The 288,358-nt window shown below is 33.3% G+C and overlaps 15 protein-coding genes, 5 long non-coding RNA genes and 6 pseudogenes across 31 annotated transcripts in view; 13 read left to right on the top strand and 13 right to left on the bottom strand.

Moving 5' to 3' along the window:
* The window catches only part of LOC140672735 (uncharacterized), a 1,391-nt pseudogene extending 347 nt beyond the window's left edge, over positions 1–1,044 (bottom strand).
* Positions 1–25,003, top strand: part of LOC140672728 (uncharacterized) — a 193,289-nt gene extending 168,286 nt beyond the window's left edge. Inside the window, exon 3 of the mRNA XM_072905109.1 lies at positions 24,940–25,003. The gene's annotated coding sequence lies outside the window, so the exon portion shown is untranslated. The remainder of the gene's footprint in view (positions 1–24,939) is intronic.
* LOC140672736 (uncharacterized) lies at positions 16,376–24,868 on the top strand. Its single transcript, XM_072905115.1, has 2 exons — positions 16,376–16,430; positions 23,291–24,868. Exons 1-2 carry the CDS (start codon positions 16,376–16,378, stop codon positions 24,277–24,279), a joined length of 1,044 nt encoding a protein of 347 aa, XP_072761216.1. The 3' UTR covers positions 24,280–24,868.
* A 10,558-nt stretch (positions 25,004–35,561) lies between the features above and the next one.
* Positions 35,562–40,038, bottom strand: LOC140672462 (uncharacterized; annotated as a pseudogene).
* A 2,628-nt stretch (positions 40,039–42,666) lies between these two features.
* LOC140672830 (uncharacterized) lies at positions 42,667–43,868 on the top strand. Its single transcript, XR_012047953.1, has 3 exons — positions 42,667–43,063; positions 43,249–43,488; positions 43,784–43,868. It is a non-coding gene; the product is annotated as an uncharacterized lncRNA (long non-coding RNA).
* A 10,628-nt stretch (positions 43,869–54,496) lies between these two features.
* On the top strand, positions 54,497–56,721 carry Vhaac39-1 (V-type proton ATPase subunit VhaAC39-1). The gene is made up of 6 exons (XM_072905271.1): positions 54,497–54,771; positions 55,046–55,396; positions 55,524–55,681; positions 55,758–55,934; positions 56,102–56,179; positions 56,296–56,721. Exons 1-6 carry the CDS (start codon positions 54,651–54,653, stop codon positions 56,455–56,457), a joined length of 1,047 nt encoding a protein of 348 aa, XP_072761372.1. The 5' UTR covers positions 54,497–54,650; the 3' UTR covers positions 56,458–56,721.
* Positions 56,722–57,036: 315 nt separating this feature from the next.
* Positions 57,037–63,193, bottom strand: Thg (tRNA-histidine guanylyltransferase). The gene is made up of 3 exons (XM_072905270.1): positions 62,583–63,193; positions 58,833–59,077; positions 57,037–57,896 (listed from the first exon to the last, which is right to left on the bottom strand). Exons 1-3 carry the CDS (start codon positions 62,941–62,943, stop codon positions 57,450–57,452), a joined length of 1,053 nt encoding a protein of 350 aa, XP_072761371.1. The 5' UTR covers positions 62,944–63,193; the 3' UTR covers positions 57,037–57,449.
* Positions 63,194–66,376: 3,183 nt separating this feature from the next.
* LOC140672453 (uncharacterized) lies at positions 66,377–68,004 on the top strand. 2 transcript variants are annotated; one of them, XR_012047899.1, is made up of 3 exons: positions 66,377–67,003; positions 67,119–67,391; positions 67,471–68,004. It is a non-coding gene; the product is annotated as an uncharacterized lncRNA (long non-coding RNA). The 2 variants fall into 2 exon arrangements; XR_012047898.1 differs by having other exon boundaries at positions 66,381–67,003; positions 67,119–67,385; positions 67,471–68,003.
* A 492-nt stretch (positions 68,005–68,496) lies between these two features.
* LOC140672452 (uncharacterized) lies at positions 68,497–72,252 on the bottom strand. Its single transcript, XM_072904630.1, has 4 exons — positions 69,655–72,252; positions 69,331–69,500; positions 68,953–69,237; positions 68,497–68,765 (listed from the first exon to the last, which is right to left on the bottom strand). The coding sequence occupies exons 1-3, from the start codon at positions 69,870–69,872 to the stop codon at positions 69,071–69,073; spliced, it is 555 nt and encodes a 184-aa protein (XP_072760731.1). The 5' UTR covers positions 69,873–72,252; the 3' UTR covers positions 68,497–68,765; positions 68,953–69,070.
* A 7,340-nt stretch (positions 72,253–79,592) lies between these two features.
* Positions 79,593–81,009, top strand: LOC140672540 (uncharacterized; annotated as a pseudogene).
* A 9,359-nt stretch (positions 81,010–90,368) lies between these two features.
* On the top strand, positions 90,369–91,154 carry LOC140672737 (uncharacterized). Its single transcript, XM_072905116.1, has one exon. It carries the CDS (start codon positions 90,369–90,371, stop codon positions 91,152–91,154), a length of 786 nt encoding a protein of 261 aa, XP_072761217.1.
* A 49-nt stretch (positions 91,155–91,203) lies between these two features.
* Positions 91,204–103,373, top strand: LOC140672738 (uncharacterized). The gene is made up of 5 exons (XM_072905117.1): positions 91,204–91,391; positions 102,261–102,391; positions 102,470–102,607; positions 102,688–102,912; positions 103,217–103,373. The coding sequence occupies exons 1-5, from the start codon at positions 91,204–91,206 to the stop codon at positions 103,348–103,350; spliced, it is 816 nt and encodes a 271-aa protein (XP_072761218.1). The 3' UTR covers positions 103,351–103,373.
* Positions 103,374–111,283: 7,910 nt separating this feature from the next.
* Positions 111,284–112,395, top strand: LOC140672744 (uncharacterized; annotated as a pseudogene).
* A 9,311-nt stretch (positions 112,396–121,706) lies between these two features.
* Positions 121,707–122,530, bottom strand: LOC140672613 (uncharacterized). The gene is made up of 3 exons (XR_012047926.1): positions 122,384–122,530; positions 121,881–122,021; positions 121,707–121,756 (listed from the first exon to the last, which is right to left on the bottom strand). It is a non-coding gene; the product is annotated as an uncharacterized lncRNA (long non-coding RNA).
* A 4,564-nt stretch (positions 122,531–127,094) lies between these two features.
* Positions 127,095–146,777, top strand: LOC140672611 (uncharacterized). Its single transcript, XR_012047925.1, has 4 exons — positions 127,095–127,207; positions 128,308–128,436; positions 146,003–146,157; positions 146,366–146,777. It is a non-coding gene; the product is annotated as an uncharacterized lncRNA (long non-coding RNA).
* Positions 143,096–145,881, bottom strand: LOC140672539 (uncharacterized; annotated as a pseudogene).
* A 5,912-nt stretch (positions 146,778–152,689) lies between the features above and the next one.
* LOC140672283 (cytochrome P450 4C1-like) lies at positions 152,690–180,422 on the bottom strand. Of its 11 annotated transcripts, none has more exons than XM_072904285.1 (14): positions 179,459–179,549; positions 178,972–179,054; positions 177,926–178,135; positions 174,750–174,859; positions 166,759–166,849; positions 165,958–166,143; positions 159,918–160,011; positions 159,284–159,386; positions 158,947–159,052; positions 158,262–158,368; positions 158,097–158,165; positions 153,476–153,644; positions 153,062–153,241; positions 152,727–152,994 (listed from the first exon to the last, which is right to left on the bottom strand). In XM_072904285.1, exons 3-14 carry the CDS (start codon positions 178,077–178,079, stop codon positions 152,810–152,812), a joined length of 1,554 nt encoding a protein of 517 aa, XP_072760386.1. In that variant the 5' UTR covers positions 178,080–178,135; positions 178,972–179,054; positions 179,459–179,549; the 3' UTR covers positions 152,727–152,809. The 11 variants fall into 11 exon arrangements, with proteins under 11 accessions (XP_072760394.1, XP_072760397.1, XP_072760396.1 ...); XM_072904290.1 differs by having other exon boundaries at positions 178,972–179,013; positions 179,459–179,506; XM_072904287.1 differs by lacking the exons at positions 178,972–179,054; positions 179,459–179,549 and adding an exon at positions 180,310–180,422.
* Positions 180,423–191,277: 10,855 nt separating this feature from the next.
* Positions 191,278–200,001, bottom strand: LOC140672250 (uncharacterized). The gene is made up of 4 exons (XM_072904218.1): positions 199,977–200,001; positions 192,042–192,167; positions 191,635–191,867; positions 191,278–191,553 (listed from the first exon to the last, which is right to left on the bottom strand). Exons 1-4 carry the CDS (start codon positions 199,999–200,001, stop codon positions 191,278–191,280), a joined length of 660 nt encoding a protein of 219 aa, XP_072760319.1.
* A 20,730-nt stretch (positions 200,002–220,731) lies between these two features.
* LOC140672790 (uncharacterized) lies at positions 220,732–221,322 on the top strand. Its single transcript, XM_072905206.1, has one exon. The coding sequence runs from the start codon at positions 220,732–220,734 to the stop codon at positions 221,320–221,322; it is 591 nt and encodes a 196-aa protein (XP_072761307.1).
* Positions 221,323–223,845: 2,523 nt separating this feature from the next.
* Positions 223,846–225,552, bottom strand: LOC140672745 (uncharacterized). Its single transcript, XM_072905127.1, has one exon. It carries the CDS (start codon positions 225,550–225,552, stop codon positions 223,846–223,848), a length of 1,707 nt encoding a protein of 568 aa, XP_072761228.1.
* A 61-nt stretch (positions 225,553–225,613) lies between these two features.
* On the bottom strand, positions 225,614–226,411 carry LOC140672746 (uncharacterized). Its single transcript, XM_072905129.1, has one exon. It carries the CDS (start codon positions 226,409–226,411, stop codon positions 225,614–225,616), a length of 798 nt encoding a protein of 265 aa, XP_072761230.1.
* A 42-nt stretch (positions 226,412–226,453) lies between these two features.
* On the bottom strand, positions 226,454–231,215 carry LOC140672747 (uncharacterized). Its single transcript, XM_072905130.1, has 4 exons — positions 231,112–231,215; positions 230,220–230,401; positions 227,083–227,520; positions 226,454–227,016 (listed from the first exon to the last, which is right to left on the bottom strand). The coding sequence occupies exons 1-4, from the start codon at positions 231,213–231,215 to the stop codon at positions 226,454–226,456; spliced, it is 1,287 nt and encodes a 428-aa protein (XP_072761231.1).
* Positions 231,216–253,109: 21,894 nt separating this feature from the next.
* On the top strand, positions 253,110–254,633 carry LOC140672748 (zinc finger protein 862-like; annotated as a pseudogene).
* A 12,430-nt stretch (positions 254,634–267,063) lies between these two features.
* Positions 267,064–269,534, bottom strand: LOC140672572 (uncharacterized). Its single transcript, XR_012047918.1, has 3 exons — positions 268,985–269,534; positions 268,404–268,883; positions 267,064–268,307 (listed from the first exon to the last, which is right to left on the bottom strand). It is a non-coding gene; the product is annotated as an uncharacterized lncRNA (long non-coding RNA).
* A 3,363-nt stretch (positions 269,535–272,897) lies between these two features.
* Positions 272,898–278,545, top strand: LOC140672282 (thioredoxin-2). Its single transcript, XM_072904284.1, has 4 exons — positions 272,898–273,056; positions 277,768–277,884; positions 277,961–278,074; positions 278,171–278,545. The coding sequence occupies exons 1-4, from the start codon at positions 273,018–273,020 to the stop codon at positions 278,231–278,233; spliced, it is 333 nt and encodes a 110-aa protein (XP_072760385.1). The 5' UTR covers positions 272,898–273,017; the 3' UTR covers positions 278,234–278,545.
* Rpi1 (RNA polymerase I subunit RpI1) overlaps positions 278,431–288,358 on the bottom strand; it is a 10,084-nt gene continuing 156 nt past the window's right edge. The window contains exons 1-6 of the mRNA XM_072904283.1: positions 288,301–288,358; positions 287,630–287,834; positions 280,320–284,629; positions 279,072–279,227; positions 278,685–278,988; positions 278,431–278,604 (exon numbers count right to left, since the gene is read on the bottom strand). The exon at positions 288,301–288,358 is cut by the window's right edge and continues 156 nt beyond it. Coding sequence (XP_072760384.1) covers positions 278,501–278,604; positions 278,685–278,988; positions 279,072–279,227; positions 280,320–284,629; positions 287,630–287,807 — 5,052 coding nt within the window. The 5' untranslated portion in view covers positions 287,808–287,834; positions 288,301–288,358 and the 3' untranslated portion in view covers positions 278,431–278,500. The remainder of the gene's footprint in view (positions 278,605–278,684; positions 278,989–279,071; positions 279,228–280,319; positions 284,630–287,629; positions 287,835–288,300) is intronic.

The raw sequence follows: 288,358 nt of genomic DNA on the forward strand, positions 1-288,358 counted from the left end.
TCTTGTGTTTGCTGAGTTGCATACTAACAAGTCTGGATAAATTCTTGATCCACGCGAAATGTCCGATATCTCACGCATCTTGCACGTAGAGCAAGTTGACGTGCTTGTCCCTCTTTTGCTCCATAAGACGTAACGAGATAATGTTTTCATTCTCGATGGTATACACATTGATTAAAATGTCATTATAAATTTCAATTTTTTTAATTTGATTAAGAGTGACTGGAAACTCAATATCTTGGAGATTTAGTACTGTTGTATAATGTGGGTATGACGATTGTCGATCTGTGTGTCTTTCAACTGGATACAGAGCAGCCACCACCGCCCACGCAAAACATGTATTGTCTTGAGATTGCACGTTAACCACTGCTCGTTTCATTATTATCTTTCGCGGTAATTGCACGCAACATCCGGCGCGCATAGGATTATATTTATTTATATTTACAGTCAAATTTAGTATACGCGATAATGCCCATCCGCTATTGCGTTCCTGAAATTCTTCGAGCGATGCAATGGTGGGCTCGACGACTTGCCGTTCATACCACTCGCGTAAATCAGATGTACGAAAGAGTTCGAAGTTTCTCGTATTGATTGATTTATTGGCGTGCTTATCGCCCGCCACAAACTCGCCGTTAAACACTGTATTCACTTTCACACTGTTGTGTTTTTCATAACGTCTCGCACGTGCTCGAGCACAATGTCGCTCGCGTCTTCCAAAAATTGATGAGGTTCAATATGATTATAATTTATAACCGCACCAGTCATGATACGACCTTCGAACGCTGTATCGATCTCTCGCCAAATCAATCCATTTTCTCGCGAACTGCATCCTGTACCCGCGTGTACGAAACGCCTGCGCAACACATTTTTCAATCCTTCGAGTCGCGCGATTCGAGCAATCAGTGATTTCCTCGATAATCGTGGTCGTTTAATTCGAATTTGTTCTTCCAACAACTCGATAGATTCGTTACATTGCGCCTCCCACGCAATGTACTCCTCCACTGAATTTACCCGGGTGGATTGCTCCCACACAATTTGCCCAGCCATGTTTTTCAGACCGAACAAGATGCACGACTCGAAAATAATGGAGGTACACCTCTTTGCAGCGAATTTATATCGCAATTCATAGACGTTTCTATCACGCATTTCGCGATTTGTCATCTAACAATGACGTTATGTCGAAAAAATTTTTTTTGTTGTATTTTGAAAATTAGCAGCTGCACATTGGCGCTCGAAAGTTTTGCAGTTTCAAATTACATGCAACTGCAGATTTGTCATATCTCGTTGGATTGTCACCTATGGGCCACGTCATCTCAAAGATTTGTCATATTTCGAATATTAGCAGCCGTATATCGGCGCTCGGAAGATCCGCGGCTTCAAATTACATATAGTTGTCATTTCGCGATTTGTCACGCACACTTTAAACATTTTAGTAAGATTCGTTAGCGCATGTATAATTTGTAGTTTCAAATTACATGCAGCTGCGAGTTACTTTTTGATAATTTGTCACGTACATTTAGAATATTCAGGTGTGATTTCATCAGAAAATGTTGTCGCACCTGGACGCATGGAAAATTTTAAGCGCATTCAGCTAAAATCTTTGGAGATGTAATTATTATTTAGCAGCTGTATATAGGCGCTTGGAGAAAAAAAACTTGCTGTATCAACAATCACTCTCTCCACATTACAATTTGTAGTGCTAAATTGTGAACAATAACCCCCTCCACATTGCAGTGTGTAGAGCTAAATTGTGTTTTAATACTTAAAATAATTTAGTATCGTGTCAATCGTTTGTGGTCTCCGCTAAAGGAAGCAACATGAATTATTACGTCCCGATTATGGACACTCTGCCAAAGAAAGAGTAAGTTTTATTTTTTAAATAATATTTTTATTATTTATATTAGTTTTAAATAATATTTTTAATATTTATATATATTAATATTATATTTTTAATAACATTTTTCTAAAATTTTGTAGCATTTCATCCGAGTCTCGTCGCGCGGGTCGTATCTTGGGAAGAAGGTATGCTCTAACCCCGACATCATATAAATAGTTAGAGATTGGAATAAGCGTCAGAGCTATGTCATATGTGGAATTACTTGTTGGTGATAACCGAGGCAATCAAATAGTATTGCCTATCGTTACCTGGCACTCATTAATGCAGAAACGTACCGATATTGAACGACATGTACAATCGACTGAAAGTGAGCTATTATGGATCTGCGATCTATCTATCCAAATGATTACATTAACTGATTCCAAGATTGTTAAATTAACATTGTCTAATAATTCTTTGTATATGCGCCCGCAAACATTGGTGCATTTATTCGATTTTGAAAACTGTATCGATCATATGCATTTCTGGCTGTGTCAGAATACATATATTGTTAATGAAAAGTTTAAACAATTTGTTAGCGTTTTGCAACGCAATACGCTAACGACAATATCACTAATGTTTACGATGCGGTAAAAGTGATACGTGAGAGTGACGCGTTTGACGGCAAATCACTCGTAGATTGTGAATTGTTAACATGTGCTGTAAATGATTTACTCTATGATGTTTGCAATAAATAAATTACCGTTTTTATTACTAATTTTTATTATTTCTTCCTTCGTCTATTCTTTATAAAACGTATGATGTATATAGTTGGATCTACATTCATTTTGCTAAAGATGTTGAAAATGCTGATGTAGATGAGACGTGATATTCGAGTTAGAGGGAGATGAGACGTGATACTCGAGTTAAACGGAGATGAGAGATGTGAGATTAAAATATATATATTTGGGAGGAGCGTGTGCTATAAAAGAGTTTGCAACCATCCTTGTGACAATCTTGTCACATCTGATAAAGCGAGTTTGGAAGAAAACGCAAGTTTGCGGTCATCCTTGTGACATTTTTTCTGTTATATTTGATAAAAAAAACTTTGTGCTTATGGATGACTTGATGGACATTTCATCCGATTCGTTCGAGTCGTCCGATTCTTCCGAGTCGCCTGATTCACGCTTGGTGAATATTTCATTCGATTCATCCGATTCGTTCGAGTTTGCCGAGTCGTCCGATTCGATGGACTTTTCGTCCGAGCATTCTGATTCGAATGTACAATCCTTATACGATAGTGTTCTTGGTTCCTAGTTACTTGGACGGTAATTCTAGTGATTTCAGTGATGTTGTGGAACTTATTATTCGTACGTTAGATGATGTACAAGTTCGTACATATAATAAAATGAAACGGCTGTGCATTATATCTTTTTATTATAAACCTGGGATTTTTGTTAAACATTGTGTATCGTGTTTCATGCGATTACCGGAGAGGTCACAGATTGGGAGTGATGTGGTGCGCATACATCAAAGTGAAATTTATCAGCAAATCCATGATTTATATGAATGCGGTAGATGTCAGAGACCGCTGTATCAATTAATACCGTGCAATTTTTGTCCGTTTTGTACGAAAGAAGACTAATGCATGAAAAATAAAAACTATTATTGTGTAAGTGTTGCAATAAGATGCAGTGGAGAGAACACTCCGACGCCCTCGGCGGCTCTGTGACTTCTGTGGTGCAGTTTTTGCGAAATCGTGAAACTGGTTTGCCAAAAACTCATACGAGATCGTTGAAACTGTTTTTCGAGATTCGTGATGATATAGACTTTTTATGCGATGTGGTCAATGAAAATACCGATATAGAACTTATGCAATTTGAAGATCCTGTTGTTGCGAAAATGAAGCATCTCCGAAGAGAGAAGCTGCTACAGATGAAAAGAGAAAGAAGGATAGACTTTTTAGAAGAGAGAAGAAAGCGACTTGCCTCTCACGTAATTATTACACACATGTGGTAAACAAAGAAGTTCTGCAAGATTTGTGTGTATATTTATCATTTTTATAAAATTTTAAAGATGTTAATAATGATGTTTTTTTCAGAAACCGCTGTGGTGCGCTCTTCCTCCCTCCCCTTATTTTAATTTTTTATCTTTTATATTATTTATTTTATATTGTATATTTTATATTTTTTATGCTATTCAATTAGAATTATCTGTATGAATGCCGTGTGGAGCGACAGTTCGCGCCAGCTTTTAATTTTTTTATTAGCTGTGAAGAGTAAGCATTCGTACTAACTCTTATGTCATGCTCATCCCCTACCCTATTTTTTTCACCGAGACGTTACCTAGCCTCCTGGAGGCCCGCTGGAGTTAGCATAAAATATCTGACTGTGGTGCAGTGCAGTAAGAACATTTGTGATTTGTGAAGTGAATAAAAATGTCGCAAATTGCATCATTTATGGAGGCGATATTTGAGAGGGGTACCGCCACCTACGGCTACCCGAGTGGGTTCCTTATCGCCAGTACCATCGCCGCGCACTTCAAAGAGCGAAGAATATGGCCCGCGACCTATTCCAGGCGCTACTGGAGGTCCTGTTTGGAAATGTAAGTAGTTTTTATTATTTTTATACGTTTTTTTATTTATAATATATTTATATGTTTTTTTTATAGATTTTCGAAATAGGTGCCTATCCTGTGCCTGGGTATATAAGCATCGCGCACATGGAGGAGGTGCGCTGGGTGCGGGCCTACAAATAGGAGTGCGCGGAGTGGGAGAATTTGTGGTGCGATGGCCCCCACTCCCGAGAGTTAGACGCGGAGTATCCGAAAATGTACGTCGACATTTTCTGTCTCCGCAGATTGTTCGGAGAGGAGCCCTATCGTAAGTATGCTCAAATTTTAAATATTTATTTTAAAATACTAATAAAAATGTTCATTTTCTTTTCTGTTACAGCTCCCGCTCCCGCTTTTTAGACGCGGAGTACCCAAAAATGTCGACGTACATTTTCTGTCTCTGCAGATTGTTCGGAGAGGAGCCCCTCGTATTGTAAGTATCTCTATATAATACGGTCAAATTTTAGATATTTTTTTTAAGGTACTAATAAAAATGTTCATTTTTCTGTTACAGAAGCAGTCGTTGCGCGTTCCCCCTGCCGCCCATTATTTTTAGTTTTTTAAGTTTTATATTTTTATAATTTTATATTTTATATTGTAGATTTTAGAATTTTCATATTTTATATTTTATATCTCTTTATATCTTTTTATATTTTTCAATTTTATATATATTATATTTTATATCTTTTTTATTATATTTTATATTTTTCATATTTTATATTTTATATTTTTTATATTTTATATTTTTTTATATTTTTCAATTTTATATATATTATATTTTATATCTTTTTTATTATATTTTATATATTAGATTTTAGATTTTTTATATTATATCTTTTTACTTTTTATATTTTATCTTTTAAATTTTTAAAACGCACACACACATATACACATACACATGCACACTATATGTATAAAAATACACATTTTTATGATTAAAAAATTTTGTTAATGATAAAATATGTGTATTGTGTTTTGCGCCTTCTTCGTTAATCCCATCCTTCTTCCTTCTCCACTTAGTATTAATTAGATAATATTTAATATATATATAATTAGATGTAATAATAATAATAATAATAATAATATATATAATAATATTAAAAAAAAGCTTAACATTCAAAAATTCTCTGCGTTCTCGCGTATACCTTAGCCTCTGTCTTATCGTGCTTCCGCTATCCTTTCCCCTCATCCTCATTCTTTCTCTTTCACACTATCTTTCTATTGTGCTCTCCTCCTTTTTCCCGCCACATTATACTCTCATTGTCCTACGCTAGGTACAATGCACATAGCGCGGGAGCGTCCCGTTTGACCACGTCACGATTGACCACAGCCACTTATATCGACCGATGCCTAGGGTCATCAGCAACGATTAACCAATCAGAGAGCCTCATTTTAAACTGGCCAATTGGCGACGTGGTCAATAGACTCCCACCCACATAGCGCTCTCCTTACCCTATTCTATACCGCGCGTCTCCGTCTACCGCGTTGCGAACGCTTATCGCTCCGTCTCCGTCTACCGCGTTGCGAACGCCTATCGCTCCGTCTCTCTCTACCACGTTGCGAACGCCTATCGCGCCGTCTCTCTCTATTTATCTGCCTACTCGCGGACCCATCGGTTACGCCGCGGACCTCTCCCTCCTCTCCGCTGTCCCCTCGTCCATAAACCGCGCCGCAGATCTCTCCCCCTCTCCGCGTACCCCTCGTCTACAAATCGCATCGCGGACCTGCGTGACATCCCCCGCGCCCGCACTCCCCTCGAACACTTGGGTTAGAATCCTCTTTAACACACTACTGTATTACTAATACTCTTCAAGATATTTTCAGGTTATAGAATAGAAATGAAAGTGGTTTCTAACTATGAATTTTTCTGTTATTTCACTTTTTCACTTTGTACATACACGACCACTTTCAGAGCATTTGTGGAAAATGAAAATGATCACGTGAAATTATGAATAGTGAAAAGTGAAAAAATTCACCAATTCTTACACGATATAAAAGATATAAAATAACTGCACATTTGTATCCCATAATTTAATATTTATATTTCTTACTTTTTTTACTAACACGACATGTGTTCTGACAAGAATTAAAGACCGAAAGCAGGTTAGAAGTACATGTACTGATCATAATGGCGTCGGCACATGTCAGCGCATGCGCAGAAAGGGTCACCTTAGCGCTAATGGCTCCTGCACACAGGGCGCGGTAATGTTTGCCGCGCGGCAAAATGCGACGCGGTAGCCAATTGGAGGTCTGCTTTTCCGGAAATAATGGATATATAACTTCCGCCGCGCATAAAAAGTTGAACTAGATCCAACTTTTGCCATGCGGCAAACATTGCCGCATCCTGCATGCAAAAGTCAACATAATCGAAACTTAGTAACTTCTAGTAAATTTTCTATACATACGAAAAGTTCAATCAGAGAGAGAGAAACCTTCTCTCTGGTTCAATATATTAGCAAGAAATATATATAAAATGGATGATATTGAAATTGTAGGTAAAAAAAGAATAAAATATTAATATTTTTAATTATACAATAGAATAAAATAATTAATTTTATGACTGAGATATTTTTAGGTTAGGATAGGTTAAGCTATAATATATAATTGTTATTTTTATTGTTACGTCCAGGCCCGTAGAGAGGATGGGTCAGAGGAAGGGCGTAACAAGAACTGTTCCGATGTCAAAAGTCTTATCGACGAGTGACTCGGTCGAACGAGTTGCAGGTTAGCAAACAGGTAAACGACGGGTGTCGTTATTACTCTGTTATGCGAACGCTCTCTCAGTGGTCCCTTTTTGGTAAGAGAATCGAATCTCTTTTACGCGGGACGGGACCTTGTGTGATCTTTTGCGTGGAGGGAGTGAGGGAGTTAAATAAGTTTACCGATCATTTTAATTTTTAGATTAACATTTATTCAATTAATTCTTACCATTTTACATATGATCTTATTAATATCGGCTTTAAAATTATTTGTATGAGTGTGTGTGTGTTTGTGTTTGTGGATCGCGGGTGTTACATAAGTACGGAGGTCATCAACCAGAAAAGAGGGGGAAGGAGTGCGATTCTAAAGATTTTATTCTAGTTGGTATTTGTTACAATGGTTTATAATAAGAAAAAAAAAATAATTAAGATTTACGAAAATGTAATATGTGTTACGGCGCGATTTCGCACACGGTCGTGTCGTCCGATCTATGATCTCGGTTGGCTCGCGAGAATCGACGGGTCGGCGCGATTTTAGGCATACTTAGTAAAAGAACAGGGTTGAATAAAGGAGAAAGGAGACGATGAGAGAAAAAAAAACAAAAGAGAAGGAAATTAAACTTACTACTTAGGCAGATTGGTTGCGTTTTAACTGCTGGTGTAGTTGTGGCTCCAGTTGTCTTACTCGGCGGGTGGTCTTTGTTGAGCACTGACTCTAATAGGTTTTAAGACGTAATCGGAACTCCCGCAGTGTAAAACGAATTGCTTGAGTCAGCAAACGACCGAAAAATCTATGTCGAATGAATCTGATGCTGTACTATCGACTGATTTTAATTTTTTTGGTCTTCGTAATGCGCGAGTCTTCCCTTTTTATATTAAATCTTGAGGGCGTGTTAACAATTTGGGCGGGAGTATTTTTGAGATTTTGACGTGTAAAAAGCTGTCGTTCGGTGAGATCCTTCTCCTCCTTATTTTTTATTGTTGCTGATTAGTGGGCTCTGTACGGCCTCTTAGGAAATTTGGAGATTCTTCATTTGGTTATCTCCTGGGATTATCCAGCTGTTTCTATCCATTATTTATTTAGGGGATCTCTCTATCGATCCTTTTCGGTCATTTCTTTGAACATCGATTTCAATGTTTAAAACATTTTTTCGTTCCGCGGCCCTCTTATGACTGGTCGGGAAATTATTGCTTTATCTTTATAGGAGGTAAAGACGTGGAGCCGACACTGCGTAGCGGCGTTATTTGTTTCTTTCTTAAGATTATGCAGCTGTGTTTGTCTGTTTTGTTGTTTAGGAGATTTCGTTATTGATCCCTTCCGGTATTTGTTTAGATATCGTTTTTAGTAGGTCTAAACATTATTTGATAATAACGGTTCTTTTCTATTGCCCGTTTTTTGTGACCGATCGGACGATTATTGTTCATTTCGTGGGAGGAAAAACGTGGAGCCGACAGGACGTAACATTATTATACATAGAGATTTGCGTATTATGATTTAACAATTGTTGTAGGTGAATATTTCATATTATTAAACAACGATGCTTAGTATTATTTAACTTTTATTTGCAGTGGTGTTCAGACTGTAATAGTCTTGTGCCCGTTGGAGGGCATTATTACTCTGATTTAAATGATAATATTGAAAATAATATTAATAATGATAATAAAAATGATTATTGGGAAACATTGATTGCAGCAGTATTCGAAAAAGAAATATTATGGAATTCAAGAATACCTTATAAATTTAGAGGACCTTCAGATATAAAAGCAGCATGGTCCAAAATTGATAATTGTTTGGGTAGGTATCAATATATTAATTTAATAATTAACATCATATAATACATATTGTTTAAAGTTTTCAAGTAATGTAAGTTTCTTTAATTATTTTTGATGTAGTGCTTCTTCCAGTTCTATAACATAATGCGATAGATTGAAGCCCATCTCCAGTTGCTAAATAACTAAAAATTACAAGTAACATATAGTTATTCCACAAATATTTATTTATTTATTATTATTTGTTATTTATATATAATTTGCTTATTGTTTTATGTAATTAAAAAATATTTAAATTTAAATGTGTATGTATTTAGATATACCGTAGGGTCATTGATAATCTAGCAGCAGCTGGAATAGGAACTCTCCAATTTGTTTCCATTTTTTTAATTAAAGGTTCAATTCTTGATAATATAAAATAAAACATAGTAGGTGTCATCCTCATATAATTAAAAAATGTTTCATCTTGTAATATCATTTCTTCAACAAGATTATACCAATCCCCTTGTTGTTGCTTTAATCGTAGTATAGGATGTACCCAATATCTTCTATTTTTTTCGTTTAAAATATTTTTCTTATTTCTCTTTCTTCTTATATAAAACAAAGTCAGTAGCAATATTCGACGTCTTCTATGTATAGTTTCCCAATAGTCATTCTTATTATTATTATTAATATTATTTTCAATATTATTATCATTTAAATCAGAGCAATAATGTCTTCCAATGGGCACAAGACTATTACAGTCTGTACACCACTGCAAATAAAAGTTAAATAATACTATTAAGTATCGTTGTTTAATAGTATGAAATATTCACCTACAACAATTATTAAATCATAATACGCAAATTTCTATATATAATAAAAATAACAATTATTATAGCTTAACCTATCCTAACCTAAAAATATCCCAGTTATAAAATTAATTATTTTATTCTATTGTATAATTAAAAATATTAATATTTTATTCTTTTTTTACTTATAATTTCGATATTATCCATTTTATATATATTTCTTGCTAATATATTGAACTTTTCGTATGTATTATGTATAAAGTATCAACAGAATTTAGAAGATTCACTAGAAGTTACTAGTTTCGAACGCATGCTGTGTGAACACCAGAAAAACTTGCCGCGCGGCAAACGTTGCCGCGTCCTGTGTGCAGGAGCCATAATAGTATCTCCCCGAACGCGCTCTTAGTACATAAAATTCAAGGACACTTTATATAAGCAAAATCTAGGGAGTTAGCAGTCTAGTATTATATAGAAGTCTGTGAATGTCACTCAGAAACGAGTTTCCTATAGCAGCCATATTACATATCTATCCCCTCCTTTTCTCTATCCTACCAATGTTGTACATATTTTTCGGGGTCATTTTTTAGGTCTAATATATAAGGAAGATAGCGGTCTAGTTATAGTATAGAAGTCTGTGGTTTCGATTCTACTGCCAGTAAAAGCCAGTAAAGTTATCATATTGGCCCGTATTCTGAGCTCACATTTATCGCTAAATGTGCCTTTAAATGTGCCTTAGATGACGCGCTAAATGTGGCGGTATTCTAAGCGCATTTAACAGCGCATTTAGAGGCGGACCGCCATGTTTAGCCTAAAAGCGCAACTTTATGGTGAAAATCCTATTCTGAGCAACATTTATAGCACATTTATGCCATATCGATAGATGCGCCGCTAAATGTGGTCGGAGGCACATTTTAGCAAGATAAAAACGCTCTGTGCGTAACAGTTACGGTACGATTGACAAGTTTAATTGATTTTATCAACGTTATATGATTGATTTTGTTAATAAAATGGATATATATCGAGTTTCTTACAATTAATAGAGATTTTACACAACAATAATTATGATATTTGGGCACTTTAAAAATTTTCTTTATCTTAACAGTGCATCAGTGTGTAAAGCGAAGTATATAAATTGCGAAAAGTTAATACAATAGTACTAAACTAGAAAAGTACATACAAAAGTACAAAATAAATACAAAAATATATACAAAAGTACGAAAGTACATAATCATGGATGCATTTTGGAAGATATTGATCATGCGATTGAAGTTCGGAAAATAAATGCAGTACGTGAACGTGAGTCGCGAGTTTCGAAATAGAATAGATGCTTTTGAAATTTATAATAAAAATTGTAAATTTATCTTATGGCGCGTAATTGACCGCGCGACGACCAATCACAGTGCCGCCATAAACGATCAATTCGCATGATGTATGACATGATAGTCAAAATGTACCTCTAAGCTAAAGGCGCTATAAATGTGCGGTGAGAACATGATGGATTTTAGTCGTATTACCAGAACATTTATCAGCGCCTCTAAAAGTGATCTATAAATGTGCCACTAAATGTACGCTCAGAATACGGGCCATAGTGTCTATGAGCTCCGTAAAGTTAGCCGAAACACTTTGATTTTTTTATAATTAAAATTAACTAATCGTTTGGTGGTCATTTGGTGGTGATTGGTAGTCTAATTAAAACGTTTGGTGGTTCATCGTTTTTTTTAATTAAATAATTAAAATTTCGAAGTAAAGTTAGCCGAACATTTTTATTTTTCGTCCAATCGAGTTAAGGGTCGACAGGACCGACGAAAAAATTTCAGCGTTACTGTCACCAACATTGAGAAATGAATTCTTATTCAATGTATTGGTGTGTCTGTATACGTACAAACATCATTGCATTTTAAGAGAGACGAAGACGACATTATTGTCTTTCATTGTTTCTCCTTAGCAAACGGTGCTGCCAACTCAATTTCTTATAATTAGCTGCACTTGCACTTTAGGTACAGATACAATATTCTATTCGATAATATTTTGCCTCGAAGAAGTTGTATTTATTTATAAAACTTTTTGCTACATTCCTTGTAAAGTTTATTATCCCGCTAAAGAGCCGGATTTTGCATTTTGGCTTTTAAAAAATTTATAATAATTACAATCGGTGCACCTGGTCTATATACTTCATTCACGATCAGTATACCTTATTCATGTCAATTTTATGAAATTTTATTTTAAGCTTTTTTTCCAAAAAATCGCTCTTTAGCGGGCTGCGAGAAATCCTCCTAAATAAGAATGTCATTGTTAAATATGATTCTTTTTTAATTTATAGCCGAAATATCGTCGAAAAGAATTTGTAGTTCCAAAGTCTCCGCATGAGGTCTCCACCGTGGGTCCTCTCGACCCTTAAACAAGAGCTTATTCGATGCAGAATCGTTAGATGGTCACGAATAAATTCTTTACAACGTTTGGTGGTCCATAGTTTATCCAAAAAATGAAAAAAATTATGTGCGGTAAAATGACGACGATGACTGTAAAATTAGCCGGACCAATATATTATTTATGAAGCAATTTTGTTCAAATTGATCTTACATGATAGAAAATCATTTGGTAGTGATTGGTAGTCCAATTAAAACATTTGGTGGTTCATGGTTTTTTTTAATTGCTTAATAAATAATATATTGGTCTGGCTAATTTTACAGTCATCATCGTCATTTTACCGCACATGATTTTTTTCATTTTTTGGATAAACTATGGACCACCAAACGTTGTAAAGAATTTATTTGTGACCACCTAACGATTCTGCATCAAATAAGCTCTTGTTTAATTCGATTGGACGAAAAATAAAAATATTCGGTTAACTTTACATCAAAATTTTAATTATTTAATTAAAAAAATATGAACCACCAAACGTTTTAATTAGACTACCAATCACCACCAAACGACCACCAAACGATTAGTTAATTTTAATTATAAAAAAATCAAAATGTTTCGGCTAACTTTATGGAGCTGCGTCTATGAGACAATGCTCCATCTAGTCATATAAAAGTACGTGTTCATGGTGTCGCTCGTTGCTCATTTTTGGTGTCAAAACAGATCACGTGATCAAAATTGACGAATTGGTATTTTTATTTTTGGTCACGTGATGTCTTTTGACGCTGAAAATGAGTGACAAGCGACACCATGAACACGTACCTTAAATCTATGGCTGCGTTCAGCAGAGAAAGTAAATCAGTGAGCGCTTAGTGATTCTTTATTGTGATGGATTCTTGCATTTAGATCTTTGTTGGATCTAAGTGCAGAAACCAATCACAATAAAGAATCACTAAGCGCTCACTGTACATAACATATAGGGTGCGTTCCATATGAACGCTCACGCGCTGTAAGCGCTCACGCTTATAAGCGCTATTTTCAATCGTTTCGTTTGCTGCTTAAGCGCTTAAAATTGTAAACGGAAAGTTGTTCTTTTTGGGTGCATGAGCATCATGAGCATGTCAAAATGGCGGAAAAACAGATTGTTCTTTTGTGTTCACTAATTGTAATAATGTTCGAAATATTGTTTGATGACGATGGAAATTCTTTAAAACTTAATACAGAAGTAGAAAACATTCTTTTAATTCTTAATAAGTATCGCGAGAAAACTGCAATATTACGCCTAAAGAATTACGTTGAAAAGATTTACCATCATATACCGATGTACAATTTAAATCACATTTCAGTTATTAATCATATATTAATCACATTACAATTTAAATCCATTTTTCTATTCATCATGCGATACCACGGGTGCGTTTCATATAAACGCTCACGCGCTGTAAGCGCTCACGCTTTTGCTGCTCTACCTCGATGAAATAAGCATTTGTGAGCACAAGTTATGACGTCACAGTGACGTTTATGCGTTTATAAGTGCTTATAACTCCAAATGGAACAGCGTAAGCAATGCTTATAAGCGCTTTAAGCGTGTAAGCGTCCAAAAGGAACGCACCCATAATTTCAATGTCGGTACCAGTATTTTACAAGTTTTGTTTACGTTTTATTTATAATTGACTTTTTTTAAAGAGTGGAGCATCTGAGATTATTAAACTAAATTAGAAATGGGGAAAAAATTTATCTTAAAAAATTGCAAATCTCTTTACGACACAACTACAGAGGTTAATTTCCAAGAGTAAGAAAAATATTAATAAAATATTGTAACGTATTAATGATTTATATGGTACATTTTATATTTTAAATAAATTTTATAATTTATGTTTTCTTCTGTGTAGCTTTCCATTAAAATATAATGACAAATATAATAAATTGTTGCAAGCAATACCAAAGGAGTTAATTGAGCTGCCACTACGACAATATACATATATATTTGCAGTAAGCATTTTTCCAAAGATGCATATCAACCACAAACATTAGATTGCGTAGAGATGCTTTTCCATCTTTTTTTTACAATGAGGATATAACATCTAATGAAGAAACAGAAGATATTTCTACTGAGGTTAGTATAAATTTGTAAACAAAATATATATTTAATTTTAGATAAAGGTATAATAGTAAAAGTACAAAATTTACATTAGAATTTATTATTTATTACAATATGAATGAAAGACATATTGGGTATGGATGATTTCGTAGTCTATAATAATTACTCTTGCTTAATATTACTCATCAAATTGCTAACATTTTTAGGAGAAAATGTAAAGAGAAATCCAAATCAAAGAACTGAATTAAAATTAGATATTTTCACTCTGAATTAATAGAAGAAAAAATTACAGTTTACAATTTATATTTAAAATTACAAAATTTAAAAAATAATTTATTTACACTGTATTAAATTCTTGTAAATTTATTTATTTGGAAACTAAGCTAATAATATTTTTGTGTATGTAAAAGTAGTTATGTTTTTTGCAGAAAAAGAGAAAATCTATAGATATAAGTACGCAAGTTTCGCCAAAGAGAAGAAAAATAACGGAGAAAGAAATAGAGTTAAAGAAAGAAGTACACATGTTGTAAAAACGTCTACATCGGCGAGATGAAAAAATTGCAACAATGAATAATATTATTGATGTTCTAAAAATGAATAATGTATGTGAGTTTTATCTTGAACAGATACTTCGTAATACATTTAGTGGCTTGCAATTAGAATTTATTTTAAATGAATATAATAATAACAATGTTGCTCCAACGCATAGGCGATATACAGTAGATATGAAACAATTTGCATTAACGTTATATTTTTATAGTTCAAAGGGCTAAGATTTATTACGAGAAGCATTCCATCTATCACATCCGTCTATGTTAAGAAAATGGATAGGAAATTATAATTGTGAGACAGGTTTTCTTTCGGAAGTTTTTGAATATTTAGAAACAGAAATAAAAGAAAAACAATTTTTAGAAAATGTAACTTTGATATTCGATTCAATGGCCATCCGCTCGCAAATTGTACACATGATATAAAAACTGAAAATAAAGAATATGTTGATTATGGTGGTATTATAACTACGAATTCTAAAGATCTAGCTACAGAAGTATTAGTTTTTATGATAGTGTCGTATACAAGTCGTTTTAAATGTCCAATAGCATATTTTTATATTAATAAATTAAATGCGGACCTTCAAGTACATTTAGTAAAGTATGCTATAGAAAAACTACAAAAAATAGGAATAATAGTTCGTTCAATAACATGCGATGGAGCTAGTCAAATATTCCAACGTATAAATTACTTGGATGTAACTTTTATATCGATGATGTTGATTAAAACTTCTATAAAATATTTTCTTGAAAAGGAAAGATTTACATTATCTACTAAAATTGAAAGTGATTCTAATTCTTTTTCATTTTGTTGTATATTATTATCATTCAGTGAGGGTGATTCCACAATAGCTGCTGTAAGTCGGATGTCGGAAGAGTTGACCAATCATATTCGATTATTTTTCTCTAAAGTCAACTGTGATTGGCCAACTCTTTCGACATCCGACTTACGACAGCTATTGTGAAATCATCCTGAACGTTTTGATGTCCAAAATTTTAATATAGAAGGTGTTTCGCAAGTATCACCCAAGCAATTTGCATTAATACTAGCGCGAACAGAATTAGAAACATAAGTTGTCTTAAATGTGACAACACATGAAAAACTTCATATTTATGCAATAAATATCAATAAATATAATTCATTTACTCTTTTTGTAGGTCGTGAAAAACTTTGTTATTCTTCAAATGCTGTTTTTAAAATTGTGAAAACAAAAAGCATTTAAAGTAAAATATAAAAAAATTTTAAACAAAACCTAGTGATAAGTAAAACATAATGATAGCGTAATACAAAAATTACTGCCTAAAATTAATTTTTTTATTCTTCTTTTATTGACATACATTTAAATAAAAGAAGAATAAAAAATTAATTATATTTTGTTTGTGGTTTTACTTCCTTAAGTATGTTCAAGCTTTAATTCTCACGCATTAAGAAATTTTACTTATTTATAATTTATGTGCTTAAGTCAACATTTTGTGCAATTCTTGTTTTGTAAGAATACAGATTGTTTAATTTAGTTTTATTTAATACGTATAACAAAACTTTATATTCGTTGAAACATTTTATTAATATGAATGTAAAATTTATTTATAAATTTATTGATGGGTTCAGCAAAGCAAATCTGAGACGTTGTGTTCTCTTACTCTATCTTTGTTCAATTTTAGTAAATAACAAAGACAGAATGTGTCAACAGAGCCTCCAGACGCCTCAGATTTGCTTTGTTGAACGCGCCCAACGTAAGTTCCTTACGTATGTTTAAGCTTTAGTTCTCAAGCGTTAAGAAATTTTATTTACTTATAATTTATGTGCTCAAGTCAACATTTTGTGCAATTCTTGTTTTGTAAGAATATAGATTGTTTAATTCGAGACTTTATAATATAAATTTTATTTATATAAAAATATATATATATAAAATATATAATAAAAATACAGTCGGACCTCTTATCCTATGACATTTTCGGTCCGGAATCTTCTCCTTAAACTTCTGATCCTACGACAAAAATTTGAGAGCGGGAGTATAATTCCCCTTTCGCGGACGTAGCATGAGAGGATTTTTTATCGTAGGATAAGAGATTTCGTAGCATAAGAGGGTCGTAGGATAAGAGATCCGACTGTAACAATTGAAAGCAAGAAGCTTAATTGAGCAAACATAAATGTTGTGTATAAAATTAGATTTATTGCAGGATCTTTGCTAATTTTTGCATACATTATTTATGTTTGTTCGATTAAACTGTGATCTTTTGTGTTTATATTTTAATATATAATCAGTTTAGTTCTGTTCATTATTTTTATAACAATTATTATGTGCAAAACTACAATTCTCATTGATTTTATTTTGTTATATTTTATATTTATTATGTGTATATGTTACATTTTATCTTAACATAAATAATTTAAAAAATTTAATGTAATTTTTTTATTTTTAGATTTGTTTTCCCAAATAGTATATATATCTTCAAAAGATGACTAGAAAACGACTTATAATAATGTCTTAATATCTTTATTAAAACATTCTTCCCAGACTTTGTTGTTTGAGGTTTATATTACATATTGTAAACTTCACGAAACTTTAACATAATAAATTTATATTATTAATAATAATTTATATTATATTTATAACATTAATAATTTGAAGAAAAATTTATTTTAAATTATATATGGAAACGTTATGCTTATATACAAATAAATTAAATTAATTTTAAATAATTTTTATATTAACTTTTAATTTCTTTACTAATGTTTTGAAAATATATTATTTAATTAGTAGATAATATAAGAGAGATCTAATCCAGGGATATGAGGGGGGTGAGGTAAGCGGGGGGGACGAGGCGAGGTACCTCGCCCCCCCCCGCACTGACGGGGGGGGGAGTCTCCCTCAATCGCGGGGGGAAGGGGCAAATGTCCCCCCTAGACTGAGGGGGAAGGGGGAGGTACCAAATGCCCCACCCCCCAGATTAAGGGGGGGAGGGTGGTACCAAACATCCCCTGATTGAGAGGGGGAGGGGGAGGGGGCATACATATGGTTCCGCACGTGGAGGGAGTGTCCTCTCCGACTGACTGCGGAGGTCTGACGGTGAGAGAGAGGAATGTCAACTGTTATAGATAAAATAATCACCCCACTCTGTTTATTCATAATGTATATTTGCAATAATAGACGTTCGCAAGGCGGTAGAGGGAGACGGTGCGATAGCGTTCGCAAGGCGGTAGAGGGAGACGGTGCGATAGCGTTCGCAACGTGGTAGAGGGAGACGGTGCGATAGCGTTCGCAACGTGGTAGAGGGAGACGGTGCGATAGACGTCCGCAACGTGGTAGAGGGAGACGGTGCGATAGACGTTCGCAACGCGGTAGAGGGAGACGGTGCGATAGCGTTCGCAACGCGTTAGAGGGAGACGGTGCGATAGCGTTCGCAACGCGTTAGAGGGATACGGTGCGATAGGCGTTCTATATAGCGTAGGACAAGGAGAGTATGACGTGGTGTGAGAAGGAAAGCGCTGTATGTGTATGACAAGGGAGTGCATGATGATAGGAAAAGGAGGGTATGATGGTAAGAAAAGGAGAGCATGATGGTAGGAAAAGGAGATATGAGTGCGAGAGAAAAGAATAGAGATGAAGAAGGATAGCGAGAGAAAGAATAGAGAGGAAGGAGGATAGCGGAGGCGCGATAAGACGGAGTCTAACGCGTACGCGAGAAAAAAGATAATTTTAGCATGTTAAGTTTTTTTTTATAATGTTAAATGTTATTACACCAAAGCGTGAGATAAAATTTTTGGCTAAATGATAACATAAACAGACCGTTGACGGTACGGATGTTTGCGCTAAAGAATAACGTGCCGCACAGTGGGTGGGCATTATCATGTATATTTGACTATAAATGTAAATAATAAATATAATCAGGCGTTCTATAGTACGATGTGGTGTATGTGTATGACAAGGAGAGCACGATGGTAGGAAAAGGAGATATGGGTGCGAGAGAAAAGAATAGCGTGCATGGTGAGAGAAAGAATAGAGAGGAAGGAGAGCGCGCATGGTGAGAAAAGGACAGCGCTATAGACGTAGGACAAGGAGAGTATGATGTGTAAGGAAAGGAGAGAGCATGATGGTAAGGAAAAAAGGTGACAAGTAAAAGAAATATATAAATGTATAAAAATTCCAAATTTATTTAAAATTAAAAAAATTTAATTACAGAATATAGAAAATAATACTTGAACTATAGTTTTTTAATGTAAATATGGGTTGATTGAACCTTCATGATGATGATTCGACCACCAATTGAATATTTTAAATACATTTTGTAAAGCGCAATTTCGTACATGTCTATCGCAACGCAGAGTAGCATCTAATTTATCTAAAGCAGGAACGTCGTCATAGTCGTTATCCAATGTCTCGATAATAAGACCGATTCTCGCATCGTCTTCCAGTAAATTTGCCAACCATTCTCGTTTTTCATGTCCTTTGACATACACTCGAGAAGATGTATTTTTCAACGTCACAGTCTCAGTGATTAAACGTTTAGCCATGTAGTATGGAACGTTTCCATCTTCCCATTGCAGATTATGATGTTTTCCAACCAACCATGCAACCTGAGATCTCTCAGACCTCGTGAGCAAACGAAATGGTGTAAGACTCGTAAAAATATAATGAGAGAGTACAGATCCCTTCGTCAAAATCGCAATTTCTTTCACGATAAACTTTCCTCCAACGATAAATCCTTGAAGATCCACAAACGTTGGCACAACCATAATGAAGAGATATTAGCGAGAACTACGACGACGAACGACTGACGTTAATCATCGAGTATCGCAAGTTTTTATGTTATATGATCCGGTATGTGATTCTCCAATTTCGTTTACAGAAGAATCGAACGTTGGTTGGTTGGCTGGCTGATAAGACGAGCGTTCCTGCTAGTGTTGATTCATGTAATTTTACGTACTACGTTCGTTAGAGGATTGTATTCGACAACGCGATCATGCAAAATGAGACAATAAGCGGTAGTGTTTGCCGGCACATTTTCTTTACAATCAAATTCTATTCTTACGTCTACGGTAGCATTTTTCACCGATTCGTTTTGTCGAGAACAATCGATGATTACAAACGGACCGTAAAGTAGAAACAGTGAGACGGTGAGGCTCGGTTCGAGGTACTCGTATCCGTAATAGTTTTTGCAGAAACGCGCGTACGTGTCGTATAGAATCGACCATCTGTTTTTATCGAAATCCAGATTCATATCGTCGTACGGATAACATTCCGAGTTCAGATAAAGTTTCACGTTTGTTAATTTGCAGTCGTCGAATTTACTCATATCCTCGAGCATAACATTCTTCCGACCTGTCTGCAGAGCAAAGATAACGTATCGTGGTTTCTCCAGCTGAGTCGCGGTCTTAATGGCCCACGAATGCTTGGTTGTACGCTGCAACAGCGGAAACTCGTACAGATCCCACGAGCGAAAACCCATGCTGAGGTAGCGTCCGCTTTCCAGAGCGCGCAGCATAGACAACTTCTTAATTTCACTCAACAGCACATGTGGCATTCGCCATTGTATCTTGAATATGTTGATCACAGGCTCCACCACCGAAGCTCCAACCAGACAATTGTTGTCATTGCGCGATCGTATTAAGATCAACTCGTGACGAGCGTTAATTACTATGCGTCTGTAATCCTCGCAAAATCCCAATAACATGTAGAGCGGTACGCAAAAATTAAAATGTCCATTTACAGTAGTTGGATCACTCCAGCCAGCATTTCTCATAATCACGCTTTTATCGGATGATATTGTTACATAGTTTTTGAGCATACTCGTTATTCCCACGTTTCTGTTGCGATCAATCTCCACGCCATTGAGTTCGTATCGAATCTCGTCAAACATGAATGCTACGCAATTATTTTGCAGTACCACATTAGATCCGTCAGTTGGATTTTTTATCTTCAATTCTCCCTCGATGTATAAGAAACTCTCGTACGGTAATGTATACAGATCCTGTTGTTGTATGGGTATTCTTATCTCGTCACTGTGTCCGAACGTTGTGTTGGCGAATGGGTTGTATGCGTGAGTCTCAATCTTGACGATGCGATCGTCAAAGATCGGTTCGTCCGCGATGTTGAGAATGTCAGTCATCGTTCAAATGTTTCGCACCGCGAATCCCAAAGATTGTAAAAACGCAACGTTTGATGCGTTCAATTTCTTTTTCTTAGCGCAAGATGATTGCGTATTAGCAAATCTCGATGTTGTTGTTGTTGTTGTTGTTGTCGTCACGGGCGTCGTAAAAATTGTGTTGTCTCTCACGTCTTTCGATCCGTTCAGCACGAGCATCACACGCTAATTTTGTCGCCGTCGTACATGCACTCTAATGGTGATCTCTTCTCCTCGAAAATCGAGTAATCGTCCTTCCTGATCGACAACGCGTAACGTTAAATCCGTAATGCTCCGTACGATGATCGGTAGGTAAATGATGTGCGCCGGTGTTTCCGATATCTTATATCCTGGTGGTACCCTCGGTGAAAATTCATGTATCGTATGAACGAGTTTACCGTTGTTGTACGCACCCGCGGTGACATTACATTCGACGCGGATAATGTTCACGTTGATAATGTTAATCGGCACGTCCGACTCGTACCATTTTCGCGGCTGCAGTATACGGTTCGAGAATCCTAGCAGCGATCCAATGTTGTTAGGCTTGCTAAAATTTATTCTGTAGGCGCATTTGATCTCGTTCCGCATCGTATTGTAATTAGCGCGGAGCACTATCGGCCATTCTCCAGCCTCGAAGTCATCGTCGTCAGTTTGTTTTTTATCACCATCACGAACTGCGTGTTGCGAACGTTTTCCGTATTTGTATGGCGCGAGATACAATCCGCGACCTTCCATGGCGCGATTGTGACGTAGCATCTCTTGAAACTGACGTTGCGTAGATTTTCCGTCGTTTACCATCTTCGCTACACCAGCCGCTCCACCAATCAGAGATCCGAGAGCACCCAACACTGGTAGAATCGGTAATACGCCTCCGCGTTTCGCTACCGGAAGTATTCGTTTTTTCGTAATCTTTTTCTTCGTCGACGACTTTTTCATCCCCATACCCATTTTCGTCTTTGCTTTCATGACCGTCCAAACGGCCGTGGCGGCTGCTCTTTCGCCAAAATTCGAATCTTTCGCGGTAATACGTTCCCGCGCCCTCGCAGCTAGTATACTATCCGCTACGTGTCGTTCGCCGAGGTTGTTGCTTCGCGAGTAAGCTAAATCGTGTTCGCGACACGCGACGTCCAATGGGTTGATGCCTCGATCGCCTCTAACCAATCGTTCTTGTAAACGAGTTCCCGGTCCGCAAAACTGATATCCAGGAATATGTAATTCGATAGGGAGTGCGTTTATCGCGCGATTCAACAGACCACAGCCTCTTACGGTTTTCGCTGACATTCGTAACAATCTTTTATCATCGGCGCTGGACCGTCAATGTGCGTTCGTTGCCACGGTCGATTGTAATGTTCGAAACAGCGACGATAGGTCTGAACCTCCGAATCAGCCTTTATATATTCCGGAAGTTTGTCCCACAGACGTTCCACGTAACGACCAAACTGTTTCAATAAAATAATCTTCGGTATATATTGCAACTGTTCTGAGGTAAGGTTGAGAATATCACAGTCATCCGACAGTGAAAGAAACATGTTTGACACTGAGCGGTTTCGATTTGATGCGCATCTATAAATAGGCTCTCCTCACCCTCCTCCTCCTCATAAAGTATCGTTAAGTCTGATTAGACAAGTCATGCGATTCGTGCTACAACCAACGGTAATTAAAGTAACAAATTTTGACAATAGACTAATGCCTGAAAAAGAAATACACAAACATGGAAAAATGTTACCGAATACAATACGCGGTCTCATTTGCGGCCCTTCGAATTGCGGTAAAACTAACTTGTTGATAAGCTTGATAGAAAGTCCAAACGGCATACGCTTTGAAAATTTATACATATATTCAAAATCTCTTCAACAACCAAAATATCAATATTTGGAAAATTTACTATCATCGATAGATGAAATTGGTTACTTTACGTTCTCTAATAACAGCGATGTCATTTCATCGAGAGAGGCGCTTCCGAATTCGGTTTTTATCTTCGATGACGTGGCATGCGACAAGCAAGATACGATAAGAGAGTACTTCTCAATGGGTCGACACTCAAGCGTCGATTGTTTCTATCTCTGTCAAACGTATGCCAAGATACCCAAGCATCTTATACGCGACAATGCTAATCTGTTGATTTTATTTAAACAAGACGGTACAAACTTGCGACATGTGTACAACGATCATGTAAATACTGATATGTCGTACGATGATTTTTGCGCGTTATGCCAAAAATGTTGGCAGCACAAGTATGGATTTCTAGTAATTGACAAAGACAGTTCAATGAACAATGGACGTTACAGAAGAGGTTTTAATGAATTTGCGGTACCGTAAAATGATCAGTTGCTATCGAAACATTGACAGAGCAACGTCTACATAAAAAAACATGAGTGATCGTGAAAAGATTGCGCGAAAAATTGTACAGACGAGCGAGTCAATTCGCAAAAAATATCGCGCGTTAAAAACTGGTAAAATTGAGGAAGATGTAGCGTTGGAGAAACAGTTTAAACCGATTAGCGAGCCTCTAAAACAGCTTGTTCAAAATACCATCGATGTAGAATCCGACGTATCGAAAATCGAGCCGTTCGATATACTCGAAAAAGACCATGTGGAAAAGAAAATTATTAAAGTTAAAAAACGACCAAGAATCTCATATAATAATTTGAGCTCAAAGCAAAAACGATTAAACGTCTCATTAAATGATTTGCCGATAACTTCTACACCTAATCAAAGACGAACGATACCGGACACATCTACTCAGATAGAAATTGCGCAACCGCGTCAATTATCGTACGAGCAACCACCCGTCGACGAAATTTTTGAAACCACACCCGATTCGTTGGTTACGACGGTACAACGTGAATTGCAAACGTCCGCAGGTGTAAACATATTTCGAGAGCATTTAGGTCCACTCGGACAAAAATATATATTAACTGTTATGAATCAAGATAAAGATAAAGCTATGGATTATGTGTACGGCATTAAGTTTTCTAACGATGGAATAATGCTCGGTGATAAACATTTTGACGTAGACAAAAATGATAATATAATTATCAATGAAGTAAAATATACGGGAACGCCTGGTCTCTATGAATTAATTTTCAAAAAAATCCCCGACGATGAAATATATACCGAAGATGATTTGCTTAAATATAAAAGTATATTATTAGCGACGAATGCGCATAAACGTGGGAACAAAGCACATAATCCAGTATTAGGGACTAAAGGATATAAGTATAAAAATGTAATTGCGCCGTTATTGTCTAGCAGAAAAGCTGGAAAGGGTATACTACCGCGCGCTATGACTCTAAACGACAATAAGATCGACTACGTGCATTGGAACGATCCAAACGAGTTGGTAGATCGTCTGCGATTACTGGATGCTTCGCGTCGAGCCGGTAACAATGCTCACGACAATGAAATCATGTCGATTATCGAAGAACTTCGCGAAGATGGTCTTATTATAAATTGAATGATGTATCGACAAAACTAATCAGTCGATCAGCGTCGCGTGACACTTTACGAAGCGTCGGAAAAAAATGCCTATCAACAAATTTGGCTTATTCGATTCAAGAAATGATGCAACCGGTACAAACGGCTCTTGGGATAGATTGGTAAAAAGTTATGTGCACGAAAACGCTCTGTGTCGCGTCGTTACAGACTTCGATGCGAGGTCGCGTAAGATTCGTCGTGTAGCGCAACCTGAGGCTGACACCGATGCCGTCAACAAATTGTACGTGCAGTCTTGCGTTAAAAGATTAATGAATCGACAGAAACAATCAGACGAGAAGCTTACTTCGCTTGAGAAGGACGTGCGAGCATTACAGATTGCGCTAAACAATCTTCAACGCGCGGCTAACGCTAACTCAGAGACGGCTATCAACCCGAATGAGCATCAGTGAACGGGTTAGGAGCGGCTATCGAACGGCTATCGAACAGCTACGAAGGATTATCGAACGGCTGCGAACAATTATCGAACCGCTACGAAGAATTACCGAACTGCTATCTAACTACAATGAGTGGCAGTGGTAGTGAACGACCTAGCAGCAGCAGCAGCAGCAACAACAACAACAACAACAACAACAACAACAACAACAACAGCCTCGAACGAGGCTATCAACATCTCAAACAGGGCTGTGAACGAGGCTACGAACACGTTCTTCACGGCTACACTCAAGGTTACAAACAACTCAAGAACTCCTACGATCGTTCGAAAGACGTCTGTGAACGACGCTACGAACGGGTCAAAAGCGGCTACGAACGAGTCAAAAACGACTGTGAAAAAGGCTGCGAACGGATCAAGAACGATTTTCGAATGGGTGAAGGACGGCGGTGAACAACGCAAGAACGGATTAAGAACGGATCAGAAAACGTGAAAAAATAAAAAAAAAAACATAGAAAAAACGGAACTTAAAGAACGGCTCTTAAAGGACGATAAACGAAAAATGAGTGATAAAAAAGCAAACAACAAACAACCATCGAGAAAAACTGGCAAAGCAAAGAATCAACATAGTTTGGAGAGACGGCAGTTGGTAAACGAGCTGCACGCGCCAGCGAGAAAAAATTTTCCCCGAAGACACGTCATAGTGCGGGGATACGATGATCTGTGGCAAGCCGACATCGTCGAGATGCGTCCGTATGCTCGAGTCAACAAGGGATACAATTACATACTCACTGTTATCGATGTGTTGAGCAAGTATGCGTGGGTCGTACCGCTCAAGAGTAAAGGTGGAAACGAGACGGCCGATGCGATTGCAGAGATAATTCGAGACGATGCGAGATGCCCGAAAAATTTTCAAACCGATCAAGGAAAAGAATTTTACAATGCAAATGTACAAAACCTCATGAAGAAACACGATATTAATCATTATTCGACATATTCCGTCATGAAAGCCTCGATCGTGGAACGCTTCAATCGTACTTTGAAGAATAAAATGTGGAAAATGTTTACGCTCAATGGAAACTACAAGTGGATCGACGAACTATCGAGACTCGTTGAAGAGTACAACACGCAAAAACATCGCACTATCGGTATGAGACCTGTCGATGTTACTCCAACCGTCGCGGAGAAACTTTTACATACGGTGTACAGCAACGTAAAGATTGCGGCGCCGACGAAATTTAAAATAGGCGATTCGGTGCGCGTGAGTAAATTCAAGACTTTATTCGAAAAAGGCTACACACCAAATTGGACCACCGAAGTGTTCGAAATTGTTAAGATACAGAAAACTAATCCCGTGACATATATATTAAAAGATTCGCGCGGAAATCCCGTTGCCGGTGGATTTTACGAATACGAACTGCAACGCGTTGCTAATCCCGATATATATCTTGTGGAAAAGATATTGAAGAAAAGAGGGGATGAAGTTTTTGTGAAATGGTTGGGATTCGATAGTTCACGGAATTCTTGGATACATAAAAATAATGTATTGTAAAAATATAACAAATATTATATAAAGTTTACATATATAAATATATATAATATTCAAATATATACACTTTTTTTCTTTTTTACAACGGTATTCTGTAATGCCCCCATGGTAGCGTATCGATACTTTTAGGTATTATATACCGTTTATCATCGTGTGGACTTAGAGCAATTTTTTTCTGCCGCATGGTATATACTTTATGCATTTTTGATCTTATACTCGATTGCTGTCGCGTCATTTCAATTCCTTCGTTCAAACACTGCATGTAATCGTCAAATGTTATCGTTTTCGCGACGACGCTATTCTTGACACCTTTTACCTTTTTCGTATCCTTTTTACCATCTATTTTTAGCGCATACATTTTTGCTCTAAGCCCAACAAATTCTGTCATTATCATACCGTTGTTTTCATCCTTCATCAGACCCGGTACCTTTTTATTCACGAGCGGTATACCGTACGCATTGTCTATCGCATAGTCGCTCGTGTCGAACTTGCCGATGTCGCGCTTCATATTCTCGTACACGTCTTCGCACTCAATGTGATATATGACTATCCGTGTCGGTGTACATGACTTTACATTTTTCTTTATACGTTGGAATCATGTAATCGTGATGAAATTCGTACAAACACATCTTGGATACATCAAGTATACACATACCTACATAGATTGGTTTGTAAAACTTCACCTCGAGTCTACGCAATTCCACAGCGATTAAATTTTCCGAAAAAACGCTCCTGCTATGAAAATTTGGTTTCGCGATCATTGCCTCTGCGCCGTACCTATCGTCCCATTTTGTTATAAGTTTTACATCTACGCGATTGCGCACATTTTCCATCGTTTTGCCGAAAACTGCATTATTCATTAATTTGTATAAATTCTTTTCAAAATCATTTTTCGCCATTGTTCTAAATTGTGTGTTTAATTCAATATATGTACGTAACCATGAAGATTGCGCGAATTGTAATATGCGATGAATTTTTGTAACGCGAAGACCGTGTCGCGTACATTGCTGCAGATTGCGGTAGTGTATTACGTATCGTTTCTTATCGTATAAGGTCGCGAGCAACTTGTTCTCTCTCTTGTCGGGTGGTTTGTCACGAGTCGGACAAAACGGTAAGTCAGTATGCGCGTCGTGAAGATGTTGCGGGTACTCGAGATCGACTTCGAGGATATAGCCTGTAGGCGAATCGGCCGCGATCGATGATAGATCAAAATTGCATATATTGTCGACCCATTGAAAACTAGCGTAAGGCAAAGGTTGACACATTGCCCATCCGTATAAATTATTTATATCGAAATACATTAGATACGATGACGGTTTCAATGGGTCGTATGACTGCATGTACTTGTTATTAGCATGCGCGTATCTGTTGGAACATTGACTCAAACCACCGCGTATACCTCGTTCTATAAACATTACCATATCGATGTGAGCAATTCACTTCAACTTAATATTTGTATGCTTCAACATGGCATCCCACGTGTATCCGGGCAGAGTATAATAATGCGCAGGGTCGAGCCCGTAACTCTTGATACAATTGTCACGAAAATTTTCAAAAACATCGCCTAATAACAAGACATCGATTTTTAAATATAGATCGCTATATTCGCCTAGCGTTCTAATGGAGAATCGGTTCCAAACAGTCTCGGCGTGCGCGTAATCGCTCTCGGATACTGTGTCATCGGTCAAGGAACTGTAAAATAATTCGCGCGGAGGTAAACATGTATCGTGCAATTTATCTACACAATCGATATATTCGTACGGAAAGACACCTTTTCGCGTTAACAGATCAAAGTCTTCTACCCGCAAATTTTGATATTCAGATTGTAAAATTTTTAATTTATCTTTACTGAAAAAGATGCTAATTTGTTGAGACTTGTTGTGAGAAATTTAAAAGAATCGATGAAACGTAATTTAATGTGATTTCGCGAATTGTCTTCCGTAAGTTTAACATCTTTCGTAAATGAAACGTATTTTTCTTTAGTTATCGGAAGTAGATCGATTCTTCCTTCGAACGCTGTAGCTATTTCCTCGATTATAAAATGTGAATCGTAACCGGATAAATTGTGGAAAATAATTGGAATATAAAAGGATTCCTTATAATTTAGATTGCAATTTGAATGCGCGGGACCTCTGTACCGCCCAGTGAGGTGGCAATGATCGTGTACGCGCGTATCGTCTTCCACGAATGGTTTCTCACATATGTGACATTGAGTAGCGCTGTTAAACTTTTCCAATTCTTCACGCGTCAAATTTATCATGGGAAGATTTGTAGATAAAATTGTTTTCACGCTCGTTGCTAAATTTTTTAATTCTTCAGCAAACCATGCGACGCAATTGGCTTCGCGACGAGAATGATACGCGGACAACGAATTATCGTACGAGCAATGTACATAATAAGCGATACTAAACACTTGATGATGCTGGTATACATTTTTTTCTGCTTCTTCTTCTTTGTCCGTCTTTCTCAAAACACATTCCAGGTCGGCATACACGACGAAAGGAACCTGCTCCTTCCTGTTATAGTTGTTAAAAGCGAGCCACTTATCTTTATCGCTCGGTAATCGAATAGCGCAGTCATTCATCTTCCCGCAGTCTACAGTATGTGACTGTAGTTTCTCATTCGAATAAAAATAATGTAGACATCTATAAAAAAGAAATAATAATTATATATGTATATATATTTTAACATTTATAAAAAAATAGAAATAATAATTATATATTTATTTTGAAAAAAATCAATAATATTACATATACATACCGATCGCAGATATATTTTTGTCCATTGTGTTTATTGAGTTGCGAACTCACGAGTCGCGATAAATTCTTGATCCACGCGAAATGTCCGATATCTTGCGCATCTTGAATGTATAGCAAATTGGCGTGCTTGTCCCTCTTTTGCTCCGAAATACGAATAGGAACAATATTTTCGTTTTCGATGGTGTACACATTGATTGAAATATTGTTGTTAATTTCAAACTTTTTAATTTGATTAAGAGTCACTGGAAACTCAATGTCTCGAAGATTTAGCACATCCGTGTAACGCGGGTACGATAATTCTCGTTCAACCCTTCTTTCAGCGGGATACATAGCAGCAGTCACTGCCCATGCGAAACATGCATTGTCTTTGGATCGCACGTTAACTACCGCTCGCTTCATCATTATCTTTCGCGGTAATATAATATGACATCCCGCACGCATAGGATTATATTTATTTATATTTACAATCAAATTAAGTATACGCGATAATGCCCACCCACTATCACGTTCTTGAAATTCTTCGAGAGATGCTAAAGTGGGCTCGATAACACGTTGCTCGTACTATTCGCGTAAATCAGATGTACGAAATAGTTCACAGTTTTTTGTACTTACACTTTTATCGTCGTGCTTTTCACCCGTCACAAACTTACCGTTAAACATAGTATTCACTTTCACACTGCAGTGTGTTTCGATAGCGTCTCGCACATGTTCAAGCACGATATCACTCGCGTCTTCGAGAAACTGGCGAGGTTCGATATAATTGCTATTGATTATCGCACCAGTCGATATACGGTTCTCGAACGCTGTATCAATTTCTCGCCAAAATAGTGCAGCTTGATGCGCGCTGTGTCCGGCACCCGCGTGTACGAAACGTTTGCGCAACGCATTTTTCAGTCCTTCGAGTCGCGCGATCTTTGCGATCAACAATTGTCGATATCCGATCGATATTCGCGGTCGTTTAATTCGACTCTGCTCTTCCAACAACTTGATATAATCATCGCATCTCACCTCCCATGCAAAGTACTCCTCCACCGAATTTATCAAGGTGGATTGATGCGTTAAAACCTGCTCCATTTTTTTACATATAAGGTACACTCGTGCAAGCTTCGACAATAATGGCGAGATGTGACTCTCTGTTCTGATTTATATCTAATCGTTATATTCTTTTCACGTTGCGAAAACATTATTCTTTCGTATAAACATCCGTCATTTCTATATTATCACGTCTCTTTATCTCACGCATATTTCGTGGTAATGGAATATAATATGACATCCTCTACGCATAGGATTATATTTATTATTTATAATCAAATTAAATATACATGATAATGCCCACCCACTATGCGACACGTTATTCTTTAGCGCAAACATTCGTACTGTCGGCGCGTTATTCTTTAGCGCAAACATCCGTACCGTCGACGGTCTGTTTATGTTATCATTTAGCCAAAAATTTTATCTCACGCTTTGGCGTATACATTGTAACCGAATATTTCAATCGTCGTATACATTTGATTAGATTTCAATCATACGGCGGCCACACACGGCGCTCGAGAAAGCACGTGGAGACGCGATTTTTAATAATTTCTAGCAGCCTTACATTGGCGCTTGCAAAATTACGTCACAAATACTCCCCTCCTCATGACGTTTTGCGATATTACAAATTGATCGCAGTACTTTCAATAGTTTAGTATCGCATCAGTTGTCCGTGCATAAGGTTGTGCTAAAAAAAAAATGTGCTCCACAAAAGAAACCAGCAAGATGAATTTTTACATTCCGATTGAGAACGGTGAAATTCAATCAAAGAACATGTAAGTTTCAATTATTTTCTAAATATTATTTCCTAAAAATTATTTTCTAAATATTATTTTTTAATATATTTTAATATTTTATATAGCGTTTCATCTCGTCGTGCGGTTTGCATACTTGGAAGAAGGTATATCTTAACCCCGACATCTTACAAATATTTGGAGATTGGAATAAGCGTTGGAGCTATGTCGTATGTCGAATTGATACTTGGTGACAACCGAGGTAATCGATTAGTATTGCCTATCGTACTCTGGCACTCATTGATGCAGAAACGTGCAGACATTGAACGACATGTACAATCGACTGAAAGTCAACCATTATGGATCTGTGATCTATCTATCCAAATGATCGCATTAAACGGATCGAGAATTATTAAATTAACATTATCTAATAAGTCTTTGTATATGCAACCTCAAACATTATTACATTTATTCGATTTTGAAGATTGCATCGATCATATGCATTCATGGTTGTGTCAAAATACACATTTCGTGAATGAAAAATTTAAACAATTTTGTAACGTCTTGCAACGAAACAATATTACTGATGTAAATGATGCTGTGAAAGCAATTCGCGAGAGTGACGCGTTCGATAGCGGATCACTCGTAGATTGCGAATTGTTGGCGTGTGCTATAAATGATATACTTTATGATACTTGTAACAAATAAAAAATAAAAAATTATTATTAACATTAATGTTTCTCTTCACACTATTTTATTCTACGCCTCCTCCTCCTCCTCCTCGCGCTCTCTTAGTCTCAGTCAAACAAAGACGTTTACCTCTCATAGGATCATATGCATAGTCTATTTAAAAAGAGATACTCTATTTAGAGAGAGATGAGATATGGGATCTCGTGTATATATTTGAGATAAATGCGCGTGGTGCGTGGTTAGTTTTTTCCTATACGCTCTAAGAAGAACTCTAATGCGTTGCGAACGCTATCGCACCGTCTCCCTCTACCGCGTTGCGAACGCTATCGCACCGTCTCCCTCTACCGCGTTGCGAACGTCTATCGCACCGTCTCCCTCTACCACGTTGCGGACGTCTATCGCACCGTCTCCCTCTACCACGTTGCGAACGTCTATCGCACCGTCTCCCTCTACCACGTTGCGGACGTCTATCGCACCGTCTCCCTCTACCGCGTTGCGGACGTCTATCGCACCGTCTCCCTCTACCACGTTGCGAACGCTATCGCACCGTCTCCCTCTACCGCCTTGCGAACGTCTATTATTGCAAATATACATTATGAATAAACAGAGTGGGGTGATTATTTTATCTATAACAGTTGACATTCCTCTCTCTCACCGTCAGACCTCCGCAGTCAGTCGGAGAGGACACTCCCTCCACGTGCGGAACCATATGTATGCCCCCTCCCCCTCCCCCTTTCCCTCTCAATCAGGGGATGTTTGGTACCACCCTCCCCCCCTTAATCTGGGGGGTGGGGCATTTGGTACCTCCCCCTTCCCCCTCAGTCTAGGGGGGACATTTGCCCCTTCCCCCCGCGATTGAGGGGGACTCCCCCCCGCTTACCTCACCCCCCTCATATCCCTGGATTAGATCTCTCTTATATTATCTACTTTAATTAAAAATAAAATTTAGCAAATTAAACTCCAGATTATGTTACAGATAATATCCTTCTTAAGGGTCGGCAGGGCCGACCAGAAAATTCCAGCGTCACTGTCACCAACATTGAGAAATGAATTCTTATTTAATATATTAGTGTATGTCTGTATACGTACAAACATCATTGCATTTCAAGAGAGACGAAGACGACATTATCGTCTTTCATTGTCTCTCCTTAGCAAGCGGTGCTGCCAACTCAATTTCTTACAATTAGCTGCACTTGCACTTTAGGTACAGATATAATATTCTATTCGATAATATTTTGCCTCGAAGAAGTTATATTTCTTTATAAAACTTTTTTTGCTACATTCCTTGCAAAGTTTATTACCCCGCCAAAGAGCCGAATTTTGCATTTTGGCTTTTAAAAAATTTATAATAATTACAATCGGTGCACCTGGTCTATATACTTCATTCACGATCAGTATACCTTATTCATGTCAACTTTATGAAATTTTATTTTAAGCCTTTTTTTTAAAAAATCGCTTTTTAGCGGGCTGCGAGCAATCCTCCTAAATAAGAATATCATTGTTAAATATGATTCTTTCTTAATTTATAGCCGAAATATCGTCGAAAAGAATTTGTAGTTCCCAAGTCTCCGCATGAGGTCTCCACCGTGTCGCCTGCCGACCCTTAATCTTTCTTAAGGGTCTACCGGAGCGACGAGAAAATTCCAGCGTCACTGCTACCAACATTGAAAAATGAACTCTCATTCAATGTGTTGGTGTACGTCTGTATACGTACCAACACTATTGTATTACTCGCGTGGACGCTTGTAAGATAGAAAAAGATCGCGCAATCGCGCTGTTCTTGTTCCTCTTCAAGCATATCGGATTACCGAGATACGGCCTGAAAATGCTTTCTGGTCTCTTGTGGCAGAAAGCAGTAATGTAACAAGGCTAATGGGCGCCCACTTTTTATAAAATTTATATTTACATATGTATATGTATGTATATATGTATCCAAATTGTAACTAAAATTATATACAGGGTATCCCAGACTTACCGAATCACTTGTTAATGATGGATTCCTGAGGTCATTTAGAGACGAAAATCTTAATACCAAAATGTCAAGGCTACAATAGTTTTCAAATGGTAAGAGTTTAAAGTTGTCCAATTAGCATAGACATAACTTCGCGCGCTCAGGCACGTCGCATATTAAAAGTGTCACCGCACTAAATTTAATTATCAACATTGAAATATTGATAAATTATGTATTTAATTTATTGTTAAGTTATTGTTATGTAGTAATTTTTATTGTTATTAAAATAATTTTATAAATTTACCTCCTTTATGTGCGGTTAATAAATTTTGGTATTAGAATATCTCCGCAATGACAGAAAATCCTCGTAGTTCCACGCGCAACATCGACATTGAATTTAATTGAGTGGCTACGAGAATTTTCTGTCATTGCGGAGATATTCTAATACCGAAATTTATTAACCGCACATGAAGGAGATAAATTTATAAAATTATTTTAATAACAATAAAAATTACTACATAACAATAACTTAACAATAAATTAAATACATAATTTATCAATATTTCAATGTTGATAATTAAATTTAGTGCGGTGGCACTTTTAATATGCGACGTGCCTGAGCGTGCGAAGTTTTGTCATGCTAATTGATCAACTTTAAACTCTTACCATTTGAAAACTATTGTAGCCTCGACATTTTGGTATTAGAATTTTTGTCTCTAAATGACCTCAGGAATCCACCATTAACAGGTGATTCGGTAAGTCTGGGACACCCTGTATACGGTAAAATATTGTACAATGATGAATAATAAGATAATAGCTAACAAAGTGAAGTAATATACAGTATGTAGAACACGGGCGCCTATTAGACTTGGTGATGTGTTGCTTTCTTACTATCGACACTTCGTGTATCATATCAACAGAATAGAAAAATAATATGATTGTCAATTCTTACTTGATATTGCACACTGTAGACAAATGTTCAAGTATAGATATAAAAAAAAATTTTATAATTTATTTATAATATAAAAATTACTTTTTTAGTGAATAAATTTAAGAATAACTTTAAAAACATTAAAAATATTTCTACCATTTTATTATTACACATTTATTGTACATGTATATAAATAAAACATTTATTTTATGTATGCTTTTATATGTATTTTGTAATAAATCGATAATAGCTATATGAAAAGATATATTTTCTAAGAAATATTTTTTTTTTAAATTAATAGCTTTTACAAAAAATATATATTTTAATATTTTTATGTAAAAAAATATTTTAATATTTTATATAAATATTTATTAAATGTATTATTATTAAAAATAATATATTGACTGTAAACTATAAATTATAATTAATACATTACTTCAGCATACTTTTTAAACACAATAATACTTTCTAATTACAAAAAATGACAAAAATATTTTAATTATTTTTTAATTAATTTACAAAAAATGAAATAATATTAATTAAATATATAATTAAATGCATTGTTAACACATATGTGTGACATATACATTATGATATACATTACTTGTTTTTTTTTTTTTTTTTTTTTTTTTTTTTTCCGAGGGAAGTGGAAAATGCCTACCGCATCCCCGCCGGCCGGTCCCGCAGGGTATGTGGGGCTCGCACCCACTAAAAACCATTCCTCTTTCAGGCCTAAAAGAATGAGGCTTACACTACATGTCATCCAAAGTCCATTCGTGTACCTCAGTTCCCTGTCAGCATGGACGTCTATTGTTACTTGCTGCAATATAAAATGGCACTAATTCTGTAGTATTTACCTATACGCCTCTCCATTCAATAAAAGTACAGTGTTTAAAATGATCCGCCCTTCAGACATCTGTTCCATTCTCAATCTGTAATAGGTAATTATATGCTGTGCACAGATTAATATCAAAGTAATTATAGAAATTGTGCTAAAATTATCGATTTTAAAATCTGAAAAACCATCAATTATATTTGTATTATATTAAATTATTAATTTGTTATAATAAAAACATGATCCTTTGCGCTTGTCGGAAACATAACAACAAAAGCGCTAAAAGATTTTATGTTCTTATCCCAAAAAATGCAGTGTACAAAAAATATATATAGAATATATAAATAAAAATATAAATGTAAATAAAATTTAATAATATAATAGATATATTAATATAAATAAGAATAATAATTTAAATTTAAAAATAATAAAAATAAAAATATTATTATGTACAATTTTTTCAGTGTAATTTTATTTTATGACATTTAACGGGATAAAAATATGTATACACTTAACAATGGCAAGCAATGCATATATGAAAACATGTGTGTGTGTGGTGTGCGTGTATCAAATGGTATTGTTAATTTAATAATTATTTTAAAGTTAATAACAATTCAGAGATAAGATTGCCATTGTTTCCGTGCATAATGTTATATACAGTACAAATTAATAAATTCAACTGGATCGCAATTTAAACTGAGTTAAGTGATTGCATCGCAAAGTGACTTCAACCACATAATGGGAAGTACTATAATTAATATACAGTATATTTAAAGTACTTTTAATTAATATACATGTCTCTCAACGTAGTTTCTTATATATTTATAAATATTTAATATGCTTCATTTTTATCTGCTTATTACTATATATTTTCAAAAACAATGCATTGCAAATAAAAATTATTACGTCAAACACTTTGTGACGCAATCAGTTACTTGTCAGTTTAAATTGCGATCTTGATTCTGCAATGCATTATTTTCATAATTTAAAAATTAAAAACAATAACATAAAATAAATTGCAACAATAAAATATATTTTAATTATTATAATAATATTTATATATTTTTTAAAATAATTTTTTTACATAATACAATAGTAATAAACAGAATTTTCCCACCACCTCTTCCCAAGCGACTCAGGATGTCATTGACCATTATATTCAGAAAAAATTAATCATTTTTATTATATTATATATGTATATATAAATATTTAATATAATTACATATTTTTAATAGTTCAATGACACTCTTTCTTTTTCTGAGTCGCTTTCTGTGCTTCGATGACATACTGCGGTTCCCGAATGTGTACTTTAATCCAAAGGGTGTCCACACAGCAAAAATGCAACATTTTCTTTGCGTTATGGAATTGCCCCTGTATTTGGAAATAGTACGTGTGTCTTTGATTCATACGAGTGTCATCTGTTTTATCGAAAATTCGATGAACATCTGCAATCTTATTAAGCATTGCATCGGTAGGAGACACTTGCCGCGCCGCATAAGAACATTTAATCTCAACGACAGTATCGTTTCCAATAATGCCGTCAGGCGTTGCAGCAAGATATGGAATTTCTTCATCAATAAATATTCCACAATCATTGATTTCTATTCCCAACTCTACCTGCAATTGCTGTCGTGCCACCATCTCTTTTTCTTTACCCCACTCACCAGCCGCATTCGTCAGTCGAGGAGGATAAAAGAATTGCTTTTACAAGATTTTGGCACGAAGTTGTTTCTCTTCTGCTGCAAACTTTTCCAAAGTTTGAAGCAGTGAGAAGATTATGCCGTATGTTGTGCCACTCCGGGTTTTCATGCTGACCCCGTGTAGCACATTCCAATACGATTGCATTGTTGATCTTTTAACATTTGATAATGATTAGATCTCAGCTGTTCGTACATATGACCTTCTATATCTGGTCATTCCGCATTTGGTCCGTAATCTTTATCGGCCGTAAAAGTTTTAGCAAAATATTTTGATGTACTAATAGAGAAACCTAATTCTTTTGCCGCACGCGCGCGTTGCTGATAATTTTTATTTTTTTAAATATTCCTTTTTTCTATTATTTTTGTACACGCAGGTGGTTCTTTACCTATTGCGTGACAAGTAGAACTTAATGCTTGCGCAGTATTAAATTGTACTACAGATGCTTCCACGCGGGCTTGATAAGAACCTTTTTTTGCAAAATTAATACGTTTGCCACCAATAAATTTACTAATAATTCCATTACAACTTTCCACGAAATTACTTGTAAATTGATACAGTAAACTATCAGCATTCTCTATTACACGTTTCATTGCAATTTCAATTTTTAATAATAGCCCAGCCTTTTGTAATTGGGGCACAAGATTTTCTTCACCTACTTTTTGTTCTTCGGTACAAAAATATTTAAGGGAAGAACAACCTTTATGTTCACCGAATACATGGCTGGGTTATATTTAATAAATCTTTTATTAATCCTGCGACATTTTGACCTCGAGATCCTTTGCAATTTCGACGAAACTTTACAGCTTTTACTACAGCGTTCCGAATTTTCATTACGCTGTTCGTAACGACTTTTTTTAATTTGGAGATTTTTCTACCACCATTACTACTCGCTTCGCGTATTTTATTACACATATTGCGGAGAAGATAATTCGTGCATTCAATCTTCTCCACAACAATATTCGGATATAGCGGAAAATCTCTTAATTTTTTTAATACATTGCTATCACCGTCATCAATATATTTAGCATAAATCAATCCATGCATTTCTAAACTAAATCGGAAGCCTTCGAGGATTATATCACTTTCCATACTTGTAGAGCTTTGATCATTTCTCCAATTCTTAAAACATTTATGTTTTTTCGGTTGTAAAGACAATTTTACTGCTCTTGCACAAACAACACAATATTTGTTTTTAACCCCGACAAATAAAACTTTTTGAGAATAATATCCCGTAATAATAGCTGCTCCAGACGGAGAATCATAACTACCACTGTGATAGGATCTCTTCATCCATGAGCTATCTGTTATTACGGGTATATGCGGAATTCCATCTATGACATCCCCTTTCAATTGCTAAACGTCTTTCCTCTTCGCCAGCCACGCGCATTTCTTTTTCCGCAGCGGCGGCGAAGACTTCCGACATTTCATTATGATAATTAATATACGTTTTGCTACTCATACATGGAACATCCACAGCAGCAAGAAATTCTTCAAGCTGCTTATGACCAGTCCCTGTCAATATAGTACCGCATACGGCACCTCTATTAACATCCAATATTTTATCGTCTATCGGTTCACTCCAGAAGTTATCTCTGAAGTGATACATTCGACATTCGACAAAAAATTGGGTTTTCAGACCGTGACGCGTCGTTTTAATTATTACAAGATCAGTGAAACAACATTCGCCGATCCAATGAATGGACAGTCTCTGCAATTCAGCAAAAACATGCCCGAAATCGACGATACATCGTCCATTAATCTCTACAGAATATAAACGATCTGCGTCGATCAACATACAAAGCAATATTTTCGATATCTTCAGTATCATCCATATTATTTTGCAAAGTAATATTGTCGATATCTTCGATATTATCCATATTATTTTGCAAAGCAATATTTTCGATATCTTCAGTATCATCCATATTATTTTGCAAAGTAATATTGTCGATATCTTCGATATCCATATTATTTTGCAAAGCAATATTTTCGATATCTTCGATATCATCCATATTATTGCTTTGTATTGTATTATCTAAATCTATCATCGCGCATAAATTCACAGAATTTTTAGGAAATGCATGCAATAATGACTGCGGTGTCAGCGTATCATTATCTATTGCATTTCTTTCATTTGTATATGCGTTAGCCTCATTCGACAAACTTGCAGTTTCGCAAAATTGGCGAACGTCCGACTCAGATCCAACAGAATCATCATTAAAAATGTCAATGACATTTTCTGCTTGGATTTTATGTGTCGAGTCGCATGCATCAACAGATAATTGAGAAAATGTATTTGTGAAAGATAATGATTGCGATGCCAATGTATTATTGTCTGTATTTCCTATATTATCTCGACATATATTATGAGACATACCTGGTAATTCTGATACGCATCTCGAGGTTTCTTCCACATCTGGAGAATCCTCGATATCCTTCTCTTTATGAAAAAGATTCTTATTAAATTGTCGTATGTAACGCATTTTCTTAGTGAAAGAAATGCGTTTTAACGACGTGCACATCTTCTTTTTACCCATTTTTGTGAAACTATTCACTCGCGTAAATTACTCGTGATGTACAAAACAATAACGCTATCAATAATACTTATGATCGACAATTGATAATCGCGTATGATCTATGGCTATTATGCACAGCTGTTATTGGTACAGACACCCAGTGAGAAAGGACCTATCGAGTCGACATCGAATTATCGTCGAATTGATGTAAATTGCATCGATTCGATATCAATTTGATGTCGATTTGATGGTCATTTCTCACTGGGTGGAGTACAGTGCAGACGAGACGAGATGCCACTCAACGAACACAGTAATTATACTTTTCATATATATTACATATATATACAGGGTGGACCATTTTAATCCATCCAGTCGAATATCTCGAAAACCAAGCCCGGGAGAGAAAAATGTTTCAGACAAAAGTTGTATGGTTTCGAGGGGGCCATAAGATGGTATCATTGGTTTGACTTTGAAAAGTCATTTGAAGGTCACGTGAAGGTCACTTCAAGTTTTTTAAATGGACCCTAATATTTTTACATATTCTTGTAGCTCATCTCGAGAGCTTTTCAAAACACTTATGACAAAGTATTTTTCATTAAGTATTTTTTGAGTTATAAGGCTTCAAAGTTGCAGTATTTTGACATAAAATACAAGATATCTCATAAAATATTCATTTTTTTATTATCTTACTCTAATACTTTTATGCACAGAATAACGAGACGAATCAATTGGCATAATTAAAACACATAATTATGTTAAAGTAAAAATCTGAATTTGCAACTAACAGTTACACAATTTTACTTTAACATAATTATGTGTTTTCTTTACACCAATTGATTCGTCTCATTATTCTGTGCATAAAAATATTAGAGTAAGATAATCAAAAAATGAATATTTTACGAGATATCTTGTATTTTATGTCAAAATACTGCAAAAAGTTGATACTTCAAGCTTCAAAATGTTTTTTTTTAAATTTGCGTACGATGATTTTTCACTGAGTTACAATAGTTTGAAAATAGCCTATTTTTTGACGTATGAAAAGTGTTCCCTATTTTCTTTTGAGTAGTGTACTATAATTTTAAATATACACATATATATATATATGTATATCAATTGTTTCTAAATAAAAATTAACTAAAATTAATTTTTGTTTAGCGTCTCCTGAGCGAGCGACGACGGCGTTATCGCCAACGTCGTCGGCAGCGACAGCAACAACAGCAACAGCTTCAACAATTACCACCGCTGCCGCCACTGCCACCACCACCACCACCACCACTACCATCGCCGCTGCCGCCCCAGTCGCAGCCACCACAGACGGCACCATTACCGCAAACACAAATTTTGAAGGAATGGGGTCAAGGAGGATGGGGAGGAGGTCAGGGAGGATGGGGAGGAGGTCTGGGTGCATGGGGAGGAGGTCAGGGTACATGGGGAGGAGGTCAGGATACATGGGGAGGAGGTCAGCGAGGATGGGGAAGAGATCAGGGTAGAGGACGACGCAGCCGGGGCTGGGGAGGGAAAGTCCAAATATTTTATATAAATTAAAAAAATATAAATAATGTATAATAAAACATTTTATACAATTCTAATTATAAAATAAAATATATATACATATATATACAAAATATTTTTATTATTTTTCATAATTATTTATTAATTAATAATTTAATCAATTTATTACCATATTGAGTAGAAGTAAAGAGACAATAACAATATACGATTATCGTTTTTTAGTATTATATTTACTACAATCGCGTGTATTCGATATATTGGTGGCTGTGTCTATGCTACTATATATGCGTTGTAAGAGAGACAAAGAAAGATAATAATGCTATCTTTGTCTCTCTTACAACGCATATGTAGTAGCATCCGTATAGGCACAAACACCGATATGTCGAGCACACGGACGCAATGATTGGCAGATAATGTCAGACAAGGAGCGACAATCGTGTACTATCTTTGTCTTTCTACCTTCACGCGGTACTACCAACATCGACTCGTTAGCTGTATTTTAGGTACAGATAGCCATATTCTAATTTTTCGTTTTCAGCTTCGAAAAAGTTATGTTTCTTTATGAATTTTGTTTTAAAATGTTCTTTATAAAAATTAGAAGGGTCGTAAAGAGCCGGATTTTGCAATTTGATTCTTAAAAATTTATAATAAATTTAATTCGAATTCAAGGAGCAGCTACACCTGATCCGCGATAGCTCGCGGTCAGCAGCACATTTTTGGAAATTTTATTTAGACCTTTTTTCCAAAAAATCGCTTTTTGCGATCCTGCGGACAATGTTGCTGATTAAAAATATCATAATTTTATTGCGATTTTCTCTAAATTTTAGCTGTAATACGACAAAAACAAATCCGTAGTTCGCAGCGGGCCGATAGGAGTCTCCACAGTGCCTCCGGTAGACCCTTAAAGATAAATGTTTTTAGAATGAGTAGTACATGGAGTCACGTGGTTGCTTTAGTTAGTCAGATAAAGACAACAACGTCCTAATTCAACTATCGCAGTCGCACAATCTTGGCCGCCAATCAGAAGCGCAGTGCTCATTCCAGTATGGTACAGTCGGACCTCTTATCCTACGACCCTCTTATCCTACGACAAAAAATCCTCTCATGCTACGACCGCGAAAGGGGAATTATACCCCCACTCTCAAATTTTTGTCATAAGATCAGAGGTTTAAGGGCAAGATTCCGGGCCGAAAATGTCGTAGGATAAGAGGTCCGACTGTATTTATTTCAATGCTATGATCTTACCGGTGTCAAGATAAGGGGGGACATTTTCCTCCGTCGCGCATGTGCAATGTACAATCGCGCCATTCTTTAAATTACTATGAAGCTAGCCGGAAGAAATGATTAAACTTAATTATTTTTAATTTTCTCTAGCGTATTTCGTTTGTAAATTGTTTGTGATTAATTGTGAGTCTATTTTTAACGTTTGTGACAAATTAGTTTTTTTGTAATTAACAATTTTATTTTTGTCATGATGTCAGCCGACACTTTTTGTAATAAATTTTGTAATAAATTTTGTGATAACTAACAATTGTATTTGATAGGAAATTGTTTGTGATTTACGAATATACCAATGTTACGTTTGTGAATCAGAGAATTTCTTCGTTTTTTGCAAAATAAGTTTTTTTCTATAATTTTACTGCGCATGCGCGAAATGTATTTAACGCTTCTACCCACAGAAAGCGCGTCGGCGCAGTATGCGTGACGGAAGTCGGCCCGGCGGCCATCAATTACATACCGCTTTTTTAGAACTAGCAGGATATTATTGGCCACGTGATCAATATCTATAGTATACGTGACATAAACTATAGATTTGCAATTTGTCAGTGAATATCGGAGTACAGAGTTAGGATTTAGGATTAGTAATTTTGGAGCAGATTCGAGTTTCGACCGTCGAATAATGAAGACATCGTGAGAGAATTCCTGCGTGAAAGACTGTATTTTTCGCTACTCATTATTCAACCTTCTGCCTAGAGTGCAACCGAATTAAGATCCGCACTACATCGCCTGCCTGGCTGCCGCGTTATTCTCGTCTCCTGAGTGGGCTAACAGTTATACTCCGTGAAGAACACGTGCCGGGCATTCATATGCGTGGCGTTTTCTTTTGGTCGGCCATCTTTCCTTCTCTGAAGATCCTTTACACCGCCTGAAATATTCTAATCTCCTGTAAGTTATGTCTATCTACGACCCGGGAGGAATTATATCCTCCCTCGATAACCCTTGTCCACCGGGACAAAAAAATATCGACTGCCCGAAAGGGATACCTGACGAAACTCTTTTAGATCACATTGCATCATCCATCCTTTCCCTCTCCCCTCTACCTAACGACAATGACATGAATTGTGTTATAGTTTCGTCGACGGAGCGGGATCCTCCTGCATCACTGGACGTTCCCCTAAATACGGGGGATAAAAACATAGATTTTTCTCAAGACATACTATCCGGAACTTCCGGTCGAGAATCGAACTCCTCCGAGGAATCACAAAAAAAAACGAAAAAGGGTGAGGGGCCCTGCCGGTCCCCCCCTTCCCAACCCGTAAGTGACTTCACAAAAACCCCTACTAACCACGGGCTTAACATCCTTCAGTCAGGTGAGTCACATTCACATCTCTCCTTTAGTAGTAAATACACAAATAACCTTATTTATGATCACAACTCTCAAGGTCCTTATGATATCTCAATTCAATCAACAGATTCTAAAACGATTGATCCTTTAAGTATTGGCCGCATACTCTCTCCTCTCTATAAAGATAATATTGTTGAAATTAAAAAGTCTAGTTTTACAACTATCTAAGTAAGATTCAAAAACGTTAAAACAGCGAATAGCTGTTTATTAAACCACACCCTGAAAGCGAAAAACTACAAAGTTTTTGTTCCATTCTTTAGGATTGCAAGAAGGGGCATAATCAGAGGTGTTCCCTTTGATGTGCCGGATGAAGAGCTTGTGAAGGGCATAGATTCTCCATCCCAGGTTTTGAAAGCCAAAAGACTTTACAAATGTTCAAAGCGCACAGAGTCCTCACAGTCTCTTGAAGCGGAGTTTTCTTCTTCTTCTTCTGATAGATTTCCCTCCAAAACTATATTGCTCACTTTTAAAGGACAACAGCTTCCTGAATATATACTTTTATACAAAGTAAGGTATGTGATACAACCTTTTATAAATAGAACTTCTCTTTGTTTTTCTTGTTTCCGTTATGGCCATTTAAAGGCCCATTGTAAGGGGCGCCCTCGCTGTCCCCTCTGTAGGGAAAGTGCACATAAGGACGGTTTTTCTTCTTGCCCGAAACACTCGGACCCTCCATCTTGCATCAATTGTAAAGGTTCTCATAAAGTCTCTAGCGTGGAATGCAAAATATATATTGAACAAAAAAAAGATCAGGGAAATTGCTGCTATTAACAATATCTCTCTCTTAGAAACAAAAAATATTTTTCTTAATAATATCTCCCCTCCTAGTAACTCTTTTTATAATCTCAAGGACTTTCCTTCTCTGAACCCTCTAGTTCCCCCTACCCCCTTACCCACAACATCCATTTCTCATTGCACCCCTTCCTCTCCTCCCCGTCGTTTATTCAAATCCTATTCTCAAGTTCTGTTCTCTTCTTCTTCCTCCCCTTCCTCTTCCTCTCTCCCCTCCTCTTCTGTCCCCTCTGTCGCCGTGCCCTCTGTTCCAACTCATAATAAAGTTGTTACTACAAAAGACCAGGATAATAACAATAATAATAAATTCGGCATTGACAATCAAAATATAGCCCACAAATTTGACTTTTATAATAGTATTAAAAACAAACATAAAATTAAAAACAAACACACCTTCCCCCCCCGTTCCTCTCCACAAATTTCTTCCTTTTCCCAATTTTCTCGCCCTTCCCCTTCTCTTTATGTCAACGGAAGAACTCCTAACTTTTTAGATAATCAAACCAGGTTTGTCTCTAAATCCCAGTCTGCTTCCCCCTTTTCTTCTCCGAGTTTCGCTTACCAAAATCCTACTTCTTCCTCTAATCAAATATTCGAAATTCTAGACACATTAATGAACAAATTAGCCCCTTTCTTAAAATTGTTAGGTATTTATGATGAATCGGCCCAACTGTTGAGTTCTTTTATTCAATCCCTCTCAGCTGTTGCCGCCGCCACTTCTCAGCCTCGATAAACCATGTCTGTGTCGGTCTCTGCGGTTGTGTCTGATCTGGCTCCGTCTTTGTCCTGTGATCCCCCTTCCTCACTTAAAATCATACAATGGAATTGCCGTTCATTGCTCGATAAGGTGGAGTCCCTCGGGTTGTTGGCCCGGGAATGCGACGTACTCGCCCTTTCCGAAACCTGGCTCTATTCTGACTCTCATTTGTCTCTTCCAGGCTTTAACATTTTTAGGAGGGATTCGCCCATTCGCCGTTCGGGGGGCCTTCTTCTCGCACTCCGTAATTCGCTTTCATACACCCTCTCCAATAGCAGTGTTTCCTTTGAGGACAGACTCACCAGTCTATCCGTTACTATTCGCCTTCATTCATTTGACCTTCTTATCACTTCTCTTTATCGTCACCCCTCCGGTGCTCTTTCTCTGCAGGAGTACCAAACTCTTTTCTTTCTGTTCCTCTTCTTCCTACTCTATCATTTTGGGCGATTTTAATGCACATCATGAGGACTGGGGTGGCGGTCGGACCTGCCGGGAGGTTTAAAAACTCCTTTCCTCTGCATCTGATTCCCACTTCACCTGTATCAATAATGAAGAAGCTACCTTCCTTACTCGTCCAGACCAGTCTAAATCTGTAATTGACCTTGCATTCGTCTCTCCGTCTCTTCTAACAATCTCACATTCCTCAGTTCTACCAGATACTTATCTCAGTGACCCATCCTCACCTCAATTAACTGCTTATTAAAAAAAAGAACCTTTTTTCCCATAAACTAAAACTCTCTCCTAAAATACTGAAACAATTTATCTCCAATTTAGATTCCTCTTTCATCTCTTTTAAAAAAACCATCTCAGAAATTCCTCCCTCAGACCCCATCAGAAAATACAACTTCTTTACCTCTCACCTTAAATCCTCTATTCCTTTCAAACCCCACAGAACCCTACAACCTTCTTCACTATCAACGATGACCTTGATCCTTCTCAATCTTTTTCCCCTAACCCTTTTTCCCCTCCCCCTTCTTCCTGACACCACAAGCGATCAAAAAAATCCTCCCCCTTTAACCTGGCTCCTTGGTGGAACGACACCTGTCAGGAGGCGGTTGATCTCCGCCGCAACTTTCTTGCTTCTTACAGGAAAATTCCCTCCTATACCAGCTTCCTAAATTTCAAAAAGCAGGAGGCACTAACAAAGCGTATTTTGAAGTTTGAGAAAAGAAAAAGCTGGAGAGATTTTTATCAGGGAATCTCTCCACGCACGCCTGTTTCCCGCATTTGGAAGATTATCAAACGTTTCAAAAATAGGCATTTGGGGGTGTCTTCTCTTCCCTCTCCTTCCAACTGCTCCCCATCACTTGGTGTCGTATCCGCCATCAATTCCTTATGCCCTCCCTCGGTTTACCGCAATTATTATACCTCAATATCTGATTTTTCTTCTTCATCTAGATGCAACCTCTTCTCAACACCATTCTCTCTGGACGAACTCAAAGTGGCCATTGCTTCAAGTAAACTACGTTCCTCTCCCGGACTAGATCAAATAGATTATAGAATCATAGCGTCCTTATCTGAAGAATATCTCCTTATTTTTCTTGAAATTTACAATCTTATCTTTAAATCTGGCTCCTTTCCTGATTCTTGGTCCCTTTCTCTCGTCTTCCTTATTCCTAAAGGTCCCCCCCCCCCACAGGTTCCGCCCCATTTTCCTTACTTCTTGTCTTCTCAAAATTATGGAAAAACCCATCCTCTATTGCCTGGAATGGTGGAATCCTCTAATCTTCTGCCAAACTCCCAGTTCGGTTTAGGAAGGGAAGATCCTGCCAGGACAATCTGGGGATTCTTACTACGGAGATCTACGCCGGCTTCGTTTCGGCTCAAGACACATCATGTCTTTTTCTGGATGTTCAGGGTGCATTTGACAACGTGGTCCCTGACGTCCTTGTTTCGGACTTCGTTCGCCTTGGACTTCCGCCGGAGGTCTGCTGGTTTGTTTACTGTCTGACCAGCCGCAAGACTTTGAGATTTGTGGTTGGCGGTGACATTACTCAACCTTATGTTTTGCTCAAGGGCGTTCCCCAGGGATCTATTCTCAGCCCCCTTTTATTTAATATTTATGTTTCGGAGTGCAACCGTAGTTTAACGGATCCCTGTCAAATCTTGCAATTTGCGAACGATATTGTTCTCTATGTCCGCACTTCGGGATTGCGGGGGTCCATTTGATCTCTCGAGAAATCAGCTGACGGACTCTCACATTTCCTTCTTTCAAAAGGTTTGGAGATTTCTCCCTCCAAATCGGCTTTCATGCTGTTCTCGCAGAAGAGACTGGATTTTGCCTCCCTCACCATCACTCTGCAGGGGATTACCCTTAAGCCAGTCGCCTCACATAGATATCTGGGGGTCCAACTGGACCGAAAAATGAATGGTTACGCTCATGTGGCCCTCCTGATTCGCAAATGCAATAAACTTACCAATTTGCTTAGATCCCTTAGTGGTGTTTGGTGGGGGGGCGGACCCTGAGTCTCTCCTCATGCTATATAAATCTCTTGTGCGAGGTTCCATCGAGTATGGATGCTTCTTCCTTCCATTCCACAATAAAAAGCTAATGGGGAGTCTAGAGGTGGCTCAACGCAGAGCTCTTAGATGTTGTATCGGGGTGAGATACATCGCACCACCCCCATCAACATTCTTTACGTTGAAACGGGTATTTGCCCTCTGAAACTCAGACTAACCTATCTATCCTCTAGACTTATCCTCAAGTCTCTGGCTTTTGCTTCCAGTCCATTGATCGAGAGGCTTCGGGATTTGAGAGCTGAGATTTTAGCTAATAATAATCGATTTAATCTGGATCCCCGCTCATGTTGGAATCCCGGGAAACGAGACGGTTGATCGCTTGGCCAAAAGGGCGATAGTTGAAGACCGTCTATTGGACTTTAAACCACCTCATTCTGACTTATATTTGTCTCTTCGAGAAAACCTAACAACTTCCGCAAGCAACTTTCTGATCGAGCGGTCTCGTTCCACGGGATCCGACTATTTCCGGAACTTTTCCGGAATGTGTTACATTTTTAAGTATGATACTTTGTGTAAAATTGTTTGTTACAGGAGAAAACAGCCAAATTTTAAACGAAATTATTGAAATTTGTTTTTTAATATATGAATCGCAGCAGAAAGCTCTATTTCCTGTGATGAGCATGATTGAACGCTTCTTTTTAGAAAGGTCATTGTATATTTCCCAATGATTTGTTGTTCTCCAACAATACGCTAAGTAGTGATTTGGTAAATATGCTGCAATTCCTGTCAATCTATATTCATTATCTCCTAAAATTAACGATGTAGGTATTTCAGACAGTTTACATCTTTTTGTTTTTGACAAATTATTTGAATATCTGACATCTAGCTCTATAAAAATATGATCATTTAAATTTGTTATCTCTGTTGCACATCCACCGCAAGAACATTTTTTGTTATAAATTTTAGGAACAAACTGTAATGCATGCTGCAATGATTTGAAACCATTTTTTGTTATGATTGAGTGATTCGGTGACAGAGTTGGTATATCAAATGTTGATATAGAACAATTATTACAATCTTTTTTTCGACTTGCACTAGAATAGCCTTGACATAATTCAGTCCACAAGTTCATTATATTATCAGTAGCATCTATTGTTAACAATTTCTCTCTATTCATTAACATTTTGTCAGAATACATATTATTTAAGATTACAGCACGTTCTTTTAGTGCATTTGCTAGAGATGTGTTCGTCATCAATTTTTTAATGAAATTAAAGAACTTATTATTTGCTTGTCCTATTTTGGCAAAATAATGTGGATTATCTATCACACCAGTTAATATAATTTGAGTGATTGTATCAAATCCACATGTGTTTTTGATGTATGTGGTATTACCATTAATTATAACAGGATTACATAAATTTCCATTTGGAAGGAAAACAAGTTTGATTTTTTTTAAATTTGGAAAATTATTTTGGAGGGATATTTCAGGAAATGATCTAAAAAATTTGGATTTTGTTTTAATAGAGATATTCTGTGATGAATTTTTATTATTATTGATATTAGTATTAGTCATAGCATAAGAGTGGTCTTTCGTTAATGATTTACATATATCAAATTTAACTTTTTTTTGAAGAATTAATTCATTGTGAGTGCTATTATTACATATTTCTTGAATAGTTAAATCTGTTGTATTTTTCTTGGATATAATATCTGCAGTATTTTTATCGATTATATCATGATTAATAGAATTTTCTACAGAATTTATTTTAGTACTTTCAATAATAATATCATCAAATTGTTCATTAAATTGTTCAATATTTATATCAGACTTATTGCTAGTAAAGGAAAGGTCTGCATCAACATTTGATTGAAATATAGGAATATCAGCCTTTCCACACCAATTTTCTTGACTTACTGGAGAGAATTTGTTACAAAAGTTGTTCAAAGTATAATTATTTTCGCATTTTTCTTTTGTAGATTGAAGCGGATATTTATTAATAAGATCAGACTCAGGACATCCCTTCATTTTAAAATCAAGTAATTTTGATGAAAAAATACGCGTTCCTCCAATTAAATCTAATAAATGAATTTTGACAAATTTATCGACACGTAAACAGAAAAATATGGTGTCCCTAAAGCTGTCCATAAAGAAAATTCTTTTCCTATTTGCTGAAGCTCATCTATAAAATTTGGTAAATAGAACGCGTTTAAATTAACATCAATACTTTTTGTTCCTCGTGCTTCTTCAATTATACTTTAATAAATTTTTCAATTGGAGAATTAGCATCATTTAAATCTTCATTATTAATGTCAATACTTGTATCATCTAAATCAACTTGAAAATAATTATCTATATTTATTGGTCTAACAGCTATGTAAGCTTCTAATTTTTTTCGTGCATCTTTAGCAGATATTGCACATGTGGACTGAATAGTGACTTAAAGCATTCTCATAAGATTGCAAGGCTACCACACAGGTCAATTTAAAAATTTCTAAAAAATCTTTCAAGTTTTGGCAGTCAACCATCAAAGCAACGCATATAAAAATCTTTAATAGTGGAATGGCGAAGATGTTTAAAACAATTCCATCTAGAAATTAAGTATATCAAATGAGATACATCAATTCTAATATAAGTTTGAACAATATCAATTGTCATACAGCCATTTTCCATGATACATTTGAAGCACTTATCAATATAATTTTTCAAAGATAATTCATTAAATGCTTTTGTGCAAGCTAAAAGAAGTGCCCTTGAATAATCTGATGCAACTTCTCTTGGTTTCCGTGTAACTCGTCGCAACCATTTACGGAGCCAAAAATGTATTATATCTGCATCTTGCGCTTCTGTCAACATCTAATATACAGACAAAATAGTATTATCAAAATTAATAACTATGCAATATAAAAAAATATGAGCTGATTTCAACTCTTTTGGCCGTTTTAACTTTTGCACAATGCTGCCAGTAGCATCAATACTTATTTTTGATTTTTTTCTAATACTGCAATATTGTTGAAAAATTGAAGTCTGTTCTGGTGTCCCATAAAATAAAAAAAATGGATTACATGCAACATCCTGAATAGAGCCAATAAACGGTGGCTCAAATTGCATTTTATATAAAGCTTCAATTGGATTTAATCTATCTTCTTTCTTAACAATAAATTCTTCATCTATACATTCATTCTTTGCATGTCGCAGAACATCAAGTGTTGGTATGATTGGTCCTTTAGTATCTGCTTTATTTAAGTTTTGTCTGGCTAATTTTTTTAAAACGTTAGCACAGCCTTCATTTACACACTCCTTGCCGATTTCTTTTCTTCGAGATGCTCTCAAAGGTCGTCGAATATCTTTATGTTTAACAAACGTTGTATTTCGAGTTTTTACATGAATTAAAAAATCACAGTCTCTCTTCGATTCTTTGTCAACAACACTATAAAATAAATTTTTGCATTTATCACTGCCACATTGTCCACTAATTTTTAGAAAATACTTTTTCTTTAGAGAAGTATTGACTTCAGCTCTTTTAAAAAAATAAGCACAAGGAAGCCTATGTTGTTTCCAAAAAGCTGTAGAAATTACATCTGTCCATACATATAGTTTTAATGTATGATTTGATCGTTTATCAGAATCGACGGGTTTAATTTGAGACCATTCCTCTGCCGTTAAAAACAAATCAAACCACTCTTCTCCTTCCAGTAGAGAACAATTACTTGATTCATTTTTAAAATGAGTTAATTCTCTACTAGTTGACAAAACAGAATCATTAAAACTAGATAAAGAGCATGAAGTGTTACACGTAATGTTATATGTTTGAGGTGATTCAACACTAATTTCCATTTTTTCTCGTGCTTCTGTTAAGATATTTCGTCGATTATATTTAACATTTGTGTACCAAGAACGAGCATCCCAAGCATTATTAAATTCTTTACTTAAATCCTTCCAAACTTGTGATGTAAAAAAAGGAATACTTGTTTTAAAATCGTCCATATATCTTACTACCATTGATAGCATTTTCTTTTCATATTGCACATTGACGAGGCATTATATTAATATAAATTTTTTAATGTAAACTCAATTAAAAAGAAATTTTTACGTATACCAAGCCTTAGACTAATGATATAATATTGTCACTTCTGTATTTCTTTAGTCTATTAAAATAAATGAGATGGCGTTCTTAACAATATAATGTATAGTGTTCTCGATTTAATATATCGATCCGAACATTTTAAATCGTAATTTACTATTCTCGTTTTCGAGCCAAATCAATTCAATTAAAAATATTAACAGTTTATAATAGGCAAAATTACTTTTTTAACTAATTAGAAATTATTAAACATAAACAATAATAAAATAAAGATATTGTAATTATAATCAATATTTTTAAAACATATATACTTACTTATAAATAAAATATATTAGTCTTAAATATTTTTTACCTAACCTAACCTTTTAACTGTCAACACTAAGGATAAATAAATTATTCTACTATTAATTTATAGTTTATAAAAAAATTAATTAACAATTAAATATATAAAATTAAAAAATAAAAATAGAATTTAAAAAAATTTTTTTAAAATCTTCAGAAATTTTAAAAAATTCTTTCATTAAAAAATTGATGACGAACATATCTCTAGCAAATGCATTAAAAGAATGTGCTGTAATCTTAAATAATATGTACTCTGACAAAATGTTAATGAATAGAGAGAAATTGTTAACAATAGATACTATTGATAAAATTATAAACTTGTGGACTGAATTATGTCAAGGCTATTCTAGTGCAAGTCAAACGAAGGATTTTAATAATTGTTCTATAGCAACATTTAACATACCAACTCTGTCATGGAATCACTCAATTATAACAAAAAATGGTTTCAAATCATTGCAGCATGCATTACAGTTTGTTCCTAAAATTTATAACAAAAAATGTTCTTGCGGTGGATGTGCAACAGAAATAACAAATTTAAATGATCATATTTTTATAGAGTTATATGTCAGATATTCAAATAATTTGTCAAAAACAAAAAGATGTAAACTGTCTGAAATACCTATATCGTTAATTTTAAGAGATAACGAATATAGATTGACAGGAATTGCAGCATATTTACCAAATCACTACTTAGCGTATTGATGGAGAACAACAAATCATTGGAAAATATACAATGACCTTTCTAAAAAAAAGCGTTCAATCATGCTCATCACAGGAAATAGAGCTTTCTGCTGCGATTCATATATTAAAAAACAAATTTCAATAATTTCGTTTAAAATTAGGCTGTTTTCTCCTGTAACAAACAATTTTACACAAAGTATCATACTTAAAAATGTAACACATTTTTATATCATTTTATAGATAAATACTTATCTAATATATCCTTTTGTGTTATTTCCTCATATATAGATTTTATTTGTTAAGTACTTGTTAAGAAATAAACTTGCTTATTTCATCTTTGCACTCATTTAATATTACTTCTTAATATCCAATTACAACGTAATTAAGGATGTAAGTAAATCAAGATGAAACTTGTTAATTAGATATGTCTTAATAAGACATGTTAACGAGAAAATTGAAATTCCAAATGAACTAACCACGGTCACAAACGATGGAAATACACTTACAAACAATTTACAGAATAAATATTCTTTCTCACATAACAAATCATCTAATATATTACGTTAAAAGATTGTAAACAAGCATGATTGTGTGGCAATTGCTCCAAAATTACTAATCCTAAATCCTAACTCTGTACTCCGATATTTACTGACAATATTGCAAATCTATAGTTTATGTCACGTATACTATAGATATTGATCGCGTGGCCAATAATATCCTGCTAGTTCTAAAAAAGCGGTATGTAAATGATTGGCTGCCGGGCCGACTTCCGTCACGCATACTGCGCCGACGCGCTCTCTGTGAGCAGAAGCGTTAAATACATTTCGCGCATGCGCAGTACAATTATAGAAAAAAACTTATTTTGCAAAAAACGAAGAAATTCTTTGATTCACAAACGTAACATTGGTATATTCGTAAATCACAAACAATTTCCTATCAAATACAATTATTAGTTATCACAAAATTTGTTTATTACAGAAAGTGTCGGCTGACATCATGACAAAAATAAAATTGTTAATTACAAAAAAACTAATTTATCACAAACGTTAAAAATAGACTCACAATTAATCACAAACAATTTACAAACGAAATACGCTAGAGAAAATTAAAAATAATTAAGTTTAATCATTTCTTCCGACTAGCTTCATAGTAATGTTCTTTAAATACCCGATGACCTTTGAGTATATATACTCAAAGCCGATGACAGAGGAAATAACCAATTATCTGCGTCTATCAAAAGAAATATACGAATGCGTATGCGCGACGGGGGAATAAGATTATTTATTTATCTAATTATCTTGGCACCACAGACCTAGGACAGAAGCTTAGTTTACACCGAGCACTTGATACCCGTACTAAGTATTATACTAGCCAATCATGGCTAGTCTTCTAAAGAATGGAATGGCTATGATTGGCCAGTAATATTTAGTACGCACATCAAAAGTATGTCGGTGTAAACAAAGCCAGAGATCGCACAAAGCTCTATCTATATTTAATATATCTATAGTCCTATCTGCAGGAATCAATAACATTTTATTCAAATAAATTTATTTTCCAAATTCAGGAAAAAATATATAAAATAAGTTTTAAGAAAATTGATAAAAGTTTTTACTTAATTTTATTCATGTGCAAAAGTAATTATTTTATGTGAATAATTTTATTAAATATTCTTACATGCGAAAAGAAAAAATAAATTTGTTTTTTTAGCTGAATCATATACATAAAATGACGGAATAAAATAAGTTATATATAGAAGTTGAAAAACAATAGAAAAGAAACGAAAATGCGCAAAATTGAACTAAAAACAAATCTCATATTTCAAAATTGTGCACACAGGTTTCGAGAATCGAACAAATATCGATAGCAAGTACATGTGACAGTTCACGACATATCTTCGCATGTTTGGTCATATGATTTTCATGACAAAAGGGGCGAGTCCTGTGAGATCCAGTTTCGAACTTGACATACTCGGTTTTTCTGCGCGAATATATCCAAGGAAGATTTCATTGCAGAATGAAGGGATGCATATTCAATATCGACGGCGGCTATTTAGAAGGCCTATGCCGTGGTTTCAAGTGCGGCATACTTCAACAAAGCGATTATCTGAATTTAGTTCAGTGTGAGACGCTCGAAGGTATTTATTTGATTTACTTGATCATTTCTCGATCGTTTTATTTTCCGACCCGTTTTAAATTTATATATATTTAGCAAAGAAGATTTTTTATATCTTTGTTACATATAATTTATGTAATTATATATATATATATATATATATATATAACTTTAAACTGGTCTAATATAAAACAAATATATATTGATTTGTTAAAATTTCTACTTTCGATTAATTTATCTCTTTATTTATTAATAAATCATAGACTTATTCTTTTCTTTTTGCTCAAATTATCTAGATTTGAAACTACATTTAGCTGGTACAGACTATGGAAGCTTCTTGGCAAATGAACCATCTCCACTCTCTGTTAGTGTGATTGATGACAAATTGAGAGAAAAACTGGTTGTAGAATTTCAACATATGCGGAATCATTCAGTCGAGCCCCTATCTCAATTCCTAGATTTCATCACTTACAGTTATATGATTGACAACATCATTCTGTTAATTACTGGTACTTTGCATCAAAGACCTATTTCAGAATTAATTCCAAAATGCCATCCACTTGGTAGCTTTGAGCAAATGGAGGCAATTCATGTTGCTGCAACACCTGCCGAATTGTACAATGCTGTATTGGTAGATACACCCTTAGGTAAATGAGAGTTTGATTTATATTAAATTTATTATTTATATTTATCTTTATTCTTGCACATTATTTAAAACTCATGATATATTTTCCTGAAGATAGTGCTTATGCAGTGCTAATTTTATTATTGTAGCACCTTTCTTTGTGGATTGCATATCTGAACAAGATCTGGATGAGATGAATATCGAAATAATAAGAAATACACTTTATAAAGCTTATTTAGAAGCATTTTATAAATTTTGCAAAGAACTTGGTGATACAACTGCAGACACTATGTGTGAAATACTTGCTGTAAGATACTCCTTCCTATTAAATCTTAAAGTAATAACGTTGTGTAAAGTAAATAACATTATCTTTCTATCTTTAGTTTGAAGCAGATAGAAGAGCAATCATTATAACCATTAATTCATTTGGAACTGAATTGGGTAAAGATGATCGTGCAAAATTATATCCACGCTGCGGACGTTTAAATCCAGATGGACTAGCAGCCTTGGCAAGAGCTGACGATTATGAACAAGTGAAAGCTGTAGCAGAATATTATGCTGTGAGTAAAATTTTAAATATTTTGATTAAAGGTTCTTAAATAAAAATTGTTAATTTTGATTAAAGTTTTTTAAGTGAAAATACATATAATTGTTAATTTTATAATTGTAATTGTAGCATATAATAAGCTTCTTTTAAATTAATGTTTTCTTTGTTCCATTTAAATAGGAATATAGTGCTTTATTTGAAGGCGCAGGTAATAATCCTGGTGATAAAACCTTGGAAGACAAATTTTTTGAGCATGAAGCAAGTATATTTATTACTTTATATATATAAAAATACATATATGCAAATTTATTAACGTATCTTATATTAATATTTTTTATTAACATTGACATTTATTAACTTTTTGGTATGTGCAGGTTCGTTTGAATGTCCATGCATTTCTTCAACAATTTCATTTTGGAGTGTTTTATAGCTACTTGAAATTGAAAGAACAAGAGTGTCGCAATATTGTGTGGATCGCGGAATGCGTTGCTCAGAAGCATCGCGCTAAAATAGATAATTATATTCCTATATTTTAAATCAATTGAATATATTAAATACTGCAATAATATTAATTGCATTTACTTATGTAACAATGATAAAGTAATTGATTAATTTAGCATTACTAAGACCCAGTTTTCTTTTAATAAAAATCTAATATTGCAAATAATGATAATGTTAATTATAATTATCGTCAGATGGAAAACACTTAAATTGTTTGAAAAATAATATCAAGAAACCTATTTTAAGAAAATTGAAAAAAAATATATGTATCTATCAAATATTGATACATTCGCACGTACTATATGTTAAAACAAAGTTGTTATTTAGAATTAGTCATATTTTGTTTTAGAATTTAGAATTTAAATGGTATAACAAAATTTGTATTATGTGTGCATAGTGTATATTTTATTGTAATCTTGAATATAAATTATTTCTATATATTATTTTTTAATGTAATAAAATATTCAATAGTTGTAAATATAAAGTAATAAAAATATATATACCATATTCCATATAATTATGTAATAAACAATGTAATGGATAATTTCTTTCCTCTTTATACAATTCATTTTTTTTACATTAAAACAAAAAAAAGATTGAAAAAGAAAAATTTTATTACCGATGATTTTTTACTTTTTTATTAGAACTGTTTTCTATAATTGTAGCACAAAGCTTGTTTTTTTTTTTTTTTGCATATGTTTACAAATACACATTTTTGCTGTATATATTTCACTATGTGAAGTAATTTATTATTATTTAAATTCACCTTACTTGAAATCATATATCAATGAGTTTATTTGACAACCTATCTATATATATATTTACACACCTATTTTTCAAATTGTTTTCTTACATTTCAAATTCAATTATTTTTTTTAAGAAGTTCTTTTCTTTGCTGTAACATTCTTTCATTTAATAACAGTATTCTCTTGGTAAAAAAAAACATATATATATATATATATATCTTACTATAAGATATAGATACAATTCTAATATAATTTTATTATATGAAAAAGAAAGCACAAATTTATCTTCTACAAATGCGTTCATTTTCACACTCCATCCAATCTCCATCCGTCTCTCTGTTTCTGTTGGGATCCACTTCCTCTTTCATTGAATTTACGTTAATTACTTGTGGTGAAACGTTATTTCCATGTCTTATTGTGGTGGGTGAAGGAGGTGTTGGCACAGATACGTTTTTATTGCTATTCGCTGAGTTTGGTAGTTGATAAGTTGTTAAACTCTTCAAACCAATTACTTCAGGATTCTCTTTCCAAAAACGGTCACTGATAATATCATCTACCAGAGGCACCACAGCAGGTTTTAACCTTCCTGTACGATCGGATATTAATTTTCGAATAAGCGTTGTACCTTTCCGAAACAATTGTGGTTCATTATTATAATTTATTCCAAACTCTTGGAAAAGTAACTCATTCTTATGTGATGCTAGAGTGCCTCTAAGCTTTTCTTCAGCCTGTAATATAAACATACATATATGATAAAAATGTTTTTTTTTTTTTTTAATTATACATAATGTATACATACGAGTATTATGTGTATGTATAAAATTTTATAAAATTATATGTATAAAATTATAATAAACTGTTATTCTAAAAAACATAAACATTACAATAAAATTTCACTTTTTAAATTTTATTTATTATTCTATTGTCTACATATTTGTATTACTATATTATATTTAGATTCTTTATTAAAATATATAAATACAATTTAGGATTTGTAAAATTTTATAAAGAAAAAAACTGATATTAATTTATGATCAATCAATCGTAATATTTAAACTAAAAATTTTTTAGATTTTAAATAAATATTTTTTTTTCACTTCTTTTCTTTAAAAACTTTAAAATATTATTCGCAATTAAAGTGTTAAAATATACACAAGAGAAATATTTTAATTTTTCTGCATATTTTCAAAGATCTATACATATTATCTATATATTATAACTCAGTGCTATATGTAATTATATATGAATTCTTTTGTAAATATATTCTAAATTTTGTAAATATATTTTAAAAACAAATATTTCTTTTTCTGAAAAATTTAAAATGAGTTATTCATAAGTAAGTTTGATTAAAAAAATTAATATTTCTTCTAAATTTTTAAATTTTACAATATACTTTTAAAGATTAACTCCTAACTATGATTTTAATTAAAGTTGTTTTTTTTTGTTAAGAATTTGCTATTTTTATTTTAAAACGCACATTGTCACTGTAAATTAATATGATTATCATACATAAGATATATACTTATTTGTACTTACATAATAATATAATAAATATGTAAATATATAATAAATGTAAATATATGTAGATATATAATAAATATTAATTTATATAAAATTATTTTTACATAAGATTTACATATCTTTTGTCTTTTAGAATATAATACCTGATTCGGAGTTAACTTTCCTTTCAAAACCAGATTCCAAAAACAAGTGTTGTATAAATTATTGATATGTACATCAGCCTGTCGCCAAGCCAAGTAGTCCCTTAAATTCTTATCTGTCGGATACAATACGACACGAGCGTCAAACGAAGGCGGATAATATAATTCTTTACCTCTGAAGATGCGTGGCCAATGATAAACATATGCCGAAGCAAATAATGAATTTACATTAGACAATAGTTTCGATGCTGAAACAAACATGAAAGTATCATAAAATAGTATTTCTGTAGATATATAGTCAATTCACATAATTATGAAAATTCAACTGTGCTGTTACATCTTTGAAAAAGAAATAAATTAAACTAATCAATTTCACAAATATCTCAAATTAATTTCAAATAAAATTATAGAATTAATTAGACTTATGAAAACAATAGGTAGTAATCAAATTCAATAGTACAATCAAAACATATACTGAAAATTTTATTAAAACCAAATGTTTAATTTTTTATAAGTTATTCGAATAAATTTATATAAATATTTTAATAAATTATAAAAAATTAAACTATTGACATTTGGTTTTAATAAAATTTTCAGTATATATTTTGATTGTACTATTGAATTTGGTTAGTACCTATTGTTGCATAACTCTAATTAATTTTATAATTTTATTATCTTATATATATATATATATATATATATATATATATATATAAACAAATATCTTTTAAACAATTTGAAATAACTTTAAAAAATATGTATGAAAAAAAGACAATTTTTGTAAATGTTTTTTTCACAATTAATATTAATATATATATATGTACACACGCACACACACACACACACACACACACACACATATTAATATTAGCTACAATATGCAAGAAAATATATACTTAAAATTTTATTTAAAAGATATATTAAAATATATATTAATATTTTAAAAATTCTGTGTGAAAAAAACATTTAAAAAATTGTCTTCTTTTCATAGATGTTTTTTAAAGTTATTTTAAATTGTTTTAAAGATATTTGTTTATACTCTTAAAATAAATAATTAGCTGTTCTATTCCAATATAGATGAAATATCCTATATATAAGATCTGCTAGTAAATCTCCTTTGTTCCTCATTTTTATGTAATTTCATATTATTTCTTCAACCAATATATAAAGTTAATTTTTAGCAAAAATATTAAAAAAAGATCATCAGTCCAATTTCTCCAATTTTCAATATTAAATATCTTTTTAGATAAGCCTCAAATTAATTTGTTAAAGTATCATCAGCTAACAGTAAGCATCAATTAAAAATTATATAAAAAATAAAATTTTATTTATTTGTACTTCAAAACTTTGCAAAAAACTTTTTATATTTTAAATTGCTTACATATATCTTGCTGTACATCTTAAAAAATTATTGATCTCTTCTCAATACATGTTTTTGTTAAAAAGAAATTGTAAAATATGTAAAACATAATTTGATATAAGTGACATTTATTTTAGATTTTCATCCTTTTAATTTTTTAACACAATAAAGCTATAAATCAATCATTGTAGAAAACTTAAACAAAATATCTAATTATTTTAAGTCTAAATAAAAAGAAAAAGAGAGAAAGTTTAAAAATTTACTATAATATAGAACTAATTGTAAGTGTGATTAATTATATTGATTGATCATATTGCTGTCATGTTGCTAATATAGACGATTTTTGGCGATCATTTGGTACATATACCAAGATTGCTATTGGTAGAGGCGGAATTTATTCTGGTAATATGTACCATACCAGCACACTAAGGGTGTTTTCCAGCAAGCGACACAGACGACACAGTGTCATTAGTGTGATGGAGAACATTCGTTGTGTCTCACTTAACTAATGGACACTGTGTTACACTGTGTCGTCTGTGTCTTTGCTGAAAAACGCCCTAAAACATATAGGTTCTTTTCTGTACGCGCGAATTCAAAACTATTTAAAAATAATTAAATATTTTCTTATTCTAATGTGAATAGAAGAGACATACAGAATAAACATAAGTTTTAAAGGATATTTGTCTATTTTAATAAATAAAGTATTTGACGATAATGATGATACTATCAGTAAAAATTTAAAAGCATTTCTTTTTATGTAAAGAATGCAAAGAAGAGAAAATTAATACTTCGATGAAAATAAAGGAAAAAAAGTCATAACCATCCCCGATCATATTTTGAAATTTGAGTGGATTTATACACCAAATATGATTTTCTTATTTTTAGGATAAAATTAATATGTAACTATAGCATAATTTTTACATACTTTTTATATAATAATATGTTAATTTTCCATTTTCGTCCAATATTGATTGGCCATGATTATCAGTGCATATTAAATAATACTTTTATCCATAATGTCTATAATGAAAAAATAATAAATCAAATAAAAATAAAATCTTTGTAAATTAATAAAAAAGTCTTATTTCATACACAAAACTCAATATTTTAATCAGTGCTTAACTAGATAGAAGTAATTTAACTTAACTAATAGAAGTAATAACCTAATCTATAAGTGTAGAAGTTTGTAAATTTATAAGCATCCAAAATTGATAGTTTTTTTTGTGTTTGTAGGATAACTGATTAAAATACTAAGTCTAATAAAATAAATCCAACACAATAAATATATAAAATTAATTATTTATGTATTCATATTTGGCACATATTTGCAACTTACCTAAAATTTACAAAAGGTATCCTGCGAGGGGTTGGTTACTGAGGTAATTTTTGTACATGGGCTAGGTAATTCAGCGACAATCCCAACAAAATTCTGGGTAATCCAAGGTTATTTTTGGTAAATCTAAATAATCTTTAGCGTTAAAATAATTTAAAGTAAAATTTCTTTTTAATTTGAGATACTATTAGGTAATCTTAAGTAATCCGAGGTATAATTTAAAGGTAATCTGTATCAAAGGGTAATTTTTGTACATTATAACTGTTAGTGACCAACCCCTCAGTATCCTGCTTTATTGCTATAACATATATCAACTACTTAGATACCAAAACAGTTAGCCACACTTCTACCACAAATTATCAAACATCTGAAAACATTCTGGTACAGTTAGATACTTTGGTTGCTATACCAGTCACACAAAAAATCGCCTAATAATACAATTGTTTGCAACATGATAGCAACCTCACAAATAGTTGGTTATCTGGGAATAGCTTCATAAAATAATATTAATAATAACTACAGAAGAAATATGTTGACTTAACCAATTCTGACAGAAATGAACATTATATTTAAAATTATATGTAAAATACTTAACTGATTTTATATAAAGGATTGAAGAAAAATTAAAGAAATTATAACACTCGCTCTCTCTCTCTCTTTCTCATAAATACATACACATAAGCATAGTTTACACAATGCTTTTTTTAATAGCTCTTAGCATGCTAGTTTGTTAAAAAGTAGTTTAAAATGCTAGCAGTAAACTAGCATGTTTCTTTTTCTCTCTAACCAGCATGTCCCTCAAGGTAAAATATTTCAACTTTATTAGCTGCTAGCGCACTATCATAATAGTAGCTAGTAAAAAAATATCATGTAAACTATGCTATACATAGTAAATAATAAAATATATAATGCATAATAATGCAATATAAAAAATTTAAATGCCAATGTATATAATTTTATCGAATAATAATTTATATAATTATACTCAATCATGGAAAAGAAAAAGTAATTTAATTCTTTTGGATGAGAAAACTTCACATTTTGTTGAACATATGTGTACCTCTGCGTTTATAGAGCTCCGTATCCTTTCGAAAAACGAATGAGTACTCATCACTCTGTCCGAAGGCTAATATAATTTCTTTGAAATCTTCCATAACAGTGATCGCAGCGCGATTCATTAACTCCAGAGCGGCCACATCGTTTGGCTTGACGAATTGATGTTTCTCGCAGAACCTGGAGAAATTTCTGCCGTCTATCCTAATTACGATCCAACAGTTTGATAAACACTTCTCATCCCGTTCGAATTCTTTCACGTACTCGAATTTGCTCTTTGCCATCGTTAAAGTAAAACTTAAATATCGGCGCGGAACCACTTGTTTATCCCGACTGATGAGTCTCCGAATCAAAACACTACTCTTCATTCGGGCAAACTTGGTTAGAAATATAACATTGCCGTCTAGTAGTTTAGAATTAAGAGAAATAGTTGTTTTGTAAATATATTTATCCTATTTTCTAGGTAAGCAAATGCAACAAAATTTTTTACTATTATATCTTTTTTTGCTTTAAACCTCTGTTTTCTAAATCTCTCTAGTATTTAAACATTACAATTTTCAGTTGTAATTCATTGTTTATACCAGAAAGAAACCTGAAAGCGGCTATGCCGGCCTTTAACTTGAAACATAGTTTACATGATATCAAAGAGAAGCCTTTGGGCTATCGCACACAAAATGCATAAGCTACATGTGCATAGCATAAGATCGCATGGACCAATAAGCATTGAGCATTAAGTCGCCATATTGATTTACATAATATTATTGTTATTAAATAATAAAATAAAATATATTAAATAAAATAAAATATAATAAAATAAAATCTTTTTTCTTGGTTAAAATCAGTATAGATATGACATGTCTAGTGCATTGTCGAAATTGAACTCAAATTTTGTATTTTGGCTGTTTAGAAGGTCTCATCTAGCAGTTAATATTAAATAAGTGTGCAATTATCGCTAACATTTAGCGCTATTTAATCTAAAGAAGAAAAAATATTGGTCAGTATTAGAAATCTAAATTTTATTATATATATTTTTCATATTTATAATTTTTATTTATATATAATATTTTACACATATTTATATATAAATATGTATCATTATTATGCATACAATAGATTACCCGTATTCATAGTCCGTCCTTATCTCAAGGGTGGAGGAAACCTTAATGAAGAATTCTTTGAATCTCCAAGGCTGTCTTATTTCATAAGATGAATCTCGAGTCTTCCTTCCAAAAGAAAAGAATATTTTAGGGATTTTTAGGGATTTACTAGAGACAACATTGTTTTACGCCCCTGCAACTAATTTCACATATAAACTTTCAAGTGGTCCTATATATAAAAGAAAGTTCCTGAAAATAAAAAATAGAAACATATCTAATTAAATTACAATGTAAATACATATTTAATAATAGAATATTTATAGCATTTTTGATTAAAGTTATAATAACACTTCTCTATATTATTCTTTATATCTTTATATTCACACAATAATATACTATACAATAATATACTACTTTATTCAATAATATTTCTTTATACACCACACAATATAAACGAACTTGTCACTTTCCGTATTGTGCGAATAATTTTCAGGTTAAGCTTTATATATATATATTTTTTCTTTTGCTTAAGACCGCCGCACACACTTTTACATAACGCATAATGCACATATATAAGGAAACTGATTGGTTATAAATACATGCATAAGGAATTCGATTGGTTGAATTCCTTATGCATATGCATAATGCATTATGCAAAAGTATGTGCTGCGGCCTTTATGCACAAGATTGTGCATTGTAAAGGCCGCCGCACACACTTTTACATAACGCATAATGCATATACATAAGGAATTCGATTGGTTAAATTCCTTATGCATATGTTATAGACCAATTAGTCGCCATCTTAGGTACCCGCTGCGTGCACATGGACTCTACTTTAAATTAGAGTTAGGCCCTGCGCACAATAGGAAAAATATTAAATATTAAATATTATATTATTTTAAAACGAGAAAATGAAATGGACTAACGCACAATGCATTGAGAATTAGGAATAAAGAATTAAAATAACGGAATATAAATATTAAATATTAAATTCGTACTATTATGGCGGTATATTCCAAATCTTACTAAATTCCTCAGAAATATGAAGTCTCTTTCATTAGGTTGTTTTAAATAAATAGGTGACAATCTATCAATAATAACTGAGTATGTTTCAACAATTATAGCACGAACAGTTGATTCACCCACACGATGATGTACAGTCGGACCCACAGACTTCTATATAATACTAGACTGCTAACTCCCTAGATTTTGTTTATATAAAGGGCGCATTCGGGGAGACACTATTAGCGCTAACAGCGTCGTTCTATCTTTGTTCAACTTTTAATGAGTAACAAAGATAGAACGACGCTGTTAGCGCTAATAGTGTCTCCTCGAACGCGCCCAAAGTGTCCTCGAATTTTATGTACTAAGAGCGTGTTCGGGGAGATACTATTAGCGCTAAGGTGACCCTTTCTGCGCATGCGCTGACATGTGCCGACGCCATTATGATCAGTACATGTGCTTCTAATCATAAGACTTCTATGGACAGAGCGTTAGGCCCTACTTAGGGCGAGAGGGGCTCTGATGCTGCGGGAAGAGAGCATCGGTGCCAACTCGGTTTATTTCGTTAAGACTCGATAATGTTCGGCCAATATCTAACCTAACCTAACATATATGTTGTGTTAAACATGGTGTTAAATAGTAGTGTGAAGAACATACTAACATCGAAGTTTAGAAAGAGATATAAAAATGAGTTTTTGTGTTGTGTATAAATGTAAAAATCGCAAACACAAAAATAAAAAAAATGTTGAACAAATAGAGATGGAACGTGTTCAAACATATATTTTATTTTATTTACCCTTTTATAAAAATTAAGTGCTAATATATATTAGAATAATAATATATATATATATGTATATATATATATATATATGTATATATATATGTATATATATATATATGTATATATATGTATATATATATATATATATATAGAATATTTTATAAAATATTTATTTAATAATAATATATACAATAAAAGATATAAAAATATTTAAAATGTGATTGTATCAGTGGGTTTAAATTTTTTTTGTATTACAATTTTTTTACGTTATATTTTTCTTGATTAGAAAAACTATTTGATTTTAAAAAAATTACAAAAAAGACTTTATAGTATTTATTATCATGTACAATATTTGAAATGACGCAAATAAAACATTTAATATATAGATAGATAGATAGATATTTATTCAAATGATCCCCTTAGGGTTACAATTTTTATACATCGTCTCCTTAAATTAACCTACTCCTATAACATCACCCCCGGGGGCCCCCGTGGCTATCCCCAGCCACTTTGTCTCCCGAGGTTCGCACACACACACCACAACTTCTCTACTTATTTACAATTTCCTACATACTTAATCAAACCTCCTCTCTCCTCGCTCTGTCACTCTTACACATATACAAATACATTTTCAAATCCCCCAGCGCGATTCTGGCCTTGAGTGACCTCACATTTTAAAAAACCTACTCCCTACCCCTACGCCCCTTTCTCTCCTCTCGCCCTTTCGACCCTCTAACCTCCCCTTCTCCCTTCATGTCCCACATCTAAAAGAAACACCTCTCTCTCATATCCCGTTCTTTTCCTCTCTCTCTCCCCCCCTTTCTCTCTCTCCCCCTTTCTCTCTCTCTCTCTCTTTCTCTCTCCTCTCACTCCTCTCTCTTTCTCTTTCTCCCTCTCCTTCTCTCCCATTCCTTAAAACCCCGCTCTCTGCCCCACGCCTCTTCTCTTTCTTTTTGCCCTTCAGTCCTCTAACCTCTCCCTCTCCCTTCATTTCCCACTTCCACCGCTAATACCTGTATTCATAGTCCTTCCTTGAGGAATAAGGATTCCTTATTTCTCATTCGACGTTTCATAAACCTTCCTTGACCAAACAAGGAACTTTATTAGCTCCCTTATTTCAAGGAAGGTCACGAGCTTCCTTAAGGAGGAGATTTTAACCTTTTTTAGCGGATGATGCGCAAACATAACCTTTTCAAGTTAGCTGTCACATTTCAATTATTATTTGTGATGTTACGCATTCACATTAAAAGTGCATGATGGACAACGAATTTTTTAACGATTCTGACGAAGGATTTGAAGATGAAAATGTAGAGGATCGGATTTTGTTGCGACTTGCGAAAAGATATATTTGTGATTGGGAAAATCCTGGAATTTTTCGAAGATGTTCCTTTTCGAAAAAGATATAGATTCAACAAAGGAGCCATAATCGAGATCCTATTACCTTTAGTGAATGATAAGTTAAGACGGTTCAATAATCGAGGCCTGCCGATTTCTCCGTTAATGCAGCTCTTAATAACACTGCGTTTTTATGCAACGAGTAGCTTTCAGGTTTGTAAATTTTGTTCCGACACTATGATATATATATATATATATATATATATATATATAAATTAAAATAGATAATTTATTTTTATTTTATTTATATGCTGATTTTTAATTGCAGATTGTTAATGGAGATTTACGAGGATACAGTCAAGCATCAGTATCGAGAATTGTTGCACGAGTTTCCAGAATTTTAGCGTCACACTTAAGTGTATATATTAATTTTTCCACCGAAGAAAAACGTCGAAGGAATAAAAATCAATTTTATGAAATGGCCAACTTTCCATCCATAATAGGATGTATCGATTGTACCCATATACGTATTGCGAATCCTAGAGGAAATAATGGAGAGATATTCCGAAATCGAAAAGGATGGTTTTCTTTAAATGTACAGGTTTTTTCAACGGTTTTATTTTGCTAAATAATCATGAAGTTTATATGAAGTTAATTTTTATGATATATTTGTTTTATAGGTTGTAGCTGGTCCTCAACGAGAAATTCTCGATATAGACATCCAGGTTCAACTCATGATGCTGTAATATTTGATAGAAGCGGTTTGCGCTGTCGTTTCGAGTTGGGACACCTAAACGGAATTTTACTTGGTGATAGTGGATATGCATGCCGCAGTTATCTACTGACGCCTGTTTTAAGACCTGAGACAGATGCAGAAGTTCGGTATAATACTGCACATAAACAAATACGAGTTATCGTTGAACAACTGTTTGGAGTTTGGAAACGTCGATTTCCATGTCTGCATTATGGTTTAAGAACAAAGTTGAGCACATCGGTGGCAATTATTTGTGCCACTGCAGTTTTACATAATATATCTATTCAACATAATCTGGAGGAAGTAATCGAAGAGGAGTTGTATGAGAATATACAATTTGAAGACATTATAAATCAAGAACAAAATGGAGTAGGACTTGCACACAGAAACGCTTTTATTTTAACACATTTTTCGTAAAACATAATAGCGAATTATAATTATATTTTTATATTCATTTTATATCTGCAATGAGTGATTTAACAATAATGTTGTCATCATGTAAATTTATGATTAATTTGTATAAATAAATTTAGATTTGTACATACAAGATCAAATTGTAAATAAAACAAATATATAATATATTAAGTATAAATTTTAACTTAAAGAATGTTATATTTATTTATAACAAATCTTTCTCTCTCTTTCTCTCTATAAACTATTCTTTTATATAAACCGCATTTTGGTATTCACTGACAGTACTGCAAATCTATTTAATTTGTCACATACACTTTAGATTTTCAATACTGACAATGATTATCAACAAAACACAGTCCTCAAAGTTTAAAAATATAAACAGACAATATTTCATTGTTTGTAAGAAATATATATATTTCCATTAAATTGATAACAAACATAGAATTTTATATTAATTATCAAGAATAACATTTATTTATAAGAACACTTATAGTTATTTAGTCACTTATAAAAATAATTAAATATTTTACATAATTTTGTATAAACTGAAATACATATAAACATATAGAAATATATAATAAAAAACATAACTTGTAGCATATTATTAACAAAAGTCATCTTATCATATTTATAGATATATTATTTACATGTATTACTCTTGAGCGCTTCTTCCTCCTTCAAAAGTTTTACAAGAACAATCTGCTCCTCTGTTTCAGCAATCTTTATTTTTTTACGATGAAGCTTGCACTGTTGCTCAATTGCTTCGCGTATTTTTATTAATCGTAACTCTTTTTTGTCACGGATATTCTGAAAATTGAAATTATTTTGTTATTAGTATTTCATTATCATTAATTTATTGCAATAAAGATTATTACGTACTTTTTTCTACCTTAATTTTAAAAAATGACAATAAAATCTTATTCATATTAATAATAATAATAATTATTTATATAATCTGTTAAACAATTAATATAACCTAATTCATAAAATTTACCTCTATGTTTTTAATATTTGAAGTAGCTTTTTTTCCTTTTAATGCGTTAACACTTGCAGTGACTTTTTTTTCTGATGCATTGTTTATGCTTGATGTGGTCCTTTTTTCTACTGATGTGCTATTCCTTGAAGTAGCTATTTTTTTCTTTTGGTGTGCTAAATGATGTAGATAAAATATTTTGATGGATATAATCTTCATGACAGATATCATCAATGTTCTCATTCTCTTTCTCACTTTCATTTTCGATGACTATTCTTTCAGACGCACAATCCATCTTTACATTATCTGAAAAGCAAAAAATAAAGAATAAATTATTATTACCATATATGTATAATAATAGAATAATAAAAAAATAAGAATTATATGTAGTGCTTATACATTCTTTCTCAAATACTGCTGTGCTGTCGAATGGGCAATCAATTTCGACATCTAAATTTGCATTTGTTGCATCCATGAATGCCATCACTGGATCATTCGGTTGTACTGATGCAGGACCTCCACCTGTCATAAGCCATTCGTGCCGCATTGTCGTATTTAATTTTCGTTTTCTAAAATAATTAATTAATAATATAATTAGTATTAAAATATTATATAACAAGCCAAGTATATAAAAGTATATATAGGAAGAAGAATATGTGTGCACTTAAAATAATTATATAACCTTATCATTAATAAAATTATTAGTAAAATCATTATTTTTACCTTTGTTTCATATTATCCCAGCATTTTTTCAGCTGTTTGCTAGAGCGAGGCGTACATTCTTCGCTAGCAAATTTTTTTGTGATTCTTTCCCATGCATCCACCTTATCTTTTAGATCTGAAGCACCTGTCCTTTTATTTTCGATAGCTTTTTCTTCTGAAACAAGCTGCGCCAAGAGCATTCTCTCCCGTTCCGTATAATGAACATTTTTATTATCCATTATATTTGCAATGCGATCACAACTTGCACAAAAAATAATAAATAAATATACTTTTAACTTAACTTATTTGTAACTCAATCACTTGAAAGTTTATATGTGAAATTAGTTGCAGGCGCGTAAAACAATGTTGTCTCTAGTAAATCCCTAAAAATCCCTAAAATATTCTTTCCTTTTGGAAGGAAGACTCGAGATTCATCTATGAAATAAAACAGCCTTGGAGATTCAAAGAATTCTTCATTAAAGTTTCCTCCACCCTTGAGATAAGGACGGACTATGAATACGGGTATAAGTCTCTCTCTCATATCCCGTATTCTCTCTCATATCCAAATCTTTCCTCTCTCTCCCTCTTTCTTCATTTTCTCCTGTTTCCTCATTTACACCTCATTTCCTCTGTCTTACCAGTAAAGCATAACATTTCTCCACTCTCCTCTCTCACCCTCTCTCATCCTCTCTCTCACTCTCTCTCTCTCTTTCTCTTTAACTGTTACATATATATACTAATTACAGACTATACATCCTTCTAAGCCTTCTCCCCTTCTTTGCCTCAATCTCTTCCCCCGCGACCTTGGCCACTTTGCGACCCTTACATACTGATTCCCCTTCCCTCCCTCACGACCCATCCTCTCTACCCCTTCTCCCCTCCCTCTCTTCTACTCCTCTTGTTCCCCCTTTCCTCTCCACACTCGCCTCCTCTCCATCTCTCTCTCCCTGCTCTCTTTGTCTCTCCTCTCCCTTAATCATCTCCTCTTTTCTCTTCCAGTTTCCCTCTCCTCTCTTTCCTCCAGGCTGGGCTATCCTCCTCTTCTTCTCTTGACCCTCTTCTCATCCCTTTCACATTGTCATCCCCTAATCTTCTCACTCTTCTCCTTACCAAGTTTCCTTAACCTATCTTCCTAAAACATTTCTCCACTCTCCTCTCTCATCCTTTCTCTCTCTCTTTCCCCTTTCTTCTTTCTCTCTCTCCGCACCCCACTCCACTATATGCACGATTCTGTTTTCCCATCTCTCTGATCTTTTCATCTTCACTTGGCACCTTCTTCTTCTCCTCTCTCCTTTTCCTTCTTTCCTCTTCTCTCTTCCCCTCGCCATTCCTCCGCTCTTCTATCCTCTTCTTCCTCCATCCTCCTCTTCCCTTTTCTCCTTCTCCGTGTTCCTCCTCCTTTGCCTCCCTTATCCCTGCCCATTCATTGTCCACACATAACCTCCACCTGTCATCGCTCACGCTTCTCTCCTTCACATTGCCTCCTTTGTCTCCCTCCTTTCTATTTTCCGCCTTTCTCCCCTTGCTCTCTTTCCTACTCTCCCGCTCCTCGTGGATCTCCGCCATGCTCTCCCTCATCTCTCTCACATCACTCCCTATCCCTCTCTCCTTTCACTCTTTTCTCTTTTCTTTCTCACTCCACTTCTTTTCCTCTTCCCTTTCACTATCCTTCTCCTTCTGAACCTCTCTGTTTCTTAACCTCCTGCTACCCGCTCACTCCTCTCTCTTTACACCTTTCTTCTAAACTGCTTTCGCCGCAGCACGTGTCTATCGCTTATCCTGCCTTCCTGTCTCGAATCGATCTCACCCCTCTCCTCGCCGTCCTATCGATCTCTCGATCCTCGTACTGTACGCTCCGACTCGCTCCTCCTGCCATCTACCATTGCCTCCTTGTAACTCCTCTCCGTTGTCTTGCGCCTGCTCACCGTCACCGCAAACTTGCCACGTTTCATCATCCTCTCCTTTCCCCTTCCCTCCCCTCTCCACCCTCTTCGCTCCACTTTATCACTCCTGTTCTTTTCCTCTCTTTCATTTCCGCCTCCTCCTCTTCTTCCGTTGTTGTCCAACTCCCTCCGCCTTCAGTTGTCCGCTCCTTTTCCTCCTCGTTCCACTCCACCTCTCGATCCTTCGCCTTCCAAATCTTCCACGTCATCCTTCTCCATCCTCCCGTCCTTATATCTCTCTTTCCTGCTTGACCTTCTCCTCCACTCCACTTTCTCTCACTACACTGCCCTTCTGCTTTCCCTTTTGCTCATCCTTTCCACTTTCCGTTTTCCCTGTCCTTATAAACACCTCAAAAAATACTTCGGACTCTTACTCGCCCATCCTTTCCGTCCGCCATCTTTACCCCCAACATTTAATATATTAATTATAAATATTTTGATTAATAAAGTTAGGTTAAGAATCAGTAATTATATATGGAAAGCCAAACACATCCGATCGGTTACGAAAATGGCCGACCTGGCACCGATGCTCCCTTTACCGCGATTATCAGATGCCCCTCGTAAAATGCTCTGTCTATAGAAGTCTATGCTTTTAATTTGCTTTCGGTCTCTAATTTTTGTCAGAACACATGTCGTGTTAGTAAAAAAAGTAAGAAATATAAATATTAAATTATGGGATACAAATGTGCAGTTATTTTATATCTTTTATATAAGCTTGTTTATCATACTTAGTATGTATATACATGCGTGCAATACGCGCCTTCACAGCGCATGCGCAGAAAGGGATGTCATACATACTTGTTTGTACATAAAATTAGAGCTGCCTTATACATAAGGAGTTAGCAGTCTAATTGTATACAGGGTGAGTTTTTTATCTTGAGACATTTAAATATCTGAAGAAATACGTATCGTACGAAAAAATGTTTCAGACAAAAGTTATATAGTTTCGAGGGGACCATAAGATGGTACCATTAGTTTGACCTTGAATAATCGTTTGAAGATCATATAAAGGTCGCCTTGAATTTTTTAAATGGGATACCCTATATATTTTTGTATATTCTTGTAGCTTTAAAAAAAAGTATGCAATTTGTAACATACAACTACATACTTTTTTTAAAGATAACGATGCAGTTTCCTTACACCAATTGATTTGTCTCATTATTCTATGCATAAAAGTATTAGGGTAAGATTATCGAAAAACAAATATTTTAAAAGATATTTTGTATTTTATGTCAAAATGCTGAAACTTTTAAATCTTATAACTCAAAAAGTTATTAATGAAAAAATTCTTTATCATAGTGCTTTGGAAAGCTCTCAAGGTAAACTACAAGAATATGCAAAAATATATAGGGTGTCCCATTTAAAAATTTAAGGCGACCTTTATATGACCTTCAAACGATTATTCAAGGTCAAACTAATGGTACTATCTTATGGCCCCCTCGAAACCATATAACTTTTATCTCAAATATTTTTTCGTACGATACGTATTTCTTCAGATATTTAAATGTCTCAAGATAAAAAACTCACTCTGTAGAAGTCTGTGGTCGGACCTCTTATCCTACGACCCTCTTATGATACGAAACCTCTTATCCTACGACAAAAAATCCTCTCATGCTACGACCGCGAAAGGGGAATTATATCCCCACTCTCAAATTTTTGTCATAGGATCAAAGGTTTAAGGGAAAGATTCCGGACCGAAAATGTTGTAGGATAAGAGGTCCGACTGTAATGCAATGGAAAAAATTGATTCTCCACTAGCTATAAATCTAATAATAAATAAAATAAATATATATTAGTCAAACATGATTTTATTTTTACAAAGTACATTAAGTTTACAAAAAAATAGAACATTCTCAAAAGAAAATTTCAAAATATTAATTTTAAACATCTTAAAAGTATATCTACTTTTTTGTAAATTATTATTGTAGTAATACAAAATTTAAAAAAATTAAATAAATGTACCTTAGTGTAATTATTAAACACTGTTCTGGAGTTAAAGCTTAAATTGGTTTTCTTTAGAAAGGAAGAAATTTTTTATATATTTCTAACGTCATTCCGGTATAACAGAAAAAGACATCAGCATCATTTTTAAACTCTTCCATCAAAGGGGTGAAATTATTTAGATTATCTCTTTGTAAATTATTAGGACGGACTCACCAGCGCCTATTTTTCCAAAGTTTATGTTTATTATTTTTTTCTTTTTAATAGCATAATTCTCATTAATTTAAAAACAAAACAGGGAAATAAAAATATTGCTCTGGGATTAAAGACGACTTCCTGGTTAACAATGTCTAAATCCATATTTAAATTTATAAGCTATGAATTTTTTATTTTGTTATGGTTATGTCTGCATGACACAATTTTTATATTTTATATTTTATTCTTTTTTAATTGTGCGTTACATTTAATCTCTATTCCTAATTCTTATTCTTAATATTTAATATTTAATAATTAATATTTAATATTTTTCCTATTGTGCGCAGGGCCTAAATATCAGATAAAGTACTATTTAGCAGACGAAATATAAATATGCCGCTGCAGTCACCATATTAGGTACCGAACCAATCAAAAGACGGACGTAGTTGGCGTCTTTCTATTATTTAGGACTCTATATTAGACTACGCATTAAAAATTGAGATTAAAGATTGAAGATTGAAATTTGATCAATTAAGGCTTCTGAGTAGTCACCGCGGCCATATTGAAATCGTGACGTCACAAGCGAGAAATGACACCCTGATTTATATTGCAACTGACATGTAAATAAAAACATATTTTAACAAAATAATACTACCAATCTCTTCAGCACACCTGTAAAAATATACGACTGGTAATCCTTTCTCCTGACAATTGATAAATAACTGTAAATTGAGTCCGAAATGAACCCTTGAAATGCGAAAAAACACGCGATTTGAGAACTGCCGAAAGGAGAGGAAAATGTTACTTTACACAGTTTATTCCTTACACAGCTTGGCAGCCGTACATTTTCACGAGTTTCATAAATACGTTGCACATCACACTAGTAAAAAGCAAACAATTACGACGTAGGTTGCAACATAAATTGGGTTGTTATTTCTCGCTTCTGACATATTTCCCAAAAGAAGGAAAGAGACAGAACTATATGTCGCCACCGTCGACATCGAAGTTTCGCGGCGAGTACTCAAGAGCCTTAAGACAAAACAATTTTAGTCCCTTTTGTTTTGATTAGTCAAATTCTAATCTTTAATCTTCAATCTTCAATTTTCAATGCGTAGTCTGATACGTGCTTTACGAAGTTTGTGTGCTATAAGCGGGAAGCACATACTCTTGTATAATAAAACTGATTGGTCTATAAGGACTTGCATAAGGAATTCAACCAATCGAACTCCTTATGTATGTGCGTTACGCGCTTATGCAAAAGTGTGCGCTTCCCGCTTAGCCTTTAGGCCGGGTCTACAATAGATGTAGTAAGTCTTAAGCCATAAGAAATTAACCAATTACAATTGTCTTTAGAAAAGAATAATGAATATGATTGATTCATTTCTTACGACTTAAGGCTTACTACAGCCATTGTAGATCCGGCCTTACAAATTACAATCACGTGTAAGCACCTGAATTTTGGTGGGATTTTGCAAAATACAGGTTAAATAGATAAATATAAATTAATTAATTAATGTAATTTTACATATTATTTTTTTTCACATGTTTACAATTAATTTTCCAAAAATTTCTAAATAATTTAATTTTAACCATATTCCATTTCTAAATAATTTAATTTTAACCATGTGCATAAGGAATTTAATTAGTCCATAAGTAAATGCGTAAAGAAATGGACCAATTAAATTCCTTACGTATATAGGTTATGTGTCTATGCAAGTTTGTCTGGATAGGCCCTACGAATTGCCCAATAACGAGCGTCCGTTTAAACTATGAATTTAACGGACGCTCGTTATTAGTCAATTCTTATAATTACGGCTATAATTATGGTTATGAAATGTGTGCTATATCTTTAAAGGCGGTAGCACAAACTTTTTTATAACGCAAAAAAAATTTTATTGGTCTATTTTTTATTCATGCGCTAATGGACCAATTAAATTCCTTATGCATATACGTTACGCGTTATGCACAAGTTTGTGCTATGGCCTTAAGGGCCGTCTACAATAGGTTGTAAGTCGTAGGCCGTAAGAAATTAACCAATCACAATTGACTTAGAGAAGAATATCGAATATCGTTGGTTAATTTCATACGTCTTACGAATTAAGCTGGATCTACATTGGCCATATCGTACCATCGTAAATTGTAAGTCGTAAGAAAGAACTAATGAGATTTGATCATTCTCTTTACGTTTAACTGTGATTGGTTAAATTCTTACAGTTTACGACTTACAACACTACAATACGACCAATGGAGATCTAACTTAAGGGGATCCTAAGACCGGATCTACAATAAATGTAGTAAGCCTTAAGCCGTAAAAAATTAATCAATTACAATTGACTTTGAGAGAAGAATAATGAATATGATTGGTTCATTTCTTATGACTTAAGACTTACTACTAGCTATTGTAGATTCGGCCTAAAAGGACGGTCAAATTTCGACGGGTTAGCGCCCTCATTTAAGCGGAACTAAAATTGTCGATAATACTACAATTTTCGTATTATACAGGGTGACCCATTTTAACTTAGCCACTGTAATATTTCAGTAGGAAAGCATTTTCTGAGAAAATGTTTCAAACAAAAGTTTTATGGTTTCGAGGGGGCCATAAGATGATACCATTGGTTTGACCTTGGATAGTCACTTGAAGGTCACGTGAAGGTTACCTCAATTTTTTTAAATGGCTCCTCCTATTTTTTATTACATATTTTTGTAGCTGACCTTAAAAGCTTTTCAAAACACTATAATAAAATATTTTTTCATTAAATACTTCTCGAGTTATAAAGGCTTCAAAATTGTAATATTTTGACAAAATACAAGATATCTCGTAAAATATTTATTTTTCGATTATCTTACCCTAATACTTTAATACACAGAATAATGAGACGAATTAATTGGTGTAAAGAAAACACATAATTATGTTAAAGTAAAAATGTGTAACTGCTAGTTGCAAATTCAGATTTTTTCTTAAAGATAACTATATGTTTTCATTACACCAATTGATTTGTATCATTATTCTGTGTATAAAAGTAGTAGGGTAAGATAATCGAAAAATGAACATTTTACGAGATATCTTGTATTTTATGTCAAAATACTGCAACTTTGAAGCCTTCCCAGGTAGCACACATGGTCATATTGACGTCAATTTTAGATCATATTTCGTCATATGTCTTCTAAATGACGTGTATTTAACGTCCTATTGTAGACGAAATTATGACGTTATAAAAAGAATTAGACATCTTTTTAAGACCTTATTATTTACAATTTTATATTTATTTTTTAAGTTTTTCTTAATTAAACCAGACTTTGTTCGTTCCACTTTTAAACTTTTTATTTATAATAACTACACTATAATATCGATGTGATATAATGCGATAGTTATAGCATAAGTGAAAGAGATCAATATGTAAAGATATTCAAACACAATAAATAAAACGATAAAAGTAAAAAGTACGCAATGAAAAATATATAGTTAGTAATATTCATTATTAATTACTGCGTTTGCAATTTCGTCCAAAAGTATAGAAATTTGGGAGGGTCTCGTTACACAAGCTCGATAGCGCACAACCACACATATCGGCCGATGCTTAAGGTAACCAGCACAGTTGCCCAAAGAAGGTCCTAGTTCTAACTGACCAATTTGCAACACTCGTGCGCTATGGGATCCCGTCCGGAAATTTCATATCTAACGGCATCGATAGAATCCTATATCCTATCACGCACTTATCGTAATAAAAATGATCGTGTATGATAAAGAGAACTCCATTGATGCCGTTTAGAATACATTTGAACTGAATAGCGCGAATGTGAAGCGCAGGCGCGCTTCTGGGTTTTGGATTAGACAAGACGACATGATGACACAGTTTAACCAGTTACGACAGTAGACAAAAATCAGGGTCCTGAGTTGCAGTGCGCATGCGCGAAAAATCCAACTAATAATATGGCAGCGTTGTTGGTTTATGTCAAAGTGAATGGAGAACAGGTTAGGCCAATTCATATAAAATAAAATTGGGCGAATATATTTGTGCAGTAACAAATTGTAAAAATGTTACGGGTACAAAGGGAATTAGTTTTTTTTTTATTTCCGAAAGATCCTAAAAGGTAAAATTTTTATTTTAATTTTTAATTTTAATTTATTGTTAATTTATTATTTTATTGTTATTTTATAATTTTATTATTATTTATTTTTAGTTTAAATTATTTTATTATTTTTAATTTTCATTATTTTTTTTTTTGGTTCTTTTTAGTTTTCTGCTGAATGCAAAACATCAGGATGTGAACATAATTATTTATGCCTTAACACTTCAACTATTTGTAACTTTTTTGATAACAAATTAAGAAATAAAAAAAGAATTTGGAAATTATTTATACTTTTTTATTTATGTGTATTTTGTACATACTTTTAAGAACAAAATAAATTATCTTATAATTATATATTCTTTTTTAAAATGCATATATAAATCTTATTCATTTGCGTTATCCTATACGTAAAATATATATAATTTACTTTTTAGTATGTTTTTTTTATTATCTTACTTATTATATATTTTATATATAAGAAAGTATTTATAAATAAATCTTCAAAATATTATTTTTTTAAATTTTTAGTATGTTTTAATTTTTAAATAAAAATATTTTATTTGATATTTTTAATTTCACATTTATACTTGGCGTATTTTCCAACCAAGAATATGGCGATAGGTCATGTGATTCATAAACCACAACATCAAAGGTGCCGACACTACTGTCGTAACTGGATAAACTGTGATGATGAGTTGCGTAACAGCACAGTATATGGCCCATGGCAGAAAGCGATCGTAAGCGCTTACGTCTGTCATAGTCGTGGTCGTAAAGACAGAGAAAAACGTATTGTAATACGTAAGTCGTGAAAAGCTTGTGTGGAAGCGAAAAGTGCGTCGGATGAGGTGAATAATACATATTAATTTATAAGTAAGTATTTCTCTCTTAGTAATTTATAAATAAATATACTAAAATAAAAATAACTTTATTTATATAAAAGCAAAGATTTGTCTCTTTTTTTTTTACCGAATAGCCAAAATAGTAATCTTAATTTTAGGTTAACCAATATTTTTCTCATTATTTCACAATACATTGCAATAAAAAAGATATTTTTAATACTTATTTTTTTAAATAATCTAATTTTTAATTTTTATCAAACAGAAAATTTACTTTGGAGTGATACTAAAAATAATAATGTCTGTTGTGCCTCCAGGAGGGGGGCACAGGATTTTTCGGGATCCGTTAGGGAAGGCCGGGGATACGACGGGCTGTGGCCACCTTTTGTCTTAATATTAGGTTTAATTGTTTACCTCCTCCATTTTTTTTATAATAAATAGCAGTTTAAAAGAAATCAAAAGGTTTGGTATTTTATCACTACTCCCAGCGTACGTATCTATACTCGTGTGTATTGTCGGTTAAAGGGAGAGAGCGGTATCTCTCATATTCTGTCGTACAGGTAGTCTGATACGCGTCGGCTTATCTCAGGCGCGCGTATCTCTCTCAGTCATGCGAGTATGACTTTGTTGAATCTGGTCAGTAGCTGCGCGTGGCGATTAATACTCGTTCGGTTCTAATTAACGACTGCCCGTGGCTTCATCGCGGCGGGTGCTGAGCTTCCCTCCGAACTGCATGGTTTTTCGGAGGGGGTCCCTTAGCAACATGACCAAATATGGTTATGTTGCTGAATTCGCGTTTTAGTGCAGACGAGGACGTTCAAAGTCGAATTTCCTCGCTTGTACTTTTAACGATTCAGCGACACCTTTCCGGTGCGTCTCCGAGAGCGCTTTCCGGTTTCGCGTTCGCGCTCGGTCTCGGGCGCGCGTGGCTCGCTGCGTCAGCGGCTCGCGCGATTATCGCTTCGCTCGCGATGCATTCCTGCATCTATATAATTATATGTATATATATATATATATATATTTATCAAATCTGTAGCCTTTTCTGGGGCTATAACATGTCCAACCATTTGAATTATTGCAATACTATGGCTGATTTATCTAACAAAATTAATATAGAGGACTGGAATAATAATTGTGAATTAGCATCTATTAATATTGAAGAAAAGAACGGTGATGAGCTTCTTATTGAGTTATATAGAGAACGTCCATTCTTATATGATAAAAATAATAGTAATTTTTAAGGACAGTCTAATGAAGCAAAATGCTTGGATTGAAATATCTAAAATAATGACTCAAACTAATTGTAGTAAGTAATAAATTTTATTTATATAGTAAATCATGTAATTAATAAAATAATAATGGTAATATATATAATATGGTTCTTTTAATCTAAAACTTTGTTGTTTAGATGACATGTACACTCCTTCATATTGCCAAAGAAGATGTATTACATTAAGAGATCAATACAGCAAAGCGAAACGAAAAGCTGAAATTGAATCTAAAAGTGGAAGTGTTGCTGCTAAAACTACTCGATTTCCTTTTTTTTCGCAGTTAACATTTTTAGATCCTATTATTAAGAGACAAAGGTAAAATAACTTATTGAATTTATTCTTAAAATATATCCACTGCAACACATATGTTTTATTTTCAGAAGCTACACTAATTACACAAAATTTCAATCGAATATAATTGATGATGAAGATAGTAATACGTCACAAACTGTTACAAATGAATCAAGCAATGAAGAAAATAAAAATGTAAATAAGCAGCATATTTATATAAAAAATGTTAATAAAGAAAATACTGCACCAAAGATGAAAAAACGGAAAGTTGATGAAACAAAGGAATTAGAACAGTCATTAGTCCAAATGAGTAATAGAATTTCAAGTTACATGGAAAAAAAAGTTTCAACAGCCAATAATGCTTTTATGGAGTTTCTAAAAGTACAATTTGATAGTATTCCAGAAAATGAAAAAAATATAAGAAGAAAAATGATTATGGATGTTTTGATTGCGCCACTATCAGAACAGTAATGTTCTTTTGTTAAAGAAGTTATTTTATATATTATCTTATAGTACAATATAGACATAAGTAATTGTTTTCTTTTTTCTGTGATAAGTTTGTTTTATTTCTAAAATTTAATATGGAAAAGATTTTATTTATTAAAGTATATATATGTATAGTTCTTAGTTTGTAAAAAGTCAAGAAGCATTTTCTGTTACTTTTGTTTTATTCTATAATGCGTAATTTTAATAGTTTCATAGCATAGTTTTTAATGAGATACTTTAATATAATAATTTTAATAATTTGATAAGACAAAGTTTGTGATATATATTTTTCTCATTTTATATATTGTAGTAATGTTTAATATAACAAATATTTTGTAATGCATTCATAGTTTATAAATTTATATTTTACAATTATTTCACAGAATCTATCAAAAAGATTGTAAATGCAATATTTTTTTTTCAAGAAATTGATAATTTACATGCTTTTACATTAAATATTTTTGTTTGAATAATTATTATAACATTAAAATTTATTCATATTCATACTATAATAAATATAAACACTATAAATAAAAATAATTTATACATTTTGTGTTTTCTTTTTACATTTTTATTTTAATAAAATAAAATTTACTATAAATAATTTGTTAACATTGTTATAAGTAGTGATATAATGGGGGTTCTAACCCAAGTGTTCGAGGGGGGTGCGAGGACAGGGGGGAACCGCGGGCGCGGGGGGGATGACGTCACGCAGGTCCGCGGCGCGGTTTGTAGACGAGGGGTACGCGGAGAGGGGGAGAGGTCCGCGACACAGCCGCAGGTCCGCAACGCGGTTTGTAGATGAGGTATACGCGGAGAGGGGGAGAGGTCCGCGACCATAGATATCGAAAGATAGAGATGGAGCATGAACCCAGTATTTAGGCAAGGGGGGTGAAGCCACTGAGGGAGGGGCGACGAGGTAAACTGTGAGCACTTTCTATTGGATGGAATAATGCGCGTGCCTAATGGCGTTTAATACGAAATAGAACTCCTGCCCACCGGAGGCGGAAATGCTGGCCGCGCGACAAAAGAGAACGCGGTAGTCAATTAATTTATTATAATTGATGAATTTATTGGCTATCGCGTTATTTTTTGCCGCGCGGCAAGTATTTCCGCGTCCAGTGAGCAGGAGCTCATATTCTAATATCTCTGATTGCTAGTATTACACAGCTATATATGTTTAATAAAAACAGTCATCGAATTTATTATATTTTACGTTAAAATGTCCTTAAAATCCTTTTTTTAATAATAAATAATACCATGATAAAAGGGTCACTAATAATAACAATTTGATTTCTGTAAAAAATATTAGACAAAGAGCATTAATACAACCATCAAAAGACGTTATTACAATTTGTAATAAATACGAAAGAATAATAAGACATATAATTCATGTAAGCACAAATTTATAACTAAAAAATTTTATGAAACATATATTACTAATGATGTGTTGAAATTGTATCTTAATACTAATTTATTTCATTCCTTACGAGAGCATACATTTGATCAGTCTCCTTTAGAAAATCATATTGTACATTTAATTCGGGCCATTGCTCAAAACTATATCAAAATCAGATTACATTATATAACATTAAATTCTATAAATAAATCTAAAAGCAAACGTCATTTATTTAATAAAATTGTATTGTTTAAGGTATGTAAAAAGCATAGACATATACAAATATCTATGGTAAAAAGCGTTTGATCTATACTATTTACTTTAATGAAGTTATCTGTAAGATTTATTATAAATTTAACGAGCTTTATCTAACATATATAATTATAACTATTAATATATTTTATAACTTTGCAGTATTTTTATGTTCTTAAAGGATAAGTATTATTATATTTATATCTATATCTTATGACTATGTTCCTAAAGGAGTGTATCTTATATATAACTATGTACTTTGCCAATAAGTATAAACAAGCTTGTAATAATATTTATACTATCTTTTATAATAAAGTGTATATGTATAAAGTTTCCATTAAGAATATATCGTTTGCAATTATTTGAATTTGAATAAAAGTTTGCAATAAAATTTAAAATAATTATTATTATTAGTGATTCTTTTATCATGGTATTATTTATTATTAAAAAAGGACATTTTAACGTAAAATATAATAAATTCGATGACTGTTTTTATTAAACATATATAGCTGTGTAATACTAGCAATCAGAGATATTAGAATATGAGCTCTTGTCCACTGGACGCGAAAATACTTGCCGTGCGGCAAAAAAATAACGCGATAGCCAATAAATTCATCAGTTATAATAATTATAATAGTTATAATTAATTGACTACCGCGTTCTCTTTTGTCGCGCGGTCAGCATTTCCGCGTCCGGTGGGTAGGAGTTCTATTTCGTATTAAACGTCATTACGCACGCGCATCATTCCATCCAATAGAAAGTGCTCACAATTTACCTTGTCGCCCTCCCCGAAAAAGCTTCACCCCCGCGAACTCACGCTCCATCTTTATCTTCCGATATCTATGTCCGCGACGCGGTTTGTAGACGAGGTGTACGCGGAAAGGGGGAGAGGTCCGTGACACAGCAGGTTGGCAAGGGGACAGCGGAGAGGAGAGAGAGGTCCGCGGCGTAATCGATGGGTCCGCGAGTAGGGAGATGGATAGAGAGAGACGGCGCGATAGGCGTTCGCAACGCGGTAGAAAGAGACAGCGCGATAGACGTGGTATAAGATAGGATAAGGAAGGAAAGCGCTATGTGCATTGTACATAGCGTAGGACAATGAGAGCATGATGTAGTGGGAAAAGGAGAGCATAATACGGCATGGCAGTAGGAAGATAGTGTGAGAGAGAAAGAAGGAGGATGAGGGGAAAGGATAGCGGGAGTGCGATAAGACGGAGGCTAAGGCATACGCGAGAATGTAGAGAATTTTTGTATGTTAAGCTTTTTTTTTATAATATTAAATATTATCTAATTATGTATTGTGATATATTAAATATTATCTAATTAAATCTAATATGGGAGAAGAAGGATAAAATAGATAAAGGAGGTGCAAATAAGTAATACATATGTGTTTAACATAAATATAATTTTTATTCAAAATCTGTGTATGTGTGTACATATAAAGAGTGTGTGTGTGTGTTTTTAAAAATATAAAAAGTAAAAAAATATAAAAAATCTAAAATCTAATCTATATAAAATTGAAAAATATAAAATATAAAATATAAAAAGATATAAAAAAAGATATAAAATATAAAAAGATATAAAATATAAAATATTAAATATAAAATATAAAAAAGAAAATATAAAACTTAAAAACTAAAAATATGTAGGCGCGAAGTGGAGGGGGACCTCGCGACGGCTGCGTCTGTAACAGAAAAGAAAATGAACATTTTTATTAGTATTTTTAAAAAATCTTTAAAATTTGAGCATACTTACAATACGAGGGGCTCCTCTCCGAACAATCTGCGGAGGCAGAAAATGTTCACGTACAGGTAAGGGAAGAACCCGTCTAAGAGGCGAGCACGGGGGCCATCGCCCCACAAATCCTCCATATATTCCGCATATTCCGCATATTCGCGGTGGAAGGTGCGCACGCGACGCACCTCTTTCATGTGCGCGATGTTGATATACCCCGGGATGAGGTTGTGGTAACATAGATATTCCTGTAAAAGAAAAAAAACATTTAAATATATTATAAATAAAAAAAGCATATAAAATAATAATAAAAATTACTTACATCACCAAGTGGGATGTGGTAGTACCGATATTGGTAATACTGTAAAAGATAAAAAGCATATAAATATAAATATATTACAAATAAAAAAAAAGCGTATAAAAATAATAATAAAAACTACTTACATCCTCGAACAGTACATCCAACAACGCTCGGAATAGGTCGCGGGCCAAATTCTTAACCCAGCGAAGTGCACGGCGATGACGTCGCCTGCCAACCCTTTCGGAAAGCTGAAGGCGACGGTATCCCGTCTCGAACATAGCGTCGAGAAATGACGTAATGCTCGACATTTTAAAATCTTCACAAAAGAACTTCACTTCACTGGATCACTGACAGACACCTTATGTCAGCTCCAGCGAGAGCTAGGTAACGTCTCAGTGAAAAAATGGGTAGGGGATGAGCATGACATAAGAGTTAGCAACAAATGCTTACTCTTTATAGCTGATAAAGAATTAAAAGCTGACGCGGACTGTTGCTCCACACAGCATTCATACAGATAATTATAATTAAATAGCGACACAATCAAATAAGCATTAGACATCTATTGAAACATTGATCAACATGGATCTAAACATTGATCAACATTGATCTAAACATGTTTGAACCTTATTATACATCAAATAAATATCTTAATATCATGACTTGAAATATAATACCAGATGCAGCTGCACCATGAAGTGTAACACCACACAGATGTATACATGGCTAAGAGATATAATACTTACTACAGATCGATTCGACCACTATCATACATCAAACAAACATCTATCGAACCATGTTTGAACCACTATCGTACATCAAACGAACATCTATCGAACCGCGATAAACATCTATCGAACCATGTTTGAACCACTATCGTATATCAAACAAACGTCAATCAACATCAAACGAACATCGATCAACATCAAACGAACGTTAATCAACATCAATCGAACCATGAACGACATGAATTTTGATATTTTTTCGCATTTAAAGATGTCAAATATTCCACGTCCATTGTCTGCTGAAATGCAGACTAATAGAAAAATGCATCACGTACTGTAACATAATACATGCTACAAGGAGAGGATAAAAAAGATAATAACACACATGTATTGTAACAATAGTTTATTATAAATATGGATTGATCGAACCTTTATGATGATGATTCGACCACCAATTGAATAATTTAAATACATTTTGTAGAGCACAATTTCGTACATGTCTATCGCAACGCAGAGTAGCATCTAATTTATCTAAAGCAGGAACGTCATCATAGTCGTTATCCAATGTCTCGATAATAAGATCGATTCTCTCATCGTCTTCCAGTAAATTTGCCAACCATTCTCGTTTTTCATGTCCTTTGACATACACTCGAGAAGATGCATCTTTCAACGTCACGGCGTCAGTGATTAAACGTTTGGCTCTGTAGTACGGAATGTTTCCATCTTCCCATTGCAGATTGTGATGTTTTCCAATCAACCATGCAACTTGAGATCTCTCAGATCTCGTGAGCAAACGGAATGGTGTAAGACTCGTAAAAATATAATGAGAGAGTACAGAGCCCTTTGTCAGAATCGCAATTTCTTTCACGATAAACTTTCCTCCAACGATAAATCCTTGGAGATCCACAAACGTTGGCACAACCATAATGAAATGATATTGGTGAGAACTATGACGGACAACTAATGTCGATCATCGAGTATCGCCAGTTTTATAATGTTATAATGTTATAACATTTGAGGAGATTATTCCTGAATCATGTAATTTTGCGGACAACATTTGTCAACGGGTTATATTCGACAATGCGATCGTGCAAGATGAGGTAATATGCGGTAGTATTTGCGGGTACATCTAGCTTACATTTAAATTCTATTCTTAAGTCCACGGTAGCATTTTTGACAGACTCGTTTTGTCGCGAGCAGTCAATGACTGTGAGAGGACCGCACTCTAGAAATTTTGCCATGGTAAATAATACATTATCATTATTGCATCCGTAATAAGATTTACGAAAACGGGCATACATGTCGAATAGGATAGCGTATCTCTTTTTATCAAAATCCAAATTTAAATCATCATACGGATAAAAATCAGAGTTCAGATAGAGTTTAACGTTTGTCAATTTGCAGTCGTCAAATTTGGTAATATCTTTCGACGCGACATTTTTTCTATCAGTCTGTAGTGCAAAGATTACGTATCGCGGTTTCTTCAACTGAGAGGCAGTTTTCACAGTCCACGAATGCTTAGTCGTACTGTGTAGCAAAGGAAATTTGTATAGATCCCACGAGCGGAAACTCATGTTCAAGTATCTACCGCTCTCCAACGCTCGTAGCAAGGACAGTTTACTAATTTCGTTCAATATTACGTGAGGCATACGCCATTGTATTTTGTGTAATTTAATCTCAGCTTCAGCAGTCTGAGCTCCAAATAGACAATTGTTGTCGTTGCGTGAACGTATTAAAATTAATTCATGACGAGCGTTAATCACAATGCGCTTATAATCCTCGCAAAATCCAAGCAACATGTTGAACGGCACGCAAAAACTGAAGTAACCTTCAGCACCATTATTTTCAACTATATTCCACGCAGCATTGTGCAAGATTTTACTTCTCTCGTGTGTAAGGGAAATGTAGTTTTTAATCATGCAAGTTATTCCAACGTTTCTGTTGCGATCAATTTCCACACCGTTGAGTTCATATCGAAGTTCATCAAACATGAATGCAACGCAATTATTTCCCAATATCATTAGTTCATCCTTTTTTCTTATCGTCAATTTTCCTTCGACGTAAAGGAAGCTTTCGCATGGTAACGTGTACAAATCCTGATGCTGTATAGATATCCGTATCTCATCGCTATATCCAAGTGTTGCGTATGGATTGCACGTATGAGTTTAAATCTTTACTATACGGTCGTCAAAGGTCGGTTCGCTTCCAATGTTCAAAATGTCAATCATTCTTTCAATTATTTCGTACGACAAATCCCAAAGACTTTAAAAATTCACGATTCAACACGCTGAGCTTCTTTTTAGGGTAACCAGACACCTGATTATTGTCACCAGACACCGCTCGTCTCCTCGCAAAAGTATTGTCCTTCGTAAAGATATTGTCTCTCGCGTGCTCCGTTTCATTCAACACGAGCATACTATTTTTGACGTCGTCGTATGTGCAATCGTACGGTAATTTCCTCTCCTCGAAAATCGAGCAATCGACTCTCCTGATCCACAACACGTATCGTTAAATCAGTAATGCTTCGCACGACGATCGGTATATAAATGATTTGCGCGGGCGTTTCCGATATCTTATATCCCGGTGGTACGCTCGGAGAAAATTCATGTATCGTGTGTACGCGCTTACTATTGCTATATGCACCAGTGGTCACACTGCATTCTATACGAATAATGTTTACGTTAATAATATTTATCGGCACATCTGGTTCGTACCATTTCCGCGGCTGCAATACAAATTTATTATTCGAGGAATTCACGTTCGGTATCGTATGATAAGTTTCAAAATCCGTTAAACCAAGTTCATAATCATCATCGTTCAAATCTATGGCTGGAAAGTAGATTACGGCAAGAACGCTACTCTTACCAGTCAACGTAAGTTCAGTGACATGTCGAATATTGAGTCACGACAGTAGAGTGTTAGGCTTTAAATTTAATCGTTTGAAGAAATTGTAAACACAATTGTCCGCAAATATTCTGATTATAATTTTGATAAGACGCATGATTGTATTCAATTTTTGTTACATTCTGTCCAAAATATTGCACCAATTCCTCGGGCGGTAGAAAATTTCCAAAACTGTCAAAATACACAACATTATCTCCCCTCTTTGCGTATGCTACCCAATGAGTACCAGGACCCTCAACGTCCAAATTGACAATGCAGCTCTCGTTTCGTCGTACGCCGCTTATCGGTAAATTATTGCGCATGAAAACGCCTCTAAAGAACGGTATGCGCATACGTCGTGCAAGTTGTTCCAATTGTACGTTAGTTGTTACACCCGTAGGCATTTTTAACGTTTTATTAACGTTTTTTTTTTCTTAGCAGTCGTTGAGAACCCCCGTCCACGCTTGGACGTATGGAGCGAGAAAAGTCCACGATCTTCCATAGCACGATTGTGATGTTGCATTTCTTCGAATTGGCGTTGCGCAGCCTTGCTATCGTTTACAGCCTTTGCGATTCCCGCTGCTCCACCAGCCAAAGAACCGACTACTCCCAACAATGGTAAAATCGGTAAAATACCACCACGCTTCGCTACTGGAAGTATTCGTTTTTTCAACATCTTTTTCTTTTTCGATGATTTTTTCATCTTCATTCCCATACCAAATTTCGTTTTTGCCTTCATGGCCGTCCAAATAACCGTAGCAGCCGCTCTTTCACCAAGAGTCGAATCGCTCGCGGTAATACATTCTCGCGCCTTCACAGCTAGTATACGATCCGCAACGTTCGCTGAGGTCGTTGCTTCACGAGTAAGCTATATCGTGGTCGCGACACGCAGCGTCCAATGGATTGATACCTCGATCGCCTCTAGCCAATCGTTCTTTTAAACGAGTTCCTGGTCCGCAAAACTGATATCCAGGAATATGCAATTCGATAGGAAGCGCGTTTATCGCACGATTCAATAGACTGCTACCTCTTATAATTCTCGCTGACATTCGTAGCAATCTTTAATAAATGGTGCTGGACCGTCGATATGTGTTTGCTGCCACGGTAAATTATAATGTCGCAAACATCTACGATACCGTTGTACTTCAGAATCAGCCTTTATATGTTCGGGAAGTTTGTCCCACAGTCGTTCCACGTAGCGGCTAAACTGTCTCAATAAAATAATCTTTGGTATATATTGCAACTGTTCAGAGGTAAGCTCGAGAATATGACTGTCGTCCGACAGATGAAAAAACATTTTCAATACTGAGCGGTTTCAATTCGATGCACATCTATAAATAGGTCCTCCCATGACTCATTTTCAAAATGCGGTTTGTGCGGCAAGCGACGATAATCAAAGTTATAAACTTTAATAATAGACTAACGCTTGAAAAAGAAATACGCAAGCATGGAAACATGTTACCAATTACTATACGCGGTATTATTTGCGGTCCTTCAAATTGTGGTAAGACTAATGTAATGTTGATAAGTCTAATTGAAAGTCCGTATGGTGTTCGCTTTGAAAACCTGTACGTATACTCAAAATCGCTTCAACAATCGAAATATCAATATTTGGAAAATTTATTGACACCAATAGACGAAATTGGTTATTTCACATTTTCTAATAATAGTGAAGTTGTTGCTCCAAGCGAAGCGCTTCCGAATTCCATTTTTATCTTTGATGACGTGGCGTGCGATAAACAAGATACGATAAGAGAGTACTTTGCAATGGGTCGACACTCGAGCGTCGACTGTTTCTATCTTTATCAAACGTATGCCAAGATACCCAAGCATCTTACACGCAACAATGCGAATCTGTTAATTTTATTTCAACAGAATAGTGCAAACCTGAAACATGTGTACAACGATCATGTAAATACTGACATGTCATACGACGATTTTCACGCATTATGCCAGAAATGCTGGCAGCACAAGTATGGATTCGTAGTTATTGATAAAGACAGCTCGCTGACCAATGGACGATACAGAAAAGGATTTAATGAATTTGCGATACCGTAGAGAGGTTAGTCGCTGTCGACACATCAGTCTAACAACGTCTACAAAATAACCATCATGATAAACAATAATGATGCTGATGATGAACGTGAAAAGATTGTGAGAGAGATTGCAAAAACGAGCAAATCAATTCGCAAAAAATATCACGCTTTAAAAATTGGTAAAATTGAGGAAGACGTCGCTTTAGAGAGACATTTTAAGCCAATCACTGAACCTCTAAAACAAATTGTTGAAAATACCATCGATGTAGAATCTGATGCATCGAAAGTGGAGTCGTTTGGTATACCCAGAAAAGAACAAGAGAGCATAAAGCAGAAACGATCAAACATTTCACTGACTTATGAAAAAAAATCAAATGGGGGACAAAAACGATTCATTGATAACTTCTACACCAAATCAATCAAAGCGAATGAAACAATCGGCTCCGATAAAAGCTGTACAACAACCTCAAATAATCTCGTCTCCTTCCGTTGAAGAAATTTTTGAGACCACACCCGAAGCGGTTGTGACGTCGGTTCAACGTCAGTTACAAACATCCGAGGGTCAGAATATGTTGCGAGAACATCTTGGTCCGCTCAGACAAAGATATATCGGAGCAATTTTGAGCCAAGATGTAAATAACGAGATGAATTACGTATACGGTGTTAAATTTTCCGACGAAGGAATGATGCTCGGCGATAAACATTTCGAAGTGGATAATAATGATAATATAATCATCAATGGAGTAAAATATGCGGGGACGCCGGGTTTCTACGAAATAATTTTCAAGAGAATTTCCGACGATGCTGTATATACAGAGAACGATATGCATAAATATAAAAGTATATTACTGGCGACAAACGCGCATAGACGTGATAGTAATGTGCGTAATCCAGTATTAGGTAACAAAGGATACAAATATAAATATATAATTGCTTCATTATTTCCTATCAAAAGAAAAATTGGGAAAGGTATAAATCTACCACGCACTATGACACTGAGTGAGAATAAAATTGAATACGTGCATTGGAACGATCCCAACGAATTAGTAGATCGTTTGCGGCTGCTGGAAGCTTCGCGTCGAGCAGGTAACAATGCTCACGGCAATGAAATCATGTCAATTATCGAAGAGCTTCGCGAGGCGGGTCTTATTATAAATTAAACAACATGTTGACGATACTAGTCATTCTGTCAAAACATTTCGTATTGAAATGTCAATTAATAAATTTGGAGTATCGCTCGGTACGTCGAATAATGCATACTATGAATGGAACCGATTACTAAGAACGTATGTACGAGATAACGCTCTGTGTCTGACTAGCGCCGGCTTTGACGCAAGGTTGCGCAAGATACGACGTGTAGCGCAACCGGAAGATGATAACGATGCTGTTAACAAACGGTATGTTGAAATGAGTGTTGAACTTTTGTGGAATAGACAGAAAGAAATTGAGGAAACAATTATTGCGCTCGAAACGCACGTGCAAACGCTTCAGATAATGATGCATAAAATGCAGAAAATGTTTCAGACACGTGTGCAAACTACATCCGACTCAGGAAAAGATACATAAAGAATTATACATGAACTTTTACATTATTATGAAATATGCTACGATCAAACATGCAAGAAAAGAAAAACAACTCTGAAAAGCTCGTGGAAGAATTGCACGCTCCGGCGAGAAGAAATTTTCCGCGTCATAGTACGCGGATACAATGATCTGTGGCAGGCAGACGTGGTTGAGATGCGTCCTTATGCACGAGTCAACAAAGGTTTCAATTACATACTCACTGTTATTGATGTGCTGAGCAAGTATGCGTGGGCCATACCGCTCAAAAGTAAAAGCGGAAACGAAATGTCTAAAACGATTGCGAAACTAATTCGAGATGGTGGAAGATGTCCGAAAAATTTTTAAATAAACAGAGGAGAGGAATTTTATAATGCAAATGTGCAAAAACTCATGAAGAAACATAACATTAATCATTATTCAACGTATTCCATCATGAAAGCCTCGATCGTGGAACGATTCAACCGCACTTTAAAGAACAATATGTGGAAATTGTTTACACTAAATGGTAATTACAAGTGGATTGACGCTTTATCCCAACTCGTTGCAGAATATAACGCGCGAAAACATCGCACTATCAATATGAGACTTATCGATGTCACTCTTACAATCGCTGATAGACTTTTAAATACAGTATACAACAATGTAAAAATTGCTACTCCAGCGAGATTCAAAGTGGGTGATTCGATACGTGTGAGTAAATTCAAGACTATTTTTGATAAAGGTTACACACCAAATTGGTCGGCCGAAGTGTTTAAAATTGTCAAAATACAGAATACTAATCCCGCGACATATCTACTCGAAGATTCGCACGCCAGTAGCCGGAGGATTCTACGAATACGAACTACAACGCGTTGCTAATCCCGACGTGTATCTCGTGGAAAAGGTGATACGTAAAAAAGGAGATGAAGTTTTTGTGAAATGGCTGGGACTTGATAAATCGCACAACTCTTGGATACATAAAAATAATTTATTATAAACATATAACATAATAAAAATATACATAAATTTACATGAATGAATATATATGTATATATATATACACAGCGTGGACCATTTTAATCCATCCAGTCGAATATCTCAAAAACCAAGCCCGGGAGAAAAAAATGTTTCAGACAAAAGTTGTATGGTTTCGAAGGGGCCATAAGATGGTACCATTGGTTTGACCTTGAAAAGTCATTTGAAGGTCACGTGAAGGTCACTTCAAGTTTTTAAATGGAACACCCTATATATTTTTACATATTCTTGTAGCTCGTCTCGAGAGTTTTTCAAAACACTTATGACAAAGTATTTTTCATTAAGCATTTTTTGAGTTATAAGGCTTCAAAGTTGCAGTATTTATTTTATTTAATTAATTAATTAAGAATTTATTTCCATCGATCTAACTGCACGCCTTGCGGTCTGGAAACCATCGAGAAATGCTTAACGGGAATAATATGGGAGCCGTGGAAAGAAAAAAAGAGTCAAGCATTTTTGAAAACAAACCATCATCCACTAAATCAGCTTTGAGATTACGAACAAAAAATAGAATGTAGACACCATTTATACAGATGAAAGAACGTTAACTGGTTCATTCTGATAATATAACAACCGACTTAATTATGTTAGTGTGCATGCGATATAATACACAGCGGATTAATATTATCGTGCGATTCCATCACGCGATTGCGTATTGATTTTTTGATTACACTCTTCTTGCGTTTTTTCCACGAGATGCGTTCGAGACATTCGACTTCTAACTACACATAAATTACTTGTTTCTTTTTCATTGTTGCGCTGAAGAGGATCCGAAATATGGATCGAAACTTTCGCTTTCTTGATTACAATATCCGTTAATATATTCACCAATGTATCAATATCAATATACTATTTGACATATTACCTAAATTTGTAAAGTAAAAAAACCTATATTTCCAATTAAATCTCCTCGCTCCTATTGCCTCTTATTTATCTATTTATTATTTAAAAAAAGCATTTTGAAGCTTGAAGAAGCCTCCCACTGTTACTTGATACTAGGCGCGCCGATATGTGTATGTGACTATGTGTGTGACTCTTCAAGTTGCCAATGCAGAACGTTCCTCCCACCGCTTCGTCGGCGTGCCTAGTATCAAGTAACAATGGGAGGCTTCTTTGTGCCGCGCGCTCCTGCCGGGCGCCGATTGGCTGATCTCTTATAATTAATATCTCATTAACTATTGCGAAAATTGCAAAATGGTAGATAATTTTTTACTCAGTTTAACCTACTCTACCTGCACCTAACGGGTGGTTCGCGAATTATGGGATACCCTGTATATATAATACAGGGTGTCCGGTCGCGACCGCTCCATAGTTCAAGGACAGATAGAGAAGGTGAAACCGAATAGAAAAGTCCTGTACCATTTTGCGATTTTCGTGATAATTACCGAGAAATTAATTAACAAAGATCGGTAAATCGGGCGCGAGTATCAGCTCGCCGCAAAAAAGATGCCGAGAAGGACGACCCACCGCTAGGCCGGTCGCTAAATAATAATCGCTAATCTATTGTTCTTATCAACGCTTCTCGTCTATGCCCATGGTAACCGCGAGGCAATGGCGCCTATTTATGCCGCGCGCACTTAGCGACCGTCCTTAGGGCCGTCCTTCTTGCCATATTTTTTTGCGGCAGGCTGATACTCGCGCCGGATTTGCCGATCTTTGTAAATTAATTTCTCAATAATTATTCTGAAAATTGCAAAATGGTACAGGATTTTTCTATTCGGTTTGACCTCCTCTGCTCTTGAGCTATGTCGCGACCGGACACCCTGTATATATACATATATATATTGTCGCGGTTTGAAAGTAGCGAACTGTTTTGATTTAACGGTCGTTCTACAAGAACACATACGAAAATATGTGAGATTTGTGTACATAAAACGTATGTGTGAGTTTGTGTGCGTGCTCTCTATGTTGATCTGACGTATATTAAGTACAAAAATTCGTCCTTTGAAGGAAATTCGAATGCGCAGTCAAGTTTTAGACGTTATTGGTTTCACATGTGATCCGATAATCCTCGTTATCATGGTGCTAACGTCCGAGCAAGAGAATGTCGAATACCACCAGGAGGAACCTCATATATTACGAGTGCATTGATGAGTAAATTATTATGGTAATTATTTACTTTAACGGACACTTCGCCGATGACCTTGACTATGATATATGTTATAGAGAGGAAAGTACTGATTAACTTTTCCTAGTAACTTAAAAGGCGGTCTCGTTTGGTTTCTGAAATATGCGACTTTGAAATATTATAATTTTCCATACATGTGCAATACTAATAATTTTCATTTTTATTCGCATGGAATAAAAAGTTGCAAACCCAAGTAAACTTTGCTTTGTCTTGCAACTTTCCACGCGAAGCGAGATGGACAGGGTGGGTGCGGGAGGGGGAGGGCCGGAGGCCCCCCTTTTATTCCCCTCCGTTTATGTGTGTGTGTGTGTGTGTGTCCAAGTGAACAGGGCGCATCTTTTTGTGTCCAAATGAACGGTGTCCAAGTGAACAGGATAGATCTTTCTGTGTCCAAGTGAACAGGGTGAATCTTTCTGTGTCCAAGTGAACAAAGTGCATCTTTCTGTGTCCAAGTGAACAGAGTGCATCTTTTCATGTCCAAGTGAACAGGGCGCATCTTTTCGTGTCCAAATGAACAGGGCGCATCTTTTTGTGTCCAACTGAAAAGGGCGCATCATTTCATGTCCAAGTGAACAGGGCGCATCTTTTCGTGTCCAAGTGAACAGGGCGCATCTTTTCGTGTCCAAGTGAACAGGGCGCATCTTTTCCTGTCGAAGTGAACAGTGCGCATCTTTTCGTGTCCAAGTGAACGGTATCCAAATGAACGGTGCCTAAGTGAACAGCCCGTATTTTTTTTTTGTATCCAAACGAACGGTGTCCAATTGAACCGTGTCCAAAATTTCGTGTCCATTTGCATCGTGTCCAATTGTACTGTGTCCAAGTGAAGACCTCTCGTATTTTTCCCGTTGTTCCAGCTGGTATAGTTAACAAATTGATATTTTCTATAAAATCTGGTTTATTTTTTTGAATTATATCAAGACAATGACCAGTTCAAGAATCTAATAATAGGTAAAACTGATTTTGGTCCAACATTTGGAAAAAACACTTCTTTTATCCAGATCTCAAAGTGATGCGATGTTAATTTTCCAGATTTTAATGCCATGACAAAGATATTATCTTCTTTACACATTGTTTCTTTTACCATTGGACCAAATATTCCAGTAGATTCTTTTAAAACAATAAAAAGAGGCGATAATAATTTACCATCAGTAATTCCATCAGCTGAAACAATAGGTTGTTTAGTATAACTATGTGTAGTTGCTGATATGGATTGTACCATGCGTTCTATTTTTTTAGTGCCAATAGGTGACAGTGAACGACTGAATTGAAATCCACTTTGGTCCGAATTATATACATTTTCAATTCCATATTGTATAATAAAATATTTCACATTTTTGATAAATGACTTGCTTCGTGCTTTTAAATTTTTATTTGACGTTAAATGTTTTCTTGTTATAAATTTAGTAATTTTTCTAGATACGATATTATGTGCGAGCTTAAAATTTTTTTGATGTTGTAAACCCAGGTACATTTACTTCCTTCTGTGCTCGAAGAGCCCATCGAGCGATATCAATGTCATGAATAATTATTCCATTTTTAAACTTCATTGAATTTATTTAATGTATATGTTGAAATTACTTTCAGTTTATCAAATCTGCTGCCACCTTGATTTACCTGTTCTTCTTATCTTCTTAATTGACGAAGTGACATGACTTTCCGAAATTTATGTTTTAAGATTTCTTGACTTTATTGTGCCATTTCTCCAAAATTCTACAGCATATTTTTTATATTGTATTGGTATACAATCTGCAACACATGTAATTTCATTTACAACATATGTCATCTTCTCTTTCTTCATCAATTACTCGTTCTACTTCGAGTATCGATATCAAATGCGTTTTCAAAATCTAATAATACTTCTTCATCAATTTCATACGCTTCTTCATGCATTAATTTAAGCATATTTTCAATTTTGTTTTTTGTTTCTATTTTTTCTCTAGTAACAAGACTTTCTGGGGAATCCATAGTAATAAAAACTGTGTACAGTAGCATTATTACGTTTCTTGGATTAAACATTATTCTCTAAAAAAATCAAAATTATATATATTTTATAAATATTAGTAACAAAAATATTTATTAGCAGCAAAAATATTTTATTATTTAATGCGTATTAAGACTTTGTTATAAGTGTTTTCCGAGTTTTATGAAAAATAGCACACTGTTTTATCACATAATTTATAATAATTTAAATAATTTAATAAAATATTAATTATAACTTAAATAAAACAAACAGATAAACTTAAATTTTGAATAAAGTTTAAATATGTAAGAGCAAAAAACAATAAAAATTTTAAAAAATCAAAAAAATATATACATAATGTGCATACACGCAAGACAGAACTGCTGCTGAATTCAACTAAACTGCTGCTTGATTCGATGGATGCTTTTGTAATAATACGTGTTGTACTACACGTGGTTGTAAATAAAACTATATTGCACCAACTTATCTCGCAGTTGCGTAAACTCATCTGTTTATTCATAGAACTGAATCATTTAATCTATTAACCTCCGCATCCCGTCAAAGATTTTCCTTGTTCGACTAGTTCTATTTTTAATGTATAAAAACATTATTTTTCTTATGCAAATTATATATTTATTGTCACATAATATATATATTAATTATTTATGTATACATGTATATATATTATATAATTGTAAATTATATAAATATAATTGCTATAATTTATAAATGTATATTCTCATAAATTATTTATTGGTAATTTATGATTGCCTCTGTGAGTTTGCGAAGAAAAAACCGTCGCTCTGAATAGCGAGTGTCATGAAGTGGATAAAGCGCGCGTATAGTGATATATAAAGATATTTTTAGCTTATTTCTAAAAATGCGACTTCGGAATACAACTTTATCATATGGTTGAATTTGTCTTTAAATGAGCTATAAGTTTTGCTATAAGACAAATTTTAAAATTTTCAAAAATTGAAAGGGAAGGGGAGGGATTTCGAAAAATATAACATATTTGAAAATTCTGACTGCACGGTTCTAAAGTACATGAAAAACTATAAAACTTTTATTTGAAACATTTTTTTTTATATCTTATTGTTTCGACGGTATTTGCTCAGAAATGTAAAAATCGATTTTTCTCAAAAAAAAGGGTGTTTCACCTCTTCAACGGACGTATGGGCACATATAAAAAAATACGTGTCTCCTATTTTGACCTAGACTACAACATAGTCAAAGCTCATTCATATCGAAAGGGGACACTTCCAACCCTTTCCTTGTGAGTAAGAAAGTTCTATATCATTTTGCGATTTTCGCAATAATTACTGAAAAATTAATTTAAAAAGATCGACCAATTCGCGCGAGTATCAGCACATCGCGAGAAGAACGGCCCACCGCTAGGCCAGGCCAAGTTGTTCGCTAAGCGCGCGCGGCCTAACTGTTTTGCGGTTACTAGGCGTGCGGACGAAGCATTGAGAGAATCGTCTGGCGACCAGCTTTGCCCTGCCTAGCGGTGAGCCATTCTTCCCGCGACGCGTTGATATTCGCGCGAATTGGTCAATTTTTTTTAATTAATTTCTCAGTAATTATTGCAAAAATTGCAATTATTACAAAATAATATAAAACTTTTTTACTCAGTTTGATTCGCTTTATCTGCTCACGAGAGATTTTTTACGAATTACCGGACACCCTATATACATATATATATACATACATACAGGGTATCCGGTCGCGACCGCCCCATAGCTCAAGGACAGGTAGAGCAGGTCAAACTGAACATAAAAGACGCGCGGGCAGTCGCGAAATTGAGTTAGTATTATCAAGAGTTGTACCGGACAATCAAGAATTATGCAGTCTAAGTGCATAATTCGACAGTGAGGAAGCGAGCATCCTACAACCGAGCGTGGAGACGAAGAGAGTCGTGTAAGAACGCCTTGTAGAATAAAAGACGCATATCTGCAAAATCAGACTACGTCATTCTACCACACGTCTTTGAACTCCTCTGGTCTGTTCCTTTCGGCAAATCCCGAACCCGTGTCGCTCTCACAGCAGCACAACAAATTATTGCGCAAATCGCAAAATGGTAGAGGACTTTTATGTTCAGTTTGACCTGCTCTATCTGCCCTTGAGCTATGGGGCGGTCGTGACCGGACACTCAGTATATATAATTACATAGTCTTACATATTTTTAATTCCAGACTGCAAGGCCACCGATAAAAACCCAAATGAATGAAGTAAGTATATTTTATAATATATTTTCTGTTATTTTTATGTTTAAAATAAATATTAATACAACGTTGTTTTAAAATAAAAAGAATATTTCCCCGCAATTCTTATGTTCTATATGCAACCAAGGTTTTACAAGAAAAGACAATTTACAAAGGCACACAAAATATAATGCCGCGTACAGAAAAGTTTAAAAAAATGTTATTATTAAAAAAAAATTAATTCTCAAAAATGAGAATCTATTTCTTGGTAAATACACCGAGTAAAATATGCGTCCTGTGCACAGTTCAATTTTCGCAAGAATTAATTTCTAAATTTACACATTAACATCCGCGCATGGCTCTTATTGTCAAATCAATAGTTACATATTTGTAAAAAAAATTGTATTATTAATGTTTTTAATTTTCTGTTGCAGCGATTAATAGTGAGACAGCCGATCTCTCGTGTGCGGGCTCTCTTTAAAACTTCTTTAAAACTCTCTTTTAAACTATATACAACAAGTTTTACAAGAAAAGACAACTTACAGAAGCACACAAAATATAGTGCTATGCACAGAAAACGTCTTTTAAAGAAACATTATTATAAAAAAATGCTTTTTTTTAATTTTAATAATATTAATTAATGTTTTTAACTTTCTGTTGCAGCAACTATAAATGCGGCTAATACGAAAAGACGCCAGAAATATAACTCAACCCACAAGAAAGGTATTTTTAAAAAAACCATTATTAAAAAAATGTTCAAAAAATATTTTAAACAAGTGATTTATTATTCAGAGAATTGCTCTTGCCTCTATAATAATAATTGTAAGATTTTAAAGACGGGGAAATAATTCCGCATTTTAAAGAAAAACATAATGAAACTGACAAAAATTTGTTAGTAATAGAAGTCGCGTTACAGGAGGCGATGGTCTTCAAAAAAGGTGACAAAAAGTATAAATGCTTTCAATGTGGTAAAGAATATTATAATGACAGTCTTCAATGACACACAAAAGAGCAGGGACACTAAAAACTAGACTTGGTAAGTGTTATTCATTGCAACGGTGTATATATAATATACTTTTACAAATATTTTTCTAACATGCTAATGCGATACAATCTGACGACGCGATGCATATAAAATAAAAGCATTTTACAATTTTTATTAATTTAATATAGAAATATTAATTCAAGTGCACTTCAAATAATTAAATTATTTTATTACATCTAAATTAATTTATTATGTTATATTTTTATATTTTATATGTTAAAAAAGAAATTGTTTTTTTTAGAACGGAATGTTTTTACTTTTCTGAATGCAGATGTTTGAAAAGAACGTTCTTGCACGTTTTCGCGATACGCTACTAGCACAGCTCTAGCACCATATGCGGTAGTAAAATTTATAATTATTTTGTCGATGATAATCGTACTCTGTTTAATTTTATCACCATTTAAGTACAAAGACATCTGTTCCATGTTTTCTTGAAATTTCTGCCATGATTCCATATCGAAGCAAATTCCTTCAGCGCTATGAGATGATAATTTAACAATCGGTAGAAAATCCAGTTCCTCTCCATCCGACGCCATAAGGCCCACATGAATTTTCTTCGTATAGGATGAATTCAGGCCATATGTTGTAGATAATAACATACGTTGCAGTTCGATTTTTCCCACGAAATTGCATTCTGACTTAGAAGCGCTGACTGAATACAAGGATTTCTTGAAATTTGAAATTTCCTTACGATTGTCCATGATAGCTGCTTCTGCGTAGAAAATCGAAGTTCGAATAATCACGCACAGAATACAAACGAAAACAACGAACTTTTACAGTTGAACTTGCTAGTTCGGATGGCAAGAAACGACTGAACTTAATTTTCCCGAATACTTAAATTAGAAAGATGAAATAGAAATGCGGTGGGGAAAATGCGCGCGCAGAATAATAAAAAATTATATGTGTATGGAATTTTAAATCAATTTAAAAAATAGATTATAAAAATGTACGTTACTCTCCATAGCTTGCCTGTGTCGCGTCTAAAGTTCAGAGAATAATATTTTTATAACGTAGTTTTACAAAAATCATGAAAAATATAATAAAAGAAAATTTTTTCATATATATATATATATATATATATAAATAAATAAAATTGTATTCAATATATATATATAAATTTAGAGAAAGAAATTCTAAAGAGTGCCAAGAAAAAAACAAAACCTTGCGTCACATATAAAAGTTATAAAAAAAAAAAGATATTTATTTATTGCTTGTTGGTTTTTCCAAAATGACATATTTCTTATAGCTAGCCGCCGGGAAAATAAAGAAAATAATAAAGATTACTTAGTGTAACAAAAAAAAAAAAAAAAAAAAAAAAGGAATAAGTGTTTATTGCTTGTTGGTTTTTCCGAAATTTTTTTCACGACATATTTCTTATAACGTGCCGCCGAGAAAATAAAGAAAATAATAAAGATTACTTTGCGTAACAAAAAGAAAGGAATAAGCGTTTATTGCTTGTTGGTTTTTCTGAAATTTTTTTCACGATATATTTCTTATAAATAGTCGGCGAGAAAATAAAGAAAATAATAAAGATTACCGAAATTTTTTCACGACATATTTCTTATAACGAGGCGCCGTGGAAATAAAGAAAATAATAAAGATTACTTCACGTAACAAAAAAGGAATATTCGTTTATTATCGTACGTAACAAAAAAAGAAATGTAAACGTGGAAAATAGATTATTTCCAAAACTTTCTTTGAACTTACCGTTAATCCATCATAAAAGAAGAAAATATAATAATAAAACATTCTTTCGAAAGTTTTGCATTGTATTGTCCTATCGCATTTTGTTTAACAATCCGACCAATACAAAATCAAAGAATTTTCCCCTCTTCCTAAAGAGTCGTTTTCTTTAAAATGTATAAATATGGTTCTCCGTATTGGAAAAAGTACATTTTAAGTTCCGAATTTGAATTTTATCCATCACGCGAGTTACAGTGCAAATAATTAATTATCATGTCGAATTTTAAAAACGTTGTAGAAATTTGCCTTTCACTGGCACAGAGTTTATGCGGCCAGAAATTTGACAAATTGTTATCGGGATTAACAAGCGACGACGAAAAAAATTATAACGTCTTCGGAAAGTTCGCTGGTGAGTGTCCTAGCGTGGTGCTCGTGGTATTATTCCGCCTAGGACATTTTTGCAATTTTCGCGAACTTTTGAATATCGCCGGAGAAGTTATCGAATCGCGAATCTGTTTTGGTGAGGAAGAGAGCGATGCTGGTGGGCACATAGAATTTCTTCGGCTGCATTTTCATCGATTTCTCCAGAATTTGAATGGTAAGTTTTTATTTTTACTTTTATCGGGTTTAAAATTATAAAATATGTTATTTAAATCAAACAATTTTTAGACCAACGCGTCCGATCGCGATCGCGAGAGTCGAAGGAAATCGTCTCCCTCGAATAAACGAAGATCGAACCGGAAGATTAAGTTTACGCAGGAGACGACAAGCAGACACGTCACCAGAGGCGGGACCTTCACGTAAGTTTTAACACATATTTTATAGCGTTGATGAAAAACAATATTATTTTTCAAATTTTAAAATACCGTACATTTCAGGACGGGCACGCATAGTGTTAACTCCAGAACCTCCTGTTATCGATTTAACGGAGGGGGACACAGAGAATGACACAGAGGAACCGCTTTCCGGAGAAGTTAGCTCGATTGATGAAGTGGTCATATTCTCTCAGATTGCAAGTAAGTAAAAAATATTACATCGAATAAAAAAAATAGCGCAAAAGATTTTTTAAACAAGAGAAATAATACAATATTTTTAGATTACATCGCAGCAAACGAAGAAGTACGGAATGAAGACCTGATGGAGGGAAATGAAGAGGCAGAAATAGAATTGGGCGAAATGACTGAGGAAGAAGAAGAAGAAGAAGAAGAAGAAATGAGAGAAGAGGAAGAAGGAATGAGAGAAGCGGAAGAAGAAGCGGAAGACGAGGAGGAGGAAGAAGAAGAAGAAAATGATATAAATGACGTGTCGATGATAGAAGAAGGTAATAACTTAACACATTTTTTAGTTCTTCTCTTACGTTTAAATTTTATTTTAATTGAAAAAATCTTACTAGGAAACTTTTACTCAACAACTATCGTCTCTGACATTTCATACACGCCGGTGTACGATCCCTAAAGATATACCGACGTAACAAAAGGTTGAAGGGAGAAGATTAAAACGAGTAAGTTAGCTTAACATAAATAATAACGTAACAATATTACATTATTAACAAAATTTAAACGTAAGAGAGAAATATTTTATGAAATATTTCATCAAAATAATTTAATTATTCTTATTTTTCACAGTACAGATCGGAGGTGGAAAAAGCGGTGAAATACAACGTCAACAAGATCAACATCAACAAGTACGCGTAGGAGAAGAAAAAAATCACTCGCATGCAGATGAGGAAACACGACGCTGTGGAAAACGAGCCCGATAGAAGAGAAGAGGAGGGTATATATACTGGCGATCAAGTAGAAAATAATTTTAGAAGTATTGTATTATTATCGGAAAACGTGCGCCAATTTAGAAATTTCGGTATAGAGGGACGCGAAATTAGTTTTCGTATCCGACCCGTACCCGAGGGGGCTAATGTATATAATTGGCTAGAGAACGCGTTTTGGGAACTTCACACGTACGTAACGCGTTCGTGCGTACCGGGTGATTATGTCGGGATGACTTTTGATTCCGGAAATTTTACGCGTGGACCCACAGGTATATCGTTCTGACCATTTTGCGACTTGACTTACGAGAATATTTGGAATCTTGTAAGTTCATTAACGCAAAGTTGCGACGATCATGATATAGCGTTTAATATCCGCGTTTCTAAAGTTACTCCTCCTCAGGGAAGCGGACGTAACGCACTTACACGGGATATTATTGTTAAGCGTTCGATTTTAACGATTTCCAATTCGGACAATTTATGTTTCCCTTGTGCACTTGTATCCGCTCAAATTTTTAACGAGCGTGGAAATTTGCGCACGGGAGAGTTACATGAAAAATGGAACGCAGTGAGACGACAAAACTCTGTGTTACAACGCGACTTAGCGTTGCAACTTACGAGGAATGCGGGTGTCACGATTCCTGAGGAACGAAGCGGAATTCCCGAAATCGAACGCTTTCAACAATATCTCGCTGGGGATAATATTGCTATAGTGATATATAATATCGTTACTTTTGGTCGGGGCGGTAAACCGTTGTATAACGGGGTTGAATTCTTAGCCTCTCTACAGCGAGAGACAAGAACGTGCTTAAATATATTATTTCATCCGGACATAAAGCATTTCGACGTAATTTTAAATTTAAGGGTCGCCGCGGGTGGGCGAGGATACTGCGTTCCGTGTAATTTAAGTTATCGCTCCGATAAGGGGGAGCATCGATGCTCTAACAAATGTCCGCGATGTAACGCGATGCCGCCGTGCGAGCAAACAGATACGCCACATATTAGGTGCGATAATTGTGGACGGGGATTTTTTAATTGTGAGTGCTTGGAGCGTCACCGCGCGCGGAAATCATACGATGGAAAATCGCAAAAAAGCGTTTGCGAAATTGTACGATTTTGTAACGATTACGGCCGGTTAATTCAAAGAAATAAACAACACGAATGCGACATGGCTTATTGTACCGTGTGTCATTCTTTAAAATCGCTGAACCACTTTTGTTATATGTTACCTATTCGGCGCGGCGATAATTCCAATCCTTATTGTGCGGAATTTATCGAAGAGAATGGGGAGCAACAACAACGGAGGAACAGCGGCGAAAATAATTGTATACCCGCACGTAAAAAAAGCCGCGTAGCATTCGTGTTTTACGACTTTGAGACGAGGCAAGACGAAACGCTCCAAGGTACCACGAATGTAAAAATTCACGTGCCTACGCTCTGCGTCGCTCATCAAATTTGTGAGTCATGCGCGGAAATAAATGAAACCTCGGTGCGATGTCGTTGGTGCGGGATTCAGGAATATATATTTCATCGTAATCCCGTACAGGAATTTGTAGATTTTGTAACGCGTCCGACAAAATATTTTAAACAAATAATTTGTATCGCACATAACGCTAAATCGTTTAATGCTCAATTTATTTTACATCATATCGTGGAAAACCGTATCTCGTTAGAGCCGCAAGTAATTTTAAATGGAACGAAAATAGTTGTATTAACGGTGGGACGTACAAAATTTATCGATAGTGTTAATTATATGCCGATGCGTTTATTCGAATTACCCAAGCCTTTGGGTCTGACGGATATTTCGAATAAAGGTATTTTTCCTCACTTATTTAATACTATCGATAATCAATCTTATGTCGGTCCACTGCCCGATGTACAATATTATTCACCTGATTCTATGCAGGTGAAAGAACGTGAAAAATTTTTGGCATGGCACTCGGAGATGACGCGTGCGAACTACGTATTTGACTTTCAACGCGAAATATTGGATTACTGCCGTAATGACGTAGATATTCTTAGACAAGCGTGCATGGCTTTTAGAAAGATCTTTTTACAGTGCGGGGATGTGTGTCCATTCGAGGAATGTACAACTATTGCTTCTACGTGCATGAGAGTATTCAGAAAAAACTTTTTGCGCGAAAGAGAGATAGGTGTTATTCCTGCGGGTGGTTACAGACGTGTAAATATTCAGTCGCACAAAGCTCTACAGTGGTTAGTGTGGAAGGAGCGTGAGCTCGGTCATCGCATTTTCCACGCAGGGCGAAGCAGGGAATATCGTTTACCCGATGGCACGCTTGTCGATGGGTACTACGAGTCTGCGGAAAACGGGGTAACGCAATATTACGTGTTACAATTTCACGGATGTTTCTGGCATGGTTGTCCGAGATGTTTTCGAGTCAATCGCGATAAACCGCTTTCGTCAGATCATACAGATACAATCGATTTACGTTATGAGCATACCGTCGCAACGACATCGCGTCTTCGAACACGGGGATACAGGGTGATAGAGAAATGGGAGTGCGACTTTGATCGCGATATAAATGAAAATGTTGAGATGCGTGAATATTTACGTCATCAAATGTTAGACAACGAACCGCTCGATCCTCGACACTCCTTCTACGGAGGACGCACGGAAAATATTGTGACGCGCTACGAGATTACGGGAACGGATAAGATACGTTACGTTAATGTATGTTCACTGTACCCGTATGTGTTGAAAACCGGTGCTTTTTCGATCGGGCATCCAACGGTATACGTAGGCGAGGAATGCGCGGAATTAATCGGAATATCGCCGGGATATAATTTCGACTCGGTCGAAGGAATCGTTCGTTGCAGAGTACTCCCTCCCCGCAATCTTTTTCACCCTGTATTACCCTATCGCGTGCAGGGTAAATTATTATTCGCATTGTGTCGTGCTTGTTGCAAAACATTTTCTCAATCCGTGTGCGCTCATGAACCTTTCGAACGCGAATTCGAAGGTACATGGATATCGTGTGAATTAAAGAAAGCTATTGAGAAAGGTTATTTTGTGACAGAGGTTAGTGAGATTTGGCAGTATAATGTCACTCGTTATAATCACACCACGCGCCAGGGAGGTCTATTCGCCGGATATATAAACACATTTTTACAATTAAAGCAGGAGGCTAATGGTTGGCCGAGCGAATGCACAGATGACGATGCTAAAGAGCGATATCTTCGTGAGTACGAGGAAACAGAAGGTATTGCTCTTGAGAAAAATAACATCATACACAACCCCGGTTTACGTTCGATCGTGAAACTAGCGTTAAATTCTTTTTGGGGAAAATTTGGTCAACGCGAAAACTTGCCACATACTGACATCGTTAAAACGCAGCAAAAATTAATGAGCCTACTCACTAGCCCGCAACACGAAATAACCGATATATTGCCCGTAAACGACGAGGTAATATATGTTTCGTCACGAATGCGACAAGAAGCAATCGTACCTTCGCCCCTTACTAATGTAGTAATAGCAGCTTACACAACGGCACAAGCAAGATTAAAATTATACGGATATTTAGAAAAATTAGAAAACCGCGTTTTATATTATGATACCGATGATTCATGTATATACGTGAGTACCGGCGATCCTCAGGAATACGAACCGCGTACGGGTAATTTTTTAGGCGATATGACGGATGAACCCGTAAACTACGGCGAGGGTAGCTACATAGAGTCGTTCGTATCCGGTGGACCGAAATTTTACGCGTATGTGGTTCGTACACCCGATGGACTCACTCGCGAAGTTTGTAAAGTAAAGGGTATAACTCTGAATTTTGAAAACTCGCGCTTAGTTAATTTTATTAGCATTAGAGAATTATTATTACAAAGAGAAAGAGAGGAACAGGCAGAGGAACAAGTAAAAGAAACAACCCCTGAATCGAAGATAAATCTTCGGTTTAAAGCCATTCGGCGCACAGTGTTTCATGATATAATTACGCGTGATGAAACAAAAAGATGTGCGCCTGTGCTATTAAAACGAAGATTTATAAAAACAAAACGATATTCTCTACCGTACGGGTATTTATCAGAAACTTGATAGATATTAGCATACTTTCCTGTTCACTCCTCTAACTTTATGTGTAAAAATATAGAATTGCGCACGTTTTCCGCCCACCCTGCGTAAAATATAAATATTGTCAAAATGTAAAGTTTTGTAAAATAAAATTTTAGTTTTAAATATAGCTGTAATTTTTTTTATAATAAAATATAAATCTTAGTTTAGTTGGAAAATGTAAATATAGCTAATAAGAAAAATGCTATGTAAATGCATATATAAAAATAAAAAATTTATTTTTAATAAAAATACTGCTCCTATTTCCTCCCAACTTTTTATATTTTTTAGTTTTATTAATTTAGTTTTTAAGTGGTATATTTTTTATTTAGTAAAACAATAATTTTTTAAAAATAGCGCGTACGCTCAATCCCTTGTTATCGCGAGCATATATATGCTGGTGAGAGCATTTTTACTAAAGTTACAGCTTATCACCGCGCCATTACGCTCAGCGAGATATTCGCTAGCGCGAGCACGCGACCGCCGCGGGTGGAGGGTCCCGAAGCGCGGATAAGCTTATTCCTCTGCATTCCAACGTTTAACATTAAAAATTTATCGCGCATGCGCATTTTTAACAAGGTTATTATTATTATTATTTGTAAGGGTGACGATGAACTTATTTCATTTATAAATTTGTGTATAAATGCGCAATCGCTCATTTTGCAAAATGGATGTACGCTGGAAACATCCTTGGACGTCGATCGTCTGCGGACCTACGGGATGCGGAAAAACGATTTTCGTGGAGACTTTCCTTCGAAGTTTATCAATCATGTCCGATGTACGATTCGAGAGAATTTTATTTTATTACGCCGAGTGGCAAGATGCGTATCAGCGCTTACAACACTGTGAGTGAAAGAGAAGTAGAAGAGAAAAGCGCGCGAAGAAGCGGATACTTTAGCGGTAATAATACTTTGAGAAACGCGAAAAAAAAAATAATCGAATTTCGAGAGGGATTGCCGCGCCCGGAAGAATATTCCAACGATCCGCTTTCTCCGAAATTGGTAATAATCGACGATCTTATGAGAGAATCAGCATCGTGCAACGCTATCGTGGATCTGTTTACGAAAGGAAGCCATCATAAGAATCTCAGTGTTATTCTTATCTCGCAAAATCTGTTCCATCAGGGGCGTGGACAGCGTGACATATCTCTCAACGCGAATTATATAGTTGTTTTCAAAATCCGCGTGATCGTACCCAAATTCGTCATTTAGCACGTCAAGTATATCCCGACGACCCAAAGTTTATGGTTGAAGCATACTACGACGCAACCTCGAGACCGCATGGGTATTTATTGCTTGATTTGAAACAATCCACTCCAGACGAATATCGATTTCGGGCATGTATCTTTCCCGACGATTCGCTGCATTACGTCTACGTACCTCGTAGATCGAGCAATAGAGGAGGGAGTATATAAAAGGAAGGTGATTACATACGCATCTTGCCAGTCGCGCTATTACATCGTAATGGTAAAAGAGAATAAATATCCTTCGTCACCGGCGTCGCGGAATTTGTCGGACGGAGCAATAAAAACTGCTAGACGATCAATCGGTGAGCGAAACGCATGTCTTTTCAAAACTTTGTGCTATCTGAAAAAAATCAAAGAGTGTCTTTCTTACGCACTGCAGATAATAAACTAATAAAGTGCATACAAGAGTGCGCTTATAATACGCTCAAAGGAAACGTACCGCTTGGAAGTAACGAAAAAAGACGATTAGCAAAGCATAAAACCATCCTACAACGCGTCGCGACAAAACGAGGTAATTGGAGAGGCAGAAGAAAGCTACTGGTACAACGGGGAGGATTCTTACCCTATCTTATTGCTCCTTTACTCGAGGTTATATTATCACGGATTATCGGGAAATGAAAAATTATACAATTTTTTTTTCAGAATAAAAAGTAAAGCATTAACGATTCCGATATTTGAATAATGGAAAGAGCTAAAAAAATGGTTTTAATTTCTACGGAAAATCTCGAGAGAATGCAGCGCATGCAACATCAACATCATCCGGAAATAGCACCCAGCGCATCATCGTCGGATAATTCGATAAAAAAAAATCTGGAAAATGTTAACGAAAATAATAATACGGTGCAGAAGACGCCTGGAACTACTTTATCGCGACTCGATACTGAGATGTGCCGTATTCTTAATCTCGCGACTCCCCGCGACGAGGGGGGAAAGATGGAAAATGTATAAGGAAGTACTTCAACGTTATCTTCACTTTTTCGAGCTGCGAGAAAACGTTTACGCAAAGATAATGGCGAGGTAGATGAAGAGCAGAACGAAGACATGAAAGATTTGTATGATGACGATAACGATGAACTTTTGGAAACGCAAACTTTAATTAGCAGTGACGGTAACATTAGCGATAGTAATGCTAGTAGCAGTTTTGGAAAAAAACGCGCTCAATCGGTGGAAATGATAAAACAAATAGTCGTCTCCGTGCCGAAATCTTATCGCGACAAAGCACGCGCTACATTGAAATATTTGGTAGACACCCCGGAGTCTAAGATTAGCTGGGATAGATGCGGAGTTGTGACTATAGACGGTATAGTCTAACGGGATCGAATATCTCGGATCTTATAAACGACGCGATACGGGAAAGAAAAACCGTAAAAGCAACCGGAAGAATTCAGTTTGCTCGATTACTGCATGATATAAACACGCCTTCCAATCTCATAGGTAATCGCGATTTGTTACGAGTTCATCGTATTAAAAATCCGTTACCTCGCGGGAGCTCCACTCCGCAGAAAACTCTGCGCTCAAAATCATACACTCGTAAATTAAACGAGTCCGACGCAGACACGATATTTGTATCCGCCGGCGAAGACAGCGCCGATGAAACATTAACACACGATAACGAAGATTCTCCGTCGAAAGGGAAAAAACGTTTACTCGATTGGATGAGACTCTAATGTCGGAATTCGAAAAACTGTATTACGACCCCTCGCACTACGCAGGGTATTCCGCGGTGGACAATTTAACGCGAGCCGTTAAACCGAATTTTAGTCCCAACAATGTTCTCGACTGGTTTAAATCGCAAGACGCGTACACGCTGCATCGACCAGTACGACGAAAATTTCCGCGTTTCCATTATAATGTGACAAATATCGACGATTTGTGGGAAGCTGATTTGATTGATCTCCATAATCTCAAGAGCTATAATGACGGTTATTCCTATTTACTCGTAGTAATCGATGTTCTTAGTAAATTTGTATGGGTTGAACCTTTACGTGACAAAACAGATATCTGTGTAATACGAGCTTTTGAGCGTATATTCTCGAGAAGCAATGGTCGTCTACCGGTTTGCCTGCAGACCGACAAAGGTAAAGAATTTATAGCGCGTCCTGTACAAAAATTCTTAAAAGAAAAAGACATTCGCTTTCGCGTAACTCGCAATCCTGATATTAAAGTAGCTATAGTGGAGCGTTTTAATAGAACACTCAAGGAACGTATTTGGCGTTATTTTACGCATAAAAATACACGACGTTACATAAATGTTTTGCAGGATATCGTTCACGCTTATAATCACACGCGTCATTCCAGTATCAAAATGCAACCTGCGGTCGTTACGCGGGAAAATGCCCGCATTGCGCGCGAAAATATAACTCTTCGTTGGAAAAACGAGAAATGCGAAAAACAAAAGGCTAAATATCGCGTTGGCGAATTCGTGCGGATCAGTAGAGCAAAAGTCACCTTCGAGAAAGGATACGAGGCAAAGTGGAGCGAGGAGATATTTCGAATTCATCGGGTTCTTGATTGGCGAAACACGCGAGTGTACGAACTAAGTGATTTAGCAGGTGAAGTCATAGACGGTATTTTTTACGAGCAAGAATTAGCCCTAGTTGAGAAAAATTTACAGGAGGAAGAATTTATCGTCGATCGCGTGATAAAGAGCAGAGGACGTGGTGATAATAAACAGCTGTTAGTTAGCTGGCGTGGTTATCCTAGCAAGTTCGATAGTTGGATTCCCGCTTCAAGTTTAACAAATCTTTGAGATGAGGGAGGACCAATTTCTACTGGTTCTTCCGAGCAATAGCAGTATGCGTTATTTTCCGGACAATACTACCTCGTCATTTATTACGGAATTGCCTCAATCGATACAGTTACACAGCGAATGGGAAGTTGCGCTCAGCGAAATTCAATTTCCCAATACTTTTTTTCATATACAACGCGGTGAGAATATACTCACATTCGCCGATGTTGACATTCAAGGTAACGAGAAAAAAGATTCTGTGCTAATTTCGAGGGAAAACGAAATACGGGCTGGCATTTATAAAAATATGGACGAACTTCTCGACGCGATTAATACGACGTGTAAAGGAGTCGGTTCGCATTTTCGTCTGGATCGACGGGGGTTATCCGCCGGTAGTATAGAGTTTTACCTTGAGTGTGATGAAAATAAATGTAAACTTAATCATTATGTAAACTTTTCCGATAAACTTCACGAATACTCGGTTTAGGGGATGCACTTTATAATGCTCCTAAGCGGGAAGGACGATGTTATACTATGCTTACGACGTATAATCCTGATTCAAAAAAAAAATCTACATCAATTTTTGTTAAACTCGGTTTTGAAAAGGGACGCTTTGGATTCTTTAGTTACGAACCCTGTAGTTTGGCTCGCGGTATTCCCGATAAACTATTCGTTTATTGTGATATTTGCGAACCTTACATAACAGGCGATGTGCAGTCTCCTCTTCTCCGAATAGTGTCGGTCGAGGGGCATGGTCGCGATTACGAGTACGGAACGAATCAAGTGAAACATTTCTCTTCTCTGCATTATATCCCGTTACGACGAACAAATTTCAGTAGGATTGAAATCGATATAAGAGATCAGTTCGGAAAAAAAATAGCATTTGAATCTGGAACATCGACTACAATTTACAAAGCGGCAGAGGTGGTGGAATTCCGAGAGTTTTCGTCGGCGCACCTTATCAACGCGGTCATGGAATCGGAAGTTTTCTAGGAGGATTATTTAGACGTATACTACCTTATCTAAGTAGAGGAGCGCGTGCAGTAGGGAAAGAAGCTTTACAAGCAGGTGTTAATATAATCGGTGATATTGAAAATAATATACCGTTAAAGATGTCGGCCGAAAACCTTTTTAAAGAATCGCGCGAAAAACTCAAGAGAAAAGCTAAAGAAAAAATAAGTAGTCTGATAAAAGGCTCGGGATATAAGACAAATGCGAAAATGCACGCAGCTTAGTTTCCTTTCGCTGGGCTTAACGCGCGTATCGTTAAATCCGCGGTAACGTCGTCACGTAAACGTCGGCGATCAAATAAGAAAAGATTATCGAAAAAAACCAAAGCGCGGAATAAAACATTAAAAAGCAAGGGGAGAAAGAAAAATCGCAAGTCAAAGAAAAGACATAACTCCTCCGCGAAACGTCGTAAAACTTCTAGAAAGCGCACCGTATCCGACATATTTTCTTAAACGATACTACGCTAAACACAGTAGACAACGAAAATATCGGTAAAAGATATTGATAAAAATTTACGGTAAATAATCATGTCTTTTCTTCATACGCATTCGAGCGAGTGTTTAAAAAGTGAACTCGATCTTTTTTCTTTACCACCCACGCAGACTAGCATCGAAAGTTCACAATGGATCTATTACAAACCGTCAGCTCGCTCTCGGACGACTCACCGATAGAATTCGTCATCCCAGGCCATGGAGAAGAATATTTAGATCTCACACATACCATGCTGAGTCTTCGAGTGCGCGTGGAAACCAACGACGACCTCGCGCCGCGAACGGGAGATACCGCCGCCGCCACAGAGGTCAAAATAGGTCCCGTAAATCATTTACTCCACTCCATCTTCAATCAGATCGACGTGTATTTCAATCAAAAGCTCGTGTCGCCTCCGAACAACGCTTACGCGTACCGCGACTACATCGAGGCGTTGTTAAATTACTCTTCACCCGCAAAAACTACCCATCTAACCTCGAGTCTGTGGGACGCCCGTATACATGGACGATCTATTGGAATCAAAAGGCAACGCCGCGCTCGTGAGACGAGCTCGATACATTCACGGAGAACGAGCGCTAGATCTTATAGGACATCTTCATTGCGACGTTTTCAATCAAGACAAATTTTTAATTAACGGCGTAGAAGTACGCTTACGTCTCATACGCTCGAAAGATTCATTTTGTCTCATGGAAAGTAACAGTTTATCGAAAATTCATATATTGGTTGCCAGCTTACTTGTGAGAAGAGCGAAAATAAGCGCCGGGGTGTTACTCGCACACGCTAGAATGTTGAGTAAAGATACTGCCAAGTATTTACTTACGAGAGTCGAGGTTAAAATTTTTACGATTCATAGCGGGGTAATGGCGGAATCAATAGATAATGCAATATTAGGTCAACTACCGAAACGAATAATAGTCGGTTTCGTCAATAATAAAGCATTTAATGGTGATAGAAAATTAAATCCGTTTAATTTTAAAAATTGGGGTATAAATTCTTCTCGATGTATGTCGATGGTATGCAAATTCCCAGTAGGCCGTTACAGTTTTCTCGGTTGAAGAACCGCTTTATGTTGAAGCTTATCAAACGCTTTTTTCGGGGACAGGTATCCATTTTTTGAATGAAGGAAATTCTATAAGCAGAGAGGATTATTTCAAGGGATATACGTTATTTGCTTTTGACCTTACACCCGATTTGTCCGCTAATTGTGCCGGCCATTGGAATCTTGTGAAACATGGAAGTTTGCGATTAGAAGTGCGATTCGAGAGAGCTCTCGCCGAGCCATTAACTGTATTGTTTACGCAGAGTTCGATAATGTGATAGAAATCGACGCGTCGCGTCAAGTCATCGTCGATTTTTCCGGCTAGTTTATCTATGCACGATTTATGCCTCGTAGTGTAATACTCGGTTAAAAATTCCCCCTCCAATTTCAAATAAAATATCGATATCGCCGTGTTTTTCAAAAACGTGTATTGTAACAAAAGAAGATTTAGTTTCATTCGAGACGTGAACGCGAGCGTTTCGTGAAGAGGTTATACTTTGTCATTGCAAGCACATAAATTTTCACAATATGGACATAGTCATCGACATACAAGGCTTCCGTGATGTCAAAATTATAAATTTATCCCAAAGGAAGTCGCTATTGTCTCGATTGACGCCCCAATCGTCGGTCATTGGATTATGATGCCTCCACATCCATTTGGAGAATTATCCGCAAAAGCAAGACGAGAAAACAATTGGCTCTCGCAAAATTATCACGGTATCGAGTGGTTCGACGGTGAAACTAATCTGAAATATTTTATTTCACAATTGCGCGAAATTACAAGACGTGTGCGTTACATTTACGTTAGAGGCAACGAAAAGGCAAGCTACTTGCGGAATATACTTTCCAGAGATATAAATAATTTGGAAGATATCTCTCCGCCATTTAAAAACCCATCGTCAAAAGAAGAAGACGGACGATATTGCTCTCACCACGGATTTTGGAATTTTGGAATCTTCCGTTGCGCATTACACAATGCTTATAAACTAAAATACTGGATAGTCACACAAAATAATCTTGATATCGACGTTACGTTTAGTACTCAAATTAGTTGTAGTACTGAGAAAGATTGTGAAATATACTCCGAGAACACGAAATCGCCGAGGAAATTGAAAGCAAAGATTATGTTTTTTGTGACATGAATGAAAATATTAAATCGAGTAATGAAATAGAGAAATAAAACCTGCAAAAAATCGAACATCTAATTGAAAAAGAAGAAGAAGAGGGATTCGTGAAATTGATGAAATCAAAGACGTTGCTGGATGAAAACAAGTTCAAAATTACTAACATTACTACGCAAACCGACATTGAAAATCCTAAAGCCGATATTGATAAAATCGCATTATCAAAAGAGGTAAAAACCGACGTTATTCAAATAATACCGCACGTTCGTTCGCCTTTGTTGGAAAAAAATGAACTCTCGCGAAATTTTGCAAGCACTCCATCATCTCGATGCCAGACATGTGGGAGTGTATTCTGCCGACAGAGTTCCGAGGGTGTGGACGAGGTCGACGGCCATCGTTGTTAACACCGACAACCATACTCGACCTGGAGAACATTGGGTCGCTTTCTTCCTCGATAAATACGGTACAGGCACTTACTTCGATAGCTACGGATTACCCCCTTTGTATTCCGGATTTTTACTCCGATTGCGGCGAAATTCCACCATCCACCATTGGAACACCCAGCAATTACAAGGAATTTTTTCTCAAACTTGCGGGCAATACTGCTGCGTATTTTTATATTATAGTGTAGCGGTTACGATCTTAATCAGTTTCTTACTCTTTTTACCGAAGATTGCGAACGTAACAATCACTTGATTGTACGATTATTTAATAAAATTTTCTTTCACGAAAAACGTATTAAACATACCGACATGTAATGCTTAAACATGTAAACCTTTGTGTAATAAAATATAAAAAAATACATTGTACTATTACTTAATAAAAATTAATTATTACCTTAATTATATGTAATAAGAATCTTGATTTTTGTAGTAAAAATCTGCATCAATAAATGTGAGCAATTTTATTTTTAATCATCTATTTCTTTCACCCGCTCCTCTTTCCCATTTTACATATAAGTAGTTCCGTTACTTTTATTGTTGAAAGAAGATGTTCCGCAACCTCTTTCAACAATAGGCGTTCATCGTAATATAAGACACCGATAATACTATTTCTTTCGTTGCGTCATACTATCGCGTTTGACAGAACCTGTACGTTCCCGTGTTATTATCTTTTTTTTTCATTTTCACAGGCATGACGTTATACATGGTCAACTACCATGTGACGTCATTTGTTTTGACGGGCCATACCTGCCCCACGTGCAGAACGCACTTTTCTGTCCCACCACCGTCTCCGTAACCGTTATCGCCTTAAGAGCCATACCTGCCCCGCTTGCAGAACGCCAAAGCGCTTTTTATTCCCTTCACCAGCACCGTAACCGATAGAGCCATACCTGCCCCACTACGTAACATAAATGCCTTATCTAACCTTTACTCTAGTAAGTTCTTATTTAGCTTAACACACCAGGACCAGGATCAGCAATACAAAGGACCCAGGTTCAAGTCCCGAGAAAACCAGAAAATTTTTCCAAAAATAAATTTTTCTTACCTGAGCACGAACCCTTCCCCCTCCAACTACCACTTTTTTTTCTGTCAGTCCCGGTGGTGGTGGGGGAAAACACCAGACACCCCCGCGGTGCCCGAGGGCGCGGTGGTGGGGGTTTGTTTTGACGGGCCATACCTGCCCCATTACTACTAATGTGAGAAACATTCTGATAATCAAATAATTGCAAATTATATACTATATGAAGGAATATACATTTCTCATTTTTAATGATATGTATAATAAAGCTCACAATAGAGAAAATATGAGGAATGGAAATAATTATCAAATATTAAAAGAAAGAAGGAAAAAAAGACTTTTCTTCTTATTTTTAATACTTTTTTCTATTGTGCACAGAAATTATCATACAAAATATATATTCACAATGTAAAACAAATTAATTAAAATAAAACTATTATTAATAATATTATTATACATACCGAAAATGTGATTTAAAAGATAAACTATTAAGTGATGCTATTATATGTTCAACGTAATTTTTAATAAAATTGAGCTCTTTAATAATAAATAAAGAGATTGATAAAAAGCAATAGGAGCGAGGAGCTTTGATTAGTAATGTAGGTTAAACTCTACAATTCCATTAATGTGTCAAAAAAAGTATATTGATAATTGGTACACTAGTAAATTAATTAACTGATACTGATATAAAATACGCGAACGTTTCGATTCTTATTCGGATCTTCTTCAGCGCAACGCATGAAAAAACGCAAGTAATGTGTAATTAAATATCGAAATTCATAATTGTAAGGTCAAATCATACAACAATAGTAAACACGCCGTCAGTTTATAATAAGAACATATAATAAAAAATTAGACCAGTTGCTAAATTATCGGAATGAACAGTTAACGCTCTTTATAACCGTATAAATAATGTCACCATTCCAAATTTTTTGATCACATTCTTAAAGTTGTTAATAATGTTTTTCAATTTGTTTTGTAATTTTTAATATTGTAAATTTGTTTTTTATTTTTTTATTTTCAGACATTATTATCTATTATATTGTATCATCGTCGTCGTGTAGATAATTATTAGCAGTCTTTTTTTTTTACTATATGTAATCAGATTAGGAGTGGGAATTTTTGGAAGCTCTAAAATAAAACTGTCATTTGATTCTTCATTGCTGCTCATTGACGTGTCTAAAGTTTTAGCAGCTCTAATTTTCCTCGACTTCTTCAAATATTCTTCCTTTTCAGTATTGGAAGTAAGATCTAACAATTCTTTGGATTGTTTTAACTTTTGCTTTGCAATTTCATAATTCACTGCAACAAAATAATATAATCGTAAAAAAAACATTATTTTCTTATAATTATTAAAACACATCAACAAATGTTTATTATAACATTACATGCAAAAAATTAATATATCTCAGAAAAGAGTATAACATTATTTACAATATGTTCCATATATTTTTAGTATTCCATGTTCTAATCATGTAGAATCAGGCTTCTCTATTCATTTTACTGCTTTGTCATCTATCTATTGTTATTGGTAAAATTAGACCATACGGCTCTCGTCAAATCTTTGCTTAACTAATTATTTGAAATTATCCGAAGTCCATCGTCAAATTCAACTATAGCGTAAAACTTGGTCGTGTCAGTCATTCTGTTTATTTGAATGAACATATAAATACATATAATTACATATAAATACATATTACTATGTATCAACAAGAAGACTACATATTTGTCTCCGTATGGCATTGTACATATTTTTAATAACATTTTTTAATGACCACGATTTTATATCTGAGTACAAGTATACAATATAAATTCCAAGCAATGAAGATGGACAAGGAATATTAAATAAGTCTTCTTTTTTCCAAAAATTCATGGTCTATAATGACAGGTATATTTCGCTTTGTGCAATGTGCTATATTTTTTATAACTACAATAGCATTAAAATTTAAGCCTCAACAACTATCTGCAAGTGTCCCACCCTTTAATGTTATTCCGTTGTACTTTACAATTTTGTATTGTGGATTGTTGTAATTGGACACAAGTGGACCATCATGATGTAACGATGTTAAATTTGGATGTGCCAGAACAGAATGTAATAAAATGATAAATGTAATGATAAACCCAAGTTTTTTTTTTCAATGCACCTTCTCACAACTTGTTGTAAAGGTCTTATTTCCATTTTTCTAATATATTTTTTTAATATTTGCATATAATTTTCAAATTTGAATACGCTAAATTTATTAAGTTCAATACGCTAAATTTATTAATCCAAATCTTTTGACGTTTAATAGAGGAAAATGTGCACTAACTTTATATTTTACATATAAAATTAATATACATAAAAATCAACACTTTTTACGCTATATATTTCAATTAATTCACTTGTAATTAATCAGAGATACAAATTATAAAAATAAAAATAGAAATTAATACCTTTAATTCTTTTTTCTTTATATAATATACCCATAAAAGATAATATTGAATTAATATAAAATACTTTAATTAAATTTGTATATTTTATATTTATACTTTAATATTTTAGATATATAATACCTTTAATATTTTACATATTACCAAGTTTTAGAAGATTATTATCTGACATAGAGTTTATCATAGAATTACATTTATATTTTTTAGAATAATGTTATCATATGTATTTATAATGAAAACAAAAACGAAAACGAAAATTAAAACTAAAATGACAAATAAAAACTTGTCGTGTCCGAATCGAGACATTAAAACATGATGTACAATAAACTATTTATCAAGAATTTTATCAGATCAGCGTAAACTCGAAATCGCAATTTTACAGGGATGAGAAAAACGTTTTAAAATTCGAATTTTATTCATAGGAATTTGTATACGTTATACAGGTATATCTCTACGTCCGATAAGAGTTAAGCACAATTAAATAAAAATTATAAATATACATACATAGAATAAAATATAAAATAATATAAAATAAAAATATTAAATATTTAATTTTCTTACTTTTAAGAATTTTTCTTCGCAAGATGAGTTTTGTTGTCACTTGCTTCTTATTACATTGATTTACCACCAAATATTACTTACGCTTACCTTATATTTGTATCAAACAAGCACAAGTGAATACAAATGCTAAGCTTAAGTGTTTACATTTTTTGATAGGTTTTAATTGTTCTGAATTTGGTGTATGATTTATAAAATATTTCGCGCGCATGACAGATATCATAGTTTTAAATGTAAATAGTTAAATTAAATTATAGAATTTTTTTAATTCTCTATATCTGTCTTTAAATGCGAAATTTATGTTTCCTGTTATGACTTATAAAATCGATTATGTAATAATAATTTTATATGTATGTAGGTACATCTTATTGCAAGTTTTTTTTGTTTTATTATTATATCAGTTAATACTGTGTATAGAATATTAAATATTATGGTAAATATTTAGAATAACGGAGCCAGCTCCGATCGCGTTGATCTTGACATATGTTGTCAAGGTCATGACCCTGTGTAACATCCAAAAGGTTTTAGCCGTCGCTCGTTGTTTATTTAAAAGATTCTAAATATTTACCAATATTATTTACATACACATGCATAATATGAAATTTATAAAAATATATTAATTTATGTACATAAAAATACAAATTATAAAAAATATACACATATTGAATTAATATTATATTAAATATAAGGTTAGAATATTAAAAATTACAACATTCTGTAGTAACATTTATTCTATAATTAGGATTGCTTTATCTGATGCTACGTCGTGATTGTATTGCATTTAATGACTCATTTTTAATCGGTTAACTTAAAATCTTTTTCAATTGCGAAAATGTTCAATTTTTCAAGTAACTAACAGTTGAAAATAAGGGTATTTAATTAAGTCTTAACTATCTTAAAAGGTTTTAAACTATAACAAGTTTAATATAATAATATATGTGTTTCTTAATTTATTTTAAATTAATCAAATTGAAAAAAAAAATTTGAATTAAGAAGTTATAGATATAATAATATTATAGATATAATATATAATATTAAAAGAGAGAAAAGAATTCTCTCTTGTGTGTAAAAAAATTATAAACTCGAACGTTTGGGGACTATTAAAAGTCAGACGCGAATGATAGTGCGCCAGTTTTATAGAAAATTAATTTTTTAACACTTTGTGTCGTATAATCTGAAAATCAAAGGAATAGAATTCTAAAAAAGATTAAGTTTAATTAAACAGTTTGTCACATCAAGCAACGATATTTATTATTATATTATTGCTATTATATTATTTATCTTTCTCCTTACTTTATTGCTACTATTATATGTATATCATAAAAGAAATAGCTGACACATTAATCTTCTACCAGAACCACCATGCTCTATGATTTCTGACAATATAACGGAATACATCTTGCCTAGTAAGTATAAATTTTTAATTTATTTGCATTAATTGGCGTTATTTTACAACCTATTATTTATATTATACAAATAACAATTAAATTCGTAAATTCTCTGCTCTGACTAATTGTAAGATATGCCTATTAATATTATTGAGTACTTATTGTTTTTAAAATAATTATTTAATAATATTCATTTTACTAATTATCATTATTTTGAGATTAATTTTGCTCCTGATAATTTGAATTCTAATTTTAAGTTTAATGTTAATTTTAATTTTAAATTCAATTTTAATTTTGAGTTTAATTTTGATTTTAATTTTGTTTTTGTTTATATTTAAATTTGCAATTTTCAATTTTGATTTTAATTTTCAAATTGGACTTCAACTTTAGTTTTGAATTTTAAATTTAATTGTAATTTTGATAGTAGTATATACGATGTATATTTTATATTTACAGTTTATCTTATTATTTGTTTTATTTTTAATATAATTTATGTCATTTGTTATACGATCACACACAACATGGACATAATCTGAACAAATATAAAAAGCTGGAAGCCATCTAGAACTGAAAGGCAAGGATTAATAAAATAATAATTATTATTATTTTGTTTTTAATGTATTTGAATAATGGTACTGTAACATTAAAAATAATTATAGAATTAATTTCCAAAATTAATTACCAAAATTTTTATATCCATATTTATAATACACTTACATAAATATTTTTCGGAAAAACAATGGAAGTTGCTGCATTCCACAATTGACAAGTATTATTCCATTGTAAAACTCTGATTTTCCTTTACGCCCTTAGTATCTATATAACATTTTCTATATTTTGAACTATTTGTAGTGCTGTAAACAATAAAAGGTTATACATAAATGTGTATATTTATATATTTATATATATTATATTATATAATGATAAATTAAAAATACCAAAAGATTCTAATAATTCCAAAATTAATATTATACTTACTATCTCGGTTTCCAAAATATACACATGCCGAAGTAATTTCGATATAGCTCTATTGGAACATGATGTAGGCCAAGACGTCTGGTCACAGTATAATATATTATATACAAGATTATATCTCGGCCACATTTAATTTTTTAAGATCTATGCCAGAAATTAGAATACAAAAATTAATTAAATAGAGAATATTTTTAATATACAGTGTCCCAGAACCTTCCGTCCGTAAAATGACGTATTCCTGACGCAATTTTAAGACAATTTTTCCTTTATCAAAATTTGATTTGAAGCGTAGTTTTTGAGTTATAAGCAAAAATAGTTAGCAAATCACACGTCGAGTATAGAAGGCAGACAGGAGCGGCGCGGCGCACTGCGAGCGCGGGCGCAGCTGACCGTCCGACGAGTGATTACTGCCGCATGAGTCACTAACTATTTTATCTTATTATCTTATAACATAAAATTATGCTTTAAATAAAATTTTGGTAAAGAAGAAAATGTCTTATAATTACGTGAGGAATAAGTGTTCCTTAAAATAACGTCGGACGCTGCGATCAGCTGATTGCTACACGCGATGTGTTTCTCAGCTGAGCCGGAAAATCAATATATCGATCGGTCTGAAGTCGTCGACGACAATGTCGATGACAATCGAATGAGCGTCGCCGTCGCAGAGACGGTTATTTCTCTCTTCCTCTCACTCACTCTGTCCCTTTCTTTTACGCACACATTCAGACATACACACATCGCGTGTAGCAATCAGCTGATTGCATCATCCGACGGTCGGCGATCCGGAACAACTTTTGGTCATTAAACGTTATTTTAAGGAACACTTATTCCTGACGTAATTATAAGACATTTTCTTCTTTACCAAAATTTTATTTAAAGCATAATTTTATGTTATAAGATAATAAGATAAAATAGTTAGCGACTCATGCGGCGGTAATCACTCGTCGGACGGTCAGCTGCGCCCGCGCTCGCGGTGCGCCGCGCCGCTCCTGCCTGCCTTCTATACTCGACGTGTGATTGTTAATTATTTTTGCTTATAACTCAAAAACTACGCTTCAAATCAAATTTTGATAAAGGAAAAATTGTCTTAAAATTGCGTCAGGAATACGTCATTTTACGGACGGAAGGTTGTTCTGGGACACCCTGTATAACAAACATGTGGCTATGTTCATAGTATAATTAATCATAATTATATTAAGTATTATAATTAATATCTTACATAATCTATACATATATATTCCGGTTTTGTCAATTCGATTGATCGAAAGTTTAATTCTCCAAACATACAGTTTTTGATTGCATAAAAAATTAGCCTTCCTTTTGCTTCGTCCCAATTTGTTCGTTCTTTTCATATTTATTTTGTTCATTTTTTTTTAACTGTCTGTCATAATATTTCTTTGCAGTAGACCATGCAGTAGAACCATATGAAATTAGAACAAAAATATGTATTTTAATAAACTTTTAATGTTTATTAAAATACATACTTTTTTCTAATTTCAGATGGTTCTATTGCATGGTCTACTGCAAAAAAATATTATGACAGACAGTTAAAAAAAATGAATAATATGATATTAAAAATATGATATTAAACATTGTTATTACAACATAATCATAATTTAGGGCAAAACATTTCTTAAAATGCATAATATTTAGAATATCAATCTTATCATTAATGCAAAAAATATGCATATAATCTTTAATTATCATTATTCAAATTATAATTATAATTATAATTATGCTCTACACACTAACAATAATCGAAATACAATAATAAATACATAAACAAAGTAGTATTTACATTTATTGTCGTATTATTATATAATACTATAATAAATTATTTATTATAACTCCCCCCCCCCCCTTTCTCTCTCTTTCTCTCTCTTTCTCATGCATTTGATATTTCTAAAGCAGTATAATTGTTTAAATAATAAAATAACATAATTAAATTATTAAAATAAAAGTGCAATATATATACATATATATGTATATATATGTATCTATGTATATGTACAGGGAGTATCGTATTAAACATATATGATGCATATCAGAGATATAGAAGAACAATCCAAATCGAAAAGTTCTGTACCATTTTTTGATCTGAGGTTTCTGTTTGTTTTTATAAAATGTTAAATTTAACTAATCAGCGTCTAGCTATAGCGGAGAAATAGCGGAAAGTGGAGAAGATCGGGCGGCAAGTCGGCGTTTCCGCTATAGCTAGACTCTGATTAGTTAAATTTAACATTTTATAAAAATAAACAGAAAGCTCAAATCAAAAAATGGTACAGGACTTTTCGATTTGGATTGTTCGCCTGTATCTCATAATATGCTTCATATATGTTTAATTCCATACATCCTATATATATATATATATACATATATATATATATATATATACAGGGTGTCCGGTATTTACCGCCCCACTTCTGTAGGGCAGATAGAGCAGGTCAAACTCCTCTACCATTTTGCGATTTGTGTAATAATTATTAAACTATTAATTAAAAATGCTCAGCGAATGATATTATATGTATATAGTTTAACTTATAAAAAATATTTTATTTATCATAAAGTAATATGTGTTATATAACAATCAATCTTATATTTTTTTAATGCGTTTCAAATTTGTTTCATATTTTCTTTAATTTAATCAATTATCAGATCATAATAATCCAGATCAAATTCTAAATATTATAGAACAGACTACAGAATGATTGTGATAAAAATAAATCATATTTTTTATAGGTTTACTAATATATTACAAATATTTTTCTGTTTAGAATAATACATACATACATATATGTATATTATTTGTTTTTAAAAAGATATTAAAATTGTATAAAATATGTCTTTCTAATATGCCGATTGAATCCAGAATTATATTATTTTACCCAAAAATTGATATATTTGTATATATGCATAAGTATACATGTATGTGTGTTTTTACGTATATATATATTCAGTTCTTGATTAAAACTATACTTTAGAAAGACATGTATCTCATACATTTTTATATAAATTTATATCTTTTTAAAAGCAAGAGACATCTATAATTCTAATCTGAAAAATATCTGTTATATATTAGTAAAATCTCTAAAATAACATAACTTACAATTAATTTAAATAGAAGAAATGATAAAACATATAGTATAATGACATATAAATGAAAAATAATAAAATATATAATATAAGAATTTAAATTTTATAATATTCAACAAAATTTTTTTTTTATCATATTCATTTAATTTCCGTAATATTTATAATTTGATCAGAATTATTAATTAGTTAAATTAAAGAAAACACAAAACAAATTTGAAACAATTTTTTTAAATAAATGAAAAAATTTAGTAATCATATTTTTTTTGTATTTTTTGTATATTTACGGAAAAATGATATATTTTTTTAAATAAATAAAAAAAATTAGTAATCATATTTTTTGTATATATTGTATTGTTTTTTTAATTTTTGTAAGTTTTATTTATATTTTTGTTTTGTTACATTTTATGATTTTGATGTATATGTGTATAGTATATTTGATGTATATATATGTGTGTATGCTACGTCTATAATGTGAGAAATAATATAATTATTTTGTCAAATATATGCTTAGTACATAACTACAAAAATATTACTATACAAAATTTTAGTGCTATACAGACACACATACGCACGCACGCATACACGTACACACACACGTACACATATATAGGAACGCAAATACACTCACTATATACTCGCTACATACACATATGTATGTATTGAAATTTTCAGAATTTATTAAATACTATTATTTTAGTACAATCAGAGCCACAAAAGTGACTTTGCGGCAGTCTAAAGATTAATAAAATATGACTTTAATAATATAAAACAAATACAGTAACATAATCAGATGCAAAAAATCATCTTTCAAAAATTTAATTATTACAAATATATAAAAATTAATTTAACATATATTTTTCTTACAAATAATCGCTAGAAAATGAAAGTTTATAAGAAATATTATCAACTGATTTATATATCAACCCGATAGAAGGCTTGTTATGTTTATTATTAGCGAAAAGATCCTTAAGGATCTTCGGATTTTATTTGTTGAACTATTCCAAAACAGAATCAATACATTCTAATAATTAAAACTCTATTTACATAATTAAATTAATTTAAAAGACTAGAACATCACAAGCGTGCGCTATTTATTTTGTGTGTGTGTGTGTGTGTATTGTAATTATATATATATATATATATATATACAAATAATTACAATATATATAATTACAAACATCACAATTATGTTGCGATTTTTTTCTCTTTAATTTGCAGAAAACTTTGTAATTTACAGTTATATTATAATAGAAGTTTTCCCATTGTCGAGTCAAATAAATGAAACAATATTAAATAACATATGAAATAATGAATAATAATAAATAATTCTAATTCACATTTGATTGTGTGTTATGTATTATATATATATATATATATATTATGTATTATATATATATATATATATTATGTATTATATATATATATATATATAATACATATATATTATGCCGTTACCATCTCGCGCGTCCACCGAACCTCTCCGATCGTGAGTCGGAGCTGAAATCGGCGTGAACGCCAAGTCTGCTAATTGCGAAAACCGTAAATCTCCAGAAAGACGTTTTTCCGAAGTAATACATTTTTACGTTCGGGAGCTTTATCGACGAAAGTAAACATTAACGAAAAAGGAAAACATTCTGAACACCCATTCTCAGGATATAAGACGATCTTGAGGGATGAAAAAGTGATTTAACTGGTGCAGATCAGCCCGACACGGTGTGATTGGAAAGAATCAGAATGCACGAAATCCACAGACCATCGAACGATCCTCGCGCAAGGAACTAGGGCTGTATGGAGTCGCACCCTCAAGAGGCGTCCTGCGGACTTTTTTGGCGAAGAAATTGGCGTGTCACGACTGGCTATGGTCATCGACGATGGATCTTAATAATATTTCTGATCGAGATAGAAGATTCCGACCTTAGCAAAAAGCCCTTCGAAAGAATTTCGACAGATTTGGCGTGTCGTAATCGGGGGTGTGTGTACTGTCGATACTTTCGTGAGCACGCGACTTGCCAGCGAGATGACGTGTCGCTATATAATTGGCTATAATTACGCACCCCGTGTACGCAGGATTGATCGGGCTATCGATCCGGGATAGAAGGATCCGCAGTCAGTCTGGTGCGAGAACTTGATTGAGGCGAATCCTAGAGATCCCATCGAGCAGAGAGAGAGAGCCAATGAACTCAGGAACAGGACGGAGATATCGGACTCCAGGACTCTGGTGAACGTGTATTGTGCCGGTGAGTTATCTGCACAAATTTCTATATATTACTATATATAAATATTTAATAATTAATATAATTAGATAATTTTATAAATTTAGAAATTTTTATTTGCGGCAGAAAGACACTTTTAAGAGATGAAGTTACTCCCGATATATAAAGCGGTTTTTACGAAAAAAAGCTTTGTATAAAACATTTTTTGATATCTCTAATAATTTTCGATATATAGCGAGAAAAGGAAAAAGCCGTTTATATGTATATAAGGGATGATGTCATCTCTTAAAAATGTTTTTCCGCCGCAACTGAAAATTTGTAAATCCATTTATTTATTCATTTTCTAAACTTTTTAAAAAAATTTTAATAGTTTTTTATATACCTTTTTTCATGTTTCTTGTAGAATGTCTTAGTAAAATATCTTTTCTCGAAAAATAAATGTTGCAAACATTTTAAAGGAGATCGTTTTTTTGTTGGATGTTTGATTGAAATGACCTGATTTCATTTTTTTCAATTTCTGCTTTTCTGCTTTGTTCTCAGTTTCTTTTTTTTTTTCCACTCCTTTACGAGATTTCTGCAACTAAATTGTTATAAATGCATATTATCATAAACTGTTAGAAATATATATTATTTATTTATTACTCTAAAAAGAGAATATTAAAAATTGAAGGAATAACCCATTATACACAGTAACGTATTTAACACGTTTCAATAATGTTTCTTTGTAACGTGAATTGTTTTAGAGATGTATACAGAAACATTTTAGAGAGATAGCATAAACGGTTAATGTCCGCATTCAGATACTTACATATAAAACATTATAGAAATGTTTTTTGATATTGTATCATAAACATTTTGTGGAAATAGTATTTAAATTTTACTATGGTATATTACTATAATATATTTACAGCTTCATATTTTTATAGAATTGTTACAAAATAAAGAAATTTTATTAATTTAGGGTTATATTATATTACATTTATTTACATTTATATGAATAAAATATAAAATTATTATTAAACAATCCTCTGAATTTTATATAATGTATTTTTTATTATTTTTTTATCTGGTTGTATGGTGCATCGTATCAGTGTTAGTGACAGTAATATTTTCTTTGTTTAAAGCTGATTCCTCTCAACTTTATGGTGCGAGCGCATTGAGGAGCAAATTATTACCCTCTATGGTATTTCTGGTATTAGGCTGAAAAGTACAAATTCTGCCAGATAATTTCAGAGGCAGAGGCTCGCGAGCAGGTAAGAATCCATTTTTTAAATATTTGTTATTTTAATAGAACAGAAATGTCAAAGTGCAAAATCAAATAACGTTAAAAAGACGAGAATATTTACAAAAGTTTTCATATTATTTTTTGTCATTTTGACATATTTTGACTTTTTATTGTGACTTTTCGTTCTACATGTATATGTTGTGTATCATATTTGTACTCTTTTTTTGTTTATTGACCTTCGCATTCGTTAATATTAATTGTTATAACTATATAAAATCTTTTGAATTCAGTTAGAAAATACTTATTAAAATATACATATGTATACCTACTTATCCATTATCATATTTATACCGCAATGTTCTAATTGCTCGGTAATAAAGAAAAGTTATTATTATTATTCAAATGTTGTATTAAATAATTAAAAAATTTGTGAAAATTATTATAACAACTAGCTTTTTGCATTAAGTTTTTTTAAGTTTTTAATATTTTAATTATGTTTAATTATATATATTTATTAGTACATAAAATGTTTTGAGAAATTCTTTATTTAAAAATATATTTTGCAAGTATGTAAGAGATACGTAAGTTGTACATATATTATATATAGAAAAATGCATATTATATTCAGAGTTGGGAATTTTAGTTCTTTTAAAAGTTACGCGTTACCGTTACTGTTACTTTTTAAAAGTAATTTTTTACTAAATTTAAAAAAAATTATTTTCTAGAAGTAAATTTTATTTGATTCAAGAATTTTATAAGTTTATATATATATATGCAAGTCTACCACAAATTCATTATAAACACAAATTTATTCTAAATATTTTTTGAATCCTATTAATTGTGACACTCTAACTGAGAGAATATTAAATTGAATTTCATTATTTGTTTGCTATATAAATATAAGAGTTGACAGAAAAAAATTTACGCTTTTAAATGGAGATATCTTTTTTGATAAGAATTCTTATTTCTCTATTTTCATGAAATATTAATTTTATTTATCTAGAATCATTTATTTTAAAAAAAAAGTTAATTTTAATATTAAAATAATTATTTTTCAAAGTAAATATTTTATTAACTTGAAGCAAAGCTATTAAGTAAATGCAATTATTTTTTATTGTTCAATTAAAATAAATATTAATATCCAAATATATATTTTTTTATTTCATGCAAGAATTTAAATTTGGTTAGAATAAAATTTTATTATTGTATTTTGTATCATTCGATTTTCTCTTTTAAAAGAAAATCTTTTCTGATAAGAATAACACATTTTTTTGTTATAATCTACCTTTCCTTTTTTTCGTTTGTTTAATTTATCAGATGAGATTTCAGTATTCTCTATATTACATATATCTTGCTAATTGTAAGATTAGTTTTTTTATGCTTTTTTTATAAGTGTTCCATTTTTGCAAAAAAAAATAAATAAATAAATAAACACATAATAAGTTGAAATATGCGTATATACAGTTTGCCTAGAATTTGCTGCGAATTTTTAAAAAATTTTTCCTTTATTCTTTTAATTACTGGTTATATTATTAAACTTGATATTTTCTTCAACTGACCACCTAAAATTTTAAGGCGGTAGCTTCTTTGCGTCGTTAGTTTTGAGATTAAATTTGACAGTATTTTATTGGCATTTGTCGAAAAAAAAATTCTGTGGAACAATATTAAATTTTATTATAAGTTGGACAAAAAAACTGGTGAAACGTACGAAATAATAAAAAGTGTGGTGATACGGTAGTGATTGTTGAATCGTACGATAATTTGGATTGTTTCAAAGTTTTTAAATGGATCGAAGAAAGTGTGAGTGCAGAAAGCCGAATCGAGATATTCATTCTGTTCGGCCGTTTTTAAAGCAATTCTGAGAATAGAGTATCATTTATTTTTCTCTGAGAGTACATGTTAAAATTTTGTAAATATACTTGTGTATATTTAAAATTATTACAAGAAATATGTTAATATATAAAATTACATTTCATGGTTTAGCAAAAATGTTGCGAATGTATTTGATTCATTTATATGAAAATTTTACACATTTTATAACATGATCTATCTGTAATTGGTCAGAAAAAAATCATTATTACTTATGATCATTATTCTAATATTAAATTGGATTTAATTAATGTTTTATACATTTTTATACACATTTTTTACATATTTAATTTTTTTAATCAATAAAAAAAATATCTTTATTATTGTCTTTATGTTCAACATGAGAATACATAACTACATCATTTTTTTAAAATTTAACAATTATTACTAAAACCTTTACAATTTACAGTAAATATTTTATTCGGTATTTGCAGGTACCGTAATGTAATGTTGTAATTACTATATATTAGTTCATTTTTATGCACATATTTACAACCATAATTTTTGTTATATTTTTTTAATTTTTAGCAATTATGTTTTAACGACACTGAGTCGACGTATTCCGTTTTTTTATATCTTTTCATTAACTGTTGTAATTGTTTTTCATTAATTGTTTCTTATTGTTTTTTATATAATTTTCAAAACAGAAAGCACTGAAATTTTGTAATGGTTGTTTCGATGACAATCGCGTTACTCGCGAAAAATTGTTTGCACGTATTAACTAATAAAATGCAACATTAAAAAAATAGAATTGTATTTATTTTAGAACAGTCAAGATAAAAGTAATACGTTAACATAATTTCTTTTTAAACTTAAAAATCTTTAGATCTTAAAAGGCTTGATTTTTCTGTTAGATTCTTATTTACAATAGTAGTTTAGTATACAGTAATATACGCTGGTGATTGATGAATGCTTCATAGAACACGGTTTCGAGCGCAATATCAGACGACGAAATTGCAATAACGATATAGATACAACGATACATACATATTTATGTACATATACAAGGTAAAGCTCCTAAATTGCATACCTCAGGTAACTTGTAAATTATATAGATACACTTAAATCTTAGAATTAAAACAATTTAAAATATATTTTAAAAATAGAAAATATGCTTTAGTATCTACATTTTGGATTAAAGACAATAAATATTCCGTAGTCTTACTTTTTTAACTCATGTTCATTTCAGTAAGGAAATATTTTATTGTATCCCATGATTCAATCACTCTATCAACACATAAATAAAGAGAAAGCCACCGCGTATCGCTTAACTTCAAAATTTTGTGGTTTGTATCTTGAAAATAATCACAAAATTCATTATAAATAGCTAAACGCTTTGGACTGCTATTAATAAAACTTGCAAGTTTTCTTAGGAAGTCTTCACAAAAATTTGACATTTTAGCGCAACTAATGCAGCGGAATGACAAGGACATGAAAATGTTAGTAACTTATTACATACAGATTCAAGTTTCTTTTTAAAAGATAAATGTTTTCCTGTCATAACAGATGTATTAACACATGACAAAGAAATAATATTAAAAAATGGAATATTAAGTTTATACATTTCCGATTTAAATGCATTAAATAATTTTTCTGCACTACAATCTTTTGCATCAATATCAATTAACTTTATTAATTGCAACCGAGTATCTAATGTTTCGAGATCAATATATCTAACAAAAAACGCCATCCATTTTTCATTTGTTAAATCTGATGTTTTATTTATAAAAAGAGAAAATTTAGTATTTTGAGGGTTATTAACTACACATTCTGTCTCAACCGGACATAAAACATTCGCAATGATATTTTTGCATTTCGTTCGACCCATAGTCATGCTTTTTAAGACATCAGGATCTTTTCCTATGTCTTGAAAAAGCCTGAGAATCTCGTTCGTAGTATGATGAGGAATATTTCTTTCAGTAATTAATGCCGCATAACGAATTTCCGCTGATTTTTTTCGCTCATTAAAGGTTAAAAGAGATTTATTTGCGTATTTAAATCTTTACTCGATTTGTTCGTTATATCACTTTTTTTCAGATTTGTCTTCGTGCATTTTGGATTCTGCGTGTCGATATATTTGTGATAGACCGCCAGCAAATGGTCTACATATTAAACAAAAAAATGAGCTATCTTTATCTGGTACTTCACGTAACCATGATTGAAATTCTTCAATCTCTAACCATTGCGGTCTAAATTTTCTTTTTTGTGCTTTATTTTCTTGCAAATCTTCACTACATGTAGCACTTTCTTGTATATTATTTTTATGAAGCGCACAATCCATATGCCTAGAAACATTCGGTGAACAAAAAATGTTTTTATTGCAAATAATACAGTGGAAAAGAGTATCATCAGATGGCACTTGACGTATCCAAGATTTATAGCGATCGTCATTAAGCCATGCTTGTGAAAATCTTCTTACTCTTTTCTTTCCAATTTCATCGAATGGTTCCATGTTAAAGAAAATGAAAATAAAATAAAAAAAGAAGAATAAATAAAAAAATGCAAAAATAAACGAAGAAAAATTGTGAAGAAGAACGAAGAAAAACGAAGAGAAATGAAAGACAAAAGCGCTGAAATAAAGAAAAAAAGTACTGAAAATAGAAAATAGAAACTTTGTCTTACGTAAGAGGAACTCTGTGATAATCGTAACTCGTTCACTCGCGACGTCGTGACGATTGACATAATCTTTTTCAACAATTTGATCATAAAAATAAAGGAGACGCAAAACAAAACAAAAGCACTGCAAAACAAATCGATGACACAGGGTCACACACACACACACACACACACACACACACACACACACACACACACACACACACACACACCACACACACACACACACACACACACACACACACACACACACACACACACACACACACACACACACACACACACACACACACACACACACACACACACACACACACACACACACACACACACACACACACACACACACACACACACACAAGGGAAATTTATAAATATTTGTAAAATTATATTTCTTTAAAGTTGTTTATTTTTTAATTACGGTTTTAGAAGTACGGTTTAGAAGGATTTTTCCTTAAATATTTCTTGGCAAAATAGAAAAAAACATTCTCTATTTTGGTTTTGATATTTATTGTGTAAGAAAGAAATATATAAAAATAATTTTATCATATAGGTATATAAATTAAATTTTATGTTTGTTGTTTTTATAACATTATTTATATTTATATATTTATTCAGCTAATTTCAATAATTAACTGTATTAATTGCTGCAATATCGCTATAATTCAACTCAGTACTTTCAGAAATATTCTTGTATATACCATTTTCAATATTATATTATATTAAGTAGAACGTGCGCTTTTTTCAGATTTAACGTTTTTCTCTCATGTTTTGTTTTCTATCTCTTTCTTTATATTTTCTTTTATACCTATCTATCCTTTCATATCTATTTTACATGTATCCTTTCTACTGTCCCCTTCTCTATTCTATTATATCTACATTCTTTGGAAATGTAAAAAAAATATTTTTTTAATATTATATTAAAATTAATATTATATATAACTTTATTATATTTAATATAACATTAATGAAAACATTTTTCTACATTTCCTTTTGACAGAAGAGACTACCACCTTCTCGCGGTTTTCGTCGAGCAACAACATGTACGTTGTCCATTATAAAAAATAATCGGTTTATAAAATGAAATATTATCATGATTTGTTTTTGACCTACATGTTGGCCAAAAGTGGATTTTTATTATTTTTCTATTCCTCATCTATTCTATTTCTTCTATTTTTCATTTCTTTAATTAGTTTACATCTCTTATATAATACAGAATAATAATATAACTAGGAAATTTATGTAATTCATAATTTTATACATTTTTTTAGATCTAATCGTGAGATCTAAATAGACGATGAGTCAAGCCGCGCTTATCAAACGTCGTTTTACTTTTTAATACAAAAGCATCCATTCTCTCAATATAATAAAAATAATTATTTAAAAAAAAATTCAAATTAAAAAGTAATAATAAAATTAAATAGTGTCATAAGGCTTAAAGAGCTAAACAATTTAATATAAAATAAGTATTTATTTAATCGTCGAAAAAACACATTAAGAATATAAAGATTGGTAAGATATAGCGATATATAACATATAAATTTTTGCGACGATTAAATAAATACTTATATTATATTAAATTGTTTAGCTCTTTAAGCCTTATGACACTATTTAATTTTATTATTTATAGAGAGCTGTTTTACTTAATTAAAAAGTAATAGTTAATTAAATAAAATTGAGACATAATAATAATTCAACGAATTAAAATTATGTTGAAACATAATAAAAATTCGAAATTATTTTTTATGTCCGATATTATTATTCGATATTATTTTTATGTAGACGTAATTTTTATTCATCGAATTATTATGACACGTTGTTTTACTTTTTAATAGCATAGAAAATATTTTATTCCATATAAAAGTTTAAAAAAATAAAACGACGTGTCATACGTGCTAATATGATTCTACAAATCTCGAAGCGTCGAGCCTTAGTGCTTCAGCCAACGTCAGCTATAGCACGAAAGAAAGAAAGAAAGAGAGAGCGTATTGTATGTCTGCGCTCTTCTATTAGCCGAACTTGGTCGCCGAGCGGCATACGTACACGGCTCGTTCTTTGTGTGCGTGTGGCTGCAGAGTCTCAGAAGTGGCATCACTGCTTCGTCTTCTCCTCTCGCACTCATTCCGTCCACCTCGCTTTGCGTGGAAAGTTGCAAACCCATGTGAACTTTGCTTTGTCTTGCAACGTACATGCGAAGCGAGGTGGACGGGGTGGGTGCGGGAGGCGGAACGAAGGCCTCCCTTGCACCCCCTGTGTGTGTGCGTGCATGTGTATATGTGACCACACATGTCGAGTAAGTATCTTTTTCACTTACACAGAAATTGCTTTGAGTGAGTCTTAATAACTTTTTAATAAATGCCGAGCGCGGCCTAAAATCTTTACAACATTACTCAGGATGATGACCTTGATAACATATGTGAAAAGCATTAAAATCGTGGCGATTCTATATAAGTAAATAATTACCTTATTTAATTGTTCTTTTTTATATTTCATATGAAAATCATATACACACTTACATACCTTTTTCAAGATATTTAATGTGGCAATTATGCTTCGAGATCTTTTTGTTATGGGTAATGTGTGATCCCACAGTTCTCTTCTATTTTTTACGTTTAAAATGCGTGCGTGCGTGCGTGTGTGTGTGTGTTATAAAAATATTCCCTGGCCCATATTTATATTATTCCATGCAAAATTCAAAGCACGCGTTACTTAGGAGTGTACTTTCTACAAGATCATCGGATATCAAGGTCGTCATCGGCGAGGTGTCCCTTAAAGTAATTTTTTTTTTACATGTATGTATCACTCCGCTCACGCGATTGATTTAATACATCTAAATAAATAAACCTGCTTTATTAAATATATATGAGGTAAGAAAATTATGTCCTATTTATAAAACTTGTTTTAATAATAACTTTTTAAGAAATAACGAGCGACAGCTAAAATCTTTTGAACATTACTCAGGACAGTAACCTTGACAACATATGTCAAGGTCATTGGAGCTAACATTGAGTCAACAAACATATCATAAACGTTCACAAAATAAATTTCAAAATGCTACTAGATCTGTAGAAAATAAAAAATTAATTACTTCTATATAACAATTTCAATATGACTACAAGGAACTATTAAATTCATCGAAAATCAATAAAAACGATGAAAAAATCGAGGAAAATTAAATTTTAGACAACGGATAGTATTAAAACGACCACGGATCAATCATAGAACACAATTGCACCTCCATATTACAAAATATTGTCCCGGCATATTATGGCGGATCAAAAATGGTGACGAAAACCCATAAGTTTTAATGAAAATAAATGGAAATCAGAAGTCAATCAAGAATAAATTCGAAACTCATAAACCTCAAATGCATTAATCCTAAACCTTTAAACCTCAAACATATGTGTTCGAAATCATCATAAATAACACAGGGATAGCATCGCTCCCGCTAATCGCTCGTCACCAATTAAGAGCGTCTCTCCGAATTATCTCGCGCGTCTTCGGGCGCCCGATCTCAGGCCGCCACTCCGCTATTGTTCGAGGCTCGAGATAACGAACTCGGAGCCTCGAGCAATAACAAATAACAACACCAGGTAATGGAGTCCTTCTGAAAGATGCTGACAAACAATCCGACTACTTCAAAACAGGCAAAAACTGCCACCGGTAGTGTCGTCAGATTTAGAAAAGTCAAGAATCTTCTAAAAGGATCCAAGGAAATAAAAGGTCGACCACCGAAACGATCCATGCCACTGCTTTCTAAGCATCTTTCGCAATAGGATATCGCAAATTGTCTTCACGTAGCTCGCGCGAAATAATAATAATTGCGACACTCGCAGCTCGCGTCGGTCTCGCGGCACGATTTATCTCCAGCAGGCCGCTTCCTTTTTTGTCTCGTCGTAGCTCGCGACTGCCGGACTTTGATCGCCTCTAAGCGAAATCTCGCGGATTGACCGATCTGTCTTGATTACTCTACTTAAACTGTAAATATTGTAAATATACCTGTGTTAATTTGAATCTTTTATTAAAGTGTGTGCAAATTACAAGTCGCGTTCGTCTCCCGTTTGCCTCAGAATACACCTAGTGCTCTGATCCGACTCTCCTTCACTCCCGATAATCGCGGAATTCCCCTCACTCGCTAATTTTGCTTAACTCGCGAACAATATGAAACTTAAGCTTTAAACTATAGACCCATAATACTTAAACCTTAAAGTCAAAATCTTTAAATTCGAATTTCTTATCTGAAGTTTTTTTAAAATCTTCTAATTTCTTAAATTTTCCTACGTTTTGATAACAATATTGCTTCCGGTTGTGGAAAATTTTTTTCAATTTCATATTCTACCGTTATCATAGATTTTGGAGCACCTGAATATCTCATAACTTACAAGATATCATCAAAACATGGTATAAATGCATGAGCTCATTTTGCAGTATTTCCGGCGTCATATTGGAGCCGCCATATTGAATTTTTGAAAAAGCCACTTTCCATTCAAAAGTACATGAGTTAACGATTAATTTGAGCCCCTATACGTTCTTTTCTGTTGTGTTCATTTTTGGGTACACTGGTGATCCGGTTGACGCGGAATGTCCCATATATATATATATAGATAGATAAATATATTTATTGTATTCTCTCGGGTTTACAATCTATTTTTACAAAAAACTTATTCTACTTACATCCTATACGCCTTAAAACTACTTAAAACTATTCGGCTCATCTTGCCCCTACCTACACACACACCTCAAGGACTTCCGTTTCCGTTTACAAACGCCTTTATATCAATTGCTCCTCATTCTCTCAATCATTCCCCTTCCCTTCCCTGATCTTTTCCAAACCCTTCAACCACTCTTCCCCCTGCCCCTCCTCTCCCAACACTTCCCTCACTACTTCCTGCCACCCCCTCCCGTCCCCCCAACCTCCACATTCCTCCCATGCATGCTCCCATGTTTCTTCACCCTCCACACACTCTACATTTACTGCCTGACTCATCCTTACAATATCTGCCCCCCTTCATCTCATTCCCCAATCTATACCTCGCCAATCTTATCCACCTACTTTCTCCCCAATTTCTCTTTAGATATTCCGGTACCTTCTTCCCCTTAACCATCCCGTACCATTTATTAAATTTTGAATCTCTAATCCTCTCCCAGCTTTCCTCCCTTTGCTTTCTCATTTCCCTTCATATATGTCTTTTCCTCTCAAACCTCCCTCGTCTCTCAAACCTTCCGCCTCCTTTATTCTCCATCCTCTTCCTTCCCAAAATTCTTTTCTTTCCTCTTCCCATCCATTCTCTGCTCTTCCCCTTCTTGCCCTCTCCCTCAATTCCCTCAGACATTCTCCTGCCAGAACTCCCCCCCTTCCTCTAGCCTTCTCTCGTACTTCCAAGCTCTCATCCCTGCCCTTCCCCTCAGCAAATCCCTCTGAAATTCCTCTCTTATCATATACCCCGATACATTCCTTCCTACCCCTATCATCCACCTCAGGTATCTATCCTGTATTCTTTCAATTTCCTTCCTTTCCTTCCACCTCCATATCTCTACCCTATAACTCACCACCGGCCATACCAACTTATCAAATAACCATAACCTCCTGTTCCAATCTTTCCCAAACTTCCTTTTCCCTAACCCCCATACCTGTCCTAAAATTTCCGCCGCCTTCCTCACTCTCTCCCTCACCTATCTATCCTGTTTCCCATTACCCCTTATTACATACCCCAAATAACTGAATTCCCTCACCTCCTCTACTTCTTTCCTTTTCCATTTCCATTCTATTTTCCTCCATCTTCCTCCTCCCTTCCTACACCTCATAATCTTTGTCTTCCTCACGTTCAGCTCCAAGCCCTTCCTATCCAGATACTTTTCTCACTTCTTCATCATCCCTTTCATTTTTTCTTCACTCTCCGCCAGCATTACAATATCATCCGCGTACGCTAGCGTACATACTCTCCTTCTTCCTAGCCTCACCCCTTCTCATCCCTTTCTTTCTAACTCTTCGTCTAAGTCCACCAGAAGAATTGTAAACAACGTCGGACTCAACGGACATCCCTGCCTCACTCCCCTTACTGTCCAAAATCTCTCACCCTCTCTGTCTCCCACCCTCACCCTGCTTATTGTTTCCCTCAGCACCTCGTCACACCTCTCTGTCAAACCCTCCCTTACTCCTCTTTTTTTCATCATATCCACTAGAACACTTCTATCCACCGAGTCAAACGCTGCCTTCATATCCACAAACAGTAATACTAAACCCCCTCGCTTCCCCTATCTGTCTATTTACCAAGTAATTTAACACATAAATATTGTCCACCGTCCCCATTTCTCTTCTAAACCTCGTTTGACTCGGCGGCAACACATTTCTTTCCTCCATCTCTATTCTCAGCCTTTCCGCCAGTACTGCCATATATATTTTGTACGCCGTCTGCGTTAACGTAATTCCCCTATACTCTTCCACCCTTACATCCTCCCCCTTTTTAACAATAGGAACTACTACCCCCTCTCTCCAATCTCTCGGCCAACCCTCTCCCCTTCATACTCTCCCGCATATCTCAAATATCCCCTCTTCTATTTTCTTCCCTTCATATCTCCATACCTCATTTGGAATCCCATCACCCCCTATCGCTTTCCCGTCCTTCAGTTTTTTAATCACCTTCCTTACCTCTTCCCTATTCATTTCCTCCTCTATCCCCTCCTCTCCCCTTCTCCCCATCCCTCTCATTATCCTCCAGAACTACTCTTCCCAGTAGTTTCTCTAAAATACCTATCCTATTCTCCTATCTCTATGCTATCATTCACCCTCATTCTTCTCTTTCTTTCTCTATTCAATATTTTCCACACCTGTCCTTCCGATCTCACCCCCTCTATCTCCTTCATCCACCTCTCCTTCTCGCACCTTTTCTTCTCCTCACATAATATTGCATACCTCCTCTTTTCCTTTCTATATCTACTCCCATCCTCTCTCCCTTTCTTCCATCTCCTAAGTTCCGTCCACACCCTCCTCTTTCCCTCTCTACACTCCTCATCCCACCAACCTCTATTTTTATTCTCCTTCCTTATCTTCTCCAGTGTCTCTTTCATTTTTTCTCTCAATTCCTCCCAAGTTCCCTCCACTCCTTTTCCCTGTCCTCTTTTCTCCCCAAATATTCTCCTAAAATCCCTCGTCCCCTCCTCTGTCCAAACTCCTCCTCTTCCTCTTCTTTCTCCTTCCTCTTTTCTCCTTTCCTGAACCTCCCTTCTTTTCCCTATCCATACCACTATTGGCTGATGATCAGAGTCTACTTTTTCTTCCATTACCAACCTTCTCACTTCCTCCCTTGTCCTCCATCCCCTATCACATAGTCAGTAACTGATTCACCTCTCCCCCCCTGTATACGTTAACTCCCCTTCCTCATCCCCTCTCATATCTCCATTAAATATCCCCCATCCCTGCTCTTCGAGAAACCTACACAAAATTTTTCCGTTTTTATCAATTGTTTTATCTTTTGGACCTTCTCCTATCCCCTTCATCCTCCTTCCCTTCCTCCTCACTCACCCTTCCTCCCTCCTTGCCCGTCCTTGCACTAAAATCCCCCCCTATCAACACCCTTAACCCTTCCCGTCCCTCTTCCATCCATTCTCTTAAATACTCCATTTTCCTCTCTAAATCCTTATTAACATATACCCTTATCACTCTCCATCACATCTCTTTCAACCATACTTTAACCATCATTATCCACTCCTTTTTTACTCCTTCCCTCTTCTCTTCTCTTTTAATTCCTCTTCTCACCCCTACTAGCATTCCCCCTTTGGCCCTTCCCTTTTTATGCTCTCTAACTGTATCTCCCACACGTAATCCTTTGGCATCTTGCCCTTTATCCTCTCCCATCCTTTTTTATCCATCCACGTCTCACATAACACTATTATATCCCATCCACTTAATCCTCTCCAAAAATCCTCATCCTTATTCATCAAACCTGCCACATTCCAAAAAGCTAACTTATACACTTCCTGTTCCTTCCTTTTCACCTCCTTCCTTTCTTCCTCCTTCTCCTCTCCCTCCTCCATTTCACCCACTCCATTCTCTCTCACTTCTACCCCTACTTCCTCCCTTCTACCCTTCTCCTTTCCTCTTTTTTCACCCTCTACTGCCCTTTCCTTTTTCCCCCTTCTCTCCCTCCCAAAACCTCCCACTACACTCTCAACTTTTCTTCCTCATCATCCCAATACCACCAAGCCTTATCAATCCAAATTTTATCAAATCTAATTCTCACTATTTTCTCTTGTTTTTCCTCTTTCATCGCGATCTGTCTTAAATTCCATTTCATCTTTCTCTCTCTAAACGTCAAATCATCATCTATCCATACATCCGTCCCTCGTAATCTACTTTTATTCTCCATAATTCTCCTTTTTATCTCCTCTGTCTTCAAAGTCACCACTATCATCTCACCTTTATCCTCCCTTTTCGTATTTATCCTCCTCATCCCCTCAAATTTTACTTCTCCCCCTAAATCGCTTCCTAACTTATTTAACTTCTCTTTCACATCCCCCTCTCTCTTTATTCCCTTTATAACAATGTTTCTCCTCCTCCTTTCTTTTTTCTTCTCTCCCTGTCCCTCTCTAACTCTCTCACCCTTTCTCTCAGCCACCCTTCCTCTTTTAATTCCCCCCTCCTCCCTCTCCCCTGTCCTCTAACTTCTTCACTCTTTTCTCTATTACCTCCCTCCAGCCTCCTTTCTTTCCCTCCTTTTCCCTCCACCTCTTCTCTAAAATCCCTATCCTCTCTATTAGCTCCTCTTTCTCTTTCCTCCACTCCATTTCTTTTGCTCTCATCTCCTCTTTTATTCTCCCCATCTTCTTTCTCAATTCCTCTATTCCTCCCATTAACTCCTCTCTATCTTTTCTCCCTTTTAACCTCAAGGCCCTAATTTCCTACAGTATTAATCCTATATTCCCCTCCTCCCTTTTCACTTTCACCGATCTCTGCACTTTCTTACTCCTTTGAAAGGCTTTTAACCCTTCCCTTTCCTCTTCTTCTCCGTCCCCTTCCCCGTCTGATTCATCTCTTTTCCTCTTAAACCATTCTTCTAACATTCCCACGCTTCCCGCCCTTTCCCTTCTCACTTTTGCCCTTTGGTCTTGTTCCTTTTCCCCCCTCTTTTTTTCCTCCCCTAATCCCATGTCTAGTTCTAGACCTATTTGCGAGCCCGCCAATATCTTTTCCCTGTCCGCCATTTCTTACTGCTCCTTTACTTTCTCCTGGTTCCTTCTAGATGGTGCCTCCCTACTCTCTCCTTTCTAGAGTCCCTAGAATATAGAGTCTGGCCACGTTCGTGTTCCTTCCTATTGGTCGAAACAAATTTTGTAAAATCATGGCGGAATCAATAGATATTGTTCTGCCATTGTTATTCGGAAGCATAATAATTTGAAAAGTAAAAGAAAATATTATGAATTATTTGAAAAATTTGTTTTAATTTTCTAAATTAAAATATAAAGCAAAAGTAACAAATTTCTTTCAATATTTTTAATATAAATTTCAATATAACATAATATAAAATACATATATATATATATATATATATATATATATATATATATATATAATATAAACATAATAAAACTAAATATAGTAACTTAATTAATACTTAATGAATTAATGAATGATAACTTAACGAATTAATGTATGCATGGCCATTGTTTTGCTACTATATATTGGTTTAACTAATCGGCCTTTTGTACAAGAAATTTTAATTCTATATGAAATAAAACGTTTCATAATTTTTAAACTTAATTGATGACAGTTGTTCAAACTTGAATAAGAAATATTTTTCATTTTTTCAATAAAAAAACTAATTAAGTTACATTTAACAGAATTTAAATGAGGCAAATATTGACGAATAACAACTTCCATATCAACAAAATATTTAAAAACATCTATGGTTACAAAAAATAATGTATTATTTCTGAAACATTTTAAATACACAAATTCTGCATATTTAATATTTGTATTATAGTTTGTTGAACCTGCAGAATTTAAACAAGTTGCACATTTTGTACTGTTACTTCTAGCAATGCTGTTAACAATGTTGCCAGCTATATTATATAATATATTTAATTCTACGTTAGTAAAACTTATATTTTTGGAAATAGTATTAATAGGAATATTGGGAAATTGTTTAAAATTTCTTTTTTTTTTTTTATTTAAGAAGTCACACAGAAATTGTCTATCATCTTAATCATAATTAGAAAATTTTGATGGTTTTATATAACGAGATATGCAAAGTTCTTTTAAGTCTTGCTTAAATTGTAAAGCATTGGGTATTTGATGTTTTGTTCTTATTGCTGAAAATAGATTCTCTACGTAGTCCTGCGTGAACCGACTTGTTAACACATATACATAGCCTCTTTCATTTATCAAATATTTTGTTAACTGTATAATAGATTGTGTAGTAATCATAATACCACATTGGACGGATTTAAATTTAGGATTTTGACCTACTTCAATATTTCTGAAAAGTTCTATAACAGATTCCAGAAATTCCATACTTTGATTAAATTTTTCCTCACTTTTTTCGCTGCCTAATGTTTTACCTAATGCTACTTTTACAAATCGTGACGTAATAAGTGTAAACCATTTAGAAACAACTTCTATAAATGATGCTGTGGTTTCATATTCTATTTTACAATTTTCTTTAGCAAGAAATTTAAGTGCACTACTGGTATCCGTGCTCATGACGCTTTATTTACTTTCATTTTATTATATTTTCCAGGAGTAATGTCACTATAATTAAGTTTAGGAGTTAATTTAAAAATTGAATTCTCCTGCAGTTCAACTACTTCACTCAAATGCTTAAATTCTACGATAGAAGAAGATAATTTATGAGTATGCACGAATGTCTCTGGTAATTTTATTATTTTATTATTTTCAGGCAAGATCTTAAATTTTTTAAAAGATGTGGCGCATCAGCAAAAAAAAAATAATTTTCGTTTATTATCTATAGGATGACATATAGAATTACGAATTAAAGAAAATTTTCCACTTGAAATGTTTCCAAATGCTTTCCACATAGATTGATTTACGGGTCCCATATCGGATGTTATACTATGTACATATAAACCAATGGATTCTGCTTTTCTAATTACTGTTTCTATTATAGGTTTTAAATTGGTACTATTAAATCCATTGGGTGTATAATGATAGGCAACAACTTGTTTCCACCGCAAAAAAATACCAGCAAGCATTATAACTAAACCAGGCGTTGCTTTTTGAACTTGTCCTGTGAAAGAAAAAATGTTTTTTTTTTTATTACAAATACAACAAATTTGAAATTTTATTTGAAAGTTGCTTTAATTAAAAGAAAGTTGTTAAATATTTTTTAGCAAACGCAACTACCAAGTGCAAGTGGAAATACTTTTTAACTAATAGTTGCTTTCCGTTGCGATTTGTGATAAGGCATTTGTGAAATGTAGAATGGTCCTTAAGCTGATATCAAACTAGAGATTAAGATTGAGATTAAATTGATTGTTCAAATTCCAATCTAATCTCAATCTCATTTTCTAGTCTGACACCGACTTTAGAAACGATATACCTGAACTGTCAGGCATATTACTATTGCCAATATATGAAAGGGTGGAAGGATCAAATTGTTCTCCAGATACTATGCTCATTTCATCAATAGCAATTACGGCATCCTTTTCTCGATTATCTTTAAACAAAGATATTTGTTTATTTAAAATATCAAAAACGTCCTCTAATATTCCTGGTTCAAAGTTAATGCCTTCTTTTTTTCTTCGCAAAGTACGCTCTGATGGTAAAGGTAAATGGTGATTTAATAATTCATTGTATCCATTGCTGCCACACAAAAATCTTAATTTTAATGCTTTCAAAATTGTGTTGTTCGACCATTTAAAGCCAAGTGTGTTTTTACCAAGAAGAACTTGAATTTGATCATCGTTGAAGATTTTTTTTACATTTACTTGTAGTGTTGAGTTTAAATTGTCTCGTGCAATTTTTTTCTTTTCGTCTATCAATCTTCTTACATGTTTTTTTTAATATTCTTCTTGTTCTTTCAATTTTGTTAATAATTACGTTTGCTTGCTGTAGCTTTTGTGTTGCTTCTTGTACTCTTAATTCTGTTTGTTGAAGTCTTAGTTTCAAATTCTCATAATCATTTTGATTATATATTGTAGATGATTCTGATACATCTGTAATAGATAATTGTTTTTCTACTTCTGTGAAACATTCTTTAGAGATTCCTTCAGAAGAACTGGATATTTCCATAGAAAGATTTGAGCTGGTTCTGTTAACATCAAATTAATATTTATTGTTTGAAACTATCATCGAAGCTGACTCTGATGATGATGTTTGATTTTGTTGATTTTGAATATTTCTTGTATCAGCCTGCAAGTACAAATTTTATTATTGATTTATACAACTAAAAATTAAATTTAAAGATAATGTTAATGACAAAAAATTAAATTTACATCACAAATAAGTATATTATTAAAAATCGTTGGGACTGCGTTCTGCTTTAATTTCCACTTTCCATCACTGCGAGGCTTCTCCCACATATCATCAGAAAAGTGTACCTAAATAATATATACATAAATAAAACAATAATTGTTTTTTAATTTTATAACAAAGAAAATATTTAATTTCTTACTTCGCATATAAACAATTTTTTAGAAGAATTAAAATCATATTTCTCAATATTGGCAATCCATAATTCTCTTCTACTAGGATCTGCAGGAAGGGAGTAAAGAGAAAAACCTTTTTGAGAATAATTCTTGCATTGCGAAATACAACAGGATGGCATTTTAAAATCTAAAAATTCATATTTTATTACACTATTTAAAAAGTGTTGTTTTTTGGGTTATGAGAAAGAGATTGTGAGGTTAAAATGACAACTTTTATATTAAATAATAAATAATTTAATAATAATTTAATAATAAATAATTTAAATAGTACAGCATTTTTACTTACTATTATTTTTTTGTCAGGTTTTCTTAAACGATTTTTACATATGTACATATATATATATATATATATATATATATATATATGTATATACAATATATATATATATATATACTGCCGCCATATTTTTATAAAACTAGCCGAGTGGCCGGACTCTATATTCTAGGGACTCTAGCTGCCCCGGTGACTACGTCAATGACGATGGCGAGGACGGCGACGACAACGGCGAGGACGGCGACGACGACGGGGACGATGGCGACGACGGCGAGGAAAAATAAAAATGTGGGTACATTGCCCCAACCAACGCCAAATATACGAAAGGTAATATAAAAAAATATTTATGCATTATTACATACCAGGGTTGGGAAAATATCAATTAAATTTTTCAAGTTCCTTTGAAATCATATAGCTTTTGTTCTGAAATACTTCTTTTTAACTTTGCTTTCTTTTATATATATATATATATATATATATATATATATATATATACACGTACACATAAAAATATTAAATATTTTTTTCTTTTCAGCGTATGAACGATGTGGTGCGGCGGACCGTCAACAAAGAAAGAAGGAGGCATAGAAAATACGTCGCCGGTATGCAAGCACGTACATACATGACGTATTTATAATCTGGATACGTCCCCGCGCCGCCCGCACCAGTCGTGCACGTCCTCGCACCGTCCGCACCACCCGGATACGTGCCAGCGCCATCCGCACCAGCCGGATATGTGCCTGCGCCATCCGCACCAGCCGGATATGTGCCTGCGCCATCCGCACCAGCCGGGGACGTTCTCGCACACCAGCCTGCACCAGCTGGATACATTCCCGCACCTCCCGCCCCAGGATACCCTTATTATTAATTTTATAAATTTTATTTTCTCTATTTTTCACACACACACATACACATACGCACACTCACACACGCACACACACATTTATATAAAGAATGACCTATAAACAAAAAAATTTAATTCATAAATTTATTTATTTATTCTTTCTTTCTTCTTCCTTTTCAATTTATATTCTTACATTTATATTCTTTTTTTTCTCTCTGTTAATTCATTATTATATTCTTTTCACGTTATCTTTCATTCATATGGCTTTTCTTTTTCCTTACATATAAATAATTTATGTATTTCCATTTTATAACTTTCGTGAAATACACAATGAGTTATTTTCTCTTTCTATTTTGCTGTTCTAAATATTTCTACATATAATTGTTTACTTTGATATAAAAATAATCCTTATGACAATTGATTTTATTTATTTATATTATGAAAAATGTATATAAAGTGGTATATGAATACTTCACTTTTATGTTATTTTGTATATATGTTTCACAACATATATTTATATATATATATGTTGTGAAACATATATACAAAATAGCATAAAAATGAAGTATCTATAATTTATGTATACCACTTTATATACATGTTTCATAATATAAATAAATAAAATCAATTGTCATAAGGATTATTTTTATATCAAAGTAAACAATTATATGTAGAGATATTTAGAATAGCAAAATAGAAAGAGAAAATAACTCATTGCGTATTTCACGAAAGTTATAAAATGGAAATACATAAATTATTGTATGTAAGGAAACAGAAAAGCTATACGAATGAAAGATAACGTGAAAAGAATATAATAATGAATTAGCAAAAAGAGAGAAAGAAAGAGAGAGAGAGAGAGAAAGAGAGAGAGAGATAGAGAGAGAGAGAGAGAGAGAGAGAGAGAGAGAGAGAGAGCGCCGAGTGGGAGGATTTATGGGGCGATCGTTCCGGGGTCCGAGATCTCGACGCGGAGTTTCCACATTTGTATGCGGATATATTCGACCTCCGCAGGCTATTTGAAAAGGAGCCCCTCGTATTGTAAGTATACGCAAATTTTTAAATATTTTTTCTTTTTAAAGTACTAATAAAAATGTTCATTTTCTTTTCTGTTACAGACGCAGCTATCACGAGTTCCCCCGCCGCCTCGCTCCAACGGATTTTTAGTTTTTAAATTTTATATTTTTTATATCTCGTTAGATAATAAAAATTATAGGTCATATAACAATTTTCATATTTTTATATCTTTTATATTTTTAAATTTATATCTTTTTATATTTTTAATTTTAAAACACACACACACACACACACACACACACACTCTTTATATGTATACACACATACACACTTTTTAAATAAAAATTTATGTTAAACTTATATATATATATTACTTATTTGCGCCTTTTTCATCTATTCCATCTTTCTTCCTCTGTATTAGATAGAATTAGATAATAAGATATAGATTAGATAAGATTTGTTTCGGACACGTTTGACGACCACAGCACGTTTTTATTAAAGTCATGGATCTTGTGCAAAAAGAAGATCTGCACGGCCAAACAACAATTGACCTTTTTACTTCGCTGCAGAAGACTGGACCTTATGCCTATACACATTAAAAACCTCAAAACTAACATCACTTTCCATATTAGTATTAATCGTAAGTTTCATAAATTTATATTGACAAACCAACATACGTTGTTAAATTTCGAGATAGAAGACATAAACATTAATTTAAAATATCTTTCAAAAAGGATTGTTGATATTGAGAAAGGACTTTTTGACTGTTTACCACATGACTTGTTGTCTAACTTTTTCGAACTTAATAAATAAAAAATCTTATCTTTTGACCTTAAAACAAAGAATAATTCGATTAAAAAGATTAACAATTTAAAACTAAAACATAATTTCAAAGAAGATCCTTTTTCAATGTTGACACATCTAAATGGCTTGTGAACATTAGTGGTAAGACGATTCCCGACAATGTATCCATGCTTCTGAGCTTGGGCGATAATTTTGCGTTACCCATTAATTCGTCACGCAGTAATGATCGAGTCAAGGTAGTACTAGATGTTGTCAAGAATTTTGAGTCTTGTTCAGATAAGATTCCCACTGATTTGTTAGAAACAACGAGAATTTCGGTTGCTAATACACTCCAGAGATTCTTGAGTTCGAAAAAACATATAAGTTATGTCGACAAGCATATTCTTGGTATTTTTTCACGTTCAAAAAAGTTTTTATTTGACAATAAAGACATTTTAAATAAATAAATGAAATCAGTGCTCTCTTAAATATAAACTAAGAATAATAAATTATAATCGGCTATAGAGAGCAAAAATGTGTCATGAACAAGCGAAATGGGTATTAATTAACAAAAGATATAAAAATTACAAAGTTAGGTATAATATAAATGATATTAGAAAATTTAGCACTTAATCATATATAAGTCGCAATACAATCAAGTAACAAACCGCCAATATCCAAATAATATCTCGCAATAACGCAAAGTTACATGAACGATGATATTAAAATACGATTAAATGTTAAAAAATTTAATTAAAAATAAAGATACAAATAAAAATACAAATAGTTACTTATAATGCGGACGTTTCGAGTTCAAATTTGAGTCTTCTTCAGCGCGATATTTAAATTACAATAGGATTTACATGAACCCAGAAATATAAATAATAAATTATACATAAAAATGCAATTAAGCCATCGACTTATCTATCATGAACCATCTCCGATGGGTGTTTATTAATGTTTTTAGCAGACGACGGAGTCAACATTACAAAAAAGTCACTGACCTGGTAATATTGTTTGTGAATATTCAATGCTCGTTGAAATCTGTAAAATTGGTGAAGTTTTTAAAAAAATGGAAAAAGTAAAATCAGTCTGTAATAATCATCAATCAATAACTGTTGGGTCACTCACTCCTTAACAATATTTTGTGACGGTTGATAATAATTTGTTGACTCAACTCCGTGTACTGTGGAGGTCGCTCGGATAATGTCAAAAAACGATACAAGTTACCTGTTTATATAATGTTGTTCCCACCACTATATTTTTGGAAGAGTATTAACAAAGACATTTTAGTCACCAAGGCCGACAAGGGTCAGGCCACCGTGATAATGAATAGGACTGATTATTTGCAAAAAATGGAATTGTTGTTGAATGATAAATCTACCTACAAAAAGATAAATAAAGATCCATTAAACCACTTACGAATAAGATAAATATACTATTAAAATCATGGTGATAATGAATTGATTGATGAAAAAACGTACAAACATCTTAGGCACTAACGGTAATCTACCTCGTTGTTACGGTCTATCCAAGATCCATAAATCAGGTTTTCCTTTAAGAGTTATTGTTTCGTCTATTGATGGCCCTCTCTATAACGTCTCCGCATACATACATGACATACTACATAGATCAATTAAAAAGCCAGCCTCACACATTAAAGACGGTTGGTCCTTTTCTGCTAAGATCAAAGATACGATTATCGATAACAAGGATTTGATGATCTCATTAGACGTGAGTTCTTTATTTACTAATATCCCTAAAGATTTAGTTTTGAGTGCCATCAAGAAACGTTGGAATGACATTATTTTCGTCACGAACTTTACTCTTCCGCAATTTTTACATATAATTGAATTGATTTTAGACTCGACCAGTTTTAGTTTTAATGGCCTTTTTTATGAACAAATTTTTGGAAGTCCAATGGGTTCTCCCTTATCTCCGATTTTGGCCGACATAGTCATGGATGACCTAGAGTCACATTGTCTACATTCTTTAAGTTTTAACGTCACCACCTATTATCGATATGTTGACGATATTTTCGCAGTAGTTCCGCGCATAGGCTTAGACGAAATGATAGAGACTTTTAATAATTTTCACCCCCGATTGAAATTTACCGTTGAAATAGAACATAACAATTCCATTAGTTTTTTAAATACAACGATTATGCGTGTCAACAACACACTTATAACCAATTGGTTTAGGAAGCCTACATGGTCGGGAAGATACATTACCTTTCACTCTAACCACCCAACAAAGTATAAAATAAATACTATATACAATCTCGTTGATCACGCCTTACTACTCTCAGATGTCAGATTCCACAAAGAGAATATAAATATAGTTTGTAAAACGTTACGTAATAACTGCTTCCCTGAACAATTTGTTGAGCGACATATCCAAAAAAGGATCAATGTTTTGAAGAATCGTAAAACCACTAACGCTGATGAATCTATCAAAAAATTACAGCTGAAAAATTTTTTTATGTTACTACCTTATGTTAAAGATTTTAGTTCATGTTTGCGCCGATCAATACAAGACACGGGTTTGAGTGTTGCGTCGATAGTAACGAATAAGCTTAACACATTGATAAGACGTGGCAAAGATATGTTACATATTGATAATAGAACTAATGTCATATATAAAATTCGTTGTAAGGATTGTGATGCGTTTTACATAGGCCAAACAAAAAGACATTTGCGCACACGGCTTAAAGAACATTGTAAAAATATAAAATTGCATCCTTCGTGTCAATTCGTAATTAGTAAACATAGATTTAAATTCGGACATGACTTTGAATGGGATAGCCCAGATATTTTACATAATAAGAAATTTATAAAAAAGAGAGAAATAGCCGAAATGTTTCTTATCAAGAAATTTAACAACAATACAATAAACTTACAAAAAGACACAGAAAATCTACATAATATTTATGACAAGATTATAAAGATCGTTTAAAATGTTTTTAAAAAATCGATAGTTTAGTTTCGAGATTAGTTTTGACAAGACGTGTTCCATCACTTGTTGGTTCGTCATATCAATATCTACAACAGCAAAATGTTTAATTAACTTCCACTTGTACAACACATTGTTATACATCTTTGTTCACTCGAATGTATGTACTAAATTAATTTGTTTTTTGATTGATTTACCGCGTTTACCTTCTTGGTTCAATTTATAAGTAATTTGTTATTCATTATAGTTAAACTTGAAAAGGACCAGAACCAAATGGTCGAAACGTCGTCGTAATATTAAATAAAGACATTATTGGCTAGTTTGGTCGTTCTACTTATATTAACTATTATAATATTTAATATTATAAAAAAACTTAACATACAAAAATTATCTTTTTCTTGCGTATGCCTTAGCCTCCGTCTTATCGCGCCTCCGCTATCCTCCTTCCTCTCTATTCTTTCTCTCGCATCCATAACACACTCTCCTTCTCGCTATCCTCCTTCCTCCGTATTCTTTCTTTCGCACCCATATCTTCTTTTTCTACCATCATGCTCTCCTTTTCCTACCATCATGCTCTGCTTTTCCTATCATCATGCACTCCTTGTCATACACATACAGCGCCTTCCTTCTTACACCACGTCATACTCTCCTTGTCCTACGCTATATAGAACGCCTATAGCACCGTCTCTCTCTACCACGTTGCGAACGCCTATCGCACCGTCTCTCTCTACCGCGTTGCGAACGCCTATCGCATCGTCTCTCTCTACCACGTTGCGAACGCCTATCGCGTCGTTAACATGGGTATATAAAAATTTATTAATATTAATCTAATTATTTATTGCAAATATATATTATAGATAAACAGAGTGGGGTGAATATTTTATCTATAACAGTTGCCATTCCTCTCTTTCACCATCAGACCTCCGCAATCAGTCGGAGAGGACACTCCCTCCACCTGCAGGACACTGCAGAACCATATATATGTACCCCCCCCCTTCCCCCTCAATCTGGGGGGAACATTTGGTACCCCCCTTTCCCCTCAATCTGGGAGGACATTTGATACCTCCCCCACGAACATATCAGTACCGGGGGTGAGGTAAGCGGTTCCCCCGCTTAGTATGGGAGATCACTTGCAGCACACAAATTTTTGAAAATTCATTTCACAGACTTGATTGAAAATAGTTCAATTTTTATTTCATAAGTCATATATAAAAAACTAGGTTCTAAAATATCCTATATGTATATTTTTACGATTGAATTTAATACTTTTATACTAGGTATATATTATTGTATATTCATGTATATATTATTCATATAATGTTCAACATATAATATGGATAACGACTTTTTCCATTTTTGTATAAATTTTTTACGTTCTTGTCATATTTACATTGTGTCAAACGACTGTTTATATTTGATTGGTACAAATTTTATATGAACTGGATGAGAAGGACGAAGTACTATAGCGGTCTTCATCTGAAGATCCTTCAAATAATCAACAGGTTCCAAATAAAAATTATGCACCAAAGGAGCTATCATGGCTTTCATTTCCAACAAACCGAATCGTTGACCTACAATTTGAAAATGTAGGTCATTCTAAAACAATTGATATAAGAAAAAATAACAATTAAAATTTACCTATACAATTCCGCGGTCCTGCACTGAAGGGTAAATAAGAATAAGGATGACGATTCTGAGCTATCTCAGGCAAAAATCTATCAGGATCAAATACTTCTGGATTTGGCCAAAAATTAGGATCTCTGTGAACTCCGTAGATATTAAGATGTACTACTGTTCCAGCAGGTACCACATATGACTCTGAAAAAGATTATGTATAAGATTAGATTAAAAAAGATATGTTATAAGATTGAATATATATAAACAATATATATAAAAGTTTTTGAAAAATGTGCATAACATGTATTTTTAAGATATTAAAGTATTTAAAGCTCATTTATTTTTATTTTATATTTATATTTTAGATTTATTTTATAATAATAATATATATATGACATGTTCGAAGATATATGCAATAAAAAAGTAATTACTCACGTAGTTTTACATCTTCCGCAATATATCGTGATATAAGAAACACACTAGGATATAAACGTAGTGCTTCCTTTAAACATCTGTCTAAATATAATAAGTTTTGCAACGACTTTATAGTAAGTTTTCCTCCGTTTTCTTGCATCACGGTATTGACTTCAATTCTCACACGTTCCTGCATCAAGACAAATAATTATTTAAAATACATTTTAAAATATACTGATTTTTATGAACTTAGATATAAATAAATTGATAAGTTGGGTAATTGTGAGAATACTCAATTTTATGTAAATAAGTAAATAATTAAGTTAATTAATGATGCTGCTGAAATATCAATTCAAATAAAATGCAGGAAAGAGTAAAAAATGCTCGCTTTGTACTGAAAAATACAATATTCAAAATGTTAGGAAAGGCTTCTTTTGCTTTATCTCACTTAATTTGTCTCGATATTTTACCAGTGTTGTTAATTAGCCCTAATTATTTAATTAATTTCAAAATTGAGCATTCCCATAATTGTCCTATCTAACAAGGAAAGGATTGGAAGTGTCCCCCTCCGATTTTAATGAGCTTTGACTATGTTGTAGTTTAGTTCAAATAAGGAGACACGTATTTTTTTATAAGTGCCCATACGCCCGTTAAGGGGATGAAACACCCTTTTTTTTAGAAAAATCGATTTTTACATTTCTGAACAAATACCGTCGAAACAATAAGATATAAAAAAAAATGTTTCAAATAAAAGTTTTTTATATACTTTAAAACCGTGCAATCAGATTTTTCAAATATGTTATATTTTTCGAAATCTCTCCCCCTCCCTTTCAATTTTTGAAAATTTTAAAATTTGTCTTATAGTAAAACTTATAGCTCATTTAAAGACAAATATTTTTACTACTAATAAATATTTTTGTTGCTAATATTTATAAAATAAATATATATAATTTTAATTTTTTTAGAGAATAATGTTTAATACGAGAAATGTAATAATGCTGCTGTACGCAGTTTTTATTACTATGGATTTCCCAGAAAGTCCTGTCACTAGAGAAGAAATAGAAACAAAAAACAAGATTAAAAATATGTTTAAATTAATGCACGAAGAAACGTATAAAATTGATGAAGAAGTATCATTAGATTTTGAAAACACATTTGATATAACTGAAGTAGAACGAGTAATTGATGAAGAAAGAGAAGATGACACATATGTTGTATCACACATATCACTCGATGGGCTCTTCGAGCGCAGAAGGAAGTAAATGTACTTAGGTTTACAGCATCATTATCATGGGTAAAAAATTTTAAGCTCGCACATAATATCGTATCTAGTAAAATTACAAAATTTATAACAAGAAAACATTTAACGTCAAATAAAAATTTAGAAGCACAAAGCAAGTCATTTATCGAAAATGTGAAATATTTTATTATACAACATGGAATTGAAAATGTATATAATTCGGACCAAAGTGGATTTCAATTAGAATTTCATTCCGGTCGTTCACTGTCATCTATTAGCACCAAAAAAATTGAACGCATGGTACAATTCATATCAGCAACTACACATAGTTATACTATACAACCTATTGTTTCAACTGATGGTAAATTATTATCGCCTCTTTTTATTGTTTTAAAAGAATCTACTGGAACATTTGGTCCAACGGTAAAAGAAACAATGTTTAAAGAAGATAATATCTTTGTCATGGCATCAAAATCTGAAACATTAACACTGGATTATTTTGAGATCTGGATAAAAGAAGTGTTTTTTTCAAAATGTTAGACCAAAATCAGTTTTATTATTAGATTCTTGGACTGGTCATTGTCCTGATATAATTCAAAGAAACAAGAACTAGATTTTATAGAAAATATCAATTTGTTAACTATACCAGCTGGAACAACGGGAAAAATATAACCTATAGATGTATTCGGTTTTTGTTTATGGAAAAATTTTGTTAAACATTTTTTGAATACTGTCATGCTTTTAGATCTTGAGGTCAAGCTTCATTCAAGAAACAATATTTTAAAATTACAATTATTAACACATAATCAATTTTCATCACCGAGGTTTAAAAATTTATTCAAATATGCATGGTATAAAAGTATTTAGAAAAGAGACCAAAAGAATTTGATACACCAGTAGATTTTTGTTTCAAAAATAATTTAAAACCAATATGCGATATTTTGATGAAGTTGCTATAATTGCCTGCGCATGATGTAAAAAGTCCCTTTGTATAAATCATTTCTTTTACGATCATCATCTTTGTAATCGATATGAATATTTGTTATTCTTGTATGCAATAATTATGTACGCTATTTTATGTATACTTATGTAATATTTCCATATAATTTATTAAGACAATGCGTATTACATTTTTCTTTATACTTTAAGAAATTAAATATTATAAAACAGAATATCTGATTAGTAAAATACTCTATTTCTTTTTCATGTATGTAATGTATATGAGCAAGAATGTTATCTTGATATTTTCGACACAATAATACATACATGTTTTGCTGCACTGGTTGTAAATAAAACTATATTGCATCAACTTATCTCGCAGTTGCGTAAACGCATCTGTTTATTCATAGAACTGAATCATTTAATCTATTAACCTTTGCATCCCGTCAAAGATTTTCCTTGTTCGACTAGTTCTATTTTTAATGTATAAAAACATTATTTTTCTTATGCAAATTATATATTTATTGTCACATAACAAATATATTAATTATATATATATATATATATATATATATATATGTATATATTATATAATTGTAAATTATATAAATATAATTGCTATAATTTATAAATGTATATTTTCATAAATTATTTGTTGATAATTTATGATTGCCTCTGTGAGTTTGCGAAGAAAAAACCGTCGCTCTGAATAGCGAATGTCATGAGGCGGATAAAGCGCGCGTATAGTGATATAAAGATAATTTTAGCTTATTTCTGAAAAATGTGACTGCAAATACAACTTTATCATATATGGTTGAATTTGTCTTTAAATGAGCTATAAGTTTTACTATAAGACAAATTTTAAAATTTTCAAAAATTGAAAGGGAGGGGGAGGGATTTCGTAAAAATATAATATTTTTGAAAAATCTGATTGCATGATTTTAAAGTACATGAAAAATCATAAAACTTTTATTTGAAACATTTTTTTTATATCTTATTGTTTCAACGGTATTCGCTCAGAAATGTAAAAATCTATTTTTTTCAAGAGGGTGTTTCACTCCCTTAACGGGCGTATGGGCACTTATAAAAAAATACGTGTCTCCTATTTTGACCTAGACAACATAGTCAAAGCTCATTAAAATCGAAGGGGACACTTCCAACCCTTTCCTTGTAAGTCAGAAAAAATAACATTTTCTGCTGTTTTCTACAGCTTAGTTTACCCCGATATTTTACCGGTATCATTAATTAGCCCTAATTACTCAATTAATTATGAAATTGAGCATTATCACGCTTAATCCTACTTAATTTACAAGAAAAGGTATGGAAGTGTAGTAAAGAAGAAGTGAAGAAATGTAGTAATGCTGCTGTGCGCAGTATTTACTATACTTTGAACTTTCCAAAAAGTTATATTATAAATTACAACTGATGAAATTGAAACAAAAGACAAGATTGAAAACATGCTTAAATTATGCATGAAGAAATGTATGAAATTGATGAAGAAGAATCATTACATTTTAAAAACACATTTGATGTACCAGACTCAAGTAGTACATTAAGTACCAAGTGCCAGAAGTAGTACTTAACTTATTTCACGGTTAAACATCTGTTTATTCATAGCATGTAAGTATTGTCTATTAATCATGGCCATGAATCGAATATGGATGGTGCGTGCATATAGCGGTTTATAAAGGTATTTCTAGCCTATTTTTGCAAAATGCGATTTCGGACTACAATTTTATTATATATGGTGGAGTTTGTTGTTAAATATGTTATAAGTTTTGTTATAAGATATATAAATTTCAAAATTTTGAAAAATTGAGGAGAGGAAGGGGGGGTTTCGGAAAATATAATATTTTCGAAAAATTTGATCATACAGTTTTAGAGTATATTAAAAACGTGAAACTTTTATTTAAAATTTTTTTTATATCTTTTACCGTTTCGACGGTATTCGCTCAGGCAGATAAAAACTGATTTTTTTCAAGAGAGTGTTCCAACTTCTTAACGGCCGTTTGGCAACGTATAAAAAAATATGTTTCTCCTATTTTAACCTAGACTACAATATATTACAAAGCTCATTAAAATCAGAGGGAAGCACTTCCATATTTCCTTGTTAGGAAAATAGCATTTTTTACTATTTCCCACTTAACTTAATTTGGCCTGATATTTCACTGACGTAATTAATAAGTAATCAATTAATTTCAAAATTAAGCATTCCACAATTATCCAATTCGTACCAATAAATTTTAATAAATTTATCATTAATCATTTATAAATTCTTTATATTTATTTTAGAGATATTTTAATTTTAATTTTTTTCAAAATATGTATATTAACACACATATAAAATAAACATCACAAAAAAGCTAGACATTTGTACTAATTTGACTAAAAATCACAAAGTAAATTATACTATATATATATATATATATATATATATATATATATATATTAATAAAAAGGTACCTGAATATCTTTGTGTTCAGCTAATAGTAATAAAGCAAACGTTATACCCATCGCTGTAGTATCATGGCCCTGTAAATTACGTTACATGCATTATTATATATGCATCTTGTTAGATTCATATGTAATGTGTAAACAGAAAATTAAAAAAAGTTTATAAATACATACTTCAAACATAAACGTATCGACTTCTTCTTTGATATCCGAATCAGTCAAAAATCCTTCTCGAGATATTGCTATTAACAGATCTAGCATGGCTAGCCGCTTTTTTTTAACTAAAAATAAAAACTTGTACACATTAGCATTTTCATTTTTGAATGTTCGTTCTTTAGTTAAGTAACATCAATATTCTCTTAAATTCAAATTTTATTACAAATAATGAATGAATTTTATGGCAAACATAACTTACATCGGTGAATGTTCCGATTAACTTACACTTCAGATTATTTTCGTTTTTATTTCACATGATAGGAGGTTTCTGAGTAAACATTCCTGAGTAATAATTTGAATTTTGTGGCACTCTCTTTTGGTTTCTAAGCTATATAAATTTGAAATCGTAATTTTCATACTTATTTGTATCATTCTTGTCGTTATATTTTATACTTATACGTGTTTATATTTTCTTTTGTATTTTTATAAAATATTAGGCTTAGGCGAAAGATCTCTCTCCTACGCCAAGATTCATGAGATAATTAATCCTTAACGTATAGTAAGTTAATCTGAACATTTACCTTTACATAATTACGTATAATTATATATAATATATATGATTAATATAGAGTGAAATATATTTTATAATATTATATTGCGCAATCAAACTAAAATAAGAATCTCTTATTCTTTTATTACATACTTCCCAATATTTCTACATCATTAATCTCCGCCTTTTTGCCACTTTCAAGGTTTTTTAAGTATTGACCATTGGTATGTTCATGATAAAGTTTCCTTTCTGCAATAATCTACACGAGTACAATATTAAACTTTTTATGTATGTGATTAGTATTAAATAACACATTATACATATAATACAACTACATACAATAACACATTATACATATAATACAACTACATATTATATTTATGATATAATTGCATAATTTTGCTACACAAAGATAATGAAATTTATTGCAATTTTATATAAAAAAGAGAGCACAGAGAATTTCTTAAGCAACATATATTTTATAACTCACTTTTTCCGTAAATCCATGCAATATCTTAAGGAGTTCTTTTTGCTTTTTTCCTTGTGATGACAACGCAAATAACAAATCGTTATGCAGCCAACCTCTCACTAATCTAAATTGTAATTAAATAAGATTATATAATTTTAGTAATGATATAAGTTTTTGTAAAAGTTTTATTTAAAGTCATCATAAAATTATAAAATAAATTTTAATCATATAAAGAAAATATATATACAGTAAGATTTAAAACTAATATACATATGTCATAAAGATATGCACGATTTTTTTAGAACATTGTAGGTTTTTATAGCTTTACATTTTCTTTGATCAAAAAGTATCATTAGATTTTATTGCATAATTTCTTTATTTTAAATTTTTAATATTTTAACATTTTCAATAAAAACTGCAAACAATTCTTATTTCAAAATAAAACATATAAATATTATAGTTGAGAGTGTGTAATACGGTTTTATTACCAATTAAAAGCTTAAATATCAACTAAATCTTACTTGTTTATCTTTACATAATTATTTAATAAAACTTTTCCTCTTAAAATATATAGATAACACACACATATGATAATTTAAAAAATTATATATATGATAATCATTCACTATATCTGTAATATTTGTCCATATATTACCTATAAATAAACAGTTCGATTATTTGATGAACTGCTTCCCGATATTGTTGCTGGAACGTTCCGAGATCGTGCAAAGAGATACCCATGGCAGTTTCTACAAATATATTTTTTGTATAAGACCAAAAATACAATCGCAAAATATTAAAGTTGAATATTTCATGGATAACTATGACAAGAAGTATAAAAAATGGACATTATCGATCTTTATCAGTACTTTGTACAAGAATAAATTTTATTTTTCTCTTAAGCTATAGTTTAACTATAGATTAGATATTTATTTTTTGTCTTTCGAATCTGAAAGGGATTTTTATAAAAACTTTACAGTATTTACAATATAATATTATGCATGAAATATAAATTTTACACAATGATACTTCTTAATTTATTTTTATCTAGTAATTTAATTTGATAACTTTCTGTAATAATATTTGACATAATTTTTATATTATTTTTAAGTTAACTTTGAACTTATTTTATTTCTTTTTAAATATATTTTTTAAATTTTCTTTGGTCTTATTTTCTCTTTCCTAACCAGATGTATATAAATATAAAATATATATAAAAAATTTGCACAAAATTTATTTACGATAAAAATGTGAAATATCTCGATATTACTCAGAATATACATATATACATAAAATGCAACCTTTATTTTATCTTCATTTTTCCCTTGAATATCAAACAAAGATATGGTCAATTCAAATAAGATTAACAAACAAGATTAACACAAATCAACACATCTTATTCTATATATATATATATATATATATATACATAAGATGTATTGATTTGTGTTAATCTTATTTTAATTGTGATTATATCTTTGTTTGATATTCAAGGGAAAATAAAGATAATATAAAAGCTACATTTTATATTGTTAAATATATTGTTAAATAAAATGCAATTAAAGAAAAATAGCAGTTTATAAATCGTAGATTTCTTAGATTGTGAAACTACATATTTTTAATATTTTCAATTATACTGAAAAAATATGATAAATAATGCAAATTTATTCATAAATTTTTAAATTCTTTCTCTAAATATTTTTGAAAAGTGTGTCAATGTAGAAGATTTTGTATGAAAAAGTTTTAGAATTTTTATAAGAAATTTAAGATTATTTTTCATCAGGATAACGTCTATTTTATAAATTTACTCTAACACCTTTTCATTATTTCATATTCCGTCCATCTCTAAATCTTTGCTACATACAAGATTCTCTTTATTAAGTGATTGTTACGTCTAGATTCGAGAAGACTGAGTCGGTGGAAGGACACCCTGATTCTGATTGATCATTATAATGTATAATTAATACGGTAAGAAAAATAAAGTAATATCAAAACGTATAAGTAACTAAATGTAAAAGTCTATACATTAAAGATGGTCAGAAGTGTATTCGCCACTCGCATGTGCATTAGATTAAAATTAAAAGATTGAAATTTATAGGATAACTAAAACATGCATCTAAATTACAATTAAATAGTTAACATTTATTAACAAACCCAAGCCACAAAATTTTTTTGTCTTTTCTAATAATTTCATATACTTTGAGCGATTCTTATTAGATTAGATTAGATAATACTTTATTGCCTTCCCAAAGGTTTACAATCTTTTTTCACAAAAAAAAATAACAAAAATAACACTTAATTTCTATACGCTGTTAAAACTACTTAAACCTACGCCTTAACTCCTAACCCTGCCTGTACACACACACACGCTCTTTCTATCGTTCCTAATGGGCTTCCGTTTCCGTTTACAAACTCCTAATCTCATTCACTCTTCTCTCTCTCTCTCTCATTCCTTCTTCCTTTCCCCTCTCTGACTTTCTCCAATTCCCTCAACCATTCCTCCCTCTGCCCCTCCTCTCAGCACCTCCTTTACTGCTTCCTGTCACCTCCTCATCCCCCCCATCCTCCACATTCCTCCCAAACATGCTCCCATATCTCCCTTCCCCATCCACATACTCTACATTTACACCCTTCATTCTCCCAATATCTGCCTCCCATCATCTCATTTCCCAGCCTAAATCTTGCCACTCTCCTCAACCTATATTCCTTCCAATCTTTCTTTAAATACCCCGGTACACCTTCCCCCTTCACCACCCCATACCATCTATTGAATCTTGACTCCCTAATCCTATCCCAGTTTTCTTCCCTTTGCATCTTTATTTCCCTCTTGTATATGTCCTCCCCTCTTACTCCTCCTTCGTCTCTTAGACCTTCTACCTCCTCCAATCTTCACCCTTTTCCTTCCCAAAATTCTTTCCTCTCTTCCTCCCATCCATTTCCCCTTTTTCCTTTTCTAGCCTTCTCCCTCATCCCCCTCAGACATTCTCCTGCTAGCACCGCCCTTCCCTTCTTCTGCTCTTCTCTCGTACTTCCACGCTCTCATCTCTGCCCTCCCTCTCAACATATCCCTCTGAAACTCCTCTCTTATCATGTATCCCGGTACACTCCTTCCCACCCCTACCATCCACCTCAGGTACCTATCTTGTATTCTTTCTATTTCCTTCCTTTCTCTTCACCCCCAAATCTCAACACCGTAACTCACCACCGGCCATACCAACCTATCAAATAACCATAACCTCTTACTCTAGTCTTTTCCAAATTTCCTTTTCACCAGCCCCAAACTTGCCCTAATATCGCCGCCCCCTTCCTCACTCTCTCCCTCACCTGTCTGTCCTGCTTCCCATTACCCCTTATTACATACCCTAAATAACTAAATTCCCTTACCTCTTCTATCTCCCTCCCCTTCTATTTCCATTCCACTTTTCTCCACCTTCCTCCTCCCTTCCTACACCTCATAACTTTTGTCTTCCCCATGTTTAATACCAAACCCTTCCTATCCAGATATTTCTCCAACTCCTTCATCATCCCTTTCATTTTCTCTTCACTCTCTGCCAGCAGCGCAATGTCATCCGCGTAAGCCAATGTACACACCCTCCTCTTTCCCAACCTCACCCCTTCCCATCCCTTCTTTCCTAACTTCTTATCTAAGTCCGCCAACAGTATCGTAAACAGCGACGGACTTATGGGACATCCTTGCCTTACTCCCCTAACTGTCCAAAATCTATCCCCTTCTTTGTCCCCCACCCTTACCTTAATTATCGTTTCCCTCAAAACTTCCTCACACCTCTCTACTAAACCCTCCCTTACTCCCCTCCTTCTCATCATATCTACTAATACCCCTCTGTCCACCGAATCAAACGCTGCCTTCAAATCGACAAACAATACCACCAAACCACCCACTTCCCCTATCTTATCTATTTATCAAATAATTCAATACATAAATATTGTCCACCGTCCCCATCCCTTTTCTAAACCCCGTTTAATTTGGCGGCAGCACATTCCTCTCCTCCATTTCCACTCTCAACCTCTCTGCCAACACCGCTACATATATCTTATACATCGTCTGCGTTAACGTTATTTCCCTATACTCTTCCACCCTTTCCTTTCTTCACTATCGGAACTACAACCCCTTCCCTCTCCCGGCCATCCCTCCCCCCTCTCTCCTACATATCTCAAATATCCATTCTTCTATTTCCTCCCCTCCGTATTTCCATACCTCATTTGGTATCCCATCTCCCCCTGTCGCCTTCCCATCCTTCAGTCTTTTAATCATCTTCCTCACCTCCTCCCTATTCATTTCTTCCTCCACCTCTTTTTCTCCCCTTCCTCCTAGCCCTCTCACTACCCTCCATTCCACACCTCCTAGTAACTCTCTGAAATACTCGTCCCACTCTCCTATCTCTATGCTCTCATTCATCCTCACTCTTCTTTTTCTTTCTCTATTCAATATTTTCCAAACCTGTCCCTCCGACCTCACCTTCTCTATCTCTTTCATCCACCTTTCTTTCTCTTCCCTTTTCTTTTCCTCACATAACACTGCAAACCTCCTTTTTTCCTCTCTATACCTCTCTCCATCTCCCTCCCCTTTTCTCTACCTCCTCAGCTCCTTCCACACCCTTCTCTTTCCCTTTCTACGTTCCTCATTCCACCAACCTCCTTTCTGTTTCTCCTTTCCAATTTTTTCCAATGCCTCTCCTACCCTTCCTTTCAATTCCTCTCAGCTTTCCTCCACCCCTTTCCCCTGCCCCCCTTTTTCTCCAAATATTCTCCTAAACTCTTTCGTCTCCTCTTCTGTCCATACTCCTCTACCTCCTCTTTTTCTCCTCTCATCCCCTCTTTTTTCCTCTACCTCCTCTCCCTTTCCTATCCACACCACTATTGGCTGATGGTCCGATCTACTTTCTCTTCTACTACTAACCATCTCACCTCCTCCCTCACCCTCTCATCTCCAATAACGTAGTCAATGACCGATTCCCCTTTTCCTCCCGTATACGTTAGCTCCCCCTCCTCATCCCCTCTTACATCTCCATTAAAGATTGCCCATCCCTGCTCTTCCAAATACCTGCATAAGATTTTTCCCTCTCTATCTATAGTCCCATCCTTGGAATTTCTCGTACCCCCCTCCTCCTCTTTCCCTTCCTCCTCCCTTGCCCTTCCTCCCTCCTTCCCCGTCCTTGCGTTAAAATCTCCTCCAATCAACACCCTTTCCCCTTTCTCCCTCTCCTCCATCCATTCTCTTAAATTCACCATTTTCCTTTCTATGTCCTTATTCACATATATCCCTATTACTTTCCACCACATCTCTCTCATCCAAACCCTTACCATCATGATCCCCTCTTTTCTCCCTCCCCCTCTCGAGCAATTCTTATTAATTGTTTTGGTATTCTACAATAGAGAATGAAAAGAGAAGAAAATATTGAAACCTTAATAAATCGTTATATTATTTGAAAGAAAAGAAAGAAGGGAAAAATTGAGAGAAAAATTTTTATCTTTATATATATTCGGTAATCGAATATATGGAATACTGTTAGATACAAAATACACGGCTTATTGCACGAAGAGAAAGAAAGGTGAAAAATAGACTGAAAAGAACAGAGAGATGCGATCATTAATTACAGAAATGGATGTATGTATATAAACTTAGTGATTTTGAAAAAATGAAAGATTCCATTGAAATATAAGAATTGTTTAAATTTAAACGAGAAAATAGAATAAAAGACAGAAATAAAAATTTATTTAATTAAAGTCTCTATTTGTCGACAAATGCGGACGCAGGTAAAATGACAATCGCTGGGGTCAATGAATACTAATTTCCAATTATCCATGAAAAAGTTGATGATAGACATCCATCAAGAAAATTATAACGTCACACTACACAAATTAAGTTTAAACTCATTTTTACTGAGATATAAATTATGAAATAACAAATAGATGTCACAAAAAAGAATCCTCGAGACTATATATTTAAAGTCAAATTGAAAAAAACTAGGTGCTCAAGAGTGCAGTATGACAATCACGATGATAAATATTCGACTGTTGATTTTTCTCGCGTAACCAAGAGTTCTACTACCTCCTCTTTATTAGATAATTTGACGAATAAGTATTTTAATTAACGCTCTCATATACTTGGAAGGATTGTCTTTTCGGCTTCTAGCCTTAGAGGCTTACTCCTATTGGTACAGATTTTTATCAGAGAATTTTGGTTTTAACCAATAGAGAGTTTGATACAGTCAAAGGGAGTTATCGTTTGTTGCTATATTCTATAAAATTTATTATAAGCAACTGTCACCTAAGGGTGGTTTGTTAAGTGAGCACTCATATCAAGTGTTCTCAGTTTTTCACCGTCTCCAATTTATGACTTTAGTTTTGAATGACAATCTCAGTTTACGATGATTCTGTTTTATTTAAAAATTCTTAAGTATTGAGTGTGATAGAGCCTTTTGAATATTTATACACGGCTCAGTTTTTAGCATTCGTTATCTCACAGTTTGAAATTCTCATCTCATTTTCAGATATTCGTTGATAATTAATATTGAAAGAAAAGAATCGTGAAGTCCATCGGATGTAACATCCAAATCCTCCTTTTAAAGCCTCCGATAAATTTTCTTTGCTTTATATTCTTTCTCTTAAATATAATTATTTAAAAAAATTCTCGTACGTAACTGTAAAGAATTACAGAAAAATAAGAATCTTACCGCATATCGCGTTCAGTGTATGTTCACTAATGAATGGTATTAAATCCTTTACAACTATGCCTTCTACATTCTTCAAAGATTTTGTCATACGGTCGCTCTCTTTCACTAAAATATCTATAAATTCATTTAATATATTGAAATGAAATGCAGGTGTTAAGATCTTTCGCCGCGTTTGCCACTTGGTGCCTGAAGTAAGAAAATAATACAAAATTGTGTACAATAAAATATAAATATTATATGTATAAGATTACTCGCTCTTTTTTTTTTTTCAATATATAATTGACTAACCTTTTAATAATTTTAATTATACATATATTGAAATTTATTTCTACTTTATATCGCAAAACTTTTTTATAATTTTTTACACCTTCTTCTAATGATATTTGTATGTGAAAGACATTGTAAACATTCACATGAATTTATTATTATTATGTATTAAAATTGTGTCCAGATGATAGATAAAAATAAATTAAAATTTATTTATAAAAGAAAGTTTGTTTTACGTGACGATGTTTGACTTGATACAAAATTTTCTTTTATTAAAATGTATTTTTTCCATATTTAATTGAGATTATGTATAACAAAATAATGCCTCAATTAAACTTTAATTTAACTAAACGATATCTACGTGTATCTTTTCCATACTAATTATACATGAGAAGAAGTTATATAAGTTTACAGTTTAAGATAGTATTACAATTTAATCGCAAAATTTTATTCGATTATTTATATAATAGAGACAAGTTAGTAAGAGAGTCTAAAAAAATGTACGAGAGATTAACGTCAATACGTTGTACATACCTGTGCTAGTGAGAAGACCTGTGCCGAGCCAAGGCTGTAAAAACTCATATATTCTACTTTTTCTCATGTGCTTGTGGCTGGTTAGTATCGTCTGAAATTAGATTGGGTAAGATTTTAATATACCATCCTCCGATTTTGATGAAATTTTACAGGTATGTACTAATTGAATGTAATCGAAATCACAAGTAGAATTACGGAAATGTCTAATTTCTGAGAAATTTAAATTTAAATTATTTGATTTAATTAACATTATTTAATATTTTAAAACTGAATAGGTTTTGTAATCCTGTTTCACATACTGTAATCCTGAACACGTGAGATACTAGCGTTCAGACCAATTTTGGTACTACTTTAGAATTACTTAAAAGATCCTAAAAAAGTTTATCATCTTCATCATCTTCTTTGAAGTTAAAACTAAGCTTTTATGTAATAAAATTAAAGAAAAACTATTTTTAAATATCAAATTTTTATCACTTTTTAGATCAAAATCTGAAAAGTATGTTTTAAAAACATAAAAATTAATAATACATTGGAAACTCTTAATAGTGCAGCGTACGGGGCTCTGTTGCATTTTTATGAGTTTATCACTTCTACTGTAGAGATCAGAGCCATGACAATGTATCGTTTAGCCCACATACCAAAAGAAGTTCGTACTTAATAAAAGATATGTAAAACACGATAACATGAATACGCACAAATACGACGGTTGGATTATGTAATATAGCGAGAAGCGTGAGCGTGAGTATACATGCTTTTTACGCGAGAAGATATTGCGCTTGCAGCTTTGTGCAACCAATACGCTGCTTGGCCGTTATCCCTACTCATGTTACGGAGGTCGAACTTGGCGGACATGGAAGGGATGTATTGCACTTTTTCAAATCGCACTATTGAGAGTTTCCAGTATATTTTCACATTACTATATAAGTATAAATTAGTTAGCTGTATTTTTGACAATGCGTATACACTCAAGTATTGCATGTACATGATAGAATGCATCAATAAATGCATAATAATTTTATTCCGCTGTATTATTCTAGAAAACTATTGACATTTCAAATACCAAATGATTTAATATTCACATTTTTCAAACACTAACATAATATGTTTTTAGAAATTGAATACATAATATATGCATAAATATTAACAGAACGAAATTGTGTACTGCACTTAAGTTTACTTGTGTACTTAAGGACGAGAGAGCGTGCGTGCGTGTGCGCGTGCGTGCGTGCGTGCGTGAACGTTCTCATACATATCGCGTATAGTAAGCAGCTGATTACAGCGTGCCCTCGTAATCACCTATCGTACAATGAGTTGCGTCGCCCTTGCCTACCGCGTACTCGTTTCGTGATTCGTTAACTTTTTCGTCTTGTAATTTAAAAAACTAAGCTTCGGACAAAATTTTGGTAGAGGAAAAATCGTCTTAGAATTGAGTCAGGAATACGACAGATTAAGGACAAATTGTTTTGAATCACTGTATATACAGGGTGTCCCGAAATGACCGGTAAATATTCTAATGGCAGGTTCCTTAGAACATTTTAAAACAAAAAGTTTAATACAAAAATGTCGAGGCTACAATAGTTTTCAGATTAGAAAGATTTGAAGATCACGAATAACAGGATTAGAATTTCGCGCGCTCAGGTACGGTAAAATAACAAGTGATAAAAGTGCTTCTATGAATTTATCTAATTTATCTAATTCTTTTATCACTTGTTATTTTGCCGTACCTGAGTGCGTGAAATCTCAGCACTACCATTCGTAAAATATAATCGCTTGCAGTTTGAAAACTATTGTAGCCTCGATATTTTTGTATTAAATTTTTCGCCTTAAAATGTTTTAAAGAACCTGCCATTAAAACATTTACCGGTCATTTCGGGACACCCTGTATACAGGGTGTCCTGGTAAAGGTGAGCAAAATCTCTCGTGGGCATGTAGAGCAGGTAAAAATAACTCCATAAGTACCTATAAAATTTTTTTTTTTAATGCATCTCTACCGAGATATTTGTCTCTAAAGTTTAAATTTTAAAATCATTTTTTAAAAATAAGTTTTATATTATTTTGTAGATCTTAATAACGTATAAGAAATTTTTCTATTATTGACTGAAGATCTTTCAAATAATGTGATAAATTTTTTGATATTATTTCGGAAAGCCAGAATCGGATCACCTGTAAGGCTTTTAACTTACAAAACTTTAAAACCAGTGGATTTTTTTATTTTTAAATTATGTTTTTAGATTCTTCACATCTTTTTCTAAAAAAAAAAATATTTTGAAAATTTGACAACGGATTCATAATCAGCGACCCTAAAAACCCTTATATATAAATTTTTATCAAGATTAGCATTAATTTTCAAATTTTAGTCCGCCATGTTGGATCCGCCATCTTGAATTTTGAAAATCTGATAACAGATTTTCAAAATTCGTGATCGACCACCTCAAAAACTCGTATGTACCAAATTTTGTAAAATACCGATAATTATAAAAATTCGTGGCTTTAAAGGGTTAAATATTATTTACATTATTATGAGCAATTTTGGCTAAATCTTGTTAAACCAAACTGATTTTCGATGTATCGAAAAGTACAACGGACAAATAATTTGATCGAACGATATCATCGTACATTAAATAATAAGTTTAGAAATAATCTTGATCCTTGACTATTTATCAGTAAGTTCTGTGTATTTTTGATTAACAAATAATATAATAGTTTATAAAAAATTAGATATATCTTATTTTCTATATAAATTATATTTGCTTTAAATTTTTCGATGTATAAAAAAATTAGGAGAGTTACAAGCAACAGCACGTCGAGATTTGGTTACGTTAAAAGCAGAGTAACCCCTGATGCAGCTTACAATTAGATATAGCTAGATAATAAAATTTATAAGAGTCATACGCGGATGTTAATACGTAAATTTCTTTAGAAATTAATTCTTTCCGCGAAAATTTAAACGTGCACAAAGCACGTATTTTACTTGGTGTATTTTACCAAGAAATAGATTCTCATTTTTGAGAATTCTATAACCTCTCTTTACCTCCCTAAAGGCGAGAAAGAACAATGTTAAAAAACTGCCGTTTTTTGCCCATGAATAGAAATGTAAGAAACATAATGAATCTTATAGATCTCAACTTGCTGAATACGATGGTACTAGTAGTTTTTATTAAAAATATGGGGAACATTGTCAAAGTCTAAATTTAAGTCCTATTTATTACTCTGTCTACGTTATGCGACTTATCGCTACATATCAAGATTAACCTTGCAACAGGATAATATTGAGTGTGTGTGTATATATACAGGGTGTCCCATTTTAAATAACGACCTCAAATATCTCCCGAATAATACGTTTTAGAGAAAAATATTTCAGACAAAAGTTGTACGGTTTTGAGGAGGCCATAAGATGGTACCATTGGTTTGACATTGAATAGTTGTTGGAAGGTCATGTAAAGATCACCTTGAATTTTTTAAATGAGACACCCTATATATTTTTGCATATTCTTGTAGCTCATCTCGAGAGCTTTCCAAAACACTTATGACAAAGTAGTTTTTATTAAGTATTTTTTCAGTTATAAGGCTTCAAAGTTGCAGTATTTTGACATTCCGAGATAAAAGGGTGGTACGGGTGGTTTGAAACAACCTGTACAGAGAAATTTTGTAAATTAAAAAATTTTAAAAATTGAATGAGAGCTAATAATAGCGGGTTAGCGGTAGGTAAATTAAACGTAAAAAAAAATATTTGAGTAAATAAAATTTAAAAAAAGGTATAATTAAAAATTAAAAAATTATTAATATTTATATATTGTATATATATATAAATCAAATTTATGTTATAAAAAAACCCATATATGTAAACCAAATTAATGTTTAAGAGCTAAAATATATGAAATTGTATATATATAAGAGCTAAAATATATGAAATTAAAATATATATATATATAAGCAAAAAAAAAAAAAATAAAAATATGAATATTTAAGTTTATGAAAAAAGGTAGCACGAAATAAAATATCAAAAAATGAAAAAAGAAATAACATAGTAGTGGTTCTCAAAAAATTTATATTTTGATATAAATTTAGTGAAAATTGGTTCATAAATATGTAAGTAGTTCATGAGGACCGCGCGAAGAGCGGTCCGAAAAACTAGTGCGCATATATATATATATATATATATATATATATATATATATATACAGGGTGTCTCATAACTAACGAGCCAACGTTCGTGAGCGGGTAGAACGGGTTAAATGAAATGAAAAGTCCTGTACCATTTTGCGATTTTCAGAATAATTATTGAGAAATTAATTTACAAAGATCGGCAAATCCGGCACGAGTATCAGCCTGCCGCAAAAAAGATGGCGAGAAGGACGGCCCTAAGGACGATCGCTAAGCGCGCGCGACGTAAATAGGCGTCATTGCCTCGCGGTTACCAGGGACATAAACGAGAAGCGTTGATAAGAACAATAGATTAGCGATTATTATTTAGCGACCGGCCTAGCGGTGGGCCGTCCTTCTCGCCATCTTTTTTCCGGCGGGCTGATACTCGCGCCGGATTTGCCGATCTTTGTAAATTAATTTCTCAATAATTATTCTGAAAATCGTAAAATGGTACAGGACTTTTCTATTCCATTTAACCCGCTCTACCCGTTCACGAGCGTTGGCTTATTAGTTATGAGACACCCTGTATATATATATATATATATATATATATATATATATATATATATACAGGGTGGACCATTTTAATCCATCCAGTCGAATATTTTGAAAACCAAGCCCGGGAGAGAAAAATGTTTCAGACAAAAGTTGTATAGTTTCGAGGGGGCCATAATGGTACCATTGGTTTGACCTTGAAAAGTCATTTAAAGGTCACGTGAAGGTCATTTCAAGTTTTTTAAATGGAACACCCTATATATTTTTACATATTCTTGTAGCTCATCTCGAGAGCTTTCCAAAACACTTATGACAAAGAATTTTTCATTAAGTATTTTTTAACGAATCAATTAGTGTAAAGAAAACACATAATTATGTTAAAGTAAAAATATGTAACTGTTAGTTGCAAATTCAGATTTTTACTTTAACATAATTATGTGTTTTAATTATGCCAATTGATTCGTTTCGTTATTCTGTGCATAAAAGTATTAGAGTAAGATAATAAAAAAATGAATATTTTATGAGATATCTTGTATTTTATGTCAAAATACTGCAACTTTGAAGCCTTATAACTCGAAAAATATTTAATGAAAAAATACTTTATTATAGTGTTTTGGAAAGGTCTTGAGATAAGCTACAAGAATATGCAATAAAACATCGGGTATCCCATTTAAAAAAGTAAACATGACGTTTATATGACCTTTAAATGACTCTTCAAGGTCAAACCAATTATACCAACTTATAGCCCTCTCAAAACTATACAACTTTTGTCTGAAACATTTTTGTATAAAACTTTTGGATTCTGAGATATTTCAGTGGAAAGATTTAAATGGCGTACCCTGTATATAAATTTTTGAAAAATAAAAAACCTTTATTTTAATGCAAAAATAGCGGCAATGTAAAGGTTAAAGTGATGACCATCACTGTCAATGCAACACTTCTTCTGATCACTGATTGATTTGCGTCTTTGATAACGTTAGAAGTTAGTGACGCACAGGCTGAAATGATCTGTTGTTGCATGTCTTGAGGTGTAGTTGGTTCATTTTTGTAGACCAAGTCCTTTGAAGTTCCTCATAAAGAACCCCAACATCCATCAGTGATCAGAAGAATCCAGTGTTGCATTAATAGTGATGACCATCACTTCAAACATTTTCTAGTAAATTAAATTGTAAATTTTTATTTATTTAGTTATGAATTATTTATTATAAAAAACGTATCTTTTATCGTTTCTTCTCTTGCTTCTAATTTTGTCAAATGATATAAGTTCTGAACTTGTTTTGAGTTCCTCTATTATATTATAAAAAGAAAACATATCGAATCCATTTACAGAAATAAGATAAGCTTGATATCTCAGAAGCATCTCCACCTGGACAAAAATTATTATATAATATCCTCCTTCATACTGTGCAATTTTGATTACACAAAGAATGATCCCAAAAATCGCCTATTTTTTAACTCTTGAATTCGGACTTAAATCTGATGCTAAATGATAGTTTATCATGAGACATTAATCCTCTGAGATTTTCAAATTGGGCCCACTTTTTATTGTTGAGATATGAGGGGTCAAGGTTGTCATTATGTACTAACTGACAAGGAAAGTTATGGAAGTGTCCCGCTCCGATTTTAATGCTCTTTGAATATGTAGTAGTCTAGATCAAAATAGGAGACATGTATTTATTTTACGTGTTTTTTCGGCTGTTAAAAAGGTGAAACACCTTCTTAAGAAAAATCGGTTTTTATATGTCTGAGCAAATACCGTCGAAACGAGATATAAAAAAAGCTTTGAATAAGTTTAAAAAGTTTTTTGGTTTTTAATGTACATTAAAATTTTTCATAATCAGATTTTTCGAAAATGTCATATTTTTCGAAATCCTCCCTCCTCCTCAATTTAAAAAAAATCAGATTATGCAGTTTTAAAGTACATTAAAAACCATAAGATTTTTATTCGAAACTTTTTTTTATATCTCTTACCGTTTCGACGGTATTTACTCAAAAATATAAAAACCAATTTTTCTCAAGAGGACGTTTCACCTCCTTAACGGCCTTGTCAGTTAGTGCGTAATGACAACTTTGACCCCTAATATATCAGCAATAAAAAGTGGGTTCAATTTGAAAATTTCAGAAAATTAATATTTCATGATAAACTATTATTTAGCATCAAATTTAAGTCCGAATTCAACAGTGAAAAGACGGGCGATTGTTGACCTATTTTTGGAGTCATTCCTTTCCTGTAGACCTTACAGATTTGAAAATATTTCAGGTGGTAATAGTTATTGCCTCACGCTATATTATTTTTATTATTTACTTAATTATACATATTTATTAAAATATTATTTATTAAATTGAACTTAATGTGCAACTTATTGTGTTCTGATGTTCACTACCAGTCACTATACGTGACGTAAACTAAAGTTTCAATATTAACAGTAAATATTGGAATACATCACTTATTAGAAATGACTTTCTCTCATTGTTAATTTTGTTGAAGATATCAAAGAAAAATCAAGTTATCACAGTCCGTTATTACTTAATATCAGGGGACCGATTGTGTATTTTTAAAGAAAAAAATAATTAAAAAAAGTTTTTTTGAAAATTTTTGATTTTATTAACATGATTAAATAGAGATGATTTTATCATAAAATTTTATATAAAATATTTTTTTATATTTCTCATTAGTTTCGAGATATATCGAGAAAAGCAAAAAGTTTTACATATGGGGGTGATTTCATCCCTTAAAAACGTTTTTTCGTCGCTACTGAAAATGTCTATAGAATGTAATAGAATGTTCTAGTAGATTAAAAATGACCTGGACACGAGTAATCTAGGTATTCAATTGAAGCGTTAATATGAAAAAAAATAAAATTCAAAATTATTTTATTGAAATATTTCATTTTATTAAAAAGTATATTAAAAAATAAATGTACAGTGCTAACAAAATATCATTATCATAAAAAAAATCAAAAAAGCTCATTTTCTTTCATTTTTCGATATAATCAGCATCTAAATAATAAAAACAGGATACATTAACTTAATCTAACCTTATCTAGTCAACCTTAACCAAACCTACTCTAATTTTTTCTATCTTAATGAGTTTATCACATATTAAAAAAACAACTATATTCAATTAGTACTATGTACGTGTAAAATTTCTTCATAATCGAAGGGAGATAATATACTAAAGTTAAGCCAAATAATCTAATAAAATTCTTTCATATTTTAAATTACTATCTTTGATATTTCTTCTTTTTATCCTTTTAAAGAACATTTTTTACGAACAAACATTTTCTTGAAATGCAAAACTTCTAAAAATTATTTCTACAGAGAATTGAATTTTTTAAATATTTTATTACTTCCATATCATCTGGATGACGGATAGATACAACGGGCGTAAAGAAAGACCAGACTTTCATAATGGGATAATATATGTCAAATGTAGAATGCATAACTTTCCATTGTTCTTCTGAAAATATATAAATATTATAAATGTAAGTACCAAAGTTTGGGTTAATTTTATCATTACTGCATCATTAGTTAAAACACGTTAAAAACAATGATTGAAAATAATGATAATTAAGAATATTAATATTATTGCAAAAGAGTAATAAGATTGATAAGATACTGATAAGATTGAATTATTTTAAAAATAATTAGTGCAATAATATTAATAAATATATGTTTTTCAAAACAGATTTACAAATTTAACTTTTACTTTCGCATGAAGTAACGAATAAAGGTCAATTCACACATCTCCGTTCCGTATCCGTGTCGTATCCGTACCGTATCCGTGCTGTTCAGTACCGCAAACATTTCCGTGATTTTCATTCAGTACGTCTTGAGACAACGAAGAAAAAGCATGAATTTCTCTGACGAAGAACTTGCAGTTATTGCAACAATTTTAGACGAGGAAGAAGTAAATTTACAAAAAAGAAAAAAGCGATGAAATCTATGAGTGCGCACTAGCATGTAAAGATTATTGCACACAAATTTACGACATAAGTAATTAAAAAAATAAAATTATTTATATTAAGAGTTATTGTTGTTGTTGTTGTTTAATATGAATAATAATAATCAGTCGTATTATAATAATAACTCATCTCTTAATAATAATTCGTATTTTAATTACTATTTTAAATGTTGTGTGCGATAATCTTTATATGCACTAGTGGCAATTTAACCAAATTCGCTATATTTATGTCTGAAGCCGTTCAGACATTCAATGCCGACGCCGTACCGTACCGTCCGTTACGTGAAAATATCGGTGAAGATTTTGCCTACGCACTGATATTGATACGGACGGACAGTTACGGATACGGATACGGAAGCGTATAAACAGTCCCATAGAAATATATAAGGACGATATTTTCATCAGTGCACGGACGTACATTGTACGGATACGGCACGGACACGGAACGGAGATGTGTGAATTGACCTTAAAGGTCTATTTACACATATCCGTAACGTATCAGTGCCGTATCAGTACCGTGTCAGTGACATTCGTGACGTTTCAGTGACGGTTATTTCTACATATCCGTGCAGTTTGATTTCAGTGATTCTCGAAATGGCTCACTTTACGGATGACGAGTTAGCAATAAATATAAGTATAGGCATAAATTTACAGGAGTCTTTCCATGTCAAGTGGACTTTTTTAAAATTAAGTCTTGAATTTAGATGTAAATGAAATATTATGTTCATCGCGTAACTTTACAGTAAAATTGACACCAAAAAAGTGATCTGCTTGATATAAAAAATTACGCAATAGATTCTATTTACATCCAAATCCACGACTTGACCTTAAAAAAAGTACTTTGTTTGATATTGAATGAACCACAGATAAATATTGACCGTCGTAGCTCGTCCGTGAAAAAGCAAAAATATCGTTGATAAACACTGAACGGATACTTAACTGACATTGAACTGACACTGAACGTGCCGGTCACGGAACTGTGACAGACATGTGTGAACATGTGCATTTAAAAACAAAGGAACAATATTTATAATCACTGACACTGATGGAAAATCATATTATATGTATATTGTATGTATTATATGTATATGTATATTGTAATACAAATACATTAGAAATTAATTAGAGATTAGACGGGTGTAAAGAGCTAATATATATATATATATATATATATATATATATATATATATATATTGTTAATACTGATGTGATATTTAACTATGAATTATATTTATATAATTAGAAATAATAATAATTAATAAAAGATGACAGCAATTATAAAATCATATTATATAGTTTCTAAATTGCGGTTGCGAACGTTTCGGTCTTCTTTTTTGACCATCATTAGTGTTAATCGTTGAATATAAATCTGTAGTTACAATATAAAATACAAATTTATTATCTACGATTATAATGTAAACACAAAGTATGTCAATAATTTAAAAATCTCACGTTTTCAAAGTGGAATCGATACGTTCTTCTCTCCTGATATTACTGGTTCCATAGTTCGTAAGTCATGGAATCACTCCGTTGTTGTTAACTTTGCAATTATAAGTCGTGTCGAAATTATAATCATAATTACATGCGAACAAGAGCGCAACTGGTGATGCCACGTCAACAGATAAAAATAACCCATGTGACAACAGTTACTTGTTTATGTCTATATGACTTATTTAAACGTGTGGTAGTTTATTTATAATGTTTGTGTATATATCAGATAAATACTCAGTATCCGTCTGCAAATTCAAGCTTTTGTTGTCTTTTTATGTAAATCATCTCCGACAACAATCTTTTTGTCAAACATGATTCACTATCTAAGATCTCGATGTCATCCCATATAAAATCATGATCATACTGTAGACGGTGATCGGTTATGACCGACTTATTTGTAGTGTTTCTTTTAATATGTTGTTTATGTTTATTAACTCGCGTAATCAACCTTCTGCTCGTTTGCCCTACATAAGATGCATTGCAATCGGCACATTTGATTTTATAAACTACATTTGTTTTCGATAAATTCGGGATGATATCTTTATGAGACCTTACAATATCTATTTAACTTATTTAAGCTATAATATGCCAATCGAACACCTATGCCTTTGGTAATAGTTTTGAATTGTTCTGTTAAACCAGGTAAATACGGTATGGTAAAAAAGTTAACTTGCTGAGCATCTCTATTATCATCGGTAACACCTCTCTTTTGTTTTTCAAAAAGTGTCTTTAATCGGTTGTTAACTGTTTGGAATATAAATTCTAACGGATATGAATTCTCTATTGGAATGTCGATTAACAATGTGAGATTTTTTGCATGGAACTTAGGATGCAATAATAACAAGGCCCTGTCCGTAAGTCCATAACTATTCCTTGTTTTTGATTAATCGGATGCTGTGATAAGAAGTTCAAATATTTGCCCGAGAATGTATTTTTATGAAACCAGTCGTGTGTAATTTGATTATTTTCGATAATTAACGTTAATTCCTCTTTACGCTCGTCCAATCTCTAATTATTTTATTATATTAAAGAGCCTTGATTTGCAATTTGATATTAGAAATTGTTACTTGCCTGCTGAAACAAGATATTCCATTATATTACCAATAATCGGATAACCCGGCGGTCCCGGGATAAGATTAATTAGTTGTCCAATTCTTCCATGATGTACGTAATAATTATATACTAATAAACTAAGAATAGATAATAGAAATATAATGATAAACATCGTTTCTTGATGTGATGAGGCGTCGAATAAAGCTCAGTTTTCTTCGTGTTCTCCTTCTTTAAATCACATGTCACGGAATAAATAATATTCATTTACGAAACTAATTATCATCTTGGTATCTTAAATATGAGTGATAAATATCAGATATTAAGTGATACAAATTTATCAGATATCAAGCGATACAAATACTCAAACTCGATTTCGGTTTCTCAGCAGATTTTAACTGCACAAACAATGTGATTTATCATCAACAATTACACTGAGTCTGTTATGAAGGTCAGACAAATTAAATAGTTAAATTATCTTTATATATAGTTATATAAATGCAAACATTTCTTTTTCTTTATTTCTTAAATTTTTATTTTTTTGGACCTGTACCATTTGACATCTAAACCGCTCATGTTATCATAAATAGAATGTAATCATAAATAGAATAAAATGCGTTAATCTTATACTTCTCTTATAATTAATAATTTATTACATAGTTAACAATTACATTAAAAACAATTTATTAGAAAAGTTTATATGCATAATTAAACATTTGAACGCTTCGTCAATTTAATCGATATAAGTCATGTTGTACGATTTAATTACTTCGTAACGGCTAATAATTTTTATGATTAAAAAATTTGCGAATTCTGCGAACGGCACCTCTTTTCTATTTTAACTAGAATGCAATTATTGTTTTTGAGTGATCGATTTTGATACAAACGAGATACTCATAACAAACATGACACAAATGTGATTTTCTTCTATAATTTTCTTCTATTTTAATAAAATTTAAACATATAATAATCTAATAAATATATAATAAAAATTAATTATGTATAATAAAAAATGAAAAAAATAAATTAAATATATAATAATCTAGATCAAAATAAGAAATACGTACTTTTTATTTATTCTTTCGGCCGTTAGGAGAGTGAAACTGTTTCTTGAAAAGAAATCTCTCTCTCTCTCTCTCTCTCTCGCTCGCTATATATATATATATATATATATATATATATATATATATATATATCTTTAAATGATAATTAAAAATAATTTGGAAAAATTTTGCATTTGCTATCTTCGAGTAAATTTTGCTTGAATAAAAAAAAAAGAGAAATGTTATGCGATATATACATATTAATATGTTTCTAAATATATATTTTCTTTCTAAATTTAATATAAAATATTATACAATGTATTAATTAATTTTATTTATATTATAAAATATTATAAATTATTATAAAACATTTTAATTATTCTTTCATAAATTTTGTAGAAAGAGAAAAAACAATTATAACTTAATTTTATTAAATTAAAGAAAAATTGTAAAATAAATAATGTGTAAAAACATAAATGATAATACAATTATTTAAAATATTATAACTTACAATAAACTTAGTTACACATAATGAACAACAACTACTGATAGAACAGGCTTCCGTACTGAACTTTACTATGTAACTCATATAATCATATTAAATATTCCGTACTATGAATTCCGTACTACTAATTTATCAGAATGATATGAATGCTTTTATACTGATGCATATATGGCAACACATGCAATTATAAGTGAAATGCTGATATTACATTAATATCTCTATATTTTATATCTTTATATTTAATATGCACATATATGATATGTACATTTGTATGACTTTAACGATAGCCTTTGATATCTCTAAATACATTTGACTGGTTTTCTTATCATTTTATAATAAATATGTTATTATAATTTACAGAATGTATTCATGCTTAAATATGTAAAATACTTATTTTTACCTATAATTTTATATTTTTTAAGATTACGAATAAAAATCTAAATACTTTTATAAAATGCGTACCATACAACTTTTTCCTTTAAAGCATTTTTTTCATTTCTCATGTTTCGATGGTATTAGCTTATAATTATAAGAATTACCTTTTTTAAGAAAATGTTTTTCTTCTTATCCGACCATTAGAACATAAATAAAAAAATATCCATTTCTTATTTTAACTTAGAGTACAATATCCAAAGTTTATAAAAATCAGAGGAGGACACTTTTCTTATTAGAAAAATCTCATTTTTTTTTCTTTCTTTAATAACATAGACTTTTACTTGATAGAGAAATGAGAGTTCCATGCAACGTAAAAAACAAGAAGAACAAAATCTTAATTTTGTTGTGCCCGCGTATTAAGGAAGGGTTTTTTGGGATTCCATGCGTTCAAAGAATTAGAATATAGGCACTGAATAAAATACTTGTCACTATGTTGTGATAAAAAAGAGTTGAGTTTGTACACTTAATTACACTTATTAATACATTGTACAAATATTTAATCACACGCGATATGAGCGTAGGTACGGACTTTCGATAATAAGCTTCGGCTCGTCTTGCAATTGCTTTATATATGGATATCGATTAGGTGTGTGTGAGGAAGAATGATAGTGACCCTGCTGGAACATGTACTGTGTTCCGCGCTATTCTTTTTTTTCGCTGTTTACTTAGCTTCTGCGAATCGTGACTTGGTTTTCTTTAGTCACATCTTGCTTCATTTATCATATCTCACTTTACAATACTTTATCATAATCTTTCTTTATTAATTAACATTTCTTAACTTTTATTTTTTTATTGTTCTTCCTTGTGCTATTTAATGTTTAACTTCGTGACTTATTTAATTTTTTTGCCTTTTCTAATCTTTATTATTAGATATTACATTTTTATATTTTATTCTTAAGTAATCGGTCGGGTTATGAGAATTTGTATTGTTTTTGTCTAATCAACTTTGGGCATCATCACTATGTGCTTATTTAAGGAAATAATTATCATTGATAATCATTATCTTGCAAGTACGACGAAATGATAACAGAACGTCAGGAAAGAAATATACACTAGAGTAGTAGAGTGATATAATTTAAAAATCGTTTCTCGTCATATAACATCAGACAGCTAAATAATATGTCGTAAAAAAGAGGTGAAATTTTTCACAACATATATTAATGTCACAGAAATAACGTTGTTTTTTTAAGATTGATTAATAACATAATATTAATTATTAGTTAATAATAAATTATTAATATAATATACTAATGTATTGACTAACCATAAATTTATTACTGTTAATATAGACAATCTGAATAGTGATTAGAATGAGAAATAAAAAAAAATATACAGAAATAAATGATAAAAAATAAAAGAGATTGACAATGAGAAGAAATAAAGAAATGTAATGATTAGTTACAGAAATAAATAAATAGTTTAATGATTTGAAAAGAATAAATTCTGCGATAATTTAAGAAAATCTTGTTAAATTGAAATGAGACGATAACAGAAAATAAAAAATTATTTAGTTGAAATCATTAATTACTGGCAAAATGCGAGCGCAGATAAAGGGGCAATGATTGGGGTCAAGCAAATGCTGATTTCCAATTATTCAAATGAAGAATTTACTGAACATCAGAGAATTTGAATAAATCACACTCACGGTATACAACTTAAGTTTAAAACATTTCTCTTGAGACACAAATTTTTAATTAGCAATTCAATTGGATGATACGATAAAAAATTGCCGAGGTTATATATTTTAAATCAGATTGAAAAGGGAATGCTCAGAGAAGTGCAATAATGATAATAATGATTATAATGAATATTCGACTATGACTTCCTGAGGGATGCTGTTTCATAAGTCATTAGTCATTCATCTTTTCTTAGATAGTAAATTACGATTTCAGAATTTCTGATAGAAATCGAGAAGCGTGTTTAAGAATGCGAAATTTCTTGAAGACTTTGATAAAGATCAATTGTTTTTAAGAGTTAGCTTTTAGCCAACGGAGAGTCCGATATAATCGGAGGAAGTTATTGTTATTACATGCTGTAATTTTATCGCGAGCGGATGCCGTATAAGAGTAGTCTGTCAGGTGCGCTCGCGAGCATGTGTCTATATTGCTAGTTATTTTTGTAGTTTTTGTTTATCTTTAAACTCTGGTTCTTAAAAGAAAGTCTTGTTTACGAAGATGCTATCTTTTAGAATTTTTAAGTTTGCTAACGAGTTTTTGAATATTTACTATTCGTTTTTTCTTGAATGTCAGACATTAATTGATAATTAATGTTTAATGAAAAAAAATAATCATAAAGTTCACCGAACGTAACATTAGTAAGATATCTATATATATAAGTAGCGTCCGTCTGTGTGTGTGTGTGTGTGTGTGTGTGTGTATGTGTGTATGTGTGTATGTGTGTATGTGTGTATTATGTATGTATGTATGTATGTATGACCGCGAACTGCTTCTACATTTGTGGACTTTTGGAATTGTGGAATTTTCGTGAAAAAGGTACTAAAATGTTACAAATTTTTCGGTAAAGGCTGCTATGTGGTTTTTTTAAGTTTCGCCCACCCACGCGCATGCGCATTTATAGACCGATTTTCATGAAATTGGTATCAAAATTTCGCAATTTTTTAGGAGATGATTACTAGGTGATTTTTTTTAAGTTTTATCTTACCTACGCATCCACCACGCACCCGTCCACGCACGCGAGTATTTATCTACCGATTTTCAAGAAATTAGTATTAAAATTTCGGAAATTTTTCGGAAAAGGCTGCTATATGGTTTTTTTTAGGTTTTGTCCACCCACGCATGCACCTACCCCAGCGAGAAGGCTGATGTCAATTCAATGTCGAAACGACGTCAATGTTCTCGATATCATGTCAACGGAGTGTTCATATCGAACAGAATTCAAAATTGTCAATTTTTCGATGTATAATAGAAATGATAAATTAATGCGTAGAGAACAATATTTCTTTTTAAAAAGCAATAAATGTTTTTTTTTGGACTCGTGACTCTTGCATATTGAAAATTTCAACATTTTGACTTTATTTCAATTTTATACAAGAATCAAAAATCACGAGTCCAAAAAAGGCATTTGTTTGTTTTTAAATAGAAATATTGTTCTCTACGCATTAATTTATCATATATACATATATAGTTTACATATATATATATATGGGGCATTCCATACAAAATCGATCACTTTTTTCCGCGAACATTTTTTATTTGCTTCATTTTATTTTTATGTTTTTGTACTTATTGAAAGTAGTTTCCACGATTTTTTTTAGATTTTTATCTCCATCCATACTCGAGTTATAAATTAAGAAAAGAAATTAATAAAAAAAAATTCAAATAGTTATTACTTTAAGAAGAATAAAGATATTGGTATTTATCAGATGGTTATTTTTTTTGTTTTTGAATGTAGTTTTCGAAAAAAAATATTGAAAAAATTTTTAAAAATAATTTGACATCGTTTTAGTCAATTTTAATAGAAATTATTTTTTTTTTTCCTTAATGAGATCCCTTCGACTTTTTTCTAAAAAATTGATGACATTTTAGACTTAAATACAAAATTTTTGAGCCATGAGCGAAGAGGGGATTCAAATAACTTTGATTTTTTAAGACCATTTTGTGCAATTTTTTTTTTCGAAAATTACAATTTTTAGTTTTTTACATTACTCTGATAAGAAAAAGAGTTTACAGACATATTAAATATTCATTCTAAAATAATAATAGAGAAAAAAATTTTATTATTTTTTAAAACTATTTTTTTGCTGTTTTTCTCAAAAATAATGTTTATTAATTTCTTAGACGATTCCTATCGAAAAAGAAGCTTTGCAAATAAAAGATTAATTAAATAACATTAATTAAATAAAACATATTGCCAAAATTGCATTTTCATTCCTTTCTTATCTATATCTTCATTTCTGTCAACTTTACGAAGAAAATTCACAGGACCGAAATTGAAGAAAATTTTGTTACCTTCAATTTAGGTCCTGTGCATTTTCTTCGTAAAGTTGACAGAAATGAAGATATAGATAAGAAAAGGAATGAAAATGCAATTTTGGCATAATTTATCCGAAATACAGCATTTTTCCAATGTCTGTTTTTTTAGTAAAATACATCTTGTGATGGACTTACGCAGCTGGACCATTTTCATATGTATATAAACTAATAAAAATAGGTTGAAACTAATTTTTAAAAAATTGTTACCCATACGTTTTTGCACTATAACTATAATTTTTAATAAAAATGTATATTGGCTTTTATTTTTAAACACCTATAACTCATAAACAATTTATCGTAGAAGGGTCTGCCACGACTCATTTTAAAGATAATTTAATTATCTTTAATTAATGTGTATGTTATTATAGCCTACAGCCAACCGGAAGTGAGCTATTTTACAAAATACCTTTCAAAATTCAAATTTTGCAACTTTCTTGCCTTTATCTCATACACTCATTACCAAAATGAATTTAAATATACATGAAAAGTTTCAAAATTTTATTCCCTATTACTTTTATAATACATGCTATATGCGTACCATCAGTACTTTTTGAGTTATTATCGACTTTTTCACACGAAAATTGTAGTTTTAGTCACTAACAGCGCACTCAAAAAATTTTTAAATATTCGTATCTCCGCAAATATCGATCGCACAGGAATAAAAAAAACGCAATTTATTCGCAATTTAGTGCTCTACAACTTTCATTTAAACGATTTTGCGATCCAAATGGCCATTTTCGAAATATTAACGAAAAATGCACGACGCGCGGGCGCGTTTTCGTCGCGTCGCAAAATGACCCATACTTTAAAAAATTCTATCTCGGCTTCTATTGGTCGTATGGAGTTCTATAAAAAACCAAATTGTACGGAATTTTATTAGCTATAATTTTGATATTCATGTTTTTCCTCGTAAACTTGATACTTTCCGAATTATTTACGAAAAACCGGTTTTTTGGACCTTTTTGTCATCACTGTGAGTTTTCCGTAGCTTCCACGCATGAGGACTTTTGATATGTCAAAAAGCACCTCAAAACACACCTCTCCACGAAATTGCAGCATTTGTTCAATTATTTCTTCAAAAAAATTCCATTTTCTGGGCTATTAATTTAGTAAGGGACAATGTATTACCTGTACGTTGCAAACTAAACGACGAATTATTAGACCGATTTTTACGCGTCGTAAGAAATAAATCTCATTTTAAAACACAAAGTGTGCTATATTTAGAATATCCTCATTTAATTGAAGCAAATCATAGCGACAAAAGCTTACAAATTATTGGAGGAAATTGTAGTGATCACTGGCGATGTATATTTTTTGACAGCACCAAGCTTCGAGTGTACGACAGTTTACCCGGTTGTACATACATACGATAAATTGGCGTCTAAAGAAAAAAATTACATTCATCGTCGTTATCCACAAATAAGTGCAAATGATATAATATTTGCAAAGGTTCAAGTACAATCTGATGGCACATGTTGTGGAATTTAGGCTGCAGCTTTTGCCACAGCTGTAGCATTAGAAGGGAATCCTTGTAACGAGAAATATTCCAATCGTGTGGAATACATATAACATTTTCTTAATATTATAGCAGAAAATGAACTGTCGCCTTTTTCAAAATGAATCCAATGAATCATTGGAAAAAGGCGCTTCAATATTATTGATTTCTTTGTACTCGGAGAGACGAAAATAATACATACATTATGGTTGCGTCTTACGAGAATGGGCGATGGAAGGCGCCTATTCTATATATAAAATATTCTATAAATATATTTTATATTATATATGTTATATATAAAGCCAGGGTGATCTAACGTGTACTGGCATTATACGTTTCTTTTTGTTAATTACACATTGACGTTCCATATGTCAAATGATATATTCATATTCTGTTGCATTTCTTTGTTCGACCAAAATTATTGCCATGTGCGGGAGGAATCGTCATGCAAAATGTGTGCAATGAATATAAACAAAATATTTAATTATTTAAGAATTATATGTATATAACATTGTACATCTAATGTTATATACTTATTTTTATCTCTATATAATAATACAAATAAATTGTTAAACTTTTTCTTTAATTTTATAAATGTTTAGTATTATAGGTATATATTTGTGAAATAAATATTTTATCATATTTAATATCTCTTAGACACTTTGCACACGTCTACTTCATCTTGTACGTAGCTTTATTATATCATGGTTTTGCATATGCCAAACATGCAATAAATAGGAACTAAATATGCTACAATGTTTAATTTGAGAAATATATATGTGTAACACTATATATGTCTAATATTATATACTTTTCTTATTTTTATCTGTATGTAATAAGTGCAAATAAATTGTTTATTATTTATAATATATATTTGGTATTGAGTATATAATTATCTCTATTTTGTATTTTATACCATAATGTGTGTGAAAAAAGTTATGAATACGTGTATTTACAATAATAATAAATATATGTATTTATTTGTATAATATATTGAATGTATATTGAATGCTATTATAAAAATACGTTTTAAAATTTCATTCATTATGGTATAAAATACGAAGAAGTATAATTTTATATTCAATATCTAATTGTATTTCTAATAGACAATTTATTTTCATTTATATTACATACAGATAAAAATAAGAAAAGTGTGACATTAGATATGTGTTATATATACATATTTCTCAAAAAATATTGTACATATTTAGTTCCTACTTATTGCATATTTTGCATATGCAAAGCCATGATATAATGAAGCCACGTACAAGATGAAGTAGACGTGTGTAAAGTGCTAAGAGATATCAAGTATGACAAAATATTTATTTTACAAATATATATATATAATACTATAAAAGAAAAAGTTTAACAATTTATTTGTATTTATTATATAGATAAAAATAAGTATGACATTAGATGTTTACATTATATACACATATTTCTCAAATTTAATTTGTTTACACACATTTTGTATATGCCTATTAGTCCTCTACATTACGTTCAGCCTTGCAACGAAATTTTGGTTGAGATAAAAAGTCGTTTCTTTATAACAATTGGAAACGACACATGTACAAAGATTACGCATCAGTGTGTACTATTATCACACAACAAATATCTCTTTGCGAGCGAACGAAAAAAACGATAATAGAAGCGAACGAGACAATAATAAGAGCGAGCGAGACAGTAATAGGAGCGAGCGAGAGGGGCATAGCAACTGGCAGAGAAAATTCGAGGCTCGAGCCTTTCCTTGCACACTGCTATTCCTCTCTCGCTCGCTCCTATTACTGTCTCCCTCGCTCCTATTGCGGTCTCGCTCGCTCCTATTACTGTCTCGCTCGCTCCTATTACTGTCTCCCTCGCTCCTATTGCGTCTCGCTCGCTCCTATTGCTATTTCGCTTGCTCCTATTGCTGTCTCGCTACTCTCATGCCGACTGCGTGGGTAATACTTTTTTAGTTCTTTCAAGGCAGCGCTCAAAACTGCGTATGAGTTCGGTCGACGCTTCGGTATCCCCTCTTCGCTCATGGCTCAAAAAAATTTTGTATTTAAGTCTAAAATGTCATCAATTTTTTAGAAAAAAGTCGAAGGGATCTCATTAAAGAAAAAAAAAAATAATTTCGATTAAAATTGACTAAAACGATGTCAAATTATTTTTAAAAATTTTTTCAATATTTTTTTTCAAAAACTACATTCAAAAACAAAAAAAATAACCATCTGATAAATACCAATATCTTTATTCTTCTTAAAGTAATAACTATTTGAATTTTTTTTTATTAATTTCTTTTCTTAATTTATAACTCGAGTATGGATGGAGATAAAAATCTAAAAAAAATCGTGGAAACTACTTTCAATAAGCGCACAAACATAAAAAAAAATGAAGCAAATAAAAAATGTTTGCGGAAAAAAGTGGTCGATTTCGTATGGAATGACCCATACATATATATATTTTTGTTTATATATTGTTTAAAAATCTATTACGTAAATATAATTTACTTACAGTTAGATATATTACTTTAAAAGGATTTTACAGCTAAATTTTGATATGGTCTTAATTACATGCTAAAAGTGTGTTATTCTATCTTTATTATTTAAGTGGAAGTTGAACAAAAACAGCATCTCAAACCATATGTTTTCCGAACGCAAAATCCCAGATAGCACTAAACATTTCTATGAACGTGCTATGAATATCCCTTAAGAATGTTTCGAATATTCTATAAGACATTCTTATGTTACGTCCAGGCCCGTAGAGAGGATGGGATCAGAGGAAGGGCGTAACAAGAACTGTTCCGATGTCAAAAGTCTTATCGACGAGTGACTCGGTCGAGCGAGTTGCAGGTTAGCAAACAAGTACTCTGTTATGCGAACGCTCTCTCGGTGGTCCCTTTTTGGTAAGAGAATCGAATCTCTTTTACGCGGGACGGGACCTTGTGTGATCTTTCGCGTGGAGGGAGTGAGGGAGTTAAATAAGTTTATCGATCATTTAATTTTTAGATTAACATTTATTCAATTAATTCTTACCATTTTACATATGATCTTATTAATATCGGCTTTAAAATTATTTGTATGAGTGTGTGTGTGTTTGTATGTGTGGATCGCGAGTGTTACATAAGTACGGAGGTCATCAACTAGAAAAGAGGGGGAAGAAGTGCGATTCTAAAGATTCTAACCTGATTGGTATTTGTTACAATAGTTTATGAAGAGAAAAAAAAATAATAATAATAAAGATTTGCGAACAGTGTTATGTATGTTACGGCGCGATGTCGATGTCTTCGAAGACGCTATCTATAATGCTGAGGAGAGCAGAATCGGACATGTATGCAAGTTTTGATTCTAAGGAGGGAAGCGCAGAGGTGTCAGAGTCTGCTGGGGAGTATTCCAAAGAGGAGTCGGGTAATTCTATCGTGTGGTTCGATGAATTATCCGAGAGGATTACGGACGAGGAATCGGAAAATGTTGGAGGAGACGACGGCGGTGAGTCATCGGATATATCGATGACCGAAGGTGAAAGGAGTACGAGGGAATACGACGGGGAAGGAAAATCTATTTCAGGGTAACTATGGGTAGATGGGAAAAGCATTTTTAACGGGGTGGAACAGCGCGAGTGAAGAAAAGGGGGAATCTAAACTGTTGGTTTCGCTCACGGTCGTGTCGTCCGATCTATTGTCTCGATTTGCTCGCGAGAATCGGCGGGTCGGCGCGATTTTAGACACTTTAAATAAGGAACAAGGTTGAATAAAGGGGAAAGGAGATGATGAGAAAAAAAACAAAAGAGAAGGAAGTTAAACTTACTACTTAGGCAGATTGGTTGCGTTTTAACTGCTGGTGTAGTTGTGGCTCCAGTTGTGGTCTTACTCGGCGGGTGGTCTTTGTTGAGCACTGACTCTAATAAGTTTTAAGACGTAATCGGAACTCCCGCAGTGTAAAACGAATTGCTTGAGTCAGCGAACGACTGAAAAATCTGTGCCGAATGAATCTGATGCTGTACTATCGACTGATTTTAATTTTATGGTGTTCGTAATACGCGAGTCTTCCCTTTTTATATTAAATCTTGAGGGCGTGTTAACAATTTGGGCGGTAATATTTTTGAGATTTTGAAGTGTAAAAAGTGTAAAAAGCTGTCGTTCGGTGAGATCCTTCTCCTCCTTATTTTTGATTGTTGTTGTTGGTGGGCTCTGTACGGCCTCTTAGGAAATTTGGAGATTCTTCATTTGGTTATCTCCTGGGATTATGCAGTTGTTTTTATCCATTTATTTATTTAGGGGATCTCGCTATCGATCCTTTTCGGTCATTTCTTTGAACATCGATTTCAATGTTTAAAACATTTTTTCGTTCCGCGGCCCTCTTATGACTGGTCGGGCAATTATTGCTTTATCTTTATAGGAGGTAAAGACGTGGAGCCGACAGTGCGTAGCGGAGTTATTTGTTTCTTTTTTAAGATTATGCAGCTGTGTTTGTCGATTTATTCATTTAGAGGATCTCACTATCGATCCTTTCCGGTCGTTTCTTTTGACATCGTTTTCAATGTTTTAAAATATTTTTCGTCGCGCGATCCTTTTTATGATTAGTCGGGCGATTATTGCTTCATTTTCGTAGGAGGAAAAACGTGGAGCCGACAGGACGTAACACTTATATATTTATAGTATGTTTACAGTATATTCGAATGGCACTATTTTAAACGTTTTTTGAATGTGACTAGAATAATCTATCGAATATTCTATGTAACATTTTATGTATATTTATAGAATATTCCATATATGTCCTAATAGAATGTTCTATAAATGTACGTAATATATTATACAGAATATTCTATACTCATTCTATAGCCCAGATTCTGAGTTCTCTTTTATTAATAAAAGTGCTTCTAAAAGTGGCTTATAGTCAATGAAAAGTCTTATAAGCCACTTTTAGAAGCACTTTTATTGATAAAAGAGGATTCAGAATTATGAATTTATGTATTTACATTAGAATAAAATAAATAGTCTCTTCATAAACATAAATTATTATTTTCAGAAACAGTTAAATTTCACCTTTTTACAAAAAAAAAAACAAAAAATTAAGTAGAAAATAACATAAGTTGAGAATGTTAAAGTATTAATTTTTTCTATTAACTGATATTATCTGTTTCTTAATTTTAATACTTCCACATTATCAATTTCTTTTGGTTATTATTTTAAGTAATTTTTATTCTTATAAAAAAGAATTTAACTGCTTTTGAAAATAAATAATTTCATGTTTTTTTAGAGCTGATTATTTAATTATATATGTTATAGAAGTTTACATTACGTAATTAATAAATATATAAAGTAATTTTAAGTTTATTTTTTTATTTTAAAAAATAATTTTTAAAAGTTTTTACACATATTTTTATAAAAATACATATACACATATTTATTAATATTTTATAATATTTATATAAATATCATATAAATATAAAATATAGTATATTTATAATGGAAATAATACTTTTGAATTTAATACTAGAATAGATAAAATCAAAATTTTTTAACAAAACAGAATTACCGAAGATTATGTCTAAGTGTCTAATATTTAAGTATACATATGAATCTTAAACTTGACTTAAAAAAAAAAAAAACAATTTATAAAAATAATTATACATTCCAACAAAAGATAAAACTAGAAAAAAATTATTATTGTTTATTTCTAAAAACTTGAAGTTTTAGAAATAAACAATAATTATTTTAAAAAATGTCAAATATGTCATTCTTTTATCTTTGGTACTTAACATTGCATTTAAATTGCACTTAAAATAAAATTACCTTTTCCTTGTGAACATACATTCCAAATAAAACTTCAAAATAAAATTGCACTTAAGTTGCACTTAAAATAAAATTATCTTTACTTGGAAATATGCATTCAAAATAAAATTTTTTGTACTTGTAAATCTTACGAATTTTTTTCTTTTGTTATCTGTTTCTGTCGTTCGATAGATTTTACAAGCCAATATTTTATTACAGCCTCTATCATCGCTTCGGAGCAGCCATGCGTTTTTTGTACAGCAGATAATATTGCTGAGCAAATTCGAAAATTAGAAAAGTTACGTTTTCCTTTAAAACCTATCCAACTATAAGTCTTAGACAAATCATTAGATATTATTCTTGTTAAAACGCGTTTCACCATCTGTTTGTAGGACGTTTCTTCAATTTTAAAAATTTCCGTTACCTAAAATACAAATTTACAAATTTCTAAATTTATATAAATTATAAGTACAATAAAAGTGCATCAGTAAATAAATTTACTTACAAACTTTTTGAAATTATTGTCTTCGATTAGAAATTCTTCTATAGCTTCTAATTCTTCTATTTTTTTTAAAGGAAAATTATAATTTTTAAATATAGATTCTTCATTTGATATAATTGGTCCACCTTTTTCAGAATTTGCTTTCATCAATAAAACGCTCAAATCCTCTGAAATTTGTTGTTGTCTTAAATTTATTATTTGCAATTGTCGTAATACTTGTCTTTTGAAATTATTATTTGAAACAAAGTATTTCTATAAACATACATTTTTTACAATTAGGAATGTCCATTTTCAGATATAACAAACATTAGTGTAAACTATCATTATAATGTACATTGAAGAAAAAATACATACCATCTAGCAAATATTTTTTAGTAAAAATCAAAATAGAATGTAATATATAATATTATCATATAGATTATCAGATGGTTTTATAGATTCAAATGAAGGTTTATTATAAGCAGATATAGAAGGTAACTCACGATGTAGAGCGTTTTCTTCTTCATGATGTTTTCTTACTGTAAATGATTCAATCACAGATTTATTTGTGACTGTAGGTTGTAATGATTGCACACCAACTGTAAAAGTTAAAATTATATTTTTTATATTAAAGTTTAAAACTATAGAACAAAGCTCACGAAACACAATTAATATATATGCTAAAACATACATTTAGATGGTGAAGAAGGTATTGCTGTATTCGATAGCATATCGTGTTCAGAATAATCTGAGCTTGAACTTTCAGAAATGTTGTTCAATTTGTGCTCTATAATTAGACGAAACATTCTATATATTGTCAAATTAAAATATTTTATAAGTAAAAAATGAGTAGTCTTGCCTTTTTGTGAAGTACGTAACGAAATGTTATGTCGAAGGGTAGAATCATTATCAAATTGAGCAACATCGTCTCCAGAACTTTTTTCATCAAAAAATCGTTTCCCTTTAATCTGTCGTTTAGATTCTAAATCTGAATTGAGATCGGACGAATGTTCTGCTTTTGCGCACTTTGCTTTAGCTTTCAGCAAATTATCTTAAATAAATATATCAAATTAATAATTTAATAAGTTAATAAACTGAAATAAAATATTCGATATAAAGGTAATAAAAGTAATAAAAAAATTATTCCAAATTCAACATTCTATACAATTACCATATGTTTGTCCATTTGCTAATTGTCGTATCTTACATATATTCCATTCACCAAATATTGGCGATATACACGATGATATGGCTCGTGTTAATTTTAATCCTTTGTAAGGTGGCCAATAACAAATGTAATCGAACACCCAAGCAGATGGTACAGCCTCAATAACATTATCATGAAGGAAGTGAATTATCTTCCATTCCATGATCTCTACAGTTTTATTAAGATCGAATCTTATGATGCAATTTTATTATTGTCTTGCTAAACAAATTATATTTTCATTTATTTAAATAAAAACATATTTAATTTAAAAAATTATATATTTATTTGTTTCATAAATTCACGGAAACCATTGTTAAATTAAAAATTTGCAGAATCAATTTTATGTGTGAGTAATATTTTTAAACATGAAGAAGAGGAAAAACGATAAAATCATTATTATTTGGGAAAATAACAAGTTTATTAATAATATCATTTACTAACCAAAATGAAATAGAACCAAGAGTATTTACTGAGTAAATATTTAATCGCGAAGACTGGCATGGCTTATTAAAAAAATTACAAACATTTTCAAACTTTCTACCGATAATATAATAATTATTATTGCATATAGCGAAATTATCAATAAATACTACAAACTTATTTTTAAGTAAACAACAATTGTTTCCAATTTTTATATTCAATTTAAAGTGTTTGAATGTACAATTCTTATATTCTTTTTCAAAATCACTTGACGGTAAAGGTCCTTCATTATGCTCTGTGCTGAACAATATTTCGTTTTCCATTATATCACATATTGATACTGTATAATTTTTTTCATGCAAACGACGTACAATTTGAGCTAATGGTTGATTTGGCTTTCTTACCAATTTCTTCAAAATTTGTAAACAATTTTCAAATGGAAACGCACTAAATAAATCCAATGTTCCATAAATCTTAATGTCTTCTACTATATGTGCTAATCCATGCACATTATGAGAAATATATTCATAACCATAAATAATTTTTACTTGATCAATAAAGTACAGCAATAAGCTATTTGCAAAATCATTATATGTTTTGTATAAATCTTTAGATATCAAAATTCTAATTGCAATATGTAAAGTGAGAAAATGTAAATATTTATTGTGTGATATTACATTCTGTAAAACTAGTGGTCCACTATATAATAAAAAAAACTAAATTCTGTTGCTTTCCAACGCTTTACTTCATCCAATGAACGCGTTTTTCTAACAAATTCAATTGGAACGTAACTTCTTATCGATAAAAGTAAATCAGATATTTTTTTTATACATTCCTTTGATAATTTATGTGAAGGTTTTCCATTTAACCATATATTTAAAAGAAGTTTTTTTACAACGCCTAAACAAATGAGATGCATATATTCCAAAGGAAAATTAGTTATCATATCAAGATTAGATATATCTTCTAATATAGATACTCCATTATAATATTCTGGATGCAACTTATGGCGAAAACTATTGTTACGTCCTGTAGACTTCACGATTCTTTCTTTTCGAGAGGAATGTATAAACAATTAAAGATAATGATTCTAAGAACTCTCTACGAGAAATATCAAACCGTGAGAGCTATCACTTTAGTCGCACCCCACGAATATTACGTTACGTGGATAATAAAATTTTTTTTAACAAATCTCCGTAAGGCGAGACGAACTCTAAATAAGACAACCAAAGAAGTCTTAGAAATCTAATAAAGAATAAACACTTGAACGGCTCTCTAAACTCCAAAAGAATTTTAAATAAAACAGAGTCGCCGTAACTCGAGGCAGTTGTTTAGAACTGCAATCATAAATTTGAAACGGCGACGAAAACTTAAGAAGCATTAGATAAGAGAGCTCGCCTGACGGACCACCTAGAGTAACAGCTGTTTATAATAAATTTCTAAATATCGATAAGTGACTCTGACGGTACCAAACTCCTCATTGGCCAAATGGAAAAATCTCTTGAACCAATAGAGAAGAAATTTTTGAGACTCGAAGTCGAAGGAAACACCCCCTAAGCATAAGGGGGCGTTAATTAAAATTCTAACTCGTCCAATTGTCTAATGGAGAGGAGGTACTAGTATAGAGGAATCCTAGTATATAATGCGGAAGCAATGCGCCACGACATCAGTTTTTTCGGTATCAGAATCAGTATCAGTATATTCATCATCATCTCCATCACTATTACTCGTACGGTACGAACTATTTTCTTCTACCTCGGCTTCGAGACGCGGAATTGACCCTCCATCTCGACATTTAACCCTTCGGCTGTTAACACTTTCGAACATTAATACTTTCGATTCCGCAACGTGTGGTACGCCTAATATTTAACACAGACTCTGTGTAGTGGTTGAGTACGGATTTAAAATTTTAAACAATAAAAAGCGTCAAACATTGTAAGCGAATTAAAAGTTTAAAACAATAAAGAGTGTTGAACACTGTAAGTGATTGTGCCATCCAATAAGAAGGACTGAACCGCCAACCAGAGTTGCTACCAAATTCAGACCGACACCGCTGAATCCACTGCCGAGATCTTCTACAGCTTTTAAAACCGACCAACGCACTCAAAAAGTAGTGAATCTCTAATAAATAATTTTATACGATTTCTACCCCCCTCAAACTTAAAGTCATTGAAACAGCTCTTGGTCTATCAGTAAATAATTTAAGTATTAATATTTCAATTTTAGTTTGCCTGTCCCCTTTTCCTCCCCTCTGCTTTACTCCCATTTTTAATTTTCTCTTTACCTTTGTATTTATGTATACTGACATTCACACGTCAGGTTACTAAATACAGTTAAAGGTAATCTTTTTTAATTTTCTCTTTACCTTTGTATTTATGTACACCGACATTCACACGTCAGGTTACTAAATACAGCTAAAGGTAATCTTTATTATTTCTCTTTTACCTTTGTATTTATGTACACCGACATTCACACGTCAGGTTACTAAATACAGTTAAAGGTAATCTTTTTTATTTCTCTTTTACCTTTGTATTTATGTACACCGACATTCACACGTCAGGTTACTAAATATAGTTAAAAGTAATCTTTTTTTTATTTCTCTTTTACTTTTGTATTTATAGCAAGTAATGTAAGTAGAATGACCAAACTAGCCAATAATATCTTTATTTAATATTAAAACGACGTTTCGACCATTTGGTTGTGCTCCTTTTCAAGTTTAACTACAATGAATAACAAATAAATTATAAATTGAACCAAGACGGTAAACGCAGTAAATCAATCAAAAAAAAAAAAAAAAACCAAATAAATTTAGTACATACATTCGAGTGAACAAAGATGTATATCAATGTGTTGTACAGGTAGCAGTTAGTTAAACATATTGATTTGACGAACCAACAAGTGACGGAACACGTCTTGTCAAAACTAATGTCGAAACTAAACTGTCGATTTTTAAAAAACATTTTAGACGACCTTTATAATCTTGTCATAAATATTATGTAGATTTTCTGTGTCTTTTTGTAAGTTTATTGTGTTGTTGTTATATTTCTTGATGAAAAACATTTCTGCTATTTCTCTCTTTTTTATAAATTTCTCGTTATGTGAAATCTCTGGGCTATACCACTCAAAGTCATGTCCGAGTTCCGATCTATGCTTACTAATTACGGATTGACACGAAGGATGCAATTTGATATTTTTACAATGTTCGTTAAGCCTTGTGCGCAAATGTCTTTTTGTTTGGCCTATGTAAAACGCATCACAATCCCTACAACGAATTTTATATATGACATTAGTTCTATTATCAATATTTAACATATCTTTGCCACGTCTGTTTTTTAAAAATCGACAGTTTAGTTTCGACATTAGTTTTGACAAGACGTGTTCCGTCACTTGTTGGTTCGTCAAATCAATATGTTTAACTAACTGCTACCTGTACAACACATTGATATACGTCTTTGTTCACTCGAATGTATGTACTAAATTTATTTGGTTTTTTTTTTTTTTTTTTTTTGATTGATTTACTGCGTTTACCGTCTTGGTTCAATTTATAATTTATTTGTTATTCATTGTAGTTAAACTTGAAAAGGACCACAACCAAATGGTCGAAATGTCGTTTTAATATTAAATAAAGATATTATTGGCTAGTTTGGTCGTTCTACTTACATTACTTGCTATTAATTGAGTACTAGCGATTGGAATTTAATAATTTGGAATTTTGTATTTTTGTATTATGTACCGACATTCACACGTCAGGTTACTAAATACAGTTAAAAGTAATCTTTTTTATTTCTCTTTTACCTTTGTATTTATGTACACCGACATTCACACGTCAGGTTACTAAATACAGTTAAAGGTAATCTTTTTATTTCTCTTTTACTTTTGTATTTATGTACATTGACATTCACACGTCAGGTTACTAAATACAGTTAAAAGTAATCTTTTTTTATTTCTCTTTTACCTTTGTATTTATGTACACCGACATTCACACGTCAGGTTACTAAATACGGTTATAAGTAATCTTTTTTTTATTTCTCTTTTACCCTTGTATTTATGTACACCGACATTCACACGTCAAGTTACGCAATACAGTTAAAGGTAACCTTTTTATTTTTCCCTTCCTACCAGTATTCGTGTATACTGGGATTTCCACTCAGGTTACTGAATATAGTTAAGGGAACTAATATCCCTTCCTCGTTCACCCTAATACTGATAATAAAAACTTTGTCAATTTGCATAGTCGTACCGTTACTACAACTAATTTAAAGCCTAATATTTTAATATTATTGTCAAATTTTTTTATATTACCTTTTGTTCTCGGTTTGTCTCATTATTCTCATTAGTTTTTTAAATTAACAAATAATTCGACCAAGAACTGTTTCTCAAAAGAAAAAAAAACATTAACATTTCCTCGCGGGGGTTCAGTGGATCCTGCCCTCCGGAAAATTAAGTCGGGCGCAAGAGTGAACAAACGGCGCCGTAACCATCGCACGGTCAGAGTCGTGGCTAGGGCCTTAGCTGATAAAAACTTTATTGTAGACTTCTCGAACATTAATGTAGAATTATTTAATTTACTGATAGCTAAACAAACAAACCCGCAAACAAAAACTGACATCTCCCTTCCTATTTCAACAAATATTCCTCTTCCTCTTCCTCCTTCGAGAGAGCCGGAACCATCCCCCTCACCTGACCCATCTCCTCGTGTCACTATCGATTCCCTTCCCCCTTCACACCCCATATCATCGTCCTTTCACGAACAACCCTCCCCAGCTCCGCTCGGTCTACCGGGCCCTTCCAACGAACCTCCCTCTACCTCTAAACCCTCTCCCCATCCACCCTTAGCAGCTTCTACCATCGTTCTTGGTGATTCACCTCCATCTTCCTCCCACAATTCACCTGATTCCCAAGAAGAATCGGATGAAATTTGAGAGGCCCTTCGCGATATTGCCGAGGTCGTCGTCGATCTCGAAAAAGAAAACGCAAACGTCGGAACTTTTAAACACCAAGAACCTCCTCGTTCCCCGCCTCAAGATCCTATCCAATATTTAATAAATAATCTCCCAAGGATCCGACATCCCCTCCCAAAAGGCTCGTATACAATCGGGCCCGGGCCTGTAGATTTGAAAACATTACACTTCGTCCTTGCGAACAACCCTGCAAAATCCGTTATCCCATGGTTCCTCCCCGGTCTTAGATATCCCCTCGCCGTTCCGATAGAGGCTCTCTGGAAGAAATTCCCCCCCTCTACGATTACCTTCGAAGAAGCATAATTATTTTCCTGGCCCCTTCCCTTAGAATTTTAAATATTATTGTATAAATACCAGTCAGGTAATAAATCCTTTTTTTTTTATTTTTCCACTTCCAATTTACCTGACTGACGTCCCTCCGAACTGATGTAACACCCGCGAATACACACACACACACGCACACACACACAAACACACACACACACACACACACACACTCAATCTATTAATAAGATTGATTAGACTAATTAAAATGGTAATATTTGTTTACCTATATACTTATATACATTTTCATTTTCATTTAATAAATGAATAAAAATTAAAAATTTTAAACTTTAATCAAATTTATTAAACCTTTCAAAAACATTCCCTGACTCCCAGATCGCACAAGGTCCCGTCCCGCGTAACAAGGATTAACTTCCTTTACCGAAAAGGGACCACCGAACGAACGGCCCTACTGATCTAGTAAAAGAGACCCTCCAGGTCTTTGACCAGGTCCGGCCTTGCACAGTTCGTTCGAGTCGAAAGCGTTAAGGTTTTACGCGTTTCGACAAGGGTAAGTTCTGTCCTTTCATTATCTCATTCTTGGTTTTCGAGTCTGGACGTAACACTATCATTTGTTCTTTTTGTTGCATTATTTTTAATAAAAGAGACTCTACCTTTTATATTTACCTTTATGTAATGACCCTTACAGTAAGTTATGAAAGATTTTGCAGAAGCATCACAAATAATTGTAAATGGTAAAACTCGTTTTTGAAATACAAAACCATCATTTACTAGTTCTATAGCTTCTTTTACAAAATCTGAGAGATATTCATTAGCATTAGTTGATTTTTCGTAAATACCAATTACGGATATATTATAAGGATATTTAAATAAAGAACATAAAATTGGATAAATCTGACTAGTAGTAGAACTTTTACTAAGAGGTAATCCATCTATATTAACTAATAAATCAATCGATAGTAATGTGGAAACATCCACCTTAGAAATTAATTTATCTATTGCAAACTTTAAGCCAAAATGTGCATAAATTCCTGGTTCTATATTTTTTGAAAATGTTTTCCGAAGTGTTGTCAGTAAAGTTCTAGGGTCATTTGGTAGAATGAATAGGTATTGTTTTCAATAAACTTAATAATTTTCTTAATGATTCGTGAGACATTATATGTAATTGTCCATTCACGTAAACCATAAAAAAAATTATTTTCTGCACTCTTGTTTCGTAAATTAACATCAAAGTTAATAATCGAAGATTGGTTATCTAAATTGTTTAAACTATTGTTGTTATTTTCTATAAGAATGTTAAAGAATATTAAAAAAAGTTTCATTAGAAATATAGCTTTCATTATCATTTATCTCGTCAAAGCTGTTACGTTTATTACTACAATTGATTCTGTAAATTTCTGTAGAAGTAACAATAGTATCAGTACGTGTATTAAAATTATCATTTATAAGTTCATAACACGTGTTTGTATTTTTCTTAACTTTTCTAAAAAAAGTACGACTTTTTTTGCATTTAGGCATTATTAAATTTTAAAAATAATACTATTATAATATAATATAAGGCTAGTACCAAAATCTGAAATTGAAATAAAATTCAAGCAATTTAAATTTAAAGTAAAACAAATTTTCTTTTAAATGTATATAAGAATAATTATAGAATTTTTTCTGGCAATGGCTGCGTTCAGTAGGAAAAGCTGCTTTACAACTGTTGTAAAATTCGTGAATCTGATTGGTGCATGCTTTTAGATTCAGTCAAAATTAAGAGCATACACCAAGTAATTCACGAATTACAACAATTGCAAAACAACTTTCTCTACTGAACGCAGCCAATGACAAGTGAAAAAAAGAAGAAATAAACTAATAAAGTAAATAGTTTTTTATTTGTATTTACTTTTATGCTTCGTGTGTTCTAATGACCTAGTGTGTAATCATTCAAAAACGCAACGTAATATTATTATGGATGCTTGAACACTGTAATAAAGAGAATTTTACATGAAGAGTAAGAAAATAAATAGATACAATATACCCAGCAAACATCAAGTAATAGTTATATAATTGTTATTCGATGTTTGCTGAGTATGCATTTTGTGTGATTTTTCTTCAAGCATAACCTTAAATATACTGAAATACATTTATCCTGAACTGTTAAAAGAATGTAAAAAATATTACTAAAAATATATAGAAAAATATTCTTAAGTTTTATTTAATATTTGATAAAATAAAATTAATAAAAGAAAAAAGATAATTACCTCTAATTAAAACGCTATCATTTCATGTAAAGCACATGGCAAACATGGCCAAACACTTAACGACACATGACGACAAAAGACGAAACCGCTCACGAATATAGCCGCTTAAAGGCTTGTTCGTAGTGCGTATGGTCTTAAGGGTTCTTTTACACTTAATTTAATTCGAATTTCTTCTATACTGCACATGCGCAATAAAATGTGCAATAAATAAATTCAACCAATATTCTAAGAATATTCTTCTCTATTAGAAATATATTATTTACGATTTTAACATTCTACGATATTCATATAATATTCAATTCGAATATTCTAAAATTAAGAACATTCGTACTTTATAAGAATATTCATGGAATATTGTGTGCTATCTGGGATGTACGCGCACGCGTACCATTATTACGCGATACGCACATACGTTGCTTGAAGAACTGAACAGTGAATATCAGAACTATATGTTATTGTGCTCGTTACTTGCCGGCCGGTGCAGCTTTTATGACAAAAATAGGAGAGTTTATCATAATTGGTAATAATATATCTACGGAACGTCCAGTAAGTACTAATACATGAGAAAGATGTATTGCCTTTATCACCTAACCTTTAACGTAGATGAGGAAGTATATGACGCGACAACGATTTGTTACGATTTGTTTATTTATTTGTGAAATATATTACTGACACGTACTTCACTGCAAAAATGATCATTTGTATACTCTTATTATGCCCTTACAAACAATTATTTGTAATGGCGTCCTTGCAGACAATTACTTTGTGCCGACATTAAGTACAAAATTGTTCATAATACGAACAACTTTTGTAAGCTACGCAGAATTAAGATTTATAATATACAAGAAACGAAAATTATATAGTATATTATAATTATATGTATATTACAAACCATACATATAGTTCTTTGTATATTACAAACAACTTTTATTTATATATATTACGGCACAAAATTTTCAGTAAATGTCGTTATTAACAAAATTATTGTTTGTAAGATATTTAAATAGTATATATAACTGGTGAGAGGATTGTCTAAATCGATTCGAGTAATTTTAACGGAGTTTTGACATTATTTTAACATTTTTCCAAAATCAAAACAGATTTTGAAAAGATTAAAATAGCGATTGTATCAATGGCATATAAAAGTACAGACAAAATAATGTCAAAATTCCGGTAAATGACTCGAATCGATTTAGACATCCCTCTCACCAGTTTTATATATACTATCTATAAATACTTTATTAACATACGAAAGTACGGTCAAAATAATGTCGAAACTCCGTCTAAATGACGATCGACTAGATGTAATTTCGACGTCGAAAACATCTCTAATTGGGAGGTCAGAAAACACTCAAATTGATGTAAATTTCAATGTATGTGCGATATCATCATTTCAAGGTCAATTCGTGATCAAATTGATGTATCATTTCTCGCTGGGACGCATCCGTCCATGCGCATGCGCGTTTATGGACCGATTTCACGAAATTGGTATCAAAATTTCGCAAATTTTAAGGAGATGACTAATAGATGGTTTTTTTAAGTATTGTGTTATCCACACATTTGTCCACGCCCGCGAAGAATTATATATAAGTGCGATCCGTCTGTCTGTCTGTCTATCTGACCGCAAACTACTTCCACATTTGTGAACCGATTTTTACGAAATTGGTATCAAAATTTCGCAAATTTAAATTTCATAACAAAAAAAATAATTTCGCTATTGCGAATTTAAATTTCATAACAAAAAAATTAATTTCGCTATCTATCGCATTAAGATCTGCGTTTGGTTCTAAAAGAGCCTTTTAAAATAACGCGTAAACAAAAAAATTTTAAAATGGGTATAATAATTAAATACTAAAATAAATAAAAGAGAGTGGGTTAAAAAAAGAGTTATGTTTTTTTGAAAATAAATTTTTTTAATTTCCACATTTGTGGACCGATTCCTATGAAATTGGTACCAAAATGTTGTAAATTTTTCGGGGACGGCTGTTATGTAGTTTTTTCTAAATTTAAAAATTTTTTTCATTAAGAAGGCTATATTTTCAAGAAAAAATTTTTTCCAGATTACTCTGCCAATGTGTTCAAAATGTTTCGAAAATCGAGAAATCACATTTTTAAAAAATTTTTTATATTTTTAATTATAGAGGTTATGTTTTCGAGAAAAAATAGCGAGGTCAGTGTTGGGGAAAGGTTTTGGGGCCCGCGCGAAGCGCGGGACGAAAAGCTAGTATGTACAGAGTGTCCGGTAATAACCGCCTCATCGCTCATATACAGGTAGAACAGGTCAAACTGAGTAGAAAAGTCCTCTATCATTTTTCGATTTTCGAAATAATTATCGAGAAATTAATTAAAAAAGATTGACAAATCTGGGCGAGTACAAACGCGCGGCGAGAAGGCCCATCCTACTGCTACGCGGTTACTAGGCGCTCATTGAATGATAGGAGGAGTGGTCTACGACTGGAAATGGATGCGTATGAGTAGCGCGCCTAGTAACCGCGTAGCGGTTGGACGGCTTTCTCGCCGCGCGCGCTTTACTTGCGCGGATTCGCTGATCTTTTTTAATTAATTTCTCGATAATTATTTCGAAAATCGAAAAATGGTAGAGGACTTTTCTATTCAGTTTGATCTGCTCTACCTGTATATGAGCGGTGAGGCGGTTATTACCGGACACCCTGTATATATGCGAATTCTAAAAAGAAAATCCGCACAATATCTTAAAAATATGTATTAGGCATTATAATTACACAATAGATAAATTATTAAGCAAGACAATTAGACAATTACTGTATACGTAAGCATTTATAGTTACATGTGGTTACCGCCGTTTACGAATGTATGTCTTTTTCGAAAAAATTATAACAAAATGAACAGCTTTTATACTATATTGTTGCATATAAGTAAGTGAATGAAATAAACTAAAATAATAGTAAGTTTTATAAAACTTGGCTTCTTATCTGAATGTTTTTATAATTTGTAAATAAGGAAAAATCACAGATCTAACTTCTGTTTTTTCTTCTTATTATTACACAATAATTATTATTGGTGTTACTATTATAGATTAATATTAATAATGTAATAATAATCAGGGACCCGGGCCGAAAGCTTTTTTCAGTTCGGTTTCAGTTACGGTTTAATAAAACATCGAATAAGTGTTTCAGTTTCAGTTTCGGTTTCTTGACCAGTGAACAAAACCGAAACCGAAATAATTACGGTTTTTTTAAACTTTTTTTTCGGTTATAGTTACTTGTACGGAAAGAGTTTGAAGTAATGATAAATTTAATAAAATCACTTTTTTTATATTTATTTTATTAAATTGTATATTTGCAGATGACAAGAAATAAAAATAAAAAATTATTTAATACAATGTTTTATTTTATGCATATACATGTGTAAAAGATAAACTAAAATGTAATTTGGTGGATTTAGATAGAAGAATTAAGATATAAGCGACGTAGAGATAATAATTAACAATAATAATAAAAAATTTAGAACAGTTAAAAAATCTAAAAAAGCATAATGTTATTTTACTCCAAACTAATATTTCTATAAACTTATTATTAAAAAATTAAGCATTTTCAATCGAGCATTAAGTCGTCATATTGATTCAACTATAAAACAGATCTATACATATATAGATTAAGAACCCGAAAAAGAACCGAAAAAACTGTTAACCGTAAATAATATTATTGGTTCGGTTATGATTTCGGTGTTATGAATTTTTATAAAATTTGGTTTCGGTTTCGGTATCGGTTCATCTAAAAAAAGGATTACGGAACGGTTTTCGGTTTCAATTCCGGTTCGATCCGGATCCCTGATAATAATAACTATTTGTTTCAGTTTGTCCTTATATATATTCTGCTTTCCAAAAGTACAATATAAGCTATAAAAAAAGAATAAAAAAAGATTTTAATTTTAACACGAATAGAATTTTAGAAGACGGATAGACATGAGATTGAAAAAAAAATGGTCACTCAAATATTGTTTTCAACTTTAATATTTTAATTCAAAACAATAATATTAAAAAATAATAATTTTATTCAGATATACAGATGAATCACTTTTTAATAAAAAATAAATAGAATTTCTCATACCTATACAGCATGATACAAATTTAAATTCATGAAATTTTTTAGAAATTTTTCTTATGTTTATGATTATTTCTGAAATATAAATATGTCCAGGAATCAGACTTTTCAGAAATATTTCTTGAAATGTTTTAGAAATTTTTCAGAAATATTTTAGAGAATATATTTAAAATATTTCTAAACGTTCCTTGAAATATTTCAAGATATGTTTATATTAGCATACAGAATTGACATGAAAAAATATTGAATATAAAACCATATAGAGGAATGGCTTAGACCAATACAAAAAATAGATTGGATTAATAATCACTTCTTTATACGTTTTTTAGATTTTTTCAATATTTTTCCGTTCAATTCTGTTCAGTTCTTTGTGCTATAAAATAAAAGAGTGTAATTTTAGTGTAAAATAATTACATTAATAGTATATTATGATACAAGTGCAGGAAGTTGGCTATTGCCCATGAGTGCGGGGTTGAACGCACTCGCCTTCGGCTCGTGCGATCATCCGCACGAGTGAGCAATAGTCAACCCGCACGTCTATCACATTCTATTTTGTAGTACACGTGCGTGTAAAATGGCACATTACACAAATGTTTTCCGTGACTACTGAGGTTAAGTTTGCGAAGAGTGTGACAGTTAATGTGTGAGCCGTTCCCACGAGTGGGAAAGGCCCGTGCTACCTCGCCCTTTCAGGCATACGCCACATTTTTACATCCACTGTCTATCGGAACCGCCCCGAGACGGGCGATGGAAAAATCCAGTAGCGCCTGCTGGTTCGTGTGTGCAGGATGGACAGTTTGGCCACGACGAATAAGCCCATCCTTCCTTCCTTAGGGTGACATAGACTCCGCCGGCTGGCATTCGCCACTATCCGACTCCTTCACCCCGCTATCTTATCCGTCGTGCCCACGGGGACTACGGGGAGGCCTGTCCATTTGCATCCCGACCTGGATGAACGCTTCTGACCCTGTCGGGCGAAGGGAATGGTGGGATAGGTGGGCGTATCAAGGTAAATGGAGTCCTACCTAATTTTATCTAACGCGACGCGAACGCTGCTCGAGAGCGTGGTTGTCCCGAGAAGATTACGGGGTCACACCCCCATACCCGAAGGCTCCGACCTCTTCGGTTGAACAACGCGCCTACCTAATATATAATCTACGTTTCGTATCCCTTCAGCCAGAGGGATTCTCGGCAAAAATCGGTGAACACGGAAAGGGCCTCTGGGCTTGACACGAAGAAGCGTGCCACATCCGGCCATTGCCATTCACCTTCCGGTACCTCCGCACGACGCTTCGCAGGATCTCTCTCTGCGCGTCAAAGAGGGGACATTCCAGCAAGAAGTGCTGAACTGAGTCAACTCCCCCTCCGCAAATGCACACTTCACTTTCCACGAGACTTAACGCCGCGAGTCTTTCCCTAAAATCTCCGTGTCCAGTGAGAACCTATGTGCTCCAATGGTTTATTTCCAACGAACGCGCAGCTAGTCTATCTCGCACGTCCCTAAAGAAGGCGAATGTGGTACGACCCTTACTTGAAGAGTTCCATCGGGTCTGCCACATATTTATCGCCTCATTTTTAATTCCTACGATCGCGGTTTTTCTTTCGGTTCCGGCGGGGATCTCAATATTACCGATCTTGGCGTCTTTTCCCGACCTAACGTTATAACGCGCGGCACCTTCGCGAAGAACTATATCTACAGGAGTCGCTCCTCCGACAACGCAAAGTGATTCCCACGAGGCCGTGCGGTATGCGCCAGTCATTGAAATTAAGACTCGACGCTGCAAGGCTTTCAGAATTCTAATATCTCTCTCCGTACACAGGTCGGCCCACCCCGCAGCGGCATAAGCCACTGTCGGTGCGAACACGCCCCGGTAGATTGTGGAGTGTCCTAAAACGCAGGCCCCAATGGGCTCTCGCTACTCTACCTAACTTCTCGAACAGCGGCCCGACTTTGCTGTTTAAGTATTCGCAGTGCGATCTAACCTTTAAATTTCTATCCAGGTAGACGCCAAGATACCTAACCGTTCGCTTAAATCCTATTTTTGTTTTTCCGATTTTAATAATTGGCGGTCTATTCTCGAAGTCGACGGTTTTCTTATTTGTTTTTCGCTTCCTATCCGGTCGTGCTCCTCCCCGTCTACCTATCGGGTTTCTCGCGATCGCGTCGGATTTCAGAATAATGGCTTCAGTTTTACGCTCGGAAATCTGAAGTTTCGCGGACCTACACCATTCTGTTATTATGTTAACTACACGTTGGCCTTCTGTCTCGAGTTCTCTTCGCGAGTTTCCGTTTATGACGACCACGAGGTAGTCCGCGTACGCGGCGAATCTATCTGGAATCACGTCTTCCAGTAATCTCAATAGGCCATCAAACATGAGGTTCCAGCAGGCCGGGCCCAAAACGGAACCCTGAGGGCACCCCCTCTCGGCCCGCTTGGACACTTCCGCGGAGCTAAGAGAAATTTTTACACTTCGATCGCTGAAGTAACTCCGGAGTACTTCGAAGATATTACGCGGACAATCTCGTTTCTTAAGACTATCTAACACAAGGGGCCACCAGACATTGTCAAAAGCCCCGGAAATATCGAAGAGAAGCGCAATGGCGTACCTCCTTTCGGAGGCAGAGACCATCCGTCGCAACTCCACGACAGCTTCCTCCGTCGACCTTCCGGGCATGAACCCGAATTGTCGATCGGAGACCTTCTCCGGTGCCAGTGACGTGTCTAGCAGACGAACTTTTATAAGCTTTTCGAAAAGTTTTCCTACTACGGAGAGGAGACAAATGGGTCTGTAGGATTTCGGGTCTCTCTCGTCCTTGTCTTCGCCTTTCAGCAGGATTCGGAGTAAACCCTCCTTCCAGACAGAAGGAAAGACGCCCCACTGGAGACACCCGTTAAAAAGCCTAACTAACTGACCGGGGATTATTTTACAGGCCGCCTTGAGTACGGCGACCTCGACTAAGTCTAAACCCGGAGCTTTATTATTTTTAAAAGTTTTTACCGCGCGGGCCATTTCCGTCTCCGTGAAGAGAGAGGCGTCGGCTGTATCGGGGGCAACTCTACACGCGTTTCTAATTTCACGCTGTTCAAGCGTGTCTTCTATCTCCCGGTCATCTGGGATGTGCACATCCAGGAGGTAACTAGCGGTCTCCCCTAGTGACTTTGTGGAATATTCGCCACGCCGGAGTGTGCTTAGCACCCCCTCAACCTGGAGTTTGCTCGCCTGTTGCTTGTAAACGAAGCCCCAGGGCTCCCGGTTGCCGTGCGATGTGACGAACTTCCGCCAGCTAGCGAGTTTCGCCCGCTTCACCCCCCTACAGTACTGCCTTCGTGAAGAACGATACTCCAGCAGTACCTGGAGGTAAGTAGGGTCCTCTCGCCCTCCCTGAAGGGCACGACGCAACCTATATACCTGTTTCTTAACTATAGTTAATTTTTTAGTCCACCACGGGTTGGACTTCCTAAATTTGCGCTTCCTAGGCATTGACGCGACACAGGTCTCTGTGAGCACCACTGTGAGCGTTTCTGCCATTTTCTCTACTTCTATTGTGGAGCACAGGTCGATAGCCTCCAGTTGCGATCTTGAAAGATCTGTCAGGGTGACAGAGAACCGTTCCCAGTCGGCCCGACTTGTGTCGAACCTCGTGTTCCCAGCGCCCCGATCGGCACCTGACTCTTTTGGCAATCTCAATCTTATGTCCACAGCCCTGTGGTCACTGGTGGTCCAGTCACACCTTACCTTCCAGTCACAGATGAACTTGTTCATGGAGGGCGACGTCAGGGTTACGTCGATGAATGACGAACCCCTTGTCGTCCAAAAGGTGGGCGGCTGTCCAGCAACGTTGACCACTGACATGCCAAATGCCCTGATGAGGTCCTCGAATCTGGCACCTCTATCGTCTGTCTCTTGGGGACCCCAGAGTGACGATCGGGCATTGGCGTCTACACCTATAATAATTCTCTCCCCCCTCAGTGAACGAAGCACCGTTTCGAGGTGGCTGAGGTGCTTCTCAATCTCGTCGCTGTACTGGAAGTAGCACGAGACAACGTAGAAGGAGAAGCTGGGGGCCCGCACTTCCACGCAGACAATGCGTAGTGCTAAGCTGCGAGACGAAAACCGTATCGAAATTGGGATTGCAGATTACCACTGCTGCCCACGGACGTTGTGAGCGCACTGCGGCAACCCTCATCCCTATGCCTAATCCTACGATCTTGTAACCCGAACCCTGCTTCCCGACGTGTGGTTCCTGCAATAATAAAACGTCAAGTCGCTTTTCGACTACGAGTTGACGTACCTCACCCGTTACTATAGCCGAACGTCGCATGTTCAGCTGCAGCATCCTAACACCCGTGGACGCACTACCTAAGATAGAGCTTATCCTACCTAATTCCTGTGGCGCCGGGCCACTCGCTGTGTGGGGTGGGGTTGGGGTTGGGTCCGCGAATCTAACCGTCTTTCGCACCGTTGTCGCAATGTTCGCGGATCTAAGCGCGGGTCTAATCGCGGGCCTAATCGCGGGCTTTTCTATCTCGCGCACTATTTGTTTGACGCCGGTCTCCGACTCTCGCGCTAAATTGACCGACGCCGACCTAATCGTAGTAATGCAACATCGCTCTAATACGACGTACGCGGCTCTAATCCCGGTTGCTTCGCGATTCTCTATCGCGGTTCTAGCGGCAGGAAGGCCGCAATCTCGGGGCTGTGCGCCATCGCGTGTTGTGTCACGGGCCCGCCCGCGCACAGCTCGGTGAGGCGCTCTCGAGGAGGCGGAGGCCGCCACCGAGCACGCGGTCGAGCAGACCCGCGACTCAACGACGGAGACACCCTGCGCTTCCCTACTCGCGGCCGCGCCAGACCGGAAGCGGTCGGCCAGGCGGGCATTCCTCCTCACCACGTCGAAAATTTTATTTTTATACGCCATAACTGTTCCCACGAGTACGGTGGAAGGGGTGGTCGAGCGACGTAGAGCCACCTTTACGCCGCCAAGCCTAGATACTCCGGGAGGACGGCAGGTATCCCGGGACGGACCGTTCGCGACCGCGACATTTTTCGTCTACGCGATCATGCAGACCCTAAGCACGGTACCTAACACCTTAGTCTTTAGACGTTAACCCGATATTACCTGAAAATAAAATTCCTGAAAATAAAAAAGAATTAGTAGACACGCTCACGCACACACACACTCACACGTGGGAGTCACTGGGATCGGGGTGGTCCCCGCCTCTGGCCCGGCGGGTGACAGAGTCACCCATCCAGTCCTTCGGGCGAGGGTCCCGACCGGCTCCCACTTTTCCCCACTGAGGGACGCTTCACGGCAGGAGCACCCACCGCTCCGCACCCTCATCCCGCGGGAGCACCCGCATGAAATTGGGAGGAAAAAAAAAAGAGAAAAAAAAAGGGGGGGAGGACGGTCTTTGACCGTCTAAACAACGCACGAAGTACGCTTGCCACATAGGAGCCATTCGTTCAGCAAGCTGACACCGGCTCGTGGCAATGCTGTCTGGGCACGTTGGCTTCACCTTTCGGTTACTAGAGCCCCCTCACCACGACAAGGTGTGCCCACGAGGGGGGGAAGAGTGTGACAATCTCTTTTTCGTACTCGGAACAGTGCGACAATCTCTTTTCCGCACTCGGAACAGTGCTACAATCTCTTTTCCGCACTGTTACCGCCATCGTGTGCAATTGGCTACTTCTCGCACGGAAAACATGCGCGTAATGTGTCACTTTACGCGCATGTGTACTACAAAATTTTTTTATGCTATAATATTTATTTTTATAATCTTTTTACTTTTTTGCAATATAACTTTTTTATATCAGTAACAGAATATACAGGGTGTCCTGGTAAAGGTAAGTAATCTCTCGTGAGCATGTAAAGCAGGTAAAAATAACCCCATAAGTTCCTATAAAATTTTTTCTATAAAGCATTTCTACCGATATATTTGTTTTTAAAGTTTAAATTTGAAAATCATTTTTCTTAAATAACTTTTAAAGAATGATCCCAAAAATAGCCTGTTTTTTACCCTTGAATTCGGACTTAAATTTGATGCTAAATGATAGTTTATCATAAGACATTAATCCTCTGAGATTTTCAAATTGAGCTCACTTTTTATTGCTGAGATATGAGGGGTCAAAATTGTCATTACGTACCAACTGACAAGGAAAGGTACACTGAAAAAAAATCGGGTATTGGCGACTAAATATCATAGTTGCACAGATTTTGTTGTACCAACTATAATCGAATCAGATTAAATAAAAATCGAGTCCGATTAACAATCTGATGTAGTGATTAACTATCTGATATAGTAATATAAACTAAAAAATTTAGTTAACAGTACACAGATTGAAGAAACTCAATAAATGTTTATTTAACTATTTCATAAGGTTAATTTAACTGTATAATAGAGTAATTCTAACTCGGGCTGGTGAATTCCGTAAATCTGACGAACAATAAATTGAACTGATTACGAAGTTGGTTCAGCTAGAAAAAATTGTTATAACAATTTTCTTAAGTCTGTTAAATAAACTAAAATATATAATTCTAATCACTAAATATATACTCGATTAGAATAGTTACGGATTTAATTTAACTCTTTATTTTAGTCAAATAAATTTTGTAAATGACAGTTTAAAGAACATTTGTGGAGTTAAATCGAAAACCTATTATATAAAAAATGATTTACAAGTATTATAATGTGAAATAAAATAATATTATTAATAATATTAAATATTCTTATGCAATTAGTAGATCAAAATCGCTAGTATTCCAAATAGTAGATAGTATAATTAAACGACCAAACTAGCCAGTAACTTCTTTATTAGTACGACGTCTCGATCATTTGGTTGTGATCCTTTTCAAGTGTCACTATATAATCAATAACAAAATAATCACAATGTCAATTACGCACAGAAGATAAACGCGACCAAATCGATCGAAGATAAATTAATTAATACGTACATGAAAATGAGGCAAAGATGAACAACAATGTGTTTTACACATGGAATGTATTATATATTATATGGTTAAAAAACTAATAAGACAAACCAACTAGTGACGAAACACGTCTTGTCAAAGCAAATCTATGAACTGAACTGTCGGTTTTTAAAAACAAATTTAAACGACCTCTATTATTTTGTCGTAAATATTATTAAGGTTTTCCATGTCTCTTTGTAGGTTTATTGTGTTGTTAAATTTTTTGATATGAAACATTTCGGCTATTTCTCTCTTCTTTACAAATTTTTCGTTATGTAGTATATGTGGGTTGTCCCATTCAAAATCATGTCCATATTCTGATCTATGTTTACTAATTACCGTTGCAATAATGTATAATATAGAAAACACAGGAATTATATTCATATTCTATAAACTAAATAATATTAATTTATTTCAGAATTTAAGGAACTAATCTTAGGAAAGTTAAATAGAATATTATTTAAATTGGACGCGATTGAAAATAAATTCGAATCTACTATGCATTGCAATAAATATATAAAAATTGTGCTTTACAAAATGTGTTCAAAATATTCAATTGGTGGTCGAAGCATTATTATAAAGGTTTGATCAATCCATATTTATAATAAACTATTGTCAAAATACATATGCGTTATTATCTTTTTTTATCCTCTCCTTATAGCAAGTATTATATATCTTATCCTTGTATACACTGTGTGGTGAATATTATATTACAGTACGTGATGCATTTTTTTGTTAGTTTGCATTTTTAGCAGACAATAGACGTGAAATATTTAACATCTTTAAACAAGTAGTCGATCAATAACAGCTGATTACGAACCGATCATAGTTCGTTTTAATGTTGATCGAGGTTTGTTTGACGTTGATCGACGTTCGTTTGATATATGATAGTGGTTCAAACATGGTTGAATCGATGTTTCAATCGATGTTGATCAATGTTCGATACATGTCTGTTTAATGTTTATTTGATTGTGTCGTGATTCAATAATCGTTTTATTATAATTATCTGTATGAATGCTGTGTGGAGCGACAGTTGTCTTTTTTATTACTGATTTTTATTATTTCTTTCTTTGCCTATTCTTTATAAAACGTATCCTGTGTATAGTTGGATCTACATTCATTCTGCTAAAGATGCTGAAAAATGCTGATGTAGATGAGACGTGATACTCGAGTTAAAAGAAGATGAGAGTTTTTTCTTGTCCATCTCTGTAGTATTATATCGTATTATATTTCAGTACGTGATGCAGTTGCATCTGGTATTGTATTTCGATATTAAAATATTTAACGTCTTTTGAAGGGTACAAATAGTTGATTTTTGTTTATTGTAATTTATCATGATACATTTTATGTTGGTCGACGTTCGTTTGTTGTATGATAGTGGTTCAAACATTGTTCGATAGATGTTCGTTTGATGTACGATAGTGGTTCAAACATGGTTCGATAGATGTTTGTTTGATGTATGATAGTAGTTGGATCGATCTGTAGCAAGTATTATATCTCTTAGCCATGTATACATCTGTGTGGTGAATATTACATTTCATGGTGCAGCTGCATCTGGCATTATATTTCAAGTCATGCTATTAAGATATTTATTTGATGTATAATATGGTTCAAACATGTTTAGACCGATGTTGATCAATGTTTAGATCCATGTTGATCAATGTTTCAATAGATGTCTGATGCTTATTTGATTGTGTCGCTATTTAATTAGAATTATCTGTATGAATGCTGTGTGGAGCGACAGTTGTCTTTTTCATTACTGATTTTTATTATTTCTTTCTTCGCCTATTTTTTATAAAACGTATGTTGTGTATAGTTGGATCTACATTCATTCTGCTAAAGATGCTGATGTAGATGAGACGTGATACTCGAGTAAGAAGAAAATGAGAATTTTTTCTTGTCCATCTCTGTAGTATTATATCGTATTATATTTCAGCACGTGATGCAGTTGCATCTGGTATTATATTTCGATATTAAAATATTTAACGTCTTTTGAACGGTACAAATAATTGATTTTTGTTTATTGTAATTGATCATGATACATTTCATGTTGGTCGACGTTCGTTTGTTGTATGATAGTGGTTCAAACATTGTTCGATAGATGTTCGTTTGATATATGATAGTGGTTCAAACATGGTTGAATCGATGTTTCAATCGATGTTGATCAATGTTCGATACATATCTGTTTGATGTTTATTTGATTGTGTTGTGATTCAATAATCGTTTTATATTATCTGTATGAATGCTGTGTGGAGCGACAGTTGTCTTTTTCATTACTGATTTTTTTTATTTCTTTCTTCGCCTATTCTTTATAAAATGTATGCTGTGTATAGTTGGATCTACATTCATTCTGCTTAAGATGTTGAAAAATGCTGATTTAGATGAAACATGATATTCGAGTTAGAAGAAGATGAGAGATGTGAGATTAAAATATATATTTGGGAGGAGCGTGTATCATAGGAGAGTTTGCGATCATCCTTGTGACAATCTTGTCGTATCTGGTGAAAAAAACGAGAGCTTACGATCATCCCTGTGACATTCTTGTTATATCTGATAAAGAAAATTTTGCGCTCATGGATGACTTGATGGACATTTCGTCCGATTCGTCTGAATCGGATGTAGAATCCTTACACGACAGTGTTTATGACAATGATTTTAGTGATGGTACAGAAAATGTTGAGCGTAAGTTAGATACTGCAGAACTCCATACATATGATGTGATGAAACGAATGTGCGTTGTATTTTTTTTTATTATAGAACCGCAAGTGATCGTAAATACTGTACATCGTGTTTCATGAGAATAGTGGACATGTTTCATGATATTGGAGCGGTGTGCACACATAAAACTATAGTTTATGAACTAATCCTCAGATTATTTTGCAGGGAGTGTCGAAATTCGTTGTATCAAATAATGCCATGTAATTTTTGCCCGTTTTGTACGAAAGAAGACTAATGTATGAAAAATAAACTTTCTTCAGAAGAAAACTATTAGTGGTGATCTATGGAGGAGCATGTATGACCATCCTTAATGTGATCTTGTTATAGCTGATAAAGAAAATTTTGCGTTGATGACTGTTGCACAAACTAAGATCTGTGTCTAAAAAATAAACTATTATTATGCATGTGTGGTGATAAATATTTGAACTTATTATTAATATAGACATTTCTTATGACTGTTTTTGTCAAAGACAGAAGAACAATATTACTTACAATGGGGCCTTTCATAAGAGAACTCGAAAAACATGTGAAGGAATGGAGACATGTAATCACTCTTGTTCGAGACGATGACAGTGAAACGAAGACTTTTCCACGAATATCGATACCAAAATTTATTCACGATCGGGAAGTAGACATGCAAAATGTAGATGTGCAACATTTTACCCGCCAAGCTGAAGCTGTTGACTGTGACTGCGATTATGATTATAATGAGTATGATTGCGATTATACAGAATGGCCGGTCGATTTACAAAGAAAAATTTTCCGTGAACTTTGTAATAGTTATAAATCACCTCTCGAGTATCCTAACGATGAACTTTATTCCAATGAACGCAGATTTACTCGATTTGCGGATTCAGAAGATTGTTGGATAGATCAGTGTGTACCGCATATCATACGGGTGAAATATACAAAGCGAGTAAGGGAATACGGATGTGGAACCAGTAGACGTTATCAGTGTACAGAATTCAATTATGGTTGGGTAGCTGAATGTATCCGCGCTTGTACATATCTGCCGTGTATGTATATATGTATCCCAACAAGTATAAACAATAAGTGTTTAGAATTTATATTTTCGATGGTTTTTTTATCATAATATTGAGACTGATAAATTTAGGAAATTGTTTGTAGATAATCAACATGAACGTTTGTTATACGTTTTGGATATTTGTGTACTTGTGAAAAGACTCTTGACTGTACATATTTGGATAAATATATATATCCAAACAAATATATGTTGTCACCACCACCACCGCAGTCGTCGCCACCTGATATCGAAGGATATAGTCAACATGAAGTCTGTAATTTCGACTTTGACAATGTGAATGATATTTGAAGTTAATATTGTAAGTATCTTTTAAAAATGATGAAATGTCTATACTAATAAGACTTGTTTTTTCTTGCAGATTATCCGCAAATGAATTCTCAGCATTGCCGTACATGGAAGGCACAAATTATATTCTATTTCATATTATATTATATTTTATATTTCGTATTTTTATATTTTATATTATATTATTAAATATTTTATTTATTTGATTAACTGCCTTTAGTTTCTTCTTAATTTAAATTTTTATTTTTTACTTCATAACTTTATCAAAATTATTATCAACAATTTTATTCGTTTGACTAACTACTTTGGTTTTTTTCTCAAAAATTTTTTATTTTTATCATTTAACTTTATCAGCCTTCCAACCAGTGATGTTTAGACAATAGTTATAAACTTATCTCCACTAACAAACGATAAGACAATTACTTTGGTCGAGAGTTTGCTACTTTGCGTTTTGGACCCATATTATATTTCCAACAATGTGTCAACGTTACAAGATTTATGTAAGTGACTGAATTGCGTTCTTATTATTGTAACTTTCCGTTCTATACTTATATCTGTCTTTTGTACGATTGTATTTAGATTTATTATACTGATTGTATTTCGATTAATTTTGCGCTGAAGATGGCCTAAAAAGAAGGCCGAAACGTACGTCTCATTTTATGTCAAACCAATTTAAATTTATTTTAATTTTGTTGTTTGAATAAATACAGATTAAAAAATTGCGTTTCAGCAACTGCGACTGATTCGTTGCGATTGCCTCCTTTTTTTCCCAAATTTATAATTTTATATTTTATATTTTTAATTTTACAACGCGCACACACACACACACACACACACACACACACACAAACACGCGCGCGCGCACGCACGCACGCTCGCATGCACATTATATGTATACATACACACTTTTATGAATAAAAAATTATGTTTATGATAAATATGTGTATTGTATTTTGCGCCTTCTTTATCTATCCCATCCTTCTTCCTTCTTTTAGTATTAAGATATTAAGATAATGGCAAGCATATCGTAAAATCGCAAAAAGCAACTTTAGATTTAAAAAAAAAACTTATTGTTAGATTGAGCAATATTGAATGTTTGTAACATATAAAAATTATTAGTATTATTTAAAAACCTAGAATTAAAGTTAAAAAATTTTCTGCGTTCTCGCGTACGCCTTAGCCTCCGTCTTATCGCGCTCCCGCTATCCTTTCCCCTCATCCTCTTTCTTTCTCTCTCACTCTATCATTCTATTGTGCTCTCCTCTTTTTCCCACCACATCATGCTCTCATTGTCCTACGCTATGTACAATGCACATAGCGCTCTCCTTATTCTATCCTATACCACGCGTCTCCGTCTACCGCGTTGCGAACGCCTATCGCGCCGTCTCTCTCTACTGCGTTGCGAACGTCTATCGCGCCGTCTCTCTCTATCCATCTCCCTACTCGCGGACCCATCGGTTACACCGCGGACCTCTCTCTCCTCTCCGCAACCCCTCGTCTATCGGCTGCGTCGCGGACCTGCGGCTGTGTCGCGGACCTCTCTCTCCTCTCTGCGTACCTCTTGTCTACAAACCGCGCCGCGAACCTACAACTGTGTCGCGGACCTCTCTCCCTGCCCGCGTACCCCTTGTCTACAACCCGCATCGCGGACCTACAGCTGTGTCGCGGACCTCTGCCCCTCTCCGCGTACCCCTCGTCTACAAACCGCATCGCGGACCTGCGTGACGTCATCTCCCGCCCCCGCTCCCCCCTCGAGCACCTGGGTTAGAACTTTCCTTATATCACTACTTAGAACGCAAAAAATGAAAAATTTTCATTTCAATATACGACTTTATTTATAATGTTTACGACCTATTTCATCGAGATAGATTACTACAACTACGTTTTACGGCCTTACAACTGTAACTACTACGATCATTGTAGACGAGTTTGAAATAAATCCTTTTTCTTACAACCTCATTTACAACTTTCTGCAGTGGTAGTATATTCTTACAACATATCTTACGACCTTACAACCTTAATGCTACGGCTATTGTAGACGAGGCTCTAGAATTCCTGATCATGAGAACTCAGCCCTTCAACGTGAAATTATATTAAATGGAAAACAATGGAAAAGAATTTACAATCTAAATCTGCATTTGATGCCTCTCTTCAAATAGCGATAGATCAAGAAAAGGAAAAATGGCGACATACGCTAAGAGTTCACATTAATATTATTATGTTTTGTGCAGAAAATAATTTGGCTTTAAAAGGATCTAATAAAAAAATAGATGAACCAGTTTCAGGAATATTTTTAAGTGTTGTTAATATGATAGCAAAATATAATCCAAAGTTAAAGGCACATATCAATAGTCATAAAAAAGGAAGTATATTTTATTTCTCTCCATTAATCCAAAACAAATTAATTGAAATAATGGAGACTGCTGTTATAACACAAATTATTAAAGAAATAAAAATTGCTAAATACTTTTCTATTTTATTTGATTGTATCCCGGGTGTATCACATCAAGAACAAATGTCCCAAATTTTAAGATATGTGAAAGTTTTTAATGGAAAGATCATAGAAGAACATTTTATAGACTTTATTCACTCTCACGAAAAAACAGGTGACGGATTAGTCAATGAAATTTTACAAAAGTTGAAATCAGACGGGTTAGACACTGCAAATGTTTGAGGACAGAGTTATGACAATGGAACTAATATGAGTGGAAAGTACAATGGCGTTCAAGCTAAAATTCAACAAATCAACAAATATATTCGATTTGTACCATGTGCAGCACATAGTTTAAATCTAACTGGCGTAAATGCTGCTAGTGTTATATCAGATATGGTAATGTTTTTTTGGCATTGTCCAAAAATTATTTACATTTTTTTCTGGATCGACAATACGATGGTAAGTATTAATGAAAGATATCAATATATCTTTGAAATGTCACGCTGATACTAGATGGTCGTCCAAAGCAAAAGCAGTAAATGCTCTGTACACTCAACTTCCACAAGTTGTACTGCTTAAATGTTTTGGCTTCTGGTTCTTTTAATGCAGAAACAATTGCAATAGCTAAACTTCTCTTAATAAGCATTAATTTTAAATGTGTACATTGAACGTATGGACACGAATTTTGACAGCTATTGATAGAGTAAATCAAAGTTTACAATTAAAAAATATCACTGTAGACAGCGATACAAAAGTGATACAAGGATTGACCAAACCGATTCATTTCAGAGATGAAAATTTCGAGAATATCTTTAGTAGGGTTATAGGGGGGGTTCTAACCCAAAGGAGCTCGAGGGAAGTGCGTGGGGGGCGTAAGGGGTCTGACGTTACGGGGGGGAGGGTCCTACTCACGTTCGAAAACAGATGTTTATCTTTGTGATTGATTTATAACCGGGGGGGGGAGAGTACTTTAAAAGCCATAAAACTGTTTTTTTCTAATTTTTATGACTATTTTATGACCATTTTATCATTAGGATTTTAAGCGCCGGCGTTCGGCAGCTTTGTACCCTCCCGGAAAATCTCCCATAAAACGGCATCTTCCTTATTATTTTTTAAGGAAGAATTGCAACTGCGCCAACGTTCGGCTGCTCGAACATATAAGTGGGCGCTCTAGAGCCCATAAAACTGTTTCTTTTCTAATTTTTATATTCAGTAGGATATTATGGAAAAAGAGATTTTAAGTATCGACGTTCGGGAGCTTTGCACCCTCGCGGAAAATTTCCCATAAAACTGGAGCGAAACATCTTCCATAATTATTAAGGAAGAATTGCAACTGCGAGGTGTTTATCTTTGTGGTTGATTTATAGCCGAGAGCACTTTAGAGTCCATTAAAACAATGTTTCTTCTTTTTATGGACATTTTTGATTAGGAATGTTGTAGTAAAAAAATAGAAATTTTTGGCCGATGCTGCGACGAACATGTCGGAACGTTTTTATAGGTGCAAAAGCGTTGACGTTTGGTAGCATGTGTCCTTAAGACATTAGGCGAAATATAAGAAGAATGAGAGCCCGTCAAACCATAGTACGATTTGAAAGCACATAGATGTAACTGTGGAAAAAAAAGTTTAGTGGTTACTATCTAGTATTAGAATTATTAGTGACACAATAGTGAATAAATGGAAAATATTAATTTCGAAGCGGTAATAGCGAGTCGTCAGACGAAGATCACGCGTTGTCGGACGATAGTAATTATATTAGTGATTAGTGATACCGATTTTGACAACAACGTAGTGGAAAATAAACAAGTCCGTACGCAAAACCAACGTAAGATTTGGGCTATACACTTTTATTATTCAACGGGTGGTGCTCTAGCTCTCTGTGCTTCGTGTATAGACACCTTTCGAGATGACATCGGAGTAATGTACGAAATACGGAAACATTAAGTTACATCGCCCGATGAGGTTGGATATGCGATGGTGCAGCAACTGTGGAATTTTATTACATATAACAATGTCGCGTAATATGTGTTATGTTTGCATACAAAAATAGAGAAAAAACAAAATAAAAAAAATGGAAAACGTGGAGCAGAAAGAACGTGATTTGTTGGAGCGTTCCCACCAAGTCACCACATTGGGCGAATATTTTGGATGGCTGCAGCATTGCGAGGAGTTTATCGAAGAGCTTGAAGAACGCAGCCGTGTCAAGCGTCCGCGACTCTCAATCAGAAATAGACAATCTTTGGTGACAAGAATTGCGCGACTCGAGGGTGCAAAAACTCGATTGCAGTTTATATCCAGTTGTGGTGATTATAGTAGTGACAATAACGCGGAAAGACTCATATGGCGAGAGATTGATACGGCGTTTGAGAGCCGCATCTTGACTGGTGCGGTTATAAATTATAATCACATCGAACCTCATCAATTTTTGGAAGATGCGAGTGACATTGTGCTCGAGCACGTGTGAGACGTTATGCAAAAACACAACAGTGTGAAAGTAAATACAGTGTTTAACGGCGAGTTTGTGGCGGACGATAAGCATGCCAATAAATCAATCAATACGAGAAACTGTGAACTCTTTCATACATCCGATTTACGCGAGTGGTATGAGCGGCAAGTCGTCGAGCCCACCCTTGCATCGCTCGAAGAATTTCAGGAACGCGACAGCGGATGGGCATTATCGCGTATACTAAATTTGACTGTAAATATAAATAAATATAATTCTATGCGCACCGGATGTTGCGTGCAATTACCGCGAAAGATAATAATGAAACAAGCAGTAGTTAACGTGCAATCCAAAGACAATACATGTTTTACGTGGGCGGTGATGGCTGCTTTGTATCCAGTTGAAAGACACACAGACCGACAATCATCATACCCGCATTATACAACAGTATTGAATCTCCAAGACATTGAGTTTCCAGTCACTCTTAATCAAATTAAAAAGTTTGAAATTTATAACGATATTTCAATCAATGTGTATACCATCGAAAACGAAAACATTGTCCCTATTCGCCTTACGGAGCAAAAGAGGGACAAGCACGTCAACTTGCTCTACGTGTAAGATGCGCAAGATATCGGACATTTTGCATGGATCAAGAATATGTCCAGGCTTGTGAGTTCGCAACTCAGCAAACACAAGACTAAAAAATATATCTGCGATCGGTATGTATATTTAATAAAACTGTCTAAAAATATTTAAAACAAGGATAACAAATTGTAACTTTTATTTTACAGATGCATGCATTATTTTTATTTGGACGAGAAACTACAGTCGCATACAGTAGACTGTGGAAAGATTAATGATTGCGCTATCCGGTTACCAAATGATAAGGTGGCTCACATTCACCAACTACAACAGGAAGCAGCGAACTATCTTTCGTCGTGTATGCCGACCTGGAGTGCGTTTTGGTGAAAAAAAAAGAAAATTTTTATCAACATCACCATGTATTTAGTATCGCTTATTATGTACATTGCTCATACGATAATTCGTTATCTGCGTATCATTCTTATCGCGAAGCCAATTGTGTTGCATGGTTCGCCGACGAACTTAAAAATTTGGCGCAACGTGTAGAAAATATTTTAACAACCAATATCCCCATGGTAAATTTAACGCAAGATGAATGGAAAGAATTTCGAAGTGCGACTCAGTGTCATATATGTGAGAAACCATTCGTGCAAGATGATACGCGATTATTGTCATTTGATCGGGCGGTACAGAGGTCCCGCGCATTCAAATTGCAATCTAAATTACAAAGAATCTTTTTGCATTCCAATAGTATTTCACAATTTATCCGGTTATGATTCTCACTTTATAATCGAGGAAATAGCCACATCGTTCGAAGGGAGAATCGATTTATTTCCGATAACAAAAGAAAAATATATTTCATTTACAAAACATGTTAAAGATACAAAAGACAAACGGGGAAATCACATTAAATTACGTTTCACAGATTTATATAAATTTCTTAACAAGTCTCGACAAATTGGCATCTTTTCTGAGCAAGGATAAACTTAAAATTTTACAATCGAAATTTAAAAATTTATTCACCGAAGATTTCAATTTATTAACAAGAAAAGGCGTCTTCCCGTACGAGTACATTGACTGCGTAGATAAATTGCAAGATGCGTGTTTACCATCGCGAGAATCATTTTACAGCTCTTTGACTGGTAACACAGTATCCGAGAGCGATTATGCGCACGCTGAGACTGTGTGGAAGCGATTCTCCATTCGAACGCTAGGCGAATATAACGATCTGTATTTAAAAATCGATGTCTTGTTATTAGCAGACATTTTTGAAAATTTCCGCGAGAGTTGTATCAAGAGTTATGGGCTTGACCCGCGTATTACTATATTCTTCCCGGCTACACATGGGACGCCATGTTAAAGCATACCAAAATTATATTTGAATTACTCACAAACATTGACATGGTTATGTTTCTCGAACGAGGTATACGCGGTGGTCTGAGTCTGTTTGAAATCAAGGAAATGAAGGATATATAAAAAAAAAGAAACCAAAAAAAAGGAAAAAAAACAATTATGTAATTATATCTAAATGTACAGATAGGCGGCGTCAGGAATAAGAAATGAGAAAAAGTCAATTAATTGGTAATTGTGTAAAGAGATTTTATTAAAATATTGATGAGTAAACGTTAGCTCTTAAATTAAATTATTTGAAGTAAAAAATAAACTCATAATACAAGAGAAAATATAAACTATAAAAATTATAGCTGAAGTTCAACTTGAATAAAACGAAAATATATATCTTTTGTTCGTAAATATTTCAACGAAATTAACGAATGTAAGAGAAAAGAAAACAAAAGAAATTAATTGAGCTCAAGTGTAAGTATTTATCAATAACGAATAGTAGCTTAAGAATACTAAGGTCCTGTAGATTCGAACTCAATCTATATACAGATGAACCTTACAAAGACGAGAGTGTAAGAAACACGTAGTGTTATTGAGAGAGGCAAACATAGATCATTTAACCGCACGTACCTTATGTACGACAGTTAATATGAAATGTTGAAAGCTCTGTAAGAGTTGCAATTATGAATTAACTGAGATTAGAGAAGTGTCTGTGAGATCCGTTCTGATCCTTTTAATCAGAGCGAGACAATCAACCGCAGATCTCCAGACGAACGCAAACCTGAGAGAACTTTCTGACGTCGTTATTGAGAATTGCGGCAATGGCGATGAGAGAGTTCACTGACTTGTTTCGTAGAAAGCAATACATTCCGCTCAAGTGCCTGAGAAATCCAGAGGCGCCTCTTCAGTTATCAGAGATATTTCAAGAGATTCTCACATCTATGGATGTCTTGAGATGAACGTCGAGACGATCAGAGATTAACACTTTTCGCAGTCGGAAACTGTAGAGAACACTTGTATACGACAAACTCAGAAAACGTAATGGCGAATGCACTGAGAACGAGAGAACGAAGGGGGGAAAGACGACACGAGCGCTTGCACACAAAGTGCTCGAAGAGCACTTGTGTACGGCGGAAGTTCCGCGTACTTTTGCTGTGTTTGTGAGGCGCTAGATTTGAACATTCCGCCCGCTTTCGTTAATGAATATTAACGAATGAGTCAAACACATGAAAAGGGAATAGGTAGAGGGCAGAGCTTAGTGATAGGTCGCTTGAAGGTAGATGTATGAGTACGAATGGTCACAACTCGTACCTTACCGTCTTTCCCTGGATGGGTATGAGTCACTCTACCTAGCGGCCATTTTGAAGGAGGGTACCGTTCGTCAACGACCAAGACAAAGGAACCTTCTTGTAGAGGAGGAGTTTCCTTATTCCACTTATAAATGGCAAGATGTCGCTGTAGACATTCCTTCGACCAGTGAGCCCAGAAGCTTTCCAACATCTGGCGAGTCAATTGCCATCGAGAGAGATGTGAAATCTTTTCTGATTTGAGTGAAGGTTCTGATATTGTGGAGAGACTGCCTCCAATGAGAAAGTGAGCTGGAGTCAGTGCCTGGAGATCGTCAGGATCATCAATAAGAGGACTTAGAAGTCGAGAGTTTAAAACTGCTTCCACATGAGTAAGGAACGTTGACATTTCTTCATATGTTAAGAGTTGATCTCCAATAACTCGTCGGATGTGATGTTTCACAGACTTGACTCCGGCCTCCCACTTTCCGCCGAAACGCGGTGCTGCTGGAGGAATGAACTTCCACTGAGTTCCATCGTTTGCTAGCAAAGAAGCAGGTCCTTCCATTTTCTTCAAGGATGAAGAGAAGAGTCCTTTAAGCTGGGAATCAGCTCCTTTCAAGTTTGTTCCACAGTCATTTGTTAAAGTAGAGCAGATTCCTCTTCTTGAGGTGAATCTTTTGTAGGCGGCAATAAAGGCATCGGTGGAGTAGTCAGTCACTAGCTCTACATGAACAGCGGAAGTTGAGAGGCAGACAAATAGAGCTATATATGCCTTATAGGTTCGTGAGTTCCTTCCTTTCCAATTTTTTAGATTGAACGGACCAGCGTAGTCGATTCCAGAGTTTAAAAAAGGTCGAGAAGGAGTTACCCTTTCGGGAGGAAGTTGCCCTATGATTTGTTGAGCGCGTTTTTGTCGATATCGTGCGCAGCGAACACATTTCAGGATGAAAGACCGCACTGGCGTTCGCCCTCCAACAATCCAGTACTTGTTCCGAATCGCGACAAGGCGTGATAGAGATTTCATTTCTTGAGCAAATGACGATTCTTGAATGCTCTTGCTCCAATAAATTCTTGCGGTCTCCAGTTCTTGAGTAGTGAGAGGAGGTGTGAATTTTCGAGATCGACAAAAGAGATCGATAGCTCTCATACATAATGCAGTAATGCGAAGTAGTCGAGTAAAGCTCGAATATTTGTCGATTAAATTCCACGGTTTGATTGTCTCAGTGTTAATGACATGAACTTGAGATGATCTTTCCTCCAGATTTTCTTTTTGATGTACTGATTGAGGTTCTTGAGGCCAGGTTGAAATATGCTGAGAGAGCCACGGTGGTCCAGCCCACCAGATTGTGTGGTTGAATAATTGATTAGATGTCAGACCTCTAATCGCACAGTCAGCAGGATTGTCTACTGGAACAAATCTCCATACTGCCTGAGGTAAAGTTTCGTGTATGTTACAGACTCGGTTGTAGACAAAGTCCTTCCATCTGGAGGGGTGATTATAGATCCATGTGAATACAACAGCTGAGTCAGTCCACAAGGAGACATGAACGTGTTTGAACTTCAAAATGTGCAACACTCGAAAGACTAAATTGGTTAGTAGAACTGCGCCGGATAGTTCAAGGCGAGGAATAGTCATTTTTTTCAGGGATGCGACCTTTGTCTTTGAGCAAATTAGTTGCGTAGTAATTTCTCCTTTTTTATTCGATAATCGAACGTAAATAGCAGCATATATGGCACAATTGCGATGCGTCACAGAATCCATGAATCTCAACCTCACGTCCTGATTGCAAACTAATCCACCGTGGAAAATTGAGCTTAGAGATGTCTTGCAATAGCTCCATAAACTGAATCCATTTTTTAGATGTTGATAGAGGCAAAGGATTATCCCATCCAAGTTTGATGGACCAGAGCTCCTGCATGATTATTTTTGCTGTGATGGTGACGGGAGCTAAAAGCCCGAGTGGGTCGAAAACCTTGGCTATGGTTGACAAAATAATTCGTTTGGTGACGGTTGATTGAATAGAGGAAGCAACGGAGAATTGAAAAGTGTCGGATAATGAATTCCAACAGAGTCCAAGTACGTGAATCATTGTTGAGTCTTCAAATTGTATGGATGTGGATTTAGCTTGTTGTTCTGAAGGAATGGAACCAAGGATTGCTGGGTGATTGCTGATACACTTTTGGAGAGGGGAGCCGCCCGCTTTGCACAAGAAAGTTAACTGCTCTACTATTGCTTGAGCCTGCGAAATCAAATTGGCGCCACCGAATATGTCATCGACATATCTCCCGTCCTTTAGAGATGGAATGGCCAGAGGAAAATTTGCGCCTTCGTCTTCTATTAATTGGTTGAGTGTGCGTAGAGCTAAAAAAGGGACACAAGCTAACCCATAAGTAACGGTTGTTAATTGGTAAGTTACAATTCTTTCATCTTGGTTGAACCAAAGAATACGCTGGAAATTCCAATCCTCTTCGTGAATCCTAATTTGGCGATACATTTTCTCTATATTGGAAGAGAAAACGTACCGAAATTGTCGGAATTAGACTAAAACATCGAACACATTAATCTGAAGTTTTGTTCCAGTATGAAGGAGATCGTTCAGAGAAGTTCCTGTGTCGGTTTGGCTTGATCCATTAAAAACCACTCTGAGCTTGGTGGTCGAGCTGTTTTTTCGAAAGACTCCGTGATGAGGTAGATAATAAATTGCTGCCGGTTCTGGTTGAGAAAGCGGAACACGTCTCATGTGGCTTAATCTCTCATATTCATCCAGAAACTCTGAGTAGGCTTGCTCATAGTCTGAGTCGTTCGCGAACTTCCGTTTGAGGTTTGACATCATCCGTAATGCCCTTGACCGAGAATTTCCTAGCTTTGTTGCAGAATATTTAAAGGGCAATCTTACTATGTAACGTCCTTGATGATCACACGAGTGGGTTAGCTGATAGTGACGTTTGCATTCTTGTTCGCCGGTTGATAATGAGGATGTGGTGAATGAAGGTACCTCTTCTAGTTTCCAGAATCGTTGAAACACGTCGTGAAGCTCCCGGTCAGCTGAAATGTGATATCCTTGGAACTGATTAGGCGATGAGTTGATGTTAACTAGACCTGAGATTATCCAACCGAGCTTTGTTTTTTAGGCGATTGGCGAATGCGAGTCTCCTTTAATAATGCCGTCTTCGATAATTTGCGAGTAAACATCGGCTCCTAGTATAATATCAACAGATCCAGGAATAGCATAATTGTAATCAGCCAGTGAAAGGCCTTCTAAATGCGGCCAAGTCTGGTTTTGAGTGTTTGTAGATGGAAGCGAGGTTGTCAGTTTCGATAAAATATGTGCTGTTATAGGGATTTCAGTAATAGCATCGAAGCGAGATCTAATCCTGAATTCCGTTGAGCCCTTCGTCGTGTTTGCCTTTTTTCCACCTATTCCGATTAAAGAGATAGAAGAATGACTCCTGGGAAGATGAAGCAATTGAACAAGATATTCTGATATGAGTGAAATCTCAGAGCCCTGATCGATTAGAGCTCGAGCTTTTTCAATTTCACCATTCGGTCCAACAACTAACAGTTGAGCAGTAGCCAGCAGAACAGAGAGAATCTTGTTGATTTCTGTTCAATTGAAGAGTGCAGTACCAGATTTTCTGTTGATTTGGAACAGGTGGCGGAGGAATCTTTAGACGTTGATGTTGCAGAATTGACATTAGTAGCTTTAGAACTATTTCCTTGATGGATGGTCGTGTGGTGTTTGTGCCTGCATTTCTGACAACGCTTTGTTATGCGGCACGTGGCAACTCTGTGAGGTCCAAGGCAATTGAAACAGAGTTTATTTCTGTTAATGATGGCTAATCGCTGCTGTACGGATTTTGAACTGTACTGTAGGCAGTTTGAAATGTAATGGTCAGAAGAGCATAACGCACAAGAGCTGGGTTTATTAGCATAAGTGTTCTTTGTTCTTCTTTGGAAGTGAGCTTAGAATTTTGATCTGAGCAGGCTGGAGAGTCGGCACACCGCGAATTTTTGAAGTTCTGGGAGCGCTACAAAATTAATAACATTCATGATGAAAGTTATTTATCGAGATTGCTGAAAGCAGTAGTCGAATTCACCTCACTCTATATATAATTTATTATATATTCGAAAAGAGTAATTTCATATAATTTTCTTAAATTCATAATAAAAAGTTTAATTATATAGAACTAGAAATTAATAAAAAAGCCCAAAAAAAACATAGAAAATAATAAAAACCCCAAAAAACTACAAAATAACTACAATAAAAAAAAACTATAAAATAATCAAAACAAAAAAAACACAAAAAATATAAAAACAAAAAAAATGGGACCATAAAGCCACTACGTCCACGTCGTTGGTCCTGGGTAAAGCCAAAAGTGGTCAATGTATTTAAAATAATTAAAAATGGAATATCTCACAAAGGGGAGCAGCTGGGATTTGCTGCTTTTCAAATTTTTAACCTACAAATGTTTTAGAATCTTCCTGTGAGACTCGTTTTTGGATCCATTTTTGTCAAACTTCTTTCACCTTCAGGACCACCGTGACCATTTGCGAAACAAAAATTGCTCTAAGTCCGTACGACGACAAGCGATATATCGTACAACTACTGATACGTTACCGTGAGGACATTAAAAGATACCTTTATAAAATATAATGTGTGTGATTTTTTTTCTTGTATGCGTATTTCATATTTTATATATTGTAATGACTATTGGAAAGGATGTATTAATAAAGATTTTGTATATTTCAAATATTTCATATATTTTTATATTAAATACATTGTATTTCTTATAAAATTAAATTACATGATCCTTATGTACCCAAGAATTTTGCGAACTATCAAATCTCAGCCATTTCACGTAAAACCTCGTAACACCTCCTGCGCAGTACTTTCTCCACGAGATACACATCTGGATAATTCGCGCGATGCAACTCGTCCTCCTAAAACGCTCCAGCGATAGATTTTTTGCGATAATCCTTGAGTAGATATATTACGGGATTAGTATGCTGCACTTTAAAAATCTTAAACACCTCGGTTGTCCAATTTGGTGTGCAACCCTTTTCGAAAAGTTTTTTGTATTTACTAACGCGTACCAGGTCACCTACTTTGAACTTTGCATAAGCAGCAATTTTTATACTATTGTATACCGTATTTAAAAGTCTATCAGCGATCGTGGGAGTGACATCGATAGGTCTCATATTGATAGTGCGATGTTTTCGCGCGTTATATTCTGCAACGAGTCGAGATAACGCGTCGATCCACTTGTAAGTTCCGTTCAGCGTAAACATCTTCCACATGTCGTTCTTCAGCGTGCGATTGAATTGCTCGACGACAGACGCCTTCAATACTGAATATGTGGAATAGTGATTAACGTTATGTTTCCGTATAAACTATTGCATATCGGTATTGTAAAATTCCTTCCCGTTATCAGTTTGCATGTTTTTCGGACATCTCTTGCTATCTCGAATTATTTTGGCGATTGCATCCGTCTCGCTTCCACCTTTACTCTTGAGTGGTACAGCCCATACATACTTGCTCAACACATCGATGACGGTGAGTATGTAGTGATAACCTTTGTTGATACGAGAATACGGACGTATCTTGACGATGTCGGCTTGCCACAGATCATCGTATCCCCGCACTATGACGTGTATTCGGGGAAAATTTTTTCTCGCCGGCGCGTGCAGTTCGTTCACCAACTGCCGTCTCTTCAAACTATGTTGGTTCTTTGCTTCGTCAGTTTTTCTCGATGACCGTTTGTTCGCTTTTTTATCACTCATTTTCGTTTATCGTCCTTTAATAGCCGTTCTTTATGTTCTGCTTGCGCATTTTGACCCGTTCTTGACCAGTTCTCTATGTTTTGTTCGCGTTTTCTGACCTGTTCTTGATCTGTTCTGACATGTTCTTGACCTGTTCTTGACCCGTTCTGACCTGTTCTTGACCTGTTCTTGACCTGTTCTTGATCCGTTCTGACCCGTTCTTGACGTTTTTTTTTTTTTTTTTTTTTTTTTTACCAAGCAATGGGAGGAGAGAATGCATTTAGGCACACCCCCGGGTCCTTCCGAGGGTAGTGTTGGATTCACCCGGCCCGTCAGCGCAAACGCCCGGCCGGTCCTACCAACTAAACTCTCCCCCCCGTGGGCGGGTGTTGAAACCCGCCCACTGCAAGTAAATCCTGCTAACTCTTCTATGTGTCCGGGCCATGGGCACGCGTGAGCACTCAACTGCGACCCGGACAGAAGATAGGCTTCTGCAGCCATCGTTGTAGTCATCCTTCTGTGTTGTGCTTCTGCTTCCTAACTGGCAAGGATTTTCTCAGGGACCAGGGATGACGAGTTTAGGTCCAGGGAGGAGCTTGAGGTCTTCTTCATCCAGTTCTTGCTGTTGTAGAGTCCATGGGAGGATAGATCCTCCTCCTCAAGTCTTCTAATGATGGATCTGGATGCCGGAAGTGGTAACAGGACCGTCCTTAATCCAGATTCTCTGTTTTGGAACTTCTATATCTCAAGCTGAGACATAGATTCCCATACTCTAATTACCTATTGACTGCGTTAGCCAATATTGTAAGCTATGTACAAACTATTTTATAGTTTTTACTTATGTCTACTTATATACTACTAATGTACTACTATTATATATATAATTATTACTACATATATCTACTAGGAGGAAGCTTCTCTGCTATTAGTTTCCTAACCCCGCATGTATGGTTACCCATGCGGTGGCTAGAGTCTAGTCCCTTCTGCTTACATGGAAAACAATTAATGAAGTTCGGGCAATCTCTGACTCGATGTCCCTGTTCCCCACATTTGTATTAACACCCCGTTTTGTCGATAGAGGACTTGCATCTGTTCTTGAAGTGGCCGAATTCCCAACATTTAAAACATTAGGGAGTTCTTGCATCCAAAAGTTCTACACGGGCCACTGTCCACCCCATTTGGATCCTAGGTGTTGCTGCTATTTTAATTGCCGATGCTAATGGACATTGGATCCATGTCATGAACAACCCGATCCTCATGGGTCGGATGTCCCCTATTTTCAGTTCACTCCTATTTTCAGTTCACTGTTCTTGACCTGTTCTTGACCCGTTCTTGACCTATTCTGACCTGTTCTTGACCTATTCTTGACCTGTTCTTGAACCGTTCTTGACCCGTTCTTGACCCGTTCGTAGCCGTTCTCGATTCGTTTCTGACCCGTTCTTGCGTTGTTCACCGCCGTCCTTCACCCATTCGAAAATCGTTCCTGACCCGTTCGCAGTCGTTTTTGACTCGTTCGTTCCCGCTTCTGACCCATTCATAGCCACTCCTGACCCGTTCGTAGCCTCGTTCACAGACGTCTTTTGATCGATCGTAGGAGTTCTTGAGTTGTTTGTAATCTTGATTGTAGCCGTTAAAAACATGTTCGTAGCCTCGTTCGCAGCCCTGTTTGAGATGCTGATAGCCTCGTTCGAAGCTGTTGCAGCTGCTGCTGCTGCTAGGTCGTTCACTGCCACTGCCACTCATTGTAGTTGGATAGCAGTTTGGTAATTCTTCGTAGCTGTTCGCAGCCGTTCGATAATCCTTCATAGCTGTTCGATAACCGTTTGATAGCCGCTCCTAACCCGTTCACTGATGCTCATTCAGGTTGATAGCTGTTTCTGAGTTAACGTTAGCCGGGTGTTGAAGTTTGTTTAGCATAATCTGTATTGCTCGCACGTCCTTCTCAAGCGAAGTCAGCTTTTCGTCTGATTCTTTCTGTTGATTCATTAATCTTTTAACGCAAGACTCCACGTACAGTTTGTTAACGGCATCGGTGTCAGCCTCAGGTTGCGCTACACGGCGGACCTTGCATCGAAGTCTGTAACAACGCGGCACAGAGCGTTTTCGTGCACATAACTTTTTACCAATTTATCCCAAGAACCGTTTATGTCGGTTGCATCATTTCTTGGATCGAATAATCCAAATTTGTTGATAGGCATTTTTTTCCCGATGCTTCGTAAAGTATCACCCGACGCTGATTGATTGATTAGTTTTGTCGAGACACCATTTAATTTATAATAATTCCTGCTTCGCGAAGTTCCTCGATGATCGACTGAATCTCGTTGTTGTGAGCGTTATGACCAGCTTGGCGCGAAGCGTCGAGCAATCGTAGCCGATCCACTAACTCGTCATCCCAGTGCACGTAATCAATCATATTGTTGGTTAGTGTCATAGCGCGAGGCATAGATACCCCCCCTCCAGATTTTGTATTTTTCGATTCGAGCGACATCAACGATGCAATTATTTGTTTGTACTTGTATCCCCTGTTACCCTTCGAATGGCCCTGCGCATCATAATCGCGTCTATGCGCGTTCGTCACCAATAATATGCTCTTGTATTTTTCCAAATCGTTCCCCCTCGTGTAAAGTTCGTCATCGGGAATTCTCTTGAAGATCAACTCGTACAATCCTGGCGTTCCAATGTACCGCACGTTGTCTATGGTAATAGTCATCTTTGTCGATGTCGAATCGTTTGTTGCCGAGTGCATTTCATTCTTTCTGTCAAAATAGACTTCATACACATGATCAATCTCGTGATTTCTATCGCTACTGAGTAAAGCGCCTATATACTTTTGCCCAAGTGGTCCAAAGTACTCCCGCAACGTTTCTTGACCTTCCGGCGTTTGTAACTTGTTTTGAACAAACGATGTTTCGAGCATGTTGCCCGAGGTTTCGAAAACATTTTCGTTTACGCTTGTTGGTGCGGCTAACGGCGTAAAGACTATCAACGGTATTCATACAGTAAAACGTCCGATCGTTTCCTTTTTTTTGGTGTCGCATCTTCCTCTTCCTCTTTCTCCTCATCTTTATCCTCTTCCTTCTCATCCTCCTTGTATCGCTTGATGAGTAAGATTTTAATCTTTGCGCTACTCTCCGACTTATTTTTCACCGCGATCGAGTTGTCGACAATCTTTCAGCGGCTCGATAATAGGTTTAAAATGGGTCTTGACCGCGATATCGTCATCGATATTACAGGTCTTCAAAGCGCGATGTTTCTTGCGGATCGATTCGCTCGTTTTCGCAATCTCCTTCGCCATCTTTTCACGCTCGCGAATATTATCGCTCCCAGCCATATCGGTAGAGAGTGTTGAACTCTCGCGTTTCACCCCTCACGACAAAATGTAGACAACGACTAATCGTTTTGTGGTATCGCAAACATGTTAAATCCGTTTCTATATCGCCCGTTTGTAAGCAAGCTATTGTTGTCTATCACGAGAAATCCATACTTTTGCTGCCAACAAGTACGACATAACTCACTGAAATCCTCGTATGATATGTCGGTATTCACGTGATCGTTGTACACGTGTTTCAAGTTGGTGCCATCCTATTTAAACAAAATTAGCAGGTTCGTGTTGTCGCGTAAAAGATGTTTCGGTATTCTCGCGTATCTCTGGCAAAGATAGAAGCAGTCGACGTTCGAGTGGCGTCCCATTGAAAAATATTCTCTTATCGTATTTTGTTTGTCGCACGCCACGTTATAGAAAACGAAAATCGAGTTTGGACGTGCTTCACTCGATGGAATGACGTCACTGTTATTGGAGAATGTAAAATAGCCGATTTCATCGATCGACGTTAACAAATTCTCTAGATATCAATATTTTGGCTATTGCAGTGACTTGGAATACACGTACACATTTTCAAAGCGAACGCCGTGCGGGCTTTCTATTAAACTAATCAACACGTTACTTTTACCACAATTCGAGGGGCCGCAAACGATTTCGCGTATAGTATTCGGCAGCATCGTACCGTGTCTTACGCATCTCCGCTTTGTCCCCCATCAAGCGTAATCTGGCGTCGTAATTTGTCACGCGTATCGCGAAAGGTTGTCGCACGAATTTCATTTTCCCACTTCCGATTCGGATCGCACGCCTGTCTATTTTTAGCTGCGCGAAATTACAAAGTGCTCAGTAACGAAAAAATTTTTGTTCTGCTATCAAGTCCTTACGATATTCTCGATTTGAGTGCCGAACAGCTACAGTTTGTATCTAAAGCAGTTTTATTGCGAATGTGTGGCAATCACGTCCACTACGTGTGGGACAAACTTTCAGAATACATAAAGGCGGATTCAAAGATTCAGACCTATCGTCGCTGTTTCGAACATTACAATCGACCATGGCAACAAACGCACATTGACAATCCAGCGCCGATGATAAAAGATTGTCGTAAATGTCATCGCAAATAGGCAGAGGTCTATTAAATTGTGCGATAAACGCACTTCCTATCGAATTGCATATTCCTGGATATCAGTTTTGTGGTCCGGGCACGCGGCGTGCCGTAAACACTATATAGCGTACTTTCGGAGTAACGATTTTGCCGAAAGACACGCGGCGGATAGGATACTCGCCAAGAAGGCGCAAACTCGCATCATTGCGAAAGATTCGTCTCTCGGTGAGAGAGCCGCAGCCACAGCTGTCTGGACAGCGATGAAAATCAAGACGAAGTTCGGTATGGGTCTAAAGACGAAAACGAAGAAAAAGACGGTAAAAAAACGAATACTTCCGGTAGAGAAACGCGGGGGTGTATTACCGATTCTACCAGTGTTGGGCGCTCTCGGATCCCTGATTGGTGGAGCGGCTGGTGTAGCAAAGATGGTGAACGACAGAAAAGCTACACAACGTCAGTTTCAAAAGATGCTACGTCACAATCGCGCCATGGAAGGTCGCGGATTGTATCTCGCGCCATACAAATACGGACGAGGAGTCTCAATGAGAAAGAAGAAGAAAAAAAAACGTCAAAGAGACACTAAAAATACCAGAGGGCGTAACTACCAACATACAATTGCTGCAACTAGCAAAACGTATGCACATTCCTTAGTTTAGAGGTGTTTTTGTGCGTGACTCTTTACCGATCGGTGGTATATATCGAAACGAGAGCGGCATCATAAATTTGGATAACGCTAAAGGCTCGGGTACTCACTGGGTAGCGTATGCAAAGAGGGAGAATCGCGCTAAATATTTTGACAGTTTTGGCAATCTTCGACCGCCGAATGAATTGGTGCGATATTTAAATGTGACAAAAATAGAATATAATCATACATCCTATCACACTTATAATCAAAGCATCTGCAGACAATTGTACTTGCAGTTTCTCCGAGCGGTCGATACACGCGAATTTAAAGACATACATTACGCTATTTAACTTAGCATTCGTTAAACAGTTTGGTCAACATGTCTATGAAATTCACGCTGACTGGAAAGAGCAGTGTTCTCGCGGCAAACTACTTTCCCAACGTAGATTTAAGCGACAGTGAATGCGAGCTCGGTCTAGCGGATTTTGAAAGTTATCACACGATATCGAACGTGAATTCCTCGAATAATAAATTTTACTTTGACAAAGACGATGCCGAAATTACGATTCCTGAGGGATCGTACGAGCTGCAAGCGATACATGAATTTTTGAAACATACAATTTCACGAAAACGTTCGCAACAAACAGTTCGTGATGGTGATAAAAAACACACTGACGACGACAATGACTTTGTGGCTGGAGAATGGCCTATAGTGCTCCGCGCTAATTACAATACGATGAGGAGCGAAATCAAATGCGCCTACAGAATAAATTTTAGCAAGCCTAACAACATTGGATCGCTGCTAGGATTCTCGAACCGTATACTGCAGCCGCGAAAATGGTACGAGTCGGACGTGCCGATTAACATTATTAACGTGAACATTGTCCACGTCGAATATAATGTGACCGCGGATGCGTACAATAACGGCAAACTCGTTCATACGATACACGAATTTTCACCGAGAATACCACCAGGATATAAGATATCGGAAACACCGGCGCACATCATTTACCTACCGATCATTGTGCGGTGCATTACGGAGTTACGCGCTGTCGACCAGAAAGGACGATTACTCGATTTTCAAGGAAAAGAGATCACCATTAGATTGCATGTACGGCGGCGGCAAAATTAGTGTGATGCTCGTGTTGAACGGATCGAAAGACGTGAGAGACAACATAATCTTTACTATGCCAGTGACAACAACATCGACATTTGCTAATATCCAATCATGCGGCACTAAGAAAAAGAAATTGAACGCATCAAACGTTGCGTTTTTACAATCTTTGGGATTCGTAGTGCGAAACATTTGAACGATGACTGACATTCTCAACATCACGGACGAACCAATCTTTGACGATCGCATCGTCAAGATTGAGACTCACTCCTACAACCCATTCGCCAACACAACGTTCGGACACATTGACGAGATAAGAATACCTATACAACAACAGGATCTGTATACATTGCCATACCACAGTATATACAGTAGCGCAACTCTGCCGATTTTGTGTTGGCCAAAATGGAGTGCGCATGCGCGAAATAAGGGAGTTGATCCAGTAACGCTATCTAAACTTGTCTCTCACTCACTCTTCATTATTTCATTCTCTCTCTTTTTTTATTCCCGACTGCTGCCAAAACCTAAACATAAAAAATAGAAGAAACATAAAAATAAAATATTTAAAAAATGTTAGTCACATTAAAAAAAAAATTATATACAGGGTGTCCCAGACTTACCGAATCACCTGTTAATGATGGATTCCTGAGGTCATTAAGAGACGAAAATCCTAATACCAAAATGTCGAGGCTACAATAGTTTTCAAATGGTAAGAGTTTAAAGTTGACCAATTAGCATGACAAAACTTCGCGCGCTCAGGCACGTCGCATATTAAAAGTGCCACCGCACTAAATTTAATTATCGACATTGAAATATTGATAAATTATGTATTTAATTTATTGTTAAGTTATTGTTATGTAGTAATGTTTATTGTTATTAAAATAATTGTATAAATTTATCTCCTTCATGTGCGGTTAATAAATTTTGGTATTAGAATATCTCCGCAATGATAGAAAATCCTCGTAACCACCCAATTACATTCAATGTCGATGTTGCGCGCGGAATTACGAGGATTTTTTGTCATTGCGGAGCTATTTTAATACCGAAATTTATTAACCGCACATGAAGGAGATAAATTTATAAAATTATTTTAATAACAATAAATTACTACATAACAATAACTTAACAATAAATTAAATACATAATTTATTAATATTTCAATGTCGATAATTAAATTTAGTGCGGTGGCACTTTTAATATGCGACGTGCCTGAGCGTGCGAAGTTTTGTCATGCTAATTGGTCAACTTTAAACTTTTACCATTTGAAAACTATTGTAGCCTCGACATTTTGGTATTAGGATTTTCGTCTCTAAATGACCTCAGGAATCCACCATTAACAGGTGATTCGATAAGCCTGGGACACCCTGTATATATTATAATACTCGTAATATTAAAAAAGATAAAAAACCAAAAGACAAAATTTTAATATTTTATTTTTATGTTTCTTCTATCTTTTATATTTAGGTTTTGGCAGCAGTTGGGAGTAAAAAGAGTGAGAGAATGAAATGATGAAGAGTGAGTGAGAGAGAAGTTTAGATGGCATTACTGGATCAACTCCCTTATTTCGCGCATGTGCACTTCGTTTTGGCCAACACTGACATCAAAGGTGCCGACAGGGAGTTGCGCTACTGTATATACTGTGGCCATACGAGAGTTTCTTATACATCGAGGGACAATTGAAGATAAACAAGCCAACTGCCGGATCCAATGTGGTACTGCAAAATAATTGCGTCGCATTCATGTTTGATGAAATTCGATACGAACTTGATAGCGTGGAGATTGATCGCAACAGAAACGTGGGAATAACAAGTATGCTCAAAAACTATGTAACAATATCATCTGATAAAAGTGTGATTATGAGAAATGCTGGCTGGAGTGAGCCAATTAGTGTGTATGGACACTTTAATTTTTGCGTACTGCTCTACATGTTATTGGGATTTTGCGAGGATTACAGACGCATAGTAATTAACGCTCGTCACGAGTTGATCTTAATACGATCGCGCAATGACAACAATTGTCTGCTTGGAGCTTCGACGCTGGAGCCTGTGATCAACATATTCAAGATACAATGGCGAATGCCACATGTGTTGTTGAGTGAAATTAAGAAGCTGTCTATGCTGTGCGCTCTGGAAAGCGGACGCTACCTCAGCATGGGTTTTCGCTCGTGGGATCTGTACGAGTTTCTGTTGTTGCAGCGTACAACCAAGCATTCATGGGCCATTAAGACCGCGACTCAGCTGGAGAAACTACAATACGTTATCTTTGCTCTGCAGACAGGCTGGAAGAATGTTATGTCCGAAGATACGAGTAAATTCGACGACTGTAAATTAACAAACGTGAAACTCTATCTGAACTCGGAATGTTATCCGTACGACGACATGAATCTGGATTTCGATAAAAACAGATGGTCGATTCTGTACGACACGTACGCGCGTTTTTGCAAAAACTATTACGGATACGAGTACCTCGAACCGAGTCTCACCGTCTCACTGTTTCTACATTACGGTCTGTTTGTGATCATCGATTGTTCTCGACAAAACGAATCGGTCAAGAGTGCAACCGTGGATGTGCGATTGGAATTTGAGTGTAAGGAGAATGTGTCTAATAATACGACTGCGTACTGTCTCATCATACACGATCGTGATCCAGTACAACCCGTTGACCAACGTTGTGCGCAAAATTACTTAAGTGTTTGCGACAATAATTTAGAGAGAGGGGAAGCAAGATATAAATCCAAGTGTTACGAGATGGTTGTCATTCTTCTTCTTAACTGACGAAGAGAGATCTCGTCATGTCTGTACCAACGTTTGATTACAACAGCTGTGGTTGAAAAAGAAGAAGATGATAAAATGCAGTGTATCGTATATGTTAAAGGATGCCAGAAACGAGAATGGCTTGCTAATATGCTCGGCGACGATGCGAGAGAAAATTTAATCATCGAGACCTTGGATGCTGATTACGACGATATCGAATCTCTAAATAATCTAAATGTTAAAAATACTATGCGATGCGGAAAACATGTTAAGAATTGCGCATTACAAAATGTATTCAAAATATTTAACTGGTGGTCGCAACGTCAGAAAGTATTGCAAGATTTGGAAAAATAAAATATTTAAACATTAATATGTTTTACCTCTTATTCCCCCTCCTCATTCCCTCCCTCCCTTACGAGTCGTTTAAGAATTCTTTTTTATCCGAGTATCGCCTCTCCCTTCTTCTAAAAATTTCAGAGCACTAAAGTATTCTAGAATCTCCCACCACATTTACCACTAATCTCCCCCCCACTACTTTGAAAAACGGGTGTCACGTATATTTGATTCTTCATATGGTCAGTGTTGCGTTAACCGTTCGTGAAAGTGGTCCCCTTTTGAAATGTGGAAATATATACTACGTCGAAAAAAGCAGCTGTGGTCCCAGCAGAACCGTGAATAATTACGTATCGAGTCGTTATGAAACTTCATCGTTTGAGAACAAATGTGACAAGTAAGTTTTTGTTTAACTTCTTTCTATTTTTCACAAATTGTTTTTTAAACTAATTTTATTTTTTATTTTTCTATAGTATTTCGTTAAAGCGTCGTGCTATTCGTATACTAGGTAGACGATACGCATTGACAGCCACGGAATTCAAATTCCTTGAAATTGGTATCAACGTGGGTCCACCGAGTTACGTGAAAATTGTCATAGGAGATCATTAAGGAAAGGAACTGATATTATCTCTCGAAACGTGGAAGGAATTCTACGAACAACGTCGCAATATTCACAATTTACTGCGAAAGGACTCTAAAGATACCTATAATTTTATAAGCGTTGGGCCGCTAATAGTGCGAGTTTATACGATTAACAACACCAAACTTATAAGTCTCGAATCTTTAAACGTACGCATGATGATGATTGAACCGACGTTACACCGTATGTTTGATCTCGAGCAATGCATTGATGTAACCTTTGATCGATTGGTTAGAATCACCGAGACAGTCGATACTTTACACAATTCTCCAATATCGCGCCCACTGTAACGGATAATAAAGAAGTATCAAATGTAATACGCGCCAGCGACGCCTTCAATAAACATCAACTCGTCGATTGCGAACTGGCAGCTTTAGTTTTTAGTCACAATATGTAATAATAATAAAAAAAATATAAAAGAGAAGAATAAAGTTTTTTAAATCTAAATTATGATATAATTTATTCGCACGCATTTCCCATCCGTACTTCCTTCCACCCATAAACAGTCCCAGTTCTCATACGTAGTTTGTTGCGGGGGATAACGTCATGCTGGGAAGGGAGAATGCGAAGCTAGGGACCGTGAATGAGAGAGCCAACACCTAAAAGTTAGATAGCGCGAGGCGAAGGAGAGCGAGAGAGTAAGCGCTAGGAAAGAAAGAGATAGCGCTACATTAAGGCAAAGAAGATGATGCGAGAACGCAAACAGAGAATTTTTTTTTTATATATTAAATATTAACTTATTAACTTATTATATCTAATTATATCTAATTATATCTAATATATGGAGGAAGAAGGATGGGGATTGATGAAAAAGGTGCAAGTAAGCAATATACGTATTTATCATAAATATAATTTTTATTTCAAAAAGTGTGTGTGTGTGTTTTAAATTTTGAAAGGTATAAAATATAAAATTTAAAAAAATATAAAATCTTATAAAAAGTCTAAAAAGATATAAAAAGTCTAAAATTAAAAAAAAAAACTAAAAATTTGTGGGAGAGAAGCGGAGGGGAAACTCGCGACGGCTGCTTCTGTAACAGAAAAAAAAATGAACATCTTTATTAGTACCGTAAAAAAAATATTTAAAATTTGAGCATATTATATCAAGATATTTACAATACAAAGGGCTCCTCTCCGAATAATCTGCAGAGGTAAAATACGTCCACGTACTTGTATGGGAAAAACTCGTCTAATTCTCGAGCACGGGGGCCATCACACCATAAGTCCTCGAATTCCGCATATTCGCGGCGGAAAGTCCGCACCCGACGCACCTCCTTCATGTGCGCTATAATTATGGGTGGGAGTCTATTGACCACGTCGCCAATTGGCCAGTTTAAAATGAGGCTATCTGATTGGTTAATCGTTGCTAATGACCCTAGGCATCGGTCGATATAAGTAACATTGGTCAATCGTGACGTGGTCAAACGGGACGCTCCCATAATTATAAGCGTATTTATGTATCCCGGGATGTGGTGGTAGAAACGAAATTCGTAAAGCTGTAAAAGATAAAAACGTATACATATAAATATATTATAAATATATTATAAAAGATAAAGCGTATAAAATAATAAAATAATAAAATAATAAAAAAACTACTTACATCGTCGAATAAAACGTCCAGTAGCTCGAAACAGAGCGCGGGCCAAACTCTTCGCCCGACGAAGTGAACGGCGATGGTATCGCCTATCAATCCTTTCGGGAAGTCTCAGGCGGTGATAGATAAAACCGCGTCGAGAAATGATAATATTTGCAACATCTTTTTTTTAACTTTTTTTAATCATTTCACTCGTTAACAGACAGGCACTTTAAGACAGCTCCAGCGAGAACTAGGTAACGTCTCGGTAAAAAAGGTAGAGGATGAGCATGGCATAAGAGCTAGTACAAATGCCTACTCTTCACAACTAATAAAAGCTGACGTGAATTCTATGGACTCTAAAGTGTCGCCGGCTATAAATCAATCATGCGTTTTTGCACCTTTAAAAACGGCCCGACCTGTTCGTCGCAGCGTCAACCAAAAATTTCTATTCTTTTCCTACAACATCCTAATCATAAAATGTCCATAAATTAGAAAATTAGAAAAGAAACAATTTTATGGACTCTAGAGCGCCCACTTATATGTTCGAGCAGCCGAACGTTGGCACAGTTGCAATTCTTCCTTAAAAAATAATAAGGAAGATGCCGTTTTATGGGAGATTTTCCGCGAGGGTGCAAAGCTGCCGAACGCCGGCGCTAAAAATCCTAATGATAAAATGGTCATAAAATAATCATAATGATAAAATGGTCATAAAATAATCATAAAAATTAGAAAAAAAACAGTTTTATGGCTTCTAAAATGCCCCCGGCTATAAATCAATCACAAAGATAAGATTTTCCGCGAGGGTACAAAACTGCAGAACGCCGGCGCTTAAAATCCTAATGATAAAATGATCATAAAAATAAAAAAAACAGTTTTATGGCTTCTAAAGTACCCCCCCCCCCCGGCTATAAATCAATCACAAAGATAAATATCTGTTTTTGAACGTGAGTAGGATCCTTCCCCCCCTCCTCCCGTAACGTCAGACCCCTCATGCCTCCCCCCCCGCAATCCCCTCGAGCTCCCTTGGGTTAGAACCTCCCCTTACCTCTACTTATAATATGTAGATGTTTGTAACAGAAAGTTTGTATTTTATTTTGACATAATATTTATACGGCGCATGAAAAATATAATCAGCTCACACGACTTCTATTTTTTATTTGCGTTCAAATATCCCGAAATGTCCTTACTTTCACATATAAAAACGAAATAAATTAAAAAGAAAAATTAAAAATTATTAATAACGTATTATTATATGTCCAATATTAGAAAAAAAAGAAAAAAAACATGAAGTGAAGCAGTCGTCGACGGGATCCAAACGCTCGCCGCCGGCGCAAAAATGAATGTGTGAGAGCCTCAATCCTCTCAGCTACGCCGCTTACTCGAAAGAGATTATAATGTTCCGCTTATGTGCGGCGTAGTTGCGTAACTCTAACTTTGTTTCGCAATTTCTCCTAAACAAAGGCGCATTGGCACAAACGGCTCTAGGGTTTTCATCACCTACATACAAGCTATCGAACGTACTATGACTCATTCGAAAAGCGATTTTCCAATGGTGGCATCTCCTTGTTAGTAGTTTTTTCATATCCGGTTCCATAAATAAAATCTCAAAAATGAAAGATTTTTATGACATTTTATCGATAACGCAATTTGCTCTTTCCAATTTCTATTTATCTACTTCATCTTTCTAATAGACATATCGCGCGAGTAATGAATGCAATTTATCCCACGATGTTCTCGCAAACACAGGCGATGACGGACAAACACGAATTTAGTTCTCGCGAGCAACAAGCCCGTTCCGAGATGCGCGCGATAATGCGACACAGATAGTGTACAACGTCCGATGAACAACGTGGGAAGGAGGGGAGGAAAGCAAATATCGGTGTGCCTGCATTATATAATGACACAGAATGGATTAATCCTACTGGGTGACACGACGCGGTAGCAACTCGGTCCGAGATAATAGATATACTTTTTCTTTGTTTCCTGTGCTCGTAATGGGCGCGTCTTGCAAAAAAACGCGTCTTCTTATCCTTTTTCTCCATCTCGTGAGATATACACATCGGTGGCTTTTCAAACTTTTTCCCTACCGGATGCAGAAGCGTGGCGCGCGATCGGAGACAGAGCTTCATGAAGATCCCAGGGTGTCCCGCTTACAATGCCGGCTGTAAAAGGCGTTGCTCTTTAAGGAAACTCCGGCCATCGCGTATTATTGTATCACAAACATTTGATATCGTACATTTTTCGCTTAAGAGAAGAAATGGTGGAAAAAATGCATAAAATGAGAAAGATTTTTATCAGGACATCATGAGATCATATTATCGAATAATTTTTATGATTATTTCATGAAAGAGCCTGTATTTTCTTTGAATTCATATTTTCAAAGTACAAACTATACGAGTTAATAAAATTGTTTTTGCTCGATCTTATTTTTGAAATAATAAAATCCTTTGACATTTGCGATTCGTTACAAAAAAAAATAAGTCGAACTAAATTCGCAGTAAAGTCTCATTTCTCCGAGATAAATTGCGTAAGGTCGCGCTGCGAGTCCACAAGGGGCAATAGAATCGAGGTGGCTGCAATCGAAAAGATCTTTGTTCGAACTCTTCTTTTCTCCAGTTCTGGGAGGGTTTTCTTAACGACCGTATCAATTCGAATTTTCTCCCATTCACGCGCGTCCTAATCCCACGACTCGATGACATTACGCGTCTTGTGTATCGGCCGTTTTGCCGAGACTTTTATGCAATACCTACATAGGACATAAATCGTGTTCTCCGGGGTCGTCTCGCCTCGTGCGCGAATGCATAACAACTACGGGAAATGTACGAACGATTTACGCGATGCGCACGTTTTCCCTTTTCTCTTCGCGTTATTTAAGCGAAGTGGTTCCGTTGAACACCCGTGCAGATTATTATCATACGTATGTATGTGTGCGGGCGAGTTAGGCTTAAAATAGATATTCTTGAATATGGATACTGAAATTTATAACATCAATAAATTTTTATTTTTCCATATAAACGCGAAATATTTTCAAACTTTTCGAATTTTTTATAGTTTTTTATATGAAACATATTAAATGCGATGGGGAGGAGAAAGTTAGCACCCGGATATAAAAATTCTTCCGCAGTGATTAGAGTCCTAGGCTCTTTTTAAAAAGTTTTTGTAATGTTTTTTAATAACAAAAGAGTTCTGGCAATTAATATCATTACACGGTTGGAAAATTTATGTTAAATTTAACACAACTCGTGTGAAAATTTAACAAGAAAATAATGTTAAAATAACATGTTATATATATTACTTTAACATTATTATAATGTTACATATGTTGAGATCACGTTGAGAAGTGACGATATTAACAGTCACTTTTATATTATAGAATAAACTCAATACTTTTTCTGTAAATTTTAACAGATAAATTCTGTCATTAATAATTCGAAACATATTTATAATGTAAAATTAAAAATATGTGCACATTGTGTGTCATTTTCACACTCTTTTTCATTTTAACAGTAATTAAACAGTTGACTTGAATTAATAGAAACAGCAATATGTTAAATTAACAAAATGTGTTAAATTTTAACTAACACAATGTTTAACAAAACGGAAAAAATATTCCTACTGTGTATAGTAGCGTTTAGCATCAAGAATAAGATTTAATAAAATAGGTTGCTAACTTTACACTCGATGTCAAGATTGAATATTCTGACCAGCTCATTTGCTTTGTTTTTAATGAAGAACAACATTTTGAAATCTGAAAAATGAATGTTTTTTATGAGTTATTTTTGAGACACACACTTATTTAAATATTATTAATTGCATTAAATATTATTAATATTATTATAAAATATAAATGAGGGTTTAAATGTGCATATTTTTGGATAACACTTGAATTTTTGTTTTTATTACTAAATATACATATTTAATTACATTATAGTAGCCTGTAGAATAAATAGTTTTTATAATTTATATCGTGTAGTGTCACTTAAATGTATGGAAATTTTTAAGAAATAATACTTATTCTTTTTTTTCACCCTAAATTATACTCATTTCTTTATATAAATTTTAAAAGTTTTTGTTTCAAAGTGTGCCATTTTTACAAAAATTATTATAATTTAATTTGCTTATGTTTAACTGAAACTAATTTGTCAGTGCAATGCAAACGATTATCAATGCGTTTTATACGTGTCGAAAATTCGTATCATTGTATCCGTTGCAAATTAATTACTATAATAATTGATTATGATTCTTACGCTAAACACATGTAAATCTGGCGAGTTTTACAATTGCAAAAAGGACTACATGAAGATATTTGATGACGATTCCGATCTTGCAGAGAATTTTCGAGTCCGGCGAAATCATGTTCAATGGATAAAAGACTAAACTTTCTGCGAGTCGCCTAGAGAATACATAACGCGAATCAACGTGGCGGAAAACAAAATGGAGATGCTACCCCACGCACGATCCGAAGAATGTAATTGTCATCGAATTTGATACAAGGAACAATTACTTGTATTATTAACAACAGCTCTCCTCTCCTGTTCTGATCGTTGCCGATATCATTGAACATTATGTTCGAGTTCCTGCCCTCGATTGCTCGAGTAATTCTAGGCGTCAAGTGCACCAACGCTAGTGAGTAGATCAAAGACACCGAGTATCAATTCAATTTCCTGTAGCCGTATACCAAGTACAATTTGAGAGTACCGCCTAAGAGTACCTAAATCAAGTTGCAGTATACTATTCGTTATCATACATTTAATTTCTTTTAAAACTCGCAAGTTAAAAATCACTAATCTCAAAGTTCCGATCAAATACTTGGAAGTGTGTGAGTCATCCTTCTTTGCCATTGATATTAGCGAAAATTACGGGACTTTTATATCAACCAATCACGGTTGTAACGTATTTTAACAAATCTAACCTAACAAACACATACCATTGAAGAAGCTGGGAGTAACCTCATCACCAGATAAAAATGACAACTTAATCGTCTCGTGGAGTGTGAGTTGTCCTGTGATTGACGATCAGCCACACAATTTCTATTACGGAAACAATCTTCAACAAGTAAATGATTGTGGTATTGTCGCCAACCAACAAATTTATTATGAAACATACTTTCCATTCAAAATCAAATATAGCGGAAAGTATAATATTACGGTAGCGCATCATGTCGAAAATGTCATACTCGTCCAACTGTTGATTTATGCGACACTCAAGTTATCATCTTGCACGACAATAAAGACTACGTAATGTTGGTTAATAATATTAATTAATAAATATTGGTGATCGTAGCACAGTGTGTTGTGTATCGTCTTCTGTATCGAAGAACCCAGATTCAAATCTGATTAAAAACTTCGAACTCATTTGATCGTCACTTCTCGGAAGATAATAGTAAACTGCAGACCGCAGATATATATAGAAAGGCCACCAGCTTCTGACAAGAAGAAAAGGAAAGAAGAATGTAGTGACAAACCGAATAATCGGCACATCGAGATTTTTATCGCTGACGGATCGACAAAGATAAATCAGTCGACAACCGTCTTCTTGACGAAGGATCCATTGCCTTATCAATACAAGGTTACGATGTACATCACGTTTGGTGAATTTTCATGGAAAACGGATACTAAAGTCCATTGAGTGAAACTTAGAGCACGCAATTTTCAGGCGCGCAATGATAATGAATACAATGAACATATTATCTTTCATCATATCGACCTGTTCGATCGTCTTTACGCTGGGTGTAGCGTATTTCATCGATCAATATAGAAAATTATCCAATAGTTTTCTGCAGTTCGCCAATAGTCATTACAACACGAAGCGGGAACAAGCTATCTTCGCAGGCACAATAAATGATTTAGAAGAAAATTTAGAAATTACTTTAAAAAGAATATTTACATGTTAATAAATTAAAGTTGTGCTAACACACTATTAATATGATAATTTTGAATATATACATAACTAAAATTTTATAATGAAAGAAGAGAAAGAAAAAGACTTTTATAAAAATGTCTCGAAACTAGGTAACATTGTTAATTGTAGTGTTACTTGCCGTCATAGTTAACAATTAGTAGGTAAACAGGCTGCGCTTAGGATAGTTACATAAAAACTTTTCACACCATTTATATACGTTGTAGAAATACGTATACATGTATATATCACAAATGATCAAGATGATTATCTGGTGTGTAGAGAGGCCATTGCATAAATTGCTTTTTTAATATAAAGAAACCAAGATAGCTACAGTTAAATAAAGTTTATCGTCTAAGAACGAGAAAATATGCCAGCAAGAATGGCAATTATATAGTAAATATTTTTTATGATTTGCGAGATTGTGATATATTCGAGATATTTCGATTTACACATTTGACGAGATGCATTTTTAATATTGTATTTATACGACTTGTATATGTAAAGGAACTTTTTTTTAAATCTTCGTTGATGTGAAAGTGAGTTCTTATTGTTAGTATTATTGTATGAAAACTTTTCTTATTGAAGATTATATAAATATTTTAATAAATAAGTCTACAGACAGATATACATTCTTTACATATAGCAAGTGTATGACCAAAACAATGCTTTCTTCCGAAATTTGCATTTTGTATTTGAAAAATATTAATCGTTTTTACTAGCAAATACATTTCTTTAACATCTCGTTTGACGAAAAATTTCTTGGCTCGCGCAATCTTTATAATCATCGCAAATATCATTATCAAGTCTATGTTGTAGCATTGAAAAAAGTTTTTATAAACGCGTTTTTATCTCGCGGAAAGAGGATTTGTTCCTCGTATAGAGGCATGCTGCTATTACGGCAGGAGAATATTTTAAATATTAGATATAACCCGAATATATATATATATATATATATATATATATATATATATATATATATATATATATTCTAATAATTATACACATATATTAATTTTGTAATAAAAGCGAACGCTGAGCGTTGAAAAATTAGGGTTAATATAATGCTAAAAATTTTTTTAAAACTTAAATTTATTAAAAAGATATTAGATATTAGATACATATTTTGTGCGGATAAAATAAATTACTTTTTTTCTGTTAATGACTCTAGCTATTGTAATTTCCGATATATCAAATATCTAAAATTAGTATATTTTTGCGAGGTATTTTAAAAATTACAAGTTCTAACCGCAAATTCTAGTTCTGAATTTTACTCGCAAGAATCGCATGGCTTTAATTTGTGCATATGTATACGTATATATTTATATATGTATATGTATATATTTAGTAAAAGTATATTAATTCAAAAAATTTGATAGTTCAGAAGCTAGCTAAGGTCATGCAGTTCTCACGACTCTATACCTGTCTTATCAAATATAATTCAGAATTTCAACATTAATCGATTAGAACTTGATTACTTTCAAAACAAATTAAGAAAAGGGACGTTAAGGAGAGATTTTTAAGAAAAATCGCATTAAGATTTATTTAATGTTGATATAAAGATTAAGAAATATCAGTGCACAACAATCAGTTTCAGATAACTTATTTTTCTATAAAACTGGCGTATATCATTCGCATCTGTCTCTGATAGCCCGTAAAAATTAAAATTTGTATTAGTTTTTAAATCTTATAATATATAATTATTTTGTAAAAGTATATTAATTTAAAAAATTTGATATCTCGGTAATTCTAATAGTTATTGTTATCATAAATTTTTATCTTCATAACTCTTAAAATACTAACTAACTAAATCTTGCGCGGAAACTATTGAAATTCCTCAAAATAATTTCCGCAGCGAGGTTTAAATCGAATAACTTTAATTATTATTTGAATTGTGAATTAAGCATTCAACAATAATTTAATTATCTTAAAAATTTTTTAATAAAAATCTTAACCTAACTATACTATATGCTAAGGTTAAATAAATATTTATGTATTAATATAAGATTTTTATTAACGTATATTACATTCGAGAAGAATTATCCTGATCATATATATATACATATATTGGGTAGTCGAAAAAGTATTGAGCCCTTTTCTCGCTAGATGGCTTTAGAATTATATCTTAGGTAATATAAGTCGCATCAGGTCATACTTAGCGTCAATTAAAAGCTGACATTTGACAGTATTAGATGTACAAACACTGTTGAAATTCGTTTATTCAGACTTAACTTAGTGCGCCTTGAAGATGAGTGAAATTTCTGCAAAAATTTGCTATATTTTACAATTTTATTTCGATAAAGGCACAAATGCTGCGCAGGCCTGTGAAGAAAATTGTGCTATTTATGGTTAAGATACGTTATCAAAAGCAACAGCCAAAAGATGGTTCAGTCGCTTTCGTTCTGGAAATTTCGATGTCAAAGATACTCCTCGCACTGGCCGACCAATCACAGAAAAAGTTGATGAAATTATGGCAAAAATTAAGCAAGACCGGCATGTAAGCAGCCATAACATCGCTAAGGAACTAAATACAAGGAAAAAAAATGATTTAAAAAAGTTCTTTTAAAATATAAAAAACAATTGTCTCAATTTTGACTTAAAAAGGCTCAATACTTTTTCGACTATTCAATATATATATATATATATATATATATATATATATATATATATATATATATATATATAAATATAAAAAATTAAGGTAAATGTCTAGAATAGCTATTGCAGCGAAAAATCAATTTTTTTCAATACCAATCAACAAAACTATCATGGAAATAAATTGTAGAAATGTTTTTAGGGAGGGGCAAGTCTTTCTTAAGAAGTTATTAACAAAAAAAGTTTGACTAATAGGATATAATTATTCGTTCGTAGTTTTGAATTTTGCATAGAATAATATAAATATGGATCAGGCAATATTTTCATAAAACACACACACACACAAACACACACATGCGCGCGCGGGGGGGGGGGTGCAAGGGGGGCCTTCAGCCCCCTCCCCCTCTCACACCCACCCCGTTCACCTCGCTTTGTGTGAAAAGCTACAAACTTATGTGAACTTTGCTTTGTCTTGCAACGTACATGCGAAATGAGGTGGACAGAGTGGGTGCGAGAGGAGGGGCCGAAGGCCCCCTTACACCCCTCCCTCTGTGCGTGCGTGCGTGCGTGCGTGCGTGCGTGCGTACGTGTATACAGGATGTCCCAGAACAACCTTCCGACCGTAAAATTACGTATTTCTGACACAATTCTAAGACAATTTTTCCTTTACCAAAATTTGATTTAAAGCGTAGTTTTTGAATTATAAGCAAAAATAGTTAGCAAATCACACGTTGAGTATAGAAGGCAGGCAGGAGCGGCGCGGGCGCAGCTAACCGTCCGACGAGTGATTACCGCCACATAAGTCGCTAACTATTTTATCTTATAACATAAAATTATGCTTTAAATTAAATTTTGATAAAGAAGAAAATGTCTTATAATTACGTCAGGAATAAGTGTTCCTTAAAATAACGTTACTTTAGGCCGGGTCTACAATAACTGTAGTAAGCCTTAAGTCGTAAGAAATGAACCAATCATATTTATTATTCTTCTCTAAAGTCAATTGTAATTGGTTAATTTCTTACGGCTTAAGGCTTACTACATCTATTGTAGACCCGGCCTTAATGACCAAAAGTTGTTCCGGATCGCCGACCGTCGGATGCTGCAATCAGCTGATTGCTACACGCGATGTGTGTATGTCTGAATGTGTGCGTAAAAGAAAGGGACAGAATGAATGAGAGAAAGAGAGAGAAAAATAACCGTCTCCGTGACGGCGACGCTCCTTCGATTGTCATCGACATTGTCGTCGACGACTTCAGACCGATTGATATATTGATTTTCCGGCTCAGCTGAGAGACACATCGCATGTAGCAATCAGCTGATCGCAGCGTCCGACGTTATTTTAAGGAACTCTTATTCCTGACGTAATTATAAAACATTTTCTTCTTTACCAAAATTTTATTTAAAGCATAATTTTATGTTATAAGATAAAATAGTTAGCGACTCATGCGGCGGTAATCACTCGTCGGACGGTTAGCTGCGCCCGCGCTCGCGGTGCGCCGCGCCGCTCCTACCTGCCTTCTGTACTTGACGTGTGATTTGCTAACTATTTTTGCTTATAACTCAAAAACTACGCTTCAAATCAAATTTTGATAAAAGAAAAATTGTCTTAAAATAGTGTCAGGAATACGTCATTTTACGGACGGAAGGTTGTTCTGAGACACCCTGTATGTATATATATATATATATATATATATATATACATATATATATATATATATATATATTTATATATACATATATGTATATATATATATATATATATATACATATATATATATATTTATATACATATATGTATATATATATATATATACATATATGTATATATATATATATATATACATTTGTATTTTATTTAACAATAAATTACATTTTTATAAAAAATTATAAAAAAATATTCTTTATTATTTTTATATTATTTTATATTTTTATTTAATGTGTATAATTAGTAATTTAAAATTTTATTTTCAATAAAACTGAATTAGTTGTAAAATATTAGTTATAAGTTAAATAAACTCATAAATTAAATAAATAGTAAATTTAGAAATAAAAGTCAATTACATAATTAATATACTAATTGTAAGTTAAATAATTATTTACAATTTAAATTTTTAAACATAAAATAAAAATGGTATATAATAAAACTAAACTATTTTTCAACAAAATCAAAATGTGTTTTTTTAACACATTGTTTTAACAAAAATGCATTTATTTAAAATATAATTTTTTCATATGAAAAAGAACTTACATGTAATAAAAAAATATTGTACCAAAAAATTAAAAAATATACGAATCCATTTATATTTATTATTTTAATAATACATATAGTCTGCTTAATATATATACATAATAATAAAAAGAACAAAACTATTTTTGGCACCAAAGTCTGTAATCCGTTTCGTTGTCAATGCCAAATATCGTTTTAATCGTGCAGGATTTTTTAAATTCCATTCCTTAATATCCCCAAGATAGTGTGGGTTTCCTATTCAAGGACGTCTGGGAATATTGTGTTGCTTTTTTCTATAAATTTATTATTAATAATTTTATTATTTTTATTAATTATAAAGTAGCAAAGAATAGAATAAAAACTGAAACCTAAATATCATTAACATAATAAACATAATAATTATTACCTTTCTTTTTTTGAAGAGATTTCTTGAAAATTATCAATTTGTTTTATATTTTTATTTAGAATTTCCAATGAACTTTCACTTGTACAGGGTTGTTCTTCTTCAATACATATTTGTATATTCATTTCATGTATATTATTTTCTTGAAGTGAAGTTTCATTTTCTGCATAAAGTTGATCATTAGTATATATTTCTATTGTACTCATTTCTTCATTATAATGACCAATATCCAAATTCATATCAGAACCTAATATTGATGGTACTGCATCTGATTTCAAATATTTCCTATCCGGATTAGATATTATTGAAGGTTTGTATGACGCAGCATCAAAATATAATTGACATATAAATGTATTTTTAATTTCTTTCTACGATGTTCCATTCTTTTAAATTTTATTAAATCTATCCATTTTTTTAATTTCTTCTTTAGTAGATAGTCTATAACAGAAGAAAAAAAATAATTATAAAAATTATATTAATATTTATTATATTAATAAATTTATGATATCACATTAAATATAAGTAACGAGTTCAAAATTTATTTTTCTTTTACATTTAAATTAAATGATTTATAACTTTTTCTGTAATTTTATAATTTCATATAGCAAAATATTTTAAATAAAATGTGTTTAATATATATTTAAAAGTATTTTTATAGAATTGTGAAATAGAAGTTAGAATGTCAACATTAATAATATGAGAGTAGTAATTATGTATATAAATAAATATATATACGTTGGTTAAAATGAATACTTACTTGAAAAAGTATTCCTTTATTTTGTTCACAATTACACACTGCATACTTTCGAGGCATTTTATAAAAGATGAAAAATAAACATGCTGCTGCGTATTCAAGACAGTGTTGCGATATGGGACCGGCTGTACGCGCACGCGTGCTTTTGCGCATGCGCGGCGATAAGGATACAGTATCGTACATACATGTATCCATAGCATTTTAGCGGAATCATGAGCAATGGCTGGGACATGGTTAGGGTTAGGACGTTAGGACCGGTACGACAGAGAAGAGAAGACTGCTATAAATGAGGTAAGATTTTTAATTGTTATTTTACAATGGACTCTATAAATAAAGGAGTTATTAAAAAACAAAGAGTTCGTAAATTTCAAATATCATGGCTAGATGAAATTATTTTTAAAGGATGGTTAGCTCCTCATTCTACATTAGATAAAACTTTATGTACTGCATGCAATAAAACTATTAGATGTTGTAAATCTAATTTAATTGAACATTCACAATCGGTCCAACACGTAGAAAAAATCAATTCTCAAAATTTAAACATTAATTTGACAGACACCGCGAATAGTAGTAGAGTCACTCTTTCGCATAAAGATAAAGTAAAACGCGCCAAAATAAAATTAGCAGCATTTTTTGCTGAACATAATATTTCTTTTTATTCCGTGAATCATTTAATTTCATTATTGAAAGATATCTGCATAGTCCCTGAAGTTGTATCAGATTTTTCACTGGCTCGAGATAAGTGTACAAAAATTGTTACACAAGTAATCGCGAAACGGGAAACAGAAAAATTAATTCAAAATATTCAAAATTGTAAATTTTCAATTTTAATAGACGAAAGTACTGATATTTCGGATACTAAATTAATGTATTCTTGTGCAATATGTCTGACCTTTAACGAAAAAAGTAAGAACGCAATTATTAGATTTATTATCTATAGACGCAACGGATTGTTCCGCGAACAAAATTTTCGAGAGTTTTGAAAATATGCTTCTTAGTAAAAAAATTCCTTTAAAAAATATCATCGGAATGGCAAGTAATAATGCATCTGTAATGATTGGATGCAATAATTCTTTTATGTCGCGTTTAAAATTAGAAATACCGGGTCTTATAATATTAAATTGTATTTACCATTCATCCGCGCTTGTAGCAAGTAAAGCTTGTGAAAAACTTCCAAATTCGTGCGAAAATTTGATTCGAGGAGTTGCAACTTATATCTCGGGTAGTGCAAAGAGATGTGCAATTTTAGGTGAGTTCTAGGATTTTTTCGATGTGGAAAGAAACAAAATTTTAAAATTATCAAATACTTGGTGGTTAGTTTTGCATAAATGCGTTGTTAGATTATTAGATAATTGGGAAGTTTTAAAAAATTATTTTATTCTTGCTGTAGTCGAAAATAAATTAAAATCCGCGGAAATTATTTTAAATCAATTAAATGATAACTCTTTGAAAGCATATTTATTATTTTTAAAATATTCCTTAAATTTTTTTAATAACTTTAATGCCCTTTTTCAATCTCATAAGGTTTTAATTCATACATTGTATGAAAATAGTCAACGATTAATTCGCAATAGGTCAAAATTTTTTGATTCCAAGAGCTTTAGAATCTATCACAGTTAACGATTTAAATATAGAAGATGAACAAAATTTTCAAGATTTGAATAATATATATGTTGGACCGGAATGTGAAAGTTTTTTAGAAACATTACCTTTAAAATGCGCGCGAGAAATTAAATTAAATTGTTTACAATTTTATGTAACTGCACTTCGTGAAATGTTGAAACGTTTGCCATATAGAGATATTATTTTTCAACAATTAATGTTCTTACAGCCAAAAATTGCTCTTTATAATGAGGCTAGAGTCAAATTTAAAGATTTAACTTTTATTGCAACGCGTATATTTCAATATATTGATGTTACAAAATTAGCTTATGAATGGAGAATTTTACCGTCTGTTTTTAATAATGACGAAAAAGTAAAGTTAGCTTCTTTAGAGATTGATACTATGTGGCAAAAAATATTAGAATTTAAAAATTTTAATGAAGAGAAAATGTTTCCAAATTTAGAATTATTAGTCGAAGCAGTTCTTTCTTTTCCTCATTCTAATGCTGAAGCGGAACGAATATTTTCAATAGTCAGTGATGTTAAAAGTAAAAAAAGAAATAAATTAACGAACGAGACTGTTTCCGCAATGTGTATAATACGATTGAATTTTCAAGCTGAAGGCATTAATTGTACAAATTTTGAAATAGATTCCGAGCATTTAAAATTACACAATTCACAAAATTTATATGGAAACTCAAATAATTCATCTGATAGTTTTTAATTGCATTTTTATGCTTTTTAAAATGCTTTAATTGATTTTTATGCTTATATATACTTTAATTTGTTTATGCTTTAACATGCTTTAATACTTTTTAAATTGATTATTTATTTAATATTATTTATTTCATATAATTTATTTTGTATCTTACATCTAGCCAGTGACTTTTATGCATGTTAATTATACATATATATATATATATATATACATTAAATAGTTTTTGATAAATATTTTAAATATTTAAATAGTATATAATTATTTTTTATTATTATAATAGTAATTGTGATACATGTACAATTTAATCTGTGATACATAAGTACTTAAGAGCTGTGATTATTACTTTTATTTATTCATAATTTTAATTTAAAGTAAAATATAATTTTTATAATTATTAATTTTTGTAATTATTAATGAAAATACTGTGCAATACTATTTTATATAATTATTGAATACTGTGGAATTTTATTTTAGTTTTTATTATTTAAGATTTTAATTTAAGATAAAATGTAATTTTTAATTTAATAATTATTTTTGTTTATTTAAAATTTTAATTTATTTATTTTGTAATTATTAATGAATACTGGTAAGGTTTTTGGCAGTTTTCCTTACCCTTGCAACAAATGTTGGTATTCTTTGAAATTTCTGCCAAATAAAAAAATTTATTTTATTTATGTAAAAATTGTTTTATTAGACGAATATATATCGCCTTTTTTTCCTTCCTTTTTATCTTTTATATTATAATTAATATTTATAATAATTAAATTTTTAATATTTTTTTAAATATACATATATGTATATATTTTGTTTGTAAATACATTAAAAAACATTTTTAAATATTTTAATTATAATCGGGTGACGGTGCCTCTTTATTAATGCAAGATACTTCACTGATGCCGTATTCTCGCACATGCGCGTACAGGCGGTCCCATATCGCAACACTGATTCAAGACTTCGAGAGAAAAGACTAATATTAAACGCATGCGCAAAGAGAGAGAGAGAACACTGGTACACTCCCTAAAGTCACTAGATTAAAAAATACCACAATCAGGGGAAAAAAGTCGCCATTTTGGCTCCGCGTTACGCGGCCATTTTAATTGTATGAATGTATTATAACATAATTTTCTGTAAAAAAGAAAGAAAATAAAACCATAAATTATTATGTAAATAAATTTTTCAATTTTTGTTTTTATTGGCTACATTTTCATTGCTACACTTCTGCTACTATAATAATTGCATTTTATAATATCATTGCTTTGTTTTTTTAATGAAAAATGTATCCTTGTAATAATAAAGTTTTTAACAAGTTTGTAACTAATATCATGACATTGAGGAATAAACAACATGGAATATTCTTTTAAAAACATATTAATAAAGTCCACAGTTTTTAATTTATTAAAGAGTAAGTTGGTTTCATTTTTTTGAAATGCTAACTCACATTTATATATTAAGTTATATATATTTATATTTGGAAATATCAAGATATTTTCTTTATATTCTCTTAATTTGGTATAAAAACTAAGATTACAGTTAACAGAATTGTTGTTAGAATCATTTATCATAAGGGCATTGAAACAATTATCACAGTGTTTAAAATTTTTTTATTTTAAACAGTAAAGCACCTATTAAATAATACAACACAGCTTGCGTTGTATTATTTAAATCTTCCTCGTTTCCAAGTAATGATTGATATATGTTAATATTCCATAAATCTTCATTGCTCTCTAGGCTTTTCTCTTCTACGGAAGTATTTTTATAATCTAATTGTTTTATTTCATCACAATAATGAATAAGGTCTTGAAAGTTTATAACAGAATAATTGCTACGATTAATGTTAGCTTGGAACTGTGACAAACAAATAAGCCTAAACGCCTGTTTAAATTCACGAGCATCAGGTACAGATTTTCTCCCTCGAATTTGTGAAAATAGATTTTCCAGACCATCTTGTGTAAATTGTCTTAACAACAAATGTTTACGGCTTCTGCAATTTTATGTGCTTCCACCTTTAGACAGATTAAACTTAAAGTACAAATGCCTACACTATGACATGTACTATCTACACTTTTCGCCATTTTGGCTCCCATATATCTTAAGACACAATTTCACGCAGCGAGTAAAAGCTGGCGTTTTACCTCCACTCCACCGCCACGCAAAGCAGCGTCAAAAAGCTGTTCGCTATCGCCTCTGTCCTTTTCATGGAGCAAATAAAAGCTGGCGTTTTAAGGCCGCCGCACACACTTTTACATAACGCATAATGCATATACATAAGGAATTCGATTGGTTGAATTCCTTATGCATGTGTTTATAGACCAATCATAGTTTCCTTATGTATGTGCATTATGCATTATGTAAAAGTGTCGGGAGCAGAGGCCGCCGCATCCACATGTGTGTGCGGCGGCCTTTACCCCCATTTCATCACAACGCAAAGCAGCGTTTAAAAAGCGGCAATTGCTGACATAACCGCAAAAATGGAGTTAGACTATAATCAATACGTCGAGTACGTAAAATATAGACATACAGTAGCGGTTATAGCTGAAATTAGAAGACGGCGTATAACTGCTGCAGTTGCTGCGATGTGTTTATTAAAAAAAAAAAGAAATAAATATAAGAAGAAAAGGTTTTGGGTAGCTTCGATTTTTTAAAATTTTTAAATTTTTAAAATTTACTGTATGTATATAAATTAAAAAATACTGTATATAATGTATACTAACTTCGTCCATATTTTCGGGTGCTGTCAATTGATTAAACCCTTCAGCCATAATTTCTTCTTTTATACATTTTTAATTAAAATAATTTAAACTTCAGCGTTGCTTCAATTCGCTAAAAGTTGGACTGTGTCGAACTTTGAGCGTTTATTTGCTGGATTCGCCATTCTGGCGAAAATTGATGGAATGGGGGTAAAACGCCAGCTTTTACTCGCTGCATGAAATTGTGCCTTTATGGATTACGTTACTTTGTAATCTAGTGACTTTAATACTCCCTATTTCTCTCTCTGTCCGATTACTTGGGGACATGTTTACCTCCGTGAAGTTGGCTCCCCGAAATTGATTTTTTAATAATTTCTCTTATTATATCGTTTGTCGGTGTTTGTTGGATTAATTCCAACGTTTGTCGGATTTTCGTTTAGGAGAAATAAAAAAAAAAATTCAATGTGAAGTTAGCGGAAATTTTTTAAATTTTGATTATTTTTAATTGATCTATAGCTCAATCGAAGCGCAATCGTTTGTCGGTCACGATTATTATAATTAAAACGTTTGTCGGATCTCGGTTTTTATAAAATAAGTAAAAAAGAAATTTACTTAGCGGTGATTCGCGCGCGCATGCGCCGCCGTGTTCGATCGATGATTCGCAGACCTGAATTTTCTAGACAATCATAAATAAACAGAATTTATTTATCTAGTTTTACTATGTTCGAAAAACATTTTCTACTATCGACGCATTCATTTTGCGATGAAAATAACGCTTTATTTTTCATATAATTCAGACTCTATATATACATATATATGTATACTTTATAAACTATATCCTGTCTGTATGACTTTTTACTTTTCGCCATTTTAAATCTATCCGGTCATGATGTAAGAACATATGTATTCTTACATCATGTATCCGGATCAGTTTTTATTTTTTTAATTTAAAATTGGTAATTATACAGAATAGCTACCTCACCTCAAAAGTTGATAAAATTATACTCATTCGACGCGTTTTTGCATAAAATGAAAGAATCTGGCAAAAAAAATTGTCGCTCTGCCCCGCGAAGCGAGATAATAATTTTTAAAAATATCAACTTTTAAAGCTAGGATACCTGTCATATCGACTTAGTGTAGCGACATGGCCATCCACTGTGATCACGCGCACATACTCTGTAACAGCACGTGATGCATGTGTGCAGTAAAAAGCTCGAAATTTGAATTTTGCAATATAAAATGAACAACAATGTTATTGTTAAATGTTGATACAGGAGAAGCAGTTAAGCTTGGATGTTCTTTCTCAGCATGTACTTTTTAGTTTATATACGATTCCATATGGGTTTGCGATTTTGTGCAAAATGAGATTTAACTCATTGCAAATTTTTATCTTGAAACTTTCACGCAGTACTGTCAGCCTTGATAGTTTTCAGACCGTCAAGTTTTGTTATTTTTTTTATGTGGGAGAGCATGAGGACAGGGCTTCGCCCAAACCCATATGGAATCGTATATATACTAAAAAATGCGGTGACAAAGGATATTATTTGAAAGTAACATTCAAAAAGAATATATTTAAAAATATATATAATTATATATTCAAAGATATAAAAACATAGAAATATGAAAACAAAAATATAAAATATAAAATAAAATATATACATATAAAAAATATATATAAGATTAATATGCTTGTGTGTAGAACAAAATAAATGTACAAACTTAAAGAGATGTTAAGGATTCGCTTTTTTTCATTGAATTGCGATAAGTATCTCTGAACTATTGAAACAAAAAATGTTGCGATCATCAGCAGAGTAGATTTATTTCCTCCAATTTTTTTGGATCCTACAAATTGTATATAGCATCAGTAAATTATCTTTTTAATAAACTTTTAGCACGTTTTAAATAAATAAATGAAAATGTCAGGATAAAGGTTAGGTAGGATAAATATCGTGATAATACAACTTAAGCCGTGATGACACTTATTTTTTTAATTTAAAATTTATTAATTGTCGGTAAAGAATGAATCTTTCAGTGTTTTCTTTTAATTTTTTGACGGTTTAATTTACATCGTAAGTGAATATAAAGCCGTGATTACACTATAGCAAAGATTGCTTTGCTATGATTGGTTGGTTCACAATGTCCAACAGTAACCCCAATCACAACCGAACCCGCAACCTATAGTGTAATCACGGCTTTATATTCACTTACGATGTAAATTAAACCGTCAAAAAATTAAAAGAAAACACTGAAAGATTCAGCCTTTCCGACAATTAATAAATTTTAAATTAAAAAAATAAAAACTGATCCGGATACATGATGTAAGAATACATATGTTCTTACATCATGACCGGATAGATTTAAAATGGCGAAAAGTAAAAAGTCATACAGACAGGATATAGTTTATAAAGTATACATATATATGTATATATAGAGTCTGAATTATATGAAAAATAAAGCGTTATTTTCATCGCAAAATGAATGCGTCGATAGTAGAAAATGTTTTTCGAACATAGTAAAACTAGATAAATAAACTCTGTTTATTTATGATTGGTCTAGAAAATTCAGGTCTGCGAATCATCGATCGAACGCGACGGCGCATGCGCGTGCGAATCACCGCTAAGTAAATTTCTTTTTTATTTATTTTATAAAAAACCGAGATCCGACAAACGTTCTAATTATGATAATCGTGACCGACAAACGATTGCGCTTCGAATGAGCTATAGATCAATTAAAAATAATCAAAATTTAAAAAATTTCCGCTAACCTCACATTGAATTTTTTTTTTTTATTTCTCCTAAACGAAAATCCGACAAACGTTGGAACTAATCCAACAAACACCGACAAACGATATAATAAGAGAAATTATTAAAAAATCAATTTCGGGGAGTCAACTTCACAGAGGTATCAAGTTTTTGGTGGATATATCACAGACTTAGCTCCGTAAAGTTAGCCGAACCACTTTGATTTTTTTATAATTAAAATTAACTAATCGTTTGGTCATCGTTTGTTCATGATTGGTCATGCAATTATAACGTTTGGTCATTTATCGTTTTTTTTTTAATTAAATAATTAAAATTTCGAACTAAAGTTAGCCGAACATTTTTATTTTTCGTCCAATCGAGTTAAACAAGAGCTTATTCGATGCAGAATCGTTAGGTCATCACGAATAAATTCTTTACAACGTTTGGTCATCCATAGTTTATCCGAAAAATGAAAAAAATCATGTGCAGTAAAATGACGACGGGCGACGTATAGTGACATGGACGTGCGCTGCGGTCACGCGCGCATGCGTTTTAGTAACTTATACAAAATTTTAAATAAATCTTTTTTAATTTTAAATAAATCCTTTTTAATAATGTAACTATGCAAGTTGCAAACCCATGTGGAATCGTATATGCATTGCAAAGTACATGCTTAGATGGGAATGCATAGGGGAACGGAGCGAAGTCCCCATAAAAGAATATAACAAAACTTGAGAGCGTAGAAACTACCAAGGCTGATAGTACTGTGTGGAAGTTTCAATGTAAAATTTTAATTCAACCTAGGTCCGAATTCTTACACTATATTTATAATTTTTTATTCATAATCTTACAAAATAAATACTGAATGCATCGATGCACGTATATGCATTGCAAAGTACATGCTTAGGCTCAATGAATCGTGCATCGATGCATTCAGTATTTATTTTGTAAGATTATGAATAAAAAATTATAAATATAGTGTAAGAGTTCGAACATAGGTTGAATTAAAATTTTACATTGAAACTTCCACACAGTACTGTCAGCCTTGGTAGTTTCTACGCTCTCAAGTTTTGTTATACCTTTTTATGGGGACGGGGCGAAGCCCCGTCCCCCTATACACTCCCATCTAAGCATGTACTTTGCAATGCATATACGATTCCACATGGGTTTGCAACTTGCATAGCAACATAAAAAGTATTTATTAAAATTAAAAAGGATTTATTTAAAATTTTGTGTAAGTTACTAAAACGCATGCGCGCGTGACCGCAGCGCACGCCATGTCACTATGGGTGCGTTCCATATATGAACGCTCACGTGCTGTAAGCGCTATTTTCAATCGTTCCGTTTGCTGCTTAAACGCTTAAAATTGCAAACGGAAAGTTGTTCCTTTTGGGTGCATGAGCATCGTGAGCACGTCAAAATGGCGGGAAAACAGATTGTTCTTTTGTGTTCGCTAATTGTAATAATATTCGAAATATTATTTGATGACGATGGAGATTCTTTAAAACTTAATACAGAAGTAGAAAACATTCTTTTAATTTTTAATAAGTATTGCGAGAAAACTGCAATATTACCCCTAAAGAATTACGTAGAAAAGATTTTACCATATACATTATACCGATGTACAATTTAAATCACATTTCAATTATTAATCATATATTAATCATATATTAATCATATATTAATCACATTACAATTTAAATCCATTTTTCTATTCATCATGCGATACTACAGGTGCGTTCCATATGAACGCTCATGCGCTGTAAGTGCTCACGCTTTTGCTGCTCTACCTCGATAAAATAAGTATTTGTGAGCACGAGTTATGACGTCACAGTGTCGTCATTAATGCGTTTATAAGCGCTTATAACTCCAAATGGAACAGTGTAAGTAATGCTTATAAGCACTTTAAGCGTGTAAGCGTCCAAAAGGAACGCACCCTATACGTCGCCCGTCGTCATTTTGCCGCACATGATTGTTTTCATTTCTCGGATAAACTATGGATGACCAAACGTTGTAAAGAATTTATTCATGATGACCTAACGATTCTGCATCGAATAAGCTCTTGTTTAACTCGATTGGACGAAAAATAAAAATGTTTGGCTAACTTTAGTTCGAAATTTTAATTATTTAATTAAAAAAAAACGATAAATGACTAACGTTTTAATTGGATGACCAATCATGAACAAACGATGACCAAACGATTAGTTAATTTTAATTATAAAAAAATCAAAGTAGTTCGGCTAACTTTACGGAGCTCACAGACTTCTATATAATACTAGACACTTTATATAAGCTAACTCCCTAGAATTTGCTTATATAAAGTGTCTTCGAATTTTATGTACTAAGAACGCGTTCGAGGAGATACTATTAGCGTTAAGGTAAGGTGACCCTTTCTGCGCATGCGCTGACATGTGCCGACGCCATTATGATCAGCATATATGTAATACTACTATATTGCTAACGGAAGTCGAGAAACTGTAGCCAACATTACGATGCGGACGATACTTCGTGTCTCGCTCTAGCAAGGAATATTGTGCGATGTGCGCATGTGCTGATATATATATATATATATATATATATATATATATATATGTGCCTATTCATATCCATATAATATATATGTTCATATCTCTCGAACAAACCGCGTATAATAAGCACAGACTTCTATACTATAACTAGACCGCTAACTTCCTTATATATTAGACCTAAAAAGTGACCCCGAAAAATATGTACAACATTAGTAGGATAGGGAAAAGGAGGGGATAGATATATAATTATGGCTACTATAGAAAACTCGTGTGTGAGTGACATTGCTTTAAATTCAACCAATCAGCGTGACTGTCATCCTACTAATGATGACGCATACACATAAGTTTTGTACATACTTTTCGGTGTTATGTATTTTGCCGGAGTTAGCAGTCTAATTATATATAGAAGTCTGTGATAATAAGCTACGTCTCTATAGACGTCACGCATGCGCAGCGCAGCAGAAATTCTTGCTATACCTGTCTCTTTTTAGCGTATCTTTTTTCTCTTTTCCTCTTATGAGTGTTAGCAATATAGTAGTATTACATATATGATGATCAGTACATGTACTTCTAACCTGCTTTCGGTCTCTAATACCCGTATTCATAGTCCATCCTTATCTCAAGAGTGGAGGAAACCTTAATGAAGAATTCTTTGAATCTCCAAGGCTGTCTTATTTCATAGATGAATCTCGAGTCTTCCTTCCAAAAGGAAAGAATATTTTAGGGATTTTTACAGATTTACTAGAGACAACATTGTTTTACGCGCCTGCAACTAATTTCACATATAAACTTTCAAGTGATTGAGTTACAAATAATACCCGTATTCATAGTCCGTCCTTATCTCAAAGGTGGAGGAAACCTTAATGAAGAATTCTTATTCTTGTCAGAACATATGTCGTGTTAGTAAAAAAAGTAAGAAATATAAATATTAAATTATGGGATACAAATGTTTAGTTATTTTATATCTTTTATAAGCTTGGTTTAGTATGTATATACAGGGTGTCTCATAACTAACGAGCCAACGCTCGTAAGCGGGTAGAGCGGGTTAAATGGAATAGAAAAGTCCTGTACCATTTTACGATTTTCAGAATAATTATTGAGAAATTAATTTACAAAGATCGGCAAATCCGGCGCGAGTATCAGCCTGCCGCAAAAAAGATGGCGAGAAGGACGGCCCTAAGGACGATCGCTAAGCGCGCGCGGCGTAAATAGGTACCATTGCCTCGCGGTTACCAGGGACATAGACGAGAAGCGTTGATAAGAACAATAAATTAGCGATTATTATTTAGCGACCGGCCTAGCGGTGGGCCGTCCTTCTCGCCATCTTTTTTGAGGCAGGCTGATACTCGCGCCGGATTTGCCGATCTTTGTAAATTAATTTCTCAATAATTATTCTGAAAATCGTAAAATGGTACAGGACTTTTCTATTCCATTTAACCCGCTCTACCCACTCACGAGCGTTGGCTCGTTAGTTATGAGACACCCTGTATATGCGTGCAACACGCGCCTTCACAGCGCATGCGCAGAAAGGAATGTCATACATACTTGTTTGTACATAAAATTAGAGCTGCCTTATACATAAGGAGTTAGCAGTCTAGTATTATATAGAAGTCTGTGGGATATATTGTTACCACTCGTAAGTGGAAGTGAGAGGAACCGACAACGCTGAAGTAAGACAGAAAGCGGTACTATGGCCGTTGTGCGCAAGGTATTGTGCGCAGGCACTTAAATATGAAACTAAATTATTAAACATTATAGACATAAGAGTAATACATGTAAATAAAATTATAATAAATTGCACTCATTTACAAATGTTTTTGTATGATGTTAACAAATACATTGAATAAGAAAGCAATTAGTCTTGGAGATAATTTAATAATTTAATAATAAAAATATAGATAAGTGATATTTACAAAAATAAAATTAAAAAGAATGAAAATTGAAGCTATAAAATTAAATTATATTATATTATATTATATCTTTGTAAGAATGCGTTAAACATTATAACTATGGATATAGTCAACAAGAAAATAAAAAATAATGAGGTGTGTTTAAATAAATTAAATATTTTTTAAATAAAATACTTTAAAATATTTTATTAATAAAATACATAATAATACAATATTGCAACAAAAATTTCATAAAGTAATGTTTACAACTATTGAACTATTTTAGAATAATATCAACTTAGTGTATTTTGATATAATATAAGTATCTTTAACAGACATTTTATTAGATTCATAAAATAATCTAGTATTTAGAAAGTTCAATAATCCATTTGCACAACTGGCTTCGATGATTCTCTAAAATATTCTGCGATAAAATATGTTCATTCATCTCTTTATTGTCAAATATAATACTTATTTTACGACATATATTATTTATTAATATGGTTTTTATATTTGGTTTTAATAAGTTATCGCTATATTCTCGAATTACTTTTTCCGAAATTTTGCAAATTTTGCATACATCCATAGACGGTATTGTAAAAGGACCTTTATTTTTTATTCTATTCAAAAGTGGCATAGTGTCGCTGGATACATCACTTGTTAATTGTGCTCTGCAGTCAGGACAAAATATAGTTTTGCTAACTTTATACGCAATATAATCAGCAATATATAAAACAATGTTTTCTACAAAGGAAGTTAATTCCCAACAGTATCTAATATAATCATGGTCTGATGATTCAGGCTCAACAGTTTTATCGAGAAGATCAATATGTCCAATTTGATCTTGAATTTTTTTAGATTTCGAAGAAACATGTAAAATATTAATATTATCGAAAGTGCAATTGCCATTTTCAAATTCTTTGAGTTCATGTTTTACTAGTAAACGTTTATAAGCACATTTAAATTGAAAAGCATTCAGATTATTATTAAAGCTTCCACGACTTCTAATTGCATTAAAAAATGTTTCTAAATAATCTTAAGAGAGTTTGTATGTTAATAGATATTTCATTCCTAATGAATTTATCAAAAAGAGGAAATATATTTCTTAAACCAATAATCATTCCGATGAAACCAGTTTTTTGGTTGCTTGTTAATATTGAATTTCCATTAACATCACATAAAGTAGTTATATATTTTTCAAAATTTTCTGCATTTTCTTTCATTTTTGTATAATTTTCATTATTTAACGGAGCATCGAATTCACGTTTAGAAAATCTATTTTTGCAATTGAGCATATCACCCATATTATTAAAATTTAAGCAAAATAGCGCAGTTTCTGAACAGTTTTTAAAAGTATTTTGTATTTCTTTGTCATCTAGACTTTTAAAAAATTGAAAAGAGTTATAAACGCTTTCACTAAACGTTTGTATTGCTAGTTTGACATTTATTCTATTATTTTGATAATATATATGTTTTTTAGTTAATTTATTGGCTACTCTTAAACCTTCTTTACATTGCATTTCGTATAATTTCTCCATATAAGACCATAAAATAGATTTCCCATTTGTAATTTTAATTATTTTTTTATCTCCTAATATATTTCGAATAAGTTTGATCATATGACAAAAGTCATAGAAAATATAACAAATTTCTGATGTTGGATTTGTGAAATATGGCTTAAAATTTGAATTATAATTTAAATTTGCACCTAAAGTAATGCACATACTAATATTAGAATTAGCTCCATCGAAAGTTACTGAGTATACTTTGCAATTAACTTTGTGTAAGAATTCCATTGCTAGTGTTAGCAAATTCGCTAAACGTTCTATTCCGTTTAATGAACGATTTAAAAAATATCCGATTGGAATTTTCCAATGTTCATTCAATGCCATTCCATCAATACCAAAGCATTTTTGCTAGTAGGATTATCATTATCATCTTCTATATTTTGTACAGTACCATAATTTACAGAGCTAATTGTTTCTTATCATAAATAATCTGTTCTTTTATAGACATTTCGTCCATTACAATATTAACTATACCAACATTATTTTTACAGTGTAATTCAAGTGCCTTGAATGATTCTTCCGTAAAACCAGGAGAGCCATTAACAACTCGATACTATGATCTAATAGTTGATACAGCTGGTAAACAATTATTAAAAGTTTTCCTTACATATTTATACCTTAGACGAATAAAAATATAAAGTTAACGCAAAATTGCGTATTTGTAGGGTATAAACTCCATTCTCCTTTATTTTCAATTTTCCTATATCATTGAAATGGGGTATCATGTTCTACAAAAAAATTAATTATGTAATACATATACTCTTGCTTTCGATTTTCGATGTTATTGAAAAATTAATAACATCGAAATTAACTTCTCAGACAGGATTCTGCAAATTTATATCAATTAAATATGTAAAAAATGCACAATTTATCAATTAAATATGCAAAAAATACCAGTTGTAAATAACTGTCACTATTGCTATAACTTCAATACTAAATATTCCCACCATAACTTCAATCGTAATTGAGTCTGCAATCTGTAGTTTATCACAGCTTATAGATTTTAATTCATTTTTAATACATTTACAACTGTGCAAATGTTTAAAAAAAGTAATTTTTATATATTTTACCATAAATGTATCTCCGCTTTCTTCAGTCATCATTTTTTTTTTTCCTTCAAATGAGATACTAAATTTTGTAAAGATTTAATATGGTTTTTAAGGCTTCCTATTTGATTTTGTAGACTTTTAATTCATTTTGATTTTTGCTGATCAGTCTCTTTTATTAATTTAATGACTCTACTAGCTCTTCTTGGAGTTGCAACATCTGCTATTGTAATTTCTGAGATATAACGTGATTCAAAGAATTTGCTTTGTTTTTTGGGAGTACTGTAGCTATTATCAATTGGAGTTGAAGTAATAAAAGTAATAGTTAATTAAAACAACTAAAGGAAGAAAATTATTATTATTATGTTACTAATTTTACTTTTTTCAAATAAATTTAATCGTTCAATTTGCTACACTAATCTTTACTCTATAGAATTTATCTGTATTATTGATATCATCGTCTTCAAAAGTTAATTTACATTTCACAGTAATGGAATTACAATTTTCATCAGAGACTGGAATAAAAGAAAATATATAAACCAATGAACAAATTATTGTTATTTCTAATGAAAACATTTATAACATTATATAATTTATACTTTTAGATTTACCTTAAATTTTATTTTTATCTTCATTTTTATTTTCATTTTCATTATATTCATATCCGACTAAATTCTTGTTTCTAGTCATGTTTGTCTATGCTTCTGATGACAAATCATCTTCATTTTTGTATTTATATCTGACAAAATTATCATTTATAATTATGTTTGTTGATGTTTCTGATGACAATTCATCTTTATTTCCACATTTTTCATTATCATATTCATATCGGACCAAATTCTCGTTCATAGTCACGTGTGCTTTTAGTGACAAATCATCTTCATCTTGTATGACAAGAGGATTCGTAATAAACATTGAAGGAATTGCACCACGTTTAAGTAGAAATTTATTTTTTTTTAAAAATGTTACTTGTCTTTATATCCAATTCGGTAAAGTGGATAGAACAGATATAAATACGTGACACATCATCATTTACATTTAATCCACAAACATTTATCCATTTTTGACGTACAGTTAAATCCTTTGGAAAACTAAAATTTTTATTATATGTACATTACTGCTATCATTACTATCATTGATTATACATATATCATTTATAAGATATTTATTAAATAATATCAATATTTCTTACCTATGTAATGAAATATTTTCTTTTTGTGATGCTATTCGGTCACATAAGTAACATAATTTACCCATTTTTCTTAACCTTTAAATGCTTTTTAAATATACATATATATGCGTAAGATCCTTGCACATGCGTATTACGAATCGAGTCCTGCTAAACAAGGAGAACGATATATCGTCTGCACCGTATTGTTTTCTCATGTTTTTGAGAACCATTAGCAATATATGCTTATTACATATATGATCTATTCATATATGTCTATGGGCGTTTTTCAGCAAGTAACACAGGCGACACAGTGTCCATTAGTGTGAGGGAGAACCACAGACTTCTATATAATACTAGACTGCTAACCATATATGTAATACTACTATATTGCTAACGGAAGTCGAGAAACTGTAGCCAACATTACGGTGCGGACAATACTTCGTGTCTCGCTCTAGCAAGGAATATTGTGCGATGTGCGCATGTGCTGATATATATAGATGTGCCTATTCATATTTCTCGAACAAGCCGCGTATAATAAGCCACGCCTCTATAGACGTCACGCATGCGCAGCACGGCAGAAATTCCTGCTATATTTGTCTCTTTTCAGCGTATCTTTTTTCTCTTTTCCTCTTATGGGTGTTAGCAAAATAGTAGTATTACATATATGCTGCTAACTCCCTAGATTTTGCTTATACAGCTCCTACTTGTTACTCCTACTTGTTACTTGATACTAGACGCGTGACGAGACAGTAGGCGGAGCGCTCTACAAAGGACGTACTGAAAGACACACGTACAGTACGCGCTGCGTTTATGTCTTGCCGCGCGCTTAGTATCAAGTAACAACTGGGAGGTTTCTTCGCGCCGCGCGCTTATACTGGCACGGATTGGCTGATTTTTATTAATTTATATCTCATTAATTATTGCGAATTTAAGAAAATGATATAAGACTTTTGTTTTCAGTTTAACGCGCTCTATCTACCTATGAGAGTTGATCTGGCAATTCGGGGACACCTTGTATAAAGGGTACGTTCGGGGCGACACTATTCGTGCAATTTAGTACTGTCGACTGTTCACAGAGATAGGTAGTAGTGCTAACAAACGCAATCGTGACGTCATTAATGATGATGTGTGACATCATAATTCTACGCTACCAATGCTATTCCTTTCGAGGTAGTGTGTCGATAGCGTTTGCGTTGGTAGTGCGATAGCGAGTTCCCCGAACGCACCAGTAGTGTTCAGCATAACAAATTATTATAACTGACCGGCATAATGCGTAATAAAGAAAAATTCAGCGATATATATATATATATATATATATACATCAATATTTAGATAAATATGACAATATTGACAATAAATAATCAATAAAAAAGACGGCCAATAATCGAGCAAATTTCAATATATGTTGAAAAATTAAATAAAGTTTATTGTTCAAACCTTTGAAAACATATTAAAGTAAACGTTTCGGCTGTACGCAGCCTTTATCAATACTATGTAACCTGTATAAATTGAAACGCCAAAGTAAAAGCCAAAGTAAAGATAGTTAGCATGTCAACTGGGTCACATTAATATAAAAATATAAAAAAATTCCGACGTCAATGTACCAAAAAAGATAAACCCACATTACAAATTCAACGCAAATCAAAATCCCTCGTAAAACCGCACGTCTCACACCAATAATTTTTTGACCAATACGCAACGATCATCATAATTTTTTTCTTTTCTTCGTGGGACAATCATTACTTCTTCGGTAGAGGGCGAGAAACAATAACCGTCCACTGTTGACAAATCATGCGTTTTTTCAATAAAGGGCGAGGCCATGCTTTCTATGAAAAAGAGAAAAGGAAGAGTCTCACAATAATGATCGCTCGAAATAAAGTCGTATTGCAAATGTGGAACTGAATTTAAAAAAATTTTTTTTTGAGCTTACTCTTCCTGTCCATAATGATTTTCACAAAAACTTAACTTCACACGAAATGCTCTTATAAAAGATAGAGAAACAAACTCATCTCCAGCAAATTCACCACTAGACTAATAATGTTGATCTAAAGGTCGAGGAGCAACCTTTCTGTTTTTCAGACAAACATCCTGCTCTTTCGAAATTATCATCATCTAACAAACAAGTTGTTATGTATTTTTTAGTTCCTGTAATATGTCAAAATATGATTCATTTAACAAATCTGTATCAATATGTGAATTTAAACCGTTATTCTGATCCCTGATGTGTAACATTTCCGAAATAAGTCTCTTGTAATAGTTAGATTCATAATCCAAAATTTTCACATCGTCCCAATTAAATATATGTTTTTCTTTTAGTATATGTTCCGAAATAACCGAATGTCTGTCCGAACTTAGTTTTATGTTATTAATATGTTCTTTTATGCGTGTCTGTAGTCGTCTTTTTGTTTGTCCCACATATGACGCATTACAACCGTTACAATTAATTTTATATATGACGTTTGAATTCGTCACGAAAAGATTTTTATCTTTTTGTACTTTTATAAATTTATCCAATTTATTCAAACATCGATATCCTATTAGATATTCTGCTTTTTCAATCTTTAAAACTATCGTTAAAGTGTCCTCGAATTTTATGTACTAAGAGCGCGTTCGGAAAGATACTATTAGCGCTAAGGTGACCCTTTGTGCGCATGCACTGACATGTGCCGACGCCATTATGATCAATACATGTACTTCTAAGCTGCTTTCGGTCTCTAATTCTTGTCAGAACATATGTCGTGTTAGTAAAAAAAGTAAGACATATAAATATTAAATTATGAGATACAAATGTGCAGTTATTTTATATCTTTTATATATGCTTATTTATCATACATAGTATGTATATATATGCGTGCAACACGTGCCTTCACAGCGCATGCGCAGAAAGGAATGTCATACATACTTGTTTGTACATAAAATTAGAACTGCCTTATACATAAGGAGTTAGCAGTCTAGTATTATATAGAAGTCTGTGGGGAGAACATTCGTTGTGTCTCCCTTACACTGGTGGACACTGTGTTACACTGTGTGGTCTGTGTCGTTTGCTGGAAAACGTCCTATGGTTTCGATTCTACTGCCAGTAAAATTCATTGAATTTATACTTGTGGCTTGTGACTATGCTTATGTATTTTTGTGTAGATTGGAAATTCAGATACCGTACACATGCGCAATGGTATCTGCTTTCTGCTTAGGCCGGATCTATAATAGCTGTAGTAAGACTTAAGCCGTAAGAAATTAATCAATCATATTCATTATTTTTCTCTAAACTCAATTATGATTGGTTAATTTCTTACGGTTTAAGGTTTACTACAGTTATTGTAGACCCGATCTTATGGGTCATCTACAATGGCCGTAGAACGTAAGGTCGCAAGCAAATTGACCAATGACATTTTCGAAAATGCTTGACTGTCATTGGTCAATTTGCTTGCGACCTTACGTTCTACAGCCATTGTAGATGACCCATTAGGAATTCGATTGATTGAATTCCTTATGCATGTGTTTAGACCAATCAGTTTCCTTAAGTATGTGCCTTATGTGTTATGTAAAAGTGTGTGCGGCGGCCTTTACATAGCGTCCACTAGTGTGAGTGAGACACACTGATATGTTCTTTCTCACACTAATGGACACTGTCGCCTGTGGTGCTTGCTGAAAAACGCCTTTTGTTTTCCGCGCTTCATGTAATGACGCCCTTATGGCTTAAGTTTTTTTTATGTGTCCAGCGCTTTATTTGAGATAGTCTTGAAATAAGAACGGATTATGAATACCGGCCTTAATCTTCAATTTTTAATGCGTAGTTTGATACGGGCTTTAATTTATTCTATCAATCCCCGAGTTCCCGCCAAAACTATATAACTGCGTAGCGCATGCGCGAAAAAATCAACCATCCTTGGCTTAATAACACCACAGTTTAAAAACTGTGACAACACTGTGTATGATTACATCATGGTCAGACATAATCAGTAGTCAGTAGTCAGTCGCTCCTGAGTTACTGTAGTATATGGTTGTATTGAGATAGTTCTTACTACTTTCGCAAAGTTCACTCTCATATTTCGAAATGGGTCACGAAGGAGAAGTCGTCCATATTCAGAATTCCGTAAGTAATAATAGAATCATTAATTGTCAATAAATAATCTTCATATGAATCACTGGATGTGCATATAGTTGTAACAGTTTACACAGATGTATGCAATAAGATAACCTTGAATGTGAAAAGAGCTGTACACACGCGCAAATTCAACTTATTGCATTATTATCAAGCATCAAAGACAAATATTGTATTATACATAATTAGATATATCGATTTTTACTTTTTGCAAAACAAAAAGTTATATCCCTATCAGCACACATGTTCAAAAGATGTTTATAGGAGATCCATAAAATGTTAAAACATATTTTAATATCCTGTGAATATCTTATGGACATCTTTTGAACATGTGTGCTGATAGGGATACTTTTAGATTGAATAATTCTAAATTATGTATGGTACTACACACACATATACACATACATACATATATGTGTGTGTGTGTGTGTGTGTGTGTGTGTGTGTGTGTGTGTGTGTGTGTGTGGTGTATTGTGGGGGGGGGGGGTGCGCGCGCGCGCATTAATGATAATAGGAAAAAAATGCGCCACATAATATTCCTTTGTTGCTTACAGTAAGAAACGTGAAATAGTTGTACGAATAAGGCTATAATCTGGCAACATCGCGCGTTCCAATATATCCGCATGCGTATCGTGTTATTACTTTTTGTGAAACCTATTTCGATTCTGAGTTCCGTCCTTGAGGATAATCGATTCTGTTACACATTGAGATAGCCTTTCATTGCCAATATAATCCAAACGGCGATTCTTGCGAAATAGCTCTAATATAAATATATGCCACTCATGGAGACGAATGATTCACTGAACATTACGTCAATCTTAAACAATTTTAATTATACACCGGTGTGACAATTGAATCACACAATCATTGTCAAGATGTTATATCAATACATTGAATGTGTGATGTGAATAAAAAATATATTTTGTTAAAAATTATATTTATTTAATTAAATATTCCTTTATATTTATTATGAATAATTTTTAAAAAAAGAAAAATATATACAACGTATACATTATAATTTTTTAGAAAAATTGTTAAATAAAAAATTTTAAAAAAAATTGAAATTAAAAAAATTGAAATTAAAAAAATTGAAATTAAAAAAATTGTTAACAATTATTAAAATTAATAATTATTTTGATAATAATTTGTATCGCCAGTGGTGAAAATTAATCAGAAGATTTGTTTTTATGCGACTAAACTGGCAAATTTAATTATATTTAGTTATTAAATGTTTAATATAACGACGACGTTTCGACCTTTGGTTTAGGTCCTTTTCGAGTCTTAATTAACGTTGTAACGGTTAAGGAATTATAAATTCGAACGTCACATTTACATGTCAGAAAGTCGACTTTTTGACGTTCGAATTTATAACTCCTTAACCGTTACAACGTTAATTAAGACTCGAAAAGGACCTAAACCAAAGGTCGAAACGTCGTCGTTATATCAAGCATTTAATAACTAAATAAAGTTAAATTTGCCAGTTTGGTCGCATAAAAACAAACCTTCTGATTAATAATTATTATTATTTATAAAATAATAATAATTAATAAAATAGTAATTCTATAATATAAAATATCAATGCATTGTATTAAATTTGTAGGCCAAATAATATAAAATTTTAAAGTAGAAAAATAAAAAATGTATATTTTATAAATTATTTAATTTAAAAAATTAATACTCTCTTATATATATTAACGTCATACTGTATTATAACGTCGTACTCAATCGTATGATTTTTTCTTGTGAAATATATCGAAATAATAAGTTCTTTTGAATATTACCATTTATGTTCGATAATATGCATTAGTAAAATACGTCGAAAATTTTTTTGTTATCCTGCATTTACAATATAAATAAATATATAACTTATTTGCAAGTTCTACCTATATTTTCAATGAAAATAGATTTTATGATAAACAACTAAGATTTATAGCTATTTATTAATTCATGAATTGAAAAGAGAGTTTTTGGCGTACATATTTTACTAATTCATACTATTGAACACAAGCATTCAAAAAACTTATTTATTTAAATGTATTTCACACATAAACATTTATATGATTTCTCGCTTCTTATGTCATAATTTAAAGATTTACGTAACTAAAAAAATTTGTGATATTCTTAAAAAATATATAAAAAAAAACCAGAAATAAAAACAATAATAAAATTCCAAATAAACTTCCAAAATAATCAAAATAAATCAAAATAAATTTCCAAATAAAGATAATAACTCAATAATGCAATTCACAAAACTATTTCATGTGATAAAGAGAAATATGTATGTGTACTTGCAATAAACATCTACATTTGTAAATTATAAAATCAATAATGTGTATGTATGCGTTATAAGTTAAACTTATGTTTTTATATCAGAAAAACGACAATGGTTAATGATATGTATTCTCCAGTTTGCCTCAGAGTTTTTACTAAACTCTCCCTCTTCCTCATTAGATAATCACAAAGATTTTACTTTTTTATACATTTGTAAACTTTTTGAAAATTTATAACGAAAAAAGTGATATTCAAATAAACAAATGACGTAGATCAAAAGCGTGAAATAAAGATTTTCAATTAAAGATTTATTTAATTAATTTAATTTATACGTTTTGGTCCCTCTTAGGGCTTTTTTCAGTAACTATATAAAAAATAGAATAAACAATAAATGACTTATATAAATAGCAAAATAAGAAATAATAATACATACAATAATACTAACACAATACTAACATAAAGTATATTAAAATACGAGACCTTATTTTTTTTATTAATGTATTCGCACATGTTGTTATCTTTGCTCATAAAACACTTGCCTCTCAACTTCAAAGAAAGAATTTTCAGTCGTTCAATAATTGTATGTAAATAAAAGAAAGGAGATATCCATTATAGCCAATAGAATTTTTACGGATTAACTCCAGTTTTTTCTGAAAAAATTTCTGATAAGTTGAGAAAGCTAAAAACCATCAATTAGGTCGATGGTCATGTCTCTTTTGTGGTATGTGCAGAGGTGGATGGTGCCACGACTCTAAATTTAAATTTATAACGAAATTTATTCCTTTAAATTTATAACGAAATTTATTTCCTTTAAGTTAATTAATATTACACCGAAATATATCAAACGTTGCATTTGTATGTATAAATCCTATATAAACCTCGCAATTCAGTAAAATCGACAAAATGCATATCTTACACAACATGTTATAACATATATGTGATTAATTAATAACGGATGAAAAATATATTTCAATAAATTAAAGAATATACATCACACAATAAATTTTATGTTGATTTTTAAATTGTTTTACCTTGAGAATTATACTTTCATTTTTGCTAATGTAAAAAATATATAAAAAATATGATAATAAAATAATTTGTAATAAAATAGAAAACATAATAAAATAAAATATTAATAATTAATAAAATGAATACAATTTAGTATAAATGCTTTTGAAAAGTAGTTTTGCAATAATCAATAATTATATTACGGTATAATTAATTATTTCTTAATGCAGTGTGTGTTTTAGACTGATTGCAGTAATATAAATAAATTCAAATATAAACACACTTAAAAATAAGATAACTTTAACATTAATTTTTAATAATACTAAACAAAGAATTAAAAAAGTTATATGTAAAAGAAAAAGAATATAAGAATATCAATAAAATAAAATTTAAATAAGAAATGTAAAAACCATCAAGATGACTGCGAATTCTAGATCTGAAATAGTCACTATATGTTTTGATAATTGAGTTTTTCCATTAATTGAGAACTCAAAAAAATTATAAGAAACAAAGTTTTAAAAAAAAATTTGTGTTTCAGATTATAAGAAAATAATTATACAAGTATAAAATTAAAACATTTATATTCATTTTTTATTTTTATGTATATTACTTACATATGACTTAAAATCGAACAGCCTACAAAAATTATGATAGCGCAAAAACGCTAACTTAAAATAAAAACTTAAAATATTTGAATAAAAAAAAGGTTGTACAAAATAATTGTTTTAATTTCCTACAAAAATAATGATATTAAAAAGTTGCAATAAAAAAAATTAAATATTTTAATTAAAAAGTTATCATTGTTAAATTTCAATTAAAGAATATATTAATTTTAGTATTATTTGTTTAATTTAGCAGCGCTAAATTCTTTTAACTAAAATTTTATTTAAAACATTTTTTTTTATTGCAACTTTTTACTGTCATTATTTTTGTAGGAAACTATGACAAGTTTTGTACATTTTTTTGTTATTATTAAAATTGTTAAAATATTTTTATAAGTTTTTATTTTAAGTTAGCACAATTTTGTAATATCATTATATATTATAATATTTTCGTAAGATATATTTTACACTATACACATATAACAGCAATCTTGCCATCTTTTTTTATGCTTTAAAAAAAAAAAAATATTTTTTTAGAGTCTTATTTATATTCTTACATCTGATTTAAAATCTAATTATTATAGATAAATCCTACGTAATCACACTCTATAACATTGTTGAAGTAGGTTATATCTTATCTGTATTATTGTGATAGTTATTATATTTTTTTTCTTTTCTTTTTATTTCACTTATACACTTAGCTAACATTAAGAATGTGTTAACATAAAATGTATATTCTTTTAATAATTTATATAATTCTTGTACTTTGATATACATTTGATGAAAAAAATGATTTTAATCATTATTCTCACTTTTTTTAGGAGGATTTAAAGACTAAACTTAAAGAAGCAGGCAATAGTTTGGTAGTTATTGATTTTTTTGCTGTATGGTGTGGACCATGCAAGATGATTGGGCCACTAATTGAAGAACTGTCAAAGGTTTTATCATGTTTGATTTTTATTTAATCAAGTTTTCTAAAATTGTTTAAATTAACATAACTATCTTTTTATACAGGAAATGCAGGATGTTGTTTTTCTCAAAGTTGATGTGGATGAATGTGAAGATATTGCTGCTGAATATGATATATCCAGTATGCCTACATTTGTTTTTATAAAAGAAGGCAAAAGGGTATGTATTACACTCAAAATAATTTAAACTTTTTACACGTTAATATGAGAGAGAAAATAAATAGCTGTCAATAATCAAATAAAATGTTTTTTTCAGTTGGAGACCTTTTCTGGTGCAAATTATGATAAATTGAAAAATACTATTCAAAAACATAAGTAAATAATATATTACGAGTGTTTAAATATGTTTTAAAAAAATAATATTGAATATTAGCACTATTTTAGACACACAATGTTGAACAGCTATTTATGTATATGAATACAAAAAGTGAATTTTGCATTGCACATATAAAAAAACTCAAAGCTAAGCTTTTTTCAGAAAATAGGATTTATTATATCTATCAATTTTATTTTAAGAAAAAATGTAATAAACTTACAAACATATAAAATATAATTATGCGTCAATAGAGAATAGTATTGTGTATTTTTACATGTATAACGATGGTAATACAGAAAATGCTCCAGTACCAGATTTGCACGGTTGTCCTAACATCAGTCTACTTGAGGGTGATAATATAGCGTCCTTTTTTCCTATAAAAGTAAAATACAAACGTAATTTTGTACAGCCTATTTGCAATAGCAATCTTATATCTAATTATAAAATGCATTACCTTGCAATGTTGCACTTTTCAAAAAAGCTAATGAGCTTTCAAAGCTTATTTGCTGTAATGGTGAGGCAGAATTTTCCATTCCTTTCCGACTAAGTGGTTGAAATGTCCCATCAAATGTCATATAATCGGCGATTAAGGCTAGATGCCTAAAATCTACAGTAATACCGTACATCTTGAAGACGTCTCTAACTTCTCTCACAATAACTTTATTTGCAGCTTCAATTCCATATGTTTGAGAAATATTGTAGATATCATTAGAATATAGCCTATTTAAATTAAGTGTTTTATCATATTTGAACATTTCCTGTAATAAAAGAAATATGAAATACATATGGATAAGATAGAAAATATTTTCTATTTACAGATTGTTCATAAACATTTACTTACTACTATATTTAAACCATCTGTTTTAAGAATTGTTTCATTTTCGTTATTTTGGAAAGTAAAAGCTTTCTTAATATCTGGTGTTTCCCATAAAATAGTTTTGTCTGCAGCATTTCTGATTATTGTTGGCAAATCTAATTTGATCATTTTAAGCGGCAACTAAAAGAGATTAATATATTATTACTTGTATATGTAGAATCTATATTACTATTTTATAAGTGATAGATGTTATATGAAATTTCATATATACAGGATGTATCATAATTCACGACCATGAATTACATAGCGCTATGCTTGTTTTAATTAAAAAATGAGTTGAAAAGTCTTGAATTATTTTTTTTGTTAATTAAATGTTCATGAATTTAATTAATAATTATAAGACCTGTTTTTGTTTCAAAGTTAGAAAAAACGAAATCTTTGACATGTTTAAAAAAAAAATTAAAATATAGTAATAAGGCGTAAAAAAGAGCCAGATATACAGTGTAAATTATAATTAAATAATTAAATAGATAGTTTATTGCTTAGTCAGAAAATCATATATAACTTAAAGTAATACATAAAGGTCGTAAGGAAACAAATAGAATAAAAATAAATGAAACGGCTCTTTTTTACGCCTTATTACTATATTTTAATTTATTTAATTATGGAGTTTTTTTATTATTTAAAAAAAATTTTTTTAAGAAAGAATAAATGTACGCCAAATACATAAAAAAATATCCAAGGCTGAAATAAAAGTTTACAGCAGTTTTCTTGACGCTGAAAGTGCTGAAAACTTTATGTCACCAATCAATATAAAGAAATCTTTGCTCAATCAAACACTTTCAGCAATTACAGTCACAAGATAAATGCAGTTTATGAAATAAAAACTTGTTAAACATTATTAAAAAATTAACTGCTCAAAAATAAATACAAGATCAATATATGATTAAAAGCTCTTTTGACAGCATTCAATCCAGGAATGTTTATGACATAAACATTGTTTTTAATTAAAAAAAATATATATATAGTAAATTTTTATATATAACAAACATTCATATTTAAAATACATATTTTCGAAGATTGGAAATAAAAATAGATTGATATTTTTAATAATATTTGATGTTAAAGTAGTATATGTATGTATGTGTGTGATTCACGAATTAATTATATAATTCATATTATCTTCAGCAGATTAAACTATTTTTATAAATATTGCTTTATGAAGATAGTAAGTAAAAAGTGTAACAACAAATTTTCGCTACAAGCACTTACCCAAAATGTAAATTTACACCATGACAATTTACTTTCGTCATAATCATAATCGATAGCATGCTCATACATATCTATGATGGATTTTTTTCTGTTAGAATAATTATCTTTTTTATTATTTAATTTCTCTATAGAAAAGTCATTCGCTTCATTATCTTCCTTGTTTTCTGAGTTTTTATTTGCATTATTAGTATCTGCTTCTTCTTCCTCTTTATCATTTGTAACTTCCATTTCTTCCTCTGAATATTCATATTCTTGATTTTCTTGATGACGCGATAATGACCTACTCACCGTTGCGTCAGCATCCTCCGCAACTTCTTCCTCATCAGATGATTCATGCATCTCTCCTAAATCTATCTGCATTCCTCTTCCGGTATTTTCTGGCATTACATCATCAGGCTCAAGTTGATCTATTATTGCATCTTCGTCGCTTGCCCGTCTTTTTTCTCCTTCGAAATGTAATAAAATTTTGCTTGCTTTACTAAGTTTTTGGATCTCTTTAAATATATTCTTAAAAAAAATTTTCTCAGTGCACTTAATCACATCCTGTGGATGAATGGAAAACTCTCCTTTATAAGATTTATAAGGAAGATATTCGATCGTTATGGTGTGCACTAATTTTCTCTGTGAACTCTCTTCCATTTTCCTACTTATCGTAATATCTTTCAATACATCACGCAGGACGCATTTTGTTAATTTTAATCTTAGCTTCTTTGCTTGTTTTTCAAGATTTTGCAGATTATTTTGGAAGGGTATTTCCATACTTGGAGTTTTTATATTCTTCGTCGCCATCATTAAAATCTCACGTAATCTAGGAATACCTAAAGTCACATTCATGTCACCACGTCCCGCAAAATGAAACGTATTTAAGGTCATTTGAGTGGACGGTTCGCCTATAGATTGTGCCGCTAACAAACCAACCGGTTCACCAGGTGGGCAAATAGCTTTCATAATTTTAATGGATAACAAATCTTTTAAGGTTGATTTTTTAATCCTCGAAGAACGAGAAAGATATTCGTCGATTAAACCTTCTATTCGTTCTGGTAATACACCGAATTCAACATCTTGTCTATATTTTGATGTTACTGGATCGGGACATTTAGCGCAATGTGTGTGAAATGTCTCTTTCACTTTTTCCTTCGTTCTTATCCATTTTCGTATAAGCGATAATGCGGCTTTACTTCTCCCACTATGGCTATCGATGCTTCTTCTTTTCGAACTATTACTCTGATTCTCAATAGAGAATCTACTAAATTCACTAATTCTCCTCTTTTGCAGAGAAGAACCATTTTTATTCTCCCATTTTTTGATCTTTTTTATCATCTTTACAATCTCTTTATTATCTACTTTCAGATATTCTAACAATTTTGCGTCTATAATAGCGTCTTTATTATCGACCAGAAATGGTATTTGTTCTTTTCTTAAGAATCGTGAACCTGGTATATCAAGACCATCCTCTCCATAATAAAATTGAATTAAACTGCCATCATAATCTCTGACTGTCGCATCGTAACCGACAACCAATCCTTCTAGATGTTTCACAAGACATCTTTGTAAATACCCGGATCTACTAGTTTTTACCGCAGTATCCACAAGACCTTCGCGTCCTGCCATGCAATGAAAAAAACATTCCTGAGATTTAATACCAGTCATAAATCTACCATCAATGAAGCCACCGGCTCTAGGTGTTGGATCATACGCTGAGAAACTTAATAAACTTTTCCCACTGATCATTAATGGCGGCCTTTTCCCTTCCAATTCACTTTGGCCCAGCAAGCACGATATTTGCATAGTATTAACCATGGATCCCTTTGCACCAGATTGTACCATAAGTTGTAAGTTATTATTTGGAAATTTTTTAAAGAGTCCTATCTGTAAACACATTTTGTTAATATCGTTAGTGTAAATATCCAACACACTCTTGTATTTATGATCGACTTGTGCGCGAAATTTCGGATTACTCCAATAAGATTCTTCTATCTTGTCTTTAAATTCATCTGTAAGTACATCATCAGGTACTTTTATAACAGATTTTTGTATATCTTCTCCGACTTTCCGGCAATTAGAAATTGTTTCTTTACGTTTCTTGTCGATTCTACGAGTTATTAAAATGTCTTCAACTCCTAGAGTAAATCCATTGTATTGTAGAAACGTTTGGAACAATTTGGCAAATGCGCTTAACATTTTACTCGCGTACGTTTCCCCGTACAGCTCATAAATACAATGAATAAGACCGTAAGAAGTCGCACCATAGTGCATTTTATCAAGCACTCCGCATAGTAATTCTCCATGCCGAATTACAACTTCAGCTTCCGACATAGTTATTGGATTTTTAAATTCTTTTCCGCATTTCCAATGTCGCGGTATTTCCACTTGCCATTCTTTTACATTAATCTTTGTATTAGAGATTAGATTAATTCTTGCCTTATGCGAAGGAATAATATTAATTATAACGGTTGAAAGAATTTGTTTACCCGACCATAAAGGTTTTGGTTTGATAATAGTTGGCGGTAAAAGGATTATATCTTCTTGTATCATCGAAAGTGCGGCGTAAACTAATTGCGTATAATTAGTTCGTGAGAAAAATCGACCTCTAGTTGTTAATTGTACCCCGGATACCATGTAATCTTGTATGAGACCACTTAATGGCGTTCCGTCTTTTGGTACGAGATATTGATTGCTTACATTAGCTATATTATAACTTTCACTTCTAGCTAGTTCATTTTGCGGAAAATGAGCATTCATCTCATCGCCATCGAAATCCGCATTATACGCTTTACAATTTGCATAATGAAGATGCAATGTTTTTTCCCCTTTGAGAACACGTGCTTTATGAGCCATTATACTCGGTTTATGTAAAGTCGGTTGCCTATTTAATAACAATACATCGCCGTTTTGAAGGTGTCGATGTACTATTTTAACGCCAGTGAAGGATTCGTTGGTTCTATCGCTTGTTGTTAAAAGACGTTTTGCAATAGCTTCTCTTTGCATATAATCATTACTGTTAATCGCTTGTACCGATCCATCCTCATTTTCTATTATAACCGCTCCAGGATGAACATCGGGTCCATTTAAAACTAATCGTCGCAATTCAACAACGTTCCATGGTGTCACAGTTGTAGGATATGTTAATTTTCGTGCGAAAGCTTCGGGTATGCCGATTTCATCAATATTCAAGTCAGGATCTGGAGTGATAACCGAACGCGCAGCAAAATTTACTCTTTTACCCATCATGTGCATCCTAATAATACCTTCTTTCTTCTCCAGAATTTGCTTCAATCCTAGACCGTTCATAGATTCCGACGTCTTATTTATATCACGATCCATCAGATGATCAACATTGCTTTGCAATGTTTGCCAGGCATTGTGTAACTTTTCGACCGCTGTATGTCCTCTTATTTGTTCAAAGACAAGTCGACCTTCCTGAGGTAAATGTTCAGTACCTCCATCTTGAATTGTTTGTATAATATTTCTTAGAACTAAACAATCCTGTATAATACTCTTATAGATATGAGTTTGAGGATGTTCAATCATTTGGCCGTTAACGAAATTCACCGGTCGCACAATTGGCGGTAGCACAGGAACTACTTCGAAGAAAAATATATCAGTAGGATATTCAATATCTACTAATTCTAAGCAGGGTATAATTATCTGAAGAAAATCTTTTTCATTATTCCATAATCGTCGCATGTATTCCTTAGACTGATCTGGCATAATCATCACTGTATCCAATTTATGAATCACTTCATGTGACAACATTTCTTTAGGGGCTCCTTTATTGCTTATCATTATCTTATTTTGCAATGTCGTAATTTTCGGTAGAACATCTTTACAATTAATACATATTCCAACTTTATTTCTGACATATTGTTTAAGTATATTTTCAACATAGATATGCCATTGTATATTAACATTCTTTATGTTGCTTTTATCCTCAGTCATAGGTTGACTGAATCTGGTTCTGTTGGAAAAGTTTTGCATATAAGTATCGATTATGTCACAAATATGTTCTGTTTCTTCTATTTTTTGACAATTTGATTTTACATGTGTTATCTCCTGATCTAAAGTTTCAAGATCAGCAAGTTGCCCTTGATAAAGCAACTTTAATTTTGCTGACAATAATGTCTTTATGTATGATGGTATTTGAAAAGTAAAACAACTTAAGCATGACAGTTTAAACAATGTGGATAACCCTTTGTGAAATAACGGATTGACAACAGGTACCGGCAATTCTATGTGTCCAAAGTGACCTGGACACTTGGAACTATTATATCCACATGTGCTGCATAGTTCAAAATTATTCTTTGTTGTGCCTATAATAAATTCAATATATTATATATAAATTATATAGTAAAACAGAGTGTCCCATTTGAAATGTCCTATTTTTATTTTGGTATCTTTCTAGAAATATATTATATATCAAAGTAAAAAATAAATTGAAAAGGCAATGTAAATCCGACTTATTAAGTATGTGTAAAAAAATCAGTAATTAATTATTAGTATTAGTATTAATATTTAATATTTAATTGAAATATTTCAATTAACTGTGCGACTTGTGAGGATCATATGGAAGTGATAATGATTATTTTTTTACTTGACGAGTGAAACTTATATTGTCTGTATAGTTTATATTGATATGTCACATATTTCTGAAGATAGTGAAATAAAATAGGGTATTTTAAATGGAATCTTATGGTATAATACACAACTTTTTTCAATTTTATATATTTTAGTTATTAGCTTGATATATATATATATCAAGCTAATAACTAAAATATATATATATAATATAATAATATAATATAAAATATATATATATATATATATATATATATATATATATATATATACAGGGTGGGGTATTTATATTGAGACACCTAAATATCTAAAAAATAAAGCAAGATAGAAAGAAATGTTTCAAACAAAAGTTGTTTGGTTCTAAGGGGGTCATAAGATTGACCTTGGGTGGAGGCGCTTCAAAGATTTCAAGGTCAATCTCGTTTTTTTAAATCAGACACCTTATATATTATTGCATATTCTTGTAGCTTACCTCAAGAGCTTTTGAAAACACTTATGATAAAGGATTTTTCATTAAGTATTTTTCGAGTTGAGACTTGAAAGTCACAGTATTTTGAATTAAAATACATAATATTTCGTAAAATATTCATTTCTCGATAATCTTACCTTAATACTTTTTTGAATAGAATAATAAAAGAAATCAATTTGTGTAAAGAAAACTCACAGTTGTCTTAAATAAAAAATATGAATTTGCAACGAGCAGTTACGTATTTTTTATTTCAGACAACTATGTGTTTTCTTTACACAAATTGATTTTTTTTATTATTCTATTCAAAAAAGTATTAAGGTAAGATTATCGAGAAATTATGTATTTTTACGAGATATTATGTATTTTGATTCAAAATACTGTGACTTTCAAGTCTCATAACTTGAAAAATACTTAATCAAAAATACTTTATTGTAAGTGTTTTAAAAAACTCTTGAGGTAAGCTACAAGAATATGCAATAATATATAAAGTGTCTGATTTAAAAAAATGAGATTGACCTTGAAATCTCTGAAGCGCCTCCACCCAAGGTCAAACTAATGGCACCATCTTATGATCCCCTTAGAACCGAACAACTTTTGTCTGAAACATTTCTTTCTATCTTGCTTTATTTTTTAGATATTTAGGTGTCTCATATAAATGCCTCACCCTGTATATACAGGGTGGACCATTTTAATCCATCCAGTCGAATATCTCGAAAACCAAGCCCGGGAGAGAAAAATGTTTCAGATAAAAGTTGTATGGTTTCGAGGGGGCCAGTAAGATGGTACCATTGGTTTGACCTTGAAAAGTCATTTGAAGGTCACGTGAAGGTCATTTCAAGTTTTTTAAATGGAACACCCTATATATTTTTATATATTCTTGTAGCTCATCTCGAGAGCTTTCCAAAACACTTATGACAAAGTATTTTTCATTAAGTATTTTTTGAATTATAAGGCTTCAAAGTTGCAGTATTTTGACATAAAATACAAGATATCTCATAAAATATTCATTTTTTTATTATCTTACTCTAATACTTTTATGCACAGAATAACGAGACGAATCAATTGGCATAATTAAAACACATAATTATGTTAAAGTAAAAATCTGAATTTGCAACTAACAGTTACACATTTTTATTTTAACATAATTATGTGTTTTTTTACACCAATTGATTCGTCTCATTATTCTGTGCATAAAAGTATTAAAGTATTAAAGTATAAAAGTATTAAAGATAATCAAAAAATGAATATTTTACGAGATATCTTGCATTTTATGTCAAAATACTGCAACTTTGAAGCCTTATAACTCAAAAAATACTTAATAAAAAATACTTTGTCATAAGTGTTTTGGAAAGCTCTCGAGATGAGCTACAAGAATATGTAAAACTATACAGGGTGTTCCATTTAAAAAACAAAGTGACCTTCACGTGACCTTCAAATGACTTTTCAAGGTCAAACCAATAGTACCATCTTACGGCCCCCTCGAAACTATACAACTTTTTGTCTGAAACATTTTTCTCTCCCGGGCTTGGTTTTCGAGATATTCGACTGGATGGATTAAAATGGTCCACCCTGTATATACACACATAATTTTAATTATATTAAATTATATTAAATTTAATAATATTAAAACATGTATAATATGCCTCTAATAAAAATCAATTTTTTTTTTAAATATTGTAAACTATCACATTATTATTAAGAGAAATTATATGTAATAATTCAAATAGAAATTATATCACTATTAATATATTGTAATGTCCATAATGTAATTTAAACTCTATTTTTTATTTTCAAAATCATATATTTTAAGAATCCTTGTTGCCATTATCTTAAAATATAACATTAAAGAAAAAAGTATATTACGTGAATTTTTCTTGCAAAATAAATAAAAAATAATTATTTACCATTATTTGTATAATATAAATTAGTAATGTAAAATTTAATATCAGTAAATTTAATATAATTGCAGTGAAAAAAAAATCTTAATTATAAACTATTAGAATTATACACTAAAATTTAAATTTAAATATTAACATCAACTAACACAAAATATAATCTTTCTATTCTTCCTGAAGTTTAAATTGTTTAATTTTATCTAAACTCTAAAGTATAATTTTTGAAAAGTTGAGCAAAATATAATTAGAATTGTTATAAAATGTTATAAAAAAAATCAAGAAATAGAAATGTATTATATCAATCAAAAAATATTTAATAAATTATGTAAAATCTTTTATAACAAAATATATATTAGAATGAAATATTTTACCTAAAGATGGATCATATAATCCACCTTTTAACGCATGTCCAAGAATATTAAAAGATAGAGGTGTCCTGATTTTTGTTACACTTAAATTCCTTATATCATTTGCTGTGAATACTGAGAATAATAAATGGTGAGAATCCTGATGTTTTGGCGTTAGACGTTGCTTATAATATTTCCTCATTTTTCTTAATATTTAGCTTTTATAAATCTGTAACAATAATATATAATAGCATTATATATAAAATAACAGCAATAATTTTCTAAATATTACATTTTATTCATCCCTTTGCCCATATAAAAATATTACTAAATATACTTCAAAAATAACTGATACTTGGAAACAAGCTTCTTCTAAGGAACAATTTACAGTGTTCAAAATTTCAGTGACAAACTACTTTCTCTCATCGATATCAATAAAATTGTTACAATTGTATATTTTTGATAAAATAGAAATAGGAAAGATATAATTGTTGCAATCTAAAGTATAATCAAATTAAACATATTCGATAAAAAGCATTTTTGTAATTTAGAGAATATCACTCTTATATTTTGATATAAATAAAACTAACAAAATAAAAATAGATATAGCTTTTATCATTGAACTTTATTTCACATTAATACGATGTACTAAAGTGCGCATATTTATGTGAAAGAAAAACAAAAACTAATCTAACCTAATAGTAAAATAATCTAGTTGTTGCACATACAAATATGTTAAAGCAAAGATTTAAA

The sequence above is a fragment of the Anoplolepis gracilipes genome, chromosome 13 (assembly GCF_047496725.1).
Source record: "Anoplolepis gracilipes chromosome 13, ASM4749672v1, whole genome shotgun sequence".
Lineage (NCBI taxonomy): Eukaryota > Metazoa > Arthropoda > Insecta > Hymenoptera > Formicidae > Anoplolepis > Anoplolepis gracilipes.

Coding starts and splice junctions, on each gene's coding strand:
- LOC140672737 (XM_072905116.1), top strand. CDS start 90,369: ATGGGGGACAAAAACGATTCATTGATAACTTCTACACCAAATCAATCA.
- Vhaac39-1 (XM_072905271.1), top strand. CDS start 54,651: ATGAAGGGATGCATATTCAATATCGACGGCGGCTATTTAGAAGGCCTA. Junction 54,772..55,045: donor TCAGTGTGAGACGCTCGAAG/GTATTTATTTGA, acceptor CAAATTATCTAG/ATTTGAAACTACATTTAGCT. Junction 55,397..55,523: donor ATTGGTAGATACACCCTTAG/GTAAATGAGAGT, acceptor TTATTATTGTAG/CACCTTTCTTTGTGGATTGC.
- LOC140672747 (XM_072905130.1), bottom strand. CDS start 231,215: ATGAATGGGTCAGAAGCGGGAACGAACGAGTCAAAAACGACTGCGAAC. Junction 230,402..231,111: donor GGTGAACAACGCAAGAACGG/GTCAGAAACGAA, acceptor GTTCCAAAACAG/AGAATCTGGATTAAGGACGG. Junction 227,017..227,082: donor CTCGCAAATTATCGAAGACG/GCATTATTAAAG, acceptor GGATAATCTCAG/GTCTAGTTAACATCAACTCA.
- LOC140672745 (XM_072905127.1), bottom strand. CDS start 225,552: ATGACTATTCCTCGCCTTGAACTATCCGGCGCAGTTCTACTAACCAAT.
- LOC140672746 (XM_072905129.1), bottom strand. CDS start 226,411: ATGTATCGCCAAATTAGGATTCACGAAGAGGATTGGAATTTCCAGCGT.
- LOC140672790 (XM_072905206.1), top strand. CDS start 220,732: ATGCAAAAACACAACAGTGTGAAAGTAAATACAGTGTTTAACGGCGAG.
- LOC140672452 (XM_072904630.1), bottom strand. CDS start 69,872: ATGGATAATAAAAATGTTCATTATACGGAACGGGAGAGAATGCTCTTG. Junction 69,501..69,654: donor TGGGATAATATGAAACAAAG/GTAAAAATAATG, acceptor TAATTATTTTAG/AAAACGAAAATTAAATACGA. Junction 69,238..69,330: donor AGCAGTATTTGAGAAAGAAT/GTATAAGCACTA, acceptor TTTGCTTTTCAG/ATAATGTAAAGATGGATTGT.
- LOC140672283 (XM_072904287.1), bottom strand. CDS start 178,079: ATGTTTATCATTATATTTCTATTATCTATTCTTAGTTTATTAGTATAT. Junction 166,850..174,749: donor GTCATCCAGATGATATGGAA/GTAATAAAATAT, acceptor ATCTAATTTCAG/ACGATACTAACCAGCCACAA. Junction 158,369..158,946: donor TGATGTAGAAATATTGGGAA/GTATGTAATAAA, acceptor TTTTATTTTTAG/TTAAAAAAAAGCGGCTAGCC.
- Thg (XM_072905270.1), bottom strand. CDS start 62,943: ATGAAGAGTAGTGTTTTGATTCGGAGACTCATCAGTCGGGATAAACAA. Junction 59,078..62,582: donor GGAGCTCTATAAACGCAGAG/GTACACATATGT, acceptor TGTTTGTTTCAG/CATCGAAACTATTGTCTAAT. Junction 57,897..58,832: donor GAAAGTTAACTCCGAATCAG/GTATTATATTCT, acceptor TTTATATTACAG/GCTGAAGAAAAGCTTAGAGG.
- LOC140672282 (XM_072904284.1), top strand. CDS start 273,018: ATGGGTCACGAAGGAGAAGTCGTCCATATTCAGAATTCC. Junction 277,885..277,960: donor TAATTGAAGAACTGTCAAAG/GTTTTATCATGT, acceptor CTTTTTATACAG/GAAATGCAGGATGTTGTTTT. Junction 278,075..278,170: donor TTATAAAAGAAGGCAAAAGG/GTATGTATTACA, acceptor TGTTTTTTTCAG/TTGGAGACCTTTTCTGGTGC.
- LOC140672738 (XM_072905117.1), top strand. CDS start 91,204: ATGTCAATTAATAAATTTGGAGTATCGCTCGGTACGTCGAATAATGCA. Junction 102,392..102,469: donor ACCAGAGGCGGGACCTTCAC/GTAAGTTTTAAC, acceptor CGTACATTTCAG/GACGGGCACGCATAGTGTTA. Junction 102,608..102,687: donor CATATTCTCTCAGATTGCAA/GTAAGTAAAAAA, acceptor CAATATTTTTAG/ATTACATCGCAGCAAACGAA.
- LOC140672736 (XM_072905115.1), top strand. CDS start 16,376: ATGTGTCAACAGAGCCTCCAGACGCCTCAGATTTGCTTTGTTGAACGC. Junction 16,431..23,290: donor CTTTGTTGAACGCGCCCAAC/GTAAGTTCCTTA, acceptor AAATTGAGGAAG/ATGTAGCGTTGGAGAAACAG.
- LOC140672250 (XM_072904218.1), bottom strand. CDS start 200,001: ATGCCTAAATGCAAAAAAAGTCGTA. Junction 192,168..199,976: donor TAAATGCAAAAAAAGTCGTA/CTTTTTTTAGAA, acceptor CAAATAAATCTG/TGATTGAATCATTTACAGTA. Junction 191,554..191,634: donor ACAATAATTTCAAAAAGTTT/GTAAGTAAATTT, acceptor TTTGTATTTTAG/GTAACGGAAATTTTTAAAAT.